A 288,358-nucleotide genomic window follows, 5' to 3' on the forward strand; every position below is an offset into this window, starting at 1 on the left:
CGTTCTCTACAAAAATTCTGTACAAAATTTATTCACTTTGTTTTTGAAGTTCAATGATGCAATTCAAAAAATGCAATTGAAAAAATCAATTATCTTATTAGAAAAATAAAATATTAGAAAAACGGGGAATTCTTGTTTGAAAGTAAATAAAAAGTGAGGTGAAAAAGCAAGATACATGATTAGGTTATAAGCAACTGTGTAATCTTACAATATAAACACATTTAATTATAAGACATATATTATGTACTTATAATATAGTACAAGTACTTGCTATAATTTATAATAGAAATTAAAAGGAAATTGTAACATTGTTTGTTAAAGCTGAAATTTAGCTGGTTTGTAGGTACCTACTTACAGGTTTTAAATTGAAATAATTTGAATAAGAGCATAAAAACAATGGTTTTACTTTCACATAAGTAAATTAAATTTATTTTTTATTTGTTTAAATAATAATTTTTAAATCAAAAAAACATTTGTAAAGCATTTTTTAAGGCCGTAGGCACATTCTTGTTTATTCTGTAAATCGCATCACTCAAAGTGATGAGATATTGAAAAAAAGATTTTGTAGTTTTAAGAATGAAACCAACTTTGAAATTTAAGATTCTATACTGAAAACCTCAATACTTTTTCAATAATATTCCATCACTCAAATAAAATGTTTTAAGGAAATGTTAGGTGTTGTCCAGGTCCACAATATTCTATACATGTAAATATAAATGTTTCATATTATTTTTCTTTTTAACATTTTGTCTTATTAAAATATTTCTTATGTTTTTTCTTCAATTTAAATATTTTTTATTCAAATTTAATTATTTTATTTAGGTTTTACTTTAAAGTAAAAAAAAAGTTATGTTTTTTTTAATTTTAATTTTTTTTTTTTGATGAATTTTTGTTATTTTTTTTTTTTATTATTTTCTTTTAATATAAAGAAATAAAAGATTTTAAGAGACAAAAACCGATATATATAAATTCTAAATATAAATATTTATTTTTTTTTTTCATATATATAATTTTCCAAAAAGTTTTTTTTTTTTAATTTTTTAATTTTTTATTTTTTTAATTTTCATCTACATTTAGTCTTTAATGTTTTGTGTTTTTTTTATTTATTAATTTATTTATAATTTATTTTCTTTAATAATAATTTAATTACAATTAATAAGCGTTTCAATTGTTTTTCATTTTTCTTCTTATATTTTTCTTAAAACATAATAACTTAAATTTATACAATTTATGCTATATGTAATATATAAACATTTATATATATATATATATTTAAATGTATAATAATAATAAATTGTACATTATGTTAGTATCTTATAATTTTAATATTTTTATTAATTCTGTTTTTTTTTTTAATTGTAAAATATGTACATATATAACATATTTATAGATATTGTTTAGTTGATGTACTCAATATATTAAATATATTATATTATGTAATTATTATTTGCGATATTCAAAATTTAATATATAAAATAATAATTATTTATTTAATATTTATTTTTGTGATTTAAGTTTATGTTTTGATATTGAAAAGTAAATAGCTTAATTTTCATGAATTAAAAATTAAAGTAATGCAGTATTAATATACTATTCAGTTTATGAGTTGCAATTGATGAATTGTATATTAATACCGTATTATTGATATTTTGAAGACAGTGAATATTTGAAATGTTTATATAAGCAAGGATGTTTATATTTTATAATTATAATATAATGTAGTTTTTTTGTATATTTATAAATTTTTATATTTACATATTATATTTAAATATATTCATACATACATAAATTACAATCTTAGATTTCAAAATAGCAGTAATATAATATTAATACACGACTGAGCAATTACAACTCATTGGCTGAGTTGTGTTTTAATACAATATTGCTGTAGTTTTGAAGTCAAGCAATATTACAAGTTTTTTTTTTGTTTGTGTTTTGTACAAATTTTTAATATTATTTTTATTTATTTTGGTAAATTTCCTTTTAAAAATAGAGAAATATTTTATAATTTTATTTATTATTTTTTTTTTTTCATTTTTATAATTTTTATATTAAAAAACGATTTTTGTTTTTGTATGTATATTGTAATTATATTAATAATTTTTATAAAACAAAATATATTAGAATGCGTCAATTTATCAAAAAGATAACATTTTAATTGTCCCCTTTTTTAAAATACTTTTACTTGATATTTCAGGATATTTAAATAAATGTCAAGAATTTCAAGTATGTTTTTAGAATAACGAGTTTCCACCAAAATACAGACATGATGTTAACTTAAAAATGTTTAATAACAAATGCTGAATAAGTCATATTGACAACAGATTTGTATTCAACTATTTGTATATATTTTCTAATTATTAATTTAATTCTAGTACAAAATTACCAAAGACAGAAGCTGTTTTTAGATTTTTTGCGCTAGTTATATTAATTATGGGAAAAAATTTTAACTACAAACGCTCTAAGATGTATTTGCAAATGTTACACTATTGAATTATGTTTAAATTTCTTCAATTTTAATTAGAAGTCGTAAAATATTATAATATACCCACATAATTCAATTGAAATTTATATTAACATCACATCACTGTAATTTTGAAGGGAAGAATATTCTAACTTTTATGATTAAAAAGCGTTCTTAAAAGTTTTTTCTTATTTAAAAGTTTTCGATTCAATTTCTCCAATTTAATTAAGTATGCTTGGAATAAGTATTTCAGTAATATTCAAAGTACTATAGATATTTTTTTAGCAGTTGAATAATATAACAATATCTTAATTCAAACTAAATAAATATCGTAATTTTGACAACACCCATTTAAAACATAAAGAATGTTATGAATAAAATAAAAAGTAATTAATATTTAAATAATTTTAGTTATTGATTTAAAAAAATGAATTCTGGAAAATTTCCCATAAATATTCATCGATTCAATGTTACTTAATTTTGAATAAATTGTCACATTCTAATTAATTTTCATTTTCATATTATGTTTTTAGATAAAAAAAATAATAATAAAATTTAACAATAAATTAAAAAATGAATATTAAAAGAAATTCAATACTAAATAAATTTTATTTTAGATTTAATGCATATTTTTTGGTTTTTTTTTATTTTTTTTTATTTTAGAATTTCATTTTGATATTTTTTTTAATTTTAATTAAGTTGTTTTTAATTTTTTTGTTTTTTTTGTTCTTTGCATTTAGAAATTTTTTAAAGAATGATTTTTATTTATTTTTTTTAATAATTATATGAAATGAATAAATTAATAAATTTTACCAAAATACTCAATAATTTTATTATGAATACAAAATGTATAGATTAATTGAATACAGTATGATTTTTTTTTGTTTTTTTTTGTTTAATAATAATTTATAATTTTAATATATTTATGTTTAAAATATTGATATACAAATATGAATTTCGTGAACACGTTGTTGGAGCTACCAAATTAAAATAATAAATCAAAAAATATCAAAATTTAAAAAAAAGTTGGAATATTTAAATAAAAGCAAAAAAAATTTCAATAAATATTCTCATTTATCATGAAAAAAAAGTAAAATAATTCCAATTATTTCAATTAAAATTAATGTTTATAGAAGTCATAAATCTGAATTTTTTTAAATTAGTACTACCCTAACATCTAAGTTGTTATAAAATTCGTAGTATACTGTACGTAATTCAGTTTAAAATTGCCAAATTAATATGTGATAGTAAAATTTTATAACAAATATCTGATTATTAAATCAATATTCATTCCGATTAAACTGAATTGAAATATCAGATGTAGAGAGTATTGATATACGTTGAGTAAAAATATGAATTCTAAATACGTTATAGAATTCGGATGATTGTCTCATCACTTTTTTTGAGAACACAGTGAGAAAAATTTTTTCGTTTTGTGTATTATTAACTTTGTTTTTAATAGATCAGTTCTAAATTAAGGCCAAACCCATTAAAAAATTTAACTTATTCAGCAGTGTTACTGTATAAATTAAAAGTCAACCATAGACTTGAATTTATGTAGATGTGTCGTTAATATTAAACTTATACTGTATGTAAAATTTTTTTCACTACTTCGTGAACCATATCTTTTCTAAGTTAATAAAAATATCTGAAATATGTGTGCACTTACTCAAACTTAAACTGAACTAAGAACTGATATCAAAAAGAAGTAATTTACCAAAGCAAGATTTACATATCAAACATTGTTCTCAGAGTTTATTTGATTTCATTTTTTTGAAGGTTTGATCTGCAGGTATTCGGAGATTTTGTTTGATAGGGATATAGAATACCGTCGAATTAATCCTCTAAAATAATGTATGGATAATATTTGACGTCTAAAATCACTTCGAACTACATATATTTTTGCAGTTGCAATAATTATTAAATTAATTTTTGTCAATTATGGAATCATTTTATACGATTATTAAAAGTTGGCAATTTCTTCTGAAGTTCGTACTTGTTAAAAGTTGATTTCCAAAATATGAAAAAATTTTAGTAATTTATTTTTTTCCTTAAACTAATGATAAATTAGAATATTTTATAAAATATTTAATAAAATTTTAATGATGAATAAAAAATAATAAAAATTAAAATAATTTATTGAAATAAAAAAAAAAATTATGTTAATTAATTATAAATAAAATTTTTTTTTAATTTTTATTATTTTGTGTATAAATTACTTATTTTTTTTTAATCATCACTACTCCGATGTACTGTAACACTACCTTCACTACATTTTGAATCTTGTGATCTTAATTTATTTTTATATTCATCTAATTCTTGCATTCTATACATTCCTAAATGTGCTTGTACCATTAATGTTTCCATAATACGTTCATTACGTAATGATTTTGATGGTAATACAACTGATATTAATTCATTTGGTGATATACGACATAAATCTAAATCACGTGTTAAACGTTCCATAATACAACGAAATTCTAATTGTGTATCGGTATTTGGTGATGTTTTCATTTTTTCAACTTTATATTTAGCCCATGCCAACATAGCTTCAAATTTACGAATTTCCGGCATTTGTAAATCACGGCACATTATCATTTGTACCATTGATTCACTTAAATTTAAAAAATCTATAAAATGAAAGAAAGAAAATATAATATAGCTTTATATGGTTGTCCTTAATTTTAAAAGCAGAGATATACAGTAAACCAAGGAGCTCCCTAAAGTAAATTTATTTTAAATTATGAATTAACATAAAAATAACTAAATTTATTTTTTTCCAATCAATTAAATTAAGTTATTTAATTGTACAACAACATTATATCATTATAATTTTTATAATCATTGAATAAATAATAAATTAATTTTTAATATTTGTTTTTTTTTTCAGATATGCTTACCTGGTAATTTAAATAAGGCAGTTGCTTTATTTTCAACAAATGTTAATATCATATTAACTAATTCTGATGCTGATGTATAACGCCAATAATAATTTTCTAATGATATTAACATTGGACAAACAACATCAATTCTAAGAAATTGTTTACAATGATGAAAACACGCCTGCAGAAGTTCTGGAAGATCATAATGCTCTGCAGCACATAAAAGCCCTATTACAATAATAAATAAACAATAAACAAATAAATAATTAAATAAATGGAAATATTAAAAATTTTCTGAAGTTGAAGGAAAATAGAAGAATCAGCAAAAGGGAGATTTTATCTAAAGGGAGGAAATAATATTTTTTTAAATTTGGAAAATTAAATAATATTTTTCCACGCAGGATTTAATGGAAATCGGAAGAGAATTTTTATTTTTATTTGTTGTTTCAACGAATTATTGAATAAAATGAGATGTCAAAGTTATTTGTAAATTTCGAATTCAAGATAACAAAACAAAATGTGTAAGTTTTCTCTTTCTTTTATTTGTATTGCAGATATAAGAATAGATATAAATTGGAACACAATCGGTGTACAGACAGTCAAACTGGGATGCTCGGATTTTGATAGTTATGAAAATTTGAAATAAAAACAAAATGCTTACCTGGAATTGAAACACATGTCAAAGGACATGTTCCTGTATGTAAATAATCTAAAAGTACTCTAAAGGTTTCTGGATCAAATTCAATAATATTAAATTCAGTCTGTGCCAATTTAGCACGATCAACTTTTTGCGCATCAGCGCATACTGATAACCGCGGCATTGCCAATTGACTATTACTTGGTTTATCTTTACCATCTTTATCTTTACCTTCTTTATCTATATTAATTTATTATTGTGTTCCATACCATCATCAAATAATCAAAAGAAAAAGATAAGACATATGAAGAGAAAAAAAACCATAATTAATTAAAACAATTTTCATTTATTTTTTAATATTACTTGAACAGTCTTGTGATGATGCCCATTTCTTTTTATCTTCAACATTTAATTGATTTGGATTTTGTTTACTTCGTATTGAACGTCCCCAACCGGCAGTTATTGTCCCTAAACGGGAGAAGGCTCTTTTCACCATTGGTGATGATGGAACACTTTTTGGACGTGCTGATTCCATATCCGGTACTGTTAAAAAATTACTTTTTGGTTTTTGATTTTGTGGTGACATTAATGATGGTGCTGGTCTTGCAAATATTTCAGCAACAGGAACTTGTGGTGAGCCAAAACCAGTTTGAATACCATAAAGCATTTCCTTTATTTTTTAATATTAATTAATACATTTAAAAAAAAAAATGGTAAAAATTTTTAAGTGAAATTACCTGAAATACTCGACTTCTAACACCAAGAATTGCACGTACACCAATAAATCTAGCTTTCTGTTTTGATTGTGTTTGACCAACTAGAAATACTACATCAAATAATTGTGCATTTTGTAAACAAGATGGCTCTTGATTTAAAAAAACTCTAGTAAAATCTTTTGCTAATTGGTCATAGTCTTCAAATTGATCACGTACTGAGTCCAAAAGTGGTGATGAAGGCCGCATGTGTCCTAAATATTTTGTCAATTTTTTTTTTTAATTTACGTTTTTATTTCGGAGTAAAATTATAAATGAGTTGGAGAAAAAAAAAAATTATTAAATTTTTATAATCAAATTATAAACGAAAATTTTTTGTTTTCAAATTTAAGTTCGGCTAAAGTAAATTGCAATTATTGGATATTTTAGGATAGTGTGGCAGAAGAAATTTAGTCTAGGGCAAATGTTAAAAAGTTATTTAAAATACAGATGAAAACCAATTTGGAATGGAACCCTCGTTTCCTGCGTTATGAATCTAATACGCGACCACTGGTCTACCGATTTCAATAGATGTAATTATTTTGTCACTTTAATTTTATATATTTAACTTTAATTTTTTTAATTTTAGGTAAAGGGTAAGAAGTAAAAAAAATTGTTCATTAAAATCTATTTGAACATCGACATAATTTTTACAGCTCCTGAAAAATTTTTGATTCAAGAAATCAATTTATATGTCGATTGACAGTAAATTTTAAAAAATGGAACGCATTTTAGAGTTAGTTTTAGATTTAATTAATAGATGTTAAAAAATTTTTTGATTTTAGAGGATAATTTGAGAGTAAATTTAAATATAAATGATGGGTTAAATACAACCCTGTATACATGAACAACTTACAATTTACTGAAGCAAAAACTTAATTTTTTTTATATTATTAAATTTATTATTATAATTTTAACAAATTTTTATTTAAAAAAAGCAAGGAAAATTGAGAAAAACAAAACTAAAATATTTAAAGCATTGTTGCAATTTTATATATGATTATTTTTTCAAAACATTTTATAAATATAAAAAGGATTTAATAATGAAATTTAATGAAAGCAAAATATAACCAAAAAAAAAAAGTACAGAAACAATTTGGAAGTAAAAGCAATAATGAAAAAGAAAGAAAAAAATGAAAAACAAATGATAACAAAAAAAGGATAAAATTTTTTCTTTATACTTTTTTTTTTTTGAATTTAAACACTTTAAGCAAAAATTAAATATGTATGTAGATATGTGAAATTTCTATTGCTTTTATAATTTTTTTTTTCGTTCGAATGAAGATGAATTTTTATTAAAAAGCTCTTCAAAATTTCTGCTCTTATATTAAAACAAAAAAATAGCAAGAAAAACATAATTTTATCAACAACAATTACAAAAAACAAAAAACAGTACAAATTTAAAAACATTGTATAACATTCAAAATTATTTAGTGGGGTGGGCTATTTATAAATTTCTTTCTTAAAAAATTAAATAAAATTTAGGTTTTAGGTAATAAAATATTGAGTTAATTTAAATTTGTGTTCATAGTATTTGAAGTGCATAATAATTATGATACGTGATAATTAAACTGGATATACAGTGATTTTCGAAGAAATTATATACGATATTATGCACTTTCAGTAAATCAGCATAGTATATTATCATATTAACCATCACAGGCACAAGATAAATCGATTATGCGGTACAATGAACGTAGTTGAACGGATACTATATTTATTTTTCAACAAAAATTTCACAGTAATACATTAAAATATAAAAAAAATGTATTTCACCGATCTTACGGCATTAATTTGGTTTCATTAACGCTTTAAGGATTATTATCTGGATAATTTTTTTCATTATAACGTTGAAGATCTATTGAGTTCTAGACAACTTTTGTGTTTGTAATACATTACCGACGGTATGGAGGGTGATGCATTCTTCGTTTGTATAGTTGCTGTGTAAGAATTGAAGATAAGAATGATTTTTATTAGGGTGGGTGGAAAGGCAAATGAATTTTATTCGATTATTAGACCGATTTAAGTATTTTCAAATGTAAAATTTATAAATAATTTAAAAAATAAACTTACAAATGGCCCACTCTTGTTAAATTAAATTTATATATGTAATCTGAAAGATACACAAAATGCACATATGAAATTTTTTAAAATAAACTATAAGTAGATTACAATAAGCTGAATATACTTACAAAAATTTATAAATTTTATACAATTTGTAAATATTTTACTGAATTTATAATAATTATGTGTATATGTACTCAATTTATTTGTAGCATTGTTTTGAAAAGAAAAGTTACTAAATGAGTTTTTTAAATAGTTTTAAATGAATTCATAATATCATGTGGTTTAAGATTGAGGTTGTATTAGATAAAATCACAATTACAAAACAATATTTTAATAATAAACTAAAATTTTTATCGCAAATTTATAATTTTATGTTGTATAATATAATGTTATATTGTATATTTATATAAATTTAAAAATATTACTCCGGTGAGAAATTTTGGTTAATTGCCATATGATTGCAGTGTTAACTTTTTACTTTGATGTGGTATATTTGTACAGACTTTCAAATGAAGTTTATTACAATTACTTGAAAAAGTGATTGAAAAACAATATGCGTTCGATACAATTCAAAAGTTTGTCGCACAATTTGAAAATAAGTTGATTATTGAAAAATGAGTGCAAGGGTATATCATCGTAAATAATTTGGGATTGCAATCAAAATTTGTTTAAGCCAAATTATTAGTCTATTTATTATCCTGTCATATTTTGGATAATATATCTCAATTAGTTTCTAGTATACAGATATAAGTTGTGAAAAACTTAATGAGTTGGAATTTTTTTCCGTATAAGAAGTTACTTATGAGCTTAAAAATAAAATATATGAAAATTTTGAATATGAATTTGGAAGCCAATAAGAAAATGTCAAATTTTCAATGGGGTCTATTAAACAATAATCGACTGTGTATATAAATACAACCACAAATAATAAAAAAGTTTTAAAATATTTTGAAATTATTATGAAAGGATCAAAACTTTTTTTTTTGAAAAACTATATACAAATGGAAACAAAAAAAATTAAAATTTTTTATCACTTAGTTTATATTTTTATTATTATTTCATTTTGTGTTCTTTTTTATTTTTTGAGGAAAATCATAATAGCATGTAATATGAGAGAATTTTTCTGAACTTTAATTATTTGTTTTCATATTAAGAATGTTATTTACCATTATAATTATAACTAAAATGAAAATATTTGAATTTCATTTACATATTTAGTTATTTATATTTGTGGATATATGAAAAAGATTTTCTTATTCAAAATTATATTTGAATTTATTCAGGAAATATTGATCCTGAGGGTTAAAAATTATATTTTTGTATCTTTCTGACCTTGAAAATAAATTATACATTTAGAAATTTTTATTATGTTTAATTTAATTTTTAAAATTTACGAGAATTTTTAGAAATTTTTTTTAAATTTAGTGATTTTTTTTGTTTTGGATATTATGGAAAAAAGACAACAAGATGTTTTATTTAGCTTGGCAAATGAATGTGAGAAAATTTGAATTCTGACATTCCATATAATTATTTTCTGGTATTAGCCAAGGCCATCTTTCCAATATGAATGTGATACAATTTCAGTGAATCGTTTCTTATTATCAGTAGGTCAGTATAAGTTAAAAAAATTTTTAATTTGATTTACTGGTTTTATCAATGTCAATTATTTTACAAAAAGTAAGAATCTTCGGGGCATATTTGTGAATCGATATAATTAAAACTTTTAGCCGTTTTTTCATTGAAATAGGTGTTGTATCAAAGTCACAAGTAGAACATTTCATATTATTCGATTGCGATGATTTAAAATTGAATTTACTTCAAAACAGACCCAAGAACACGCTTAATAACGCTATATAAATTTTAGCTTTAAAAATTGAACAGAAAACAAAAATTATATTTATTTAGTTTTTTTTATATAATAAAAATGATAAAAGAGGTCTTTTGAATATAAATTAATACCGAAAATACAAACTTATTTTTCAATCATTTTTAACCCATAATTATTTACAGTACCTTACCCATAATTATTTTATAGGTTAAATACTCGTACCATTGGAAAAATTTTATAAGTACATAAAAATGGTTATAAAATTAAAATCGATCTTATGATTAATGTTTTTTTTTTATTTTATAAAAAGAGAAATAAAAACAAAAAATTAATAAATATGTAATTATGTATTATAATTAATTTATAATAAATTATTATAATAAAAAGTTAAAAAGAAAAATTGTAACCCGAACGGAAAAAACAAAAGAAGAAAAATATAGAAAAATTTCATAATAATTATAAAAGGATCATAGAAGAGTAAAACAATGGATGAGTAAATGGAAAACAAAATAAATGGAACGGGAAAAGGAAGGATCAAAACAAAAAAAATATAAGGAAACGAGTATAATAATGGTAAAAAACCTATTATTACACTGAAGAAAAAAAAATGGAAAACCATAAGCGTAACCACCGAAAAATTATACAAACATTTTTTTTTTCTATGGAACAGGAAAGATTTATTTTTTCTTCTTTCTATTGAGTTTTTCTTTCTTTCTTTTCTATTGGGTTTTGTAATTGCGTAAGTTGATTAAAATTTTATAGGTTTTCTTTTTTTATGATTATTGTAAATAATTATGAATTCATAGTATTTATGAGTAGAAGAGTTTTCGAACATTAATTTATGGAATATTAAATTAATTATTTAACATTTAATGAAAAGTTGTGTAAGAGTCTTTGCTTGTAATATTTTTTTTTTTGTTTAAAAATGATTTGAATTACAAAGGTGTATAAATGGAAAATTTGATGAATTTCAATTTAAACTAATAAAATTTCAAATTTTTAATTTTATCTTTTAGAATTCAGGAGCACTCAGAATTTGATTTGTGTGGGATTTCGTTGTATTAAAGCTAACTAGTGTACCACAAGGAAAGGTTCATTATCATGTGCAATTGTATGTGATCTATTTTAATAAATTTATACTATACTTCCTACTGCTCCAAATGCGATATAGATAATTTTTAAACAATATTTGAGATAATAAGGGAAAATGTAAATTAATTCGTATAATGTAATGTTTGCATGCTCTGTAAATTTTTTAAAATTTTAAATAATTTGTAATCTTTTAAAGTAGTATGCTAAATAAAAATTAGTTTTTAAGAAGTTTGTAGTACTTTCTAGTCTCTTACCAATGGTATTAATTTTTATAGATTATATTAAAATCATTAATATGTAGTTCTTATATGTGTGTTCTCATATAAGTATTTTACATTAATAATGATATTAAAAATTAAATGATAAAGAGTTTTATTCTTTAATTGCAATTTTAACGTATAGTTTCTTTTGATTTAGAAAATATTTTTATGTATTCAATTAATATTTTTAAAATACATAAAAATCTGCATACTTATAGGCGTATTTTATGCAATTTTGAGCACAATTTTGTATGTACATATAATGGTAATACACGTATGCTTTAATTCATTTACACATATTATAAGAACATGCATTGCAAGTCTAATTAAATATAATTCTTGTCTTTTATAATTTTTAATTTAAATAATCATCTTATAAACATTTAGAAAATGCTTAAAAAAAAAACAAAAAGAAATTTATATGCAAATATAATTTAAATTAAAAAATTAAATATCTACTATGCATAAAGTATATAGCTATATGCATTAAACATTATTTATTGAAAAATTACTCAAAGGAAAAATATTAAAAAATACCAAAAAGTAAAAGAGGATATGCTTTAAAAGTAAAGAAAAACGTCTTTCTACTAATATTGCAATTGCATATAATAGGAAAGTATTGTAATTGTGTCGAATTTCATATGTCAACTTTTCAACAAAAGACGGATGAATTTCTTTTAATGTGATGTCAAATCAATGGGGTATGTGATGTCGAGTATGGTGAACATACTGAATTATATAAAATGAGCTTTTATTAAGTTCTGATTTATACGAAAATTAATTTTTAATATAACTGCAGATTTATTTATTTAGAGAATGAACTGATTTATACATTTAAGCAAAATCAGTATCCATAATTTTAATTATAATTTAATTTGTAGGTCAATATTATGCTTCTGTTCTATGTCCAAATCTATTTATTGGAAAAATGATATGACAAACTTTTTTAAGAAGCCAGTTCTCATAACTAGGACGCTCTTTTAAGAGTCAATTTTTAAATTTCGATTTAAGATTTTCTTAAAATTTGATTTAGGATAATATATAGCAATTACTCCATTTTTTGGATAACTTTTTCATTATCCTAATATATACATAATTGAATTTTTTAGTATTATTCAGAAAACGTATACAATGTGGTCGGTCATATGCTGTTCACATCAAACTTTTCTTGTTTTCTTTTTTTTTTTTTGTACAATTCTTTGTAAATTTTAATTTAATAACATAAAAGTGTACTTGTATGTTAATATTTCAAGTGTAATTGTGCTTATATTAAAACAGAAAGAAATAATATTGCATATATTTATAAATATATATTTGCATGCACTTCTTAAATAAATTAAAAAAATATTAAATGTACACATTTATTAAAAAAATGATTTATTCTTCTTTAAAATAATGTCTATAGAGAGTAACAGTATGAAATATGGTTCTACCGTAGACTATATTTTTACAAAACACTAGAATATGAAATTATATCTGTATATATATAAATATAAATATATATATATATATAGATATTGCTTAGGTATCCAAAATCTCTCATTATAATTAAATTTTTTTGTTAATTTTATTCTTGTACATTAAAATTTTTGTCTCCCAAGTAGCAGGTATATTGTACTAAAAGAAGTACTAAATTTATAATAAAAGTACTTAAATGAAATTTAATTAAATAAAAAAAAATATATATCAAAATAATATTATAATAATCTATGTTTGTATGTGTGTATGTATTTTTGTTAATTTAAAATAAAATAAAAATTTATATAAAACTTCCTTGAACATGATATACAGGTGATATTAAATTGTATATATTATATTTTTTATTTGTATATAAAATGTAGTTTTATATAGTAAGAATTTTGAAAAAAAAGTTCATGATTGTATCGGTTAAATCATAAAATTTGTATATTGTATGTAAGATAATAAAATTAAATATGAACATATGTATAGTATTTCTTAGATTCTTGAAACATTTTAGTTTTAAAAGAGTTAGTTAAAATGGTTATGATAGAATAGTTGAAAATATAATTTGATTTAGATAAAAGAACTCACTTTTCAAACTCAACTATGCATTGAGCAAGTTCTTTTAAAAGTGTAGTAATTTTAATTCTTTAAAAAATAAAGTAATTTTGCGGACGATTCTGAAACATAGTCTTCCGTGAGTAAAATTTTTCTACTATTGAGTAAAATATAAGACGGGAAAGTGAAAATGCGCCATATTAAAACAGAAATTTTTCTATCTTATAGTAGTCAAACGAACTATGAGGTAGTTGTAAGGGTTTTATAAATTTACCATTCCGCGTATTATGTAACACCGAAGTCTCAAATATAAGCATATATTTTCGTTCCATTTCAAATTCAAAGGCAATGAATTCGCCTTCATCCAGCCTGTCTTCCCTGAATTAAACGTATATTAAAATTTCGAAAACAGTTTATAATAATAAATATATGAAACCTTAACATATTAAAATAACATTGGCATATCGATTTTCCTAACAGAGCAAATATTTTTCAAAAAAGTAATTGCAATTGTTTGAACGATTATGGTAATTACCATATAATTCAAAAAAAAATTTTTACCATATTTCCAAAAATGTTCAGGTTACGGCCTTCAAGTTTAGTACCTATCATTTTTCATCTTCCTATCAAAATAATAATATATCATTATTTAGGAAAATAATTCGATAATTTGAGGGGGAAGTTCTTTTGATTAATCTTAAAATCATTGTAAGTATAGTGGTATTCATAAATAGTATACGTATAACAGTTTTGATAAAAAACTATGTCGTCCCTAGCAGACAACTACATATTTTTTTAAAACTTTTAAATAAGGTAATTTAAAAAAATAAGATAATTTAAAAAAATTTTTTTTAAATTAATAAAATTTATACAAGTCTCTTCATTTGAATTTTCATGAAAATTGTGCATGTTATTATGTACACATTCAAGTTGTAGTTTTGTATAATGATTTACATACATATATTTTTAACATTTTCATATTATATACCCATACATAAATTTCAATTAAAATATTCTGTGGTTTTAAAACAGATCTATAATATTTTATACAGCTTGATCTCTGTACAAAATTTGAAAATGGCATACAAATGCAACACTTACAATAAATATTCTGAATACGCACACTGTTATAATAGTTCAGATAACATTTATATACTATTATATTAATGAAAATTTTGATAGTAGACAAGATAATAAAAAATTTACCTCTACGATTTTGGTTTATTTACAACAGTACTGATTATTTATTTTTCTGTTTTGACCACAATCACTTAAACTTTTGGGTAATAAAACAGTAAAGTAAAGCAAAATTATATAAAGTTCTCTTATGCTCTTGTATGACCAATGTATACTCATATAGTGTTGGTATTTGAGAAATAAATGCAAGGGAAAACTGAATTTATTCCTATTTTAATATTATTTTTTTTTTGAGATAATTGGGGTAATATAAAAAGTGTATGTGGTTAGTATGAGTATAATAGTTTTGTATCATAAAATTTTTTAAGAGAAATTTAACAGGGTGTAATTTTAAATGTGTTTTGTGTTTACTTGAAGTATTTTTTTTTGTATCATTTAATAAATAAGAAAATAAAAAAGAATATGAAAACAAAAAAAGAGAATCTCAAATTAAAATAAAATTTCTTTTTCATATTTGTTCGTGTTTAAATAGTTAAAAAAGTCTTATAATAATATAATACAATAGTTACAAGGATATTTTATAAGATATTTAGGGTTTATATTTTCGATATAGAATACTTTTATAAAGATTGAAAAGATAAGACAGAGTTTATGGGAAAATAGATAGAGAAAAGTGTGAAAATTTTATTTAGTTATAAATTTTAAAATTAATAATAGACGTAGATAGTTGCAAAATTGTATAAAAATGTTCTTCTATTTATATCGTACTTTTTTAAGAATAAACGCTTTGACAAGGATAGAATTTATTATAGGTTTTAGGTGTGCTATACAATATCGATAATACAATTTTACCCCGTGTTTTACATGTTATAAATAGGCATAACACATATTAAAGCTGCAATATATTTTAGGATGATAATCACACTGGAACTTTATTTTATTTTTGATAATAAAAGTTAATTTCGAATTATAAAAAATTATTTAAAAGTTGAATTACTTGAATTTTGTTTTTGAAAATTACTGAAATTTTTTTTTGAAAGATTCAATTTAAATCTTAAACTTAATTTGCTTACTTAATTAATCTTTCAATTCGTATATTTCTTTCGAATATCAAGTATCTCTAGAACTATTAATATTATAAATTAAATTAAATGTTTGCCAATATTTAAAAAACCTATTTAATTTCAATTTATATTTTGTTAATGAAATTAAATTGCTGAAAATTTAATTAATTTATTACGCGAAATTTCATTTACATAAAAATAACTTTTTTGTTTTACTCGCATTAAATACAAATATTCAAGGATATTTTCAAAATACAATTTTTCTTCGGATACATATATGAAAAATCGAGATTAAAACATTCAATAAATTATGAAATATTATTTAAAAAAAAAATATTGAAATAAATTTTAAAATAAATTTTTATTAAAAGTCATTCTTTGAGGTACTATATTATGTAAAAGTTAGGGCTTAGGATAATATTATACCTTTTTATTTTACTCTTACAATTTAATTTATTTTTTGAATTATCTATTCTTTAAAAAGCAGTGGTATCAAACATACATATTTCCAATTTTTGCCCATATATGTATAGAAATATTTTTATGAATGTGGTGAATTTAGAATATTTGTACCTGCAAATCCAAAAATTTCATTTGAACGAATGAACTTTTGAGATGAAAATTTCGTAAAATTAAAGGATTTTGCATTTGCGAACAAAATTATTATACGAACACTGTTGATTTAAAAAAAAAACTCTTATAAAATAAACAAAATATATAAAAATAATTATGCCTCATCTATATACACAAAAGGATTTTATGTATTAATTTTCATCATTATTATATGGTCGAAATCATTCGTTTTAAAAATATCAAAATAAATTTAATTAATTATTTATGTATAACATTATGATAATTTTATACTTTTGTCTAGTTCATAATGATTTCAAATTAAATTTAAAATTTTAAATTTATACATTTCTTTTATACAATCAAATTTAATATATAATAGTACACAATATGCTTATAATAAAATCAAAATTATTGTAAAAACAAATAAAAATTGTATATAAAATAAAAAAACTTGATTTTAATTTATTTATTTGAAAATTCGTTTTTAATTTATTCTAATAAATTCTACATTAAATTAATTCCATTTAAAAATTCTATAATATTTTATAGGTATATGTATGTATAGTCTTTTTTCTTTTTTGAAAAATCACTGTAGAAAGGATATTCCATATTATGTGAAAAAAAAAGGAAAAAAAATTGATTGTGCTTAATTGCCAAAAAAATATACGATAACAATATAAAAAGGAAAATATCGAATTACAAAAAAAAAAATATTTTTTCGGACTTCACTCGATGCCATAGCCATTACATTATCATTGTATGTGTGTAAGCCATTTTATATAGAAATTTTGAATTGGTATTACCATACATGTGATTTTGTAAAAAAAATAGTTATTTTGCAATTTTAATTTAGTTTGCCTTTATTTTTCATTTATTATTATTAATAGAGAATTTACGATTTCAGTTAACGTAACAAGAACGTAAAGACTTAATATTTTAATATCGCGATGCAAATAATTATAGAAAAAATAAATAAGTAACATACGAGATTTGAACACTATGTATACATTTTGAGAAAATATTAGAAAAGTGAAATGCATACAATCATAAAATACGATCAATTTATATTTTATGAAAATATTATTGTACAGGCTGTTTCCAATTAGAAATACGAACAAAATTCAGATGCCATGTTTAAGAAGACGAAGCGACTCAGAAGTATATTTGAGTTGAAAGTGAGAATTGAAAAATTACTATAAATTAATTTAATAATAATTTAGAAAATTTAGTTTGAATTTTACTTAAGTACTTAATAAATTTCTGCTCAATGTAAAATGTATACTGACATAATAATTTACAATATTTGGAAACTCTAATATTTTCAAATATGTGTACGAGGACAATAAATGAAGATAATCGATTTTTAGTTTAAAATATAAATCTTTAAAAACAAAAATAATATCCTTGTTTATTTTGTTTTTGTTTTGTTGCCATTTGAAAGAGAGAGAATTTTTCTTTATTTCTGTTTTTCTTGTTGTTCCTATTTTTGTTTTCATTCTATATTGTTTGCCTAAATAAATAAATATACTAGTACATATAGATATTGTATTTGGTTGTAAATAAATGTTCATATTGTTAAATTATATAATAAATATATATATATATATATATATATATATATATATATATATAATATTATGTTATATATGTATTCATTATTTAAAATCGATTATTTTACTCTTGATTGTATATTGCATGATTTTAAAAATCTAAAAAAAAAAAAATAAACAAGATTAAATGCATGAATAAAAAACGAATGAATGACTATTGAGAGAGAAAACGACACATGAAAACAAAAATCCTTTTTGAATATATTTTTGTTTTTTGTACCTAGGTGCCTGTACCTTTTGTATACAAAATAATAGAAAAGGAAAACTATTTGAGAACAATGAGAAACCGGTTGAATATATACAGAAAACTTTTCGATTTTGAGGAAATAGCAAAAATGAAAAATAAACAAGTGAACAATATCATAGGTAAAAATAAAATGAAAAAGAAAAACAAATTTCGAGAATAATCAAAAATATTTTTCGAGTGTATAAGGCAAAAATTCTCCCGGAAATAAAATAATTCGAAATTTAGACATCCGTTCAGTACTAACGTGTACATGAGATAAAGCATGCTTATATCATAGGAAAATTTCAATACTATATTATTCAAAAAGGTAAAATCAGAGGGGGGGAAAAATTGTCTCTTATCTATAAATTTTGTTTCATGGAATTTGGCTATTTCGGGTTTATATGCAGAAAATTAATTTGTTGATAGAATAAAAACATAATTTTTAATTCCTATGAAAAAGTAAAAAAAAAATTATTAATGAAATTTAAATTCTCAGAATTTTCCATGTTATTTAATTTAATATATTTAAATAAATACAAAAAAAAAAATGTATAAATTTCATAATTATTTAACAACAAATTATTGAAAATACAAAAATATTCAATTTCATTTCATTTTTAAATTTATTACTCAAAAATATTTTTTTCTTTTATCATAATTATTGAATTTAAATCAATTGAAAAATATAGTAAAAAAATTAATTAAAGAATATTGAATATTATTAAAGGTTCTAATCAAATTTCATGTTATGTGTAGCTGTGTACATATTTCAATTATTTTATAATGATTGCATATCTCAAGGCGAAAAAAAAATTTTTAATAAATACTGTTTTTATAAAATTTGATTACATATTAAATATTTCTATGAAAAATTTAAAAAAGAGAAATGAAATTTAAAATTAGGAAAATTATTTTTGATTTTTGATATACGCACTGATAATTCCATGTGTTCTTTATTGCTGGAAGGCATACTTTGCTTCCTACATAAAACATATTATATAAATTTTATTTGAACATTTTAATATTTTGAAAGGAATTTTAATTTTTTTTAAACTAAACTCAATACAAATTGTCAGATTAATTCTTTCAAGAAATTCAGGGGATAGAGAAATATTTCTAAAAATTCTTTGAAGAAAAACTAATTTTATTTTAGTGCGCACGTTTTTCTGTTATAAATATCGTGGAATAGGTTTATTAGAGGGTAGTTCTTTAATGAGAAGAGGAGTAAAATTTGTAAAAGTTTCAACGATTTGACAAATTTTTAGCACTTTTACATTTCTATAAAAATAATCAACTTGAAATTTAAAAAAAATTGGCTTGACAAATAATTTTCAATTAGAGTAGAGAAGTGAAAAAATTAACTGAAAAATATTAAGTTATTTTTTTAATAATTGTTTATCGAATTTAATCTCCGAAAAAAAACGCTAGAAAAAAATTAGATTTATTGTAAAATATTTTTCATTTATTATGGTTAAATATTTTCATTAAATCCACCCATAAGAACAAAATGTGAGTAATTACTGTTATTGTCGTACTGTACGTATTTGAACATGGTTGGGCGTAATTAGGATTCAAAATAGCTACTAGTGAAAGACAATTAATAATAATTCGCAATGTTAATTTATATTAAAATATAAAAAATTAATTTTTGAAAATAGCCACCAAATAAAAGTTTATAAACATTTACAAGACCCTTTTAGGACAGTTTTTTGGTGAATATGAAACTTTACAAATTGGATTTTTAAAATAAATTGTCAAACAATATTTGTAGAGGTTTCCGAAACCTTTTTAATGGCATGCCAAGTTATCATATTATTTTAATTGTTTTAAGGCTCTTACCAATAGATTTGTATGAGAGAATGCCGTTCGTGTGGGCTACTTTTCGCTCAAAAGTCTAAAAAAGAATGTTAACTTTATTATATTCATTTCTTCCTGGAATATATACAATCATATAAAATCCATAATATCTGACCTATCGTTCATATTTGAAACTTTAGTTTTGCTACCAATTCGGTAAATTTTTCCTTTTAAGACTGTTGATATTTAAAACTAAATCTTTTATTTTGCATTAAATCACTGAACTCGGGTATCATTAAATGTTTAAGGCTAAACATTTCTCATTATTAGGATTTTATAACCAATGATCATTTCGAGATAGAAGAATTCGTTCTGAATCCGATTCACAATATTTAATATACATAATAATATACACTTTACCCTTTAGTACAAAATTGCACTCTTTGTGAGCACAGAACAATTATTATCCCTTTGTCTTTAAAAAAACACTTCAAAAAATTATTTTTAATTAATTTAGTAAAAACATACACATATAAACATAAATATTTCAGTATAGTGTATAATACACTGAAAAAAAAATTTATTTAAATTTTTTAAATCAAATTTAATTATAAATTTCACAAAAAAAAAAAAAAATTACATTTGTATTTTTCCTACAATTTTGTCATTCAAAACTACCATAATAAAAAATATTTAATTATTAAAAAAAAATTATATATTGGGTGCTTTCACACTGCCATTCAATAAAAAGTTAAAAACTCTTTTACCGTTCTTTATTAAATTAAGTCAAAAAAAAAAAATTAAATGCCAAATTTATTGTGCCAGGGTTTTAAACTTTAAACAATTTTCAAATATAGGGGATAAGGGTGTTAATAATTTGTTTTTGTTAAAAAAAAATCTTATTTTAATATTTTGAGGTGGGGTTTTGGGGGGCAAACTGTTTTTTTTTCCATATTACCAATAATTATTTATTTGCTTTTTATTTTCACTTATAAATTTAAAAATCATGCTTTTTTCAATTTCTTTGATTATACAAGAAAAGAAAATAAAAAAAAATTTTTTTAACTTAAAAGATAAATTTAAAAGGGGGGGGGGTTGATGGAAGGAAGAACAGATACAGAAAGGGGGTTACAATAATAAATGGGTAGTTAAATACAGGGGATTCTACAGTAATAGTGGGAGTTTACAGGTTTCTGGGTTATAAAATATAATTGTATTTATTTATTATATAGAGAGAAGAAAATTTGAAATTTCATAATTTTTAGTTTTTAGACAAATGTACTTTTTATATAATATTTAAAATGTAAGAATTGTAGTACACGCTGGCAACATTTTTCATTTATGAATATTTTAATAAAAAATTAAAAATTTTTTTTTTTAAATTATGTAGTTAGTGGGCAAGTTTATTTTTTTGCTTTTATTGCATTTTATATTAAATTACAATTCTTTTGAACAATGTGCTTATTGTGAATTGATTTGAAGATTAGAAAATTTCGAATAAAATTAAATGCGTCAAATTTTGCCATAATTTAGTAAAAAAATATGTTACTTGAATTTTAGTACAATATGTTAAGTACTTGCTTAGCACAAATTGGATTTGAATCTTTTATAAATAAAAATTATTTCATTATTGGAAACTTGTTTTGTTAAGGTTAGTTTGTAGCAAATTCTGCTATCATTGTACTTCAATAGTAATAATTCGAATTTGGCAATATTTTATTGAGAAATTGAGTAAGTTATTTTTTAAGCAATAATTTGACAAATCTTAATTTTGTTCAGCTTGCAAATTCAATTTAATTTGAATCTGATATTATCCAGCCCGACAAAAGAAAATTTTATTATTTTAAATCATTAAAATTTTATTGAAGTTTTTAAAGTTATCAAAATATTTTAATTTTGACTTTTTGCTTATGGCAGTACAACAGAAATTAACTATATGTGCATATCAAATTAGATATTAATTAAATGGACCTTTACTTTTTCTATTGCTAGATAAAAGGACGTGTAGTATATTGAATTTATTCCTGTATTGAAAACATCGCCATGTGTTCAGCCTAATAATAAGCAATTTATATACGATTTCTTATCTTGTAATGTTGAGAAACACAATTAATATGTGCAAAATTTTAAGGTATTTTAAATTTATAATATTAAAAATTAAAAATTCAAAATTTTCAAATTTTTAAAAAAGTTTCTAAAAAGTTTTTACCATTTATATATATATTTACCAAATTAATTTTATTAAAATATCATAAATTTGAAACTGAAAATTGCCAGCAATATTGTAAAATTATGTTATGAGTTTTTTTTTTTTGAAAATTTTTTTCATATTTTTTTTTTAATGAATCTATGAAAAAATTGTTATTCATTATAATTTAGTATGAGAAAAAAAATATTTGTGTAATTAAATATATATATATATATATATATATATATATGAATGTATATATATAGTATATAATATGTATGTATGTCTGTTATACATGTTCAAGTTAGTTAATGTATTTTAAATTGAAATTTAATTAAAATATTTTTTTTTTTGTTTTTTTGTTAAAAAATCAAAGTTTTTGTATAATTAAATTTTTCTTTTTTCGATTTTTTGTATTTTTATTATAAGAGATTTTTGATACAAACAGAAAGCATTACATACTGAGCGGTACACAAAGTCGCATACAGCAACTAGCAACTGTTATTTGTAACATGCATTGTTCCTCACCGATGGGTCTCCATGAACCCCTTCGGTATGGTTTAGGGATTTGTCCGGTTTCAGCATGATTTGATAAATTCATAACTAAATCTTCTAACATTTGTGATCTTGTTCTTTCTTGCATTCTAGCAAATTTTGGTGCTGAATATGATGCACGTTCACCATTAACAATTTTTGTTAATAACCATTCACTATATTAATAATATAAAATATTATTTAAAAAAAAAATTTAAATTAATATTCACTAATTTCATTGCATATTACTGTAAATAATTCTGTTTTTCAGTATAGAATTTCGAATTTTGGAATTGATTTTATATAGAAAATCACAAGATTATTAAATAAAAACCTGACTAACAGAATATGAGTGATTATCTGTATAAATATGTTAATGTATAAGATACTCGATTGTTACAATAATGTACTAACTCAATATCAGCCTTTTTGCAAATAATTATTAATATTAAAAATGTGGAAATTTTCTCTAAAACTGAAAATAAAAATATTTTCTTTCAATTTGGAAAATTTATTTTTTTGAGTTATAACATTTTTGAAGCAATCGAGCAATATTTTATGCAATTAGTTAATTTAAAATTTAATAATTTTTATTTGATTTTTCTTATTAATTTTAATTAATTTTAATTAAATAATAAATGAAAATATTTACCGAAACATGGGACCTTTTTCAAAAACAGATTGTTCCCATAAATAAGGCTTATATGCACCAACTTCATCTCTTGTTACTACAGATACCTCATAACGTGTTGGTTTACGTTTTATTCTTGCTGATACACGAACCTATTTTTTTTAAATTATTTAAAATTATTTAATTAAAATTCAATTTTAATTTAAATAATATTAAATATATTAAATGTATAACAAAAAATTATTGAAATATGAATTTTTAATTTCAATATACTTACCAATATAAATGTATGTAGAAAATGACTTTTAATACAGGCAGGACTAAATGGTGTATTGTCAGCTTCCAAAAATACAACACATACAATATCATTACCGATATGTCGTTTACGTTGTAATTTTTGTGGATCATGTTTTTCATATGGCAATAATGTTGATACATGAAACATTATTTCAATATTTCGCCAATTTGTATATACCGAATAGAGTCCTAAAATATTATTCATAGAAAAAATAATAATATATAGAACATATTATTATAGAAAGAGTTATTATAAAATTTTTTTAACAAATTTTCTAATTAGCATTAGGACAATGTCGGTTTATATAATGAAAATTCAAAAGGTCTATATTATAATTGCAAATTAGACCTTAATTATTTTTTCAATTTTTAGAATAATTGAATTATCGAAAAATTTTAAAGGAAAGGATTATAAAATTATTTTGAAGCCCTATAGGTCCTGTTCTATTTGAATCTTCAAATGAAATCATAATTGGTAGAAATTACCAATTTATAAAGGCATCCCGGAATAAAAAGAGATTGAGTTTGTACTGAGCTCGTTTTTTGTGAAAAATTATTTTTTGGGGTTTAATTTATGCTTTAATATTTTAGAATATTAATAACTAATTATTTATTTTCCTTCCCGTTTTTCTTGTTTTTCCTAAAAAAAAAATCTAATTCACATAATTTTTAGCTTTTCAATTTTTTTACCATATTTAAATAATTAAATTCAAATTATTATGCTTTTTATGTTAATGCTATTAAAATAATAATAAAATTTTAAACAAAATGTAAACATTTTCGCTAATTTTCAATGTGGTTAATTATTACACATACATACATAATATGTACAAATACAGCTGTATATACACAAGTATTAACATTTTTTGCTATCTTTAATTATTATGAGCTTAAATTTTTATTTTTATACACGGTGGCAGATATAATGTTGACCACATTATTTAAATAAAGCTTATTGTGTGGGAAAAACAATTAATTGCTCGCTTTACGACATACAAAGAGAAAAATAGCTATTCAAAACTAAAATTAATTTTTAATTTCAATAATTGTTATATAAGGTATAAATTGTAATATATTTTATAATATTGATATACTACAAAAAAATTATCATATATAAATTCTAATAAATTGCGAAAGCCAATAATAATTATGTTATATAATGTAGAATTTTGTGGTCAATATCATTAAAATATTAATAAAATAGGTGTAAATTTTTGACTCAGGAAGTAAGAAATTAATACGATGTATAATACATCATAAAATTCTTAGGTACAGTAATGAGAAACGAATTTATATAGGAGTCAGAGTTTTTTATATAACAGTATGAATTGAATTACAAAGGGATAATAGTGAGAATAATATTATAATTCAGCGTTTGTGGTAAAAATCTATTATAAAATAATCGTGTAATAAATGTTTATGAAACTATGTATGGCAAGTACGGCTACAAATTTAATGTATTGTAGAACAGTATTTCTAAATATTTATTAAACTTCACGGAGTTCAAATAATGTGTTTGGAGAACATTGAAATTCTAACACTTTTAATTTCGCTGTGTTTGCCACAGGAGAATGGTCTTATTTATAAAAAATTTAAAAAAAAATTAAATAAAAAAAAAATTAATAAAATTTTTTAAAACTTACCTGTTAAATCATGAACGGTATCAAGGCCACCTTTGTATTTATCGAAACCGCGAAGTCTAACCTTATCGCCTAATAGCTGTAGGAATTCATCGAATAACAATGAATTTTCATTATTGTCTAATATCTGTTCTTCAGTAAATTGATTTTCTTTAACATAGATAACACCAACTTTTAATTCCGATTTTATAAAAACCTTACAAATATGAAAAGATTATTTTTTTTCTTTTAATTTTTATTGAAATTTTTTTAAATATTTTAATAAATTACTTGATCTAATTTTAATAGTTCTTCGGGTGTATCTGGTAATTGTCCTAAAGTTAATGGCGGATTAATATTTACTTCTTTACCTAAAGATCTAACTACTTCTTCTCGGTTATACCTATATAAATAAATTATTAAAAATTAAATAATTTAAAATTTGACAAGTATTGCATATTATTATTACCTATCAGCAAAAACGCATGATGCTGGTATCAGTCCATGTACTGTATATGAAATAGCCCTAACTAATATTCTAAATTGATCTCGTCCATTTAATGTTTCTTGTTTAATTGATAATATAACTGGACCAAGATCTTCATCTGTTGTAAAATAATTCCAATGTTCAGTACCATAAAAATATTTTTCATAGGTTTCCTGTTCAACCGATGTTAGCTCAAATGCTCCCTGTTGTTCCCATTGTTCTTCAATTGTAGTTTTTTTCCTAGGACTTAAATATTCGTATAAAATTGTTCAACAAAAAAAAAAAAAAAATTTATAAATTTATAAATGAAATGAAAATGAAAAAATAGATAGAAGATAGTAAAGATTTAAAGAAAATATTAATAAAAACAATAAGTAGTTAATAAATAAATTAACGATAGTTAAAAGAAGTCAAGAAAATAAAGCCTATACTATCTCATGTTTGTCAGGTTTGTACTTACAAAATTATAAAAAATTGCATAAACTAAGGGATATTATTAAAGAAAACTATAGTTAGTTACAGTAAGGTACTTGGAACATAGCTGTTTTCTTAAATTTTATTATAATGTAATCGAAATGTTCAATGGTTGTTTGAAGGTTACAATTTTTAAACGGTTGTAAAGTGATAACAGCTCAACGTAAAAAGTTGAGGGTTCGATCATAAAACGAAGCTATTCGGAATGCAACTTGTATCGATTTTTGCGACATAACACAACGGGACGTTACCAGTTTCTAATAAGGCAATTGAAAACTCGAGGCAGGAAATACTGAGAAATTTAAATATTTAATTAATAAGTTAATTTACAAAAATACACCAACCGACCAAGCCGTCAAATTGCTCGTATTGTATATTGAACATCAAGTAATATTCACGATCATTATTCTGGTTCTATGCTCTCTTTTCGGGAGCCAGATTTTATTTGTTTTTTTTTTATTTCAAAGTATTTTAAAATCAAATCGGATTCAATTTCTAAAAAAGAACTCTGAGAACATTTGAAATAAATAGAATTTCGAGCATGATATAAATTCGTTTAAAATTCATAGGAATGACCTAATTTAATAAGACCTAAATTTTGGCGAAATTTTCAGGGATCTCAGGTGAGATAAAACGAAACTCTGTAAAAAGCCAAATTTACATTTTTTTATGCATAAATAGAAAGAAGCTCATTAACTTCTTTAAAATTGGAAAGAAGGGTCTAAAAGGCATTTTCATAATCTTCTGTAAAAATTTCGCTAAACTAGCCAATAACATTGCGATTGGTTGTGCGCTGACCACATTAGATTTTCTTTTTTTTTTTTTTGTTGTGTATAGTGAATAGAGTAAAATAAATCAAAATTTAAAAATCAAAAAAAAAAATTTTAATTTTTTGTGTTAAGAATACTACCTTGGTGCTGCTTCAGAATCTTCATCATCTTCATATAAATCACTACAACCACGTTCCAAATATGCATCTGATGAACTAGCTGCACGTAATTCTTCATGTTCTGAATCACTTTCATCCCAAAGATTATGTGTATTTGGTAATGTAATTTTTTGACGTGAGCACTCAATCCAGTAACCAGGTGTTGGTATTAAATTATGCGGATATTCTTCACAAAATTCATCTATAAATAAAAGTAATATTGATATTTTAATGATAGCATTGTTGGTGTGTGTATATTAGTAGATAGTAAGTTTCTAGAGCATATACATGTATGTGTTATATGCACATACGTAATATTAATATAAAAATTTTATTAGTAAATGTATTTTGATGCAAGTTTGACAAGGATTAATGTTTGTAACTATATATACCAACGTCGTTCTTTTACAAGTTGCATGCAGCAAACGAGAGATGTGTCAGGTTTTATTGAATATTTTTCCTTTCTAATCTATTTAAGCGCAAATATGGCAATAAATTTTATTATTTTGTAAAATAAAACTCAATTTATGTAAGCATATATTTTAGAATTCAATGTATAAATTTTATAAATTAAAAAAATTTAATTTGTATATTAGATGAATTTCAAAATAATAAATTATTTTAATATTTCAATTTTGAAATCGATTTTTTATAAAATGATTGAATATGAACACTTTGAAGTTTTGTACTCCAAGGGAAATGTTATGTTTAAATAATATTATTAAAATGGATTTATCTTTTATGATATTATTGCCTCTATAATGAAAATGGTTGATATTGTAGAGTGAATTAGTTTTAACAAGAAAAATTTTTGAGAGATTCAAACAAAATGTGGCAAATTTACAGCAATAGGAATGTGCAATCCAATTACTTTGTGGTATTCATGAATACCCGTTACTTCATTGATACTGAATATTCGTTAGTTTTAACTAGTTACGAGGTATCCCTAAAAATTATTTTTTCGACAAAACGGATTTTTCAATTGCAGTGATTGACTGTTATTGTTCTGTTTAAACCACAATAAGAAAAAGAACAGTGATTTAAATGACGGCTCATTTCGTATTAATTCAATTATGATGACGGGACAAATCTATATGACCGATCAGAGGAATGTGGCCAATCATTTTAGTAACGAACACATTTAAGGTTCTGTAATGAAGCTTTGTGTCTTGGGAAGCAGAAGTCGGAATTTTGATAAAAAACATCAATTTGAAAAAAAAAAGAAAATTTGAAAAGTAAAGACTCTCGACTTTAGTATTCCAACTAAATTTTAATTAGTAACGATTATTTTTAATCTTCGAGGAATCAGTTACTTCGAATCTGAGATAAAGAATAGTAACTCATTTTAATTTCAATTATGTATTTGTTTCCGCGAAGTGGAATATCAATTTTTCTGGTTATATAACTTAAACTTCAATACAGAAGCCATCAATATTGAAACTTTGCACAAATAAATATTTCCCTTATTTTCGGTAAACGACTGTTATATTGTCTGTAAGTCTTTAAGGTAGCTGCCCCTTAAAAATTAGATTTTAGTTGAGTTTTCTAAAAACAAATTTGTTTTATTGTATTAAGACAATATATTTGAATTAATAATAGGATAATTTGTTCAATACATTATTTCCCCTCTTTATCAAACAGCTCTTCCCTCTTGTATATTTAACTCTATTCTTGATTAGGAACTCAATAATTAATTTATTGTTCTTATCATTATTTATAGTAAAAATATTGAAGAGAATTTTTTTATTGAAGATGGAAACGAACTTAATTTTTTTTTCTTAATTATACATATAGGATTTTTCATATAGAAACCTAGAAGTAATATTATTCTTTAAACCTAAATATCAAGATAACATTATGACAAAATATATAAATAGAGCTCATACAAAATACGATATCTTAATTACTGCTGATGTCCTTATAAACTCTCTCACTCAACTGTATTTTCTTTAAATAACTTTTATCTTTAAATTTCTTTATTAAGTTCCCAAAAATATCGTCTAATTTTTATTTACATATATATATATGTATATATGTATATAAACCAAATAATATTGAATACTATTGTAAATGTCCTTCAAAAATGTTTTTAACCTAAAACAAAAAATAAACTAAAAATATCCACCTATTTATTATCATTATAGGGAAAAAATGTCATGACTATGTCATTTAAAATACATAAAACATATATAGAATATAATAAAGAAAACAAATAAGGAAAATATAAAAATTATTTCTCAACAATGTTGTAATACATTCTCTACAAATATACTCGCAATCAACACCATTTTAATAACAATATATGTATGTATGTTTGCATATACATATAGAAAATTGAGTGACCAAATAACATTACATTGATTCATTAACGTTATATGGTAGTGAATTAATCAATATTGGTTTGAATTTATTACAGCTACCATTTTACCATTTTATTACACAATACTCTTATTCTACACAATTTCCTATTTGCTATATAGTATATACAATATTTATAATGTACATATAAATTACATATATGTACGCATATAATACAAATACAATAATGTCAATATGTACTTTTGCAATGTCAATTTCACCTTCGTATCTCATTTAAAATGTTATTTAAGTGCATATCGTAAATATATACAAAAATACCACAGATTTTAACAAAGAAGGACCTGAAAAATGATAATAATAATAAAAATAAAAATGGTGGAAATAAATGAGAAAATTTTAGTATATTCTCTTACAAGTTTTTATATACCTATAATCTGTGGTGAATATAGTAAATTAGTAGTTAATTTAACAAATTGGAAAAAAAATTTGTTTTTATAAATGACATTTTAAATAAAAAAAAAATTGTAATTTAAATGCAAAAATAAATTCATATTAAAATGCAAAATTTGTTCCTTACCTAAAGGATTAAGAAAATATATACATTTTGTTTTAACATTTATAAAGTTTAATTACAATTAAATTCAAAATTTCCTTATATTATAATTTCGTAAATTGTATACTAATTGCAATTCTGAATGCCGTATGCCTTAAATTTTTATTACAATTTATTGTAATTTAATGTAAAATACATTCATTGTAATTTTTTTTGTCTATTATACCGAGTGATTTGTAATTAAGAATACTTGATGGTTACAAAACAATTAACATAAAAAAATTGAGCATTGTGATTTTCTCTGACTGCGATCGAAAATTGGAGTTAAATGTCTAATTATTAATAAGGATTATGACTTAGAAGCAGAAATAAAATTTGACTAACCCACTATGCAAATATCCGAAATCCGAAGTTCTTGAAATATCAAAAAGTCAGAAAATCTAATAAAACTATTTATTTGTCGGCAAACAGTTTAAAATTTTCTGATGTAATCTTTATCTGCCTAATTTTTTTTTAAAATTCTATGCTTTTTAGCAATTTCGTTATTCAAATTTTAATATTTCTGTTGGAGATAACAGAGATATAGAGTGGAATATGGAATAAGGGCTGTTTTAGTAGAATCATTGCATTTCTTAAAGGCGCAGTTCGGTGGTGATAAATCTCCTGCAATATATTCTTTTTCCGCCTCATGATATTTAATACTCAGTTTAGATTGCTTTTGGTATATAAATTTCAATTGAACCATACCGCTTGCTATAGCGAAGGTCAACTAAACTGTCCCTTGATTTTGAACAATTCCTAATAAGAAAATATTGAGATCTTCCATGATTGCATACAGAAGTCCGTCTGTTTTTCAAAAGCACACCTTTCTGCAAATGTATCGAAAAATGATGTGGCAAATGTACTGAATTTTTTACTGGAAAAATTTACGAAAATTTGGCAAAACTGATTAAAAAATCTATATATAGAAAAAAGTTTTCCATCGATTTACTCTAGTACTCTCACATTATCACGATTTAATTTTTTTCTTTGTCAGTTCGATAAGTCAATCAATCATCAGTAATTGTTAAGAAAAATTTTAAATTCCCAAAAAAGTTTTTTCCAAATTTTTCTTTTATTTTGTATAAAATTTGTAAATGTTAAATTTTCTTATTAACAATGTAATTTAAATTCTATGGTGGCCAGGGTCGAAATATTTTTCCACCTTCACATATTTCAAATCAATTGAAAAATTTTTCCATTTCTCCATCTGTTTTTTTTTACAAAATCTCCATCTGTAATTTACATTTATAATGTATACATTTGGCGAAATGTACACTCATACTTTGTAAGTTTATAAAAGAAAAACAGGAAAAAAATATATTTTTCCCTCTTATTGGAATTTATTTTTTTAATTTCTTTTTATATTTGGTCCATTCGAAAAAAAACAACAACAAAAGAGAAGGTGCAAAACTTGATGTTCTTTTGAATAATTTACAATCAAAGCTGTAATTTTATAAAACAGAAAAAAATAACGAATGTTAAAAGAATGAAAACGAGGGGGAAGGTAAACTGTGTAAAATTACGAGGCGCAATCAAATCAAATGTAATTAAATGAAATCTTGTAGTTCCTGCGGTAATCGAATTTTTCTTCCTGAGTTTTTAATAAATTCTGTATTTTGCCTCTGAATATTGTCTCTTATGCAACCGGTTTTTGTAATGCGAAATAATTTGGTTTATTTAACGGTAATATTTCGGTAATTCATTGGATTCAGTCCCGTCCCGGTTTTCACACATGATATTAGCTGAATTTTTATTAAAATACTTTGAATTGTAACGTGTTGAAAGTTTTACACTTTACTTGACATCATCTCGGGCAATAAATTTCACTAGTAGTAATGTAAAGTCAAATCTGCAAATCTTTAGAAAATTAGTTTCTCTCGGTGAAAAAAATACGTGCATTTTAGACAAATAAATCTTTTTCAAGAAAACTTTTTGGAAAATTGTAAAATTTTCATGCGTAGCGATTTATAGATTGTAAAGGAGTATAAATTTCTTCGTTCTTCGTTTGGCATTTAAAATTCCGAGCCAAATTTTCGAGCAAAGAATCCCCTACTTTTCACACCACTTCTGATTTATAAGCAATTCTTATTATTAACACTTCTGATTTAATGCTTATTATTGTATTGTCCTCTTAAGAAATCACTGCTAATGTACAACTGCAATTATTTATCAAACATCACTCGTAAAAATAGTTTTACAAAACCGCAAATATTTATAGAATTTCTAGATGAAAAATTTTTTATTTTATTTTATTTTTTTTTTCTCACTTTTCTTTTACACAGTCACCTTTCTATATACTCTTTCTTTGTTTAATTAACAAAAACAAAAACACAAATAAATAAAAACGAAGTAGAAAAAAAAAATAAAGGATAAAAAGGATACGCTAAAATTGGTTTTTCCCTTTTCTATTTCTTTTTCTTATTTGTATTTGTTAAATGATTTTTAATTGATTTAGAACGAAGTAATAAATATGCAATCACTTACAGATAAAAAAAAATAAAAAAACAAACAAACCAATAAAAGAACAAAAAACACATTGTAAAACAAAAACAAAAACAACAAGAATAAAAGCATAAGAAGTGAAGACGGTAAAATGAAGTGAAAAACGTAAAAGTTTTTTCCGCTCTTAGATTTTCACTAATGAAATGGAAAATATATTTTTTGGAAAATTGCCATTTAAAATGTTATTTTAAGGTAAAATAAATTTTTATAAAGAAAATTAAAAGAAAAAACAGAAAAAATATGAATGAAAACAAAAAAAAAATGAATAAATTTTGTTTTTTTATTTTTAATTCAGGAAAAAAGTTATAGCAGTACCCTTGATATACATACATACATAGTGTATATAAATATGTAAATACATTTTGTGAAATTATATGAAACAAATTGAAAACATTTAATAAGAATGCCAGTGAAGAGGAAAATATTTTGTTTTTTTTCTCAAGATTGTTAAAAAGATGGTGTGTGTATACGGTGTGGTGTGTTATCTAAGAAGAAATCAAAATATTTTCATATAATCCAAGTATAGTTTTATAAAATTATACAAGAGATTTTTATATAGATGAAATTTTACGTCTTGTAAATGGTATTTTGTGCAAAGAAGTCGATTTTCCTTTTGTTTTTCAGTTTAAGGTTCCCATAATTTGATTGTAAATTTGGAGGTTAATACAATCCATGCATAAATTAGTAATAAAATATTTTTTTTTAAATTGATTACAAGTAAGAGTAAGAGTAAAATAGTAAAATTTCAAAACAATACCTTTCATATAGAAAACAGTTGAATTTCAGCAGAAAAACTTTAATTTTAAAATAAAGACTGTATGGGTAGTTTAATAATTTTTCAAATTCAAGTAATCTTTTATAGTACTAATACTAAAGGATTATTATTTAAGTGAAGTACATAATGTATTTGTTTTTTTTTTTTGGGAAATTTTGTATTTAAATAAAATGCTTCTAAAACTATAATTCCTATATATCACATACAATAAAAATTCAAATAAAATGTAAAATACAAACTACTGAATTACATATTAGCATTAAGAGTTTAAGATTTTACAGAGTGAATTTAAAAATATTTAGATTCGAAAATGTAATTGAGTTAATGGAAAATCACTAAAATGTGATCCATTAGTGAATTCTCAGAAGAAACCACAAGTTTAATTTTGACTTTGGTTAAAGCTTGTAGTAAGTAATTTTCAACAGTAGATACTAGTTTTTATGGATTCAAAAGTTGGATGACAAAATTTTTGAAATTACACCAATTTTATACAAATTATGAATTTTCTGGTCAAGTGAGCGAAAATTATTGTTCTATTAGGATTTATGTCTGGATTTTCAAACCATCATTATGTAAAAACAGGGTATTTAAAATTTTGAGGCAGAAAATTGAGGAAATAATTCAAATTTTCAATTGTTTTTTCGAATTTAATCTCTAGGACTACCTAGAATTTATAAAGCTGTCTGGAATTTATTTAGTATTACATATAATTTTGAGAACAAATAATTTGATATGGAAAATTTTGGATTTAAAATAATCTACTTGTTTAATTGTTTACATATCCCTTGCTGATTGCTGCTTAAGAGTTATAAGCGAAATTTTATTAGCCATTCACCAAAAACCTATTTTAAGTTTAAGATTTATAATTTATTTTATTTTAATTTATTTCCTAATTAACAGAATTTATTTATTATAAATGCTATGTTTTCCGGTGAACATGCATATATAACCATAATGGAAGTCATATATATTCGAAAAATACCACATTTCTTCTTCATGTTGTTGAATTGCACCATATGGTGTCATTATGTTAAAACATCTATAATTATCGTTTACAGCAAGGTAAAGCATTAAATTTAAACTTCTTATAATCAACTCTTTTTACAAACATGGACAGCCATATTAATTTTAAATATATGCATAACACATATACTCCAGAATTAATGGTTAATTTGATAAGTTATACTAAATTAGTAAATAATTTCACATATATATATGTAAAATTTATCTTCTATACCAATATTCTTAAATTACTCGTATATCAAATTGTCATAATATGTTACCAAAATAAATCCATATAACATGTTTAAATTATAAAATAATATTAGTATGTAAATAATTTTCTTCCAAAAATGATTATAAATAATTAACATATAGCTAGTATAACAAATTCTTGTAACATGTCATTTACAAGATCATAACATTAAAATATTGGTAATTTTGTAACAATTATATAATATAATAATAATATGTGATTGTTATAATGATAATGATGATGAGTAAAAACTGGGACCAAACACAATTTATAATTATATTATATAACGAAGTTCGCAATATTATTTCGTAGCAATATTAACAATATAACAGTTTATAACATGTATGTGTTGTATATCGTGTATGTGTGTAGAATGTAACTTATTAAAAATAATTTGTTGACGTTTGTAATTTTCCACTCCATTTAATGTTAATAGTATACCAGTATAAAATTTTTACCTAGATATATGTATATATATATATATAATATAATAATAGACAGTTACATATTACATACGCTATATATAGTAGTATGTATACGTTACATGTTTAGATCTATATATGCATGCGAATACATACAGTAGTGTAGCAAATAAATCTGTTGTATATCAAAAATCTATCTTATGTGGAATTTTTACTTTGAAAAATATTGTAGGATATAAGAAATTATTGAAAGTAAAATATGTAAAAGCAAAAATTTCAGGCATATTCTAAAAGTTTTTTATTTCTTAGAAAGTTAATTTACTATAAAATAATTGATTAAGAGTTCAATAGTACCAATAACAGACCAATCTCTTAACAAATTGCAATTTCCTTTCCGTAAATATAGAAAAATCAATACACTACAAAATTTTTTTAAGAAATAGATAAATTAGAGTTAACTTAAAGTCACTATGATTTTTTTTTAAGGAAAAATTTCATACAACCATCATCTGACTTTTTCTATATTTTAAGTTATGAAATTTTCATTTTACATGAGCAATATGCACATACATATTATATACAAAACAATTCAATAAAATAAATTATATCTTTCCCGTTTTCTTTCGATATACGTGTATAATATTATTCAATATGTCTTTTGAAATATATAAAAAGAACTACATAAACAGGTTTTTTCGCATAAAGTGGCGAATAATTTCGAGGATGATTCTTTGGATAGCTGGGTATTGATCAAAGAATCCTACCTGAAATTACTTGCCATATTATGTAAAACATCCTGTATATATAAGTTTTCATATATATATATACAAAATTAGAGAGATATAATAAAAAAAACGATAAGAAAAAAATAAAAAGAGAATTAAAATTGAAAATAGAAAATTCGTTGAAATTTGTGATTTTCTTTTTTTCATTTTTTAATTTTTATTTTATTTTTTCTTTATTTCAAATACAACAGTATATCGTACCTACTTCTTTCTGTAATTGAACATGTATATTAATATTGTTTGTATTTAAGATGAATTTTAAAGGTAAAATAAACAAAATAATAAAAAATTACTGAGTGAAAATTTCATCTCTAAAAAGGATATCAAATATATAATAATGTTTGCAGGTATATGTATGGTGTATGATAAAGATATGTTTTATATCACTGTAGTCTATTTGTCTCAGTTAATTCCTGACAGGTAAAAATCATTCCATTTTTTTTAACTTGTACGTATTATACAGAGCTAGAGGGAAAATAAAAAAAAAAATGTAGAGTGGTAATGTTTCATATTTTTTTTTGTAAGATACAATTTTTATGTCCTTTGAATAGAAGTGTATTATTTTATAGAAAATTCTACACAGATATCTGTACTAAGTTACAGAGATGTCTATACTAAAATAGCTTAGGTTTAGAGTAAATATAATTTACGTTTTAAATTTATTTGGTACCCATTGTAGTATAGAAGGAATGGAAATCAGCAAGTCTGTTGCTAATAAGTAATAGCTTTACTAATGCGAACGGACCATATCAGTTCCATGTCAGGGTTTGAATATAACCTTAGCTTATTGAATAACTAGCAATAATTTTCTTCCTGCTTGAACATAATAATTAAAAACAAAAAAATCCGAATGTGTTATTTGAAATCGAAACAGGATTTGTATTTAAATATTAAATTCGATTTTGAATAAAATTTATTCATTTTTTGAGGGTTTAAACTCCTAATTGATTTATAAAAAAGAATATAATTGAATATTGAGGTTTGAAACAAATGTTTTATTGTTTAATTTCTATTAAATATCTAGCTAATACAATTCAATTACAGATTCGCCCAAATATATGCAATATTTTTTGATTAATTTTTATAAAAATCTTAAAAATTGATTTTCTATTAGCTAGCTTTAGTTATAGTCAATCATTACACTACAATCATTGTTCAAAAAAATTGTAAGATTTTCAATGGTGATTAGCAATATTACAAACCTTACCTATGTACATAAGTTTTATAATTCAAGGAACAACAAGTATAATCAATTAATTTATTGAATTTTAAAATTTTGAGACACGTTCATTAAGCGATTATAAACCGAATACGTAATCTTAACTCTTTAAATTTAAAACATATTTAAACGATTATTTTAACAAGAAATGCCCCTATTTATTTATAGCAATAATCAAAATTATTTCACATGAAAAATCAACTCTAGAATTTCTTTTTAAACGTTACAAATTACGCTTGTAAACAAAATTTCATTTATTTTTGTACTTTTTGTAAATTTCTTAAAATTCTAAAACAAATTGAACAGATTGCATATGATAAAAGACATTTATTGAACTTCACTTTGCATTCAATTTTTTCGATGAAAAGAACACTAAAACACTGTTAGAATGTATACCAAATAGTAAAATTGCATACTTATGTGTCCATAAGTGTAATTTAATCAAAAATTGCTGGAGTCAAGAAAACAAACCAAAAAGGACATTAATATAAAGAGTGACAATAATATTGTGAATGTTCATTTCTTATATTCGATGGCATTTAAAAGTCAGTTAACTTTTTAGAAATTTTTTTTAGCAAAACAAAGACACAAAAAAAAACGGAATGAAAATTTTGAAAAAAAAAATTTTCTTTTAACTTGATTCTTGTTTGTCATCAAAAATGACAATTTTCCATTTCAATTTTAAACCGTCAAACTTTCCATTTCAATTTTCATTCGATTCTTGAATTTTTACTTTTTATTTTATTTTTTTTCATTTTTCTTTCTTTTTGTTTAGATTTTACAATACTGAACTCATCAATTAGTAACGTCAAAGTGAATTTCTCTGTTTGTGTTTTTTTTTTTGTAACTGTTATACTGTTGCTTTCCTATAGAAAAATTTGATTAAATTATATTGAGTGTGAGAGAATGGGTAGGTATACAGGATTCAGGATAAATTACAAAATATAGGGATATAGGAATGAATGCGAAGAATATGACAAAAGCAGAAATAAAAAAAAGGACAAACACGAAAAAAAAATCTTTTTAAATAGGATATTAGGTTGGTCTTTTATTTTTAAATTATTTTTAGAAAGTTTTCGCTTTTTTTGTTTTGATATCTTTACAAATTATAACAGAGCATATTGATATAAGGTTTATTCAATTAAAAAATCACAATTTGTAGTATAGAATTTTTGAGATTTTCGTTTTTCCTATAATTTTGTATATTTTAATGCTGTAATACTACTGTAATGAAGGGAAATGAAGCTTATAAAAAAAATTTTTGAAAGATTTATTTAAAATGAGTATTACTATTTGATATTAGAATAATTAAAGTTATAATTTTGGAAAAATTATTGATGACGAAATAAAAAGATTATTATAAATGAGATGACATAATTCTAAATTACAAATTTGAATTCTAGGTTCTGTGAAGTCTATTTAATTACAGTCAATAAATAATGTGAAAGAATCTAAATTTAATAAAACAATGCAAATTTAAAAAATTATTTATTTAAAATTCGAAAAAATATTTAACTATGGAATGCAGTCAAAATTTTAAATTTATTCAAGTCAATCATAATTTTATCAATATTTTTCTTGGCAAACAAATAAATTTATATTACTAAATTAGTAATTAACAATACAATATCTAGTTGTTTATCTTTCTTATTAATTTTTTATGAGAATAACTAATGAAAATTCCTTCATACAACTTCATAGCACTGATGGATCACGTAATCGAAGCATCTAGACCAACTGGACTCGAACTAGACTCGAACTAGTAATTTACCGCTTTCTAGTCGGACACTCTGCCAATGAGCTACAGAGGTGTGAAGAAATTTATTTATTAGGTAAATTAAGAAATTACAGACGTACTCGTATAAAGTATGAAACCGGCAAATTATTTTCCACATTGCTTTTGCACAATAATCTACATTATTTCCAAATATTTAGTTTACTTTTGGCTCGAGTTGAGTTCGTGATTTGATTACGTCATCCTTCTGTTTTACAATTGTATAAAAGAATTTCCATTAGTTATTCTCATATTGAATTAATAATGTTTATTTATGTCATTACATAAATTATTTGCGTTTACTTTTTCGAATATAATGCTAGTATTTTTTAATTTATTTAGCTGGCTTTTACTCAAAACAATATTAGCAATTCTATATAATTATCTTTATATAATTTTTACAATTTAATTAAGTTATTTTAAATTAAAACCCTTGTATATGTCTTGATATTGCCAAAATTCAATTCAATTTCCTATTTATAAAAAAACGAAATATCAAAAATATAAGAAATATGAAAAATTACAATTATTTAAACCCGCTATAATTTATTTTTTATGTAATAATCATTAATACATTTACAATAGTTTGCTTTTATATTTATCTATATATTATGTACATAGTACTTGAAAAACACTACAGAACCTCATGTAAACATATGTATGTGCATAAGCAATTACATTCCGTATAATCTACACATATATGTAGCTAAACCAAAAACTACATTAATATAATAGCTAAAACTACCTAAAATATTCTTGTTTTATTTTCTTTTAGTTTTTGTTAGTAAAAAGGATATTTTTATTAAGAGTTGTTTATTTAATAAATAAATATTTTCACAAAAGAAAAAACAGAAAATCAAGAAAAAAACAGCAAAACGGAAAAAGAAGAAAATAATTTAAATAGAAACATGAATCAAATTTAACCGAACCGAACGGAGATGTGATGAAAAAAGGATTTTGTCCCTTATCAAAAAATTGAAAATTTCCGAAAAATGAACGTTCCGAAAATATAATGAAAAATTTTTCACTATACTTTATTTTACTTTAGAGCTTTTCCCCACCCCACCCCTTCTCACACAACAATTTATTTGTGAAATAAAAAAAAGGAGCAGGAGGAAAGGAGAGCGGAGAAAATGAAAATTTTTTAATGACAGTCTCTACTTTTTTTTGATTTTTTTCCTTTTTTTTTAAGTAAACCTTTAAATATTTAGATATCTATTTCGTCTACTTTACCTTTAAAACCATAAAAAAAGACTAAACAAGATAGAAACAACATTTTTGTGATTTGTTTCGTAATAAAAGTAGAAAAATAAGCAGAAAAAAAAGAAAATAAAATGATAATGATGATTATATTGATCATATTGATATTGATTGTTATTGTGATGATGATGATAATAATGAAGTTTTTATATTAACCTTTCTCAAAAGATCAATTAAATCTTTTCATTTCAATTTTTTCCATTTTTTTTTTCTTTTAGTCATGTTGAACGGAATAAAGGAAAAATTAAAAAAGAAAAAAAGAATGAAAAAAAAAAATTAATTCATCATGATTTTATTTTTAAATTCTTATATTATTCTCTAGCTCCACCTCCCTCCAAAAACCATCTTTCTGTAAAAAACTTCTTTTTTTTTATATATCGGGGTATGTGTTTTCTATGGCTTGTCCTTAAATTTCTTATAATAATTAAGTTTTCATTTAGATTTAAAATTATTTCAGTCGCCGTAATTTTGGGAATTTTAATGAAGTTCTATAATTAGGAATGTAATGAGGAATAATTATTTCTTTATTTGTTACTTCCGTGGCTGTTAAAGGCCATTTTCAGCTTAATTATATTATAATTTATGATTTTAAAATATTTAAAAAATTGCCTATATTCAGGGGCACAGTTTTAATATTAATATTAATACATAATATATTTTGAGTTTCACGTGTCGAATTTTTATTAAAGTGAATTGCTTTTAGGCAAAACACAATTTTTTTATTAAACGAAAATGAAATTGGGTCTACGTTTTTTAACTGTTATAAATTATTTTTGAATAAAGTGTTTTCAAAAGGAAATTAAATGAAATGTTCGCTAGGCTTTAACAATTGACCCCAAAATTATTTAATTGATCTGGCCCTGGCTTATACCAGTTATCAAATTTCAATAATCGAAAATGTAAGTAACGTTAATTTGTTTTTTTTTTTCGTTATTTTCAGGAAAAAATGACATTATTTGTGAAATAATTCAGGAAATATACAGAAAAAAAAAATGTTAAAAAGGAAATAAGTTTTTTTCATTTTCTTGTTTTTTTTTTTTTGTTTTCTTGTAACTGTGGTTGCTTTTCTGCTGTTGACTTATTTATAGGTATGTGTAAATATCTAAATCAAATTGAATTACTTAATGTTTTCATATTTTGTTTTTGTTTTTCTTGTTATTTTTGTATACCTTTTTTTTTTTTACTTTTCTGATTTCTTTTGGACATGACAGCAAAATGAAAACAATCACGAAAGTAACGAAAACAACGGAAAACAAAATAGGGGAAAAAAATGAAAAGACTTTGCAACATCCTTTTTTGTTTTCAATTTTTTACTTTTTTTTTTCTGTTTTTATTATTTTGCTTAAAATAGAGAGCGTTGGCGATGCTTAAGGAGAAATTTGTTACAGAATAAAACTTTAAAAAAGAAAACAATCTATGGTAACTTTGGAATTATACTTACATATCGAATATATGTATGTATGTGTAGATGTTTAATGCAAAGTTTTTCTTTAGGTAAGAGTAAATTGACTGATTGATTGATTTTGACATTTTTGTATATGATAGAAAAAAAGAAAAGAAAATCTGTTTATATAATTATACTTGTATGAAAAAGTAAATTTGTTCTTTATTATGTATAACATAATGTTATGTAATATAATGCTAAAATATATGTACCTACGTATATAATTATGTAATTTATATTAATGTAAATATTGAAAAGATATTTGAGCGATTTAAGGTATGAGAATATATTTTGTGTTTTCTAAAAAAATTTATTCTCAAATATTGTTATTAATTGAGGAATTCATTTCACATTACGATTAAGTCCATTATATCGGAAAAATTTGAGAAATAAGTTTAAAAAAAACATTGTTAATGAATTTTTTCTTAATCTTCGTCCTTATACGATATTTTAACTCGACATAATATTGAACTGAATTGTATAGTAAATTTGGGAAGCTTACATTATGATATCTGCCTTCGAAATCTCGATACGTAATGATGCTGCTCTTGTACTTTATTGATAGAAGAAAAAATTTTAGTACTAACGCTTCCATTTAAGTATCAGCGTTTTCACGCCCCCTATAACGTGTCATTACTAAGCATTTTTACTAATCTTTATTGCTCTGAGAAGCACAAAAAATTAAAAGAATTCTTATTATTTTTACATTTTCAATTTCTTTAACTTAAAATTTTACAAAGACTTGAACTTAATCGGTATTTGTAATAAATGGATTATTTCATTTTTTTCCAACTACATGTAAATACATATATTAAGCTTAATTTCGAAGTAAATTAAAGTCGAAATTATTAGAAACTATGATAACTATATCGTAATAATTATTAAAAACATGATAACGAGATGTAATAAATATGAGAATATTATAAATAAGTTGTTATATAATAAGTTGTTTTATATAAACATAAATAAATATGCTTTGTTGTTCAAATTGCATATAAATTAATACTTAAATGGAATTGAATTGATGTATTGTAGATTGAACAGATTTTAATTGTATATACAAACAATTCAGGTAAAATAAAGGTTATTTTAGAATAAGGATGATATCTCGCTTAAAAATACCTTAATTATTTAATAGATTATAAATATTAAATGAGGTTATTCGTGTCTATAAATAATAAATGCAGTATATAAAGTGGTAAAAATTCTTGTTTCTGTTATAGAAGCAGTATATTTAAAATTGCCTGTATTTAGGGGCAAAATTATTAAATACATTTCAAAGAAGTTTTAAAATTATAGATCAGCTTTCAATCAATTATTACACTAGAATTCGATTGATTTTAATCGATGATATAGAAAAATTCCATATTTTATATTGAAATTATAAGACAATGTTATTGCTGTACCACATAATACAAACCATTAATAGAATCCTTAAATTCATACTCTAAAAAATTTTTTTGTTTTATTAAATTAATTTGGAGAAGAAAAAATTATTATTGCATACCAAAATTATTCACCAAAGATCTTTATAATTAAATTATAATCAAAAAGATAAAAAAAAAAAATAAAATATGGGTAAATAAAAATATATTTTATTTGAATTTTTTATTATTAAAATGTTATTATCCTTTTCGATATTGTGTTAACAGAAAAGATGCTTGCGTGCGTGAAATACAAAATAAAAAATACAAAAAGAACAAGAAATTTTCTTTTTATTGTTTTAATTTATAAATAAAATAAAATGTGATATTTAATACTAGAAAACTTTCTGAACCACAAAATTAAATTGAAAGAAAAACAACAGAAAAATGAAATCAAAAAATAAAATAACCAAAAAATTTTTCTCTGTTTGTCTCTTTGACCTCTTATATAATATGTCATTTGAATTACTACTGAAAACTTTAAGGATATTTTTTTATTTTAAGTATCTGTCTATATTTAAGTTATTGGTGGTAGTTACCTTATATAATATAAATATTTTGATAAAGGACATTTTTTGATAAATTTTTTGATCTGTTCGAATATATAGGATTGATAATATTTTATTGAAAGGATGACATGTTAAAATATCTTTTAAAAGCTGTGTTGTTCATATAATTAAATTAAAATCTTAAAATGATAAAATATATTGGAATTCCCCACAAGATGATAACAGTGACATTTTCTGAATACGTGAGGGCAACAAAATTTGTTTATTATTAAATAAATTGTCAACAATATTTTTGAATGCTTTAACACTCAATTAAATCAATAAGAGTAGTAATTTGTGACTGATTTTATAAATATTTAAGGAGAAAACATGGTTTATTTCGAGCAGTTGATGGAGATGATTGAAAATCAAATTGTTAGTTTAAATATTTTGGGAGCTAAATTAAAATTGAACTATAATAGTTTTAAATATTTCAAACTAGTAATAATTATGTTCGATATTTTTAAAAACAATTTTTAATTAATATTTTTGATTGTTGAATTGATTTTCAGGCGATTAATTGAACATTTTATTGAAAATTTTACATTAACTGTCATACATCGATCGCACATTCAAAGGTAACATAAATAGAAATCAAACTCATTTTAATTATCATATTGAATTTGTGGCGACATAAGTTAGATTCTTTGAATATACTGTTAAATTCTTTGCAAGTCAATCTTAAAGGCATTAGTATTGTCATTAATAAAAAAATAATCTGAAGTCTCCTTTTCATTGAATTCGCAGTTTTCCTTATCAACTTTTCTCTTTGGAATTTTATTCATATTTCTTAGATAAAATAAAAATTATTTTACCAATAAGTTAAAAAATAGCATGTTTTTCTCTTGAAGTAACGTCACATTTAGAGTAGCAAACTAGGGAAGTGAAAGAATGCTGTACACTTTCTTACTTTCGCCGTCCCCATTTTGTCATGCTCATGCTTTAAGCTTGTTGATGTTTACTACAATGATATTGGTTCTTTAATGAGCCGTACAAAGGGTTCTTAAAGGCTGCATTTATGGGTCATAAATTATAAATAAAAATATTTTTTTTTTAAATATAGACTAAATCAAAATTTCATATCAAGTGAAATCTATTTTTTAATCCCATAATAAGTCGAGACCATGAAATTCACTATAATAAGATTTCATAAACGGAATACATAATGACTTTATTGAGTTGAAAGAATTGCCATCTATAATTATTAAGTTTAGTACTATTCAAGAGAACTTTTGTAATTCCGTATTATGGAATGTATAAACTAAAGTAAATTGTCAATTAAAAACTTAAATCCTTTACGTATCGGCAAATTTCCGTCGAATTGAAAAATACGGACGTCCAACCAATTTAAAAGAAAACAATCTACATAGATTAAAAATATTTTAAAGTTCATCTCGAACTAAATCCGGTTAGAAATTCAAAATTATCCCACTTAAAAAAAATTTTCCTTTATTATTCCATTGTTTTTTTTTTCGTTTTAATTAAAAGGATTTGTGAACTATTGAAATAATTAAATTTCAAAGTTAAAGGTCTACATAAAAGTGCAATATTATTATTCTACATAAGTTTACGTAAAAATGCAATGTTATTGTACTACCTATGTGTGTAGGTAAGAGTGTATGTACATAAAAAAATATTTTCTGTGCGACACAATTGTGTCATTTCCAACTTTTCCATATTATTTGCTCTTACATATTTCTTTTTTGTTATATTCTTTGATATGACACCATTTTTGTTGGCGGCAAATTGACATTTTTATATCGTTTATAGCACGTTTATTTTTTGTGAAAACAAAATACCAACATATTAGTCATGTTGCATATATGGGTATGTGTGTAAATGTATTCCAACTATATATGCCATTTTTGATAGCGGTAACTAAAATTTTATCCTTTTTTTTTCATATTGTCGTACTTTTAAACGTCGTTTCGGGCGGAACAAAAAACTACAGAAACTTCTAAACATTATAAAAAATTTAATTTTAGATGGGTTGACAGAACTACTGACAGATTAATTTGGATTTATATTTTTTTTTTTTGTGTGTGTTATCTAAAACTTTTCTTAAAATGGAAGTTCAGGTTCTGTTATATGTTTGTATTTATTCTATTTAAAACATTCAGTATAGTTGGTATATAACGAGTGTTATACATTAACAAAAACAGAATGTAACGATGTAATTCATTTCTGAATATAATGGAAATTTATGAGATGCGATTGTTGATATAAGGAAAATTATAACAATAAAATATTTAATAGTTTTTATAAACAAAATAAAGGTTAGAGCTTTAATATGTATGCCATGGTTGTTTCCTTTATTTTACTATATACTTTAATAGTTTTAGTACAACAAATTTATTTATAAGTTATGGTAGAGAAATGATGACTTAAGATGTATTATCTAATATTTTAAGAGAACAGAATAAAACTGAAAATGTACATATTCGTTACAACATGTACTAAATTAAAATTTATACACATACCATCTATGTATAAAACAATATGGTTTTTTTTTCAGAATTCGTTTAAAAAATTTACAAGCACATGTAGCAATAGAAATTCATAAAATTTTGATAATATAAAAAATGTTGAAATATCCATAATAGTTTAATATAAATATTATAGTTAGTGGATGATGTTTCAGTAAAATCATCCACTAATCATAAAAAAACCGAAAAAAAAAAATTGTTGTCATTTTTGTAACAAATTTTGTGTTTTCTGTTTTAGTTCTTTCCTTTTTCGTGTTAAATAAATAATAATTTTCATTTTGGTATCATATACAGTCATAACATTTTTGATTTCATCGTGGACAGTATTTGAATGTGGATATATTTTATGGTTAAATATTAATAAAATAGATCAGTTAAATTACAGCACACTCTTGGTTAGCATATGTTTTGAGAGCTGTAATTATTGAGATTTCACTAAAATAATTTAATTGAAACATATAGCATTGAGAGAAATTACCTGATATATTTATAAGAAATATACTCAGTTTATGAAAATATTATGATTGATAACTAATTCATAATTAATTAATATAATATTAAATAATCAAAAAATATGCAAAGTTTTTGAACAAAAAATTAATACTCGAATGAGCTATACGAATGAAAATGTTCTTTTTATAGCTAAAAATATAACTAAAATAGTATTAATTAAATATAATAGTTCTGTAATTCAACTTATAATATTTATAGTTGAAAAGTAGAAGCAGAAATAAAAGTGGTTTATGCAATAGAACAATTTAATAATCACCATATATTTAAAGAAAAAAATATTAGTCAGAATAAAATAATCTTAGTAAAAAGGACTAAAACCAATCAGAAGTCAAAAATATCAAGAAAATGTATTCTATAAAAAAAGCAATCAAAACCTGTACATTTGTAATTAAAAGAAGAAATTTGTGAAAGTAATTAAAAGAGATAAAAAAAAATTAAAATGTACAAAAAAATAAACAAAATGTGTTTGCAATATCGAATAAAAAGTAATCAATATTTGCAATGTCGAAAAAATTGAAAATGTACTCTAAATGTCAAAAATATGTAAAATGTACTGTAGAGTAGAATAAAAAATGTATTAGCAAAAGTGTGCTTAGAATTAATCGATCTCAGAAGTAATCATATTTGTACACATATTTTGAGAGCAATGCAATCCACAATGAAATGAAGAATGAAATGAGCTTAAAGGAAATTGATATTAAATTTTTGAATAAACAATCAAATATTCTCAACCCTAATTATAAAATGTACTCAAAAGTAATCAAATTTATTAAAATATACTCAAAAATAATAAAATGAAACCAAAAATAATCAATGTGTAGTTGAAAGTAATCAAAATATGTTTAGAGTAATTTATTCAAAAGTAATCAAAACGAATTAAAAGTAATCAAAATGTAATCAAAAGTAAATAAACCCAATTAAAAGTATTCAAAATGTATTCAAAAGCAATCAAACTCAAAACAAAAAAAAAATAGCTCGGAAAAAAAATATGACCAAGCTTGTACAATTTCAACTTTAATAAAAATATCACAATAAAAAAAAACAGAATGGCAAAATATGTTCATAAAAATATAGTAATAAAAAAAAAAAATAAATAAATCCATCATAATACGTGCACTAAATGTAAATCTCTTCCCTATATTTTATACAGAAAATATAGAAAAAATGTAATTTAAATGTACTCAAAAAAAGTAACATAAACCCAAAAATAATCAATATGTACTTGAAAGTAATAAAAATATGATTTAAATAAGAAAAAAATTATTCAAAAGTAATCAAAAGTTTACTTAGAGTGAAAAGTAAATGAAAATATAATCAAAAGTAATCAAATTTAATGAAATGTACTCAAAAACAGTAAGTAATTGGTCAGAGTAATAAAATTTTATTCAAAAATAATCAAAATTAAAAAAATTCTATTAAAAGTGATCAAAATGTAATCAAAAGTAATCAAATGCAATTATAAGCAATCAAAAGGCGCATCAAATCAAATATTACGATACGGTATAGTTTTTTCCATTTAAACATGTTATAAAAAATACATTCATTTGGTTTTAAAGTGACTGGCTTATATTTTATACGCAAATCATATATGTGTATGTGTTTGCACACGAATATTCCACGCAAACTGTAATTTCAAAGTTTTGGCTTTTATTTTCATTTCTGTATAAAATATAGGGAAGAGATTTACATTTAGTGCACGTATTATGATGGATTTATTTATTTTTTTTTTTATTATTATATTTTTATGAACATATTTTGCCATTCTGTTTTTTTTTATTGTGATATTTTTATTAAAGTTGAAATTGTACAAGCTTGATCATATTTTTTTCCGAGTTATTTTTTTTTTGTTTTATTGTTAAATGTTTATGTTATGTAAACGTTGAAATATACATATTATTTTTATGTATGAAGGACAATAATAAAATTTTAATTTAATACGTTTCCTGTCTCTTTTTTTTTCTCTTGTTTTTTGTTTTTTCAACTCCCTATTTTATGTGTCAGTGCTTGCGGTCATTATAATAAACTATAAACTACATATTATATATAAAATTCATCGTAGACTTGCAGGAAAAAAATAAAAACACAAGAAATAAAAAATTCACATAAATGTTATAAGTTGAGGTTTGGAATTGGGTTTGGTCGTTAAAAATACATCATATACACATAATATATAAACTGATATATGGGTTATAGTGGAAAAATGTATAAGTATATTCGATTATATATTATGATATTTAGGTAGATATGCAAGAAATAATTTGTATATTATTTATGATATTAGATTTAAAGGAATAGGCAATTTAATTTCTTTTTTTTTGTTTTTGTATTTTCATGACATAAGAGTATTGAATTACAAGATTTTTAATTGAAATATTATATAGGTTGTTTTTTTTTATATAACATTAATTTTTAGCTTGTTTAGTTAAATTAAGCTATAAATTTTTGTTAGATATTTAAAGGGAAATTAGATTTTTATATAAATTAGTGAAAATTATGTGGTTAGGGTAATTAGAAGGTGAATCATTAATCATAATATTGTAAAAGAAAAAATAATGCAATAGAAAATTTAATAATAAATGTTTAGCAATTTTAAATTATATAAATTAATTTATGAATATTATATTCAATATTATATAACTTAATATGCAATACTAATAAATATTAAAAAACAAGTAATTTTCAAATATTCATAATATTCGACACTAAAAACTAAGAAAAATAAACAGTAAATATTAATAACCTCAAATAATTAATATAAATAAAACTACGGCAGGCTAGTCACCTACCTAGCTAACTCTCTATGAATATAAGAAACTAGGACATGATAGATATCATGCACTAGCCCTATACTCCTCCTAGGAGTGAAGAAGGAAAAAAAAAAAAAAAAAAATTTATGAATAATTTCATCGTATGCAGTTCAGAAATGTGCAAGGCTAATTAAGACAATTACAAAAATTTAGTTCTGAAAAGTACTTACTCGGCTTAATTTATTTAGTATTTAGACGACTGTTTTGTGTCATCTTTAAAATATTTTACACTCTCTGATCTAGTAAGAATTCTAATTTAGTAATATTAAATTTTCTGTAAAAACTGCATTAAAATATACGTCCTTTTTAAATTAAATTTTTGATCTTAGTTTGATTAAGTAAACATTTGGAAAGGCAATAGAAATTATGGGTTTCAATTAAATTATTCTATGGCACATTAGGTTGTTTGATGTCACGTTATTAAATTTATCTAATTAGTATTTTGTAGTGAAACCCCAATGCCTTATAATCAGCCCAAGTTTTTTTATTTTGTATAAATTATTTTGCAGTATTTCCACTGTCTTCTACTTTTTACTTGTGTTCATAGCATTCTTCTTGTAGGTGTTTTTCCCATCTTTATTGCCCAATTTTCTTTTAGATTACTATTCTTTCACGAATACATATCCACTATTTCATTAAATAAATATTCAAAAAAATATTGTTGCCTTTTTATTAAATTTTAATCTTCAATTACTTAATATTTTGGCATAAAATAATTTCATAGACATTTTAAAATTGAAATTTCAATATAAATCAATTTTGTACACCTACACAATTTCATTTTATTGATTAATAAAAAAAAAAAAAAAAAATAGATACTTTATAGATATGAATTGAATAAAAATTTTTTTTTTGCAATTCATTCAATAAAACTTGTCCTCAAGTATATAAAAATAAAGATACTATAAAAATAATACAGAAAAAATTTATGAATGTCATCTTGAATGTCCTTTTTCTTCTTGTCTCTTTTCCTTTTATACTCTTGAATTAAGCATTACTGAAGAGAATAAAATGAAAAAACAAAGTTCTTAGTCGTATATTAAATGTACATATATGATTTATCACAAGACTGACTATGCTCTTTTGCCATATTTTTAAACCAAAAATATTAAGTAAACCGAGTAAAGCGCTGAGCCCAGATTTATATACATAGTTATGAAGAAGGTATTTAAAATGTTTGAAATGGCTATTCGAAAAATTGAGAAATAATATATTCAATGAATGTTTTGGAATGGCTGCATTATTCAAATAGAGAATATTTTTCGGAATTTTTTTTTTTATATAATTAAATAAAAATTCAATATTGAAATTGAAATATCAAATTTTAATATTTTTGCAGCTCTTATTCTTCAATCTGGTTTAGTTCACTGTAAACTCATATTTTAATTGATTTTAATTTAAGTCTTAAAATTTTCATTATAATAAATAACAATAGTTTGATTTCTGACCCATATATAAAATAGTATTCTCAAACTGTTCTATGCTGAGTCATATAATTGAATTAAAATTTTTGGGCTCTAAAATAATACGTTAATTATTTTTTATTAACTTTTAGTTATTCTTTAATAATTTTACTTTAAAAATGAATTGTCATTTTAATGATTTGTCAATTTTTGTTCATATTTATTCAAGAACATTGATATCGCTCATCTTGATCGTACAAAATTTTTGTGCTGTTTATCTAAAATTGTGTCAAAATTTATAATTTTGGCAAAACTATTATATTTTATTCTTATATTATTAAAACCTTGAATAAATATATAATAGCAAATATCATGAAATTTTTGAAATTGAGGAAGTTTATAGATGAAATTTTATAGAAACGATTCGGAGATGTGCAAGTCAATAATTAAAATAAATAAATGATAATGAATCAGCTTTTCTTCAAAAGAAAGTTGCTATTTATCTTACAAAATTGGAGGACGATGAAAATTTTTGGATCACGATTAAATATTTTTTTTCGTTTCTATTTTTATTTTATCTTAATTTTAAAACTAATATAAATAAAATATGGTCTAATACTTTGGGTAAATTAATAATATCAGAAAAATATTGTGTATAACTGAATATTAACGATAATAGTAATTAAATTTTCAAAGTAGCGAATTTTAGGTTTAGGAATCCCGTATTTAGCAATGTAGATTGTACAAGTGAGGTAATAGTGGACCGCGACAAGTACAATCAGGATATATTGTGCCTTGTATTTATCAATTATTATGTATTATATTCTTAATTTTCGCTGCTATATTGTAGCAGAAATGTAGAGCTTATTTGTTATTTCAATTTTAATATGGGCTTTTTGAAAAACAACTGGGATTTGAAAACTCTTTTTGTATTGAATTTGAATAAATTGTTCTTTAAACTAAACGAAGCGCAATACCATGACCTAACATTACTATTGTTTTAAAAGAATTAACATAGAAACTAACATTTTAAAAATATAATGAGATCATAGAATTTTTTTAATTTTATTTTTATTTTTTATATTAAAATAACTTCGGGATATTTTAGAAAAAAATTTTTTTTTTTTTTTGGTTTTTTTGGTATCAACTCTGATTGATATTTTGCGTTCCTTGTATAATAAATTATTGTTGGGGGAATTTAATTTTTTTTGCAGCAATTTTTGTTTTGTTTTTTGTTTTTCCTTGAGGATAATAAAAATTGAAGGAAGGAATTAAAATACCAAAAATAAAAAAATTATTTTTTTTTTCTGTTTGGAATATTTTTTGACTAAAATGAAATATTTATGTGATATGGTTCAAAAAATAAAACAATAAAGTTAATGGTTTCCTATTTTCAGTTTTTATATAAAAAAAAAAATCATACATATTTGATATACATTGTATATAATAGAGATATTTTGCGTATACATGGTACACAACTTATACACGTACTATTGTTTTTCATTCATAATTTATTTATGTATAATTTGAATGTGTGTGTGTGGCTGTGTATGCACATTTAACTTAACATATATTTTGATCATTTGATTTTTATATAAATTTTTTCTTGCTTATATCCTTTTTTCCTTTTATATTACATATTATGTTAATTTGGTATATAATTTTACTTGTATACTACCATCATTCTCATCATATCTTATGTTTTTTGGGCGAAATAATTCGTATTTAATGAGATTTTTGAAGATTTAATCTATACACATATATGTACATATTATTATTCTTATATGAATGGGGATTTGGTATTGTATTTGTGTGGGTAAATTACGACATTTTGTATACATGAGTTGTGTTTTTTTTTTTCTTAACTTAAAGTGTATTTCAATATTTTAATTTTAAGGATTAATAAATAAGCACGTCTTCGATTAAATTTTTTTTTTTCGGTTTTTTTTTTTCCCCATAAATGTTGTATGCATGCTTACATATGTGTAGGCATTATTATTTTTAATATTGATTGTTTGTGATTTAAAATTCAATTGAAATAGTTTGATGCCTTCTGTCATTTTTTAATATAATATGAAATATTATATTAAAAGTTAAAAGAAAAAAATTTGTGATAAGAATTGAATATTTAATTTGAATGATGAAAAATTTTTGAAAGAAGATTGTAATAACAATTTTTTATATATATGTATCAGGATAATTGCCTTAAAAGAAGAAATCATAGCTTTTTTGAAAAAATTACACAACTTATTGCTATGTGTTAGGGCAACATGTTTTTATAAACGATATTTAAATTAGAATTGCATTCGAAATTGTGTCAATAGTTTTATATAAATAAACATTGCCATAATCATTATTAAAGGGGTATTTAAAAAATATCATTAATTTTTAAACTTAGGTTCCAATTTCAGCTCAAATTCATTTTACTTCTTTTAAAAAAGTCTTTTATATTTGCCATTGTGATATTTAGTAAACTAATAATAATGTTCGCATATGTGACATTTGTAATTTTTATGAAATTAAAAATAAAATATAACTATGTTTTTTAACAATGTTTCAGCATTTCAGGTGATGCAGCTTTAATTTAAATCATTAAACATTAAAAAATTTTTTTTATGGTACAGGATATAACAAATAAAAAGACTTGGAATTAAAGATTTAAAAGACTTTGATAAAAAAATATAAACTTAAATAATGTCCGCTATTAATTTTGAAATCCTGTAACTCCAAAACGGTTCCGATTTGACACTATGTTAATTTTACTAATTTTCGACCGTGTACTCGATGGTATATGGCTCTAAACTTGTTGCTGAATCACTGTGTATAATAAAATCATTCAATAAGGAATACTAGTATTTTCGCACTATTCCATCAAGTTTTCGTTTTGTTGTCTTTCAAAATTCTTATCTTAAAATTGCTAGAACATGGATGACTTAAAATATTTTTTGGAAATAACCTGTTAAATTCTTCAAAATATTCTATTTATTCTGATTAATTTTGTGCTATTTAAGATAATTAGCAAAAAAGAAATACGTTAAATAATTTACACACTGCGAGAAAATTATTAATAATTTTTCTCTCAAATTTAAATAATTAGCTGGTCAAAATTATTTTATTAATGCAAAATATTTTTTGCATTAATTATAATTAAAAAATAAGAAAAAATATTTTAATTTTTGAAAAAAAAAATTTATTATTATAAATTTTAATTTAATACCACAAGAATATTACGTAGGCTTCAATTAAATAAAATTTTCTACTTACATCAATTTAATGAATCTAATATTAAGCTAAGAAAAATGTAACAAGGAACACATTTTTTAATATCTATATATATATATATATATATATATATATATAAAATTTATACCAATGAATCTGTAATAATAATAACTGTATGTCTGTCTAGTGTTGGATTAATCAATCAAATGTTAATTCATCAAAAAAAAAAAAAGAAAGTAAAAATAAAACCATCATAGAAAGACAAAACACGAGGAATCTCTTAATGACTAATTAGTTTAATTATTATTATTATTTTTTTTTTTGGTTTCGTTTAGTTTTCTCATTTAAGATTTACTGTCCCAATGCATATACATACATTATATATATATATACATTATTATTTTTGTCGGATAACTAGTATATAAAAGTTGATATTATTTTGATCTTAATATTTTATTTTCGGGGCTATTTTTTCCTACAAATATTCATAGAGCTTAATGATGAAATAAAAGAAAGAAAGAAATTTGTAATAATCCATTAAGATAATGAGTTTTTCTGGAATATTATCATTCTAAATATACAATATTTTAATTTACTATATGAAATATGTAAACATAACAATTTATATAGCTGTATACCTTGTTTTATAAATTTATATTAATGGAACGTGTAATGGAAATATAAAAAAATAATAATATTACAATGATACAAAACTTAAAGAAAAATAATTAGCAAAATTAGAAAGAATGGGTAGATGAGAACATGAAATTGTGTAATTTTAATAATTTTTCTGTTTATTAAGCATAATTATTTTTGGTTTTATATATAGCTTCTCCATATAATAATATTAAAATGCTAATCAATTTATTAGCGGCTATGAATGCAATATACAATAATCTAGTTTTGTAAAAACTTTTATTTTCTATTATAAACTCGTGTATAATACACAAATAGGTGAATTTTTAAAAAATTATAATTGAAATGAGAATTTGGGGTATAAAAGTTGCTAAAAATTTGTAGTTACATTTAATGGGAAATTTGCAATTAGTTAATGAGTAAATTTAATGATATTGGAATTTTTTAAAAACTACTTAGCATAAGAATTGAGTGACTTAATTTAAAAATAACAAAAAAATTTTCTAATAATCGATAGGTATTTTTTTCTTTTAAAAAGATCTCAAAATAGTTCACACCTAAAAGTATGCAATTTTTGAGAAACTATGAAACAAGTATGAATAACTTGATTTTTTTGATATTTTCAAATATTTTGGCTAAATACCATAAAATATTATTACTGAATTATAATTATTTACAATTCATATAACAAAGATACCATTTTATATACATTATGCAAAACAATTTGGTTTCCTCAGGTATTACTCGCTTCTATTCAAACTTCCATGAAATATCAGCTAAATGGCTGCATTTAAGAAAAAATGTGAAGTCGTTTTTCTTGTTTTAATTATTTACTAGCAATTTATTTCAAATTTTTTTCAAATATTTCATATTTAATATTGAATTGAAATTGAAAAAATTTTACAATTTTTTCTTTTTCATTTAAATTATCATAAAAGTTAATCAGAGCTTTTATTTTATTTTATTCATTATATAATCATTATACATATTATTAAACCAATTGCCTATATTAATATATATATATATATCTACTATATGGATATATTTTCAAATATATCATATTATATATACAGAACAATAAATAATACAATTTATTATCCTTTCTACCTGAGAAAACTAATTTGATATTAACTTACGAATTAAATTATAAAATTTTCATTTCATTGAAAGAGAGAAGAAATATACAAAATGATTTTAACATTTATGAAATAGATTTTTATATATGCATACAAAAGTATAAAGGCATACAGTCAAATCTCGATTATATTTTAACTATAGTGTCCGAAAATTAATCTTATGTCATTTTCAAATACTATGAGACCGACAAAATAAAAAAAATATTTTCCCAAAAGATTACAGAGACTAAAAATTTTTGAAATGTGCAATATTCTCTTTATATTTTACTAAATTCGCATTGGAATAAAATAAATTCTGATAGTAAAATCATGAAAATTTTAAGTTAATGCCGAAACAAGAACATATAATACGAGGCTATAATAAGTCGCAAATGGCTGCGATGACACGACGGATATGTCCTTTTGCCGCATTCGATTTTTACATTTTAGTACCTTACTAATTTATTGAAAAAGTACTGATATTACCTATTAAAGATTTTGGTTCAGCTTGAAGAAAACTCAATTTTATTGTTAATAATATTAAGATTTGCAACTTCCAGAAAATTTGCAACTAAATTAGTACTAAATGTTATAACCAACAGTTTTTACATTTAAAATAGCAAGTAGCTATTCAAATATTTTTTTAAATTTAAAAATATTTATTGCTTGTGTTCATTCACAAAATTTTGTTAAAGAAATAGGGTAAAAAAATTTTTTTCATATGAAGGGTGTCCTTAAACCAGCTGTACTCGTATATATAGCGGACTAACTCTGTATTTACACTTAAATACAAACGTATTGTATGTATGCGTATTACTAGTTAATTTATATGTTACGTACTTCATGTGTACGCCTATGTATATACACATATCTACACAACCAACACTTTTTCTTTTTTCACTCTTCTCCTTCCGTTTTACTCTGGTTTTTTGTTAAAGTGAATCGCAATTATTTTCGACATTAAACTGGAAGTCACTTGTATTTTATATCACTTATAATATATCACTTTTCTTCTTTTGTTTTTTACAGTAATAGGTAAAAGTGACAGTGGAAGGAGAAAAAAAGGATATATGAGAATGATATATTGTTTGTAACTTTGCCATCATTTTATTTTTTTTTCTGGTATTTTTCATTTTTTTTATTATTTTTTTCATATTGTTTTCATTATTTATACCTTCTCTTAAATATATGTATGTAGGGGAAAACAAGCAATATAAAGAAAAAAAGGAAATATCTCGTAATTGACTAGGGTAGTGGGTATGTACAAAAGAGTACAAAGTTCGAAAATAATAAAAAAGAGAAAATAAAACAAAAATTGTATTTAATGTTTTTGTTGTAACTTTTGGGGTTTTTTTTCTGTATTTGTTTACTTTTCGTTTTCATTTTGTTCCAAAATTTATATTAATGAAGATAGATATAAAAGGATTTAGATATTATCCCAAGTAGTTATTGATTATAATTGAATTGAGAATAGTAGTATTAAGAAAATAAAAGGTAACTTTATTGTGTAAATTTTATACAAGAATTGAAATCGAAAGTTTGAGGGTATAAGAATAAATTTATAGGTAAAAATGATTTATTTGTAATGATTTTTAATTTATTACGGCCTTGAAATGTAGTTCATTGTTGAATGCTGAATTATTATTATAATTATTGAGTGAAGCAAGAAATTTTGGGTTCAATATTTTATTATTTAATATTTTATTATTTGTGTACTCTTTTATTCGTCATATTAACTAATAATAATAGAATAAAATCGACAGTTACTCATGATTTAATTAATTATAAAATTGGTTTGGGGACATTCAATTATATTAAGTCATATCCACTTATAATTTGGTTTCAACATTTGAGTGGAATAGGTTTTACGACATGGGTTGATTCGTACCAAGTGCTTAAAATACACTATTTCCGTAAATATTTAATTGTATATAATTGCGTTATATTCTTCGAAGATCAAGTGCGAGATACCAGAAACAAAAATATTGGGAGGCTTTCTTTCAAAATTGGTTTCCGAATAATAAAATTTTGGAGATAATTCCGAAAAATTTGAAAAAAACTCCAAAATTTTTAGTGCTACTCCGAATTTTTTAAAATAGTACTTAAATTAAGTAATCCTTGTCATTATTTTTCTCTGCTAAAAAAATCAAGTTACATAAAAACTCAACTATTACCGAAATGATTGACATTTTTAAAAAAATAATAGAATTTTTAAAGAAATTTTCGGAATTATTTCCGAAATTTTAGGTCCTACTCCGAATTTTTCAAAATTTTACTGTTTTTAGATAAAGTATTCTGGATCTTTATATTTCTTTGTCAATTATTACCAAAATGATTGACGTTTTTCAAAAAAAAATTTAAATGAATATTTATGAATAAAATGCTTGCACGGGTTTCTTGTACATATTTACGAGTAAATAAATAGGGGGGGAAAAAATCATGGAAAATTTTACAACTCATTGATCTCATATCCTTTTCATAATTTTTTCTTCCAAATTCAATTCTTAAGACTACTTAAAAAGTAATTCATATGAAAATTATAGATTTGTTTCACCTTTTGGGAAATAATTTTATAGGTAATTTATGTATTTTTGTTATTTTATATTTTTGGTTTTTTTTCTTTTTCAATATCTTTTTATCAATATTTCAAATGAAAATTCATTCATTTACAATTACTTTTTTCTTCTTCTTCTTCTTTACAAATTCGGAATTCCTTATATGAAAAAGTTTTTCGAAATGAGTTGAAGAAGTTCGAATTCTCTTTTGAAATTTACTATTTATAGTTGATATTTTGTAGATTTTGAAAAAAAAAAGAATTTCAAAAAAAAATTTGATAAATAGAAGAGTCAAGCAGAAAAAGGTATAGATACCTGAAATACCTTATATATACGGTTAATTAAGCTCTTTGGGGATTCAAGCGAAATGGAATAAATATTACCTATATGGAAAAAATTTTTTTTTTTGGAAAATCTTTTCTTTTTTATTAAAACTTATATGCTTTATGAAAGTTGTAACGTTATACACAAAAACATACATATAAATATGTGTATTTTTGGTATGCGTACATATAGTTTTCTCTTTATATACATATTTGAATGATATATTATATTCCATTTCCAATGAATCATGAATTATTATGAATAAAAGATGTTCAAAGTGAATATATAGATCATGTCATATAAATATGTGTGTCGTATAATATTGCGTATACATCAAAAATTTTCTTATATTATATACGACAACTAAAATAGCGTAACATTTATTATACTACAAACAACAAACAAACAAAAAAAAAACAGTTTTGGGCTGCTTCTTTAACTTTTTCATGTATTTTTACTTCATTTCGCCTGTTTTTTTTTGCTCTCTTTTTAACTCGTTTTGCTTGTTGCCTTACTAAATTCATATTTTCTTTTTTCACTCAAAAAAAAATACAAATTTTATTTCTTGCTTCTTATTTTTCTTTTTTAATATATTTTATTGTTGTTAGAAATAGCAATCATCTGCAACAATACTAAAATATACTTTTAAATTGTATAAGAGAGTCTTTAAGTGATATGAAAGTATTATTAAGATAGTAAAAGTATAAAAACAAGGAATGAATGTGAGTAGCATGAAAGTGAGTATCGTGAAAGAAAAAGAAGGTGAGGAGGAGAGAAAGAGAGGGAGCTGTTACATTTCTTTTTTTTTTCGTGTTACAAAGATGTGTATGTAATATAAAAAATATCAACTTTTGTTAGAGAAAGTAATCAGACAATATGAAATATCTTAATTTTTTCTTTTTCATTTCACATTTTATGACGTTTACAAAACGAAACATTTAAATATTTTATATTATGTAAGAATATTTTATAAAAGAGGGCAATTCAATAATTATTTTATATAAGTCTTGGAAATTTTCATTTAAATTTCAGAGAAGTTAATAAGAAGAAAATTTGAATGTGTTATATTTTAAGTACTCAGAATATGAGATTTTGAATAATTACCAAAATTTGTAAATTCATGCATCCTATAGTATATGAAATAATTTCAAATTACGTACTCAACAGAATTTCAAAGTAAAATTTATTATTCCTAAATTAAGAATATTTATTTTCGTAATTTCATTTGAATTGAATGCAATCTGGGAATTTATTATAATTGTAATTATTCATTATTATTTTTATTTAATGTTCATTCTCTGTAACTGCGTATGTCATGTATGTCATGTGGTCATATTGTTGAAGTGAATGCAAGCTATATTGTATATTACCTTATATTAAATTATATTTCAATGTAAATTTTTTTTTTGAGTAAATGTATAAAATGTGTGTAGGTATATAGTGAAATTTTTCTTTATAATATTTTGTAATGGTTATGCGGCGGAGCATATCATTCTTTTGGGCATATACACCATATGTGTATGTATATATATGCATGTATATTACATTATTTCAATTCAAAAATAATAATATGTATAATATATGGTTTAAATGAATGAAAGTATACGCATTCATTTTGTTTTTTTTTTTTTTTGCGTAAATATATAGATTATTTTGACATAAAAATGTAATATGAAATAAAATTTATAAAATTTTGAAAATGTTAAAAGAACATGCAATATACCATATATAATATTATAATATTGTATAATTTCCATAATATTGTGTATATATATATGCAGATGTATAATGTATTATATTTGTATATTATTTACTTTTAAGTATGATATATTATTTTCAATATATATAGATACCCATTTGCTATTAAAAGCAATTTTTCATAATATTATATTCAATTTTCTTTTAAAAAGAAAAAAAATTTAACTTGACAGCTTAAATATGTATTACATCATATTATATAACAATTTTGAAGAATTACTTTTTAGACACCTCTAGCTATATTGTCTCTTGTTGCTCTCTTTTTTTTTTTGTTGTTTTGTTTTTTATATTGAAATACGAATATTGTCATATTATTTTTTAAGGTTTTGTTTTATTCGTTTAACATTAACATTATGTTAATTGATTTTCTAACAGTTTAGAATACTGTTAACAAATTGAAAAAGTGAATTTTGTGTTTTTTAATTGAATACTATTCCAGAATTTTGCTACTAAAATCAGTTTTCTTTTGACAACTGCAGTACCTTACCTTGTTAACTGAATTTAATTATTAAAGGACTTTAGAAAAATCTATTCTTGTTAGTAGGACAAAATAAAATTCTACTTTCAAAAAATCGGAATGAGAAAAACTATGATATGGAAAATAATTACGCTTATTGAAAATATGAAAACATTTTAATAGTATTCAGTATTCAAACACAGTAATCATGAACGGTTTAAATTAAATAAATAAAATTTAATTAATAAATGAAGCTGAAATGAAATATTCTTAATCGTATAAGGGATTAATCCCATAAGGGATAAAGAAATTCTGAATTTTAAATGAATAATTTAATTTTAAGTTATAATCAATTAAATAAATTATAAAATATTTACCTTATATATTTTACCTAACCATTTTATATTTGAATAGGTTCAGATAAAATAAGTCTGGATATGCAAATATAAAGTTCACAAAGTCTTTAAGGAAGAAAAATCAAATTTCAATAAAGTTTTCACAACAAATCTGTTCGCTTTTAAAAGAATGTATAGATGAATTATAGAAATGTAAGATTAACTATTCTCAATGAACTTTATCTACTACTATCTCTTACAGTTCTAATCTCGATTGAATGGATTTATAAAAAAAACACGATTAAGAATTTGTAGTTGACTTTTTGATTTAAAACTTTCAGCCTGAATTGTCAGTGGTTGTTATTATATATCTTTTATTATCTTTCTAATTTCTGGAAAATCATAATTTTATAATATTCGAATAATAGCTAGTTCACAATAAATTAATTTTAAAATTTTAGACTACTTTAATTTATTGAATGAAAAATTTATAAAAGTAATTTGTACAAAACGTTTGTTTTGATTATGGACATAATATACAAATATTTCATTCATACATATATGTATATGTATGTATATTATCCTTAATAATAATAAATTTGCCTAAAAAAAAAAATCAATAGGTTAGGTCTGCTCAATACTTCATTATAGAATATTATTGGCACTATACAAAAAATTTAAGTTGAGTGTTTCTTAATTTATCGTAATGTTAATTTCATTTATGTTAAAATAAGTTGACAATCATTCATTATAACTAAAATACAGTTCTTTTACTGAAACATCCTAGAAGAAAACTGTAAAATATATCGAAATTAGGGGAAACATGCTATTGAATTGCTAGATAAATTGCGAATTTTAGTCTAAATGTAATAAATTCTTTACGAAAATTTACACTTCATGCTTAATTTTATCATTTAGTATTATTAAAAGTGGAGCGGTATTATTAAAACAAGTATCGCCCTTAATTCAAATAAATTAATATGGAACAGAATATTACAAACCTAAAAAATTACTTATAAATTTTTGCGGAAAAATAAATTATTTCTAAATTAGTTAAATTGTGTATTGTGTACCTACGAGTACAATAATGTTATTCTAATGCTGATGTATGAGAATAAAATTATAACTAGAAATTAATCCTCTCAAGGATCACATTATGATTAGTTATTTAAAATAAATGTAATTTTGAATTTGGGAAAATTTTGAATTTAAAGAGAAAAAAGCTTAATTTTAGGAGAAAGTTTTATATTAAATGCATTTTTTTTATTTTATTAATAATTATTAAAAAAATTTGCTGAAATTTAACATAACATCAATTTGAAAGAATTTGGAAATGATTTAAAAATTAATTCAGAAAAAGTAGGTTCAGTTATTGTGCCTTAATATATCCTGTGGAGAGTATTTTTATTTATGAAGACAATTCGTCAATTGTCCAACATCAGGAATGAATTGTTGAAGTATTTCATGATCATAGATCATTTTGATGATATCTAAGGCTCTGGAAAATTCTTAGACCATATCTTATAAATCCTATACCAGGGACTCCTATAGAATATAAAATTTTCAGCTTATTTATTGTAATTTTTAAGGGCCATGTAAAATAAATTCTTTAAGTGAACCCTAGTTTGCAAAAAAATATATAAAAATTTATTCCAAAAATTTAGTACAACAGTACAATAGAAAATTTCAACCATATTTTCTTTAAATTAAATTAATAGGTTAGAAAAGATTTTCAAAAATATAGAAAATTTAAAAAGGATATATATTCTCTTATTCAATTTTGAGTAATTTAAAAATAAAAAATTTTATTATATTGTGTAAATTTTTATCACCTTTTTCCTAATTCTATACTTAATTTCCGAATATATGAGAAACAAAAATAAACATATGTCTGACATAATCGTAAACGTACATAGGAATATCCTTTTCAGTCTTTATTTCCCTACATTCTGGTATTTTTCAATTGATTTAAGGAGGAAATATTTCCTCCTTTATTTAAAATATCATAAAATTATTGTTAATACATAAACATTTTAGTTTAAATCACCTTAATACCAATACAGCAATAGAGTATAACTATATCTAAGTATATCTTATGGGAAAAGCTTATTTCCATATTTTGTTTCATATAAGAATCAACTGAAATGAATTTAGGTTTAGCTAACTGTATATATTTATAGGCTTTTGTTCTGAAAATCCTACATATATACCCATACATATATATTTGTATTATAGAATGTAAATGTATATGTTTATGTAAAAATAGAAAATGTACTGAAATGTTCATTGTATAAAAAGAAATCAAATAAATAAAATGATCCATATTAGATCCTTTCTATCTACTTTTAAACAGATTTTCAATAATACTTGAAAAACAAAAATGTAGCTCATTAGTTTTATTCTTTAATGTACGTCTGACTGTCGTCGACCCGTACCTTCATTCAAAATACATTCACATTCTTTAAAATTTTTAAACATGTTAAAAGTTTTTTCAGCTACCAAATTATCACCTCTCAGATTTATTAATATATTAATTTTAGACTACCCCTTTCTCTTTAAAAATATCTGTAAGCTTTAGTAAAATTTCTGTAACAGCACTGAAGTAAAGTTAAATGGCTTCTTACCCGAGAATGAATCATTTTATCTGTGTAGCCTGACATTAACTAAAACTATTTTAATACTCTCAAATTTTATTCTGCCCCATGAGGTATGCAACGTGACAATATAATATAAGATTGAGAGAAGAATGATGTGCTATTTTACACAATCCATTTGTCTAAATTTTATTACATAAGCATCTGAACGTGTGCATAATATGTGCAGTTATTCGAACAATTCATTTAATATTGTGTATAAAATTATGTACTTATATGCAAGTTTGTATATGAACTCATTTACAAGTGCACACGAGTATATTGTTATGGTTTTGTTATTGGACATGCAAAAATAATAATTGGGAAATGGTATGTGCAAAAGAAAGGATATTGTGTTTATTTTATATGTTATGTACTTACTTATATAAGAATATTGTAACATATAAATTTGCATTAATCATTATTTAAATATATTTTTTTTTTTCATTTATAGTATTATTATTTACTGTGTATTATATTAGAAGGATATTATGTGAATTTGAGAAAAAGGATACTATTTATTTATGATAGGTAAATTTAATGAAAATTGTATAATGAAATGTGATGAGCAAAGAGTAATTGACTTAAGAATTTTTTTTATATGAAACTTTTATTTAATGCATGTGAGTTGCATGTATAATTTGTATATATAGGGTCTGCTCTTGAGAGATGTTTTGTAATTTATTATTGTTTTCTTTAAAATTTATTATTTCATGTTAAACTAATGATTATTAAAAAAATTCGATATTTTTGAAAAATTTTATATAAATTAAAAATTATTTAATTTTGTTAAATTTTTCAAAAATTTATTCAGCGTTAAAACTAAGCCTAGCTTAGTTTTAAATCATAACTATAAAGTTAATGATTATTTGAATTTCATTCAATTGATGGACGTTCAATTTGGATTAATGGCCGAAATTAAATAAATTAAAAAATTAGTGTTTAATATAAAAATGGAACCCCTGAATATTGAATTAGATATCAGTGAAACTCTTTTCTAGATAACTTGAATTTTCTAAAAATTCAATTGTGTTTTTCTTTAGCGGAAATTTTTTGTACTAAAAAAATTTTATTCTACTACAATTCTAATAATGTTCAAGGAAGCAATTTGTATAGATTTTTAAATATTGTGTGTAGAAGTATAGAAGAAACCAATAGGAATTGGGTACTTATGGGATTGATTAAAAGAAAAGAAAACAATTTTTTACTAAGCCTAATTTTTAGAAAACTTCTCCGTGTTTCTTGTTATTCAAATATGTTTGAGAATTTTCTTATTCCGTGGGCAAAAATTATGTATAGATTTTAGTTTTTTTTATTTTTTTTGGATCAAATGTGATACATATTTTCTGTCTAAAATTTTTTGATATAAACACCATGCAATAGCACTATTCCAAATATTATATAATAAAGAGCAAAAAATAATGCATTGGCTTGGGAATTAGTAAATCACGTACATACATATTTGAACTTAAAATTTTCAATAGTTTAAGTTAAATCATAATATTCAAAGTATAAAATAATTAAATTTGTTTTGAAAGTTTTTAATGTAATAAATAACTATAATATACTCGAATTATGTATATAAATATTTTACATAAGGCATGTTAAATATTTGTGTATATAAAATAAACACATAAGGCATGTATGTATGTACTATGCATTTTAATGTGGAATTTCTGATACGATGCACTAATATAGAAAATTTAAAAAATTTCATATTACTATGGGAATGGAAATATTTAAATTAAATGCATATGTATGTCTTTTCAAAATTATTATAAAATCATAGATAAATTAAAATGAGTTTTCGTTATATTTTAATTATTTTGTTATATTTACATAAAATTTTCTATTTTTTCTTATTTTTTCTTAAAAGTGATTGAATTTTCTATGTTATATACAAATATAAGAGAATGACTATGTAAGAGACTGCAAAATATTTTAATATTGAAAATAAGGTGTGATTTAATTCTTGTAAAAATTTAGAAATTGAAATTGTTTAAATTTAATTTATTTGGACATTATATTAAAGGTAATTTATTATAAATGAAAATTTTTGGAAATAAAAAATTGCTGGTAAAATTCTAACTGTAATTGAAATTACATTGCAGCTAAAGAATTTTTTAATCTGAAAAAATAAGGTTTGAATTTTAAAATTTTAGAAATAAGGCACTTCGTTTAGACATGAGGTAATATGCTATGGAACAAAATTCAGTGTTAAATTGTGATTTTTTTCTCCGCCTGTTAGTTAATTTCAGTGATAATTCAAAAATATTTATTAAGCTATAATTTCCAAATTTTTACATTATAAATTTATTATTTGTAATTGAAAGTAATAGAATAAGAATTAAAGACTACGATACTAAAATTTATATTTAATTTGAATGTATTTTTAAAGAAACTTGCTAATAATTTGGAAACTATTCAGATTACTATTGGAAAATTTTATATATTTCAAAAATTACAGCAAATATACTATGCGGTTTTCATGTAACCCCGGGAAAAATTTATTCAAACACAGAGTAGGTATGCAATTAACTTTAGAGAAAATATGAAATGTATTATTTAAGTGATGAAAAGTGTGGTCGTAAAGAAATTACTAGTATTACTTCTCAGCTTATGTCAGATATTGATCTTCTTTCTCATTTTCTAGTTCTTCAGTTTTTATTCATTAAACACTTTCTAAACAACACAATTAATCTATTTTTAGTATAAAATTTAATTTAATAATAAAATTTTTTATTATTTTATTAAATTATTGAAAAATTCAAATTATTGAATATATTTTTCATGAAAATTTCAAATTCCAACTAGAATTTATTAAGAATTTTATATGCATAAAATGTAATTTAATGGCCCAAACTATAATATTCATGATATTTCTAAAATTTCAATTTAATCTAAAATTCTATTATTTAATAAGAAAAAGAAAAATTAAACTTTAATAATGAAATTAAAAAAAAAAAATTTACTTATAATAAAATTTATTTTTAAATAAAAATTTTAGTGTTTTGGTACAAAAAAATTTTTTATTTAATTTTCATTAGAATAATGGACTTTTTAGCATTTTTCCAAACAAAATTTTGAAAAAAAAAGTGTTTATTAGTTTCACTCGTCCGTCTGTCTGTTCACCCGTCCGTGCTTGGATAAGTTTACAAAACTTTCACATCCTTCTACATCTACCGCGGCTCGTCGTATTTGAAATGTAAGAGAAGAAAATGACCGCTTAAACTTACCGATATCTAAAAATCTTTTGTTTCCAAGTTTTTATATGGTTTTTCTGTTTTTGAAATATGGTTGAAGAAGTCTGAAATTTTAAGCAGCTTTTAGATACTAGTAAATAGTTTATTTCGTTAGAAGAAAAATGTTTTCCACCTTCAACTTCCTCTGAACCTATTTCCACTCGAAATTTCTAAAATTTGAATTTTTGGCACCTTGTAAATTTTTGAAACTCTAAACTTTCGAAAATTTAACCATGCCGTTAAAAATTTTATTTATTTTCATTAACTCACGCAATTAACATTTAAATTTGAGCATTATCTTAATACCTCTTTCAATATTTTTTTGCCTCATCCTAAATTTATGCAAATTTTGAAAAATGTACATTGTTTTTAAAAGTAGTATTTTCAGTTGTTGAAGGGAAAAGTGCTACATTACAAACTATTGATTATAGTACCCAACTTTATTTATAATATTTTTTTATATAACTTTGAAGTTTTTATATTTAATTTAAAAAAAATTTAAATTTAAAGTTTTAATGAAAAAAAAAAATTAAGAGTTAAAATTTTTTGATTTTGTTTGTATAAAGTGATTAAATTTGTTGCAAGTGTATAAGTTAAGCATGTATGATGTGCCATTTTTCTTCAAATCCTTTGCTTTGGGATGTAGAGAGCTTTTACTCCTAAAATTTTTTCGTAAAATAATAAAGGTAATACTAATAATTTTCAAAAAAACAAAACACAACTCAATTAAAAATTTAAATTTTTTTCTCTGTGTAATCATAAAAATTTTTTTTTTGCTCATCGAAAATCTCACATGTTAAATATAAATTAGAAGGTAATTAAAAAAAAAATTCTCTTTAACAATTTTCGAATTTTCTAAAAAAAAATTTAAAGTTAATACCTTCCCCTCATTTTTTCAATTCAATTTCTTTTGAATTAAAATTAAATATCATAGATTTAAGGAGAAAAGGAAGAAAACCAAAAAAAGAAGGAAATATTGTAGGAGAAACCAATCAAAATTTCCAATTAATAATTTTAATTAATATTTCTTGGGTTTTTTTTTCTCTTTGTATAAGACGTTTAAAGAAAATTTATTGCTGTGCAGAGGTGAAATGGAAAACAAAAAAAAAACAGAAAAAAAGGATATGAAAGAATTTTTGTTTTTGTTTTTTAAACCACGAAAATGTTTCGTAAGTGGGTTTACCTTAAAAAATCGAGGCGATCGAATATATGATAAAATTCATTTGATTTTTTTTTTAACCTGAAGGAGCTGTTAAAACTAAAATGTAGAATTCTGGAATTATCTAAAAATCTACATTTTGTTTGTATTTGTGAAAATTATTTTAAAATAAATTAAAGCACCATTATAATTTTATAAAAGAAATGTACCAAATTCTTAGTAATCAAGAGTGTTAGCAAGATATTTGATTACTGTAACTTTGAATAGAATATTTTTTTAAATTTATACGTAATTAAATGAACATTAAATTAATTAATTTAAAATTAATTAGGTATATATTAAAAAATATCATATTCAATGAACTCTTCGAAAACTAGACTACTTAAATTTTAAAAGTTAAACGGTATGGTTGTATTATATTGAAGCATTTGTCCAAATTTTCCAACTGTTTCAATGAGTCAAAACTTTGTAATGTTATATTTACTCTCTGAATATAATATGTTTTGATTTTCTTTAACATATTATGATTAAAGAAGTAAGAGTTTTAAATTTTGCTCCATTTTATTTAAAACTTTCAAAATTAAATGGAATTTTTTTAATTTTTAATAAATATTGAATAATCATTAGAAATCTATACGAAAACATGTCGGGTATTTTAGGATATTTTTCAATTTAATTAAAATTTTATAAAGTTTTAAGTAATTTTTGAAAATTTTATAACTTTTTTAACAACATTTGAAAGTTTTATTTTTGCTTTTACTAAATTGCATATGATAAAACTACAATTTTATCTGTGGATGACATATTTTGGGTCATGAATGATAATTATTATAAAATTTATTATACGTAGTACACGTGGAAATTGAAAACGTCAAATTTTCATACAAACTAAAAAAAAAAATGAAAAAAAAGTGTACAATATGTAAACTTTATAAAATAATAATAAAGATTGTTGTATTAATTGTTACTAAAAAATAATTCAATATTTTAATTAAAATTATTTAAAATCTTCTTAGTATGTTCATATGTAAATATGTATATGCGCAATTATTATAATGATGATAATCCATTACAATATTACTCACTGTAAGATATAACACCAAGCAATATTTAAAATTCAAGCCTTGTGTAATCCTTACAGTCAGCAATAATGCAAAAATTGAGTAATTTTTTCCCCGTATTTTTCGTCACAAATTTTAAAAAAAAATTTAAACATCAACTTTTACCATGAATATTACAATATTACTTTTATAATAATTACAAAATAAATAGTTTACTCTTTTATTAACAAAACAAAAAAATTTGAAAGTAATTAATGATTTTGCAATTTAAAAAATAAAATTTTGTTCTGAGAACTCTTATAATGCAAGTAAAATAAAAAAATTATGTAAAAATTAAATGTGGATTTGATATGCTCAATGATTGTTTTTAAAATTTTTAATTTAAATTAAATTTTTAATAAAATTTTCCAAAAATAAAATTCAATTGTAATTTTGAAAGAAAAATTAGTGAAATTAAACTTCAATTATAGTTAAACATCGTTTGTATATGAACACTTTATAATTTGATGATTCTTGTGAATCGAATCAGTTATATGGTTTAGTGTAATTAACATACAAAAAATTAACATACAAAAAAAATATATTTCAAAAATTTAAACTTAATTCTGAAATTTACACTGTTCCTGGTTATAGAAATTTTACTATAATTTAATTTTTATTCAAAATAACTAAGAATTATGCAAAATGATGAACTGAAAAGACAAGGTGGTCGAGGTGCTCATTGAATTCGCCCCATACATAACATAACAAATTGATGAATTATTTTTAAGTTTTTTAATATTTAAAATAAAATTGCATAATTTTAGGGGATGTTTTAAAGTTCTTAATTAAAATTAAAAATGGTGCTTTACTAATAATAGCAAATATTTTAAAAGTTTTTTAAATTTACAATTTGATCTTTTTCAAAGATGTAATGGTAGTGACATATTTATAATATGCACGAAATACGACTAAAGACCAACAAAATTTTACATGTACAGAATGTGTCGTATATAGTGGTAAATAATTTCATTAATGACTATTTGATCTCGAAAAAAACTGGGTGTGGGTGTGGGTGCAGATTAAGTGGCTTTCGAGTTAGAGCCTGTTGAAAAAAATGGCACCCTATTTTTTTTTTTGCATAAAGAAAATGTTTTAACTTTAGGGATATGCAACAGAGAGTAAGCATCGTGGGCTGATTTTAGAGACGATTGACTGCTCTTTATTCTCGGTCTCACATCAATTTTATTTGAGCCATTGTTTTCGAAATAAAGCTCGTTAATTTTTGTTTAAAAATTCGAAAGTTCTCGAAAATTTGTATTGTATTTTTGTATTAATATTTTTTTTGATGCGCTACAAACATACGAAACATACGAAAAATGCAAATTTCATACATTCTGAAATTATCATCACTGAAATTATTAGCCACTTAATGCGAAATACCCTGTAACATATAACTTGATAATTAATTAAAATAATTGCTCGTTGCTTTAAGATTTTGAAATATTATCGTAAAAGTCATATTCTTTTAGTTTATAATCAGTTTTTTACGATGTGTTGTGTAACGAGAATGTTATTTTATAACTACGAAAAATTGATTTCAAAATTCAATAAAATTGTAGTATCGTGAATTTTCTAAGGTATTATACATAGTATTACAGAATATCATAAAATATATTATTTTAAATTAAAAATAAAAGGATTACTGCTGTATTTAATTCATCACATTATTTGTAAATTAAATTTATATTACAAAAATAAAGTTCATTATAACAGAACTTTAATTTGATGCAATTTAATTGTGTATGATTAAGCTCATCACAAAATGCGATATTGTATTTAAACATCTAATTCGAATAGTTTAATTAATTGAAAGAAAAAAAATAATTCTGCAATATTATTTTCAGATTAATTTACAATATGATTGAAAAATATACCTAATTTAAAATTTCAGTTTTGTTAATATTATTAAAAAGACAAAATGAAATTTCTAATATTGTTTTTTAATTATCGATTTCGGAAAATACAATTTGATCTAATTACAATACTGTTAAGGGGAAAATTTTTTTTTTATTAAATTGAAATTATTTATTTATTACAGATTTTATGATGATTTCCTGAACTAGCTATATAGCTATATTGAAATTATTATTACAAATAATATGCTTTCGATGTAATTCAAAATATATAGAAGAAAATAAGTAATAAATTCAAAATCTTATAGTAAAACTATTTGTTTATTGGTATTTTAATATTATAAATTAAATTTTTAGGAATTTCTTATAATTCTGAATATAATAATAAAGATATAAAAAAATTTTTACAAATATATTGCAATATTAATATATTGGAATAAAATTAATTTTTCAAATTAGAAAATAATATATTATTTTAGATATAGAAATTAATAATAGAGTCGCACAAAATCTGCCTGTTAGTTAGTTTCACTTTACTGGTTCATCTGTACGTGTGTCAGAAAGCCCCTGTTCATATCAAGATAGGAAGCACAAATATTGTAACAGAACAGATCTAAAAAATTAATCTAATCCACTATTACAATTGTGTTTTACGCATTTTTGTAAGGTTTGGAAAAATGAAGGGGTCTGATGGTATAAAAATTTACTAAAACTTAAGAATTAAGAGAAAAAACACCTGATAGTTGCTCTCTAGTTTCTTTGTGCCTCCAACTAATGGATTTCTTATTATTTTTATATAATTATTTAAATTTTGAGAACAACCGATTTATTCCAATTGCAATTATTGTAGCTCATGCATGTTCGATTCACAATTATTTATTTGTTTAATAAAATTCAAATATAAAGAAATTAAATTATTTTTAAGAACATATTAAAAAAATTTTATAATTTCGGAATCACATATTTTTTTATTTATTATAAACCAAAAATCATGTAAGTGCCTTTAAAATTTTTAAAATTATACTCCTTGTTAAATTATATCCTTAAACAAGGATATGATTCCAAGTATGTTAATAAACAAAAATAGGGGCCATAATTTATAAAATAATAAAAATTCTTAAAATTTGAGAATTTATAGAGGATTTTTGAAGAAAATAAAAAAGCAAGACCTAAGGTGATACTAAAGATAATATGATTTTTTTTTATAAAGATTAAAATGTACGCATTTTCAAGTACATCGCGTAATATAACAAAGAAAGGGCAAAAACAAAACAAAAATGAGGTAATAATATTAAAATTGTATTGAAGTATGAAAGCTAAGAAAAAAAAATATCACAAAATTTCGAGTACGTATAAGGTAATAAAAAGGATTCTTGTATTTTTTTTTTTTTTGGGAAAAATTGAGGTAGTGAGCAAATTACAAGGCATAACAAATTGAAATATACCTTATTATTATTTTTTTCATATTTCTATAGCTATAAATACACCCATATAATATAAATATTATATAAGGTATGTGTTTATGTGAAATTTTTTTCTCTTTCGGTATAATTACTTTCGGAGTAGCAACTACTTGTTTGCTCCGTTGTTAAGGAGTAAAATTTCTTAATTTTGTTTTTTTTTTCTCCAATTCAATTGTACCTAAAGTGCTTCGAGGTCAAATAATTCCATAACAACTAACAAAAATAAAAAAAAAAATTATTTTTTATTTTATTTTCTTCAAAATTTTTTTTACTTTTCAATATAAAAATTATTTTTAGTAATAAAAATAATAAGAGTGTGCTTCGGAATAAGATGAATCTTCAATTTTATGTTTTCTCTGTTTATTTTTTCTCTTCTCTTCGGTTATTTTTTCTGTTAGGGTTTTTAATTTTGGTTTTTTTTTTCATACTATACATATGGTATGTAGGTGTATTACTTAAGGGGCTTTTCTAATAATAAAATAAAAACAAAAAAAAAAATAAATTGAGAAAAATAAGGAAATTTTGAATATAAGAAGGAGAACAAGTAAATAATAAGGAAAAAACAAATTAATAATGAAATTTAAGATTTACGTTAAGCACAATTTTGAATAAAAATCAAAAAACAAAAAAAAAAATAATCTTAGGAATGTTGAAAACTGCTATAGAAATATTATATTAGAAAATTGAATTGCATATTTTTAGGCATTTTTTTTTTCTTGATTTATTTTTTAATTTTATTGAATATACGAGAGAATATTGAATAGAATTTATTTTAGATATTACAAAATATTGTTTTGAATTTTTTTTCTTAAAATTCTAATTTTATTATAAATGAAAGTTTTTTTTTAGCTGAGACATGTAAATTAGGTGGTCACGATTCAGTGAATCAAAATTGTGTAAAATAGAGAATAAAATATAATGAGTAAAAATTTAAAATCAAACAATATTTTGTGTGGGTTTTTTTAAAGTAAATTTAATAATTTAATTAATACATGAGTTAAAATTTAGAAATTAAGTTGCCATAATTTACTAACGATAACTTATAATTGTTTTTCTTATTGTTTCAATTATTTAATTAAAATAAATCGTAAATTTCTTTATACAAATGCAGAATAGATGAATAACGTAATCAAAAGAACAAGTCAAGACAGAAAAATTTATTAAAAACTTTTTCTCCTCGAATTGAATTTGAATCAGTGACATACCGCTTTGTAGGCAGATCTTCTTCCAACTAAACTATAGAGTCTGATTATGTCATTCATCTGTTTTGCATTTTTATGAAGAAATGTGGTAAGAATCAGATTAAAAAAATATAAATTTTGATTTCCTTTTTGTTTAATAAGGATATTTGATTCTTAAATTATTTTCATTATTTAGAAATATTCTCTTAATTATTTTCACAAATTGTGTTTATATATGAACGTGGACAATATAAAGAATATGATGTGAAATGTGCCATATTATTGGGTTTCATTTCATTAAAAATTGAATGCAATAAAAGTTTTACTGCACCAAAATGTCTGAATGGATTTTTGTTTTTTCTTCTGCTGCTCTTTTCTCAAAATCGAGAATGAAATAAATTTGAAAAAGTTTTTTAAATTTCAAAAAGAAAAGAGAAAACCGATCAAAAGTTACTCCTTTTATTATTATTGTTTCAATAAAATTTTCGCACCTTGTATTTTATTTGATAAGTTTTTTTATTATTTTTTTTTTATATTAAATTAATTTAAAAACTTTTTTCTATATATTTAATGTAGTTGTAGTCGTATATATATATATATATACATATGTATTTTTAAGAAATTATATTGAGTGTTACAGATTTACTGTTACAAATTTCTTCTGAAATTTAACGTAAATCATTTATTGTTGTATATTTTGTATAAGTGAAATGATCTAAATGATCTTCGAAAGTTGTCTGTTTAAAAATGAGAAAAGACACGAAAAATTGTATTTTTATGCAATTAGTCAAAATAATCGCGTGTATTATGTAAGTTTGTATCACATACAAGTAAAACATAAATTTATTAATAATTTTATGTAATGCAAAACACTATGAACTAGTCTAAGATCTATGATAAAATTGCATACTTTTAGGGGCATATTAATATCACTAAATAAATTATATTATAACATACAAAAAATTGTAAAAATCATAAGAAAAAATCTGAATAAATTTACTCTCTTACTAATTGATTCATATCAGTCAAAAATTTTTGTATTTTCCAACGTTTCGACTTTACTAATACGATCGCTAATGCATGTGCGGGGGTACATGCAAGCACGTATCGAAAGTATAAATTGATTGCATGAAATGAGGTTAATTAAAACCTCAAAACCTCATTAGTAAATTTATTAAATAATAAGAGGCAATTTTTAGAATTTTTTTGGAAACTTCGCTCCTACAGTTCCAGTTTTTTCGCTGTATTTCTATATGAAAAATTTATTTTACATAATTATTATTATTAACTTTAGTAAAACTCAAAATGAGTCTTAAAATTCGTATTCCTTTGATCATTATCTTAAAATTAGAAACCAATTTTTCTAATAACGGCTTAAGTATACAAGAAGTGCGTGCCACTGTAATTTTATAAACGATTCAAATACCAACTTTTGCATTTTAGTTTGGATTTTTTTTTTTAAAACAATGGTTATACAATGAAAAAGAAGGATATAGCTTTCAAAATTTATTATATACAAGTATAGAGCAATTTATGTAAGAAAGAATAAAAATATATATTACGTTTTTCATTCTATACTCTAAAATAACTATAGTTGTGCGCTTAGATTTTATACACCGGATCGATTTATTTCATTCGAATATACAAACATATTGCTATTAGATTTAGTAAAATTTTAAAAGAGCGACGATACCATAGAAATCCAATTTTACTTTAAAATATTTAAGATAGTAACAGAACAAAAAAAATAAGAATAAAAATAACTTATAAACTATAAAAAAAAACTTAAAAAGAGACAAAAAACTTAAAAAGAGTCAATGAACGAAATTATTAAATGTATAAGAGTTAGAGAGAACAACAAGAGAATAAAAATAAAGAAAAGGGTCAAGTTTCGGTTTATGGATTTTTACTTTTCGAAAATGAGAAAAATAATAAAAATAACAAGTTAAAGAAAAGGGTGAAATAAAACAGAAGGAAATTTTGTTGTGCTCTTCTGTTTTTTTTTTCATTTTCTTTTAAGAGTAATAAAATAAAGAGTTACTGTCTGTATTGGCTAAAAGTTTTTATACATACTCAATATGTTTTTATTTCTCTAAAATAAAGAATTCAAGAACTTCTTCTTAATAAACAAAGTATAATGCTCAATGAATGATTCTAGAAATGAGAAAAGTGAAAAGAGATTCAATATGTAAATTATCGGAGCTGAGAGTTAAAATTGATTTCGGTTAAATCAAAATATTTTGATTTTATACTAAAATATTTCACTTTTATTTTAACAGTATAGTATTAGGAAACTTCCAAATATATATTTTTTGATTAATATCAAGTTTATTAATTACTTAAAATAATTCTTTAATAATTCTTTAATAAACTTTGAATAAATTTTTCGTTTTTCTCTTTAATTTTTGTTACCATTTCCATTAACTGTTATACTGTTAGTGATTTTATAAGCTCAAAAGTGGTTTTGATATTACAACATCGAAGTGATATGTTGGTGGTCTGAGCAGTACCCTTAATTCAAAACTATTTCACTGTTATATTTATAATAACGTGCTAATTGAGCAAATTGTCTGCATTTATTGTACTCAGATTAGGAAAATGTGAAAGTCACATTTATGCATTTAAATTGTGATTTTATTTTTGTTAATGTTTACTAATCCTGTTAAACAATGTCGTCTGATAATAAAAGTAAATGAAATAAAATAAAATTTTTATCAAAATTTGAGCCCGACTCAATGTTTTCAATTGAACTACGAGTATATAATTAATATTCTGCCACATTAAGTGAAAGATTTTTTGGTTTCAAAATAGTAATTGATTTTAAGATGGTATTGCTGTTACATGACAGCAATTCATAATGTTTTCGAATACCAAAGAATTTTATAAAGCTCATTAAATCTTAATTGTTTTATTCGAAAATTCAACTAGTTTTTCCTACAATGTATAAATTTTTCAACATTATTATAATCGAACACAATTTGTAACTCATATAAGGCAAAGTTTGTTATAAAATTACGACAAGGATTGCGTTGTAGAATTACAAGTATCACAATTACTAAAATGTTTTTATTTAATTTTAATTGTGATTTATTCAATTATTAAAAAATAAAAGAATAGAAAGTAAAAATCATATTTGAATTGTTAAGGAAAAAAAAAAATATTGTAGGTATTCCTTTTTGTTTTTATTTTTATTTAATACTTAAGATATGTTAAGGATTTTTCTTTTTTTCTTCTGAAATAAAACAATGCTTTACAATTTGATTCTTACATTATTATGAAGTAAACAAAACTTTTAATTAAAATGGAATTTAGTAGTATGGGATTGTTTTTCAGGAGTAAAACAAAATAACAAAGTAAAAAGAAGCAAAACAATAATTTCTTAGAAAAAAAAAACAAAATGTCCTTTGATTTTTGTTCACTTCATAGAATTTAATATAAATTCTTTAATCTCTTAAATCAATTGGTTTGTTTATAATGAAAATTTAAAAACATTTTTGTTATGTAGAAAATTTGTAAGATTGTTGATAAGGAGCAAAAATGTCCTGGATGAAATTTAAAAAAATTTAAATTAGAATATTTTTATTTGAAAAATTTTATTTTAAATTTTGATTATATTAGAACTAGTGATGTATAGAGGGTCTCATTTTAATATTAAATAAAATATTTATAAATTTTTTTTTCAATTAACATGAAAATTGCATTTAAATAAATAAATTTGTTAATATAATAATAATGTTGACATGAAAATTAACCGTCGTCAGGAGAATGCCGTCAGGCAATACTACAGATATATGTATATAAAGTATACCCAAATGAAAAAAATAAATTAGAATTAGAATTAATATAACAAAAAAAAATTAATGGAGTGTACAAAATTTTCATTGCTTAAAATTCAATAAAATTATCGGGACGAAAGCATGTTATGCCATGAGGTTCTTCTTACCTATGATGTTTAAAATTCTAACATTTTTAAATTAACAATTTAAAATAAATAATTTTGAAAAATAAAAAAGGACTAAATATATTCGAAAATAATAAAAAAAAATTAATTTACCTTTAAATTTTTATTTTGAATTTTTTAAGAATTTGAGCCTGTTTTCGTATTAATTGAAACCTTTCCATAGTCCAAGAAAATTTTCTGAAAATTACAGAACTTTGTAAGGATTACAAAAAAAACGATAGCGTCAGTAAAGAGTAAAATGATCTTTTTTTTCATTTTTATATTATAAAGGTCGCGCGTTATTTTTGTGTTTTATAAGGTTATAATGGTTAAAGAATGTTCTGAGAAAAATTAAATCCTTTTTTTAATTTAATCCTTTCTTGGAATTGATTCTTAATTTTTATAATCGGTTTTCTATTATTGTTTTTTTTTTAAATATAGGATTTTCCGTTTCGGTTTCGGTTTACGTAATACGTAATCCAAATCCGTAATCTAGGAATTTCCAATTTATTGGAATTTATTCTAAAATTTATTGGGTTGTATACGCCTGTCCATTTTATTTTGAATTATAATTTTTTATTTTAATTTTGTTATCTTGTATTCAATTTTAAAAATTAAAATATGATATCGTTGTTAAGTTAGAAATGAGGAACACATGCTTTAGTTTATATTAGATTTATAATTTGAAAAAAATATGAATACGAATTTTTATAATTTAATGACAGTGTAATGTCGTATAAGTAAAAATAAAAGAATTTTAGCGAAAATTTCTAATTTATTATATTGACAATATTATATTTTGCCTGATTTGATCTTTGGAATAGAAGATATGTTACATTGGGATTTTGCATTTTAGTGCAGAATAAAATTTTATTCCAGTCTTTCAATGTCCTGCTGTGAAATTACTATCGAACTGTTTATAGAGTAATAGCTATAATAGAGTAATATTTACTGAATTTAATTGTAAAAAATAAAATTTTGTGAAATTGATCAATGGAGCTTCTTTCTGGAGTTAGTTTTGTTATTAATCATAATTATCAATTTCAAATTTTATGAAAATCTTATTCTAAATTTTTGATCAATTAACAGCGTTTAAATTTCTTAATAATTTTAGTAATTGTAAATGAAAATATTTCAATTCCTCAATACCACAAACACTTTATAAACTTTAAAAATATAAAATCTACAACTTATGATTTCTTAATTTCCCACTGAAATTAATTAAATTCAATTATAAAATTAATTGAAATCAATAAAAAATTATTTAAAAATAATCACAAAAAATTAGAGCAATTCAACTAAATTGCGATTATAATTTAATTTGAATGTTTGAAATTAAGAAAAAAAATTTCAATATAAAAAAAAAATTTATTTATAAAAACTAAAATGAAAAACGTAAAAGAAATGGGGGTGAAAAAGAAAATTCGAGTAAGAAAATCAAAAATAAAACCATTTTGAAATTAAAAGGTTGTTGTTGTTGCTTTTGTTCTGCTAAATGGATAATTAAAGTATAAATACATTTTGAGACGAAAAGTCCAAATTCCTTTTAAGAAACAGGAAAAGAAAACCATGGAAAAAAAAACTTTTTTGTTTCATTAAAAATGACCATCTCTTAATCTTCTTTTGGCAATAAATTATAAGAAAAGGCAAAAAAAAAAAACGAAACGCTATTTCTTGCTTCTTTTCAAGTTTATTCTTATTTAATGGCGGTAATTTGTTGAAAGGATTCAATTCTGTTTTTCTAAGAATAATTTAATAAGAGAATTTTTTTTTCCACGTTGATTTTTGTTTTATCTTTAGTATATGGTGTACGGGTGTACAGAACACTGATCAAGTAAACGGTAGTAGTCAAAAGCAAACAAAAAACTTAAAATCAATTTTGAATTCATTTTATAAATTTATACGCATAATATTTTAAATTTTTTGTTTTTCTTTTTAGGGTTACCATATGGTAAAAATTTTGTTGAAAAAAATTTGATTTTTGCTAATATTTTGTTTGGCTGTTTACGAAAACTTTTATATAGGATTTTGAAAATTTTTTCAAAAAATTATAATAATTTGGAAATATTAAAAAGGCTTAAATCAGAAATTAATTAATTTTATGAAAATTTTCAGAAAGAAGTAAGAAAGAAATGAATTAAAAGGTATTGTCTGAAATTAATAAATTAAGAATTCTAATTTTGTGAAGAAACAATCTTTGATCATACTAAATATTGTTTACAAAAATTATATAGGATAATTTCATCAAAAATCGGCAAATGTAGCGCACATACATTTCACTGCAAACAATAATTTCAATTTCAACACTAATATTGTACGTAATAATGAGATGTATGGCTACCTAATTAGGGTTGCACACAAATATCAGGATTAGTTTATTCTGCTATACAGTAAGGTGAACCCATTAACATCAAACATACAAAAACAATAATCAATTATCTGACGATATAAAGAGTTTGAGTAACAATTTTAAAAAACAAATTAATGAAAAATAGTTGATTTACGTTTCGTTAACATATGAAGAAAGGTATTTCTGCCGAATACTCCACATGTGAAATTTGGTCCCATCACATTACCTCTCTTATTTTTTACATTGAATACTACGTAAAAATATAGCAAAGAAACAGGCTTAATTTTACCTTGCTGCATGGTAGTTTCCAAAACAATCTAATGGAATCTAATGAAATCGAATGGAATAAATTATATTGTATGTAGGTTCATTGCTTTTAAATAATTAAAAAAAAATTGTAAAACGATTTACATTTATTGGTAACCTTTCCTATTCAAATATTTTCAATTTACTTGTTTTACGCCAAAAAAAAAAGAGAAAGAAGTTTGTTAAAGTTAAATTTCTTAGAAAATTTGATGATTATTAAATGACTTTGAGAAAGTTTTTGGTTGCGGTTTTTCTCTGCTTTTTTTTTCAAAAAGTTTAATTTTTAAATATGTAAATTTACTCGCTATATATTTCTGTTAAAAAAAGTTCGAAAAAAAAAACATTCTTCTATTAAATTTTGTATAAATTTTTGGTTTTTTTTTTCAATGTATTAAAAAAAGTTTAACAATCTTTCAAAAAAAAAAATTTTCAAATTGAATTTTTTATGATTATATTTAAAAAAACAAAAAATAAATTACAAAAAAAAAACATTTATTGAGATGAAATTTAAATTTTCCATTTATAATGCCTTTTATTATATTGTGAATATTTGGAGCTCAAAACTTTCTATTAGAATCTTATAAAATTTTGAACTGTGTAGTTAATTTAATTTGTGGTCTATAAACTTCTGAAATTAAGGACTTTTTTCATAATTAATATTAATGGAAGCATTATTAATGCAATGAGATTATTTTTAGGTATATTTGTTTTTCTGTGCAAAAATGTAATGAAAATTTGAAAATATGGTACATTTTTATTAAATTTTCTTCTATTGTGAATGAAAATGAAATCTATTAAAAATATTTAACATAAATTGAAAACAATTTTAAGAATTAAGCCATTGACAAGAAAGAATTAGGTAGTGTAAAATAAATAGAAGATCAAATTTTATATAGAAGCAGTTTCTCAAATTGTTACAACTCTAACAATCACTTAATAACACATTATTAAGTGACCAATAATGTCCCAAATATTTAATTGAACAAAAAACAAAAAATTACTAAACAAAATAAATAAATAACAAGTGAAACCATTTCATTTGGTCTAAATGGACCAAGTTATACCATGAACCATGACAATTCGGGTATAAAGTCTTGTTACTGAAATATTTAGAATTAGCTTTCATGGTTGTATGGCAGTTACTCGAATGTGTTGGCCAAATTTATTCAAATAACAATAACGTTCGTCATTGACCCAAAACAAGTAACTTGTGAAAGAAATTTGTTCGTATTTGCTTTACTGGTTTTCGAGTTATCGCACAATCGAGCAGACGGACGGATGGACTGAAAATAAAAACTCTTTACTAAAGTTAATATACCCTTCACGAAATTAATATACCCTTCAAGGTATACGAAACGGTTGGGTCTTCCTTCTTTAGTTTGTAAGATAAATATAAGTTTTAGCTATACATTGTAAAATAAACGAAATTTTCTGTTCCTTTCCTCTAACATAAATACTAATCTAGACTTTAAAAATTGTCAAAAAAAATGTGTATATCATAAATACATATTACGAGTATAAATGAAAGATAAAAAGTGACCAGTATTGTAAATTCTATATTAGAATAATTAAAAATGTTAAATGTTAAGCACATTAAAAGTCACAAATGTTAAGCACAGTAAACAAATTATAACTTCTTAGTGCAACTTCACTGTAATCTTGAATTTTATATGGAAAATGTTAAAAAATCGAAAAAAATTGAATATTTTTCTAAACATTTTTTGAATTCAATCAATATCCCGATGTGGTAGCTTTTAAAATCATAATATCAGTTAGCAAAACACTTTTAATATTTAAAAGGTTTTACTTGAATTACAGTAACTACAAAAAGTTTTTAATATTCCTGTGCCTCTTTTAACCAGTAATTGATAAACAACTTACAAATTGCAAATTTTTAATTCGGTGTACGCTAATAAAATCTCATAAATCTTATAGATTCTTGGTATAACTATGCTTGCTTAATATTTAAACAATTATTTGGTTGCGGTATTTTTTCATCATTTATGCACAAAAAAAATTTAAAATGAAAATTTTTGAAAACGGTTTTTCTTTTATCAGAAAGTTTCCTTTTTTTTAACAATTTCAAATAGCTATAACTAATAAAAATGGTTGTCAAAAGAAAGTTTCTAAGAAAAATTGTATAAAATTTTTTTTTTCCTCTTCATATAAAATTAATAACATTGTACATAAAATACTTTGAAATTGTATGTTTTTTTTTTTTTTATAAATTACAGTAATTCAATTAAAATATCAAGAAGAGGAACTTTGAAATTTTAAAATTTTTTAGGAGCTCAAAAATTTGATTAATTTTTAAGCATAGTCTAAACCTATTATAGAGTAGAGTATAGCAAGTACAGCTAATGAAAGATTTTTTTAATAGTTCAAATTATTCATTTTAGTTTTAAGATTCTTTTATTAACGCATATTATCAATACCCTCGGCTGCAAGCGCTATTATGAGTTAATAACATTTATAAATTAATTTTTTTCTAAATTGTCTAAAATTTTGCATAATTTTAGGATTTCAAAAGGATATTAATGTATTTAGCTATTACAGATTCAAAATAAATTTTATTTAATGAAAATTGGTTGGGTCCCCAACTTTATAGAACTAATTTCTAATTAATTAATTTTTCTGCATTCTTTTCATGCCGTTTTTAACTTTTGATCTCAAAAAAAAAAACTGTTTTATTTATTTATAATTGCTAGCTACGTATTAAAAATTTAATTTTGTTTTTTTTTTTAAATCATTTTGCAAAAGTTATTAAAATTTTCAATTAAATAGCATGTAAAACTTTCTATATTTCTAATGATTTCCTCTTCTTACTCGCTTAATTAATTATTCAAATATTAAGATAGTTAATATTAATAAATATTTTATTCTAGAAGTTGTTCTAAATATTAATGTTAATATTGATCCTGAAGTTCAATAATTGTGTTCAATGATGGTAAATATGAATTTCAAAATTCGACTGTAAACTTAAAATTGTTAACATTTTGATACAAAATTTAAAATAAATATTAATTTTATATTGTTTACTTTACTAGTTTTTCAATAAGTTTTAATGTTTTAGATTGTTTAGATAGCGTGTCCATTCTGATTTCAAGAAAATTCATAACCTAATGTATATAAGATATTTGAAAAATTCAACGCAAACTGTTTTAGTTTATTGAACGAAATACGAAGGGGGAAGAATATACTATTTATTACAGAAATATAAGAATTTAATGTTTTCTTAATATTTCCTAGAAAGGACATATCGTTTCACTGTGAAAATGTCTTACACAGAGAACAAAGGGTTTAAACTTTGCAATGAAATTTCTACAATTTTTAATTTTTCCGTAAAAATTACCTTTTAAGAACTAAACATCTGATAGTAGATTAATTTAAAACCGTAACAGACTTAAGACCTCTTTTAAGAATAGTGACGAAATCTACTTACAAAATTGTTCTTTCTGTACAAAAATTTCATCATTTTCTTCATGATATTTAATACATTTTACCTACTTAATTTAACAATATAAATATTTCATTTCAAAAGTATTTTTATATCGCCTGATTAGTCTTCAAATTTCCTGCATGCTATACTTTATTATCCTGTTCTAACGGAAATATTTTCTTTAAAATAAATATAAGGACTTCAATCTTTGTATATAGAAAAAATTAGAAAAATCACGAAAAAGTTAAAAGAAATACCATAAGAATTGTGCATTTCTTAAAAAAAAAAAAAAGAGAGAGAACAAATATCAGTAAACCTGTAATTTTTCAAAACTATTATAAATCAACTATGTGTGTATGTATGTATATATATTTTATTACAATGTACTTGTTTATTGGTTAAACAACAACCTGTCTGATTTTCTACTAAATTTTTCTTTCTTTTTTCACGTTTTTAATTTATTTGTGCTTTTCTTTTTAAAATTACTGCAAAAAAAAAAAAAAGAAAAGTATAACGAGAATATTTTCTTTTTTTTTGTAATCCTGGAAAGTTTGTGCTAGTTATTCTTTTAACATAATAATCCTTTAAAGAAAAAAAAAATTAGTTTCATATTCTTCATTTCTTCAATTTTTTACACATTTCCAATAAATTTGGATAGAAAATTTTCTTATAAGTTTTGTTCTGTTCGTCTGGCATTGCATTTGTTTAAGAAACTTCTATAAGCCATTTGCAATTTTGTTTATAAGGAGATGGAATCTGTGAGAGTAATTTATTTTTCTTGGATATTTAAATTTTTGCATTATTCAAGTTAGAATCTCTAAATTCTAAAAAATAACTTTTATTAGCAACACTGAATTCGGTCGAAAATAGAAAAATTGTTTAAAATTCACAAATGCATTAAGATAGACTGGCTCTTTCCTTCTTCCGTAAAATATCGTATTTAAGTTAAATTTAGGTGTATTGGGAGAGTTTAGGTGTGTGGGAAGTTTTGAGGTAATTAACAAGCTATAAGCTTTTTTTTATTTCTAAAATTTTCTTTCTGAAAATGTGTTCAAAAATATCAAGGATAAGATCGTTTTGAACTGAAATTCTTTATTTAAAATGTTCCACTTTCGAGACCAATAATTTTTACCAAACTTACTTTCCTTTTTTTTTGTGGTCTTTCACTATAATTTTCTATGGTTTGCTTTAGTTAAATTTTTTTATTTTTGCATTCTTTATACATTATGTACAATAAGAAAAATTCTAACATTATGACGTGCCATATTGTATTATTTTGGTTTTTTATATCCTTAAGGATATCTGCTATTAACTGTAATACAATATTACAATATGGTTTAACCATTTCATACCTCTATATAATATAAGAAATTATATAAGAAATTGTATAAGAAATTGTATAGTATAACATTATTAAGTTCCTATGAACTTAAGATATTCTGTTTTCCTGTTTTTTTTTTCTCTTAGTTTTCTTTTTAGTGTTTTAATAACCAGAATCATGAAAAATTCTTATAAAACTTTTTTTTAAGAACGGAAAGCAATTCACTCTTTATGAATGAATCGAAAAAAGAAAAAAAAATATTATTAAAGATTTTTTTTCCATGAAAGGATAATTTTTAACATTAATTTCTTATTCAAGTGTGGCATTTAACAGTGTTGTTGATAATGATTTCAGTTTTCTTCCTATAATTTGGTCTATATAAATTTTAAGTTATATGGTTTATTTACTTTCTTATATAAATTTTGTGCCTCAATATAATATGTAGAATAACTACATTTATCACATTTTGGGAAAAACGAAGTTCAAATCTTCATAAATGCAATAAAAAAACTTTCAATGAAATGTTTGTAATATATTCAATTTAGTTGATATTTCAATAAGTTAGGCATTTTGGATATCTTCTTTCTATTTGGAAAAGGAGTAGCTTTTAATGAAGTCATAGAAAGGAAACAGCAGCTACAGAAACTGTGAAATCATAGTAGAAATGCTAAAGAACAAAAAAAAATTGAATTTGACAGCAAGTTTTTGGTGACGGTGAAAATAGAAACTAAAATACTGTGAAGCAAAGGAATGGTTCCGGGATGAATACATTATGAGATGAAAATAAATGGGCTCAAAAATCAATAATCAATAGGGAATATCTAGGGAGCTATGATAAACTGAAAAATTCCAGCACATCAAACATGGAAAAATGTCTGTAACTCTAAAATCTATAAAATTGGTGTTTCAGCAAAATAATAAATTGGAGTGACAGTATAAATAGAATAACCGCAACTATATAAACAGCATGTGATAGTTTAGTCGTACGGTTCATATACCGTAGATTAGTAACAAATAATAATGACATAGGTTTACGATATGTGATATTATGGTGAATATATTTTCATTGAAAACAAGTTCTTTAGAGTAGATTCTTTATTATCTTACGAGTACCAAAAAATATAAGAAATACCTTGAAAAAAATAATATCAGAATATAAGAAACGAAAGCTCATATAAATTTGAAATTGATTGGGTAATTTTGGAAATTGTTTTTACTCTCAATTTTCGATATTGTTAAAAGAGAGTAAAGAAGAAAAACGATTAATTAAATTGTACCTTAATATTGAAATTTGGACCAAACAGGATTTTTATGGAATTTTTACTGGAAAAAGGTGATTTTGTTCCAGAAATGCGTAAAACAAAATTGGAAGTCAAAGGTCATTTACGAGATTACCACGAATATTCCATTATAAACGAAAAATAATCGACAGAATCTAATTAGAAATCTTATCAATTGGACCAAAATTACGGTATTGGTATATAAAATATAGTTTAAATTCGTTAATTAAAACTTCTAAAACATAATTTCATTTGCTCATTTCCTTTATTTTTATCAGGATCATTTTATCGATTTTTGCTTCTTTTAAGAAAATTTTTCATGGTCTTTAAGAATTTTATGAAAAATTCAGGTTTTCTATATTTGTACTTTAAACTACTTTAATAATTTCTAATGTTTTTGACAGATTTCCTTTTTTCTGCAAGACTAAATGTAAAGTTTCATTTTGGATTTCTTATACATACAAAATTTTCAGATATTAGAAGAAATGCTTATCATTAGTTGAAGAAGTAAAAGGTACGTGTTTTTTATGCTTTATTCAGAACAAAAAAGAAGCAATAAAACAAAATTTACTAAGCAATAAAAAACAAAAGAAAACAGGATTAAAGAATGGAATAAAGAAAAAGAGAGAAAAATACAAAATATTTTATTATTTCTTTTTTTTTCGTTTTTTTTTGATTCAATAAATTTTGATCACGTTTTTCAACCGACAGTTAACGCGTGTATGCGTTACATATTTTCTTTATATCACACATTCATTTATGCATGTTTTTACATCCTGTTTTATTTTTGTTGTTATTTTTAGGGTTCAGTGATTATATAATTGGTGTAGCGTTTGTAATTGGAAAGAATTCCAGGAAATTACGGCAGTTCATTTTCTACTGTTGTGTATGCTTAACTTGTTTTATATTAGAAAATGTGTACATTATAGAGAATTTTGTAGCACTAAATTAGAATTTTTCTTGTCGATTTATTACAATAATATTGTAATGTTATAAGCGACCGTATTCAGCGTATTTAATTATTATGTAGGTTATCCTGCTAAAATTTACTTTAATCTTATTCTGGCTAGAATATTTTTTAAATTGCATAAAAACTTTTGCCATTTTAATGGGTTAAAATTTGGGCTTTTTTACAGATAATTAGTCAGCCAATTAATTTTTATATTCAAGTAAGCATTATATCTTATAATTGTAAGGAAAATTAAAACAAAATTGAATACATTTGAAATATAATCCAAGTACCCATTTTTATGTATATAGAACATTATTAGATTGGATCGTCTATGTATTACAAAAATATTCAACTAAATTCGTAAGTTGAATTCTATATTATTGTAATGTATTGTTGCAATTTTAAAGTCAGTGATTCTTAGACTGCACATGAAATTCAAAATTCCTTAAGTTTCAAAGGAAACGAAGTGTATTTTGAGTTCTTGGATCTTGTACTAAAATTTAATGAATAAATTTTTTAAATATTTAAAATTGAATTGCACGGACAACATTGTTTTCATTGTAAAATGAATATTTGAAAAAAAATGGAATTTTCCGATCCACTCTAATTTTGTTGTTGATATTTCTATAAAAAATTACGGGAATTTGAAATATTTCCTTTTCTCTTCCATTTTTATACATTGAAAATATGGAAATATTCAACATATTGACACGCAGACAATATATTGTTATACTCGGTATGTTTATCTGTCTATGTATGTACATTATATTTTACATATACATTTAAAAACATGTGTATATGTAAACCTTATATAATATAATATTAATAATATAGATTGTTAATAGATTTTCGTTAAAAAACTATATAAAAGAAGAAGTAGTTTAATTTTTTTTTTAAAGTTTTATGATTTTAATATTTTGCTATCCTTTAAAAACTACAATAAAATTATTTAAATATATGAATTTAAAATAATAAATTTATTTTTAGATAAATTTTTTTTTTTGGATGAGATCCTAAACAGCCGGTGTCTATATTATAATATTCTTGTTTTACTTGTAAATAACTTTAAAAATAGTTTATTAAATTCTTTAGTAACAGCTTGAAATTATTACAATGAAATTGAATTATACTTATTTGCAGGATATTGTAGAATTTTGTATATTGTAGACAAAATAATGGAGAAAATGAAATTGAGGATTATAAAAGGGTAAAATTTTGTTGTAATTTTTTTTTTGAATAAAGCCAAAAAAGGATAATAATTTGGTAAGTTTTATTAAATCAAATTATAAGATAATTAAAAATAATATTTTATATATGGAATTTAATAATTAAAATAAAATTTATCCTTTCCATTTCCGAAAAAATTTTCTTTTGGTATAGCTAGCTAGTTAATTAAAATTTCAAGAAAATTTATAAAGGTTATTTTTTAAAATAAATTCAAAACATATGCTTTATTATAATGGTTATATAAATATTTTATTAAGATTTTGTATACATGAATTGAGGAATAAAATGAAATCTTCCTTTATTTTATATTGTAGTTATTTTATTCCCTTTTTAATATAAATTGGTGTATTTTTATATTTTACATAATTTGAGTGTTTTTGTTTTACATATTAATAATGATTAAAATATTTTTTCAAAGAAAGGAACACAAATTTTTGGTATAGCTAGTTAGCTGGACTCTTCTAGTAATGTTCCTTAAAACTTTTTCATAATTATTTTGATTTCAAATTTTTGTCAATATTTTCGAAGTGATTCTAAAGTAGCTATAAAACAAAATCTAAATTTTGAATTTTAGAATTTATATAAGTTTTTTTAAGGGTACACAATCAAAAGGGTGGGTCTCGAGGATGTGTTGTAGGACTGTATCCAACACCAATCCATTTGAATTTATTATTAGAGAAAAAAATTGTTAATAAAAATTGCATAATTTTGGGGGCAAAAATTTTTTTGTTAGTAAATGCGCATTTTGAAGTTATATTTATGTTTAGTTTTGCGGTTTTGGGCATAATTTCAGTCGTTATTGTTCCAGTCCAATTGTAGGATTTTATAAGCTATATTACTATTGTGCTTAGTTGTAATAATTTGATTTAAATTAAAGTTTATGACATATGAATACTTTAAATTTATTGTACTATGTACAAATTAAATTTTACGATAAACAAATTTCTATTAGTGATTTTTGTTTTTTATCTATAGAGGCATATTTTCCCTAAATTTAATTTTTTAAATCTACGTTTTTTTTTCTTAAATCTTTTAATCTTTTTAAAATCCTTTCAGAATTGACTTATAAAATGTTGAAAACATTAAGCTATATAAGAATTAAGGTATTTTTATTATTGTTTTAATTACGTTTACAGTTTACAGCCATCTTTTTTTTTATTATTTTTATTTAAGGATATCATCGGCATATTCTATATTGTCACTTTATCCATAATAATATTATCAAAAAATTTTTAATGTTTTCATGTTCACGCACAAACATTTAATGTCGTAAATTTAACAATTTGATGCAGGTTTATGGTAATTGCGTCCAAAAATTTAGGAATACGAGTACCAGGGTTTTAATTACTGAATTTAATGTAATAAAAAATCTTAACATAATTTGTTAATATAATATTTTATTATTTATGTAAATTGTCCAAAAATTATTTTAAATAGAGTACCTATATTAAAAATATTTTTTTTATTTGCAAAATATTTTAATTTTATTTTATATGCGAATTGCATTCGCAGGATGATAACATTATATATGGTATGTGAGGTAATTAAACATTTAAGTGAAATTTTATGTTTCAACAGTAGTAAAAAAGGAAAATTGTAAATAATTGTTTCAAAACGGATATTATGAAATGGTCAAATAATTTTTTTTTAAATTCTATTTCCCTTTTTTATGTTTAAGGTTCTAAATTTTATATTCTGTGTAAAATAATCCAATTATAAGTAATATAATATTTTTAGTACACGATTTTTGTTAATATTATTTAGGCCCACCTAAGATAATAACTGCTAATTTGTACAATTTTAACTTACTTTCCGAGAAATATCGAGATTTCAGTTCAATAAAATTTTACTTGATATTATTCTGCGCTTCATATATTTTACTCTGTAAAAATTTTCACAAATAGAATTAAATATAATATAAGGACCATCTCTATATATTTTGAAAGTATAGGTATAGCATTCAATGTAGATGCCATGCTAATGCTAGTAAAATGTAGATGAATTTAAATCTAAAAGCTAATTACAATTTAATTAATTTTTTTACAAAAGTAAAACCAAACGTGCGGATATATTAAATTTGGTATTATCATGTCTGTTAGCTGCATTTTAACACAGTGACAATGTTCAGTGTCAACATTGTTTCCGTTGACTAAATAGATTTAAGATTAAATTAAACAAAATGAACGTTTTAAATTCGTTGCTATTTTTAGAAATGTGAAAAAGTGAAACAGAAGAAAGAGATTGAAGAAAAATAATTACCGTTCAAATTATGGAACGAAAGGGTGGAAGTTAAAAACCATTAATTTTCCAGGAATGTAAATGACAAATTGCTAAAGTACAATTAGTTTGAAATTTTTTTTAAATTTCACTTATTTTTGTTAGTTTACAGTAATTTTGATTTAAATGTACTAATTTTGTGTTGAATGCAAAAACAATCATTTGATTTTGAAATAATTTAAGTGTTTAATAATGGGTTTTTTAATGATAATGTCCGAAAGCTTAGAATTAGTTGAGAAAAAGGAAGAACTTTTGCTTGAGGCTGGAATTGCTCAATTAAACTTATTCCTTAATATTAAAAATTAATATAAAAATTCGTATTATGAATATTTTATTTTTGAATTATCTTGTCTAACTCATTTCAAGTAATGTTATTTTCAATTTTATAATGGTAGACACTCATAATTAATAAACAGAAAATTCTGTTAAAGAGAGTTCAACTGCAAATATTTGATGAAAGGTCGATACTACGAACGAAGCTACAAGTATACAACGTAATTTAAATTTATACTTGTAAATTTTCATATAAAATAAAATTTTAAGAAATTCTCTTAAATATTTTCAAAACAAAAATTCTTTTAAGAAAGGGAAAAAACGAAGAGAATTGAGAAACGAAGTGTGCAACGAAAAAAAAAACAAATAACAAAAAAATTTTTAGTTTTGCGTTTTCTCGCCTTCTATTCTGGTTGCTCGTTATTGTTAAAGTTATTCTTTCCTTCTTTGACACCATGAACAGTAGCGCTCTTATATAGTTGAACAGAACAAAAAATTTTTCTTTTACACTCTAGTTTTGTTTTTTATTCTGTTTTGTTTTTTTTTTTGTTACAACATTTTATGTTCAAATACGTTTTTTATGTTATATGTGTACAAATTACAAAATAAAAATTACTAAGGTTAAATGAAAAATAAGAAAAAGTGTAAAAATGGTAAAAAAACAATTTTTTTTTTTATGCAAAGAGCAAAAAAGTTATGAAAGAAAAAAAACTATGAAGGTAAAAGGTCGTTTTTCGCTATTTTGAATTTTGCATTTTTATGAATTAGAATAATATCTGTATATATGTTTTCGTATGTATATATGTTTGTTGGTGAAAAGAAATATATTTTCAGCTTCTATGATATATAAAATTTTAGTATTGGAGAACAGGGTTATTGTAAGCCAAAAAAAAACTCATTACATAAATTTCAATTGCAATATTACTGATTGAATATTTATTTTTCATAATTAAACATTGCTGTAATTTAAGAAACTGACAGAATATCATGATATAGATTTTGAAAAAATACCTGCATAGAAGCTCGTAGAATTTTGCTGTGAGGAGCAGGAGAAGAAGGAGGAGGTTGAGGAGGAACAAAAGGAAGAGGAGGAGGAGGAGGAGGAGGAGGAGGAGAAGGAGGCTCAACTTCTGTGCTCATGTCCAGGTTTGGCACGGGTTAGGCAGTGGTTCCATGAATAACATTTATTTTTGTTAGTTACGGACCTGATGAATTTAAAATTTCAGGATGGAGCGTTCCATTAACAATCTTTGCATGAGCTGATGTGACGAGGAGGTTGAGGAACAGGAGACGGTCGCTCAACTTCTGTGCTCATATCCAGCTTCGGCACGAGGAAGGCAGAAGTTCCTTGGTTCGAATTTCTTTTTGCGAGTTACGGACCCGGCGAATGAAAATATCAGGCATCTAGACCGTAGACTGCTGCGCTTGAGGGTGGACGGATCCAATTAGTCTAAGTGTGTACTCGGATACTGTGTCTACCTAGACATAAATATAACAAATTATGTCACCCTGTATACACTGTTTTTAATTTTGTTTTTTCAAATTCATGTTAATTCTTTTATGTAATAAAACAAAAATATGTTTTCACTTGGAATTTGAATAATATGGTGAGTTCTAAAAATCACCACCTGAGCATATATAAGTCCATAAAATATATGAGAATCATATTACTAAAATTATTTTCGTGTCGATGCATTCATTAAAAGTATTTTTGGAATAAAAGAAAAAAAAAAGTTTTTTTTTCTTGTTTTTGGTTTTATTCTTCTTTTACTTTGGTTTTCTGTTGTAATTTTTTATTGTTTTGTATTTGTTTTCTTTTACTTTTTTCTTTACATTTTTTTTTAATCCTTCGTGATTTTTTAGCTTGTTGAATTATAAAATACCACCGTATATTGTCCTCGATGTGAAAAATGAGAAAAACAACAAAAAAAAGGGAGAAAAAAAAAGATGGAAAATGCGGTGCGGTTAAAAAAGATGAAAATTAAAAATGAAGGAAAGTTAAAAAAAAAAATTATAATTAGAAATATATGGGATTGAATGCAATTTTTTTGCTTTTTTTGTCAAGAATCTCATTTACTATATTTTTTCTGTTTATAAAAGTCTGATTTGTGACGTATGAAGTTAAGTATATGAAGTTAAAGCAAGAAAGAAGCAAATATAAGAAAATTATTATTGTTACAATTATTATTGTTATAACGTGTCATAAAAGTAATTAAAAAAAATGAAACGGTTATAGTTAATCATCATTGAAAAGTATACTTCAAAATCGTATATTTTTTTATAATGAGGGAATTTAATATAATTGTGAGTAGTGGTTTGATTTGTACACAAAATGTTGTAATAAATATCAGAATTGGTTGAAATTGCATTGAAAATTAGAAATTTGTTCTACGTTATTTCTTCTTGTTCAGCTAGAAAATGCATTTACAGATTACAATACGCGGCACATCAACTATCAAATCAATAAAATTGTTCTTTGGAAATTATTGAAAAATGAATTTTAACTTATCATTTAAAATATACACTTTCATGGAACTATGCGGTTTGATTTCAAATGCATACACCACAAGAGACCCTGACAATACAAATATTATTATATTATATTAGGTTATTTTAGCTAATTTTACAAATTTGTGAGATTGTCAGTGTGTGAACGAAATATTTTATTCCATTTAATTAGATTCTTATATGAAAGTAAATCTGTACATGTAAATTTCTCAAAACAAAAATTTAATAAACCCACCACAATTGAATTTGAATAGTGTTAAAGTATCTATCGAAATTACAGCGAAATACCTAGGTATGACTTTGGATGTCAAGCTCAGATGAAAAAAACATGTAAAGGAGAAAAGAATAGAATTGGAAAACAAATATAGAGAAAACTATTAGCTCTTAGGTCTTAGATTGGGGACTCACAATTAGGTGTTGACATATATTATAACCAAATGATAACCAAATGATGATGGACGTATCAAATACAAACTTTCTAGAACAAGATCTTTCGCAATATGGTAGTGTGTGCGCAATAGTGACATTCATAGGTGTCTCCCAGTTAAGTAGGGAAATAAGGAATTATATGTAATGAAACAAAGAGCACTTTTGGAACAGCATGTAAATGTTCAGGTTCTTGACTTGTCGGGGATTTGGACAAAAAGGCTGAAGCGAACGAGACTTCTCAATTTAGCCTAAAGTTCTGTGCTTCATGGAGTGTAGGCATCAAAATATGATGAAGCAAAACTAATGGTTAGTTAGTTTGATTAGTTTTGATTAGTTAGACCTATCATTGTCTTCGATGATTTTTAACACCTCTATTAAAAATTTTTTTTTTTTAAATTCACTTAAATTTACTTAGTAACTCACTAGAATATATTTCTTTAAAAATGTTTTAAAAATTCAATTGCCATTTAGTGTAATAGCTATAATTTTACAACTTCAATAAAATGTCGACTATAATAATATTTAATTTGATTTGTTTCTTATAGGTGTTTGCTCTCGCTCCCAATTTTAATTTAAAATTCTAGACTATTTTTATTTTATAAAATACCAATGAAATAAATCAATAAGTGAGTAGCATCTCTAATAAAAATGAGGATATTAATATTTATAGTGCTTACATAACTCATATTTTAATTCATATAAATGAGAAGAAGTATTTAATTTAAATAATATATGATAATTATTATTATTTGCATATTTTAAGTAAATAAACATTAAATTTATTATTACATAAGTGAAAAGTCAGATAGGTATTTAATAATATTAATATGTAATTATTTCCAGTTAATGAATTATACTCAAGGGTAATTAAAATTATTAATTATATTGTAAATTGTATATGAGTAAAACTCGTATTATCTAAATACATACATAATTATAATAAATAAAATTATATAAAATTTTTATGCATATTATATTAATATTCATATATAAATTAATATTTTAATAAATTAATTTAAAGTGAAAATATGCTATATTTGATTACAAATAATTTGCATTTTTAACAATAATATTTTATTATTAAAAAATTTAGTATGATTGTTTTATTTAAAAAATTATTAATTAATAAGAAAATAATATTATATAATAGGAATGAAATTTATTAAACGTTTGGTTGTTATTTGACGGCTTAAGATATTCATATATTGCAGCTGAATTATAAATCTACTAGTTACTAGAATAAGTTGAAGTATGTGATTAACTAAATTTTGTCCTATAAGAATTAAGCAAATGCAATGCGTGTATAAGGCAAAATTATCAGGCATTATTTTTAAATTAGAATAGAATTTTATTAGTATAACATTATAGTTAAAATTGTGTAAATGTACACCAAAAATTGGATAGATTTTTTGCAAGTTGGTATCAAAAACCTCCTTAATTAAAGTACATATTTCCTACTACATCTATATTTTAGATAGAATGCATTATACGATCTATATTTTAGATCGAATGCAGAAAAATAAAATATTCCATTGAAAAACTTTTATATACTTCAAGAAGAAAAATAAGCTACAAATGTTTAAATTGCAATAATATTGTATTACTATGATTATTTGCTTAGCTTACAACTAGCACATAGTTCCTCGATACGTTAAATTCAATGTATTTAAGTAATTATGCAGTAATCTTGAAATTTCGTTGTCGCGATGATTTTCTCTATAATCTAAATAATTTTAAACGTACTATAAGCGAACTTTATTTTCAAAAAAATTTTGAAATTTTTCTTTAAAAATTTGTCTATTTTTCAATAATTTTAATTGTTATATGGAAAAACTCATATATGAATATCAGAGGATATGATATTCTTCATTATAATCATAAAATTGAGTATATCGCATACTTCTACAATTTTATAAGAAAATTGATTAATTAATTATCTTTAATTTAGTAATGATATACTATAAGTATAACAGAAATTTCAGAAGATACAAAAATAATTATTCTATATTTAGAAATCATTCTCAATTACTGTGCCAGTGCTTTCCGCAATGTTAATTATGTAAAGTGGCAAATATTTTAATGATTTGTTCATATTTTAGTAAAAATTTTTTTTTTTTTTTTTAATCACTAGCTCCGGTTGAATAATATTCAATAATATTTTAATTACTTTTCTCATATATGATATTAAAATTATAACTATATAAATATTGCCCATTAATATTATTTTTTAAATATCAACAATTTTAAATAAATATTTAAATTCTTGTACTACATTTTTATAAAAAAATTTAATTTTAATATCAACAAATATTTATAGAACGTGAGAGCAATTTGTTATAATTTTTCATTCACTCTGGTTTATTCTACTTATAGACAATAATATAATTTAATATATATGTACATCGAGCATATAATATGTATGTATACCTATAATTTCATTAAAATGTTGAATATAAAGAATTTTAAATTTAGAATTCTTATACGAGTATATAAGAAAAACCGGATCCTTTATTTAATTTTAATTCGTATTATCAATTTATCATAATATTAAAAAGAAAATTACAATCCTTTATCAGCTGACAACATGGATATTATCAATTTGTATATAATATGTGTGTGTCCGTAATTGATATAAAATATGTTTGATAATATTATTTACATGTGTACAATAAATACATACATATATCTTATATATTTTTTAAAAAATATAGATTTATATTTCATTATTGTTAAATTCAAACTCTATTACACGCACATTACACATTATATTCATATACAATTTTATTTTATTTTATAATTTTTTTTTTATATATGTATATTGTGTTTAATAATATGTTTTCAATTTTATGCATCAATTTGTTTCAAATAAATCATTGATGTCCTTGAATAATAATTCTCCGACAAAAAATAAGAATAAAATTGAAAATAAAACAAACAAGGAAAAATATACATATATAGTAAATCCTAATGGCAGGATACAAAAAAAAAAAGAGAATTGAATATTGGCAATAATATAAAATATCTATGGCAAAATAATAATAATATTTTATCCTTTCTGTTTTTATATATAAGTAATATTTATTTTTATATATTAACTATGTATAAGGTTTATTTCTGTTATTGCTTCTTCGATTATATACAATGTGTTTCTATTCTAAATGTAATTCTATACTATTTTGCATAGATTTTTATGGTTGGTTGACCGCACCCCAATTACCACAAACGTGACGTTTTGCTCCCTCTACTCCGTGATCAGCATGGCGTCATTAAGTGTACGATTACAAGTTGCCTATCTTAGCTACCCGGATTTCTTGAGGAATCTAAATCCTCGATGCAAATTTTCGACATCTTGTCCAACCCGCTACACAGCTCAGTGCGACCCCGCTCAGAGTTCGCTCAAGTTTCCTTTAAGCCACAGTATTTGAAAATTTGTTGGGTTGCAAACATTAGGCCCAACTATTGCGTGTGAACATAAAATCCCTATATTTCGTAGTTACATATGAATTCGGCGGTAGACTTGAAACTGAAACAGCTTGTATATAAAAATATATTTTAAATAATATTACATTGTATGTATATAGTTTTTTCTTTTACGATTGAATGATTTTCTTATAAATGTTAAATATATTTGATAAAATATTTTGATACTGTAAATCTTTATGTTACAGATTTTGTTGAAGTCAGTCATTTTTTTGATTTTTTTTTCTCTTTTCTTTTCTTTTAACACCTACACAGAATGATACACAAAATGTCTAACTCATATTTTTTATAATATTATAAATTTTATATGCGATAATAAAGAGAAAATTTTTTAAAAAATTTACAATATTTTTATTTATGTATGCATACTTTTGTATTTTTAAAATTTTATAAATACAAGTATGTACACATAGATTATGGTTAAATACTGAGTGATATATGGTTGAGTAAGAATTTGGAATTGAAAAAGGCATGCATTGATATTATGCAGGGAAAATATTATTTATGATTGAAATGATATAAGAATATTGTTTTTAAATAAAAATCAATTATAATGGTGAATTTAATTTAAGATACTTATATATTAAGTTGAATTTATACCCTATATATTGAGTTAAATTTGCAAAACTTTTACTTTTGCAGAATGAGTTTAGTTTTAAAGTAGAATTGAATTTCATATTGTAAAAAAAATATAGAAAATTAACTTTTATTTAAAACTTTTTAAGATTATTAATGTTGACGTCATGGTACATACATTGATAGTAAATGTGTAGAGATTTCTTACATAAATGGTAGAGATTTCTTACTGAAATCTTTTCCGGATCACTGTCATTCATTCTTAGAACTAAAAGTGATTATCATTGCTGTATTTACTCTTTGATATATTTCGACCAAAATGGGACATCAAGCCACATTTTACAAGATTGTATGAGATGATTATAATTGCAATATCTTTTGTAAAATGGTCTTTTTTTTACAAAAAAACAGCTAGGCTAAATAGGATTCTCACAATCATAATCGCAATCGTTGGGAAATAACAAAGTTAACATAATTAATTTTCTACTAACTTTATATATTTTTTCGATTCTTGGAATATTTTGATATGTAGATCTTAGAATTTTTTTAGTAATTTTAAAATTTTTCTAATTTCAGTAAAATCAGGCGATCTCGTATTTAAGTATGCTACCTTTGATTAATTTTAAATATACTATAAATTAGGGAATCTAAATCCAGATTTCAGAATCCAAATTACTCGAATTCCGAATTATTCGAATTTCTATATCTTTCGTTTTCTCTTTTCTAACAAAATGCATGTAATTCCAGCAAGTATAAGAAAATTAAAATTTAGTAAAAGAAAAGTAAGTGAGTAAAAGAAAATTTAGTGGTCATTGTTTTTGAATTATATAATATTTATTATGCAAAACAAGTTCAAAATATATTAGTAAATTTTATCGGATTTATAGTTTTGGAAAATGTTGACAATAATCTATTGTGTATTCCTCTAACAAGTATTCCAGCTGATAGAGTTTTTTTTTTGCTGCTGAAATATTTTGATCGAAATTCAGGTCAACTCTTAATAATACCGACATTGTATAATTTTGTGTATGTTAAGAAGTTTTTGTTTTTAGAAAAATCAGATCTCGTTGACTCTGTGATATTGGTAAGAATTTGTTATCCTATGTGCGAATAAATATGCCATAACTGACTATAGGACAGACTTTGACTTTAAGTTGCCGTATTACCATATTAATTTTTGCAAAATTTCAGTACAATGTGTTTTTCATAATACTGTGTTTGCCAAACTACTATTTAAATTGTATGGCAGCTACCAGAAAGAACCAAGAAACTTTAACGAATTTTATCAAGCACATCGGCCTTACTAATATATTTGCTTGTGTGAAATTTCAATACCACAGCTTTTATAGTTTGTGAGATATAGCCAAATAAATTTTCGATATTTTTAATTTGTTCGATTATTGAATTATAATGCATTTATTTTTTAACAAAATAATTACTTATCACAATGCACTATGTATTTGGTTTAAGTTTTATTTACATCAATAATGGTTCCCATATTCTACAATAAATTTTATATTACCCCAATTTTTAAAATTCTAATGATATTCTAAATATAAAATAGATATTATTACATCACTTTATCTGAAATATATGTTATGCTCGGTTAAAATACGTTATTTGTATATTTAAGACCAATGTGTTTGAACAATTCAAAAAAATAATAATGAAACATAAGATAAATTTTAAATAAAAAATTTAACCACGTAAGCATAGCATTATTACCTATGAATAGAATTCTATTTACGTTTATATAAATAATTTACAGCAAAATTCACACATGCTTATCCTTTTTGTTTTATTGTTATTCTTAAATATTTTATTTTAAGGATATCTTTGAAAAACACACAATAAAAGAAGAACAAAACTTGATTTTTAACTAAAACTGAAAAAACAAAAGTTTCTTTTCTAAGAGTTACAAACATATTTTGTGTATGTAGATATAATATGTATATTTTATCTAGCTAGAAACAAAAGCTTTAATAAAGAAATAAAAAGTAATAAAAAAATAAATAATAGAAAATAAAAAAAATAACAAAACAACAAATTGGTTTGAAAAGAGGAAGAATAAGAGATAAAATATCAACAGGCGACAGAGTAAATTGTCATGAGTCGCGTATAAATTTTTATTTTCTCTTTTTGTTTCTCTTATTGTTTCTTTTTATTCTTGTTTTGTTTCTCATATTTTATTATACATACTTTCCATATTAAAGAATAGTCCTTTAATAAAGTAAAGCCTATATTATAAGAATATTTAAATTTTATTTTCTTTCTCTTTATTGTTGTTTTTGTTATTTTGAATTGTGTTTTTTTTTGTATACAACATATGCATATGAATCTGTATACAATGCCTACTTAAGACTATAATAAAAAAGAAATTCAGAAAAAAAAAAAAAATTAGAAAAAAAGACACCACGCTATTTGTAAATAAGAAACGTTAAAGAATTTAATGAATTTTGTGAGAGCACAACATCATCGTTTAAAGTTAAAAACAAAGAAGAAACATGGTTGTAGAAAATTAAAATATTGTAGGGATAAAAGTTGTTGATGTGTTGGTATGTGAAAACAAGGAAATGAAAAGCAGAAAAAAAAAATATTAATCAGCTAACTTTGGGGTACAAGTCTCCTGTTTTCTTTCTTTTTTAACAAGATTTAATTTTTTTTTTTATCATCGGCTTTGTTGGCTTAAAAGTTGTTTTAAAATCATTACAATTGAGATTATGTATCTGAATTGGTGAATATCTGAATTATGTAGGTGAATTTCTCAGTTAATCTTTACAATTAAATTGTTTAAAATCAAAAAGTTTATAAAGAATTAAAAACAAAATATTTAATTAATTAAAAAATTTTAAATGAAATTTATATTTCTTTATTGTTGTTTACCTCAAACAAATTTTATAAAATTATAACTTGCACTACTTATACCAAATTATCAAAATTTTGAAAGATACTTAAACTAAATACACTTAATTACCAGACAAAGCATACAAAAAAGTAAGACAAATTTATGGTAAGATAGAAAAAAAAAATTTTTTAGTTGTACTCTTCTTTGCGACAAATCAGTTATATTCTATTTATTGGTTCATATTTTCCATAATTCGTCCGAAAAAAAGGCCTTAGTAAGTACATTTTCAGGTCTAAAACGGGTACTGGTATTTAAGCTAGAATCCATGATTATTTTAATTCTTGCAGCATCAATTTGAGCATTTTTTACTTGAATAATGAACAAAATATCTGCTCAATAGTTTAAGTCGGCTATCGTAAGTTGGAAGATTTAAAGGATATTGGTAGTTTAAACCACATAATCCAAATCTAGCAAAGTTTTACCGCCTTACAATACTCTTTATGTGTGCGTACAAAATAATAGGGTGCCCAAACCTATCTCTAAAATTTAAAATACCTGAGAATTTATAGTAGCAGTTAAGGATATTTTAATTGTTGTAATTTCATTATATACCAAATGTTAATTAAAAATTTTATTCAAATTAGATTAGTTCTTTATTATTTTGTTCAAATAAGCTTTTCAAACTCAATTGTATGTAGGTACCGAATGAATATAGTTAAATATTTTTTACTCCACTAAATAATAAATTAATTGAAAAGCAAACATTTTTTTTTTAAAGTGGAAAATCCGAAATACGCCTATTTGTAAAATAGCCCGGAAGATGTTTTAATAGAAAAATCTGTTATAAACATTAGAACATATTTAATATATACTTAAATTTTTCAATAAAAAAAGATATAGTTTAAAACTTTCAACAACAAAGAGAATGTTATAAGAAGAAAGAGTTTTAGTAACAAAACACTGGTTAACTAAGAATATATAACAAAAGATATTACTAAAAGAGAGGAGAAGAAGATAAGTTATTATGGAGAGACGATAAGTCGAAAACTGAGTACTATCACAATTTATAAAAAAAAAAAAATAAAAAATAAAAACTCTTTTACGATAAGGAGGACAATAAATTTTTATCTATTTGTATGTGTATGTATAACAATTTACAGTATACAAGTTTGTATATCATATAGTATTCAAATAACTTTGGAGCCTAATTCTTTTTTACATATATAATATTAAGAGGTATTTTACATCTTATATATTTATTTGTGTGCATGTATATCAAAAAATTTTACATTGTTATGATATACTGTTATACCGCTTTTTTTTTTACATGATACTATTACGAGTATATAGCATGAATTAATTTTAATTTTATGTCATTGAAGAAGCTATGAAGTAAGATCTTTTTAAATCTTTTGTTGTTCATATCCCTATATATATTATAATACTGTTATACATGTAATGTTATCTAATATGTTTGTGTTTACATAAAATAATTTTAATGGGGTAAAATTTAAAAAATAAAGGTTAACGAGGACAAAACAGAATAAGAAAATAGAAAAAAAATGAAGAATTTTAACTATGACTCCATTTAAAGGAGAGCAGTTTTTTGTTTTTTTTTTTAAGTGGAAGAAGAGAATATAATAAGTTGCACTTGTTGAATATTTTATGTCTACATATTTTCAAAGTAATTTAAATTAATTTACATTCTCTTTATAATAAGTATGTTTTCTATAAATGGCCGAAATCATATGATTTTTGTTTAATACATAAAATAATAAGTGTTATAATTGGCGTTGTTAGAACAGTGATGATTTAAAAAAAAATTTCAGGTTTGAGCAGTGCTGCATTAAGCTGTAGTATTTTTATTGTTTTGTTGTTTTAATTGAATAAAATTTTAATATATTAATTTTGTTATTTACTGGTAGCTTAAAATTATTTCGTAAAAATTGATTGCTCCTAAATTTATGCAATATTATAATATATTAATACAGAATTATTAGCTAGTGTAAATGTAAGTTCAAAATTTAATTTGTAAAGCATGCTATTTTAGAAAACATATTATATTTTCACTATTTCGTATAAAAATTGAATTATGTGGAGAATATACATAATATTATATCAAGATTGTTAGAAAGAAGAAAAGGCAGTTTTATATGCTAACATACATAATTACGAGTATACTGTAGCAGAAAACGTACTCAATGCTTTTGAGATTCTTTTGAAAATAAAAACTTAATTTGAATCACAAAATTTCTTTTTCCAGTTTTCGTCCATCTTCATTAACAACTTATTCTCTCATTCATTAAATGTGATTTATCTAAATATTTAAAAAACATTTACCTATATTCATTAACGTTATATGCTTTACAAAATCATTCATTATAATTATATAATAAAAAATGGTGTACATTATATAGGTAATCCTAAAAATTAGAATAAAATCTTAAAATTTAACATTATCTATAAAAATCTGGTATATTATAATAATGTGATGTAGAAAAATTTAACCTATTCATGCAGAAAAAGAAGAAGAAGAAAAAAAGTATAATAGACTAATTGACTAAAGATTAACTAAAAGTTTCTCTGGAATTCCATTTGGAAAATACAATGAAAATTCGGATAATAATTTTTAAAAATTTTAGAATTTCTTTTTAAAATCTCTATTATATTGAAATTAATTTAAGTGTGAGTAATTAAGTTATCCTTTTAGAAAATGCATACTTAACGCTATTATTATTTGTATAAAATATCTATGTATGTTATTTGAAATAGAATAAAGTTATAAAAATTAAATTAATTGAAAGTGATTTTAACATTAATAAAAGATTAGAAGAACTTATTTACCCATTGTTCATCGCAATGATTACTTGATTAGATTTCCATTGGAAAAGATTTAATATTAAATTGACTGTACAGGGTGTCTCGTATTAAAATGCACTACTATTTACCATTGTAAAAGCCCTCATGAGTTGATAAAACTTTTGTATCGATACGATATTCATAACTCAACAAGTTCGGAATTACAAGAGCTTAAATACTGATTTTCGACTGATTTTGTTTACTTTCTGAAATTTAAGTTAAATTCCGTGCCTATGTAAGACTGGCATAGTATTAAATATTATTTGGAAACTTCGGAATAAGGAATTTCTTATGAATATCTACATTAATTTTAATTTGTTTAGATTTTGGAATGATATGACTTTATATTTCGAGAAATTTGAAATTTTAACTTTTATTTTTTAAAAAACATTAATTTTCTAGGTGACGTAACATTGGAGTATTCTTCATTTCTTAGCATAGCTGGGAATCTTGTCTACTGACCTTTAATGTGATATACAGGCTATCTTCCTGCCAGTTCTGGTTTAGGAGTTATTGAGAAAAATATAGTATGGAAAATCTTATTTTATAACAAATTTTTTTCTTCAGTGACTTAGAAAAATGTAGAACAATCTTTTAAAATGGTGTTTTTCTTCTGTTATGCAAATGTTTGACTTAACATCCGAGTTTCTCTTAAATTTGCAAAAATTTATGCTCCCTGAGAATATTATATGACGCCTCTCATTTGAACAGTGATGTAAGTCAGTTTTGATTTCAATAATCTTTTGATAAACCAAAAATGTTTACAGATTCATAGTTAAACCCGTGGAAGAGAAAAATACGCACAGATATAAGGCGTTTAAAAGTAAAGTTGCCCAAATTGCAAATTATAAATTTGAATTTTCGAGATAATTGCATAAAACAAAAACAAAAATTAAGTAAAAGAACACGAGTAATTACAAATTCTCATATAAAAAAATGGGACTAAACAAGCCTTGGGTTTTACATGAAATTTAATTCACACCATTGGTAATTTTTAATATTAATAATAATAAATTGTTGAATATCAATTCAACCATATTCCCAAACCAGTTTATTTATAGTTTCCTATATATTTCTAATACACGAAAATTATTCGAGAGTTTCTCGAATTTTCATGTCATTTTCATATTAAATTCTACACCAATTCAGATTTTTTTTCTTGTTTACAAAAAAATTAAATTTTTAATTTATTGATTTCAAAATGCAATGGTACTCGTACAAATCTCAGATTTAAGTCTAATTTTATAATTTACAATCTCAAATAGTTTGACAGTTTTTTAATCTTTATATTGAAAAAATTTTATAGTTTCCAATTTTTTTTTTCTACGATTTCATTAAAAATATTAGCGCAAGAAACTGTATAAAATTTTATTGAAAAATTTATTGCAAAATTTTTTCCCAGGATAACTTAAAAAGTGAAAAAAAAAGAGTAGAAAGAAAAAAAACCAAATATATTCTTGCACTTTTCTGTATAAATTTTTCAAAATAAAATAATAAAAAAAAATATTAAAATTATTCTCTAAGGTCCAATTGTATGCTACAAAATGTTTTCATTCAATGTGGTGAAATAATTTTTAATAAATGGGTATAGTAATTTGAAATCCACAGAACGAGTGGGAATGTATTTTTTATAAGAAATAAAAATAGAAATGCTGACAAGTAGTTTTTTCTCTTATTCTTTTCTTAAAAACGATTATATCCTACACAGATACACAAAGATAAATGGAAGGGAAAAACAGAGAGACAAATGGGAGAGAAAAAATATATGAGAAAAATTAATTGCTGCATGGTATAATAAAAAGTTTTTCTCAGATTTTTTTGCTCTGGCTTTTTTTTTTTAAATTCGTCCTTTTACAATATTTTTTTCTAATTTTGTTTTTTTTATTTAATTTTATTTCGTAAAATTTATATCGGTACTGTTGATTTTTATTTATATATATATATATTATTTTATTAGTTACTAGTGTTGTTGTTTAATTCAAATTTTATTTTAAATAAATTTTATGTTGAACATTATTGTAAGATAATTTTAAGCTAAGTGCTTAGATAAAAAATTGACATACATAAATTTTATGATTAAAATCTACATTAATATTGAAATCTATATAAATTGATTTTCGTTGTTAGATTTTATAAACATAATATAACACCAATACATTACATTTTAAATTACTTTCATTCATATAATAAAATATCTTAAAAATTGCATATATTTAGGATGATAAATATATGCAATCTTTGCAAGAAGACAAAAAAAAATTAAAGGAGCGTTAACATAATGCCCAAATTGAAGGGCTAATTGGTTTAGGTAATGAAATTTTTATTATTTAAGGATGTTGAAGTTTGGAAGTGCAGACAGATGGACAGAGTTAAACTAACACGCAATTTTTTTTTAAATTTTTTTTTTGGAAAGGTCTTAAAAATTCTGTAATAATGTGAAGAAAATTTTGTATAATAGTAAAATTATTAATATTTTAAAAAAATAAATTTTAATTTTAATAAATTTGTAAAAATTTTATAATTTCTATTGGAAATAAACTAAATTTTTTTATTGTTGAAATAGGTTCTTGCATAATTATTCAATGTTTTCTTAATAAATATAATATTTTCCAATTTTTTTACTCCCAGTAATAATGTCAATATTTTGAAAATGTATTAAAATTCTAATTGCAATATTCTTTAGATATCATACCTCATATTGGCGCCTGAATAACATTATAATTGTAGAAAAAGTGTAGAGTATAATTGAAGGTATATAAAATTGCGGTATATAAATTTTGGCTCTAACTACACAGTATCTTTTAAATTAAAACTTTATTAGATCTATATTAGACTTATTTCCTGGAATTCTTTTTAATAAAATTGTTTTTAAGAACCAGATTACACCTACTTCTTTATATTAGTTTTGTTTACCGAAAATTAATTAATAATTAAGTGAACTAATTCCAAATTAATTAATTTATTTTTCTCGAACTATCCAAAAGATTTTTTTTGAAAAAATATTATAATTAAGAGAATAAGATTTGGTGAAAAATCTGATATTTATGAATTAATAAGAATAAGACTAGTGAACCAAAAAATTAAGAATTAAAAAAAATTGAATTTTCGAACGTTAAACACGGCAAAATGCTAAGAGATTTTAAATTAAACATAATTATTTCTGGAAAATTGTAAAGGATTTGAAAAATTATGCTTCCAAAACACCATCATATGCTATTATAAATAAAGGACTATAAGTAGCAATTGAATAATAACCACAAAAAATAAAAAAAATCCAATAAATTTAAGAATTTAAATTCAAAAATTTTCTGATATTTTCACTATAATTTGATTGCATTATCTGTGGTAGCTATAACTACCACAAAATTAAAATAATGTCGAATTATGTGTGAAGAATTAAATAAAAAAATAAATTATAAATTAAAAAAAATTTATAAATTTTCAAAGTTATTTAAAATAAGTCAAAATATTTTCTAAACACATAGCTAGTAACTTAATTTTGAAATTTATTTAAAAAAAAAATTAAATATAAAAATAAAATAAATTCAATTTAAATATCTAATTATGTAACCTTCAATACAATCATGATAGTAAAATCAAATTGTTATAATGCATAATAAAATCTTAACATATACATACATATACGGTATATTATATATATTTAAGTATGTTTTTCTTTTAAAATATACAATTTAAATTGCATTGTATTTTGCAAAGGATTCTTTAACAAAACTGAAAGCGTTTAACCCAATTTATTCGTTTTTATTGTTCACAACAAAAAAATAAAATAAAAAACACAATAAAAAAAAGCACTAAATTTAGTCTTCTCTTTTTTTTTATTTTGTTTTTTTTTTTTTTGAAAGGAAGATAAAATTTTCTTGGCAAATTTCCAAATCAAAATAGTTTTTTACCCTAACAAAAAAAACAAAAGCAAGAAAATTTTTTTCCCAAAGAAATAAATATATTGCACATACACACTTACATACCATAATATACTAAATGTATAAAAACAGAAAAAAAAAATTTTTTATTTTACACAGATTGAATTGCCTTGAATGTGGTCTTGAAGTGTGTATACATAGTAAGTACATAAATGTTTCACATTTAATGCCAACATTTTTTGTAGTTTTGTTTTTGGTTTTTTTTTTTTTTGGTGCTGCATATCGTACTGGGACCTATATATTTAAGATTCAAGATAACAAGTTAAAATTTAAAAGTTTTTTTTTTATATAGAAAATTTTTTGAACACAAAAAAAAAAGTGTTTTCGTAGGTGTGCTCTGCCTTATACCTATAGACAAATAAAATTTTTTATTTTAATTTTAATTTTTACTTTGATTTCGAATAAAATTCGAATATTAGAATAGTTTAATAGCTAATATGCATTGGATTCAATTAATATGGTTAAAAAAGATGATTTGTGTCGTGACAGTATAATTGTTTCGAAAGAGAGAGAGAAGAGTATAATCGATAAAATAAGTCAACATATTGAAAACAAAATTAATATCAATTCAAATTAATTCCTCATACATGGATAGATTGCTCATACTCATTAAAATTACAACTTAACTCATAATTGTAACATAAAGCAGTGAAAGCGCTACATTTCAGTTGAAAAAGGGGTCAAACTCAATTATTTTCAATTACAGACTTAATCTTCGAAATGCCCTTTAAAAAATCTTTTAGGCAATTAGCACAGCAGCTGGGTAGTAAACGATTTCTGAATTTGTTTTTTACAACATTGTTATGCGAAAAAGGTGTTTCAACTACTGCTATAGAAAAAAAAACTAACAAACTCTTAATATTATTTAACTCAAGTTTGAGAACATAATTTCATTATGTTTACAATCAAGAACCTGAAAAATTCCTGAAAGGACAATTTTTGCTATCTCTGAAGCTCATCAAATATAAGCCAATACGCTACTCAATATTTGCAGTCTGAATGTAAATAAAATTGGCTTTAAAAAGATAAATGATTTCCTAAAATAACTTTTTCACGTTTTATGTAAAACATGCGCTAAGATTTAAAAGTTAAACTTTTTAATGATGAGATTTGAATATTATAGAATATATTCATAATTTTTTAATATTATAATGCTGAGTGTACTATTTTGAGTTTGATATCACATCTTGCTTCTATTGAATAAAGAGGTTAACTTTGTCAAAGTACTGAAAGTGAATCTTGCCACAATAGAACTAAAAAACAAATTGTCTATTTATTTAATATTATAGAATGTAGTGAAATATTTCTGATGAAAAGTTAAAATAATGTGAGGTGAGACTCTTTTTAAAATTCAATGGAAACAATTAAATATTTTGCATATTAATTTTAATTCAATAATGAGTTAATTTGAGAAAATAACCGACAGACAGACAAAATTGAAATCATAATAAATTTAATACATTTTTCTCACTTTAGAAAAAAAAAAAACATTCTACAAGAAGTAATAAGAGTGAGAGAACAAATCAGACAATTAAAATTATACAACACAAATGATAGTATATTTTGTTTCGCATATATTGTATATACATTTATATATTTAACTATTAAAAATGCAGCATAAAATTATCCTTAAAATATGCATATATGTGGAAAATTATTCATATTCTAATTGGGGGGATAAATCTTTATAAAATATTTTCAAAATTAGGCCAAATAAAATAATATATATTATATAGGAATACGAAATTTAAGGGTTCTTTATCCTATTTGATAATAATTAAAAAAATGTCAGTATATAAAGTATTGCTCACTTTGAATGCATATATCGCCACAATATCGTATTTATATAAAATGTTTTCCATTAATTTCATTTTAATATTTTAATACCATTTACAATAAATTGAATAGAATGAATACGAATTTATCGCGTAAAGAATAATTATTTAGAGCACAGATGGTATAGATAATCATCCTGGTGGTATAGATAATCAAATATTTCGCATACTGTTTTGTGTTTTTTGAAATTTCGTACAAAATTTAAATAATTTTAAAGTCTGACTTGTTAGTAGGTTAGGTTATTATCGCAGTTCTCCGAAGGATACACAAAGGCCACTTAGGTCCGCTGTTGTACCGTCGGATCTCTTCTTTTCCGCTTCTCATTCGAATCAGCCTGAGCTATGTAACTTATTAGTAAGTGTTTTGACAATATACAAAGAAAAATTTACTTTAATTTCGAATAATGCAAAATTTTAGTAATTTTTACTTAAAATAATAGCTGCAACTGTTTGAAAATATTTAAATGAATTCCGGAATGGAATATATATTTTTGCCGGTTGTACTTTTTTGAACGCCAAATTTCCAAGAATCAAGTCCATAAAAATATTCTTAGCTTTAAATCAGTATTTCAATGTATCTCTAAAATCTCGTCATTAAAATAAAAGATAAGATAAAATAATAAGTAAAAGACGGTTTCCTACACGACTATTTAAGTGTTTCTTGAGCCACTGGTAAAAATTAACCAGTAAATGTAAGACATGATGAACCGATTGGTCTGTAATGAGCTCATGTTTCCTATACTTAATTTAGCCCACTGTCATTGTTTAGCAAAGTTCTTACATATGATGAAATTGAACAAAAATATCTGAAAACTGCTTTCTATACTGCATGCACTCAATCAAAACTAAAACATTTTGAAGTTTTAATTAACCTTATAGTTGTGCTTTTACGTAATATAAATATTTTATATGTATAAAAGTTTTTCTCCAACACTATGAAAATTCATATCAAATCTGGGGATCTAAAAGAAAAAAAAAAACAAAATAAGAACAAATTTTTCACTAATTGCTTAGCGTAACCACAGGCATGAGAAGATCAGGCAGTTTTTCCTCTCTTTTTTTTCAGATTGTTTTTTTTTTCTGTTGCATAAATTGCAACAGGAATAAAGATTAAAAAACAAAAATAGCAAAAAAAGAACAAAATTTTTCATCTTTTTTTTTTTGTTGAAAAAAAAAAACCATAAAATTTCCACATCATTTCGGAACAAAATTTTTAACCCATTATTTGACAACTTTTTGTTTTTTTTTACTTTTGTTTTTTTTTTTTATTTTTTAAGACCCAGACACTTCATTTAAATAATTGTATAAGAATAGGATTTTCATTTTGCTTTATTTTTTTATATTTTTGTTTTATTTATTTTTTTTTTTTTTGTAATCTTTTTGTCCTTAGAATCCGACAAAAGCAGAAAAAAAAATGAGAGAAAAACAAAACGAAAAAAAAACCCTTAAAATTTGTAAAGTTTTTGTTTTGTTTTCTATGTTTTTGAGTAAGGTTTTGAGAGGGGAAAAAAGAGGGAGGAAAACGGAAGATTATGGAAAAATTTTTTTTATTACTTTTTTAGTGTCAGAAGGATTAAGAACGTTTTGTGAGTCAAAAGTTTTTTGTTATTTTGTTGATTTGTGTTTGTATCTTTTTTTGTATTTTTAATTATTATATTCTCATATTTTATACTAAATATGTAATGTGCATGTCTATGTATGTACGTAGATATATTTAAAGAGAAATATAAAGGATTCAGATCAAATAATAAAAGTTTCTATATTGAGTGTATATTTTTCACTCAATGTGTGAGAAAATTATTTTTTATATTGTGATATGAATTTCATATGGGATATGAATTTTCATATGGATATGAATTTTTGTATAGAAAATTACGTAAGTGCTGTTACATAGGCATAAACATAAAAAAAATATTTCAAAATATACATACATACATATATAATACAAATTGTATATAAATAATGTTAAAACTGTTTGAATTTATAAAGTAAATGAAAATAGTGGAAATTTCCGTATAAATAAGGAAAATCTAATAAAAGTAAGTAGGGACACCTACTTAATGGAGTTTTACATAATATCTACTGTTTAAAATTACAAATTTTAAAAAAAATTCTATTGAAATTTATATTTATATTGCAATTTATATTTATATTCCATTGTTTGAACAAAAAATTTAAATTGTCAAATTAATAAAATTGTTCATAGTGAAATATTATTGTTGAATTTATTTTGCCTTTTGCCTTAATTAAGAAAATTTACTGATCAAAATTAAATCTATCGCATGATATGAGATAAGGAACTCTTTTTTTTTTTGATGGGTTTCTGACTGGATTAAAGTAGTTATGTTAAAAGACATACACAAAGTAAATTTTGTTAGAAAAATTGAAAAATTTATAAATTATATTTAATTATATAGGAGCAAATAAACTGGAATTTAAGAATAAGATCTTAAAATAATAAAAAATTCAACAGCAAAATGATCAAAAATTGTCACAACTTTTGCCAATTTTTAAACAAAATAAGAATTGGTTTAACAAAATTTGATATCATTATTGAGAGAATAATGTAAGACCAGGGACTGCGAATAATATGTAAAATAAAATAGCATTTATATAAGAATAATATTTGATTAAATCCACTTTCATATTCCACTGCTCAAAGATCAAATCAATTAATTTTATTTTTAATGAACTCAAGTTATTTATTTTTAAATCAACAAGCTGAATTCAATAAAAATTAAAAATTAAAATTGAAAATTTAAAAAGCAGAATGAAAATTTAATAATTCCACAAAACAAAAATTAAATTTTATATTAAATAAAAATTGTAAATTTATAATTTCATGTGATTGAATCAAAATAATAAAAATTTACAACTATAATTATTTTTTATTATCTGAATATCCTTTGTAAGGATACGCATGAATTGATAGAGCTTAATATAAAATATTCATATAACACAATAATAAAATATTAATTTTTATTTAAATGCAAATTATATGTATTTATGCATAGCACTATACTATATCTTAATGACTCATAGTGAAGTGTTTTCTTTAAAATTAAAATCGAAATTAAGATTTTTAAATTAATAGATCAAAATTTTAGACAAACTAATAGATTTTTCAAACTTGATTTAAAAGTATGGTTGAAAAAGCTTAGAATATTTGAGAATAATCAGAAAATGAAAAGTAATTATTATTCTAAGAACAGAAAGCCAATTGAATAATTAAACTACTGATTTGAATTAAATAATTATTGAATTAGTTTTCATGCAAATATATTGTCCTTAAAAAATATACGAAAATTCTTTATTCTACTTTTTACTCCATTTCTGCGAAAATTTCCTTAGAACATCGGATTTAATGTTTGTTTTTAGAAAATTAATGAAAACTAAGAGGTTAACCTTAATACTCGTATTTAGCTCTTTGCTCTCAAGGATCAAACTTGAGGTTTAACTTCAAATATTGTAATTTGTAATATAATTGCTTGTCCTTCAGACAAAATTAAGGCAGCCAGTAATAATAATAATAATAATAATAATAAAATATAAATAACAAGTCATCGATTCGCAGCTCACTAATAATGAGTAAAATATTCGTATATCCTTTTTTCAGAATATCTTTAATTTTTTTAAAGCCCACTTTCATTTAAATAAAATCCATAATAATTTATTTTTGTTAAAATAAAATAAAATGAAATTTAATATTTAAGACTTAATTGAAGATTATTAAAATTTTTAAATAAAAATGCAATATAAATAAAATTTTTGAATATTTTATGAATTTCATATGAAAAAGGATATAAAATTTTATTGAAAATTATTTAATATAAATTTTTGATATTTGGGATTAAATAAAAATAATTAATATTAAATAAAAATTTAATTAAACAAATTTTTAATAACATCTACCTAGTTACTGAATTTTAAAGATATAAATATGTATTACGAAAATAATTGCCTAAATGTATGCAATTTTTCTAATTTTTTGTAAAATTTCCAAAATCGAAAAATACTATCGTTTTCTTAATTCTTTGTTTCTCAATGTTTAAAATATTAAAATTTCGCAAGGATAGCAAAATAAATAACAGAACAAAATACTGATTTTGCTAACAATTCCAATTAATTTTACATATATACATACATACATATATGCATATGATATTGTCCATATCATAATGTTACTTAAATTAATATTTACAATATAATGAAAAATTAATTAATATCTTTTCCGTATTACAGAAATTCATTTAATCTTTACCTTTCCAAAAAACGAAATATCCTTTTTAGATTTTTGTTCTCTTTGTTTTTTTTTCTCTTCTTATTCATATTTAAACATATCAATCATTAATTGTAATTGTTCTCATATACACATAAAATTATACTGGAAAAATAATATATGTACTCGAATTTCATTGAATTCAATTAAACATGTAATTTTTAATTATCATATTTGGGTATAGGGTGTAAGGGAATCAAAGTGTTTTTCAAACCAGCATGAGCAAATAAAAAATTATAAGATAATTTTCAATTGAGGCGGAATTAAAATTTATTCGGAAAATTTTATTTATATTTTTCATTACTACACAGAAATATGAAAGATAAAATCGATAGGAATTAGACCGAGGATGGCAGACTGTGCTTTTATATACCGCTTTGACTTTTTATTTAATAAATAATTATTATTTAAAATTTGTATTGATTTATCAACTTTTAGTGTGTGGAAATTATTTTTGAGTATCGATTACTTTAAACTTCAAAAATTCGACTGTGCAATCGAAAAGGATATTTCGAAACAACTATCGACTTTCATAATTTCGAAATATTTCATCTTGTTTCTGCAGTCATCAACTGCATTTGCAATAAGGAGTTAAGGTAATTTTGTGATATTTTATTTAATTTTAAAAATGTTTCTTAATTCTTGCAATATAATTCAGTGTAAAAATTCATTAGGTTAGTGCAGGGATGGGGAACCTTTTCTCTATATAAGGCCAAATTTTATTCAATGCAAAGCAATCAGGCCGCAAAGTTTAAAAAAAGTCCAAAGGTTATAAATTTTTGCTTTGTGTAGGTTGATGAAAACAAAATTATGTCAGAATATAAAAAATAACATAAAACAGTTTATTTCATAAATAAAAATAGATAAGTAAGTATGTACATTATTAATAAAATAATATGGTTCATTATTTCAATGACTTTTCTGTGATTGCTGTGGCAGCAAAATTTTAACTTTTAAGAAATATAAGAAATAAATTTTTTTAAGGACAAAGGCCACTAAAATACAGTTAAAAGGCCGCATGCGGCCTTAAGGCCGCAGGTTCCCCATGCCTGGGTTAGTGCCTCACAGTAAATTTAAACATAAAACTGCTGCAAGTCTCATTCAAATCAAAATTATTTTTAACTGATTCTGTTTTATGCATCTATATAAATTTTACATAATGAAGAGATTTCAAATATCTTCTGAAAAACTTACGAACTAAAGTCGGAATTTCTTCTTTCTATTACCGTATTTTAAAAAAATGATCGATGACCCTGGATATCATATATGATACAACCTGTATGTATAATTTGCATGCAAATATATGCAATATAAACATATTAAATATACATCAGAAATTTAACAATATTAATTCCTTAAGATATTAAGTGAATATCCATGAAATGTAAATGAATGTTTATATATATAAAATGTAAGCCTATATGTGAACAATATGACATTAGAAAATTTTCTTTTCATATACTTTTCACATTAATTGTTTTAAATGAAAATATCCTGCAAATATTTTTTGTTATTTTCTCTTTTTTCTGTTTTTTTTTTTTATTATTATTCATTAAAAAATTAGTAGAAAACCAGTAAAGAATGGTAGCCGTATCAGTTATGTGTTAGGAAATTACAATAAAAAGAAAAATGAAGAAAAAGGAAATCATTAAAAGCCTTTTTATTGTTGTTGTTGTTTTTGATTTTTGTTTTTGTTGTACTTTAATTTTATTTTGTTGTCCCGAAAGAGGAAAAATATTCGTAATGATTTGCATTAGCATATACATATGTAAATGTATATCCTGTATGTTTGTATATAAGCACATATATATGTAAGATGAAAATTATTTTAACATAGACATTGTTGTAAAGAATACGTCTTGTATGCGATTTGTATTCTTTGTAATTCTTAATAAAATATGTATGTATGTATGTATATACTGAAGTTATTTTGACCTCATTTGCATTGTTATGAAAAATATGGTAATCAGAAGGGCGTCAACAAGACTTTTTTTTTCTTTCTCTATTTGTTTTTTTTTTTTTTTTTGTTATTATCATGTACTGTTGAATTTATTTTTTTTGTGTTTTTGTTGTTTTATGCTAATTTTTTGCTTATAATATAAATTTATTTATTTATTAGAAAATTTTTTACTAGAGTTCCAATAGACTACATTGTGGACACTATTATTTCCATAATAGATTTTCAAACTGTTTGATTCACATTGAAATTTTGAAAATGCAGAGATTTTTTGTGTATAGTAACTGTTGAAAAATTGATAAATTTTGGAAACAAAAGGTCAGAGTATCGCAAAAACGCATTTATATCAATTATATTTTAATGTAAATAAGACTCCATATTTCAAGTGCGATTGTAATATTCTTTTATATTTTTTGAGAAATTGTGGCGAATCATAATTTAACATATCTTAGAGTTTGTAGTTGAAATTGTTGACCATTACTCTCAATTAGTATATATTTGCGTATGTAATTTAGGTTAGGTTAAGTTGGTTGACGTGGCTATGTCAGAAAATACACTTAGGCCAGGTAGGTACGTTGTGATACCGCTCAAATCTTAACGCTCACGTGATTAAACCTGAGTTCTTTACAATTTGCATTTGCCATTTACTTATGTAATAGTCATATTTTATTATAACAGCTTATAATTCTGTAAATTTTGTTATTTTTTGAGTTGTGTATATTTTAGTCGAAACAAAATATTGACTCAAATAATGTCAATATTAATTTATCAGAAAGTTGTTCATTAAAATAAAAATTTTAATATTACATCCTTTCAATTTCTTAGTTTAGTCCGTTTACAACTGTTTCTAACTGCAAGAATTCTGCACAATTATACAAAATGCACGGTGTAGTAGAATTCCCACTGGATTTCACTACATGCACTAATTTTCAATATGAGAGTTCCTTGTGTTTAATAACACTTTTCTGATATTATACAATTTTTAAAGGAAAACTTGTATACTACTATTTTTTTTATACATACTTAATCTTTTACAGTAAAATGCTCTGTTCAATTAATAAACAAACCTTTGTAATTTTTTTTTTGAAAGTCACTGTTTTAAGTTCTTAATACCCTTTTCTTTGTTATTTTTTTTTCCCATTTTATTATATTTTAATAAAGTTTTTCTTCCTTTTCTTGTACATATTATAAAAAAAATGTTTTTCTTCTGTTGATATACAAAGTTCACTTCTAATAGTAAGTAAAGTAGTAAGGAAAACAAAAAATATAAGGAAAATATAAGAAAATAATAAAAATAAAATAAAAGAAAAGGAAAAATTTCCTAAATATTTGACTTAAGTATGGTACTAGAATGCATTTTAAATGCTTTTATTTGCTTTATACACTTTATACTATTCTTATACTTTAAGAAAGAATTTTTCAAGCATATTTTGTTCTTTAAGTATATTAAATAAAATATTAAGTGAAAAATACGGAGAGAATGAAAGAGAAAGAGAAAAAAAAACTAAGCGAAAACTGAAAAGAGAAAAGAGGAAAAGAAAGTATAAAAGGAATGGAGAGAAAAAAGAGGAAATTTTTATTTCATTGCAATAAAATAAAACAGAGAAAGAGTGAGAGGAATATAGCGAGACCTTCGAATGGACAATTTGTTGAATAAAAAATATACACTTCTTATTACATATTCTAAGTGTTATACATGCCTGTATATTTTTATATACCTATAGACAAAATCTAATTATTTATGTATAAAATGTAACAGAAAAGATATACATAGGTGCGAGTGTATAAACACAAATATGAAAAATATATAAGAATTTTTTACTGAATTTTATTATAAATTTTTGACCATTACAGCTAAGCTATACACAATAAGGAAATTGTCATTTTGAGAATGAATAATTTTTAATATTCATTTAATTGGTTAAAAAGTTATTACAAGAAAAGAAAGTGAATTTAAAAAAAAATTTATTCAGCTTTGATAGTTCTGTTTTTTAATGATAACATTTTTTAGCAAGATTGCGAGATTAAAATTAATACACACGGGCTTTGGATATCAAATAATTAATTGTTCTTAATTAAATAATTTTGCTAAATTAAAATTGTAAATTTTCGGTATGGGATGACAGTACACTTCGCTCCACTATAACAGAATATTATATTGGTTGTATATTAGACAGGACTCTTAAAGTAATTCCCAGAGGAAAATCTTCTCTACTAAATTAAGTATCTTGTTTAGATTAATTATATTTGCGGTTCTTTTGTGGTGAAGGTGAATTCACCTGGTTCTTATTTTCTCCCTGTAAATTAGAGCTCAACACTGAAACAAAATAGGCATCGAAGTCCTCGCTTCTGTTGAGGCCTTCACATTCAAACAAAATATTAAATCGAATTGAAAATAATTCAAATAATAATCATTATCATCTATATGTTAGTTATTAAGAGACACTTAAGATAAGTGATCATTTTTATACTCTCTAATTATAATACAAATTAAAAACTATATAATATTTAAAATTAAATGTGAGTTTAGAAATTTTTAAAATAGCAATAAAAATTTAAATAAATTTTCCGAAGTAACATAACCTAGAATTAAAGCTACCAAATCTGGGTTAGGTTACATTGGATTATTTTTGAAGATGTAATAGAACTGGTCATAATATTTATAGCAACATCAATTTTATGATCAAGGTATTTGACCACTGTTAATAAATTTAAATTTCTGAATTAAATTTAATGCATGGGTACTTTAAAATTTTTAGATATGCAAACAACCATCCCTAAATTCCCATCTATGTCTTGAGATAATAAGTCAAGTTTTTAATTAATTTCAAATTAAAATTTGATATCCAAAAATATATGTAAATTTTGACGTAGACTTCCTGGAGAAATTTTAAGGAAGTTTTTCCTGGTTTTATTGTAACAAGTTAAAACTATCTTGTTTAGTTGATTCTTTGCAGATTTTTTCTCGAAAGTAAATTTTTTGTTTTACATTAAATTTTTACTAAAACTTTGAAAATCATAAGATTGTCATATTTTCTAAATTTAATTTTACACCATTATTAATACAAAATTTTCTTCATTGTTGTTAATGTTGTGAAAACTTTTGTGAATACTTCTTTTTTTAGTTCATTTGTTGCACATATGAGCAGTCATGTGTGTCTCATTTACCAATACTTATTAAGTTAAAAAAAATTTTCTAAAAACTAAAATTTTCCATTTTAAAACGGAAATATTTTTTTATCATCTTTATTTGTTTGTTTTCTTTTAAAAAATCGTGCATGAAGTTGAATGAGCGTAAGGTTCTTTCTGAACTTTTCATCGAAACATTATCCTGCATCAAAAATATAAGTGACAAAATTTCATAAATTTTTTTTGTCTTTTGTTTTTACTTAAAAAATTTAATAAAAAAAGAAAGTACCGAAATAACATTCTATACCACATATGTAATAATGTTTGTATGGTTGTATATGAAAAATTGGAAAATCGAATTTCATAAATCTTAATTTAAAAACTTTTATCAGAATGGAAAAAAAAATTTCGGAAGAAATTTAATAGAACAAAAAAAATAATAGTTATATAGAAATTTTCATTTTCCTTTTTTTTTTTGTGATGCGAAAATATAATTTCATTTTGCTGGAAAATTTATGTAATTTTCATTGTTTTTGTCATAACATTTAAAAGCAGAGACTCGAAATCCGTATAGAGAATTTGAATTTATAGCTTCCAGTATTGTTTTACCAATAAATTTTGCTAATAGCTCACGAAAGAGTAACGTTAACGTTCTCATTATTATTGAAAATTGTTCTACCTTTCTTTTTAGTATTATTTGTGAAGCATAAAGCTACAGCTGCTGCGGCATTAATATGATTATTACAATATTTTTATGCCAAGATACCTTAAATTGCAATCTATTGCATGCTTGAACTTTAAATTAATATGAAGAATGAAAAATAAATCATTTTGAAATATAAGAGAAATTTTTCCCTCCCAAAAATATAAAACTGGGACAAATGGTGGTACTTAGAGTCTTCAGCCTTGAATTCAAACTAAAATAATTTTCTACATTAAAAATGTTTTGAAATACTGGTTAAAGAAAAAAGTATTGAGTAAAATGTTGATGCATTTGAAATACGTAAAAAAAAACTCTGTGTATCTTTCAGCTTTACTATTAAGGTTTTCCTGTTAAAAATGATACTTTTAAGATTTTGTTTTTTGTATCGATTGCAGTACAATGCAGGCGAATTCATTTTTATTCTGTTATAATGAAAAAAAAATTCATAAAATAATACCATATAAAAATATTTGTTGAATTTTCTTCTTTAACCTGCACGATAGTTTAAAATTTAAAGAAAAATATAATTTTTGGGAGGAATTTTAGGTGAAATATTGAAGAGAAAAAATAGAGAAATATAAGAGTTATTTAATCCGATTTTATATACTGGAACCGAAATTTTATTCAAATTAATTTACTAATATTCAGTTTTTCCAAATGACATAAGTAACTAGATAAATGCATTCCATACAGTGGTGTTTTGCTTTGCTGCTGTAGAGTTTAAAGAAAGTTATTGAAAATAATGAAATTTAATGTTTAAATAACGATGCCTTAACTGAGCTACATTTCGATCAAGTCTCTAAAACTTTAATCCCTGAAAAATTTCCTTATCAGATAAATCTGGTAGTATTCATATCCTTAAATAGGCTGAAATTTAATAGATTTGCAAATTTTAGAACAAAATAATTTTAATATTGGACTAAAATATTTTACTTTCAAAATTAAAATTCTCGATAGTAATAGCGGGTGCATAAAATCTTAATAGCATTTTTTCGATAATAAAATCAGTTCAGTTATACAACTTTTATATAATAGCAAAAATATTAACCTATATATGAATCCTTATTAAAACACAAATAAAATATTTAAAATTTAAATCAGACCAATTACTAAGAATTACAAAGAATACAAAAATATAATATCAATATAAATATTGTTATATTCCAATATAAACTGTTTATTGTAAAGGACTATTCAAAATATTTATTTTCATTTTCTTTTATATTAACATTAGGTACACTTAAAACTGTAGAAATTTTAATGATTTATTCATCTTTTTGCCACTGTAATCCTCTTTTCATTTATAATTCCATTTAATAATGTATAAAAGTTCATAATGTATATAAATATCACATATAATTATATGCAATATATATACACAAACATATCATAATTTTTGATCTTTGCATATTTTAATTTTAACACAAAGAATTTTAGTATTTGAGCATATTTTATGAATTGAAGAAGAAGACTTATGAATTAAAATTTTACAACAAAAATTTATATGTATGGAAATTTGATAAAATTAATATGGTAGAAATTCTCACGGAAATTGTTTACAATCATTAATTAATATATGAAATTGTGAATAGTAATGCATGTGTTGTAGCGAATGTGTTTTTTCTTGTTACATAATACTCTTTTACGATTTATTACAATAGCATCATAAAAAAAATATCTATTAATTTGGCATAATAGTCTTAAATCAAAATATTCACAATGTATGTACATTTTTAATAGCTTGATATTCAATAAATTAAGAAAATTTGAGGAATAGGGCCAGTGATACTAAAATGAAGTTGTTAATTGTAAAGGTTGTTTTATTATTAAAAAAAATTTAGTTTAAATAATAATAATAGTTTAGTATTAGCGATGCCGGATCTGTAGTCAAGTTGATGGGTCTTTGATCTTGAATCAATGTTAAACTGATCACCATTGAAGTGATATGATATTACTGTTTCTATTACTGTTGTAGTTATGATATTTTTTCATAATTCATGAAATTTTTAAGCAAGTTTTCACTTAAGTAGATTTAATAATAATGTTTTAGTATTAGCGATGCCGGATCTGTTGTAATTTGAAATTTTTATGCAAGTTTTCACTAAACTAGATTGCACTCATCAATATTCTCTAGACTCCAAAACTGAGCATTAAATTTTGAGAACTTTTTCTCATTCACCCAAATAAATTTAAATAAATAATCTACTATATTTAAACATAAACATTTTCTGTTAATTACAAGAGAACAAGAGTTAGTTTTAACACTAAGGGTAATTAACCCACCTAATTTACTTGCAGTAAAAGAAAAAAATTTATTTTTGTATTCAAACATTTAATTAGAGTTTGTAAAAAAAAAACAATCCTCTTTTTTTTGTTGGATTATTTAAAATATCCTTGTCAAACATAAATTATATAATATACAAATACATTTATTATAAGCATGTATATCAAAATTAACATTTTAATATAATATACTTCGTGGTAATAAGGCATAGTCGGAAGGAGGTTCGGAAATATTATGCGAATAATTAAAATTACTGAATAAATTCAACATAATTTTGATGATAGCTTCCGTCGGGAGGGCTATCAGATCCTATATGAAAATCTAGCTTTGGTCACAACTTACTTGCCGTATTATATGCTGTTCCATTATAAATCAAATCAGCAGGAATAAACTATTCTAAATAAAAAATTCCAAAATTAATTTTTGCTTTATTTTACTTTCAAAATGACACGATTTACAGCATTTTACAGAAAAACAACTAAATTTTTCTGAACGGTTTCATTTCAGATTTTTTGCAGTCATTTCAACTTGATTCGACTATGGTAGGCCATTATTATCCGGAAGTATTATATATAATATTAAAATGCATAATTTAATTTGATTTTAATTGCATATTCATAGATTATAAATAAGCTAATTAAAATATTCATAAATCCAAAAATACTTGTATATGCAACATATAAATGTTCATATACATATATACAGTTCATAAATTTTAATCCTTTATTTTGCTACAATATATAATATATGTATATAATAATATTAATTATTTAATAATATTATGAAAAAATTATTTTTCACATACCTGAACATGCCTGCGGTGGTAAAGGAAATATTAATGTTGTTGAACTTTTTCTTCTAGCTACAGCACATCCCAATGATTGTGGTTTAAAGCTTCTTAGCTGTTGCATAAAATCTGAGCACTCCATTAGGGCAACGTCTGCGAAATGTAAGTCGCAGAGAATTTGGTTCTACATGAAAAAATTAAATAGAAGCACAAAAAAAAAAATGAGAAAATAATTAAAATTGTTTATTTTTTTTTTGTTCTTTTTAAATCAAGGAATTTTCCGAAAAAAAATGTGTGTGGTGCGCGGTTGAAAATAAAATTTCACATTCATTTAATTTAAATGTTTTTAATTTTTTTTTACATGTTTCATTATATAAGTGTATTTTAAATCATTTTGATTCCATGTAATTGAATTTTTTGTTTATTTTTTTTCTTTATTTATGGTTTTCCTTGTTTTTATTTTAATAAATTTAATGTGATGAATTTTTTCAAGTTTACAGAATGATGAGTTTTTGTATAACATGAATGGAATAAGTGAAAAAAGTAAAAGTGAATAAAAAATAAATTTTATATTAAATTTAAATGCTGAATATTAAATTGATTAAAGGATCAAAAACGAAGAAAGAAAAATGAAAATGAAGGAGAAAGAGAACAACAACAATATCAATAAAACAAAAATAATTTGTGATTTTTTAAATTCTTATTTTCTTTTATATTAATCTTTTCGGGATTCTTATCAAATATTATTTTAGTATTAAATTGATTTTTAATTTAAGGAATTTTAAATAAATTTTAGAAGAAAGGATAATTTTCCGAAAGAATAATTTTCAGACACTTAAAATTGCATATTTTTAGGATGAAATGGTTTTTCTGCGGAAATTTGTATTATTTGAATTATATATATTTCCAAAATCAATAACATTAAATTATTGACATTATAACTCTTTCATTTCGGCCTCAATCACCGAAATTCATGTTATGTATTCAGTTCTTTTTCTATTAATTCAAAATATATGCAGTAAATTTAACATTTACTGAATAGTGTTGTATGTAATGACTTATTCATAGAATCACGGCATTTAATATCTATGTACTACATTATTCATTAGAACGAAATATATAATAAACTAGCTTGTATAATAAAAAATTTTAATAAATTATGTATGACTTTCAATATAAAATGAATTTCCTTCAATTTACATTTACTTTCTTTTACTTTCTAACTAAATTCCCATTGTACGTGGCACGACAGTATAATGTTAATAATTTTGTTATTACTATGTTATATAAAATAAAAATTAAATTTCACGTTTATATTTATTTTTATTTGTTTTTATAATATTTTGCTAAAAATCAATTATTTTCGGGTAACTCTTATACACGTGTAAAAATAATATGAAAACAGTTTTTTTTTTGTAATGATTATTATCGTCGGAAATTTTGTTATAATGTTCTTGTGCTCGTAATTTAATCTATGTTCTTCTTTTTTCGTTGTTTTTTTTTGCGTATACAATTTAACATTAATAGCATCAATCATTTAATAGGTATAACATTATTAAGTTTTATATGGATATGCATGCTATATTCCTTAAGGGACGAAGTATAAATATGAAAATTTTACTTGCTTTCATAAAAATTTTCAACATTTTCAATAAAATTTTTAATTTTTAATAGTAAGATTAAGAATTATTTAAAAAATTTTTTATTGGCAAAGGAATTTTATATGTGAACTGTCTATGAAGTTATAAAAATGATTTTAAAACAGAATTTTCTTAAAAATTTTTAATATAAAATCTGGAATAATAATAAATTTGTCTATGTTAAATAGTATGTAATATTAGAATGCTTTTAACAAGTGTTATTGAACTGTTATATTGATTTATGTTACTTCAATCAAGTGTTTCTTACAAATAGTAACCATTTTATTAAAACAGCTCAAGAACTTAAAAACCCAAGAACTTGAAAATTTAAATTTATTTTAGATTTTAATGGCGAAAAATCACAAATATGGCTTTCTGCCATGCATATATTCAGAATCAACAATATTCTGATTAAAAAAAATTTAATTTGCAACTGCACAGCTTTTAATTATTCATAATTAAAATTTTAAATTTCCAAAAATTTTTGATGATTTTCTTATATTATTTTTCTTAAATATTGCTTCTCATAAGTAATTTGACATTATATTCAACCAAATTAGTTATCGAGTCGAAAAAAAAACTTGCATTGTTGGAAAATTAAATTTAAAATTTATTGAAATTTTTTTACATCCTGCCACCTTCGTGAGTAGTATATTGATTTTGCTATGGAGTTTGTAACCACTTGAAGAAGTCGTCTCCAGTATGGACATGATTATATACTCTTGCTCAACGTTAAATTCTGTGTTCATGTAAATATGTCTGTTCTTCCGTTTTTCCAATCGCAGGATAACTTAAAAACGAATAATGCAATCGATACCAAATTTTCACAAGTTGTTTCTTTTCTGTGAATTCGCACAATGAGTTCGGGTGGCTATCATACAACTCAAATGAATTTTTTTAAATATTTAAAAAAAACTAATAGAGATATTAATATGAAATTTTGTAAGGATCCGATTACATTCTACTTATAATCTGAAAATTATAATGGAACACAATTCCAATTTCAAAAGCTAATTTGAAATATTTCAAAAAATAACGGTTAGATTCATGAAACTTGGTGGTAGTGTGTCCAATTATAGATCAGAAGTATCTGTGAAATTTCTATAGAATGATTTCACAGGTTCGAGTAATTGCTATAAACAATGAAAGAAGCAGGCTATAACTCAATCAGTTTATACCAAACTTAAAAAGTTTTTACTTGTTTAAGATTAAATTATTAAAAAAAATTTTGAAACTGCAATTCAAGCTATTGAACTTGTTCTTAGAAATATTATTAGGAATTACATAAAAATTTTATAGTAATAATGATAAAAAAAAATTTAACAGTAATTTTATGCATATTATTTATAAAATTATGTGTTATCTTCTCTTACTGCTTTTTATGATATTATTAAAAAAAATTGAAAATCTAATATTTTTTTTTTTATTATACGTATATAATTCACAATAACATACTAAAATAATATTATGATTTTGAGTTCAGTTCATTAATACAAATAAAATTTTACCCCATTTTCAAGAATATTTTCCAGTTTTTAAAATTATTAAATTCCAAATAATGAAGGCCTTTATAATAAAGACTGAGATCCCTGTATTCACTCTTTCATCAAAATATAAACTTTTGTTTTATACCCAGTTTTTATAGTGATTGTGTGTACACATACATATGTACATTATTATTATATAATATGTGTATAATAAGGATAATAATTCAAACGTGTACACTCAATTACAAATTATGTATGTGCTATAAAACCTAAAAATATTTCTGTTAAAAGCATTTTTTTTTTTTTTGAAATTTATTCAAAAAAAAAAAAATATAAAAAATAAACATTATTTTGTTTGTTAATAAATTTTAATGATTCTGAAGGTTTTGTTGTTGCACACGTTTGTTTTTCTTTATTACTTTTATCTTATCGCACAATAAAATTCTTTCATACAAAAGGTTTGATTTGTATGGCATAAAAGTTTAAAAAAAAAATAATTTTTGTGTATTTTTTTAACAATCTTTGAATCAGTTATGAGAAGAAAAACATATGGTGAAGAAAAGAAAAACAAATAAAAGAATTACAAGCAGAGAATGAAAATGAGAAACAAAAGAAAAAAAAAACCAAAAAAAAGTTTTAAAAATTTCAAAATCGCCTTAAAATTTTTATGAACAATATATGAAAATTAGAAATTGTGAACTTGTAGAATTAAGTTAATTTTGTAAAATTATTACGATTTAATAAAGTATACTTGGGGTTCCAAAACTTTTAAGTCAGAAATTTAGAGTTTGTATTTTGAAAAAAATTTGATAATATTGAAATATTAAAATAAATTAGATGAATTCAATGCCTAATATTTGTATGAACTCTAGACCATGAGGTTAAAAAATAATTAACTCGTTAAAAAGCTGTTCCTTGAGCCCTAATAACTACATTACAAATTAGTTTTAAATTAGAAGAGTAAGTAGAATTACTTACTCTTCACTGTAACGTATATACAAAATATGAGTTTTTTCTTAAATTGCCTGCCGTATTACTAAATTTTTTCGTGTAATTCTGCATTACAAAGAAAATATTGTAATTAGGTTATATAAGTCGCAATCAAATTTTATTCAACTGGAACAGTAGCTCTAGTATTAAACAAATTTTTTCTATATTTAAGTACCGTGACCATTATAGTTTTAAAATATACAATCAAATTGTTTTTGGAATTGCATATAAAAATTATTATAATTTGAGCTTATGAAAAACCACAATAAAATTTTATTGGAGTGTTAGCACAATATTTTAAAATTTGATAACAGCATGAGTGATCTAATTCTTGTATTAAGACAATTTAGGAAATTAATTTAGGAAATTTTCAAGTATAATTCTAGAGAATATATCCAGCAAAAACTAAATGTAATTATACTTTGAGCAAATCAATGAACTAGTTTACATGCCTCACTTTTCTTTTATATTTAACAATAACATAAATTTTAACATGAAGACTTCTTGTATTTCTTTTCTAGAGTGTGTGTGTGTACATATACATAATTTATTAATATATTAAAAATTTTTACGCTCTCATGAGTACTCGTATGCATATTTGTAGAAATTTATAAATAATTTTTATAAATACACAAATTCATAATAATACTTTTGCAATAAATTTCCTTTATTATTAATATTTGACCTACATATTTTTATTAACCATATACTTGATTCCTATATCACCCGTTTAGAAATTGTATATAATGAATATTTTATATTAAAAATTGATTCCTTTATTATAATTATAATAAATTAAAAGCTATTTGCATATAAGCTTAAGCGAATAAAATTAAATTTTTGAAAGCAATAATTGGGTAAATTTAAGTAGAAATTTATATTATGCAAATATCTATATGTTACACTATATTGTCAATGACTTATTAATTATACTAATATATTGTCGTTTTACAATTTTATCTTTTGAATATTCTTAAAAATTTTAATAAACATGTGTTGTATTTTAAAAGATTCATCTAACAATATTTTTCTAAGAAATGTTGCATATTTATAGGGGTATTATTGAATATTGCATTATTGTTATGGGAAAATTAATCGACTATTCAAAATGGTGAATGTTTCAGGTTGAATTTAATTGTTAATTAGATGTAGTAGTTAAGAAATTTAATAGAAATATTTAATATAGTAGTTAAGAAATTTAATAGAAATGTTTAAAATTTTATTAATTATTATAAAAATTGAAGTATATGATACTTTTTCTTAATACATTAATGAGAGATCGCTCAAACTCTCGTAAGATAATTTTATAAGCTCGTTGTTTTATAAACTATTTTATAAATGTTGTTGTTTCTATTTCCAAAAAAATTTAAAATTATAACCCTATTTTGGAATTAATAGTTTTAAATGAGTTAATCGTATAACAAAATTAATAGTTAGTTTAAAATAAATTTACTTTTTTCCGACCGTATTGCATAAAATAAATTATACGTTATGTGATAGCGCCAATATTCGGATTAAATAAGTTTCGCCGTGTTATAGAAGAGTAACGAAACTATTTTTAGAGAACTATCTGTCGGACTGCTTGCCTGTGTCTGTCTGGACCGATTTTCACGAAAATTTATAACTTAACTTTTGGGGTATGTCAGGTCTTTCGAAGTGGATCTGAAATAATTTGAAATTTAATATATGAATTCAGGGTATTAAAATAATGAAATTGTAAAACTCTTCAGTGAATTTGGATGGCATAAACTGATTTACTACTAATCGCCAAATATACGGTTTTATAGTCATGTAAACTAAAAGTTTTGAAGCGTCCCCCATTAATTACATAATCTTGTGTAACATTTTGTTATGAAGAAAATTTTCCAATATTTAAATAAGAATATTTATTCAATTAAGAATTTACTAAAACTTGATTAAATATCTCAAAATTCATTAAATTTGAATATAAGCTTTTCAATTTTTTACCTTCATAAATGCATTATTTTAATTATGAAGCATAAAAAAGGATATTTTTTTTCTTTACGAAAGGATACTCTATGTTTTTACTTGTAAATCTAGTTAAGATGAAAGTGAGTTGCAATTTTCAAAATTATTTTAATATTTTTGATTTATATTTCATCATTAAAATTTTTATACATGCATGAAAATTTTATCTGCAATACTGCACACGTAAATGTACATAAAGAATTTTGTATAAAGATAAAAATAATGCATTTTACGGGTAAAATAAATTAAAAAAGTTTTTTTTTTTTGAAGATATTTTGATTGTTGCATGTAATTAAAATTTTTTTTCTTCTCTTTTTAAGTTAAAAATTTACTCGAAATTAAATTTTACAAGCATAATTTAATATAAAATAAAGTATTAAACGTGTTCGCAGCTGCATTAAGAATATTGAAGGATTGGATGTTACGTAGAATGAGTAAAAAGTTTGCGAATTTAAAAATATTTTCTATTTTAACAATGTTGACCTGGCTGGAACACATGTGTACCAGTAAACTATTAAACTATTCGAAAATCGGGTCAAAACAATTTTACTCAGAATTGTTGAAAAATATTTAGCAATTAGCGTTTGAATATTATATCGAATATAGCAACCAAAAAAAAATGTGAGCAAAGGACGCTGATTGTTTCAGGTTTTATTTGCAAAGGCTAAGAATGTTTATAAAGCAAAATTTTATTTGTTTAGAAAAAGATTTAAGGTTCTTAAATTGAAATTTTAAGAAAAAAAACTAACTGAATTTGAGTTCTACTAATATATGTAAATCTAATAATGAACATTTTTATTGTAGGTGGGGTTTTAGAAGTTAAATAAAATTTCTAATATAATTTGAAAACTCAGATTTTAGAATTTAATTACGATAAATTGGAACCCAAATCATATTTGATATTTATAAAAATCTGACAATTTTCTATTAACAAGTTTTCTCCAAGAACGAAACCAGGATATCGGACCATTTTTCAAAATAAAAACCTTTTAATTCACCCTGCTATTTTAATTTTTTTCGCTATTTTCGTATATCAGTTCGGATAATATGTAAAATATATAATATCTTTTATTAAAATAACAACAATTTAATAATAATTAAAATTTTTTCAAGAAAAAATTTCAACATGTACATAATAATTTCATCACCAACACGTACACAGGTATATATATCATAATATCCTATATTGAATTTAAAATATCACCACATATTCTCTTTTTCCAAGAATGAGAGAGAGAGAGAGAAAGTAAGAAAAAACATATTATGAGTATAAAATTTTCTAAATAAATTAAAATTTACATTTTAATATTGTAAACTGTATGAAATATGGAAATATACACACACATATGCATGTGTACAATATTAATTTACACATTTGTAGGTATGCATTTATAACAGTATGACTATACATTTAATATTATACATGTTGTGTTCATCCCTTTAGTTATTTATTTCTGTCTGGTTTTCGTTTTTATAGTAAAATAGTTTTTGAAAAATGTTTTAAAAGCGCTTATTTAAAATACTAAAAATATCAAGTGGTAGTTTTAAGAGAAACAGAATATTAAACATATAGTTTGTATAAGGATTAAAAAAAATTGTATTTTAATTATGTAAGCATCAAAAACAGAAACAGTATAATAGGAAATGTTAGAGACTATGTAAAATATAATGTTCCAAATAAAACGGTAATGTAGTGGAAATAAAATTATTTAGCAAATATTCTTTATGTTAGTGTAATAATTGGATATTTTTGCATTATAACCATATTTCAATAGAAATATCAATTTTGTATTGGTTGTGTATTGATATTTTGGTATAAGTCTAATGTGGTAAAAAATTTTATTGGAAATTAATTGTGTGGGGGGGTTCTTTATTAGATTTGAAATACCAGCTGTTTTTCACATGGCAATGGAAAGCATTGGTATTCTTTGGTTTCAAAATTGCAATACTTGTAACTGACTAAAATTAAAGGTTAAGCAGAGCAGTTAAGCAGACGGAATTCTGTAAAGTGCATTTTGGAAGTTTTAAAAAATTTCAAGAGAAATTATTGAAGAAATTCGATATTTCCTAAAGTTCGAATGCATGCATTTTCGAAAATACATAAAAACCCAAATAAATGTGCTGTTTTGTTTTATCCTAGAAAGGATAAATTTTTTTTGAAGCTTCTACGAGTATCTCTTTTCCAACACAAGTTATAAACAAATTAGTTTTGATATGTTATAAATTCGACAAATTTTCTTAAAAGCCCTGTAATTCCGAAACGGTTCCGATTTAACACTATGTTCTGAACTAAAACTTTACTAATTTTCCATCCTAATGGTATATGAATTCTAAATTGTTGCTTGCATAAGAAAAATATTTACGTGAATAATTACTTATATACTTTTAATATGACAGGCTCAAATTTGTTTATCGGAAATTTTACGAGTCGAATATTATTAATAGGCGAAACCTTTTATATTAAAATCATGATAAATAAACTGCTAAAATACCCAAATACTTATTGTTGTCTTTGGATTTGTCCTTAAATTAACAAGTACTTTTCGTATTAAGAAATTAATATAAACTCTGAACAATGTCCAGTCAGGAGTTTTGTAAGCATTTAATAAGAGAGCCATTCTTAAACGTTGAGTACTAGTTGGATAGCTGTTAATTTATTTTGAACACATTGTGGCAAATCTTTATGTAATTATCTAGAATATGTATTTCTATATATACATACATATGAAAATTCTCTAAATACAAATATCACTATAATATAACATAACATACATGTATATTCTTCATTATTATTAATATAAAAACTAAAATACAATAATTTAAAATATACTCAAGAGTATCAGGTACTTTATTACACTTATATACCATAATATATTGGATAATATTTAAAAGGGGAAACAAAGGTAGATAACAACATCATGTATGTATACTTTTAATACTTTGGCTTGTTCTACATATAAAATTGCATATATAGAGCATTATAATATTATTATAATTTTCAAGAGAACTTTCAAAGTATATAGCTATAGCTAAATGAAATAATTTTTGAATATTTTCTGTATTGAAATTATATGTACATGTACTCATTTTATTCAGGTTAATATTATAAGTTAATGTTATGTCTACAAATATAATGTATGTATATAGAGATCTTTACGTCTAGGTTATTTGTCCCTATTCGCATAAATATTATATAATATGTAAATTTATAAAACTATGGGGGTACTTTGAAACACATATGTACATATAATAATAATATTAAATGTGCATCAGTATGTATATTTGAATTTGGTTCAGTTATTAAATGAGTCTCACTATATTCGTATATATATATAATGTGAAAAAAGGTCATCGAATTAAAATATTATATAAAACTTATAAACTACATAAATTTTAATATAAATGGATCAAGAGAGTAAATGTAGTAAAAGGATAATTTATAAAAAAAAAGAGGGGAGAATGGGTAATCCTGGCGACGAAGATTATTATTTTATTTACATTTTTACTTTTATTTTTTTTTACAGTTTTTCCTGCATAATGTATGAACAAGTCTATAATATAAATACATTTAAATATTTCATTGACTAAATAATATTTGGTACTTGAGTGTATAAGAGTAAATTAATGATGATATAGAGTGTGTAAATATTGAAATTTGAATAAAACGTACATGCAATTAAATAATTTTCATAAATAAATTTTTTTTTTTTTGAAATATTTTAATATACCTTGAACCTTCTTGCACGTTTCTGATTGGGACCAGTTAAGTTTAAACCACATGAGTTGCACCGTAGACATTCCTCGTGATAATGATTATTATCATATAATGGTGATGGTTCTATAAAAAAAAAAATGAAAATATTTTAAATTTAATAAATTTTCCTTTGATTTCGTAAAAAAATATCGTAAATTTAATATGTACATATACTCAAAGTTTAAAATGGTGTACTTAGCATATAAAATAAGTGTTATACTTAAAAATTTATTTCAGCAAATAACATTATAATATTTTAAAAATTCATTAATTTGTGTATTTTTGCCTTATATATGCACGTACTTATTAAAATAATTTGTAAATACCGTATGGTAATTATGTGTGCTGATACTTCCAATGAATATGACAATCAGTATGATCAATGAATGAAGTATAACAAAATTTCATATTAATAACGATTATTTGAATTTCATTTCAATTCAATTAATTTTGAAGTTTAATATTCTTATTAGAGGGAAGTAATCAATTGGAAGCACTTTACGTCTTTGTACTTGAAAATTAAAAAAAACCTTCAATTTAAATTTCCATTTGAACTTTTGAGAGGAATCTGAGCCATTTTTGTTCATTTTTTTTTTTAATTTTTTTCATAATTTCATATACCGAAAAAAGTAAAATACAGGCACCTGTTAATAATCTATAAACTTGAAATAGAGAAGATTTGGCAAGGATTAAGAGGAGGAATTTAAAAGCTCTTGTGTTGGAATTATCAGGTCTAGAATATGATTCTTAGTCAGACTCTAAAATCGTCAGCAGTATTGAGGAAGAAACGTTTGTTACAATTTTCGGTTATGATATTTTTGTTAATCTATTACGACAACCGTCGGTTAACTTTTGTGGATTATGGACAAATATGTATATTATACGAGTATGAGTACTATGCGAGTAGGATCACTTGAGTTTCTTACACTACCTACTTATAAGAAGAAATGACATTTTCAATTGACTTTATTGATTGTTTTGCTTTGTCTACCTGTGGGCTGCACTTTGCCGACGTTTGTATTACGAAATAACGAATAATTTTGAGAATGACCAAGTAAACGAAAAATTGAGAATGAGAAGAGATGAAGGGTATAGAAATTCAGTATAATTATTTATTTTGAATGGCTCTAAATATGTGTAATATGAAATTTTAATTAATTTATTATTTTTCAGCATTCAAATTAATCAGTTGATGTTTTTTATCTGGAAATGGCTTATATTTTCAGTCAATTTTCCTAATTGACCCTTAGAAATAGTATAATAATTCTGGATTTTCTTTTAATTTTATTAAAGCAAGTACCAATATTATACAAAATTACCCCATTATATACAAAAAATTTTTTAGGTGCATAGCACTCAATTTAAAAATATCAAAATTAGTATGATAATCCATTAATAATTACTTCATTAAATTGAAAAATAAAAAAAAAAAATTATTGAATAAATTAAAAACACCTTATTAGTACAGGATTAAAAATAAATCCTTTTTATAATATTTTATTCGGTCGTATTCATTAACAGTAAATTTAATTTTAAAGTATCAATGAGAAGGATTTTTTTTTATATAAAAAAATTTCCATGTTCTAAACTAATTTATTGTAAATTTAAAAAATATAAAATTGAAAAAGAAAAAATTTTTGTGAATATTTTGTGAATAGGAAAAATATTTTACTATTAGTAATATTGTTAACTTTAATAGAAAATTTTCATTTTTTGAAAATTCATTTTTAATACATTGTAAACAAAATTTTCATCATAGCAATTTTCGCACAAAAAAAACAAAAAAGAATTAACAACTTAACAATTAACATCAAAGTTTTTCAAATAGCATTCAATTTCTTCCTTTCATTGTTTTTTAATCTTATTATAATTAAAATAAAAAAAACAGCTCCTATTAAAAATATTTGACAATAAAACGAACAAAATAAAAAAAATATGAAAGAATCATAAGAAAAAAAAAACGAAAAAATTTCAAATTTTTACTCATTTATCAAAAAAAAAAATTTAAAAATATTTTGTTTTTCCTTATTCTTGTACTACGCACGTATTTAAGGTATTTATTTGACACAATCAAAGAAACGCTTAAAGAGAGCCGTCAGACAATAAGTTTCTTCCAAAGACAATAATAAATTGTTAATGGAAAAGCAAAAAAAAAAAAAAAATAAGAAAAATAAAAATTGAAAATGGAAAATTAAAAAAAAAAAAACAACAACGCATACAATTAGAGCACAAAAGCGTAAAAAGAATTTTTTTATTTTTCATTTATTTTTGTTTTTTTTTTCTGCCAATTTTTTAAAAACGCTTTGTACGAAAAATTTCTTTCTAAATTCCTCATAAAATAATTTCTATTATAAATGTATGTATGGATGTATAAGAGAAGATTACATTCTTTTGAGCAAGAGAAAATAGCGAATGTCGAAAATAATATTTTTTTTCTCTTCTCATTCTCAAAATTTTTTCGTTCTTCCGTTATTTTACCTTCTATTTTTTCTTCTTTTTTTTTTTTTTTAAAACGTAATTTGTTTTTCATTTCTTAATTTAAAGTTAAATCAAATAAAAAAAAGAAGGAAAATAGAAAAGAGGAAATAAAAAACAAAAGTAACACATAGCAACAACAAAAAATTAAAATAATACATAAAAAAATCAGTTCTTTATCAAAATGACAACAAAAAAGACATGTACATTGTACACATACACACTTACATATTCGTAATATACTGTATAGGTATTGAAAATTTATAAATTTCAATAAGTATGAAAAAAGATTATGAAGAAAGAAGAGAATTTTAAGACAAGATCGAATTAAAAATGTTTCATGGCAGTCCTGAGATCATCTAGTTCTAATATTTCACGATTTGATTTGTTGACGACACATATTTACACCTGTTATCATATTCTCTATCCTATAATATTTTATTTTCGCCTCTTTGGAGTATATGAGTAGCACCATATTGAAAATGGTAAAATTTTATTTTTTGAATTTTTATTTTCGTCTCGGAGTTTTAAAAAAAAAATCATATTTATTTTTTATTTTAGTAATGTTGCGACTGATTGGCGAGGTAGAGCTACAATTGTTGCTGGAACAGCTGGACAAAAATATACGGATAATATATTTTATAATCCAGATAATGATTATGAAATAATGACTGTAAATAGATCAATGTAAGTATATGGTTTTCGAGCTTAATGTTATTTTGTATATAATGCTTATTTCATCCATTAGGTTTGTGTGATTCTTCTCTCTGTGCCTCTCTCTCTAAATATGATGTCAAAAGTCGTCTGCTCGAGGAATGAAACAGTGTATAAAAAAAAAAAACAAGTTCTACCGATCATACACCATTTTATTTCTCAGCAGATGAATGAAAGTGTTGCGATATTAGAATTTCTGATTTTTTCACAAAATACAATGTTTATTCTAGATTTTCCTACAAAAATTCCCATAGATTTTCCTCATATTCCCTTATTCACGAATGGTCAAAAATAACCATCAAAATTCGACAATAAAATTGAAATGGCATGTGACAAATCATAAGGATAACAACCATGATTTGATGTTGTAAAATTGACAATCAAAGTTATTTTTAAACAAAATGTTATTAAGGTAGAAAAATTCCATAGACATTTGCAAATAAAATGGATTGTGTGAAGCCCTCACAAATTTTTGTAATTTTTTTATTTTAAAAATTCGGTAAACGTTGAAATTGTTTTGATTTTTAAAAATTCCCAAGTATTTTCATTAAATTTCCTTTTTCCCCTTTTTATTTTCTTTTTCGTTCAAATTCCCGTAATATAGGAAAAATCTCACAATATCGCAACACTGCTTTAAATATATAAAAATTTTCTCACTTTGAGAGAGTGTTTATATACTTCACTCTAATGGAGTTGTATTTTCAATTTTAAAGCATAAGTTTTAAGATTGAATTGCGTATGTTACTTTTGCCTAACAAAAAATGTTAAGCTTTACCTAAAAAATTATTAAGATCCTATTAAAAATATTCTAAGAAAACAATAATTATGATCTTTTTTTTCAACCAATAATAATATTATTCGTACATGAAAATTTTTAACTAGGAATACAGGTTGCTCTGACTTATTAAGAGTATAATTTTTCAGTGTAAACATGTTGCACTCACATTTTTTGATTGTTATTTTATACATTTTAGATTTATTCATTTGAGACTCAAGTTCATATTGAAGGAGTAAGTACAATGGCCCAACCTTAACAGGTTACTAATTAATTTCATTCATGGTATACATACGTAGGAAATGTGTTAAAAACGAAATAACACAAAAATATTATAATTATTTTAGGATAAAATTCGAATAGAATTTACGAAAAAAGTAGACAATAAAATTGAAGGAACACGTTTAAATTTATAAAATAATATTGATGTATAGAGGGTACCTTCAATTTACAACCCCTATATATTATAGTATTATATAATATGTCTGTATGTTTTTACAATGGTAGGCAAATAATTTTCTTCCTTTTTGATAATTCTTGTCACGTCCTAAACATTAAATGTTATTTTAAATGATATTCCATGCCGCGCTATTTTCATGTTTTTTCATTCTCTATTGGAAAGGAACGAATAAAAATGTTTGTTTTTCTTTTTAATTTTTTTTATTTTATAATTTTAACGTTATCACGTTAACAGAGTTTTATATTTTTCAATTCTTTGTATATCGCTTGTATATATGTATACACATTTTGTGTGTTCAATTCGAAAATATGTACAAATAAAAAATATATACTTTTTTTTTTTGCAATTGAAAGATAGCTGAGTAGGTCGGTTTCAATCATGATTATCAATGATGTGGTCTCCCTACGTGTATTTAATTTTAAATGAATTTTATATTTTAGATAGAAAATTTCACATAAATCGTTTATAATATTCGTGAATATTTTATGAAATCTAAACTGAGATATTAATTTTATTGCATTCAAATATGAAGGTTAATTCATTGTATTTTATTTATGTATGTACGACGAGTGTCTATATATAGAAATCAATTTACAAATTTTTGGTCGTAATTGTAATAATGTTTTGCATAGTTGTTTGTATGTAATGTCATAAGATATGACTAGGGTTTATTAATAATAGAATGGAACAAAAAATGGAATAGAACAATAATAGAAGAACAAAATTTTGAAATTTTTATTTGGAAAACTAAAATTATTTTTGATATTGCAACATTAAAGACTATCAAAATTTGTTTTTGTTAATAAAAAACAATATCCAGAGACTATACGATTAAAAAGGTTAAATTTACCTTGTTATATAGTATGAATTTTAGTTTGACTTTCAAGAGATATGGGAGAATCAACATCAAAACAATATACTTGTGCATTATTGCTTGAATTGAACTACATTAACTTGAATTGGAAAACTTTACTCATACTTTTGAAATATTTAAAATTCTTTTTAATATTTCTTCTTTGAATTACTCAATTTTTTCTAAGCCTATATACACATTGTTTAACTACTCTGTTACAGGCTCATGGGTCACAAATACTATTATGTGTTATGAGATCGCGTAAAAATTATTTAATCAGCTTATACTCTTATTCATTTGCACAATACAAAATATCTACACTTAATATTTTTCACTCTTTTATAAAATTAAAGAACAACATAAAAAAGAAAGAAATTGGAAAAAAAAAGAGAAAATAATTTAGAAACGCAAATTGAATAAATAGAAAAAAAAATATCAGAACTTTTCTTGAAAACCTACAAAAAATAAGCACAAAAAAAAAAGCAAAACAAAATCTTACTTCATTGTGTTTTCTATTTCAATTGGTGTTGAAAATTATTTTGATATTTTTTCTTCCTCCTATTCATTTTTAATTATTCTCAATCGTCAAATTCCCATGAAAATTTTCTCATTTTTAAAAAAAAAAATTTCTTAATAAGAAAGAGGAAAAAAAATATAAAATTTAAATGAGAAATTGAGGAAAAAGGGATACAAAAAAAAAATAAATAAACATGAAATTTTTATACGTTTACATTTTGGTAAAAAAGAAAAATTTTCCGAATATTGGAATGGAAATTTTTTAATTTTTTTTTCGTTTTTTTTTCATTCATCCCGTATAGCATTTACTCTGTACACGTCCCTAGTCTTTCAATAAAGCAACATCTAACTTTTTGAAATTCGTTGTGTAGAAAATTTTGTATTTTTAGTACGTACTCTCATGCTCCATTTTTACTACACAACCGTATAATATACTAACAATGTATAATACAAAACGACAACACAGTTGCTAACAATCCTATTCGAATACATAAAAATATTCAAATCAAATAATAAAAAATTATCAATACGAGACTCGAAAATTTTATATTGTATTGCACGAGAAGTTTATCAACCAAGTTAGAGAAATAATATAGAAGTGAATAGAAATGGGAAATTTTTAAATGAGAACATAAGATTCTCGTATTGTGCTGCACGAATATACGAAAAGATTTTTTTAAGAATTAAAATAAAATAAAGGATGAGAATTAAAATTAAAAGTAGCTATGTATATTGTATACTGTACAGCGTATTAAATACGTAGGTTAATATTTTTAGAGAGAAGATATTTTAAAAAGAGAAATTTAAAATAATAATATTAATAAAAGTTCAATGATTTTTTATAGACTCTTTAAAAATATTTATTTTGCAAAGGCTTTAAAGATTTTCAAAAACAAAAAAAGAATTTTTTTTTTGGTCTCATTTTATTTTCGTATTTCAATAGAATTTTAATTAGTTTCATCTTAAAAAAAAAAAATGTATTATGAATGTGGTGAGTGATAATTATGAAAAAAAAAATCATAATTTATTATGAGTGAAATGCACGGAATGAGCATAAATTTTTCAATTATTATGAATTTTTAATTTAAAATAATAAGTTAAAATTCTAAGAAGTTTATATTATAGCTTATATATAGCATTTAATAACATTTGTCGCTGTTTATTATGGGGTGATGTCGATGCATACGAATTTCATGTTATTTTATAAATATTTCTTGTACTTAGCTATAAAATTCTTATATTCCCAACTGCAAAAGCACTTTTGAGAATGGTACTCACAGCATTAGTTCAATCAAAAATATAGATGAATTGGAAGTATGTAGGTTTAGATTTTATGATAAAGGTATTAGTTTTAGGCTGTTAGAAGTTTTCAAAATCCTTTTGGTCAGAATAACTTACTCTTCGAATTTATGAACTGCGTTCGAAACCATATTATGAGCTTCACTCGTAGCCCATAAATTCAGAAAATTACGAATTTTATATTGTCTATTCCGAATTACAAAAATTCTGCTCCGAACGTAATAGAGTAACCATAAATAATTACATTCGTAGTAAAAATGAATGTCAAAAGTTTACGAAAGAAATAATTACACGTAACAAGTAATTTAAAGAGAACGGTTGGAACAGTGTTTCCTTCTTCCTCTAACATAAGTATCATGAAGGGAAATGAATTCATATTTTTGCTAAAATTTTCAACTTTTCGAAAAAAATTAAAAAATATCCTGTTATATGAAAGTTGTTTACTCAAATAACAACTAAATATTTGAAGGTACTACATTAAATACTGATTTTGACACTCCGAAAAATACACTTGTCATTGCTAATCCATAATTGCTACGAGTTGAATTTTGTGATAATTAAAAAGCCTACGTCGTAGTTGAGTTTTGGAACTCGTATAAAATTCTGTGAGTGGAATTCATGATAGGGCTTAATATTTAAATGTTCGTCATGGGAAGACCTGACATTTACATCATTTTTATTCATGCTCTTTACGAAAATTGCTTTTCATTTTTAAAAATAACTTTATAAGGAATTGAATAATGTACAAAAGTTTTAAGAAATTTAATATTCAGAATTTCTTATTTATTACAAAGTATTCAATTTGTTTTATTTTACAAAAATAAAGAAAATAAGAAAATAATTTAATTATTTTAATAGAATAAATTGAAAATTATAAACAAGAAACACAAAATATAAAAATATAAAAAAAAAAATTCGTATTTTTTTTTTTAATTTTTAATGTCATTGGACACTGACTTTTATATAATTATGTATGTTGTTGTGTTGCTATAATGCTGGAAATTGAAAAACTGTAAACAAAAATTAATTTCTTTTAATTCATTTAATTTTCAAGGGGGTAAAAATAATTCCTTTTTACGGATTGTCCTTTTTAATTTAATGAAATTTAATTTATTAAAACGATTTTATGTATATGTATATATATACTCGCATATATATACTGGTATATATATATATGTATATAAATAAGAAATGAAAAGAAAATTGTATTTATAATAAGAACAGCTATATAGATTTAAAATTGTAATATAAAAGAGAAATGGAATACGAAAAGGAGTAATTGAAGGACATGAGCTAGGGTTGCCTAATTAAAAGATTTGGCTTGAAAAAAAAATATTCCATTTTATATTCTACTTTTTTTTTGTAATTTATGTGATGGATTTGTTGAAAAATGGAAGAAATGTGCCACAGGTATCTTGATACTAACACAATAGTTAAATAATGTTTTTTATATAAAATAAATATAATTTTATTTGTAAAACTAAATAAAGATAAAATGGCTAAATGATGAATTTCTATGTGAACACACTATATGAACAGTACTAAATTAGAAGTAATTCCAAGAGGTCATTATTGATCATTTAAGCTTCCTCGATATATTGATGCCCAAAATTGTAGCAACATTAATTACAAAATTTACAATACGTTCTTATCACTAACAAGTTTACATTTTATTCTATTCTTTAGTTTTGACTCTATATAATACTCACTAAGCTAGAAATTCGTCCCAGTTCAGCATTACTAGAAGGCAAAATTAAAAAACAAATTATATAATTTTTTAGTAGAATAATTTTTCGGAAAAAATATGCGTTTTTCGACGAAAAATATTCCACTATGAAATAAAATATTACACTTTGGCAACACTGACAAAAGTTTATCATTTCCATTTTATTTAGCATTTTTTAAGTTTTTTGTGATTGTAATTTGCAAGTTTTTCTTTAAAATAGTATAGTTAATCATTTTAATTGATATAAGATGAAGAAATTTCGGGAAAAATTAAATGGCGTAAAAAAATTCAATTAATTGTAATTAAAACGTATGGCCTTTTATAAAATTTATTTAATTTATTTTTTTTTTTTTGAGTGATTGTTTTGTTACATAATAAAATTTTGTGACTTTTTATATTTTTTTTTTGTGATACTAAAAGTTCAAACACCTTAAAAGAAACTTAAAACCTTCAAGATTTTAATTAAAAATTACTTTGAGAACTGCTGAACAAAATATTCTTTTATTGAACTTTATATTAATTTGGAAATGGTTTAATTTTTGTCCGAATTAACAATACCAAAAAATTATACAAAATCATTTCATACTAATTATTTCTGTTTTAGAATAAAAAGCAGCTAAAATCAATAGCATATTGTAATAGTATGCAATAGGACATATTGCCTCTAAAAGTAGATATGAGTAAAGATATGAGTAACAAAAATTACCCTTCTTGTAATAAATCTAATTTAACTTTACTTTTAAGAATTAAAAAATGAATTTAAATTGAATAAAGGGGGCATGAAGCATAAACGTGAATTAAAATCAAATAATCATGTGCTTTATGTAGCATATTATGGCAAATCCAAATTGAATTTTACTTAATAAAATATTATAGAGAATATTTACATAAAATAATGTGAGATAAAATTCCTGAAGCATACGTCTAAATCAATTTTATTCCCAATACTCGTAATGTTGAAAGTTAGGTTGGAAAAATTAGATATAGATTTATAAAAAGAATATTAAATTTTTATCATCTGCTGTAAGAGAATAGAGTCTGCTTAATCTAGACTCTTTAATATATTTTGTGGTTGTTTTTAATTCAATATTGTGCGAACGATGAATAGTAACCCTTGCACTACCCCTTAATTATTATTAATTTAAAACCTTTTTTGCGAATAACTTTTTTTTTTTTTTATCATGATTTTTAAAAATTGTTAAACGTAATTCTTAAAATATATTATTACTATTGCCATGAAAAACTAAAATTGAGCAACAATGAAAATGTTAAAAAAATGTACAAAATATAGAACCGAATCAAAAAGAAGAATGAAAAAGGATTAAAATAAAAATGAAAAAATCAAGATAAAAATGTGAAAAATAAAATAAAAGAAATAAATAAAGAGAAAAAAATCTACACATATAAGGAGGGAAACCAATAATTAAGGGTTCTGATGTATAAAATGATAAAATAATAATGAGAATTGAGGGTTGTACTCAAAGGATTTCCGATTATATAAATCAGCTGTTTCATTTTATTTTTATTCTCCCATTTTGTTATTTTTTTTAGTTCTTCATATACTATTTCTGTTTTGTATTTTTCATCTTCTCATTTATATATTGCAAAAATAAAAAGAAGAAAACCACTTGAAACATTGAAAATTAATGGTCAATGGAATTAAATGAAAATGCAAAAAAAAAAGGTCTATCTTTCCTATATAACATAGCCATACTTTTTATTATTATTCCCATATGACTTTTTTATACGAAGGATATTAACAATTTATCATTTCATTTGTAATATTATAACGAAAACGAATACTGTTTGGGGAAAGCTGGATGACCCTTATTTGTGTAAGAGTTTAAGGCATTAACTTGGTCAATTTCAGTTAAGTTTATTTTTAGTTTCTTAAAAATATTAAGGCTATTGGGAACTATTTAAAACTACGTGATTATTCTTAGTTTAGTGCAAAAAAAAAACAAAAATTGAATCAACGAGAATTGAATGAATAACTAAATAGAAATTCGTTCATATAATTGCGAAACAAATGGATAACGTAATAAAAGGAAGGAGTCAAGGCAGAAAAAATTAAAAAAATTTTCACCTCGAACTGGACTCGAACCAGTGACCTCCCGCTACAGAGGTATAAAGAAATTTATAATGTCATCAACCTGTTCTGCAGTTGTATGGAAGGAATTTTCATTTGGTTATTCTTAAAAGAATTAATAATAAAGATAAAGATCTACACGTTATATTGACAATTAGTAGTAATAGAATGGAATGATAATAATCGAATATGATATGTACTCGTGTTACTTCTCCAATGAGGTTGTTTTTAAATATGATTCAGCAATTTTTTATTTCAAATCATTTTTGTGTTGATCAACTTTAAAAAAAAAAATTTAGCTATTGCTGTAATTGACAGTTCAACTGCTAGCTGTAATTCAATTGTAAAATATTTAAAAAACATGAAACTTTACATCCCTGATTTTATTGGAGAAAATTGCGAAAAAAATTTCTCCTAACTAGCCTATAAGAGAATTTCAAATAAAAATGTAAATGATATAGCGAATGTGAGATTTAAACGAACTTTGCTTTTAAAGACAGGAAATACTTGATATGTAGACCGCATAGAGAAATTGTCCTTGGCTTTGAAGAATCGTATTTACTGGCACACAGGATGTACGGTCTTAAAAGTGTCATTATTATGATATGGTATCGAAAAGCTTAAGTTCTTAAGAAATTGTCAAAATTTAATTCGATAGGTAGTCATTAGTGTAAACAATTTCTTCATAGTAAACACAAAAATTTTCAAAATTTCCATTACTCGCATTTGATTATCCTATAGTTGCACATTTCAAATTTCTGATTTCTTCCTTTATTTTTTTTTTTTTTTAATTTTAAAATGAAGGTCAATTTAAGGAAATAATTACAGAAAATAAAAAAAAAAAACAAATTTAAAGAAAAATGTAGGATAACGCATCAATTTAGAATTTTTCATAATGTCTTGACAAATTGCAACACTCATTATTGCCGTTAGTAGTAGATTAAAGTCAAAGAAGAAATTAAGAATAAAATTCACTGACTTTTTGTTTAATATATTTAGAAAATTTTACGTAATTCATGAATGCATGAATAATAAATGATCATATAGGGGCGGTTGCCGTAAAATTATAGAAATACAATAAAGTGCATTTAAATGTTAAATGTATTTTGAATAAAAATTCTGAAATTAAATAAATAACTGATTTAAATATTACACTTAATTTTAGTCCTTATAACATCAGTTTTGTTTATTTATAGGAGAAGGAAGAAGTATATGAAATGTTAAGAGTATTTGTGATTTAATAAAATATTTTAAATCATTATTGTAGAGATTCAGTATCTTGAATTAAAAATGGTATGATTTTCTCCTTAACCCTTTAGAAATTGAGAATTAAGTTCTGTAACATTTTTGCAGAAGAAGGAGGAGCACAAATTTTGCGTTCTTTTTAAGTATTAAATACTATCACTTTTGGAAAAAAATTTAGTTTATACTATGAACACCTTCTACTGTTAATTATCGTACGCAGTTTGTAAATAATAATAATAATGTAGCCTAAAATTAAAATAAATAATGTTAGCATGAATGCTTTTAATTTATAAAAAACGAATATTACTTTTAATTAAAATATTTATACGGTAGTTTTAATAATATCCTTCTAAACTAATATTTATTTTTGAAATAATTGAACAAAATTTATTACATATTTTGTATGTATGTGTTTATGTACACTGATAAAAATTATTCTGCACAATATCAAAAAAAAAAAATTACATGTAATTCAAAATTACATGCAATTTTGTTTTAACAATTTTAAAATTACACGAATTTTGTCGGGTAATTTTAATGTGCTACAATAGGCACATAATAGTTATATGTATATGTAATTGTATTTGTAAGTAATATATATTTATGTAAATAAATTTTAAATTATAATATTTCCATGCTGGTTGTAATTGTTTAAGGCTATAAACAATATTATGGTTATTTACAATGCATAGTTCATTGATTAAAAAAAAAATGTTTTTCTAGAATAATTTTAACCACATTGAAGGTGAATATTATTTTACTTTTGTAAATATTATTTTATACATTTGAATATGTTCGTTTATTATATTTATATGTTGAATATTATATTTTTCGTTTTAGAAAATTTCGAGCAAATCATTAATATTATTATTTAGCTCATTATTTTCATAAGAATTTTGGTGGTGACTAAGAAAAGCTGGTGCAGTTGGGATTGCGAATGTCATAATCATACGTACAGTGTTGCTCATTGGTAGTGTTATATGCCTATTGAAACTTATATGTGATTGCAAAAAATTTTTTAGTTTTGCATACTTTTAGGGCGAAAAAAATTTTGCCTCTTTATTTTATTTAAAAATATTATTGATTTTTAGGAAATATTCAAGGTAGTTTTGTTATTAGTGTTATATAACATTTCTTATACTGTGTTTTGCAGCTGGATAATACTTTACCATATCATTTAATTAATCGTACTACACACAATATTAATGAGAAATCATAGTGATTATGAAAATTTCACATAATATACAGAATTTAAAATACAAAGTGCACAATCCAAAAATGTACATGTCGTTTATATTATGACCACATCAACCATTTTGTTTTTATATTTTGTTTTTAGATGTTTGCCTAAACTATTATTTTTAAATTCTAAAACCGCATTTACATAAAAAATATTATAAGTATATTATATTGTTAATTTGAATATTAGACCGCAATTTTGACATAAATCAAAAAAATTATAATATCATGCAATGAAAATATATTGAAAATATTTTAAAACTTTAATAAAAAAAAAAATACAGTCATTCCATATTTTAATTTATTTCGCTTTTTTAATTTGAATATCGAAATGGTGCATGTTCATATTATTAAATACGTGCTGGCATGTATTCATATAATATGCAACTAAAATATTTTCTATTGCATTTTATAAAATAAAAAATTATTTATAATGAAAATAAAGGATGTTAAACAGAAAAATTACGTGAAAATAAAATAATTTTTAAACAATGAAAACATTTGTAAATTTTATGTAAAATTGTAATGTAATATTGTAATCAGAAAACAAAATGGTAAATTTGTAAAAACATAATGTGAGTCACATGACATATCAATTATATATTATTTAGTTTACAATGATGTTTTATTCTGGCATTATTTACCCTTTCAAATAAAGTACACTTTTAAGACCATTTATAAGCAGTTTGGTAAAGTATTATGCTCAATAATTTTGACTATGTCAGCTCATTCGCCCGTTTCTTCCTCGTACAGATAGAAATGTACAATTTTTTAAATAAATCTTAGATCTTAGTTTAGAAAAGTATTTGTATAGAATAAAATTATAGCCATATCATCTCTATTCCATTCTGCAGCAAGTCAGTATTTTAACAAAAACAGGACAAAATTGAATTTTCTTCAATATCCTTTCAGTAGTTTTTATTATTACTATATACATATATAGAATAAAAACCACTAATATATATGGATTTTCTCAAAGGATATATAGAAAATAAATTATTCTCTAAAAGAGGGCTATCATATACTTTTGTGATAATTTTAGGCTTTATACATAATCACAAAATATTTCACATAATTTTTGTTATATATTCTCTGTTATATTATAAGAATATAATAGTGTTTTATGTATCTATATAATAAAAATATCACTTGAACTTAATGACCACTAAAGTGTATTTCAAATAATAAGGATCCAATCAATTTTAGTCCACTTGATTTTGAATAATATATTATTATAATAAAAATAATAAAATAACAGTAATATAAAATAAGAATAATCAGAAAAAGAAAAGAATAAATAAGTAAATAAAATGAAAATAAAAACAAAGCAAATGAAAAGGTTGTAAAAAAGCATTTTTCAATTCGAAGCAGCTTTTCTGATTCAATATTCAAAATGAAAATAGAAAATATCAAATGATCAAGTTTAAAAAGATCAAATTATTAGGTTTATATGCCGAATCTAATCCACCGAAATTTCATTCATCATAAATAAAATGATCGTCAATGTTAATTTTGAAAAAGTTTTTCAAATAGATTCTTACTTCTTTTTGTATTTTATAAATTTTTAGGGGAAAAAGAAATGGCGAAAATTCAATTGTTTAGGACACAGTATACAACACAGCGCTATTATTTTGAACATATAATTATTTTTTCCACACATTATTTTACACACGATAGTTCACTTATATTTCATTTTGTTCATTTTATTCCTTTCTGTCGTTCATGCAGTTAAAATAATATCATACATATATTTGGCATATAATACATATATCATACATTTTGTAATATGTATGAGGTAATTTTCAAGCAATGCTCATCACACAATATTCATTTCAAACTTGTAATAAGACGCAATAATTTACTAATATATAATTTTTAATTACAAATTTTTTTATTGAATTCAGAACAGAATATTCATTTTTATTATTCTTAATTATATCTGGGGAATCATACAAGTCTAAAGACTGAGGTCGACATACAATATTTAGTTTTTCAACTACTGTTTGATTGTAAAATCGTTACGCGCACAACTAAGTAACAAAACTATTGCTTAAATTGAAATCGAATGTGTTAACTAAAAATTGCAATCAAATTTGAAAAAAAATTACAAATTAAATACAAACTAATTATTGCTTAATTGCATACGATCATACAGTTGGATGTGTGCGCGCTTAAATTATAATCTATAGAATAATAAATAAGTATTAAAGGAGTTGCAAAACTAAAAATTGCACGTCTTCCCGAGTCCTAAATCAAAAATTTTAATACAAAACCTTTTATGTTAGTTCTGTTTAATTTCTTAATTTATTTCTCATACTGCTTGTTCCAAATTCTAATATTAAAAACTGTTAATTCTGCCGGTTGGTGGATGAAATGAATCTAATAAGTACATTTTACTGTATAATTTTTCAATAAACATGCTAAGAATACCATATTATTATATAAAAATTATATGTTGTCAATTCACTATAACACTAAATTTATGTACTTTATACATATATAAAGTTAAAACCTAAATAACAAAAAATATTATAAGCAAAACCACTTGGAGAAGAAATTTTGAATGATATCAACAAAAAAAAGTAAGAAAACCCCCAAAAAATTTATTATTTAATATTGATTGAAACGAATATACATTTACAAAGAACATGTACTGTTACAAACACACATACACATTAAGGGAAAGGGATATTTGGTAAAACAAAAAAAGGACAACAATTCTTTCCCTTTCTTTAATAAGAGAAGAAATTGGGTTTTTTTTTTTTGTTTAGGACATTCGGTTATTCAACTTATTCCTTAATATTATTGTGCATATCCTTGTGTATCTACTTGTAAATGAGATATATACATATAGTATAATTTTATACAATTATTAAGGATAATAATACATGACTTTATGACAATAATAAACGAAAAAAAAATATTATGTGATACGTTGACTGATCACGATTTGCCGTAATTTTTCTCATAAATTTTTTTGTCTTTTCCCAAATTTTTTTTTTTAAAACAGCGAGAAATTGTTATTATATGAAAGAGAGAGAGAGAGAGAGAGAGAGATCAAAAGTATAATCATGAAAATTTCTCCATAATTCCTCTCAGTTTATTTTTTTAGTCTAATATTAAATACAATAAAGTGTATGTAAGTGTGTAGCCGCATTAAACGTACGAAAGTCAATATATAAGTAAGTTTAAAGCTAAAAACGTTTATGTAACATTTTTCTAAAAATATTAAAAATAAAAATTTACGGAGATTTGAAATGGATTGAGAGTATCATAAAAATTTTTTTTATTGTATCTGCAAGTGTGTTATTTTTATATTATGCAAAGCAAAGTTTATGGTCAACAACAAAAAAGCGATCATATTTAAAATATAAGAAGAGATTTAAATAAAAACTGAATTGATATTGATTTAAGTTGGATAGATTTTTTACATACTGGGCACTTGTATGTTTAATTTGAAGTAGAAATAATAAGTACTGGAATTATTATTTTTATAGATATGCCCTTAAATTCCTATTAAATTTTCACTAGATTTATTGAAAAAATTTTGGATTCTTTCTTATTGAATTTCGATTGAATTTCTTTAAGAAATTTCAAATATTTCTTTAAAAAAGATTTTAGTTTTCATTTTGATAGAATATTAGGGTAATAAAATGATCTATTCATTCAAATGTACCAAGAATAAAGTGAAGTTTTAAAAATTACTCGGAATTTCTGAAAATTATTTAAAAAATTTAGTGAGCAAGGTCTTGGTTGATATTTTTCCAGAATTTAATTGACTCTGAACTGGATTATTTGAGCAAAATTAAATCTTAATGTATATTTTTTTCCTTTGTTCACTACTGGAAGGAATATAGGACTAGTGTCATAGATAGTCATGCCTCAGTTTCGATGTGTTATAGATATTTTAACTAGGTAGGAGACTAGCCTGCCTTAGAACGATTAGTACATTAATATTAGTAAATTTTGGAGAAAAGATAAACGGGTTTTTAATTTTAATTAAAAAAAAACAAATTAATTTTTCAATTTCTCTTGGAAATACTTTTTTCTTTTTAGTAAAGTCACACTGAAATTTCATGACTGTTTCTTTTCTATTGTAAATAATAGATTTTTTAGCATATTGCCGTACCATTATTTTTATAAATAGTGTTATTTTAGAAGCTCATGTTCCATAATGTGACCTAATAAATTTTGAAAATATTTCTACAGAAAATACAGGAAGATCTAAATCATATTAATTTAATTTCCTAACAAAATTTTTTTTGGAAATCAAAAGTTTTAGAATATATTGCAATGTAAAATAAATAAAATTTACGCTATGTAGGAGAAGATCATTGTTGAATATTTTCTTTTCAAACATATTTTACAATATTTTATTAAAATATTTTATGATTCTATTTATGCTGTCTGATTTCATTATAAAACACAAAACAATTTGAAGTTATCTTGAAAATTACTTTAGATAGTAGAATAGTGGAGTTGGGCTTACAATTTTGCTGTTCTAGTTTCAAATTCTACAAAACTTACAATATAAGTTACAAACAAAAAAACCCAAAATTCAAGTAATTAGACAATCTGCAACCTCAGATTTTTATTTAATTAATATTAATTCGAACTACAACTGCTTTACTTCCACTCCGACTCCGTCTTAATTAAACATAAATATTTCGAGCTATTTTTGTTGCAATGTCATTCGTTCTCTGTTGTCAGTTTTTCAATAACAGTATTATTTATAGCCTTCATTTTAATATAGTAATTATAGAATATAGATTATTATTAAAGAAAAAACAAAACCGAAAGCAAAAAAAATTCAAATACACAAAATCACAATAGAATTTCATATTTTTAAATATTATTAAAAAAAAAGATGGATTACATAATAACATACAAGGACATCAATTTAATTCTATGAAAAAGGTGTTTTTCTTTAAATTCAACAAACAATCAAGAAAGAAAAATCAAAAATTACAAAAAAAAAAAAATTAAATAAAACTTCAAAAATTCTATTGAAAAGAGAACCAAATAGTAGACAGATAAGGATCAACTTTTTATATACTTGTACACACACATACACATAATACATACATAACATAGAGAATAACAGAAAAGAAAAAGAAATTCAAAATAATAAACAACACATTTAACTTTAGAATCAAAAGAAAAATTTCAATTTATAGAAAAAAAAATAGAAAAATAAAAAAAATAAATAAAAATTCTATTATTAAAAAAAAATAATATCAAAAATATAAGGTATTCGTAACCGGATATCAGAAAATAAAGAGGAAAAGTCTTATAGAATATGGAGAAGTTGAGATAATAAAAAAGACAATATCGCAGGCAGGATATGTTAGGGAGTGAGATAACACACGTGTGCATAACCATGTATAAAAATTAATTGTTTACCTACTACATACGAGTAGTATGTATACAAAAACAAGATTGATGTCTTTTGTATAAATTCATTGTCCTAGAAAAAGAACATATTATATTTTAAGGATATAAGGAAGTATAGGTAGAAAAATGAACCTAAAATAATAATAAACTTTACCTCATCCTATATTTCTAATATTTTAGTAAAAAAAAAAAATGTATTCCTTTATAGAAAATCTTTATCTTTAGTATATAAAAATAAAATATTGTTATACGTAATAGTATATCAGACGAAATTTCCATTTCATTACAATTTTTAATTTTCTATTTTATATTTAAAATTCGCCTACATCTTACAAAATATAACAATGTCTTTGATGCGCGATAATAAAAAATTTATATACTTAAGCAAAGATACGAATTATTTTAATCTTTTAAAGAACTTAGAAATTATATTTTCTGTGGTGCAGAATAAAAAGATGCTAAAGTCAAAAATTGTTATTTTTAATATACTTCAAATTCGAAAAGATTAGCTCTTTAATCATCATTTTATCATAATTATTGATGAATTAAATCCGAATTGAATTATTGAGTCGATTAACCTGGTCTAGTCTTGAGTTTATGGATGAAAACGTCAAGTTTTCGACGAAAGTGAATTATGGTCGAAAAGTAAGTAAGTTTTTCATAAATCATATAAAAATGTTTATTCAATTGTGGATTTTTCGAAACCCCAAACGCAACAATTTTGTCGATTAACAAAGCCATCAAAATGAAAATGAGCCTCTTAATCCATGAACTCCCTTCGCTCTGTGTGGTCCATATTAAATAACTCTGAAATGTCAGCTGTCACGCATAATTTTTGTTTTTAGTTGCAAAACTTAACCGCATAAATGGCTCAAAATTCAAATCTTGCGTGAATTTTGGGATACCATTTGGAAATTTTTTTTAACAATTTCTCAAGTTACTATTCTAACAAAAGTTTTCTAACTATAACGAAAACAAACATACAAATGATTTGGAAGAAAACCCATTTATTGAGAATAAAGATAGATATTTGGGGGGGGGGGGGGGGGGGGGGGGGGGGGAAGTTTGCATATAGGCGTATAAGTTCATACTGATGTTTACATTTTTGTATTAAACCTCTAGTAAGAAAAGGTTATATTTACAGCAGAGGGATATTTTTGGATAAGAACGAGAATTTATAAAAATATTGCTATTATTTTTTAAAATAACTTGTAGGCCTTATGAATTAAGTAAGAAATTTATAAAATAAATGAAAATCCTTATGAATTATAAAGGAATTTATTGCCATTTTCAATTCTTCATACTTGTAATCTTTATTTTCCTCTAAATCTGAATAGGAATTCTGTACCATACTGAAGTTACACATTTTAATTATAATATTAATACGATTTTTTTTATCTGAGAATATCTCATAAATTATTAATAAATATAATATTAATGCTCAGACTATAAAAACAATATAGATGAACAAAAAAATGTAATAAAAATAATGAAAGTACTGAAAATTTAATAGAAAAGGCTCAAAAAATCAACAAATTTTATTAAATTTCAATCGCACAAAATAATAGAATTCTTTTTTCTATATGATCTACATTTTATTATCGTTAAAATAAGTTTGATGGGAGCGTCCACTATAACGATTACAAGATTTTAATGCCAAAAGTTATAATATAATATTTTTTTCTTTAAAAATTTCTAGACTATTATACGAATATACACGTAAGAGCATTCGGAATCTTATAATTCAGTTAATTTTTCATAATATACTTAAGATTCCCATGATATTTTACGAAAATTTAATTAATATTAAAAATTGATAATCCATGACTTCCAAAACGCAGTATAAATACCGTCTCAATGTTACAAAAAGGAAAAACTTTTGAAACCGCTGTATTGCATGAAAAAAATTACATGCTCTTATATTGTTTTGCATTTTGACTGCTATACATTTTAGTGTAGATCATACACTACACTTTCATGCTTTCACTAAATACTGTAAATTTTACGTTTTCATTGCATTTTTTTACATCACAGAAAATTGTAACTCAAATTGCAAGTATGCAATATGTAAATCTAATTAAATTTTAAAAAATGGTTTATAAATTTGAATCCTAAATGAAATCTTAAATGCAAAACCCTTTACAGTTTCTATAGATTCTACCAAACTCAATATAAAATATTAATATTATAATATAAGCTAATATTATGTACACATGTACTAAGATTTTATAAATTCTTATGAATTTTTCCACAAATTTTATATTTACGCATTAAACAAAAGGGAACTTGGTCTCATACATTATGTATGCATTATGTTATATGTATACATAATATTATACATGCCTAAAAAGTGTACTCAATTCCAGGAACTAGAAAATCAATTTATAAAATAAGTCAATTGAGAGAGGATGAGAGAAATAAACAACAAAAACCAAACATAATAATAATAAAACAAAAAAATTATACAATTTTTTTTTGAGGTTCCATGAAATGACAATTTCAATTTTTTTTCTTACTCTCGCTCTTACTCTCGCTCTTTCTATTTTTCTGTCAATCTCCTTTTTAATATTGTTATTATTATAACATTATTATTATTCTTGTTAGTATCATATTTTTTTTTCTTGTGGTCGTTATGACCAATATTATACCCTTAAATCGATATGGAATCGATATTCTTTATATACAATTTTTTTTCACACACATACACTGTTCTGTTATATTTTATATTATAAGGTATGTCATATTCGTAAACTGTTAGAATATTAACAAAAAAAAAAAAAATAAATATTTCGGGTTAGGTGAGTAGTCGAAGTAGAAAATTTCTTTTTTTGACAAAATTTTGTGAAATTAAATTCTTTTTTTTGTTATACAATCAAACCTATAGTGTATAGTATGTAGGTATATTGTTGAAAAGATAAGAGAAAAAAATCAAAAGAAATAAGTAAAATAATACACAAATAAAAAAAAAGAAATACAAACTCCAAGAAAAAGAAAAAAAAAGGATATTTATAAGGATATTTTAATATGAAATTTATGACATTTTTGAAGGATTCTTGTTAAATTTATATTCGTATAGATTGAAACAAAATATTTACAGTGTACCATATAAATAAAAGTTTCCTCTTTTTTTTTGAGGGTTTTTTTCAGAATTGTAAAATTTTTAGTGAAAAATTTGTTTTGTATGAGAGAAGATTGATCACTCCTAGAAGCTTTAATTCACAATTTATTTGTTCGCAGTTTAACACAAGAATCAAATCGCATTTTGTCTAAGAAACATTAAATGTTTTGTCTCAATGGTTTTGGTCAATGCTTGTAAATTAATTTTCTTAAGCGCATGCAATTTCAAGAAAAAATATATATTAATCAAATTTAGCAAGGAATGTTGTTAAAACTATAAAAAATTTGAACTTGAAAATCAAACTTGAATTTGTGATTTTTGGGGGAAAAAAATAAATGTCTAGAGTTGATCCTATAACATCGGAACTAATAATTGATGTACGCTAACGAAACGCCGGAACAATATTTATTAATGTAGGTTAAAATAAAAAGATTCTGAATTTTCAATAAAATTTAGTACAATACTAAGTCGAAATCAGTACAAACTTTTATGATTTCATATTTTAACTGGCGTTTTCATAATTATTATACGTATGGTGCCACCCAAAATTATTATTTTCTATTAGGTAATTATTCCTTATTACTATCTTCTATTAGGTAATTATTCCACTATTTTGATTTAAAATATACAAAATTTTCGAAAATATAAAATTCAAATAGAATTTTTCATTAAATTTTTTTTTGTATATTAACCCTTTCGCTGCCATTGGGATCTTTCGCCACCATTCGTCCTTAAAGATAGTATTTGAAATATCAATATTTTTTTGACAAGATTTTCGATCCAATGCACATGTATGAGGTTTGTTCCATGACTAATGTGATTTCGAGCATTTTTCTTTAAACAATAAAACGTTTGGTATTGAAAGGGTTAAATACTTAGGTATACTTACTAGTAAGTAGTAAAAGTGACTCATAACTTACACTGTATCCATATAGCTATTACAAAAATTGTTATATTGAATGCGTATATAATATTGAAAAGAACACTTAAGGATTTTTTTATTAATAGTAAAGAAATTTTCAAAAAATTCTTTAAATATTTATACAAAAAAACAAAACCTACATATAAACTCATTGTAATAAATAAAAAAAAAAAATTGAGAAAAAAAAAACAAAAAAAAAATTGGAATATATTGACATTTTTGTAAGGGTTGAATCAAAATTATATTTTTTAAGAATATGATGAAAATATTGTATGTGCGTATATATAAAAGATTGAGGGGTTGAATTTATTAATATTTTTCTATATTTATATATTTATATATGAGAGAAAAAATTTTATAAAATATGATAACATATTTTAAAAATAAATTTATTTTTTTTTTGAAAAAAATTTTCTTCTAGGATTTTGATGGCAAGTAACTTTTAAAATCATTTGACGAATACATAAATATTTTCATGTACTTATGTATCTATTTATATAAATTGCAGGATATGTAAAAAAGAACGTGTATAAATGGTTTTAAATTGTGTATGAACAAAATATTGCCATTACTCATAATATTTTTAAATGGGTGCCAATGATATGCTAAAATCTTAATATAATTTTTTCGCTTTTTGCAAAATTTTATGAGAAGTGAATGAAAATTTTTTATATTATGTGATAATAAAAGTGATAAAAATTTTCCATATATATATTTTGTGTATATTCAGAAAGTTATTCCAATATAATATATAAAATATTTAAAGGTTCTTTGTCGAGATTATGCAATTTATTGAATTAAAATAATAAATAAATGAAATGTAGAGCATAATGTATGTATGTGTAAATAGGGCATATAGGAATTTCTTGTAAAATTTTACTCAAAAATATTGCTGATAATTACAATGGTTATGGAATATCATGAATATTTTAATAAATGGATTGTATGAATGCGGTCATAATTTGTTAATTTTTTGAAATGTTGCTTTCGAAATGTAGAAATTTTCTTGAGAAAGAAATTTTACTGATAACAAAGGTGAAAGTAAGGGTTGTGGAAAAAATGTGTTTGAATTTCTTTAAAAGTTAAAGGCGAAATAGAATTAAAGAAATCCTGGAATATGAGCGATATTTAAAAGTTTTGCGATTTATTTCTTAATCTATACAAAAAAAATGGAGTTTACTGAATATTACTCAGAGATTACGCTGTACTTTAGCGATTATGTCAAACACAATTTGGTAGGTAATGATAAACTTATTAGTTATTAGTAAATTACTTAAAATCAAAACCAGTTTTATTCTAAATTCTGCAAGATCTTGAGAAAATTGATAATTGCATGCTTCCTTGCTTTAAGAATCATCATTTTTTACCAGGTAACCAGAGCCATTTTGATTTTATAATTCGTTTTTAGTCGCAACATTCAAATTTTACTTATTTAAGATGTTTGTATGTTCAAAATTTTTTGGAAGAACAAAACTACAATACTCATAGTTGAATTTGTATAAAATATTATCCAGTTTTCAAAAAATTTAATTTTATACTCGTTATCCTTTTTCTTATACAAGATTTGAATTCAAAAATCTTATTTCCATATTCAATATATTTTATAAAATTGTGTACTAATATTTCGAGTTACTTTATACTAAATCAGTTCTTCTAAGAAACTTTATTGTAAAATAGCACAATGTACATATACATATAAAAATGAATTTCCTTTACCTTTAAAAAGGATATCAGAAAATTTAATTAAAAAAAAATCTGTTTTTTTTTTCACTTTTTTTTTTCTCCCTCAATAACCTTTTATATACAAAGTACTTATATACTATATAAGAACAGAAATTTTCCTGAAAGTGAAAATCGCTTAAAAACTGATCCTTATAAGCTCTATGTGATTGTGACAAAATTTGTAAGGATTTTTTAAGTAAAAATTATTAACAGGATTATATTTGGTTTCAATTTTTTTTTTCACTTTTCTTATTTTCGATATATTTTTGCAAGTTTTGTTGTTTTTGATTTTGATATTTAGAAAAAAAAGAAAAGAAAACTTAAGAAGGACAAAGAATTCTATATTTACACCTTTAGGCAATGAAAATATAATTTTAATATTGAGCTTACGTTTTGTATAAGGCCAAATGTTTATTTAAATTTTTTTTTTTGTATTTTTTATATTTTCTATAAAACCAAAGGAAAAAGAAAATTTAATTTAAATTGAATTTTATTTAGGGTATTTGGGATATTTTTCAAAAAAAAAAAAAAAAAATGTTGATGAAAGGAAGCGAAAAATTCTATGATATGAAAGTTTGAAGTTTTTATTTTAAAATCTAAATATTGTCCAAAATTGTTTCGAGCTTAAAGGTTCCGAGAAATTTTCGGAATATTTTAAATTCACGTGTTATTTAAGCATTCATATGAGTCAAGAAGGATGAATATTTTCTTAAGTCAACTGAAAAGTTTTGAAATATTTTTTTGCAAACTTCTCCGTTTTCAGTTGTTGTTGCGATTTTAATTTTTGTAAATGCATTGTGCACGTAGTATGGTAGTATGTATGTAATATGTGATAATTTGCTGTTTTGAAATTTCAAAATTTAATAAAGCCTCGTCCTCATGAATTGCTTCATATATTTTCCATTTCATGCCTAAAGTTGAAATAATTATGATTTTTCGAAGGGTTTAGCATTTGTAATCACGCTTTTGGCAAAAAATTCAAAAAATGTTGTGCCTATTTGTGCATCTGATATTATTAATGTATGCTACATTTTCCTCATCGTGAATGTGAAGAAATTAAGTTTTCTATGTGTTAAAAGTTTACTTTCTTACTTTGTTTTTAAATTTCAAACTTTAATTGAATGTACTTAAGTGATTTTACAAAATTCTCATTAAAATATGAACATAAAAATTCCTCCATAAAAAAATTTCTACCTATTTTAATAGTTTTTACCCATGACTGTTTATTTAGATAATGTTCCCTAAATGTATGCAATATTTTTCCGATAAATTATTCAATATCGGAACACATGACTTTCTTTTATTAAATTTGGTAAGATTTGATTTTGGTTCTTACAGGAAATATTTCATAAAAAAAAAGAAAATTCTAGAGTCATATAAAGAAGTTTGTTCTCTGTTCTCTAGCTGAAAAAAATATTTTCACTAAGTTTTGGAAATTTAAAATTATTTTTGTTTTATTTAATGCGATTACTTAAATCATTTTCATGTCAGATTAAATGAAGTTTTATTTTTTTATCACCTTAACGACTGGAACATCTTACCAAAAAAATACATAATACATATTATACCCACATGTACAATTTTACAAACACATGTTATATAATACTCGTATTTTTTTTTAGGAGATCATTTTTACTTTTTAAAAGAAAGGAATCACAAAAACAAGAACAAAAAAAAATTGTGCTACTTTTCTCTTTTACGTTTTTTTCCTCTTTTTTTCTCCACATCTTGTGAATACAAAAAAAAAATGTAAAAAAAAAAAAAAAATAAAAATGTAACAGAAATTAGAAAAATTTTCTTATTTTTTTCTTTTTACCATTTTTGAAGTATAAAATAAATCGCTTTTAACTTTTAAGTTGACAAATTCCAGTTATCTTATTCGACATTAATATATTGAACCACCACAATCATATTATGAGAATATGAAAATTGAATATTGTGTAAAATGCTTTTAAGATGTTGAGTATATCTATGTATAATAAAGTTATTATAAAATTAAGTAGGAAAATGGTAGTAATGTAAATTTTTTGTTACCATGATTTTAATTGTACTTATGTGAAAATCTGATAGCACGTGTATGGCAATATCACATCCAATATAGCACGTGTATAAAAAAAAAAGTTAGTAACTAAGATATTTTTAATATTTTTACTACTATATTTTATTTTCGTGCAATATGAATAGGTGCTCCGTATAAAGGAATGTTATATTTTCACAGCTGTTCTCAAATGAAGCTCTGAATGAGCTTCTAGTACGATTTCTGACAATAAATTTTAAGCTCCTGTTGAATTCTTGGTAATTTTTGCTCTACTTTTTTTTTAGACTTTTCAAAAATAAAAAAATTTTGAAAAAAAGTGCTTATCAATTTCACATTATCCGTCCGTCCGTGAACACCTTTACAAAAATTTTACACCCTTTAAGATAGAAAGCTGAAATTTCATAGATCTTTACTAGAAACTTATTTCCATAGAAAAAAATTCATCTCCCCCCCCCCCTTCTAAAAGATAATCCTAAAATAATTATTGTAGCAAAACCAGAAACATTTTTTAAATTCTGCAAAGGCAGAAAAATCTTATCTTGTGTTATCTAGCTAACAAATTTTTAAATGTGTTTTATTTCAAAAATTACATATATTGCTCATCCTAAAAGTATGCAATTTTTGGAATTTTTCGTATGTGAATGGAAACATTTTTAATAACGTAGTTAGCTAAATTGTTTTTAAAAGCAGTATTTTCACTCGTTGCAAGGGAAAAGTGCTACAGTACAAATTATTGGTTTGACCTGACTTAATTTTTATTTTTTAAAGCAAAATTTGTCATCTTCTTACAATATTAGTTCAACTATTCGTAATTTATTTAGTAATTTGGAGAAAACTTATTGTTAGTAATTCTTAAACATTCTCTAATTTAAATGGAAAACTTCCTCTTCCATTTCTTCAAAGATTGATTAAGAAGAATTTTCTATTAAAATAATTCCAATTATTAAAGTTTTCTCTCTATAACGTATGGATGAAAAATGCAATGTACACGAATTGTCACTCAATTTTTATAATGTTATAATAATATCGATTTAATATAACTGTTATTAACATCATGGAATGTTTGTATAATAAAAATGAATTCGTTTCATGTACTATATATATATATGTGTACATATTAAGTTGTTGTGAATTTTTTTTATATTTTTGTTTTTATATAGTAAAACCAAACCACACAATTCGAATTTTAAACAATAATAACATGAAAATTTTCTTTTCTTCTTTTCATATTGTTTCTTCTTTTGAATTTCTATATTATATGTATGTATATTGCGTATGCTTTGATAGTTTGCCTTAAGGTTAAGATTTACTCAATCCTATTTTGTAAAAAACATGAGAAAAATGTAAGGAACAAACAAAAAAAAAAGAAACACATTCTAACAAAAATTTTCTTAATCCTTAAAAACAATATTTTGTTTTTGTTTTTCTTTTCTATTTTTTGTTTTGTTTTCTCTTTTATCTTTCATACACATTTTTTGATTGGCTTGATATCCCAGTACTATTCATATATTTACACATCCTCACATCTCTGTGTGTATATAGGGAAAATTGAGAGTTTAAAGAAAGAAAAAAAATTTCTTTTATACCGTAAACACGTTCCTTGTTTTTTATATTGAGAATAAATCATCACGTACGAGCATTTAGACATGTGCTCTAAATTTTTACTTTCAACAATATATTTTAGAACAAAATAATATGGTTGAAATGCTAGAATAGATTTTTAGAATAAAATGTTTAAAATATATAAATTTTGTTATTTTATAAAGAATAATATCGTATAGAAATTGTACAATAGAGGTTGCAGGTCTTATACATATAAAAAGAAAAGAGAAATATTTATAGTAAATGTTGATAAAAATCTGATAAAAACAAAAGGATTAAAATATTTAAAATATTTTTTTTTTCAGGAAAACAAAAAAATAAGAAAGCAGAAATATTTTGTTACTTTTGATCCCGCAATGATAAAATGATATATTGCAGTTATTTTGTAATAAAATTTTTGTTACACTGATTTTATTTTGGAATTTTAAATTTTATAGAATCACACACGTTCCACATATGCTATGTATGTGTATGTAGATAATGTAATTTTGAAAGGGTAAATGTTTTTATTTTTAGTAAAAATTTTTTTAAAATTTAAAATTTGAATTCAAAAATTTTTTTGATTTTAGGATGATCAAAAGTTTTAAACTCTGCAATCGGGGCGAAAATACTTTAATGTAGATATTACAAGAAAAATATGTTTCATTTCGGGGTCAATGAAGCTGCGGAGTTACAATGAATCGCATATATAATATAAAATAAAAGAATTAATTGTGTAAGTAAATTTTGTTTTGAATAATTAGATAGGTCTCTACCTACATATTACACTATCATTTACCTTTTGAAAATTTTGAAGAAGCTTGAATATTCTGTATAAATGGACTTCTAATTTTAATTTAAATTTTTATTAAAATTACATTTTGTTACTGAAAATTTCTCGTTTTTTATACCCGTACGAATGTATTTTCGAATTTACAAAGGGTAACGGCAAGAAAAAATGGTCTGAGGTATATACCATTATTTGGGTTTATTAAACCATGTCCTTTTATCTAAGGCTAATATTGAGCTGAGCTCATCTAATTTAAATAAATGATTTTTAATAGTAAATTCTGGAACGCTATTTAAATTAGATCTGATCGCGGTAATGTTTCGGCTTTCAAAAGTGTTGTTTGGCTATATCTTAAAAACTATTGAAACTACAATATCGAAATTTCGTATAAGCAAATATATTATTAAAGGCTATTATTTGAGATGAAAATCGTTGAAATTTCTTGACTCATTGTGATATAGCTGCCATACAACGTCAATAGTTAATTGGTCATATCAGCTTAGAAACTACTTACGTTATAGTATTGAAATTTTATAAAAAGAAATATGGTAATAGTGCCACTATTTTTGGTAAAACCTATTGAAATATCATGAGCACTGTCATACAATTTCAAAAGCTATTTGGCATTTTCTCAGAAAATATTAAAACTATAAAACAGAAATTTCGAAAAAACAAGTATACTATTGGGGCACTTCATTATATTTTCATTCGTATGGGTATCAGAGAGTTGACAGGGAATTAGCTAGGAAATTTTCAAAAATTTTTCATTTGCTTTGTCTGATTATGTTTTGAATTTGTTTTTTTTTTCAGTGTAAATAATGTGAGAATGCTGAAATATTGAATATTGCATTCATATTGAATATTTTCATAATATTGAATATTGCATTCCACAGTTTAATCTATGAAATTTCAATATTATATTAACATTTTTCTTTTGGCAGAATACTTTAAAGTTTAAATGAACTTGCGAGTTACGTTATAATAGAATTAATATCAATTCATCTAAACTAAATCATAAAGCAGGTTAGTTCTCAAAAATATTTGATGTTATTGCAAAAATTAAATTAAAAATTTTCAAGAATTTTTTTAAAAATTCAAGAATTCTAGTTTGCATTTTTGTTTTAAGAAAATTAAAAAATATTGGAGGCAAAAATCCTGACAGTAGTTAGTCACAGAAAAGACTTTATTAAGATGACGCATAAATTCATTTATTTTATATTTCAAAAAAAATGGTGAATAACAGCGTTCTATATACAAAATAATAAATAGGTACCAAATAATTTTTAGGTTTATGTGACAAAACAAGGATCTTTTCCTTTTCATTCAAAGATATTTTTTATATATGAGGTTCGCGTTCTCCTAAGGCATTTAAAAATGGTTTATTTCATTTAGTATTTTTCTGTTTTTGAAATTTTTTCTATACTAATATTTTTAGTAGTACAAAAATATTTTGGTGGTGAAAAATAAATGGATCCTTTTAAAAGGTATTTTATATGTGTGCGTAGTGTACACATAAAATGTAGAAATTGTTATTTATTTTTTACGTGCATTTTCTCTGTTTTATTTTTTATTTCTTTTTTTTTGTCTTTTTTTTTTTTATTATTATTAAAAGGTAAAAAGAAAATATTATGTTCAACACAAGGGAGTTATTATGAGTTTTGTGTAAAATTTTTTTGTTGTTCATTTTTCTCAGATTTTTTTTTTTGGGTTTTTGTTCCTCATTTTACGTTTTTGATCCTTTTACAAAAGTTTTTAATATTTTAAGACCATATTAGTGAGGTTGAACGCAATTTTTTTTATTTTATTTAAAGCGGCTTTTTTCCTTGTGATTCTCTCTGTTCTTTCTTTTTTTTTTATGATTTTTGTTTGTTTTCTAAGTTTTTATATAAATATTTTTGTAAGGAATAGAAAAATACTCACATAATGTGGGGGTATACATACATACTCGCACATAAGTATATTAGACTACTGAAAATTGTGGTTGAAGTTGATAATAATTTTAGTGGTAGCCAAAAAATTTAGAAGAAATGGGAATTTGAGAGGAGGAAATGGGAAATGGTTAAGATGAGTTTTTTTTTTATGTTTTTGAATTTCATTTTTAAGTAAAAAAATAAGAAAACTTTTTATTTTTATTTTTCAAATAAGATTTTGTATACTTAAAAATATTTTAAACAAATAAAAATCTTAAAATTAAAAATACCTTCACTTAGAACCTTCTTCAAAGTATATAAAATAAAAGAAAACAGAAAAAGGAAGTGAAAAAGAGAAAAATAAAATGAAAGTAGGCAAACAATAATTTTTGTGTTTTCTTGCCCTTTTCAAATATTTGACAAATTTTCATATTCGCGGCAATTTTCCTTTTTTTTTCCAGGTTAATTTTTTTTGCTTCTTTTTATTTTAAGTAAATTACTAAATACTCTTTTAATTGAATAAATCTTTTTTTAATAGAAGAGTATAAGGAAAGATTTTGTAGTGTTTCTATTTCTTTGGGTATATGAAGAAAAAGGTGCCTATATTATAAAAGTTAAATTAAAAGGATAATTTTGTAATTTCATGATAGGTCGTTGTGTGAATTTTGATAATTTTTGGAATTATAATTTTCATTATTCTATAAATAATTTTTCTGGAATTATATTCCTTTATGAAACGCCTGAATAACGCCTAAACTTAATGATATAAGTATATTATAAAATGAGTGGAATTCAAAAATTGTGTCGTTGAAAATGTGAAACTGAAACATAATCAAGGTTGCCATGGTCAAGAATAGTTTGTATTCATCTCTGAGGTTAAAATTTCACCAAATCAAGAAAAGGGTTTACTCTAATAAATTTGATAAATCATCAAATTTAATAGAGTAAAAAGTAATACAAATTCGAAAGTTATAAAGGTCGATGAAATTGTTTGAATTCTTACATTGCAATGCAGCATATAACTTTAACAGTTTTTCTGTCATATTGAAATAAAGATGGTATCATAGCCATTATTTTCAGTATTAAAATTATTGTGATATCATGCTTTTGATAGCTGCTATACAGATTCGAATGTAATTTGATTATTATCTTGGAAATTATTATAGCACTAGACTTTTATGTGTGATAAAGTTCATTGAAATCGCATGACTTGTTATGGTAGCTACTCACAATTTCAATAATTACTAAGTGATAGAAACAATATTGAAATAACAGGTAAAAGTTTTTGAGATAATTATTATACAAATCTTAAAATCATTCATTCGTACGTGTATCATAGCCAACGCCATTTAAATGAATTTAAATGGTTATTGACACGGCCAACTCTAACTTTTCTCCTTTTATATGAAACTTTTACGAATAGTATCACAGTTGGAAGGGAAAATTGGAACAAGTACCAAAATGGAGACAAGGAACCAACATTAAGAAGTTAGTATTCAAGGGTAGTACTAAAGTTAATCAATTTTTCTAAGGAATTTTAAAAAATTAATTGATAATTTTTCGAATATTTTTCAAAACTAATTTTTACAAGAGAAGAAAAAATTCCAGCCCTTTAATTCAAAATAAGTAAACCATGCTTTAGTGATGAATAGCGGAAACAAAGTAGACCGATAGCAGATAAATAAACGGATAGTTTTAAGCATTTTCAAATTCTTTTATGAAAAATCATATAAATTTTCATAATGTTAAAATTTCAATTGAAGACTGTTAAATTATTAACTATTTTTTTTAATACTTCTTACTCAACCCAATTATAACAAATGAATAAAAGGGAAAACAACAAATCCTAGAGGCGCAAACAAATTTAATAATAATGACTAAATTGTTTTACCATGTCATTCTATAATATCAAAATAATTTTTCATTACTTGTTTTTCGTTTTCCTATTCAATATTGATTGGATCCAAAAGGACTGAAACCATACCAGTTTACTATCCAAACAATAAAAGAAAAAAATAAAATATTAATAAAATGACCGACTTCAATTACTGATGAAAAGCATGAATGTCTGTGTACAGCGCTTATACTAATTTTATTGATTAAAAATAATTTACACCTAATATTTAAAATCTATTTAAAAAAAAATCATAAAATATTCAAGTCTAATGACTTCATTTTCAGTTTATTTTGAGTATAGGTTTTACTAAATTGCATTGCAGGACATACTTTTTATATTTATGGCCGTAAAAATTGTCTTGGCGAATATTATAAATTAATATTATAAATGCACTACTTCATTAGTAGCCTATACAGAAATAGCTATGCTCGGTATTGGGTTCTGAATAAATATAAAAATTTAGAAAATTTTTTATATGAGTGTTTTTGTATTACACAGTTTTAGGTCTCTGGAATTGCGTAGTTCTAGCAAATTCGAACAAATGCTTTAGACAGTAATTCGATGACAAAATCTGGTTTTCTAAAACTTCAATATTTCAATAAATTAAAGTAGTTTTCTGGTTTTTAATTTCTTTGTCGAAATGGTGGCATTTGAAACTATAAAAACATTTTACTGTAAAGGCAAATTATTGCTAATTTATTCTTTTAATATCAAAAATCAATAAAATATTTTTATTTTTATAACTATGAAAAATAAATAAATTATATTTTTATTTTTTTATATTTATTGGACAAAGGATACACGCATATTTTTATAGAATATTTTTAGACACTCCCCAATATAGTCGACTAAATAAATTAGAATTTTTAATATGTCTGTCTTTAGTTGATTGTTTATTTCAATTTACATACGTGACATGCTTACATATAAATATTTAGCATTGTATTGAAATGAAATTATGTGCATGCATATGTAAGTATGTGATTTTTTAAGAAATTTTTAAAAAATTATTGTAAGGAGGTGCTTTCTACAATGCAACGTAAATAAAGTAAATATAGCAAATTTACCGGCTGTTTTCGAACTGGTGTTAAATAAATGTGGGTCAAACCAATAGTAATATAAAAGATTTTCCTTCAACAAGTAAAAATACCACTTTTAAAAACAATTTAACTTTGTAGGACGTTACTAAAATTACGTTCATTTATATATGAAAATATTAAAAAAATTGCATACATTTAGGATGATAAATGCTGCAAAATTTCAAAAAAGTTTATGGTTTCGTAGTAACAAAAAGTTAAAGAACTTGAAACTCTAGTATTCGGATTGAATCAGATTGAAATGTAAAAAAACTACAAGGAATCACTTCCCTTTCCTAAAAGTATAATTTATTAGTAATGTCAGGAAAAATATTAGTCGTGTTGAGTTTTATTCTAAAAAGGGTAAAAGGACGTAAACTTTTAAAAATTTCAGAATAGTTTCAGAAATAAAACACGTTAATATATTTTACGAAATTTTATTAGATCCTAGTTAAAAAAAAAATGAACCGATTCACGAGGATAAATTTTGAAAGATAGTTGCTTAAATTTTTCTTTGGAATAAAATTTTATATAGAAAATGCTATTGTTAACGTTCTCTTTCCATTCAAAATTCTATTGTTACCGTAATCTTTCCATTCTACAATAGCAATTTATTTTTTATTATTATTTAATTGGACGTCATAAATTAAAATTTTTTCATTTCATGTAGAATAGTCGTTAGACAAAGTGTTATTTAGTAAGCCGCATTAAAAAGTAAATATAATTTCAAAACTATTGTCAACGACCTTTTAAATATGAAAATTGCGACTTCATTATTTGTGAATTGTGAATTTTAATAAATGGACGAATAAATTTGACATATAGTGTTACGAGTACTAATATTAAACAATATTGTAAGGTCTCTTGGTCAGATCATTTGAATTTAGTAATTCTAAAAATTACGTCAATTTATTATAGTATTTCATTTGACTTATGGTGCAGGGGTTATGGCACTGCTCGTTCAACTGAAGGGTTGAAACCCTGCTCAGCTCATTATAATAATTGTAATTAATATTATACAGCTTAATATACAATTTTATTAAAAATAAAATGCTTAATCTAAAGTAGCTTTTGATATAATGTCCGCTATATTCGATACTGAACACCAAGAAAAATAGACAATTGCATGGGCTGGTCACAACCTAGTTCAGTACTCAATGTCTTGTAAAAACTGATGCCAGACTCTAAAGTCAAGTGGAAGGTCTTAATGGCCTAAAATGGAATAAGAAAAGAGAACTGCAGTATTTCGGTATAAGTTTCTATTCATAATTTTAACAGAATTCAGTCATTTACTGTCCGAGCAAAAACTCACATTTTATTTTCAAACTTTGTGGGTGGTGTAGAAATCTATAATTGATTTTGGTTTTAATTAATGACCAATTTTAATTTGGGACAAGGCTATTGCATTTTATAATGGCCTGTGTTAGGCCATAAAATTTATCTCCAAAAAACACTTTATAAAACTAAAAATGATGAGCAAAAGTAATTTCGCTTGACAAGTAATTTATGAAATAAAATAATGCATTGAAGCAAAAATTTCTTCTTAAACAACAGATTAAAAAAAAGGTATATAAAAGTTTTAGAGTAACACCATTATAATGTAAAAAGTCCTTTAACAACAAAACAAGGAACTTGTATATTAAAATTCATTGCATGTTCATATTAAGTTTTATATTTAAAGTGGTTTTCTAAATTGTTAATTTTCATGTTATCAATTTTTATCAAGAACATATGGTACAACATTCCATATACGTACATGCATGTATTCTTACTCTTACATATTGCATTATATAGGTACATATCTATATTATAATGTATATGTATGTATACAAAATATTTAAATAAAATTTTCACATAATTTTCTGAGCTCAATTTTTTAAAAAGTTGTTTTGGTTTTATACACAAAATTATTTTCAACACACCCCCCACAGCAACTTGAAATTATTTGGAGTATTTTTGTTTTTGTTTTTTGAGAAAAATTTTTCATATAATTACTTTATATATTATGCATATTTATTTATATTGAAATGTGTTATATTATATTAATAACATAATATAACAGGTGAGAATTATGTGCATTGAATATTTATAATGGTATATTTGTGTGTGTATAATGTTGTATAATTGTTGTATAATAATTATACTAATATATTTGAGACTATATGAGTATAGTATTCGTGTACATGAAGCATATACGTAAAAATATACAAGTTAATTGCCACAATTATGTTAACAATAATAATTTAGTGTTAAAATGATAACAGAACCCGATGGTAATATATTTATGAGTGAAAATATTATTTTGAATAGAGGTCGGGGTCAATAATGTGGGACAATAATATTTAAATAATCATATGGCGTGTCAGAAAGTACAAAATTTGTAATAATGAGTGTAATCTTTTTTTATAAAAGTGATATTAATACTCTAAACTTATTGTCGGAGTAAGTTGTACAGTGCATATAGGAGTATACAACTTAATCTTTGACCGGAATTTATTTAAACCGGAAAATTTTGTACTTAATAATTTCTGTTTTACTTATTTCCTCGTATATGATTGTTTTTGCATTTAGAACTGTTATTGTACTTTTAAAAAGAACAAACCTAATTATAACATGAATCGAATGAAATATTACACTTTTAGTAGAGTATTAGAACAAAATTACAAAAATTTTGAAAATTTTATTGCATTTACAAAATTCAGATGCGAGCGGATAATTAAATTTTTTTTTAAGGAAAACCATTTAAATTTTGAGATTTTAAAAGTTTATTTGATCTAATTTGAATAACAATAGCTTTTGGAGTAAATGTGATGAATATTGATTCTTTATGGAGTCAACATATAGCAGTTTCTTAAAACTAAATATTTTTATAAATATGGTCATAGCTAACAATTTCACATAATGGCTATATTTTGTATATAAAATGAGTTAATTTTGAATGACAAATCTCATTCATATTCTTCTAATGGTTATCAAAATTGTTGAAGACTTACACTATGGATTTTAAAGTTTCTGGATTAAAAAATCAACTTTAAAATCTGATAGTGTTCTCCTATTTTAAAATGTAGTTTGTTCTTTGTTAAAATACGGAAACAGTCACTAATAATAATTAGTTTAAGAGAGAGAGAGAGAGAGAGAGAGAAAAAGTAGAAATCATCTCTTTGGAATATACTTTTCTTTTATAATGCATAAAACATTTATGACATTAACTTTTTGTACATATTTAGAAAATTTTTTCTACAAATTCAGTTTATGTTAAAATTGTGTTATAAACTCAGAAAATTTAGAATACTATGTATCCTCGCAATATTATAAAGAGTTTGTTTTTAGAAAATATGCAAAGCTGTCAAAAAAATATAAAATTTTTAAAATTTTTAATATTATAAAAGTTGCAAAATTTTTTTTTCATTTTATTCTCTATATGCATAAAATTCCAGTGTATTTTTCATTTGCAGTATATTTTTCTAAAACGGGGAAGTTTGTGGTGTATTTGGTTTATTCTAAGTTAATTATTTAAAGAAAATATTGTTAGGATTGCCAACACTGCATTAATTTGTTCTTCTATGATAAAAGAAGGTTTGAGATTGGCGCTTTTAATGAAATATTTTCTTTGAAAATAAATTAATCGGAAAATACTTTGAATTTTCATATCATTCCCGATTTGTTCTTTTCCCGTAAATTACAGACTCTAAAATTTGAAACTGAAATAATTGAAATATTATAACTTTCGAATTTAAGACCAATTTGCTCGCATTTCAGAGTTAAAAACTAAGTTATAAAGTGGCTTTAATCACTAATTAGTGTGATATTTTCATTAATTTTGTCTAAATCAAAATATGAAATTAATTCCCTCCAATATATTTGATTTTTTTTGAATACATTAATGAGAGCGTTATATTCTATGTTGTTAGCATATTTGAAAATTTCTCTATGATAATATCACTTGAAAAATATTAATAGGTATAGGAAGAAAACTTATTCTCTTAAATGAGAATATTTTTCTGGCCCTCTAAAATATTCCAAATATCTTGATTTTAATAAATAAAATTTTTTTTTGTATTGTATGGGTTTAATGCTATATACGAAACTGATTCCATTAAAAATACTTTCTCACTTAGTGCGCTACAAGTGATTTTATACTTCTTATATTAATAACACAATATTTAATACATAAATTTTATTTAATTTAAAAGAAAACGTTAGTGTTAAAAAGCCATTAATATAATAATATTATTAATACTAACAACGCAACGTTGTTAATATTTATTATTAATTCTTATAAGAATAACTATTGGAAATTCCTTCATATAAGTGCAGAAAACATGAATGACGTAATAAAAGGAAAGAGTCAGGGTAGAAAAATTACAATTTTACTTCTTCTCGAACTGAACTCGAACAAGTGATCTATCGCTTTTTAGGCGGACGATTTACTACTTAAGCTACGGCGGTATGAAGAAATTGACGGTAAATTATTATTCATATTGTTTTATATTGTAATTTACATGATTATCAAGTACTTGCATGTATGATATATTAAACCAAGCGCATTCAAAAATTGCACTCAACACTGAAATTTATTTAGGTGTAAGAAACCTCTACTAGAGTGAATTAAGGACTCCCCCAAGAATATTCTTGCTGTATTCAAATTCAACTGCATACCATTTCAAAATTATTAAACTAATATAATATAAATAAAATTTTTATATAATAATAATATGCCATAATTTTGAATTTTTTCTTCATTTTGATTTTACACAGCATCATTCATCATTATTTTTCTCATGAAATTTATTTTAAAAAAATAGGGAAAGGAAAAAGTTTTCCTTTTCAACATTTTTATGCTATAAGAAAAATAACAACATAAACAAAATTGTATGAGATTTAAATTATATGCATTCAATTTGTACTTGAACAAGTTTGTTTGTGTGTGATATATAGAATTATCTCAGTAGGAATATATATATATATATATACAGCATAATATAATGTCCTTGCACCTGTCTTTAAAATATTTTTATGTTCATGATTATTTTGTTTCTTATCTTATATTCCTCTATATTTGTATGTATTTGTTGTAGATATGCTAATACGCATATTCCTGAAGGATTTACAACGTGTCCTTTACAATGTCATTTTTGAATTTTTTCTTGTTCTCTTTTTTTTTTTGCACTGTACATATTTATAATAATTTTTTACCAAACACACATCATAAAGATAACGTATAAGTGCAAAAAAAATGGTAGTATTTTATAGGTAAATGTTTTATACAAAAAAAAGAATAACTGTTATATGAGCTACTATTTTTATTACTTTCTATACTTTTACTTATAATATTGTGATGCGTGTGATAGCATGTACATACTATTATGTTAAGTGTATAATGTACAAAATGCATTCACACCTGAATTGTAATATTATGTATATAGGCACGATTCTAGTAAATTTGTAGAGAATTTAAAATTTTAATGCGAAAAACTGTGAAGTGGAAATGCTTATTTGTTTTTAACAAAGGAAAAGTTTACGAATTCCGTATATGAAATGTGAAAATTAGTAAACACTATGAAAAGTTCTGGTAAAAATAGAGTAAATATTAAAATTATTGCATAAAAATGAATATACACACGTAGTTTATGTATAAAATTTTGAATATGATGAAAAATTAAGAGTAAAAGCTAAATATAGAATCAAAATTTAGAGAACAGAACTACTTAAATTCTTGAAATATTAGTGATAGTTACTTTTGTTTTAAATATTAGTTGTGATTTTTTTACATTATCTTTGGAAACAATAACAATATTCACAACAATATTCTCCCATTGCATACTTTAAGGATTAAAATACACAATATGGTAAAAGGGGAGCTCAGTGTTTGATTTACTTATAATTTCGTGTGAATTAAATTGGTGCAAAAACTTTTGGAAACCATATCTCTTTGAACGTTTAAAATCGAAACTAGTATAATCACTACCTATAGATCTTTGATCGAGCCACTTATTTTTGGGCCAGGACACTGAGGAAAAATAATAGCATTATAATGCAATGTTCAACGAATACAATATATTTACATATTATGAAAATAGAATAGAATGAAACGGGAAATATGTGTAACTTTTTTTTTTATTTTTAAAAGGATGCTCTTGTGTTAAAAGAAAATCATAACATTTGATTATTGAGAAACGTTTATTTTTGAAAAGGATATTGAATTGTTTTCTTCTTTTTACTATTTGTTATCATATATTTGTTGGTACTTTATTTTATATTCAAAATATATTTGTATTAGGTGTACTGTATGAAATATTTTTTGTAATTTTATAAAATTTGTTTCTTAGTCATATAGGATTTTAAAAATTAAACGATTTTAGTTAGTCTTAGTAGGCCAAAAATACTAATTTTTACATGAAAAAACTTACTGTGGGGAAACTTCGCGAAAAATTTTTTCATTCTCTTATTCAAATCTACGAAACTTTGCTTACCTACACTTAACATTTATGCTCTAAATAATTAATATTTAAGACCGGATATAAAAAATAAAATTAAAGTAAATATAAATTATTGCATTAGTTCTAAATTATTCCATGTATTTCAAAGAGAAATGTTGAAAAACAAAATATTTTTTTAAGAATTTTTTAAAAATGTACATTTAAAACGAATATTTCCAATTTAACATTTTGATTGGACAAAAAATTGTAAAAACCCCGTCAAATTTAAGAGTACGTATTTCATCGGAATTAAAGCAAAGTTTTCTAGAAAAAGAAAAATAATAAAAAATGATTTACTTAAACAATTCGAAAAATATTGCATATATCACGGGGTATATAGAAAATTTTTAAATATAAACCCACAAAATTTTCCCAAAAATTATATTTTATAACAGGTGCAAGTGTTGTATGGTCACATTTTTGTACAAAATTTTCAATATTATTATTATTCGTACTGTCGACCTTCATTGACAGGTTACACATTCCCATTTTAACATATGTATTTAGGTACCATTAAGTTTAAGTTTTATATAAAAAATTATTTTCGTTTTGCCATTCCATCTTTGAATTTTTTTTTTTTTTGTATTTGGTCTAGTCCCTAAATAACTGTACTATATTGAAGTAAATTTATGGAAATTTTCACGAGATTTTTTTTCTTTTTTTTTGTAATTTTTGTCTTTTTTTTTGTTACCTTTGTTCCTGCTTATTTGTTTTTATTGCTTTTCCTCTTCCATTACAAAAATACTCGTATATTCTGATTACATTTTATTCTACCAAACCTAACATGGAATATAAGAGCATTTTTTTTATATTTTTTCTCTGAAATATATAGAAAATAACAATATAGATAGAGGGAATGAGAGATAAAAGCCTGAGGCATCTAATATCAGGTAAACATAGGTATGTAGGTAACAGGTAAAAAATAAAAGTAAAATAATAATATTGCTTAGTTTTCATTTGTTATCAACATTGTTGTTCTTTTTTGCTATATCCTGCGAATTTTTTTTTTTTTGTACATATGAAAGAAAAAAATTGTCAACGATATGAAATTTAAGAAAAATGTCCTTTTGGGTAAAAACATTTTTCGTTATATTGTATAAATTTTTTTTTCTAATTTTTTTTATTTGTTTTTCGTTTTTCTTTGATTCTTTAAAATTTTTCGGAAACAAAAGGACAAAAAAATTCTAAAATCAACAGAAGATGAGAGAAGAAATTTGAGAAACTGTTTTTGTTTGTTTCTTTTTTTTTGTGTGTTTTTTTTTTTGCTTATTGTTTTTGGTCTTTTTTTTTATTAGTTTGGCGCTGTTCTGGTTCTACTATAGAATTTTTTGTATGTGTCCTTTTTACATCATAATATTTTCATACTCCCAATGTTTTTGCTTTACGAATCACTATTATAATAGTTTTGTTAGGATAATATTCACAAAGGACTTTCAATATAGAACAAAAAAGAAGATATAGAGAGAGAGATAAAGAGAAAGAGAGAGTGGAAGATAAAAATGAATAGTTCAGTTTCTATTTTTGGTTTTTGTTTAACTGAAATTTTTTACTTATTTTAGTTTATTCTATATTTTCTCTTTGTGAACCATTTTTATTTATTTTTTTTTGATTGTTTTCCTTTTTGTGTCTATAAAGGATAAGAGACAACTTAAGTGTTTGTAGTCACTTTTGTAGCTAGTTTTTTTGCAATGTAGTGTTTCAATTCAATTGCTTGTTTTGTTTTCATTTCTTGTTTTTATTTTGAAGGTTTGCTTTTTCTGTTGATTCTGTGCTGTCGGTTTTGCATGGGTTGTTAGAGTTTATATTTTTATATACATATATTTTTCGTCATTTTTGGCAAGAGATTTTCTAGTTAAGTAATTTACTTAAAATGAAACTAAAAGTAAGGGACTATGCAATGATCCACAAAAATAAAACACAACAGTGGGTTTCTCAGGTTGGGTTCAGTGGGAGTATTCGATAAAAGAAAATTTTTAAGGTTTAAGATTTCTTTTTAAGAAATGATTATTATAATAAAGGATTTCGGAAAAAAAAATAAATAGAAGAAATGTGTAGGCGATGATATGTAGGCCAATATTTCGTATTTTTGTATAAGTATATGTATTTGTAAATATTTTGATTATATTATTAGAATATTTTGTTTTTTATTTTTGTTGATTTTGATAATAATATTGTATGATTTATGATAATATGTGTATAGAGAGCTCTACATGTTTATAAATATTTGAATAAATAAAGAAATGATGTCTATAGGTGAAAAATATTCTGTGGAAGAGGTGGAGATAATAGCAAAGGGATAATAAATAATTGATTTTATGTCAGTTTGTTAGATATTATGATAGTGTTTTTTCTGCATTTTTCATGGAAATTTTTTTATATTTTAGGGAATTTTCATATTCACTAATTATTAGTTAAGAAAATTATTCATATAATTGAATTTTAGAAAATAAAAATTCTAAGATTTCAAGTCAGGTTTCTGTTAACAAATTTTATTTTTTGAGAAAATAAATGCAATGTATGCGACAACTGTAATTGAAAAAAATAAAGCATAATTAAGATATTTTCAAAATATTCTGATATTTTTGAAATATATTACGAAATTGGGCGAATATATTATAATATTATTTAATTTATATAAATGGCATTTGAACTATTAAATAAGTTTTTCCTTCAACTCTCTAAATATGAACCGAATTGAATATTTCTAAAAAAAATGCTGAGAAACTTGTAAATTTGAAGTATTTTAAATATTCTGAGTGAATCACATAATCCTTGTGTGTTATAATTGTGTATTTTTTAGATCAGTCGATCTTCTACTCTTTATAATGGAAAAATAATATTAATTTTTTCGTAAACAATTAAACAAATTTTCCAATTATCCGTAATTTCTTTAAAGGAGGCAAGAGAGAAAAAAAGTGATATTGCACATAATTAGCAATTCTCATGTCGTAGTTTCATTTTTATTTGAGGTTTGAATATTCGATGTCTATACTCATATACATTATTATCCATTTATGTATGTATTATGTAAGAAAATTCATTATGGTGTGATTTAAGTGCTGTTTTTTTTTTGATATTCCAACAAAAATATTTTAAAAAGTTTGAAAAAGTAAAAAAATATTATGAAAAATTTCAGGTTTATTTTGACTCAGTCAGTATGCTGGGCCCTTGTATTTCCGTACCTTTACCTCTGTAGAATTCTGAACGTAAGAAAAGAAACTTGGATAAGAATTAGATCTTTTATGTAGGGATAGTTCATTAGTAATACCTTAGTTAATATAATATAATTTTTAATTTGTGCAAAAATTAGATTTTTGAAATTTAGAAATTTTTATTCAAATAATTCGGTTTTCTTTTAAGAAATTATTAATGGCCTTTTCTATACTTAAACATTAATTAAACGACTAACAAAATATCGAATTAGAATTTTTATTTTTGCTTTTTGAGATTTTTTATTTTTTCAACTGAATGCCGCACTAATTACTTGTGACTCGTGCGATATCCTGTAAACATTTTTTAACATTTAAAACTCCCTTATACTCATCACTTACTCATTAAGTTCTCAAATAAAGTGAAAAAGTGATATACGACGAGATGAAGTCTATTGAAATTTGAAAGAGATTTTGCTATGGTAAACTAGCTTTTATTTTTATTTTTAATGTGAAAAAATTTCTACAAGTAATAAAAATTAAACGACCTTGGAACGCTAAGATAAACGTGTTGAATTATTAATCATTATTTGGAGTCTAGACTCACGTAACACACAATTTTCTTATCTGCCTCATAAATGAAAGAACAAGTTCATTAAACCTTATCTGTTTAATGTCACTATGCTCATTCGGATATTGTTAGTATTCTTATTTGTAATATAAGCTAGATTAATTTCATTCAGTTTTTCCAATTAATTTACATGCTAATAAAATATAAATAGCATTAATGTATATAGGTCATCATAAGTATAAACGTATATATTTTACACTGAGCTATAGGTACATATGTGTGTGTACTATAGGTATTAAATGAGATATATTATTGATCTATGATTGCAGAACATTTGTATATGGGATTAAGTTAAAATAACAGGAGGATGAAGAAAAAATAAAAGTAATTAAAAGTAAAATAGAATAAAGATAATAAAATGGCATTGATATAATATGCATGTGTGTATATACATATAAGAATAGAGTAACAAGAAAATCACAAAATGTATTCATAATATTATTTTTAATTAATTGAAATCGTCTAGAAATTTATTTTGTTTTTTTTTTTTTTTTGTTTTCGGTTTAATTCATTTTGAATATCAAATACGATTATGTAACACAGTGTACCATCATGTAGGTGGCACATATCTCGGCTATTGCTAATTCAAAGTGACAACTTCCATATTATTCGATATTATAAGAGCCTTTTGCATTCAGATTTCTTTATTTTTGTCCCTCATATTCGTATGCCTAATGTTGTAAGGTAGAAACAATACGTATGAAGAAAAAATTTTCGATAACGGTTTGTGTGGGCTGATGTAAAAAAAACGTTTTAACTTTCCGGATTTGGATTACGCGCTGACCAAACATGGTTGCATTGAGTAATGTTTTGCAAAATAAAAAACATTCAATAAAATTTTTTTTTAATTTAAATCCGAACTCTGCCTTCGAAAAATTCTTTAGGAAGAACATTACTAAAAAGTAATCAAATATTTATTGTCATGTCGTATAATGTCGACAAGGCATTGTAGATCATTACAAATTTCGTTGAGGAGCTTTTTGGAAAGTCAAATCCCGAAAAAGGCTAAGGGTATGAAAAAACAAAAAATACTCTCGTGGCATATCTTTAAAAGGATTATGAGTATTGTGAGAAAGTTCAAAGTCGGGAGAAACAAAAAATTCAGTACAAGGGATCACAAAAGTAATTTCATTTTCAGGGGATTTGGTTCGGCCTAAACTATTACCAGTTTGTTTTTATCTAACTTTAACTGTATTTTATTCATACTAGCAATTTATATGTGATCTATTCATATAGCAATTTATATGTGATCTAATTAATATAAGTTAGTCCTGATTTTCTATACATTTTGTAAATTCAGTGAAAAACAAGATTATCTTGGACAACAAAGAAATTGGTTTCATTAGAATATATTATTAGAGTTACTATTACTTACAATGTACTGGCACCCACAGTTGCTTTTAATTATTAAACTTTTTGTTTAAGGATATTATTTTTCTTTCAAATGATTTAAGTATTAAAGAGAACCATTCGATTTTTTCTGGTCTATAATTTTTCTTAAACTTCAATTTTAGCTATACTTTTTTTTTTTAATATGATTTCGATTCTTAATTTTATTATGCTCTTATAACCCCCTTCTCTACCTACTCAGCAATATTTTTACTAATTTATTACCTTTTTCTAGTTTTTTTTTATTCAATATTAATTTTATCCAATTCTAGTATTGTGGATTATTTCAAACCTGAAGCAAACTAAATGTTACGAAATAAAGAAATATTAAAATTTTTTTCTCAATAAAAATAAAGATTTCAAAAATTTATTGCATTAAAAATGGGGGGAAAAAATTAATATTATCCTCTTTTTGTTTATTCGAGCTGTATAGATTTTGCACGTAAATGAGAAGCTGCAACGTGTAAATCTTAATTCTGTATGAAAGAAGAACAAAAAGAAAAAAATCCATTTATTATTTATTAATTAATTTATGATTATCCTTTCATTTACTTCCATATGAACGTGTACGTGAAAAAGTGAAAATTTAAAATGAATTATTTGAGAAATTTTGTGTCAAATAAAGCCAATATTATTGAAAAGGAGTTGGTTTAATTACAAACGATATTACAAGTGACGCAATGTAAATGGTAACGAAATGGTTATAAGAAATTAAAATTTTTTTAACAAATTAATGACCAACCATTAAAATTGCTACCATTTATGTAGCAGGGAAGCGCAAATAGACTACTTTTAGAGAGATTTCGGTCTGCGTGTATGTGTGCGCACGCATGTATCTCTTGTCTGGCAGAATCGATTTTTATGAGTTTTTATATGTGAGTTTACTTGGGCTATGTCACGGATTGGTCAATTTTTGAGATATGCCAGGCACTGCAAATAAGACGTTTTTGTGGGCCGATTTTATATTTTTACGCATACAAAGAGAAATAACAGACCGATTTCTTTGAAATTTAATATCTAAATTCGGGGTACCATAAATTTTTATGATAGAGCAGGGTTCGGAAACCGAACTAGTGCCAATTTTAAATTTTTTATCATGTTACGGAACTAATTGATAGAATTTCTTGAAATTTAATTTTTGAGTTGTTATCGAAACTAAATGGCAACTTTTTCGGCGAATTCGAATATTACAAGGCGAAACTTACTAGGAATATTACTAGGAGCCAAATTTTTTACATTTTCCGAGGAATCTTAACTTTGAGTTTACTAGTGTCTTTAAAATGGAAAGGAAGTGTTCAGAATGGATTTTTATAATATTCTGCAACACTTGTATATAACTAGACAATGTATACATTGTGGTCGATTATGTGCTGATCGCATCAGCTTTTTTTTTGCTTCAAATTTAGTTTTTAAACTAGGAAATACTTATTTAAATAAACTTGACTAAAATATCCTCGATTTATTAAGAAATATTTGTCATAATATTTTGAAGGTGTGTTTTGAATTGAAAACCATTTTGAATATGAGGAATTGTTCAATAAGCGAAAAATTTTAGTAAATATAATTTGGATACCTGTGTCCAATAACAATAATTACCTTATTTTCAATGCAGTGTTGGAAATTATATTTTACAACATCAAAAATTTTATATTATTTTTAAAAATTGCAGACGTGCTCAACACAACATTCGTAGATAATTATATGAATATATTATGGCCCGCAATTATTATCACAAAGTAAGTATTATGTCTGATTCTCCTTAATTTCACATAATACATTACTCCCCGTACACATTATATAGGTTGACATAATATACAAATTACTAATAAAGTTATTTTGTCCTGTAATATTAAATTTTCGACTTAATTAAATATCACGCCTTAGATTTAATATTAAATTTATTACAATATTTTGTTATTTTATATTTATTAATATAATTAGAAAATAAATGTTTTATATAAGATTGTATGTGTGTATGTTCACATATACTACGTTATCGATCACTTTATCTTAGAGAATAAAAAAAAGAAATTAATTTTTATGCGTTATTTTTTCTATTTGATTAATTTCTTCTATATTATTCTAGGAATTAATAATATAAAATTTTTATGTTTTTATTGAATTTCTTAAATATAATTATTAATTCATTATATAAAAATAATTAGAAATAAATTAGATATAAAATCAAAGGAAAAATCAATATCACTGGCATTATTTTATAATATTACGGCTTGATGAGGTTAATTTTTCATGAATGAATATTTTAAAAGAATATTAGGGCAATAACATCGTTAAAAATTACTTGATTTCAAGAAAAATTCAGAAGAAATTAATTTAAATAAGGTTAAGAAATCAACAAATAATTTTGTAATATAATTGCATTTTGAATTCCCGGGAAATGTCAGGTGTGTTTGCCTGTGTTTTATGTTACAAAATATTTATTTTGGAAAAATTGTTTTGATTATTTTACCTATACAATAAAAGAAAATTTGGCGAATTGAACTGCACCAATATAAAGAAATTTGGCAAAATTAATGAAATGCTTTTTGGTGTATCCAATCTTGTTTATGGTGTTACAAATAAGTGTTATTATTTTTACTAAATACTAGTATGCGGTTTTGGGTATATTGAACTAGAATAATATAATTATAGATGCGAGTTCTATGTTGACATACCTCTGATATGAGCTGGAATTTAAAACTTTTTTTTGCTTCATTACTCGTAAATCTGATTGTTCAAAATATGGATGAAAATTTTTTAAAAATAATATTTTGATAATATTAATTTTGTTCATTTTTAAAAAATCCATAAAATAATTAAATTATTTACTTACAGCATTACATTTTAATTTTTTAAGAAAATTATTGTTAAGTTGTTTTACCTGTAAGTATAAAAATTAGAAAAATTTTTAAAAATCTAGTATTATATAACTATAATTATGAAGTATTTAATTATAATTGTTGAAAAAAAATTTTCTTTTTCGAAAATTGAAAGTGTAATTAGGAAAGTCAATTTGGACTTTTAAAACTTGAATAATAGAGCTTATGTATAGTGTTATTTGTAAGTTATTCCATTAGTTTGGAATCTACACTATAACGATCTATGCAGGAATCAAATTTACTCTTTGAAATAGTAGTAGTTTTACCATTATTTTAAAAGGAGAAAGAACCCTCTTTTAATTTCTTTTTTAAAAAATGCCATTTGCAGTGTGATTAAACATAAAACTTTGAATAATTTATTTTAGCATAAAAATAAATTATTTAAATATTTTCGAATTAGAGTTCAGAGATACCATTTTGCGTTTTTATATTCCTAACACCTAGCTATGTGACTATTCATCATATAAAATCTAATTTAGAGTAAAATTTATGTGAAAACAAAATTTACTAGCATAAAATAAAATTTAATTAAAAGGTACAAAAATTTTTAAATTGACTTTAAAAACTTCTCCGTTTTCACTTTAGGCAAACTTAATTTTTTTAATGTGTACAAATAAATTTTTTAATAATACAGAAAATTTAATTGAAAACACCATTTTATTTCATAATTATTTTCTTGTCACACTCTATGAAACCCATTTTTTTTTTCTTAACTCAATTCTTTTCGTTTTGTTTTTCATATTGGCTTGAGGGTGGAATTTTTATTACACTTTAAGAATGAATTTTTTTTTTCTCTTTCTATTATAAAAATCACCTTTGAAATAACTAATCCAAGAAATTTTGAACAATAATAAGCTCATATATCATTTTGACACGTTTTGTTACACTTTTGTTTTTAACAAAATAATTTTTCATTTACAAAAATTCCTACTATTCCCAACCCTTCTATTTTTCATTTTATATACGTAGAAAATTTTTTTCTTTTCTTTGTCATTTTGTATTTTTCTTTTGTTCGAACGGATATCCTTTTTATTTTCTTGTTTTTTTTGGTTTTTTTCTTTATTCATTAAAATTTTTTTAGTTTTTTTTTCTTCTGTTAACTTTTTCTTATATTTTACTCCCATTAGAGTTTTTAGTCCTTTACTATATTTTACATTATATAGAGTTGTCATATCATAGCATTTCTGAGAACAAAAAAGGGAAATAAAATTTATATGAAATTTGTAATTAATTTTACAGGTTTATTACATAAACTATAAAATAAAAGCATAGGTAGTGAAAATAAATAAATGCATAGGACGTTTGTATAGTTTAAGGAATTTGTTTAATTATTTTTATTTTATAATGTTTACAAAATTTTGTTAGCAGTTTTTCAAAAATCCCACAAAGGGTGATATGAATAAAGAAAAAATGAAGTTCAATTCTGTGTAGGATAGTTTTGAAAAAATTGTACTATTTACTTAGTTTTATGAAGGCGTTTTCCGAATAATAAATTTTTTGTTTTCTTTTCTTAAAAAAAAAAATCCGATATGAGAAGCCTTTCAATTTTTAGTTCAATTTTAATGTGCATTTTAAATGAACATCAACAATATGTTTTATAAAATCCTTAAAAATATTTAAAGGCAACGGAAAACTATTCTAAATTATCAAAATAATAATTTGTCTTGCCCCCAAAAGTATGCAATTTTAATATTTTTTAAAATTAATATTAGATGAGCCGAAACAAGAAAATATTCTAAAAAATAATTCCTATAACACGAAAATGAATTTAAAATTTTCTTGAACTATTAGAGATTATGGGCTCAAACTACCACCAAATGTAAGATATTAAAGAAATACAAGTGCCTACATTAATTATTACGTAAATTACTTGTAATTAAGATGTAAATTGTGGGTAAGATTTTGCTCAAAAAAGTACACACTACACAATGGCAAGAATTAAAACTGTATAAATTTTTTTCACTTTCAATAGAGGAAAAATAACAATTAAAAATGCACACTATTTTTCTGAATTCCATACTTATTTTAAATATTATAAATTGAAATGGAAGTAAAGTAATTTGATTGCGACAGTTACACATATTGAGCCTAAAATAATTAATTTTAATGTATTAAAAATAGAAGAGTAAATTAAATTTTTAATCATAAGTAGATAACAAAAAATTATTTGTGAATGCATGCATAAATAAAATTTTTGCTTTCTCGTTTAATTAAAAGGACCTCTTGCCATAATAGTACTTTAAAATCGCGAACAAAGGCACAAAGTAATAACAATTCAAACATTTGAGATCAAAGAATTTATTTCTTTTGTTTTTTTTTTTGCAATATAATATGGTATGCATGTATGTGTTAAAACAAAGAGCGTTTAAAATTTATATTTGATTATCCCCGCCGTTTTTAATGTTTCTTTTGTTCTTTTCTCTGAACCTTGAATATTGAAGAATATAATCGTATTTATATAAAGGGTAGGTATTCAAAGAAGAATGGGTATATTTTTTTCTTTTATTATTTTGAACATTTCATTATTAATTGAAAACCATCACGCAATGAATGAAACAGACTAATTAAAAATTACAAGACGACAAAAAAAAAAGAAAAAAACAAAAATCAAGCGAATAAAATGAAAGTTAAAAACATTAATATAGAAAGCATTTTTTTTTTATGTAACTAAAAAAAATATTGAGTTATTTATGAAAATTAAAGGTTATACAATTGATTTTAATAATTCAGAACTTTATTTGAAAGTGATGAAGACTAATTTATAGGTGCTCTATATAAAGGTTGATTTGTCCATAGTGAAAATTATGAATATTTTGATATTCGGGAAGAACAGTATTGTGACAGTATTTTATGTGTTGAGTGAGTAATTTTTTATAAGAACAATATTTTTAATCTCTTTTGAATTGTACATAATTTCAGTGGATTAATGCTTCACATAATATAGGAAAAATTTTCAAATCTACTCTGAACAAATTCTCAATATTGTTTTGCAATCTTTCCTTTGAGATGTGCTATAATTAAAGCTTAAATGGTTGAGCTAGATACAAAAAAATTTTTAACAAGCACAAACTTATTAAACGGTTGATCATAATTTTGATTATAAATTTTTCAAGCTTTTAGTTTGAAAAAAAAATTTTATCTTGACCAATGCGTTACACTTAAAATATTACAGTAATGTAACAATATTAAAATTTCAGGTGAGTAATAAAAATAATAATATTTAGAGAGCTAAAAATTTTATAAAGTGAAAAAATTTCATAAAAAATGTGTGATTATCGAAGTGTGGATTTTGGTATTTGCCTAATTTGTCATCAAAATTAATTCAATTAGCATGAATAAATAATGGAATTTATATAATTTATTATATAAATTCCATTAATTAACGTTATTAATTATAACGTAATATTGAAATTTTTTAAAATTTTGTTGTAAACACACCCTATTGGTAACCAATTCGATATTCGAAAACTTCTCTTTTCTACAGAACCCCAAAATATAATTTATGATTTTTAATAGAATGAACGTTTATCCAAAATTATTATAGCATTAAAAGAAGTAAAGCAGAATTTAAGGTATTGAAGGTATAGTATAAAAAAACTTGAATGAATTATTATGAAAATATAAAAACTTGTATACTATAAAATTAATGTTATACATATAAAAGAATATCAGAGATACGAAAGGAAAGAAAAGGATTAAAATTCTTTCTTGCTTTATTTATTTTATTTTTATTTTTTTTGTTTTGTTCTCTACACTTCTTTTTCTTATAATATTTAAAGTTCTGGCAAGTTGCTTAATATCTGTATACATGTTATACAATATATAAAAAGTGTTTCAGCAGATTTGTTAGACTTTTAGTTTGTTAAAAGAGAATTTATGGTTTTATAAAATTATGTGCATTTTTTTATGTATACATGTATAATCCACCTATATATTATTACTATATATATATATATAATAATAGGTGCTGTATCTATGTGAACAAGTATATAATAATAGTAATAATTCTATATTATATTTTTGTTAGTGTATTCGAAATTAAGAAATTTATGTATTTTTTTACAGACTATACAATATTTTTGTTTGTTATTTTTTTTTTCAGTGTAATAACAATTTATTTATAGCAATTTTCTTTTATTCGAACATAAGGAGGATATTTTTTTTCTGTGTATTTTTCTTTGTTGTATAGTTTTTTTTTTAAAGTCGAATTATACATAAATATCAATTTATTGACTTTTATAACAATTTTGGTCGTTTTACGTGATTCATAGCACTTTGACTGTATTGTCAACGAATATTGTATAACATATTTTTTGTTATACAGATTAATAAGTGTAATATGTATATCAAATTAATAATAAATTGTTTATATTATATTTTGGATATTTTTTATACGATATGGTATACTAAAATTCATTATTAACAATATTGTTGTTATTATGACAAAGAGTTTTACCTCAATATTTTTTTTTTTATAAAATGATGTAGAAAGCAACAAAAGTGGTTTAAAAGATTAAATTTAAAAAATAAGTTGGTTGTGGTTTTTTTTTTTGGGGTTTGTATCTTTTACGATAACAATTTGTATTTATGTTATCGTATATATAATGTGAATTTTGAACTTAATTTTTTTTTGTTCATTCAGTGTTTGTTTTATGAAATTTTGTATTTTGTAAGTGTATGAAGTTGTACAATATAATGGAATCTTTTCAATTTATTGTTTTGATTTAAGAAGTCTTAAAAAGAAGTATATTTACGGTAAATTAGTATGGATATAGAATAGTACTTATATGTATATAAATTATAAGAAAAAATTTTGAAAATTTGAACAAATGGAAGATCTTAAACAATTTTTTGTTAAAGGTTATTAATCTTAAAAATTCTGGTATGGTCGGGACATAATCGACCGCAATTTGAATTGTCTAGTTTAGTGAAAGTGATACAGAAGATTATGCAAATGCTTTTTAAAGATTTCTTTTCAAATTTAAGGAATTAAGTAAGCTTTTAGTCAACATACCTAGAAAAATATAATTTTGGCTCTTAGTAGAGTTTCGTTTTGTGCTATTCTAATGTGTCTGTTGGTTTAGGCAACAACCAGAATCCAAATATTAAATTTCAAGATACCCCATCAATTAGTTTCAAAATATGGCAAAAAATGTAAGATCGGTCCGCAAAAAAGTTCAGTTCCTGAGACCTGATAACCCTTCAAATAATCCAGAAGTTCATCAATCCGTGGTATAGCCTAAATAAACTCAGATATAAACTATTTTTTGCCGAACTTGAGACAGTCAGACAACGGGCAAAGAAAGTGATCGACAGACCAACATCTCTTCAAAAATAGTTTATTTAAGCTTCTCTGTCATTGAGAAGTTCCCATCGAAAATCGTCATCCGAAATTTGGTGCCACCGCATTACTTTCCTTATTGTATGTATTGCGGTCAGTAAAAGGAATGGTGAAACAAAATAAAATTTTTTTCGATCGATTTCTAAGGATTTAGTTGGCATTAGAAAGAATTTTATGCTGAAGTAAAATATTTGTTTTTGTATTTCTTTGTTATTTGTTGAAATTTTAGTTATTATGAATTTTAAAGATAGCCAATTTTAATATTTTGTCATACTGCTTAGCAGCGATTTTAATAATTGGAATTTATTGGTGTTAGTGACTCGACAGTTCTCCCGAAGCAAGGTAATAAAATAGGACCAGATTAAGAAAAAGTAATATACAAATTTTTTTCATTTTCCACCCTCCTTTATTAATTTTTTAATCAACAATAAAAAATTTTCTTAATGACATTCTAAATACGGCTATGAAAAATATATTCAAAAATCGAACATTTCTTTATTAGTTTTCAATATATTTTTTTGGCATTAATTCATTTATCTATAATTTTAATTTTCTAAAATCTAAGAAAGTAAAAACAAAAGTGGAAATTAAGTAGAGCAAGTACTTAAATTAAATGAAGTCAACTGTGTAGTTGGTTAAGAAAGATTATTTAAAGAAGATTGGGTAGAGAGGAAAAAAATGAATTGAAATATTCTGCTTAGTGCTATCAAATTAAATAAATTTGTTTTTGAGAAAGAAAATGAGTAAAATCTGTTGAGATTTTTATCTAGATTAATTTTTTGTTTTTATTTTTCTTCCTTTTATAAAAAAATTTTTTGCGATTTTTTAAAGAGTAAAGAAATAAAGCGAGTAAAAGATAACGAAAACAGTTTTTTCTTTATTTCTATTTTTTTATGGTGATGTTGTGGATGTTTTTTTCTGTTGTGTCATTCTAGTATAATTATTTTTTAATTTAGTGTCAGAGATTCGAAAAATTCCTTATGAATCAGATATTTCTTTTGAAAATAAAGGCAAGGAAAATCAGTAATTTCTTACGTTGCACATTTATTTCATAAGTTTATGAACAAGTTAATTTGCAAAAGCTATATATTAACGCAGGATATTGTAAAACTATAATTTAATATTTTTAACAACAAGCATGATCATATGAACAACGCGCATATAAGAAATACTCGTAGCTACTTTCCTACACTTATGAATATTTCAAATAATTATAAAAGAAAATACAAAATTTGATGTTAAAAACTTCCATCACACCTACAAAGCTTTACTCCTTAATTATTACCATATAAACGTAAAACATTGCCCCGGCATTTTTATTTTTTCTTTTCCTTTATGGAACCCATAATTTTTTCTTTTGATTTTTCACAATAGAACAAAGAAATGTGCTATAAAACGGTACCAATTAATTTTACATTAACTTTTAATTTAATACTTATTTAAATTTTTAAGTAGGTGGAAAAAAATGATCCAATAAAATCAAGAAAAAAAATATATAGAGGTGAAAAATATTAAGCATTTAAAATTTTATCGGCTTCTTTTGTGTTTAAGTTTTTCACAAAAAAAAAAAAACAAAGACTTAAAGGTATACATGTTATGTAGAGTGATTCAAAAAGGTTACATATGGGTAAAACTTTTGTTGTGAAGTAGTTGCGAAATTAAAGGTGTTACACGGGTTTTAATAAGTTTTCACAAAATTTCTACTTGTTCAAGTTTTTTCTCGCTTATAACTTCCTTTCGAGAGGCCTAGTACAAAATTTAAAATTAATATGTTACATGATTTTCTATATGTTTGTATTTTTCGAAATATGAAGCATTTGAACTGTAAAAAAAATCAAATTTTTCGATTTTAAATTTTTTTATTTTTCTCTAACCCGATAATTTCGTATGAAATTATATGAAACTTTTATTTTATTAATTTTTCCCAGCTACCCAAGCTTTCATTTTTTAAACCAATAATATATTATGTAGTTTTATTATGTCCCTGCTGAATCACCCTGTATGTATAGGTATTTACTATATCATTAGTTTATTATTGATATCATAACCTCTCCTTGTTATATAGCTATACTCTTAAAATTTAATATAGTCTCGACATTTTTTTTAATAAACTCTTCGATATGGATATAATTATTACGAACACATTTTGTGTAGTAGGTCAATAAGTGAACTCTTATACACATAATATGTAGATGCGGAGTCAAGAAATATCTCCAAGTATTATGGATATTTTAGTTTGTATACATTATGGTTTGAGTTACAGTCTAAATAGCATGTATATTAATTTTAGGACCAGCAATTTCGCTGAATTTCTTAACATTATTATTATATAATATTCAGGGTATAGAGTTATTCAAATCACAAATAATTAGATGAATGTTTTGCAACAGATATAATAATATATAACATGTAGGCAAACATATTTTATTTCAATTGATTTCTATATATCAGTTCGCTTATAAGCTAATTATGCCCCATATCTCATGAATTTGCTCAATAATATTAAATTTTCATGAAAATTAATTTACAAATCTCATTTTGCCATAAAAGATCACTACGAGACAATTACCAAAATCTAAAATTTTAAGTTTCTCTCGGCAGTAAAACTTGAAAATTAAATAATTAATCGGCGAAAGCTTTTAATTATCTTTGAGAGAGAAGTAAAACTTTCTTCGGGACAGTAAATTTGTTTATATTTTTTTTAATTATTTCAAGAGAGTATTTTTATTCAGCTTACATTCAAATCAATTATTATTAACTTTGATTGTCTTCCTGGTATCTGTATCTGAAAATATTCATTTAATTATAACAAGACGGTACAAAAATAATATTATTTCAAGTTTAATTATATCATTAAATTGATACGGAAGGATATCTGTTTAAAAACAAAGAAAAGAAAAACTTGTGGAGCGAAAAAAAATGTAAGTAACAAGAGAATCAAAGGAAAAACTGAAAAACACTGAATGTTGTCCAAGTTAAATTTTTTAATCTTTACATTTTTTTCTTGTAAAATATTTTCCAGTTTATATACAAACTTTAATTGTTATTTCAAATCATTTTCTATTTTCTTTTCTTGTAAATTTTCTCACATAATAATATTGTTTTTCGTCTTCTTACATTACATCAATTAATACAGTACTAGTGTAAATATAATTATATGTAAGTATATTAACTCAAGATATAAATATGTATTATGTATATAATATTTATATACATAACATTATTATTAAAGGGCATTTTATATGTACAATTTCAAGATTTCTTAAGGGAACTTTTCTCCTTGAACTTATGATTAATATTATGTATGCGTTTGTGTAATGTGCTTTTTTTTATGAAAATTGAAAAGAAGAATTTTATAGCTTTGATGTATATGTATGTAATATAAAAGAATAAGAATAAGAAATAATGTAATATAAATATTTATAAGAATAACTATATATATATATATATATGTATATAAATTCAAATAGATTTAAATGCCATACATATTAAGTACAATATATATGTAAACTTATTATAAATACAGGGTATCACCATCATTATAAAGAATTATACATCATATCATATTATTCTGCAGACGGTAAATTGATATAGTAGGATTATATTATAGTTAAATTACAAAACTTTTTGATTATGGTTTTCAGACATATTATTGTGTAGGTGTTGACATTTACAATATGCTTATAATTTCATTTTACTTTATTTATTTCTATATAAAGTGTAAGATTATAATATGAAAATTGTATTGCAACACTATTGTTTATTCTATTGCATTTGTATAATTTTTTCTTATATTATATTATAAGAAGGCGTTTATATTGAAGAATTTTGATATTAAAGATTAAGAATTTTTAATTGAAATTTGAAATATGAAGTTATTGACCATTTAAAAAAATATAGTTTTGTATATATACTCCTACTCCGTAAAATTTTCACAACGTTTTAAAATCTATTTCAATATTATTAAAATATAATCTTAGAAGTTAAGAACATAGAACAGAAAGCTCACTATTGACGATTAAAATCGTCGAATCAACTGAATTATATTTTTCTGAAATTTCACGAAATTTTGGTGAATTTCGCTTAGGGCAGTAACAGTCGTAAGATAACATTTGCATATATAACAGAGAATTAAATATTACTGTTACATTGCCCATTTAATAATAAATTTTTTTTTTAATTTTCTACATTTTCTAAATATACTTAACAATATTTATTCGAGTGTACTTCTATACTATTTGACTGTTATACCTAATATTTTAATTGTTAAATAACACAGAAAACAATATTCCCCTTAAATTAGACCATATTGTAGATATAGACAAAAGAAATAATTTTTATGTTCATTTGGAATCCAATTTTAGTTAATTTTTTAACATGATAAAAAATAGTTCTGCTCCAAGGCACATATTATGGGTACAGTAAGTATTTGAATCACTCGATTTCTATATAAACCTCAGTTACAGAGGAAGTAAATATAGAATTCCTTTCGTATATATACATATATATACAATACATACATACATATATAAAAAATAAAGTAAGAATAAGAAATTCCCTTAAGGGCAAACCTTCTATATTTTTACCTTTTCAACAACAAAATATTTTATATTTTTTTGATAATTTGTTTAGGATTTCAAAAAAAACAAAAAATAAAATAAAAAAAAATAATGTTAAATTACATTAAAGAATATTTTTTTCACAGTCTTTATGCTTTTCAAAAAACAACAACTTCAAGTAAATGTGTAAAGGTATGTACATGTGTTTGAATGCCTGCCTCTTCATTCTCTTTTATTAAAAGAAATTCCTTTTAATTTCAATTAAACAAAATTGCTAGGTTTCGGTATATTTTTTTTTTACTTTTTAAATAAGTTATTATTCTACATTTTTCGTTTTATTACGTAAAAAAAAAAAATAAGAAAGCACTTTAATGTTTCTTTTTCTATTTTTCTTTTTTTTTTTTTTTGATGATGAATAAAACAATATTATTTGAGAGTGTTTGTGGCAACGCATACTAGTATAGGGTGATCCTTTGTGGAAAAATGGGATTTCAAAGCAGTTATAGCAAGGGTAGCGATGATTTTTCGAAATTGTTCAGTTTTATCACCCAATACCAGAATATTCTTTAATTTTTGTGTTCGAAATTTTTTTGTTAGAATGCAATTGCAGTCGAACTAAAAAAATTTTTAGTAGGAGCCATAGGGTTGTTCATAGAGCATTCGGTTGATATTGTTGCCGAAATTTTTTCCTATAAAGTGGTAGTTTAATAGTTGTAGGACCGCAGGCTTTGTTTTTATTTTTTAATGTAAATTTCAATTAAGAACATGCCAGTAATTCTTTGTAATTATGACTATTATACAAGGGTAATAATTGATGGTTTGGTTGACTTTATAGATTTTTCTGAATTTTAATTTCCAATAATTTGAATCAAAATTTTTGCAATAATTATTTTAATACAAAAACCGTGATGCAATTAATCGTGAAAAAATCTATTGTAGACCCGTTTAAAACTTACCGAATATTGTTCCAAAGATTTATATGCGTATAAAAATGGGGTTTTTGATATCTAGTTTAAAATACTTATTAGAAATACTGTTATAGCAACTAGGAACTTGAAAATACTGTACAAATTTGACATAGATCACAAGTATATTTGAACAATTGAATGAATTTCTTACACAAAATTTCTTGTACCCTTATTTTATATATTTTGCAATCAGAAACTGATTTTAAAAAAAAACTTTACTTTTCCAAAATCAACAAAAAATATTCAGTAGTAGAAGAGCACCCTCCTTTTTCACTACCCTAATTTAAAAGACTTGTGGCATTTATATGTATATTTAATTAAAGTTAATATTTCTAACAGGTGCACCCTTTACAAAATTTTCAAAATTCTATATAAATTATAATGCGTTCAAGAGAAAACAAGAAAAGAATTCTAAGAGAAGAAGAAAAATTAATAAAAATGCCCCGAAAAACAAAAAATGAAATTAAAGTAAAAAAGAAAAAGATAAGAAAAAAAAAATAAAAAACATACCGCATAATTAATTAAGTAATGTGCTCTTCTTAAAAATATCTACGTTTATTTCAATTAATTTGTAATCCTGATGACAATAAGATGATAGTTGAAAAAATAAATTTTAACTTTAATTTGAAAATTCTTTTGTTTCTAAATATAAAATTAATAATGTTGCTATACAAGTACTTAGCTACATCCACTTACAGTTTACTTTGCTCTCTTATTGCTGCTATTGATGTTGATGTTTTGGCGCTGTTACTGTTCTTGTTGATGCTTATTCTGTTTTATGCTGTTGTGTTTGCTATTACGATTTTTCATTTAATTTTTAACTAGAGCGTTAAGTTATTTTGTCATACTATTTATTTTATTTAAGATTTTTCTTTTTTTAGCACTTTTCCAAAAAATTTTTGAAAAAAAGTGCTTATTAGTTTCACTCTGTCCGTCCGTCCGTCCGTCCGTCCGTCCGACCGTCCGTCCGTCCGTCCGTCCGTCCGTCCGTCCGTCCGTCTGTCCGTGTGTCTGTTTACAAAACTTCTACACCCTTGAAGATAGAAAGCTGAAATTTTGTACGTACATAGATTTTTACTGGAAACTTATCTCCGTAGAACAAAATTTTTACCTATCTCCCCCCCTCTAAAAGTTATACCCCCCCAAAACCCTAAAAATGGCCTTTTTTAATTATTTGTTGCAATGAAACCATAAGCATTTTTGAAATTTTGCAAACGCAGAAAGACAGTGGCTTGCTTCCTCTAGCACGGTATACTATAGCTAAACTTTTGAAAAACAAAATGACCGTTCAAATTTACCGTTATCTAAAGTCCTTTTTTTGCAAATTTTTGATTTCGTTTTTCTTCTAGACCCCAGCCTGTAGAAGCTTGAAATTTTAGGGCCTTTTAGACATTAAGAAATACTTCATTTCGTTAGAAGAAAATTTTTTTCCATCTCCACCCCCTCTCAAGTTATCTCCTCTTGAAATTTGTAAAATTTGAATTTTTGATACCTTATATTTCCGAAACCGCAAGCTTTTTTAAATTTCTATAAACGCAAAAAGTTAACGGTAATTTCCATGACATTAAAAAATATAATTATTTTTCTTAACTCACACAAATAACCCTTAAAATCGAGCATTATGTTAACCCCTTTTTATATTAATTTTTGCTTTATTTCAAAGACTGCATGTATGCATCATCCTAAATATATGCAATCCTAGAAATAGTTTTGTATATGAATGAAAATAATTTTAATAGTGTGATAGGTATACATAGACTGTATTTAAAAGCAGAATTTTCACTTGTTGAAGGGAAAAGTGCTACAATACAAACCATTGGTTTGACCCAACTTTATTTTTTGTGTGTTCTCTTTAGGGATATTTCAGTTTTAAAAACAAAGAAAATAAATATTTTTCGCTTTTTGTTGTTTTTTTTTAAATAAAAGAATAAAAGTTAATTAGCTTTGATATATTATGGAATAATATTGTAAATAATGATAAAAAAAATTAAAAAAAAAAACTGGTTTTAATGAAATTTTTGAGGTTTTTTTCTTAATTTTTCTGTTGAATGAGAATAAAAGTGAATAATATCATATTTAATTGCTATCCTTTTAATCTCTATTCTAATTCAAAAATTATTTTTATAGGGTTGAGTTGAGTGATTTTTTGTATTATTAAAAATTATGTGGTGTTAAGATTCGAATATTTTAATTTCATTTAAAAAATGTATGAGTATCAGTATAATATTTACATTAAATTGGGGAAATAGAAATATAGTCCAGGACACAGAGTTCATTGTTTGAAATTATTTATTCATAAAATTAACAGAAACTACTAATTTTGTATTAATTTAATTCATCAATTTTAATTAAAAAATAATAGACATTTTTTCTCATAGAGGACCGAGGCCCTATTCACGTCGATCCACAGGAACTTTTGTGATTTCCATCCCCATCTATATTAGCACCTCTATTCTGTATCTAGACCTCTGAAAATTGCTGTATAGAGGCCAGCAACAACTGCAAGACCTACATAATATTCAAAAAAACATCTTCTGAAGCATCTCAATCATAGGCGATTTAATTATCATTTTTATAGGGGAAGCATCTCACTCATAGGTCTCGTATTCAAACAATAAGTGCTCCATCGTTTTGCCTTCTTCAGGTAGAGATGAGAGACCTCTTTCACCGCCTTGTCCATTCTTTTCAGATTATTTATTGAGGGGTAGTGTCTAGCGAGTAGATTCACTATCATATCAATAGCCTCAAATATGGACGCCCAAGTATAGCCAGTTTCCGTTCCCTCGTCCTCAAGTGAGATATAAAGTTTTTGAAGTAAGATGAGCCTAGGGAAACTCTTACAACGAATGCTGAAATGGTTACTTTCCTTCACTTATCAAGAGAATTTTTCTCTTTTATAAAATATTGCTTTGAAGATTAATGAAACTAACATTAAATAAAAATTAAAAGTATTATTAGTCAATTATTTTTTTTTAATCCTATATTGTAAAGTTAAGAAAATTCCAATATACATATGTATAATTTCTATGCCAATGAGAAATAATATTCAGGATTATTATATCAGGCTCAATGATCATGAGATTTACTATCATTGAAAGCTCGATATTTTTGACTATTTACAACTCAATTCATTATAAAATTCTTTGCGTTCGTAAAATCATTCCATTCAATCAGCAATTTTTAACTCAATTAACAATTGTTGTAATTTTCAAATAATTGAAATCTTAAATTTTATTATTACAATTAAAAAATCTTTCACGGTTATATTTGATTTTTGGATTATTTTACTACATTGCAAGTTATTATTTCAATTTTAACAATAAATTTGTTGAACCTTAAAAAACCATATATTATTTTTATGGTATCATCCATCAATCCAATAAAATTTTCCTTTATTTTAGAAAATTTTCAATTAATAGAAGTATGAATTTCTATGAAAAATATGATGGAAAACCGAAGTGATGTGATTTTGTTGTAATACTGTAAATAATATTATATTGAAAATATGTACATATATCTGTAGCTAACTATATCGTACTATATAAAATTTGTATACCTAAAATTATAGTATACTATCTACTATATACTATAATTATAGCAATCCTATGTACTGTAATATGAGAACGGTTGAAAGGAATCGGTTATAATAGTTAAAAGTGTTATACTCTATGGCTTTTATTTATTAAATATAATATTATTTCAAAGGATTCAAAATGTACCTTACATACATTCATAAACATTTAACATTTTTGTATAAAAATTATAATATAATTTCTGTGTGTTAGTGTGTATGCGTTGTGTGTTTAATTTATAAAAATATTCTGTTATATAATGTGGTATATATATATATTTAAAATATAACACATAAAAAATATTGTACGTGTAAATGAGAGTGAAAAATAATAAATTAAAAATTTAATTGATTCTTATTCAATTTTAAGTGTTTATGAAAAAAAAAGCACAAAAAAACTGAAAATATAAGAAAAAAAAAAGTTGAAAAAAAAAACAACAAAAAATATAAACAAATTAAAAATCCTTTGATGAGGTAACAGAAAAATAAAAAAATAAAAATAAGGAAAAAAAAAAAGATTTTTTTTTCTGAGGCGTCCTTTTGAAATTTAAATAAACTTAAAAAAAAAAAGAAAAGCAACAAAAAATGGGAGAAAAAAAAATTAACACAAAACACACAAATAAATCAACAAATGAGGGGAAAAAAATTATGAAAGAAAAAAATGTATTTGTGTAAAACGAGTAGAAATAAAAAGTTTTTTTTTATTAATTAAAATTTCGATTTCGAAAAAAAAAAATTGTGTCTGTGATGAAACCCAGATGAAGATTTCAATTGATGAAGTTTAATTATTGATTATTGATTTATCATTATGGCAATAGTGAACAATATTGAACCTTGAAAATTAAAAACAAATGAAACGACAAATGAAATAGAACGGTCGTCTCACCCCCACAGTTTCATCATAAATTTTTTTAATATTTTATAACAACATGTGGGTGAACGTTTTACAGAATCTATTGATTACTGTGATAATTAAGATATTGTGAAAAGGAATAAATCCTTATATAATAATGCAAACACTACTCTTAAATTCTAAGATTATACATTCTTACTCTTAAACACGTAATAGAATATAATATAGCATTGTTATGATATCGAAGCACAGAAAAGTGTTTACGAAATAAAAAACGATATGAGTTAAAAATTTTTAGAGAATATTCTAAATAAATATTAAAAGTTGTAAAAACGAAAGAATAATTGTAATAATATTATTAAAAATTCGAAGTAATTTGCATATACATAAAATTTTTACATGTCAGAAGTTAATTAGAGCTTTGAGTTAAATACGAATGGATGATATGAAAATGAAGATTACATTAGGAAATGTTTATAAAATTTCAAACTTCTGCTTAAATTAGTCAAAAAATTTATTAAAATAATCAAGCAGTTATTGAAGTTACTTTTGATGAAAAGTAAATCCGCATGATAAAAACGTTATAGCTATTATGCAATTCTCTATATTTATTCGATCAGATTATACGTTTTTCAATCACTTGAACGAAATGGTGTCAAGTTTTAATCAAAAAAGCATTTGATTTTCGCTCACTTTTAAAACAAATTTTAAAATTATTTATGACACACACTGAGAAAAAATGTCACTTTGGTAGCTAACAAACATAATTACAACTTTATATCTGAAATTACTAAAAAAATTACAAAATTAGCAAAATATTTCGGCCTTCATATTAAATAAAAATTTATTTTGTAGTGGTATGCATAGCTGATTAGTGACATGTAAAATGTAGCTAGATTTTATGACTATATTTTCAATTTTTCATGTAAGATTCTTCAAGTGTAACATGACAAACAAAATATTTCTAAAATTACTGCATATAAAACTGAAAATTTAGCTGAATATTATGACTGTTTCTGCAACAGATTATTTTCCTCATTGTAATCAACAAATTATATTCTCATTGTAATATTTCTTGTTCGTGCAGTAATAAAGCATTGTTGTAATAAAATATTTACTGATAGAAGAAAATGCTTAATTCAAGTTACGTAGTCCTGACTGAAATAAATAATGGTGAAAACCACTAAATCTTACGCTGCATTTGCAGTAATATAATATGGCTCTGCGAAACGAAAACGACTTATATTTTTTAGGAGTGCACGAGTTTTTTAGGAGGATATGAATGAAGTGCAATAAAGTATGACAGAAAATATTATTTTTTTGTACTATCCCGATTTTTATCAAGTTTTAACACTAGAAGCATGCAAAACTATAGCGACCGCAGTAATATTTTTTTGTCAATTAGAGCACTAATCATAAGCGATTTTTACAATGAGTAAAAGTTTTAAGAGAAAAATGACAATCACGTATTTTATCTCTGCCCTTTTCTCTCTTTTTTCTTTAACTTAAATTACCTTTAATTCTGAAATAAATTCATGTATAATAAAACATAAAAATAGTACAAGGAATCAGATAAAAAATCAAATGACTAGTGTAGGTGCTTATCTCTGTACTATAGCCACATATAAGGGGTTATTAAATCACTAAAAAAATAAAATTATATTCTAATTTTTATTCCTTATGTTAAAGTATGCGTGATAAGAGTCATGACTTTTTCTTCCTATCATTATTATGTAGATTAAACGTACTTAATCCTCATCAGCATTAAGATATGGAAGATTAAAATTTCACTAAATTTAAAACTTTTTTAAAAATTTCTAAATATTTTACATTTCCTTTTTTGTTTTTAATATAATAGAAAAACTATATTAATTCTTCTCAATTAAGTTTTTATGAAGACTTTATTATATATGCATATGGCAGTAGTAGCAGGAAATTTAAAAAAAAATGAAGGAACGAGAAGCAGTGCATTATAAAATGCAATAAAAATGCAGTGTGTTTTCAACTTTACCTAAAAATTGCAGTAAAGAAATTGAATGAAAATGAAATTTTTTTTCTTCGAGTTTATTATCCTTTATTTTTTTGTTTTCCTCTATAGTATACTTATAATTTTTGTGTTTCATTTTTTATTTTTCTGAAATAAACATTAATTGGAAAACTTTTAATTGGTAAACTTTAATGCTAATAGAAAATATACATTAGTTAAGAAATGTGTAACAGAAAAAAAAATACGGAGATCATAGAGACCAAGTTAAATTTACAGATTTTGCAGGAGTATAAAGATTTTAATTCTCTAAAATAAAGAGCTTCGGAAATAATTCTCACTTTTTTGCTCTTGATGGAAGTATAATGGTGTTTCTTCCATCATGCTCCGGATAGTTCACTGCTATTTGGGAATTGATAGAAACCAGGTTCGAGCCATTGCAAATTTCTCCGCGGGGCTGCATAGGCCGGAGACAACGAGCTCACCTTGTGCAGATTTGGTGACGAAACCACTATGCACTCTGTGAGATGGTGACGAAACCACTGTGCACATCCCTTGCGACTATCCGGTACAGTCCGACGTCGTAATTGTTTTAGACCGAGTTTCCTAAGCGTTCGGGAACTGCTTTCCAACTCCGTTGGAGATATCTTCAGTTTTATACTTGGAACAGGGATAGTATAGGTGGGAATTTGGGATGGCTACAATAAGTCGTGAATGGCTGCGGTGACCCGGAGGGATCCTTCTGCCCAAATTAGTTTTCTTAAAAATCTGCAAACCGACTACTAATAGTACTTTAATTTCATGTGTGAGGTTGACTTTTCAGTAAATAGGTGAGTATAGATTGTTATATTGTGTAATGTGATTAGACCGGACCTCAAGCACGACACTCTTAGATTCATGAACGTAAAATAACGTAGGTATACCATACATTATTTTTTAGACCATAATAGAAATTTTTATTTTAATAATATTATTTTCATACAAAATTTATTTTGTACAAAATTATTGTTTACCAAATTCTTGCAAGTTCAGATTTTTACCAATATCTTAAGTACTCTAAGTGGTATTCTTTTAGTGCTACTTCTAGTGATCTAAGACCCTAAAATGTCGGCTAATAATATTGGACTTTTCAAATAAATTAACTAATATGTACATTTTTTTTTAATTTGTTATTTTACAGATTAAAGATTAATCTGTAAAATAAGAAATTAAAAAATGAAAAGGTAATTAAGGTATTCAGGATTCAGTTTTTTTTCTCTTAAATGATAATAAAAATGTTGGTGCATAAAATTCTATAGTAAAATAAAACTTTCGAATTAATTTTTGCCGGATATTGTTATCCTTTTTCCTGTATTTTAATGTTTTTATTTTATTTTTAAATTACAAAAAGTTATAAAATGCATTTAAATTTTTTAAAGTTTAAAATTATTTTGTGACAAGACAAATAATTAATTTTATTGGTTTTTGTTTTGGTTTTTTTTTTGATTCTTAATTCTAAAGAACGTGAGTTCTAATTTTAAAAAAAAACCCAATTGTTCTATACTTTTTTTTCCTGAAAAAAGAAAATAGTTTTAATGAAAATCACAAAAGATTTTTTTTTTAATTATTTTAATTTATTTTAAAATAAATTAGTAGGAGGTTAGTAGAATAAATAATTAATATTATGAAAATTAAAGATTTTAGAAATAAAAATAGAATTTTCATGATTTAAATTTTTTTAATGAAAATTGTGTCCCATATCTCGAATTAAATTTAATTTGATCTATATTTGATTGATCATGTGATTTGAATCTTAAATGTTGTCTAATAATTTTTATTAAAATTTATGATACCAATATAGGAAATTTAAAGTAAATAAGAGAAATAATATTAAATTTAAAGTAAATAAGAGCAAAATAACTAAATTTCTAGTATGAAACAATTGGTTTTTGAACAGCTAGTAGTATTAATAATTTTCCATAAAAAAAAATTTGCTATTGCACTTTCAAACTGAGAAAAGGATAACAAAAACAAGTTTTGGTGGCAATATTTTAAAAGCCTAAAATATAATAATCTCATTTTCCAAATGACTCCGCATGAGAAACATAGCCTTATAAAAGGACAGCAAAATAACAAATGATTTAAAATTAATGCAAGTTAAAGACAAAAACTCCGAATGAGAATGGAAAATCTACTAAATAAAATATACGAAGTGGCCTTTAAAATATTCAATTCTATTAACAAGAATGGATATTACTGAAATAAATTTTAAATATGCTACAAAAAACGCAGGATAAGTTCCAATTTTTTCCATAAAAATTTAATATTGAAAGTTGAAAACATGCTGCTACTGCGGTTGTGTTGAACATCTTGAAAAAAAACTATGATAAGCTCATAAATAAAGTGCCTTTTTTTTGTTTTTTTTTTTTATGTGTTCTTTAGTTCTAGTCATAATAGTTTTAAAGGATAAGCTGAAGTGAAAATTTATAGTTTATTGCTGAGTACACATACAAGTATTTTTAGAGAAAAAATTATAAAAATAAAAAATAAGTTTCGATGGAAATGTGTTACTATTAATGTTCGAAATAAATTTTAAAAGACAATTTGATAGAAAAGTATATTCTATTTAATTGGGTTATTATAATATTTATAACAGTTTTAACAATTGTATCAATTTATATAAATTAATTAATATGCATAATATTTTTTCGATTTTTGTTATGCAAAATTCTGTCGCTACCAATTCTCCCTTTTTACAATGATTTCAATTAAGCATTATAGCAAAAATAATTCGAGACGGGAAATAATTTCCTTAATTTCTCATTCACATTAATAATCTTTAATAAAAGAGATGAATTATTGTTTTCTATTAAAATTCTACATGCCCAAAATCCAAAATTCCACATAAAATTGATTCTTATTTTACCACGAAAGAATAAAGAAGAAACCATGGAAAGTTTAAACAATAAAGTTATTTTATGATAAACCAATAAAGGCGCGATTTAATTGATTTTAAAGAATCAAATTAAAAGAATTATTTAATAGCAGGGATTAAGTTATTTTCTGATATTTTCGAATCAAAATCATGTGGAAGAAATCAACGGGAAAACTTGAGTAGTTGTTACTCGAACAATTCACGCTTTTCAACATAATTTCATTTTCTTGGAAGAAGGAAGCAATGTCGTGTTTCGAGGAATGAAATTTCTGAAACCTAAATTATGAAATTGTAATATTTCAGAAAATGTTTAATGTGATCGTTCAAAAGTGTGCTGATCACACCCAAATTTTATTTCTACTCCTATTGTTGTTTTTCTCTTTAATTTTTTTTGTTTTAAATTTTCATTATCTTGCATTTTTGAAATTAGTTTGAATAGTTTTTGTTTCCTCCATGGTTTTTTTTAAATTTTATCACTGAAATGGAAATGCAGGAGAAACTATCTAACGCTATATTTTTTTTTAAGTTTTTGAATAAATGAATCAAGGACTTTTAAGGATATTCTTAACTTAAGGATTAAGAATGCAGAATGAAATATTAAAAATGTAAAATTGTATGAAAAGGAGATTGGAAACAAAATTTTATGGTGCTCAATTCAGCCATAGTCTTTTCCTGGATTCTATTATATTAATGTAACTTTAAAAATAATAAAATATATTAATTAAATAGAAAAGTAGATTAATAAAGTTCAGCTTAATTTTACACGTTAGGGAAAAAATTGATTTTTAATGTTGGAATATAAAAACATTATTAAAACAATAATCACCCTCAGATTTATCGAAAATAAAACTTAAAACTAAAATAATTTAAAAACATTTGTCTTTCTCTCTATAAATTTTGAATTATTTACAAAAGAAATCTAGCGTAATGTTTGCAGAAATCACCAGGATTCATTCAGCACTCTGTAAGCATGCAAATAAAATGCATAAATTTCAAATATTGGCTTTATACAACCAGTGTTATTTTTTGCTTTTATTTTTATATCCTATTAGAAAAATTAAGAGAACTTTTTATGTTTCCATTTTTTTTTGTTAAAGTAACATTTAATTCTGATCCTTAAAGTATGCTTTTATTTTTTTATTTTTTTTTTTACATTTTTGTCTTGTTATCATGCTTAAAAGTTGTTCTCATCGAATTTTTCTCATGGAAATATTTTTATATTTTTTAACATTTTTTTTTATTCTTCTTGTTTTTTTTAATATGCTACCGTAATATTATAATACCATATACAAACATCCGGATAAAAATAATATTAAAGGAAGATGAAGCGCATACAGTAACAGAACCATAAAAAATAAGAGTAAAGTGCAATAGAACAAAGACAAGAAAAAAAAGTAAAATAAAATACAATGAAAAAAAAAACTATAAGACACAAGTAAAACAGTGTTCATCATCCTTTTTGGTTAATGGTTGAATTGGCCTCAAGGATTAAATAAGGATATATATTTAAAATAAAGGAGAAAATAAAACAAACGAAAACTAAAACAAAATTAAAATAAAAACTATGAAGAAAAGATGAAAAACAAATACAAGGAAAATGTCCTAGAAGTAAAATACTTCAATATCCTGGATATCCTGGCGAAAGAAAAAAAAAAAAAATGATATGAATAGCATAATAGAATAGCAGTTGTTCAAACAGTAGCATAGTAGTGGTATGTAAATATGCATATAAGAGGTTTTTTTTTTTGTTGAAGAGGTAAGGGAAGCATAAACGTGTTAGTATTGAAAGCAAATACGGTAAATTACAAAAAAAAAAGTTTTACATAAAAGATCGATGACGATGAGGATGAAGAAGTAAACTTAAACTTGGTAAGCTTTTTTATTTTAATAATTTTTTCTCTATTATATTTGCTCTTGTTTTCATTTTTTTATCTGTAATATTATGGTCCTCTACATTTTTTTTTTACTTTTTTCAATAGAAGCATTAAGAGTTGCTGTATACTGACGTTAAGTATGCTTTAAGAAATTACTAGTATATTTTATAATCACAAATAGTTATACATAATAATATTTTGCAGATATATAGAAGAGGAATTATAAAGAAATACAATATGCCATTAATCAAGTCAGATCATATTATTGAAATTATGAGTGAAATTTATATGTATGTGTATCATAAAGCTATTATACATATTAATTTATTTTCTGTTATATAGTATTTAACGATTTGTATATAATAATTATTGTAATTAATTAATTATTGAATAATAGGCTCAGACTAAAACGAATTAGATTTGTAAAGAAAAAATTTTTCAATTCTTGAAATTTCAAATAATTTCAATAAATTTTAAATTTCAAATAATTGGACCGACCAGATTTAGTTTTTGAAATTTTAAATTTTATTTGCTGTAACAGAAATTGTAATTAATGTTTTGTGTGATTCGGAAATTTAAGAAATGTTGTAATATTTTAGATACAACAAATTTGTGAAAAGAATGGGATTCAACGAAATTTTAAAGTAACTTCAAAATGGAATCAAAAGATGGAATTATAAGCGTAGAAAGAATTTTCTTCAGTGGAATTATAAGTATAGAAAATCATTTTTCTACAAAAAAGTATATTGTTTAGTTTTATATCTTTAAACTTATAGAAATTATATAAATTCGCAGGCCGTTAAGCACATACACTGTAAAAAAACTAATAAGCATAATATTTTTTAAATTTTGTCTAAAAATATGCTAAAAAAGAAAATTATTAAAATTTGCTTTTCACACCAATTTATGCCTCTTTAAAATATATGACCTTGTTACTTAAATTTTGAAACACTCTGTTTTTTTATTTATATACAGATTGAAATATTAATTACTTAAAATTATACGAAAAGTCACATTTCAACGCTATAATATAACAATAATAAATCTGTTACATAAATAAATTATCTTAGCACATCTATACATAATATTGTAAATAACAAATTGTACTTACATACATATAAACAAATAAAATATTCTACAATATTATTCTTTGTGAAAGATATTTTTTCTGTTATACTGAAGAATTATAGAAATTAAGATATGCTTGCTTACATTTTTCTTAATGGAGAGGCATTGATAAAATATATTATATTGTATGAGAGATATAGAACATGAGAGAATTGGGAATAGAACAGAAATGCTTATATGAGTTTACATATAGTAAAATAATATAAGACAATATTAGGATTAATTTTTATTTATGTTATGTAAAGATGTGTGTTTTTGTATTATGTAGGTATAGAGATTTAAATTGTTGTTACAGAAGAATATCATAGAATATTGTAAATTTACAGAAGCATTGAGAACAAATACGGCTAGCTCAGTTTAATAAAAATAGTGAATATACTTGATTTTACTCAGAGACATGGTAGTGATGGAAATATATTTCTTTATATAGAGTATTATAGTATTTGTATTCTTGAATGACATTGACAAATTATCACCTATATATTGTTCTCAGTTTATGGATTTTTATTTGTTATAATAAGATAGAGCTTTTGTTTTGCAAAATTTAAAATGATTGTAAGTTACAAATAAAATTTTTGTTTTAAATTTTAAAAGTTATAAAAGTTAAGAATTCACATTTGTAATGTATTCATTTAAAGAAAACCTTAATTTTTAATCTAAATTTTCATTGGATTTATTAGTTTGTTTATCACATTATTATATGATAATAGTAATTTATTTTAATTTTCTATGCACAATTATTAAAAAAAGTGAATAATTTTTTGAAAATTTAAGAAAACAAATTGAGAAATGTGATTTGTTAACATTTGTAAAAATTGCATACTTTTAGGCTGTCACTTAATTTTTTCATATTTCAAAGGGTGATTCGGTAATGAATGCTTTAACAAATACCATCGTTTAGGAGCTCATCAAGAATAGATAACATATTTGTTTCAAACTGTGTGAAAAATTTTAAGAAAACTCCAGAAAACCTTATTTTATTTCCGAATTTTCTTTTATATAATAACTTTCATTCGGAAAAAGATAGAAATTTCAAACACACTATTTTTGAAAGGTTAATTTATTTTGTTCCAGAAATTTCATAGCAAATTTTTAGAAATTTTAAAAAATTTTTGTTATTAGATTTAAATTTAATTAGTGCCAGAAAAAAGTCCATTTTGTTTCACGAAATATAGCAAAAAAATAATTCAAATTTTAAGATGGGAAATTGAGAGAAAAGTCCTTGAAGTTTCTGTGAGAAAAATAACGACGACCGCATCTTATTAGTCAAAAAAATTTATACTAAAATAGTAAGTAGAGGTGACAATATTGTTTTTAGAATATTTCCGCGTATGTGCTGATTTCAATAAATTAAAAAGTTTATATGTCATTTATGCGTTGTTTTTCTAATATCAAAATCCCAGTAAAATAACAAAATACTTGAAATAAATAAAATTAATCTTAAATATAATAAATACCTTACAATTAACTGGCATTAACATCATACAAAATGTAGTTATACAAAATTTCTCAATATGAAAGAAATTTCCATCACGCATTCAGTATTTTTCATATTAAGAATTGAAGAAAATATTTTTCTTTGATTTTCAATTTTATAATAAGAAATTCTTATACAAAAATATTTTTCATTGTCTTCGATTTTTCAATGAAACAAACATAATTATTTCCTTATTTATGTATATAGATATGCAGTTGATTTGGAAAAACTAAAATATTTTCTTTTATACACCACGGTGAATAAGTTTACAAAAGCAGCATAACTACATGTACATTAATAAATACATGTATAATTTTCATATGCATTATAAATGATTTTTCGTCTTATTTTACACACATTTAACATTTCAATCTCAATACAAATCATTTTGAGAAAATACAAAAGATTTTTAATAACAATAGAAAAGAATTTTCTATATACATATGTATGTATGTATATGGATAAGAAAATATTTTTGTATATTATTTTCCAACAAAATACCATGGGCTGCTTTTAGTTTAAACAAGAAAAATAAAAGGATATAAAGAAGAATTTGTACATGTACAGACATTAAACATATTGTTATTATTTTATATGAAAAATGTTATTTAACGATCAGGTTACATGAATGAAAAATTATTTTAAAATAATTGAAAGAAAAGTTCAATAATAAAATAGAGAAAAAAAATATTTTGTTTTTTCTCTACAAAAGTGAAATATGTAAAATGGATTCTTATATTATGTTTGTACTTATATGTAATATTGTGTTGTGTAAGAGAAAATTCTAAATCTTAAAGTTCATTGTGATTCTGTACTCGCTAGACTGTGAAAGTGTAATTATTTGTGTAGGAATAAGCATTGGAATATTTTAATACTTTAAATTAGAATCATTCATTCCTTTCTTAATTAAATATTTTGATATTAAGAAAATCAATAAAATTTACGATGTGAATTGATTTTAATTGTTTATTTTCATTATATTTTATTAGAAATCAACTAGTAAATGCACTAGAATCAAGAAATGAATTATAGATTTTAATACGCTAATGCAAAATGTTAGTTAAATTTTAAAAAGTCTCATATTTCTATAAATTTTTTTTGGGGGGTTGTCTTTAATATTAGTTTTCGATGATATCCTGGAAATACCTAAAGGATTTTATCAATCCAAATTGGATTAAATCAACACTATTAAATTGAAATTATCAATTGGGTTGTAAGATTCGAAACTAAAAGATTAATATTGTTGTTGCAGCATATTTATATGCGTTTCTTAAAATAAAATCTAATTTATTTAATTTCCCGCCGGTACGTGTAATAAAATATTCATATTATTGGGAAAATTTGTTTTCTAATTGTGGAGAAATTCAAAAAAAAATTTTTATAGTGAGGCATAATTTTTGTGTTTTTTTTTACAATAAATTCAAAACAATGGCATTTTATTTTGTAGCAGGGCTTTTCCAAATGCAATATTTAATTATAATTTCTTTCGTGATTCTTAAAAAATCTCTTGAATTTTCTTAATATTATCATTAAAATTATATACAGAGTGTTTCGCATAAAGTGGCAAATATTTTGAGGGATGATTTTTTTTATGAATTTCCAGCAAAACATATTGTATGCACAAGTTTTTGAGCTACAGCTTATTGAAAAAAAAACAAGTATCGGATTTTTCCTGAATATAAAAAAATGCTTATAACTTCGGAATTATGCAATATAAAATAACAATCGAGAGCTTGCTTTACAGGTAATTGATTGTTTTTTTAATTTCGGTCTTATAATCAATTTTATTTGAGCTATAGTTTTCGAGATAAAGCCTCCCCACTCCCTCATCCATACAATTTTTTTGCTGTAAATTGGTTAAATTATTTGTAATCTTATCCAAAACACCCTGTATACAATAAATCAAAATGTCATTTTCAGTGAATTTTGTTCACTGAATTTTTCTTTTATTTTCATACAAGTTCATTTAATATTTATAATATTATGTCTTTATATCTATATCCTTATTTTTGTCTTAAAAATAATTTGAATAGAAAACAAAAAATTATTCATAAGAAAAATAAAAAAAAAAATTTTTTTTTTGTTTATTTCCTAGCTAATTTCATTTCTTATACGTTAAAAATACATTCAAATTTTACATGGGAATTTTTTGAATATTCAATGTCCTTTTCAATGTCTGTTTGTTTTTGATACTTCGTTATGAAAAACAAAGAAAAATATAAAAAAAAAAACAACGCTTTTAAAATTTTTAGTATAATTTTTGATTTTTGTTGTTTTTTTTTTTTATGTTTTCTTCATACTTGAGTTGAAGTCAACAAAATAAAACAGAAACGTCGTTTACAGGGATATTTTAGGTTTTCGAAAGAAGGAATTATAAAAAACAAGAAGAAAAAAATTGTCAGTGTAGAATGAGGTGAGAAAGTTACAGTGAGAGAACAGAGTAATAGAGAAGAGAGAGCAATCAAGAATGACAGGAGTAGAAAGTATGTGGATTGAAAGATAGAAGGCAAAGAATGCAGGGGTGAAGGTGAATTTAGTGAAAACCACTTTTCAAAAAGGAAAAGAAAATGTCCTTGAAATATTTTTTATGATTTTATTTTTTTCTAAAAAAAAAAAAATTTTTTTCTTTCAAATTATATGGCCTTTTATTTTTTCGTATTCATATCCTACTTGGGATAAACAATTGTAATCCATCACTTTATTTTTCATAATTTTGTTTTTTCCCTCTCTTTTTTTTTTTCTTTGAGTGACTTTGTTCTAAAATGATTGGTTTATAATGTGAAACGTCAAAAGTTTTTCCTCTACTGAAAAAAAACATAATTTTTCCTCTCTCTCTCTCTCTCTCTCTCTCTCTCTCCCTTTTCAAATAAAAGGGAATTAGGTTTTATTTTTTATGTTTTGATGGATTTAGAAATTAAAAATTCAGAATTTTTTGTTTTTCTCGTATTTTTTTGTTTTCTCTCTGTTTTTAATTTTTGAAAATGAAAATATAGAACGTTATTTTCTCAGGGAATTTTTTTTCGAATTTTAAAGAATCTTACAAAAGAATGAGAAAAAAAAAACAAAAATATAAAATAAAGTTTTTGCAAATGACGGCTTTATCCCTTATTTCTTCTTAATAGCAAAATTAAATAAAATAAAAGTAAATACACACATACATACATTCATACAGATTATAAATAAAATTGTGATATCCGGTACGGTAAGATAAACAGGAACAAAAAACAATTTTATTTTTATTTTGTATTTATTTTTTTGTATTTTTTTTATTACGTTTTGTTTTCATTTAAGAGCTATTTTCCAGGTATCCTACTTTAGGAAATGTAATATTAAGAACAAAATGAAAATGAAAAAAAAAAATAGAAAGAAAAAGAAAATAAAAGAAAATTTTCATTTTGCTTTGTAATTAATTATGAAATTAATATTGACAACTTTATGTTGTGGAGACAATGGAGGAAAAAATAGATTTGAAAAATAAACAAATTTTCCGCCATATCACATTATTAAATCGCTATGTGATTTAACAAAAATTTGTTATCGTAAAGATTTTGAGGAAATGTTCATCTTGATTCTAATATAGGATACAAGTATTTTTAAAAATTGACTGGGATATAGACGGAGTATCAGAATGTAGTTGATGGGCATGAAAATTTCCCATAAAACATCCTGTACACACAACTGGCTGAAAGTGTGTCTTAAACATATTTAGATTTTAAAAGCAATAATAGAAAAATTGAAAGATTACAATTAGTAAGAGATTTTGAAATAGTGCTAGTACGTACTTATGTATATAATTATGTGACCATAAAATAGAGAAACTGTAAACTATTTTACTAACCTTCCCCTTACCAATTATGTTTATTATCCTTTTCCCTATTTCATCCTAATGATGAAGATTTTGCTAGGCATTATTGATATTGGGATTCTGAAAGTCTTATTTTTGTACTTGTAAATGATAATTGTTTCGGCTCTTTTATGCAATATTAATTTGCATGGCAATTTATGCTTGTCCTAAGCAATTCGTCCAATATTGTATTATGAAATGTTGCTAAATTTTTTAATGCTGCCGGAGAAAAAATTCTTCATGCAAGGCATAACTTTAACATTTTCATATAGTAAAGGAGAACATAAATCATTTATAATGTTATAATTTACATTAAAAAAGAACACGTAAATAAAATCTTAAAATTTTACTAGAAATAACAAAAATTCTTTAAATTCAAATCATATGCAGTAAATATAAAATTAAATAAATAGAAAATTAATTAAAAGCAATTTGAACTTTTTTAGACAAAATTTTTTAATTAAACTTGGTTTTTTTTTTTTAACAAACTCGTATTTAATTCTCAAACATACTTCTGAATTTGTTAAAATAAAACATACTTTATTTTGAAATTTTCATTTTCAAATTTAAAATGTTGGTAAGAGATTTTCATTTTTAAAATTTCGAGTAGAATAAATTGCGTTAAATATGAGGCAATAGCTCGTCTATGACTGGGATGCTTCGGTTTCGGTTTTTGTAACTCTGAGGGAAATTTCGCAACTTGAAGTGACTTCTATTCTGCACTTTGTCAGGAGACAAGGTATAGCGTTAATGTAGATGAGAATGAAAATCACGAAAGATCCTATTGATCAACGTGACAGGGGCTTAAGGGCCTCGATCCCCGACGCAGGAAAATATTACGGTTTGTCTTATAAAATAAACTAAATTGCAAAGATTTCTCGAAAATCCAAAGAAATCGATAAAATTATTTACTGTAGGTACAACAAAAATTTTAATAGTAAAGCAAAAGCACTAATTATTCTTTAACATCTATTGTTCACACTTTAATATGTTAAAATGAATGAGGAATTTCTAATATTTCTAAAATACAAAGCAATTCACTATATAATTTCCTTTATTTTTCATATTAGTTCTTTTAAACAAACTTTAATTAATATTTTAGTTTATTAATTTCCAATGAATTTCTTTAGATGAAATGTTAAGAATTTAATTATATTTCTAATATAATGAATGTTATGTAATAATTCATTAAAGAAATTATATAATACTTATTTAAGATTTTATTAATGAACATTTTTGTTAATAATGAGTTTTACGTGTTTGAAAGTGAAATTGAAATTTCTTCTTATACAATTTTTATTACACAATCTTTTTTCTATATTTTTTGCATTAATTCAAATTAATATTATAATAAAAATGATAATATATTTAATTATAATAATAAAAATAAATTTTCATGAACACGTAAATTGAAATGAAATTTTCAAGAATCAAAAATTAAATTCAATTCTTAAGGTTGCACATGATGAAATTTAAGGGAAATGAAGATATTCTTAAGAAAATATTGTTGAAAATGTTAAAGTACAGATTCCAAAATCAATAAGATACACAGTAATTTTAATTGATTTTTAAGATTTTTTCAAGTTTTTTTGAATGTTAGTGTTGTAATTGATTGATACTGAGAGCTTTACTGAAGAATTTCTGCGAGAAAATCATATATTTGTAGGTCATACATGGAAAGAAGCAATTATATAATATGATTGAATCTCATATGTACTCTTAATTGCATTCGAATTGCAATGTTGCTTGATCTGTCATACAATTTCAAAAATATTTTGTCATTCAAATATTGAAAAATACTCAGGTTGAATAGTACGAGTACGTAATTTATAATTATCACAGATTTCATACAGTTTTTAAAATTAAATTCATTATGTTTTATTTCATAAGCAAAATACATAATATTGAATAGATTTGCTTGCTAATATGATTATCACAGACTTGACATGGTTTTCAAGTTTTAAACAGAAAACATGTAGGTATTGTTAATTTTCATTAAAATTTTAAATATAATATCCATGGCAAATAAAAATTATTAATAATTTTTTCTGGTAAAGAAATTTATTTTCTAGGTTTTTCATGTGCATTTAAAAAATAATTGCATAAATGCTCTTATGTTCCTCATATATATTAATTATTGTACAAATACAGAAACTTTTGATTATTAAAAATTGACATTTCAACTCTTTCATATCCTTTATCTACTCTTATAATCTTTTATCTACTTTTATAATGAATAAAGTATCCTTGAATATTCTATATGAAATTTTAAATTATTACAACTATGAATAATTTAAACACATACGAGTATAAGGAAAGCGAATAAGAAAATTATTTTAAATTCTATTTTGTATGTTGACAAAATTGCATTAAAAATTATTGTATAATATAATCCATATAAATTTTCTTCCGCTTCCTCTATCTGCATGAACAGATAGCAGTTTAATGTCGAAAGGGATAGTGAATCTTTGAAGGGATAGAAAAAGGGAAAAAAGCTTCATCTATCTTATTTTTTATTTATTGCCTTTGTTTTCTTATAATAATGGAACACGTATGTAGGAAGTGAAGCTTATCCGGACTTTTACGGGTATACTTAAGATTATATTCAATTTCCGATATCTTGGAATCATAAAATTTCTATTAATATTTTCAATATTTTCAAGAATAGCTATGAATTATAATTTACAAATCAATTTCATTATATATTTTGTTTGATAAAATTTTTTAAAATTTGCAAACTATCAAATAAAATATTTCTTTGATTTTCGTTACGGTACGACACTATGAACAAGTCTTGTCTAAAATGGCAAATCGCTTAAATTGTTTAACCTAAAACCAGGTTTTTAATAATTGTTTTTATGGTGTACATAGCAATATTCAAATTTCAATTTAATTTGCAGGAGTGATTTTTAATATGTCGCTAATATAGTCAGGAACCTATAGTTTAATAATTTGATTATAAAATGGGATATTTGGATTGTAGTTTGCTTTAAATTGTTCGGACAAATTCATTAGTTTAAATCAAATTATTTGTATTATAGTAATTGTGTATCATAGTGAGAAATTCAGATTTTCACATACTTAAAGAAGCTTCTTATTAAAAATCTGTAGAGAATGTCTATTTGTTAAAAAAATGGGTACTGAAGTAGCTTTCATTTTTGGTTTTTGATCTTAATAACGAATATAACATATTGGATTTTGAGTGTTTGTTTTGAAGCGATTCTACTACTCCAGTAATATTATTACACTGTTTTTCAGATAAATCATGTAAATTAGATTAAATGAGAAATACGCATACAATTAGGTTTCTATATTGTGAAAACAGTCGGTATGCTTACCAAAAGGAAAAATAATTTATGATATACAGGAAAAAAGTAGGTACTACGAAATAAGAATTACGAAATTTTGCCGAGATGTTCAAATTGTACACTCAATTTTTAAGACAAGAAATTTAGAAATAAATTTTCTAAAAAAAATTTTTTACACAACATTTTAGTGATTTGTCCCAGAGTTTGCAAATGTGCGAAAATCTTTAAACAATAATCTAAAATAATAGCTAATCTAAAAAAAACTTTTATTTTAAGCACTCCGATTGTTTTATATTATTAAGAAATGATTCGAAATTTGTTCGAAACTTACTACACAAATTGACTTTTCAAATTATTCTCACTTTTCATATAAGTAGATTGCTATGACTTTGTATCTAGCTATGTATTTTATTATTTATGAAAAAAAATATGACAATTATTTATAAATATCCTTTTAGTTTTCATCTATTATATACATATAAGCAATTTATATTTTTCATCTATTCTACATTCACATAAATTTTACAGAGATCTTCCCTATTTATAATACATTTTTTTTAATGCATGATAATTCTTTAGAGAAATAATTTTTCATCCTTTACATTTACTTAAAAAATATAAATATATATATATGCATAATGTGCATGTTGTATACTTTGTTATATAATTTTTTAACATATTGTTATATTAAAAGTGTATCCCACGCTACATCATGCAATTTTATGCATATTCGTTTTATTATCGTACCACATTTGCATTAAGTTTATTGAAAGAATGTAAAATAAAAAGATTGAAGGTGTTGATGGAAATAAGAAAAGAAAATAAATGGAGAATATCTCCCCCATCTTTCATCATAATAATAAATTTTCAATAAATTTTAGCGTTTATTTGTTTATATAAATGGATGTGCATTCTATATATGCACATCGTATTATACACGTATGCATATAATACAGACACTGTGCATTCAATGATATTGATCAATCCATTTTATTGAAATCATTTTGAATTTTTAAAAAATTTTTTCATTACAGTGCATGACAGTATTATTGAGCATGACAGTATTTGTAAATTTTAACAAAAAAAAAAAATTATAGAGATAAATAATATCAAGAGAAATGCAACAATCGGGTTCCGGTTAGAATTACACAGAGATATTCATTAGAGAATATAAATGTAATATTATCGGTATTCAATATTGAAGAGCTATTGTACAACTAATTGCTTTTCCCGATCATTATTCAATTAGGATATTCAATCAATAAAGATAATATTATAATTGATTTCGGTATTTTGAAAATAATTTCAGAATTTTTCGTGCAATAAGGACTTTATTTACTTTAAAATTATTCTATATTTTCTAAAAGAGAAATAAAATAAAGGACATACGGGTAAATAGGTACTACAAATATTTATTTGTTATAAAATGGCCTCATAAAATGAAATTATTTTTAATATTTTCTTAAATATTGTATGGAAATGAAGTTTCTGTTGATTAAATTTCATTCTACATGGCCTTTACAGCATTAGTCTTTAAATTGTTAACTATTGTGAGTTAAATTGAGAATCCTATATTTTTTATTACTCTTCTGTAGAATTTAGATACAAGTCTCATAATATGAATAGAAATTGTATAGTAACACAACAAACATAAAAATAAAATAAAAAAATTTAATGGAAAACACTCTTTCTTTGTAATCTTTTGACAATTTCAATAAAATTTTTTAAGAAAAAGACCATTTATACTTGAAAAGAAGAAGCAAAAGCTTGTCTTTACTTTACAATATCAAAAAAAGAAAAAAATGCATTTTTGTTCTGTAATGTTTTCTTATATTATGATTTTGCCACATCATTAATCATCAAAACACCTTTTTAAAAAATTATTATAAATAAAGTATGTGTACTTACACAAACTACATAGTACATATATAATATAACAATATTATTACACAAGATCCTTAGCACCACTTTAAAATTATTATGAAAAAATTTAACATGTAAGCAAAATTATTTAGGGTTTTTCACTCAAAAATTTTCAAGAATTTGCGCATTTCATGAAACTATCGAAATTTTAATAACAATTTTTAAATTTCGAAACTAAATAAGTTCTCTTTAGATTCACATTTTCTCTCCACACTCAGAGTGAAGGCACAAATAAATACTGAGACATTGTTAATTTATGGCTATACAAATCTAATATATAACTAGTATACATTGCGAGTAAATTATGTGTATATTAATATTGCCGAGAACAAAACAAAATTAATTAAGAATTAATTAAGAATACTAAGAGTTAACGTAATTTATGATTAAAGTATCAACCAGTGTTCCCAATCGGTAAAAGCAAAATGTATCCAGACTCGTAAATTAGAACTATTATACTAAGTACATCTTATTTTGTACAAAGTAACTCATAATTTTATTAATATTAATTTGCTTTATTCTACAATGTGAGTTTTATTATTTATAATAAATTCTTTAAGAAACCGCATACAACTACTATTACATTTTAATTGTAAAAATTAAGGTCAGAATATTAACATTTTGTAGCTTTATAGAACCATGCTATAAAGATGATTCACTATGAAAACGGAAAAACTTTAAAAAAATGTATGCAGCCAAAGCATTTTCTACTTTACTTATCATGCACCAATATGTTTGCGGTATGTTCTTGTCTAGAATTTCTAGATTTGAACATAAGAATGAAAGTACTCAATTTAATATAGTACTTTTCTTATTTTCTTCTAAGAAATTTGGAAATTTGTTTATTAAAACAAGCAAATAATACTTTTCTTTTGAAGATAAAGCAATTTCGTGATTTAATATAAGCAACACTTTAACAGTTTTATATTATTTATTTAGTGTTTGAGAAAGGAATGTATAAATATTTCAGCAAAATTTTCAAAATTTAGCCAATTCCGGCATTGTGGCAGATTTGAGTATCTTTGTATCCACGCTAAATTTAAAGTAAAAATGTATCCAATCGGGAAAGCTGCTAGCAACATAATAATAATTAAATAAATAGAAATTGAGCACTAAAATAATAGCAGCTGAGTTGAATAAAAATCAAAAATAATGAGAAAAAGTCATAATGGTGAAATTTGTGTACAATTGACAATAACCATAAAAGAATAGTTCGATAAGAAATATTAAGAACATATTGTTACTGTTGTTTTTGTGACCCTACAAATATTTTGTTTGACTGATCTTTACGAAATATAATATTTTTGCAAGTTTTTTAAATAAAAATTTTCTCATATTAAACGCTAATTTTTTTCTCTTTTCATCTCTTATTTTATTCTCCCCATTTTAAAGTTTTTTTTTTAAGAAATTGATGAAAAGAAAATAAAGTAAGAGAAAAAAGTTTTTCAATTTTAAAATTTTTTATCACTACTCATTCATGTTTTTTTTTTTATTCTGCTCCATATTCTCTTTTCATATAGAAAATTTCAAGTCAAGTGTATATGAATAAATTTTTTTGTTTTGTTTTTCTTCTTATATTTTAAAAGCACATATGTTTGAATTTCCAATAAGAAGTTTCTTTATGCGACATACTTATAAGCACATTTTTATATTTTTTTTTTGTTTGTCGTTGAGTAACTTACGAGCGAGCGTTCTATATATATTTATTTTTTGTCGAGTTTATAAATTTTTATAAAAGTCACATTATGTGGCCAATTAATGTCAATGCCAAAATAAAAGGAATTTCCTTTTTTCCTATTTTTTTTCTATTTTTTTTTTCTTTTTGATGTCTTGTTTATTTTTAAAGTAGGTAAATAATATGTTTTTCTCTTTTCATTTTGTTTTTAATTTGAACAAATAAAAAAAAAACAAATTTATAATTTTATAATTAAATAATATTTTCGAAAGAATGGAAAGAGATAAAAATAAGGGAATTGATAATTTTTTTTTTAGTTAAATTAATAGAAGACTTTGTTATAATTGGAAAAATATGAAATAAAAGAACATTTGTATAGCTACTTAAAAATTAATAAGATTAAAAAAATTTTCAATTAAAAAATTTTGAAATTAAATTAAGTGGTTCAAACTCCACTTTTAAATGACTACAATTATTTTATATACATACAATCGGCGTGATCAGGTTAAAATTCAGAAAATTTATTTGTAAGATTTCATTTGCGTTGTAATATTGAAAAAATTTCACAATACAATGGCAAACAGGTCTTGAAATTGCCAAATTCAAGATGAAAATTTTTACATTGTCTTATTAAAATTTAATTTGCAACTTTTACGGCTCTATAATATGATATTTAGTTATTTAACACCTTTTCCTAAAGTGGTAAGCCTTGAAATTCTCATTGCAAGCAGAATCTTTGAAATTTTATTCTTGACTCTCATCAATTCGTTAGGTTATAAATCACCTGCTATGGTTTCTTTATCATGTCACACTTAAATTTTTCCTTTCCTCGATTCACTCACTGATTTATGTCTACTTCATTTTTTTCTGGAAAACATTTTTCAATTTTGAAAACTCCAGTATTACAATTGAAGTAATTGATTTTCACATGAAATACACATAAAATGCATATGAAATGAGACCGAAATCTTAAAATAAATCTTTTGATTTCAATCAGATGAGACTGAATGTATTTAAGGAAAGAAGAAAAATCTACAGAAGTCTGGAAATTAAGTAAATTTAAAACAACTGTTTTAGGTTATAATTTTATTTAAAATTCAAATTTTTGAGAATTCGAAAAGTATAATTTTAATTTTTTTAAAAAGAATCCATTCAAATTAGAAATAGCGCTCTATGGAATGTAAATTTACAAAAAATTCTTAATAGTTTTAAACTGAAAATTTTCAAGTTATATTTAAACTTTTGTCATAACTTATTTAAAATCGTTTTAAATCAATAATTTTAACACATACGATCTTTTCACATGGATAGTTTCTCAAAATTTTTATAATCTTTAATATTTTTTTTTTCATCCGAAAAGTATGCAAATTAAATTTTGTTTTCTTATTTTCGTTTGTTTTCCTTTTTTTTTTGTCAGACACAATCCCAAAGCAGAAAAAACTATGAAAGAAACAGTTTTTTTTTTTATTTCTTAGCATATGACATTTATGATGTTTTTTTTTTGTTTGTTTTTTTTAAAGGAAAATGTTTAAAGGGATGTTGGAAAAAAAAAGCAAGAAAAGTTTTCATATTTCCCTTGTTATAAATGTGATTAAAGGAAATGGTTTCTTTTTTAGTTTTTTTTTTTGGTTCTTTTATTTCTTTTAGTAAAAAGTTTAAATTTTTAAATTTAGCCGTCAATTGTAAAAGTTTTTCAAGTCAGAAACTTGTAATATTATTTTTCTTCTTCATTTTAAATGTTACAAAATAGTGTAAACTTTGATTTATATTAAAAATATTCTTTTTTTATTATAACGAAATTAAGAAATTTTATTCATTTCATTTTTGAGATTAAGATCAATGGGAAACAAAGAAATCCTGTAAATGTAATGTTAAAAAGAAAAAATTCGTAAAAAGTTTTCTCTTTGAATTCAACCTGATTTTTAATAATGGAAAACAATAACTGAGTGGGATTCATTGAAACGGTTCATTATTTATACTGTAGGTGTGGAGAATAATTTTATTTCATTTCTAAAATAGGGAATTTCCCTAAGATATGAGAATCAGTGTAAAATGAGTGATATCACTATTAATAAAATACACAAAATTATTTACCATGTAAATTAAATAAATTGAGTAATGTATTATGATTTTTTAAGAGAGTGGTTTTTACTTGCTAAATCCAATTTAATTGCCTTATATGGCAAAAAAATTAGTTTAAATTATTTAATTCTGAAAACATTGTTTACAATCTGCATATGAATTTATTAAGCATCGATTTTGTTCGAGAAATTAAGCAACTTACTGGGCTCAATAATTATTTTTGCATCCATCTTTTGGGGCAACAACAAAGGTTCTCGTAAAAATGTTGGAAATTACTACAGTATTCAAATGAAACAAGTTCAAAAAATTTTACAAAATTAACCAAATTTATCATAAATTTTCTTCATCCTTAAAGTATGCAAAAATTTCAAAAATTTTCAATTTTAATTTTGTTCTCTAGTTAGATAGCTGGGTTATATATATATATATATATATATATTGTATAAAGGCTGGTATATAGATAGCTATGTATACTTTCTTCTATACATACACACACACATATAATATAAATATACTCTTAAAAAAAATATAAAGTAGAATAAAATTTATTAAGAAGATTTCCGTTTTCATTTCTTATTTGATTTTACATGTACAAGTATAATAAAATTTAAGACTATAAAGTGCTATTTAAAAAGTTTATTGGAAAACATAAAGATAAATGATTTTGATTGTGCATGTCAGTTGATTTAAAAGTTGTTATCATTTTCGGTAAAATGTTAAGGAAATAGAAAAATAATAATGATAAAATGAAAATTGTATAACTTAAAAACTACTTCTAGGGAACAGATGTACTAGCATTTTTATGTGAATTAAGTCAATAATTTTAATTTACTACAGTGTTTAATTAATTATATTGTTAACTATTTAAATAATTTTCAAATTAAATACTTCGTACAGTGAATGTACGTATTGAGTTTTGATTGAGCTTGATAATGCAAATGAAGAAATAGATTAATAAGAATTAAATTTTTCGGATAATATGTGGGTCACTGAATACACTGGCACTGAAAATATTCTGTCATGTACTTTGGGGTAAATTATAATTAATTTCTCCTATATTTGCTTGAAATTCAATCAGTACCACCTTCCTTTAATTCAAAATTATATGTAAAAGCATAAGAAGGAAAATATTCTTTTTAAAACTCAAATCCGAGTCTTGAAACTTTAAAACCCTTGAAAATCATAGGAGGTTTGAATTTATCTTACAGAACCTAACCAATAATAATATGACCCATTATGCAAGCATTTTTTTTAAAGACAACGTGTTTGAAAAGAAAAATATTCCATTATAAAAAAATTTAAATTTTCAATCTGATTAACATTTTCACTATAAAAGGATATTCGCTTAAGTATTTTATAAATTTAACTAATCACTTTCTATCACAACACTTTAACCAAACATCTTCTCTTATAGATGCGATTCAATTCATCATTCATTTAGCGTACTACGTACAATCGTATACACATATAATATATTCATAGTTAAAACATCATTCATAATACTTAAATCTTAACATTTAAAAAATATTTTATGATATTTAAAAACTCAGTTATAAATTCCATTTTAATATCTTTTAAAATTTTTCATTTCTATTTTTCTATTTTTTTGTTGTTTTGTTTTTTCAAACCAGATTAGGGCCAATCAGATATGGAATCACAATATCTCTGCTATGATTTATAATAATAAAAAACAAAATTATATTCATGTCATTTTCACAATAAGAAAAATAAGAAAAGCAGAAATAAAAAAAAAAAAACGACAAGAAGCGAGTTCACTTTTTTTCTTTGTTCTTTTATTTTTTATTTTTGCTTTTATAGTCCTTTTATATAAAGATAAATTATTCAAGTTGCATTCTATTTTAAAATAAAAAAAAATTTATTACGTATTTTAATCCTTCAAAAAAAAAAACCAAAAAAAAAATACAAAAACGAAGAGAGAATATGAGAGAAGAAAACAACAAAATTCAAAGCATTATCCTTTCATGAACGTGTGGTTTTCGAATTATTATTGTATTGTATATGGTACATATATACAATATTTGTATATAAATATGCTGATATAAATTTATTTTTCTAATAAAATAAAAAATCCATAATCCAGATTATATGTTTGTATGTATATGTATATTATGTTAAATGGACATCATTGTAGTTTGAATTCATATATTATTGTTCATTGCACATATAGACTTTATTAAGTTTATATTGTGTTTAAACGTCTACAATACTATATTAGAGTCTAATAATGTATTTATCGATTAAAATTTTATTTCGTGCCCTAGTATAATTTCTCTTTCACGCAGTATTTTCTTTTTTCATTCATGCAATAATGAAAAATTTTTTTACCATATAGAATAATTGCTATTCCATGTTTTATAGCTACACAGACGAAAATTAATAATAATACTCTTACCACAATATACGATTGCTTTTATAATTAACGAGAATTTATTTGAAAATGTGGTATGGTGTGATGAATATTATTTTGGCTATAAGATTAATTGGTTGAAAATTTGTTAGAAATGAGCTTATATTTGTTTTAATTTTTTTAATTTAACTTTAGATATGAAGATTTTGAAGTATTTAAGGCTAATTTTTAAAATTTTTTAGGCAGTATTAAGAGGATTGTATGAAATCAATATTTCTGAGCTTCATACATTATATGGGTGTATGATTATTGGTATTGCAATTTTTTAAAATTTTTTTTCTAAACTTATACGGTTAGAAAAGTCATAGTAAAATAATTTTTTTATTTAAAATTTTCATTTGCATAGATACAATGTACTTTTTATACCCGTACGAACGTATTTTCGAAGGGTATACTAAATTTGCCTTACCGCTTGTAACGCTAAGAAATAACGGTCTTAGATGTAGACTCAAGTGTATGTTTTTGATCAGCGTCAAATTCTGAGTTGATTTAGCTTTGTCTGTCCGTTCGTCCGACCGTCCGTCCCAACGATAACTCAAAAACTACTTGAGCTAAATTCACCAAATTCACAAATGATTTATTGTACTAAGTGCCAGAATCCTATTTAAATTGGACGTGATCGGGGTAGCGGTTCGGGTAGCTGCCATACAACTTCAAAATTTATTTGGCTATATCTCAGAAAGTATAAAAGTTATGATATTGAAATTTCACACAAACGAATATATTAGTAGGGCCGATGTGCTTGATAAAATTCGTTAAAATTTCTTGGCTCTTTCTGGTAGCTGTCAGACAACTTCAACAGTAGTTTGGCACACACAATATTTTGAAAAACACATTGTACTGAAATTTTCCATAAATTAATATACGGCAACCCCATAGTCAGCTATGGCATCTTTATTCGCACATAGGATAACAAATTCGTACGGGTATCACAGAGTTGACAAGGTCAACTCTATTTTTTTCTCGTTCACTATAAATTTATTGAGAGAAAATCGGTGTATAAAATTGTGAAATTAATTAAATTTGATTTAATGTAAATGTTGTGTATCTATATTTTTTAATATAATAATTTCCCAAACTATTTAATATTATAGACTATACATGTATATTTAATGACAATAAAATATACCTTATTTTGCTAGTAGCTATTAACAACAGTACCGGCGACACTGCAACAGTGATCTCCTTAAATTAACTGAATTTTAAAGCTTTTTTGTTTTTGTACCACAATTTCTCAATTTAGTTTCATTAAACTCTTCAATAATGAGATTGTTTAGTGAAAATAAATGTGCGATACTTTAATCCTAGACTTTACTGGTTCAATTATAACAGTTTTAAAATTTTATTTTTTTATTCTATTCAAATATTTTTATATAATATAACTACGTTTATGTATTTTAAATAGTCATTGTTTCTATATGTAAGTATAAATGTATATACAAATATAATATTGCATAGTAATACAAACATTTTTGCTTTAGTTATATTTTGACATGATATTAAAAATCAGAAAACATTTTCATTATTGAGATTTTCTCTACCAGAAATGAAAAAATAAAAAAATAATAATAATTGCACTTTAACTTTAGTTTTATGAAAAGCTTTTGAAAATTCATTCAAGTTTTTCTTTCATTTTATATTTTATTTTTTTATTTTTTTTTTTTTTTTTTGCATGTATTATAAAATTAGTTGAATTATTTTAAAATTGAATAATTGATACAATATTTTTTTTTCTTTGAATTAAACGAGAACTTCGTACAGATTGAAAAAACAAAATTTTGGCTGTGTTTGGTTTTCGTTATAATTAAAAAATGGGGTCCTGTTTAATGGATTTGTGTAAGCACATGGTTTTCAAAAGAGATTAAAATTCGTTTTATTATTTTGTATTGGGCATTTTGTTTTCATCAATTATTTTCAATAACGCTGATAATGCAAAATTTTGATTTAGAAGAATTTAGAATATTCGTAGCTATTTAACATTTATACAAAAATTCATTTGTTGATAATGCAAAAATAGCAATTTTAATTTGTTAAAGAGTATATGCGTTATTTATGAATCCATAATGGTTTTTTCTAGATTTTGGCAGAAAGCGTCACAAAAACGTGAATACCAAAAGTTATTTAGTTTTGTATAATAGAATAGCAATTTCAATTTTATAAAGACGGTGAGTGTATTTGTGAATTCAACGTGATTTTCTTCAGCTTTTGCCAGAAAACTTTATGAAAACCTGCTAGGATATCAAAAGTATTTATTTTTGCAATTGATTAGACTGAAATTCAAAATACTCAATAAATCCATGAGTTATTAGAGCAAAATTTATAGTAAGACTCTCAAAATATTCAATTTACTTTTAGGAAAACTTTCATTAATTAAATCTAAAAATCGCAAAATTTATTTTTTCAAATTTAAGTTTTGTAAAGTAACACACAAACAAGCACCCTAAATAATGTAAATTTTTGATGTGTTGCAATATTTTTTCAATTGAAGGGCAGAGCGCATTAGTGGCCTGTCAAATATTTATGCAAAAATTAGTTATTATTTTCAATGGGGTTGTAATAGCCTAAAGAATATTGTTCTGTAATTTTCGAAATATGGCATTACAGCTTTTTTCACTCTATATTTTACATAAGTTCGTTTTTTTTTTTTAAAAATTTTTTTAAAAACATAATGTAAAAGTGGCTTATAAGCTCATAGGCCACTAAAGCATAATACAAAAATATTTTTATTCAAGATTTTAATGTAAAACTGGCTTACTATATATAGTTTATTAGGTCCTTAACATAAATGTAAGCAATAAAAGAGCTGGTATTAATTTTATATAAAATTAGTTTTGTAAACAGAAGAGGCTTATTAAAAGCGCGAATTATACGCATATTTCCTAGGAATGGATGATTTACAAACCGACTTATGTTACATATTTATACTACGAATGTATACTGCGAAGGAATATAACAGCATCTAAGAAAAATGATCCTGCATAATGAATTACATAAAAATTTCTATAAGTTGTGGAAGGGTAATTATGAACGGTAATCAATTTGTGAAGCCAAAACCATTAATGTGTTGAGCAACTCAAATATTTTAAGAAAATAAAGCAAATATATGATGCAACAATATTCATTTATAGGCTTTACATTATCAGAATCCTTCTATATTACAAGTTAAATCAAATTTATTCAATTAATCTTTCAAAAACATTTTGATCAAAAGTTCAACATATGTAATTGAAAACATTTGAACCGCGCACATATAAATCCATTTCGTATCACTACAAATCAGCATTTTCACCAATTCTCTTGAATGTTCTGTTCCACAATTTCTATTAAATTTTCTAAATTAACTTCAAATCTATTTAATAAAATCTCATCAATCTTGCATAACTTCTCAACTCCACTGCCACTTTGTATAATTTTTTATTAGTCCATTTTTCTCTTAATGAAATTTTCACTTCATAATCCACAAACCATACAATTCATTATCACAATACAATCAAGGAATGCGAATTAATAAAATTTTAGATGCAAATTAGTTGAAAATTTTGTTAACCTCTTTGTAAAACAGATTTCATTTTCTTATTATAATAATTTCGTGAATTCAAAATAAGATTTCAAATATTTTTTCTTTAAAATTTTTTTAATGAATATTATAATTGAAATGGTCTATTAATTTAAATTTAACAATGTTAAATGTAATGATTACCTTAACTTACCTTTAAAAAACGAGTGTTTACCTTCAAATTACATACAAAAAGAGAAGATACAAAAACATAATGAAATTCTGAATTCAAAATGCATAATGGATTAAAAAGAATACAAAAAGGATCTCAATTTCATGGTACTGAAGAAAAAACAAAGACCGAAAAAGCAACTAGTAGTCATGAAGATTTTGAACTCTTAGTCAAAAAAATTTCAACTTAATTTGTGATTTTCTTTTTGTTTTTAAAATCAAATGAAAAAAAATAATTGAATTTTCAAATTTATAACTTAAGAACTCTAAGATAGCTGATTGATTCAAAGAATGGAAATTTTTTGGAGCACCTGCGTTGTGAAAAATTCAGTTATTTCTGAAATTAAAGTACAACTTGCTGTTTTAATTTTTAACCAATATAGTGCATTCAAAAAATTATGAGAGACTATTTGAAATTTCTTATGGTTTCACGGACTGTTGAAAAGGATACGATATTTTTTAGCATGCGTATTACGACTAAAACCACAAATTAGGTCCTACATTCTGTAAATGATAAAAACTACTCGTAAGAATCTAGTATCTAAGTCGAAAATTAATGATTTTTTTAATTATTTCTAGGACGAGCAAAACTAAATTGACACAAAAAAATGATTATTGTGGGAATTTGTTCACATTACAAACGAAGTAGTAAATTGATAACATCCGAATAACAATTAATTGTAATATAGTATATTAAACTATATAGAGTGAACACTATTTCTGGAAAAATATTTTCTTTGAACATTGCTTTGTGCATGCATACAATGCTTTTGAAATTCATGTCATTTTGAATTCCAAAATTAATTCGAAAACATAAAAGACAGCAAGCAATATTCATTGTCTTCACAATCAAGTTTTACAAAAACTATAATAATGATGTATAGGTACTGCATGTCCTTTAAATCAAAGAATGGTCAGATTTTATTCATTGTTCTCCTTCTTTTCCTATTATTTTTTTGTATATGTAGGAAAATGAGTTCTGTATATATGTACATACATATATGTCATTTAGATGGATTTGTCGAAATATTTTTATCATTTTGTAAATTTGCATTAAATTGTGCAAACACTTTAAGGTTCTTTTAATATTAAAAACGAATAGAATAGAATAGAACTTCAATGTAAGTACTTAAAGGTATCATAATGAAAATAATGAAGAAAGAGATGAAATCAAATAAGATTTCAAAGAATAGCAAACAACTAAGCAAGTAAATCATAAGATAGCAAAAGTAAAAAGGAAATGGGAATAAATTTTTAAAATATTCTCAAATCTAATTATGCATTGTGCCCCCATTGTTATTATAATTTCTTGTTGAAGAAATGAAAACCCTTAAAAATGATTTTCTATTCATTACATTACATGAACTTTACATAAAAAGAAAAAAATCAAAAGCCAATGTTAAAAAGGAAATGTGAACGGAATTGTAAAATATTGAAAATTCTCAAGTATAAGCTTTAAGAAAAAATATATTAAGAAAACTTTTGAAATTTAAAGTGATTTCCGGACTATTTTCGTTCTTTTCAAGATATTATTGTTAAGTAGCTAACCTATGAAGAACCATTTGATTTCGAAATTTTGAATTAATTGCCATTAATTAGATTATTTGCTATTAGTTACTTGTATCGAATCCACTTTCAACTTCGGAGTATTTAATCTGACGTACTTAGCAAATTTTTCCCTTTGCATATTTTTTTATAAAATTTTTAATTCTTACGAGTTTTATTTAAATTTTAAGCGCAACAGTACTCAATACTTTAACACTATTCAAATATGTGAGTGAGTTTTAGAAATTAAACAATTTATACCAGAATTAAGCATCAATTCCATATTTTTATCTTATTGTTGTTCTTTTCAATAATATTTTTAATATAACACTTTATTCAAGAAGTTTACAAAGGATATTTGTGACTTAACCCGGATAATACGGGCAGAATTTTAATTTACGTTATTTCCGATCGTAAATAGTTAAATTTAAAGAACTTCAGAAAAAATTATGAAAAGTTTACAGATTGTAAATGAATCATGGTATGTGCAAAATTTGTACAAGTTTCTTATTTAAAGATAAAAATACAGAGTAAGGTAAAAGATTCATATGTCGGCAGCGCTCAATTAGAACAAGATTGGTACGTTAAGCTTTAACCGACGAAATGAGGTGGTATTAAGTTTTACACCTTACACTTTTTATTTAATTCTCTTTACCTTCATATTGTTTTATTTATTTCTACTGAGTGTTAATTTTTTATGGTGCACAAAAGTAAACCACTTATAGAGAAGTTGGGAGAGAATTGTATTAATTAATATGACCTCGGTGAATTTGTTTAAAACTTTTATGCCTACTTTTAAAACTCTTCATAATTTTATATCTTAATCTCTAAATATATTTTTGGATCTTCGATCTAAAATACACGTTAAATTTCAGAATAGTTTTCGTTTCTTAAATTTAAGTTTAATTTAATTGTAAGGAATAAATCCAATATCATTCTTCAAAATCTCATATATATACTCTATAAATAGTTTTCACAAAACCTAGACCTTCATTTTAATAAAAATTATTATTGCTTATTTAATTTTGAAATTTTAATTTTTCACCAAAATGCATAATTTTTGTTTTGCTACCATTTTGTTGCTTAAGAAAAACCTAAATATAAAAATTAAATTATCATTATTACAATCTTTATCACTGTTATCATCGCTCTCTCATTATCATAGTACATACATATATAATCATCTTCATTATTATTATTATTAATCCCATCGCTCATTTAAGTCATTTGTATGGTTTTATAAAATTGAAATTTTAACGAAAGTAACGAAGAAAATAAAGACTCATTAAATCATTAATTCTATTTTTTTTTTCCACTGCATTTGTGTAGGTTTCCCATTTCTTGATACATACACCATTTTATTTTATATTATTTTTTTTTAATTCTAGTTCATTTAAATAAATTTGTGTTGTGAAAGATAGGAGAAAAAAGAAACAACAAAAATTATTTATAACTTTTTGATCTCTTACATTTTAAAAAAATTAAGAGACAGAGTAGAGAGTACTCTGGGTAGTGTTGTAGGAGCGGAGAAGATAGAGTGAAGAGAAAATGGAGAGGAGAGAAAACGAGAGAAAGAGAAGCCATTCCTATTTTTTGGCTTTAAAAACTAACAAAACAAAATTAGAATTTATTATGGTTTTGTTTTTTTTTTTTTTGATGGATGACTGAGTGTACACTTATGACAAAATTTAAATGATAACGACAGTGTGTGTGTGTGTGTATTTGTGTGTATGACTTTGTTAGATAGAAAAATTCTAAAAATTCACTGGGGTTCCTATTATTTGTCTTGAATTAAAAATAAATTTTTTCTCTTATCGTTATTTTTTTTTTGGATCCACGCTCTTTTACGCAACCATGAAAGTAAGAAGCAACGCATATTAAATCAAAAAAAAATTTTTTTAAAGAGAATAATGAAAACATATTTTGGTTGGTTTTTTTTTTGAAAATAACATTTAATTATGATAAAAAATGTTAAAAATTTCAAAAGAAGAAAAATTATTTTTCTTTTATTTTTTGAATAATTTTTAAATAAAAAAGAAAAGTGGAAAAAATTCTTCTTCTTCATTGTCATATTGTGCTCGCGAAATAATAACAAACAAAAATTCAAATAAACCAAATTATTTATTTGTATGAATATTTTAGTATGTATATATAAATTTGTAGGTAATATAAAATTTCACACACATACACATACAACCATAGCCTGTTTTGTTTATTCGAGAATTTTGTTTTTCTTTTTGTTCTTTTTTTATATAATAAGTCATCAAAAGCACAGCTTCTTTTTGCTTCCCATGGGCTGTTGTGATATTCATTACCCCAAAAATAACAAAAAAATTAATATTATGTGGTATACACACACCCACACATAGTTAAATTTTGAATGAATGAACATAAAATTTGTATGAAAATTAGATTTCTTATTGTTGTGTGTTTTTCTTTAAATAGAATAGATTGGCAATAGATATTCTATTGCCAAACAAATTAATTTCACGATTTGGTTTGGAAATTAAAGCGGACATATCATGTGAAATAATAGACCTACGCTTGATTGAAATGAGTTAAGCCATTTTATTCTAGTGATAAGTTGCTCTTGGGAAACATTTTCTTCCTTATGATTTTTTATATTATGAAAACAAAAAATACTATTCAAAGCCCTCTAAATATTTAAAATTTAATAAAGCTTTCAAAAAACCACAATTCTCAACATTATTTCTACTATATAGCTAGTGCCTTAGATTTCTGTGTTTCATTGTTTTGCACGTGTTTGACGTAATAGATTTCAAAAACATGAGACGCAATAAATTTCAAAATGAGTTTCAAAAATATAAGAAATTCCATCTCCTTATTTGAAACTCTCTTCCATCTCTTTCTAATGAAATCAATTTTAAAATTTTCGAATTTCATACTGGTTCACCCTGTACACTTTCCTATAATTTTTAATCATAAACTTTTTTTTATGTATTTATATTTAGTAGAGTATAAAAATTTTTATACAATGCTCTAGGTAATTGATGTCAAAACCCAACATGACTCCATTTTGTAACCCAAAAACAAAACAAAAAAGTAAAACAACAAAAACAAGCAAATTATATAAAATTATTTTTTCTAAATGTATTTTTTTTTTTGTTAAATTTTTTTTTCTATAAAAATTCTACTACAGTTAAAAATTTCTCCCATATTTTTTATGTTACAAAAACCATAGAATAACAAAACATTTATAAAGATTTAAAATAATTGAATTCATCAAATTCCGAAACACAAAAATAAAGAAGAAGAAAAGAAAATAGCAAAAAAAGAAATCAAAAAATTAACAAAGAACAAAAAAGTAGAGCAAGAATTGAAACAAATGACTTTGGTTTTAAAGAAGGATCGCATTGCGGAGGGGGGACGGGCTGGGAATGGAATGTCTGCAAATAATTTATCAGGTAAAAATCTCACAGCATGCCTATATAAGTTCAACGTATTTTCTTTTTTGTTATATTTTCAGTCTTTTGTTTCACCATAGCCATTCTTTTATCCTATATTTAAGGTTTTTTTTTTTAAACTGATAAAATTTAATAAAAATTTTTTAATGGAAATTTTATTGTTATATTTTGTAAACTTGTCACTCAAATTATAATAAAAATTTGTTGTTCTGTTATTGTAAACGATAATTTGAAATTTAAAATTATTTGTATTGTAAAATTAAAAATATCGTAAATGCTTTCAAAGAAAAATTCAATTTTTTGTGACATTTTTTGTGACAAGAATGACATTTTAAATTTTTGGCAGCTATATACATGCATATATCCCAAATTAATACTTAAATTTAAATAAAATAATTTGCATTACACGCACTTTATCACGTAATTAATTATTATGGGCACACTTTAATTATTGCTCATAATTATTAATATACATTCAAAGTAATAGTTTAAAAATGTCCTTGTACATATAATTTTAATCCTTTTTTTTCTGAAATATTAGGTTAACTTGAAAAATATAATTATTCTATGAATTTTTTATTTACTAAAATTCTCAAAAAGATTCGCTTCGCATACTTTTAGTAAATTGCATATTTTTAGGGGCATTATAGGATATTTTCAGAAAATTTATAAAATTTTTATTTTAACGAGTTGTTCAAAGTAATTACACATTACATTTTAATTTATCTTTATCTTAGTTTATATTATAATATTTTACAAGTGTTTACGTAAGAATAAACTTAGATTACAACTGCTATGGACAAAACGAAATAGTTAAAATCGTTCTACTGTGTAAGTAGGTGACAAGCTAATTACGAACGATTTTCTACTGTTGGGAACAATTCATTTAATTTTAATGCCAAAAATCAAAAATTGCCACAACGTTATATCATTTGTTTACTAATCAAAAAATGAAAACCTATTCAACCAATCTAAAAAGATTAGTACAGAATAAAGAGAAACTATGATTTATTTCTAGTTAAACTAAAATCTATTTCTGGGTGTTAAGAGTTATGTTTTTATCTTCAACCAATTTTCTGTATCATTAATCTAATACGTTTAAGAAAAATCGACAATACCGTAATATCCCTAATAGTTTCGGGAAATCTGTTTTAAACCTTAGGAGAAATCACAATATAAAAATTACTATATTGCAATATATTAAGAGATGGAATATTTACTAATCCTGCCCAGATTATAAGCATTAGAAAATCTAAAACTACGTTTACCAGATCTAACGAAAAATACGCTCAATGTTTTATACTTTTAAAGGAGCCTCAGGTGATAAATTTCGCTGCTGCTTATAATCATTTAATAAAATAAGTTAAAAAGTCCTTGCGACAAGTTTGTATTATAGAAATGATATTTTAGTAAATTATTAATGTTTACTAAAAATACTGAAAAATATTAAAGTAGTGTTATTTAATATTTGAAATATCCTTTTTTTTGTTTTACAAATTCGTTTAGAAAAGCAATGAGTTTCACTTTAATTTTCACCTATATTCAACATTCGATTTCCCTTTTTTTTGGTATACACCTTTTAATTCATAAATAAAATAAAAAAAAACTCCTACATTATATAATTATTTTTATTATTTTTTATTTTTATTATTGTTTTCTTTAAAGCTATTACGGATATCCTTTTTTTTTGCACATTTAATTTTTCAATTTAAGACTTTGAAAGATATTGTATATAAGGAATATAATATAATAAATGAAATATGCGTGTACATATGTATGTATATATGTGTATGGAAAAGTCATTCTCAAATAAATCGCAATGGCTATAAATTTTCTAACAAAAGAACAAAAAAAAAAAGATAAAATAAAAACCAAAACGTGTAATAAATTAAAGATGGGTATGAATAGGCGAAGGTTATAATAGCGAAGTGAATAATTTAGAAAAATTGCTCTATACCTTAATACTATTGAGAAAAAAAAAAAACAAGTACAATAGCTATATTTCTCTTTATTAGTATTTGTTTATTACATAACAGCCGCGTTAGTTAGGGTTAGAGTGTATGAATATTGTATATATGTGGTGGCGTTTTATTTTGTGGCTTCACTATTTTATTATAGGTCGAAAATTAATTTGTGTAAGAATTTTAGTAAAGGAAAATTATTTCATTTGAGAATTTCCATTATTTTCAATATTTAACGGTAACTTAATTTTATATAATAAACGTTACTATTTTCTTTGCCCATTATGTTTTGTTTTTTTTAATTTTTATTATATTTATTTTGTTTTGTTCTTTTATTCATGATATTTTTTTAATAAGGTAACATTTTATGACCTTCATAATAGTATAGTTAAACTATTTTTATATTTATTTATTTTTACTTTTGTTTTTGTAGTAAATTTTTGTGTTTATACAAAATTTTAAGGGAAGAAATTGAAAACCTACAGTTAATGTGTAAGAAAATTTTTTTCTTTTGTGTACGGGATGAAATAGAATTAAGTTATTGAGAAACGAGAAGCTTTTTAAATAATAATTCGAATATTCCATAAAAATATTGCCACCGTGTGAAAAATAAACTAGATTTGCTTGCAAATTTCTATTCTTAAATGAAATTTGGAATAGTATAAGCTCCCGTTTAATGTAAGATTATTCAATGGAATCGTGATTTTTCTCTCGCGACTTCAGTAGGATTCCCTTAGGAATAACCTAAGAAATTTGAAATCAATCCGACTTCTGGATGTTCGACATCATGAATGGCTCGATAACATGAAATATCATCGCACAGAGAATTATTTTGTTACAGTCGGAGAAAGCAAATAAGTTCAGCTCCAGAAATTGTGTTAATCAATGTTTGAATAACTGTGTGTATTAATCTTGCTTCTTGTTTGTTCCAATTTCACTAATAAATATTAATTTTGTTACAGAATTTTTCATGATATCAAAATATTTTGAATTTCAGAAGATTTTCTAATATTAAAATTACGGTAAGAAAGAATTTCAGAGTTAAATATGAAAAAAATGTTTACTACCACTGATAAACTATAAATAATAATATTAGGTGTAAATAAGTTATTTTTTTTACCTTCAATTAAAAATTACAACATATAACTGTACAAATATAACAAAAAAAAAAGTTTTAAACAAACAATTGTTCCGCCACGTGTACGGAATGATTTAAAATGAAAAAAATATTTTTGTTATAATATTTTCGGACAAAACGAAATATTTTAGTCTGCTAGTTTTTTGTTCTCTAAATGACAATCACATATTATTTTGCGTGTTATTTATAATATTTTACATACTAATTATTAATTAATATATAAAGATTATTTAAAATATTTGACATGATTGAGTAGATAACGTTCCGAATTTCAAATAAATTGAGTTAACTTTTTGCTACTTATGTTAGGTTATGTTATGCATAATTAGGTTAGTTTTTTGCTGAATTTATTTGTTTTCACAATTAGGTGGCTGTGAAACCGAAACAATTCATAACGAAATTGACTGGCTGTCCGTCATCGCAATAGTCTTGGGCGGGGTTCCTTAGCATTGGTGAACTGCTGTATAATTCTCTTGAGGATATCTCCAGCTTTATACTTGGAAGAAGGATATTATAAGCAGAAGTATCGGGAGGCTGTAAGAAGTCGCGAATGACTGCGGTGGTCATTAGGATATATCCTCTGGCCCTTCTCGGTTTCCTTGGAATTTCCCAATCTATGAATGAGAATTTCTTGCCAATTCATAAGTTTTTGGACGGAGAAAATTATCATTATTGAATTCTGGATTATTTAACATTAGTAAATTTTGAACAACAATTGAGTTTTTTTTTTCTAATTTATAAAATTAGTTTGTGACTTGCATTACGTACTCGCAATAACAATGGTTAATATAAAAATATATGTACAATAGAAATTGATAAGAATTTTGTTAAGTCATAAGGGACAATAGAAATTAATTTGTAACATTTCCAGTTTATTTAAAAATTTTCATATTGTCCTTAAAATTGCCTTCTTTTTATATAGAAAACAGGGACTTTTATTATCATAATTTGCGCTCAAACGCACAACCATCACCACCAGAACTTATATTATTTAATATTACTCTAAACAAATTCGTTTTAAAATTATTATTGGAGTATTCAGTCTATTTTCGTCGTCCAGTCGAACACCTTGTTCACATCCTTGTTGAGTACCTTGTATCATACAGAAGTACACAATGTTACAAAAATAATATCGACTGTTAAAAAAAAGAAAAATTTTTCTTGGTTTAGGGTAATGAACCTTAAAAATAACCACACTAAAATAAAATTAAATTTAAAAAAATGCTCACACCATAAAAACTTAAAAGAAAACTAAGAGACCAACAAAAAAAAAAACTTTATGGTACCCTATAATTAATTAACAAAGGATAATAAAGTTTTCCTTTTGTATTTTTTTTTTTTCTATTCAGATAAATTTTCTATATTGTATCGTTTTATTTATTTTAATTAACAATTTGTATCGTGTATATGTGTGTGTGAATTCTTTTAAAGGTAAGCGATACAAAGGTATAAATAAAAGTATAAAAATAATGATAATGATTTTTGGTATTATTGCCGAGGTGCCTTTATATTTTTTATTCCATATTATTGTAAATAAAATTGATACAAATTAGTTTTAAGGAGTGATTCGATATTTAATCTAATATTATACATTTTGAAACAAAATGTACAAATGGTTATTCTTATAAAACTATTTTCTGAAATTATCCTAAAACACCGCATATGTATACCGGAACTGTTATAAAATTACGAGTATAATAAAATTTTGATTTTCCATACAGGCTTCAAATTTTCTAACAAATTATAATTAGTATCAATTGATTAGAGTAACAGAATTTCCAGGTGGAATCCAATTGAAAAAATTTTTCAAGTAACATTTGACAATATTAGGAGACCAGAAATGTTTTCATATAACAGTGGTTAAAACTAAATGGAATTACAAAATGAAAATTAAGAAATGTTAATATTTCCAATGGAAACTTTTGTAGAAATTTTCTTGGTACATTTTAATAGTTTGGTTAAAAATTGTTTGTCACATTTCAAATTTTATAAATTTCTAAATTTTCAAATATATAGAAATTTTCTGAATCTGTATAAATGGAGTTTTCTATGAAATAAATACAATATTATCATTTCTGTTGATTACATCTGGGAGGTTATTAAAATCTGCAGTGAGTAAATTTATAAATCACAAGTTAATCATTCAAAAAGAAAGCAATGTCCAATCAACTAAAATATTGTAAATTATTCTTGGGTATTTTTTTCATATTTAAGGAAATTTCCTTATTTACCATTAAGTTTTTCGTGTACAATCTAAAATTATTTTGCATTTTTCTTTTTATTATCCAAATATAAATTAGTTAAATATTGACTTAAGGTTTAATTTGAATCACTCTTTATATATTATATTTTAAATGTTTGTATTTTTAACTATTATACATAATGTATGTATATATTTTATATTTGAACAATAAATGAAATAACCTCCTTTTGTTTTTTGTTACTATTTTACTTTTTTGCTCTCTTTTACGATACATGGGTGTACATAATTATATCATTAAGTAAATTAATTTTTTACTCTATACTTTTATATTTTAATTATATTTACCTTTAACTTAATTATATTTATATAATATTATGTATGTATAAAATGTGTTAAGACTTAATTGAAATTTTATATTTATTTACAATATGATATACAATATTATTAGGTACCTGTTATACTATTATATTTTAAGAATCAGAGGGGAAAAAATATAAAAACAAATATAAATTTGTCTGGTCATATACAAATGAAATAAAGTATATCGTATAATAATAATTATAATAATAAAAATAATAATAATATAAAAAATACAATAATAATGACCTTAAATATCTGAGACATGAACCAATTTTAATTATTATAATATTATAGTATTAAGTAGAAGTATTTAAAATGAAGAAAGAGAAACTTAAGCAATTTAAAATAAAAATTTAAATAAAATTGAACATTTTTTTCTATTAATTTTTTTGTTGAATAGGGGATATAGTCTAAATTAGGGCGGCTAATTCTATCTTAATAAAATTATTAAAAATATTTCTGAAAAATTTCTTATATCCTATGCAATATCCTATGCAATATCTTTTGTATTATCTAGTTTGAATATAAATTCTATTTTATAATATGTACGTCGTTTTACGGATATTAGCAAAAGTTGACTTAACAAAATTCAATATAATAGTCTTGGTCTCAATTTATTCAATACAAATTTAAAAACTCCATAATTGAGTCTAAATTTCGTGAAGGTTTTGTTGGCGTATCTCAATTTTGTAAATTAAAGCTTTGGACATGAGATTTTATCATGTTGCGTTGCTCAATCATTACTTCAAAACTGCTCTCTTAATTTTGAATTGCTTTGTACAATAACAAAATTTTCTTTCTCCTTTTGTTTGTTTCTCTAATTTTTAAATGAGTTGTTTTTAAATTTTTTAGTACTATCGCTGTAATGCACTATTCTGGACCTCTTAAGAACACATTATCTCAAGACTAAGTAAAAATACAAAATTATTAGTAAAACGAATTTCATAATAAAAATTCTTGAAAAATTATTGAATCCTTTTAATATTTGAAATCATAACCATAAAAATTACTAGCTGTATGTTATAATTTTTGAAAAATAAATCATTTCTTGAATGTCTGTAAGTAGCCTCAAACATTATTTTAAATTGAAAATAAATATTTGTTACAATGATGTGCTTCTTAGTTTAAGGAAAACCGAAATTTTAAATTAAATTTTGTTTTTTTCTGTTATAGCTACTTTCAATTTTTCAAAATAAGTTCAATAGATTTTCATTCTTGGAAAAACTCCTGGTATAGTTCATAAAAATGAATTATACAGGGTAATTCAGAATGGTATACAATAAGATATACCATTGGTTAGAGGGTTAAAAATGGGTAAAACTTTTGTTCTAAACTAGATGCTAAATTTTGAGGGTTTCTGTGTTACACGGCTTTTAATGAATTTTCATGAAATTTTCTGCTTGTCCAAGTCTTTTTTGGGTATAACTTCTGTTTTGAAAAAGAAGTGAAATAAACAGTTTCTGAAAGACTTAGTAAAGGTCTTAAAATAAACATGTTACTTGATTTTGTATTTGATGTACTTTCGTAATACCAAGCATGCAAACATTAGGCAAAATAAAATTTTCCACTTTTTGTTCACACTGTGTAAAGGTTTACCCATTTTCGACCTTCTAACCAATGGTGTATGTAGTTGTATACCTTTTTGAATCAACTTGTATATAAAAATGAGTGTATAACTGAAAAAATGTCAAAAATTAATTTTGTATTTTTCCAGGTTATTTTATTTTAAATAATTTTAAATGGATTTCAATGTCTTGAATGTTGATTCCCAAAATATTACAATGGAATGTACCTACTTCTTATATGGTTACAAAAATATGAGTAAGGACAATATTTTATAATGTTAAAAATATTATTAAGAACCCTAAATCATTGTGATTTTTATAAGCATTTTCAAAAAAGAGTAATTTTACTTGGATAACGTACTGCAATTGCCCATATATGTACATGAACCTTAAAAATCCTGTACATGAAAATTAAAAATATTATAAAATTTTTTGACAAGTATACAAACTTGAATTATGGTATGATGACATCGTAAACATAAATGAAACAAAACCACACACACACACACACATTACAATTTAATTCTGATATAATGTAAAAATATTTTTTTTTATTATAGCCTTAAGGATATGCAAAAAATAAAATGATATTATTAAAGGGAAATTTCATAAAAAACAAAAAATCAAAAAAAAAATCAAAATGAAAATTAAAAAAAATTCTTTTTTTTGTTATTATTTACTTTTGCCAGTTCCAGTTGGTTTTTGTTTTGCGTTTCCTTCTTTTAATCAAATCATTTCATAATTATTACCAGAGGGCTATTACATGTATATGAAATTCTAATTAATTTTTCGGTATTTATTGAATTTTACACCATATCATATTAATACAAACATACAATATTTTTGGGTGGATTAAAAAGTCTTATAAGGTTCTTTATTTCATTGTAAATGTGTGCTATGTTATAGTTCCCAGGTTATGTGCTTTATATAGTACCTAGGTATATATTTTATGTATTGTTTTATATTAAATACGTTTGAATATAAAATTTCATATTGTATAACATGTAATTATGGAAAACTACAATATAGCTAGTAACTAAGTTAGAGTAAATATTATCAAACTGAACAGTATAATAATAATAATATAAAGGTTATAGAAAATATATGCACAATATAATATCCATTATTTTGCTTATGTAAAATTGTAAATACTTTGAAAATACATAATTATGTTTCTTATTGTAGGTGCCCATTGATATATAATAATTACTGATATCATTGAATATTGGTAATCAATGTCCAACAAATAATGTAAAAGGATCTTACTTGTTATATAAAATTACAATTAAAATTCTTGTTCAAATTTTTAACATATTTTTTTTCGAAATTTTTAGTTTTGGGTGTACGTCTTAAACGAGTCAATGAGAAAATCAAGTAATATCAATTTCTGATATTCAAAATTATTTCATGAATATGAAAAAAAAATTCTACAAAATTATATATAACAGATTCAATTATGTTTGAAAATATATAGGCTGTACAATATATTATTATAGAATAGAATCGACTTGTAGCCTTATCAATATGATTAAGTTTTAGTAAATTCTTGAAAAATGGTTCAAATACATTAAACTCGCTTCCATACATACATGCGAATATATGAGTATGCAACTGTATATTTTCTTTCTCTTATATTTTGGCACACATATTTTTAAAATAAAAAATTTTAACAATGACAAAAAAATTAAAGAAATAGAATAAAAGCAATGAGATTTATTCGGTCTTTTGTAGTCCTTAAGACTAACACAAAAAGAAAAACAAAAATAATGTAAAAAAGCTAAAGTAAATAAAAGTAAAAAATAAAATTTAAGGGATATTTTGGATTTCATTAAATATCCTTATTAAAAGGTACCAGATTAATACAAATAATAAAAAAAAAGTCCCTTGTCGTGTATTTTTTTGTATTTCATCTGAAAAGAAATAGAAAAATCAGAAAAAATACAAAAACAAAACAAAAAATACAGTTTTTTAACTTGGATGTGTTTTTTTGTGGTAATTTAAAGTTGAAAAAATATTTAAAATAAAACAGTAGATTAGGTCTTAAATTTTAGTATGTACTAGGATCACCTTCTTTTGGGTATAGAAATTGATTTAATTTCCTATTACTTGCATACCTTAAGAATCCTTTGAGCTCTAGTGATTCATATTAACATATGTTTTGTAGATTGCCCTGAATACGCTGTTAAATGATATTCATGATATGATGAACATGAATTAAACTTTAATTCATTGATTAATCTTAGTTTAATTTGAGCTTGGGTATTCTTCTAGTGGGTCTGATTTCCTATTGTCAAGAAATTTACAATATATAGTATTTTAGAAAATCTTAATCTAAAGTTGAAATTGCATTAAATTTTTTCTCTTTCAGAGAATTAATACTATTGCATTCATTTTATTGGTTATAAATTAATGTCATAAGGCACCCCTAAAGTTATGCAATTTTAATTTTAATTTTTTTTTTTCAATTTATATCTAAAGCCCTATAACATTAAGATTTTCAAAAATTTTAAGGAAAAATACTTGTTTTATATGCACGATATAAAATGCCTTTTTAACATATTTTCACCTGTCCATGTTTATTATGATTTTTTTTAATTCCTGCTGTAATTTTTTTTTTTTTTTTGGTACATTTAAGAAGAAAAATAGCCTGCGTTCATTTTTCTATTTGTATTATTTTTTATATTGTTCTTGATTCTGTTTACTTTTCAAGATAATTTTTCAGGAATAAATGATGGTATCCTTATTATACGTAATGTATAAATTTACTAACAGTATACTTATTTACATTTATTTGTTGTTTTCCCTCTAGAGTAACTTCATTCCCTAGAATTATTTATTTTTTTTTTTATTTTTGTAATAAAATAATTCTTGTGATTTTTTATTGTTTCTTTCAGCACATGAATTAAAATGCGTTTTTAAAGAATTTTTTGAATTTTTTACTTAAAATCAGATATCGCGGACTTAACTTAGAATAATTTTGTAAATAATTGCGTTATTTAATATAAAAATTTTTGTAATCATTTTAATTTGCAACTACGAGTACTTTTATTTCTGATTTTTTCTCATTAATTATAAAACATACACTCTATACCGCACAGTTTTGGACTTCTTCATAATTTTGCAAATTAAACAAAATTCCTCTATTTTATCTTAGATCGGGGAGATAAAATCTCTATAATAACAGAAAACGTTCGCTAAACTAATTTCCAATTTGAGTAATTCAAATTTTATATAGTATTTCTTATACAAAAATTATTTATAATTATTCTACTCATATTTTCGCATAATAATTTTATAACTTCCGGCCCGTATTTTAAAGTAAATCGTTCATTAAAAGAAAATTTGCAAATAAACACATTTTTTCCTAATTTATTATCCAAAAAAAAATTTCATTTCTAAATATTTATTTTAAAATAATTTGAAATAACATATAAGATCTTAAATAAAAAAATTAAAAGCGGAAATGTATAAAATTTCCCATTTTGTTCTGTGCGCGCTTTGAATAAAAGAGCAAAAAGGAAACATTAAAATTTAAGTAAATAACAACATTCAACCAAAATAATTTTAACAATAGGAATATTTTATAATAATTTATACATAGGTATGGTTATATACTTACATAATGTTATACAGTTAAGAAGAATCTCACCAAAATAATATTTCAACACAGGGATAATATTAAATATTTCAATTTTATTCCAGGATAATACCATAGCATTATTAAGGATGTACACATGATTGTCCGAATATACTTGTATATTTTGTAACATTTAAAAAAATTAATTTTATTTTCGGTATCTACCTATATTCGTATTTCGTATTTTATTCTGTTAAAATTTTTATATGATTTGTATGTATGGCAAAAAAAAAAAATTATAAAAACAAGAAAATAAGAGAGAAATTGAAGAGAAATCTTAAATAATAAATAAAAGAGAAATAAGATAGAGAAGAATATTCTTAAAATAATAAAACATTAATTTTATCTTTTTATAAAAAGAGGAAATGGAATCATAATAATCCGACCCTAATCTTATATAATATTATTATGCGTATACGGGTAATTCTACGGAAAATGTATGATTTGAATTTGGCATGCAATTAAATTTTAAATTGAATTTTTTAGTTTCTGAAATTTCTCTAATGTATTACCGGTGAGTGATTCTAAAATGTTGAGTAGAGCCCGTGTTCACAGTTGAACAACAAGAAAAAAAAGCTTATATTGAGTAACTATTTTCAATATTTTGGTCACTATATTCAAAATAAAATTCTTAATGCTTCAATTATTTTTTCTTAATTTTCTAATTTCTTGCCTTCCCACTTTTCAGGTGCTGGATTTCACATTTATTTCTATAATAAATCGCGTTCATCTAGAATCATTGAAATTTTCAAACAAACTCATTGTGTAGTGAATAAATCATTCTTCTACTTGAAAATAAAAAATTTCGGAATATGTAGTATGATAATACGAACATCGAATACAACTTTTCATCAATTTCATTAATTTTTACGTAAATTACAACAAATGTGAATTTGATTTTCTTCCTTAAATTTTACATTTTTTTTAGAACAACCTTTATATGTTCTTCTTATAATTGAGTTTTTTTTTCTAATTTAAGAACATTCTCTGCACATAATATAGATACTGAGTTTGTTATTTTGTTCTTAGTCCTTCCAACCATTTTTATTCTTTTCGTAAATATTGAGTTTTTTGTTTTTGTTATAAGTTCACCTACGTGATTCTTAAAAATTTATTTCTTATTTTTCTATATTCGACATGATATATGTATGTTTATTGGTCGATTTCAATTCTTAAAATTTATTTTATACCGTCACCCTCTCTTCTCATTATTATGTTTAAACAATTATTCTCAAAGTGTTTTGTTTGTATTCCCGCTATTTACTTTCTCTTTCTCAATTTTATCTTTTTAATATTTTTGTAAAATATTTTATTTGTTATACTTAGACTATACCATGAATTTATAGGCTAAGTAGATAATATTATATGTTATTATTATTAGTTCCTAATTTTACCTTAAACACCTTTTGTATTAAAAGATGTAATAAGCCGCTTAGATTAGATTAAATAATTTTTCATTTCATTGAAAACCCTAAAATTACGAATTACAGAGTGTTCCGATTTACTGAAAAGAAAATCAATAAGGCAATGATATGTTGTGATCAAGTACGTCAATAATATTTTCGAAAATCAGAACAAGAAGTATTTATATAGTGTTTGAGAATTATTGCAACCGTGTCTGTTCGTAGCCCTCATTTGCCGAATCATTGTCCTGGCATTCTAATTCAATATTATGTAAAGAAAAATTCTATATCGAGGTTTGTTATAATTTTTACTGAATTCCATTGTAAAAATCTATATAATTCTTGTTAATTTTGTTCTTAATAATTCGAAATTTAATTAGAACAGACTGCGTGTGGTAACTGTACTCAATTAAAAAAGTCATAAATATTTTGAATTTCTCATTATTCTGTGCCATAATTCCCACCATAATAATATTTTGAACCACCTATAATAATATTCTAAACATTCTTTGTTGCTCATAAGTAGGGTGTTATATTTCTTACTTCATACTTTATTGAACATTATAACAATTGCATATTTTTAGGGGAATTTTTAATATTTGTAGGGAAAATATAACTTACTCTAACTTTGTATTTAATTAAATACAAAAAATAAAAAAATGAAAAAAAAAAGAGAAACAAAACCACCCAACAAAATTAACTTAAGTGTTATAAAAATTATTTCTCTATATATGCTATTTTCATTCTATAATAAACAACGGAAAAAAGGAGCAAAAAATTTAAGGATAATAATTGTGTTTGTAATGATATCAATGGTCACGTATTAATAATATTAATAAATTTTAAAAGATTCTTAGAAATTATGAAGATTTATAAGGACAGGAAGACCCTAGTTTGTTCTTCATATTATATTTATAACGGATATTTTACAGTGTATTTATGATTATGATTTTTCCTGTTTTATAATATTTTCATTTTGTTCGTACATTCTTATATATTTGACTTTAAATATTATAGATACTATGAAATGTTATGTGTGTATATGAACACTTGATTTATATCGTCTATTTTTGTGCTCTGTTAAATTTCATTTTAAAATATGTTAGAGATATCCTTTACACACAATTATATATAAATTAGAAACGAACATGTACTTGGCTATACTAAATTCATAATTTTATATAAATAATGTTGAAAATATTTTGGAAAAATTTGATGAGTTCAGTATATGATCGACATATTTATTTATTTCTGTATGTGAAATAGTAAAAATAGTTTCTGTAAATTTTGTTCTTTACTATTGGTAGTCTAATATTCTAGATATTTGTAAATTTTTAGATTATTAGAATAAATTTCCGTATCCATATTCAAATATTCTGATAATTTTGTCTGATATTATTGTTTCATATCAATGATTTGTCCTCTGAACAAATAATTTTGAAATGTAAAATTACAAGAGTATTCGTCAATATTGCTGTCCTAGCGAAAAATTTAAAATAGGCCCCTTAAATGATAGGTCGATCTCGCTAAAATCTCGACATCTTTTCGCTAAAATCAAATTTGATTTCTCATACAAATTATTCCAACCGGAATTGAGTTAGAAAAAGTGTACAGTGCACGGACAAAGATGCAAAAACAAGCTAATAGTAAATAATTTATGTTTCTCTAACAAAAGTAACAAACACATATTTCTGTTAAGAATTCGACATGCAAAATTTGACCTTAATTCAATACTTCACCTTATTAAATGCCTTATTAATTTTTAATTTTAACAGTTTTTGGAGGTCGAAAATTTATTTTGTCCTTGAAAACAATATTTACGAACAATTTTATATAATTTATTATATAAAGATTATTGGTAAGTAAAATTAAAGGCTGGTATTGGCGAAACCTTTCAAAAATATTATTAATTAATAGGAACTCTCTTTGTGAGATGCATTTAATCGAAAATCTCTAACTAATAAGAACTCTGTCTCTTATAAAATTTTAAACGAATTAGCTTTGAGTAAGCAAAAAATTTACAATTAAATTAAAAAAATTTATACTAAATACAAAGTTTGTTTTTTCTTGAAAATTTTAAAAAATATTTGTAGGCTACATACTCAGCTAACGATTATTAATAATTGATTATTACTTCCTCGTTATCTTTTATGTGTAACGAAAAAAAAATATTAGATTAATTTATTCTTACTTTATTCTTACAGCTTGGCTTAAGAGACTCTTAAACATTTTCTGAATTTCTTTGACGAACTTAAAATTGATTTTGCTTAATCCGAATCAACTAGTTCAATTTCTTTTCATGTCGTCATAAAACAATAATTTTGTTCATATCTTCATCAAGAATTGTATATAATAACAATTCTAGAAAATGTGTGTTTAAAGAACAACTTCTATATTGAACTCTTATGTGTGTGAATAAAACGAAGTTTGTTCTTATAATATTATATTACAAATTCTTATAACTTGCATATTCAAATTAAAAATTCAAATAAATAAATTCAATTTATCAAATCCTTAAATATTACTCTTTAACATAAAATTAATGGATTCAAGATTACACCAATCTATTACAGAATTGATAATCCATATTTAATGCAACAGATTTCATGAAATTTATTTATGTTTCAAAAAGAAAACACTATATTGAAAGGATTATTATCCTTTTTTTTCTCTTGTTGGCGAATTTATTTTGTAATCCAATACTAGAATTTACAATATAAATTTTTTTAATAAATAAATTTTTAAATTGTTATTGGCAAATATGGTCGGTCACCATCAGCTACATTCTTACATCAAAAATGAAAAAAATATTGTTTGACAATGTAAAATTGGGAAATGTTCAAATAACCACAACATTTTTAATATTTTAAAATATTTTATACAAAAAAAAAAAAACACAAAGCAATTTTACTATATTTTATAAATCCACGAAAATGAAAAGAGAAAAAAATAAAATGATAGTCAAATTGTATAGAAAATTTATGAATTTTAAATTTGTTATAAAAAACAAGAATTTTGTTTTGTTTTTTTTTTTTGGTAAGTAGAAAATTATTTTTTTGTTGGTGTCTGGTTTTCTATAATTTCTTACCAACACTTTTAATATGAAAATTATTTCAAATTTGTGGTTATGAATATTTTTGTATGGGTCTGTTCGTGGAATGACTTTATTCCTATTATTTTTATTTAAATAATGAAAATTTAAAAACTAAATATATTTTTTAGCACTTTTCCAAAAAATTTTTTGAAAAAAGTGCTTATTAGTTTCACTCTGTCCGTCCGTCCGTCCGTCCGTCCGTCCGTCCGTCCGTCCGTCCGTCCGTCCGTCCGTCCGTCCGTGGACACTTTTTTTGTTTACAAAACTTCTACACCTTTGAAGATAGAAAGCAGAAATTTAATACGTACATAGATCTTTACTAGAAACTTATTTCCGTAGAACAAAATTTTTACCTATCTCCCCCCCTCTAGAAGTTATACCCCCCCAAAACCCTAAAAATGGCCTTTTTTAAATATTTGTTGCAATGAAACCATAAGCATTTTTGAAATTTTGCAAACGCAGAAAGACAGTGACTTGCTTCCCCTTGCGTGGTATACTATAGTTAAACTTTAGAAAAACAAAATGGCCGTTCAAATTTACCGTTATCTAAAGTCCTTTTTTCCAAATTTTTGATGTCGTTTTTCTTCTAGACCCCAGCCTGTAGAAGGACTTTTAGACATTAACAAATAGTTCATTTCGTTGGAAGAAAATTTTTTTCCATCTCCACCCCCTCTCAAGTTATCGCCTCTTGAAATTCGTAAAATTTGAATTTTTGACACCTTATATTTCCGAAACCGCAAGTTTTTTCAAATTTTTATAAACGCAAAAAGCTAACGGTAAATTCCATGAAATTAAAAAATATAATTATTTTTCTTAACTCACACAACTAACCCTTAAAATCGAGCATTATGTTAACCCCTTTTTATATTAATTTTTGATTTATTTCAAAGACTGCATATACTCGTATGCGTCATCCTAAATATATGCAATTCTAGAAATAGTTTTGTATATGAATGAAAATAATTTTTATAGTGTGATAGGTATACATAGACTCTATTAAAAAGCAGAATTTTCACTTGTTGAAGGGAAAAGTGCTACAATACAAACCATTGGTTTGACCCAACTTTATTTTTTTTTGGTTTATTGCCAAAAAAACTATAAAATTCAGTAGATTTAACATTTACAATATGGAATATTATTTTGTGGCTTCACAATGTGCCAAAAAATAAATAATAAAAAGATTTTGTCGAAACTTTAACATTCCTCAGTAAAACTAGTTGCAAGTACATATTTTAATTTATAAGTGAAATATTTTATTTTTTGTATAATTAATTAGGTATTTTGTCATATCTTTTCACTCTTTAGTAAAATTTAAATTTATTTAATGTAGTAATTATAGATATAATTAAGTAATAGTCAATATCAATTTTGTGAACTTGAGTGAAAATTAAATTTATTCTTAATATCCTTTTTAATTTAAATGTGTAAATAATATCAACCATAAGAATCAACAGATTAACAAATTTTATCAAATCATCCCCCTACAATATTTGAAGAAAATAAATTCTTATTTACGATATTATGATATTATAAAATTTCTTTTATATAGGTCTCATAAAATTTTTAATTTGACTTTCTAAAATTCTTAATCTGACTGATGTTATGAGGCAAATCCTTCTAGATCGAATTATATTATTTAATATAGTATGCAAATTTATTCAATTAAATATTTTCAATTTAGCTTTTCAGTTTAGATTATTAAATTTAAAAAACTATTAATTTGTCATGTATACTTTCGGGTCACTGCTATTGTTACAATTATTTTCACATTTGTACTGCATTTATTATGTAAAAATTTTAGGATTTGATATACTTTCGCTATTTATTAATTCAGTAACATTCTGAAAATCCATAAGTTTCAAAAAGTCAGCAAATCTTATGAATTTTTCACTAAGAAGGTGTTTCGTTTGATTGTTGATTCAATTTCAAGAATCATCTCAATTTGATGGTTGATAGGACAAATCCTACTCTAGGTTTTGTCATGAGGTGTAGTGGAAAATTTTGATGGAGTAGAAAATGAGGTGGAGTAGATTCTTTTGTGTCGAAACATTTTTATATTGCTTTCTTCAGGCCAATTTTAGAGTACGTATATCCGGTATGGTGTCCTCTTCGTAATGTTATATTATATAGATCTTATTGAAGCTGTGCGAAATAGTTTTCATTCATCAACTTGTGGTGGGTAACATAGTTACCCCGTGATTACTTTTATAGTATAGGCCATGGGGGGCATGAGCCATTAATGACTATTGTGCGCGGAATTAACTTGTATAATACTACGAATATTATTTTTTCTCTCCATTTCTATCTACTAATGATGACGATTTTAGTTATACTTTAACTATATTCATCTGAAATTATTGTCAAAGTTATCTTATTCTGTTATGTCGCAGAACTAACGACACTATAAATAGAATTGTTTTAACTTTTTAAAATTTATTTCAAAATTGAATAATTATTATTTTTTGTTTGTTAAAATTTCTTTTAACATTACAAATAATGAAATTTCATTTTAGAATTTTTAAAATTACAGGATATTTAAAATTAATTTATAAATATTATATCATATAAATATAGATTATATACCCTATACTTGAACGTATTTTCTGCTAATTTTCCACCCCGATTATTATGATTTTGTAATATACAAATTAATGTAAAACGGAAATGTATAAACAAAATTTTCATTGTATATTTCCTTCCTTTAAACCCTAAATTTTAATATTTTGTTTCTTTTAATCGTATAACATAAATAATATGTACATATATTGTGTAATATATATATGGGTATGTATGAGTTCTTCACAAAATATGAATTAATTTTTTTTGCTTTCTCTTTTTTTCATATTTAACGTACATATTGTGCGAAATGAGATTTATTATTGGGGGAATATTTGAAATACAAAAATTTTTTTATGGTAGAAACTGTGTATATAATTTAGTAGAAACTGTGTGTATAATTTAGAAAAATTACAACTTTTGAAAATATCGAATTATTAGAAACAATATTATAATATTAAAAAAAAATAAAACAAAAAATTATTTATCATAAAAGAAAAATTCATAACAAGATGAAAATTAAAAATTTTAATAATTAATGGCCTGTTGCAGTAAAATAATAAATTGTAAAATTTTGAAGTACAATATTGTTTTAGTAAACTAAGAGTTGTTTCTATTCATTTAATATGAGCGTAAAAGGTGAACAGTACAATTAACAAAGAAGTGTGTCAGTAAACGGTAACAGTGCAATAGACAGTGTATAAGAATTTATAATATTATAACCGTATATCGAATACACATTATTCATTATACAAATAGAATTATAAATAACAGTCGGAATATAATTTCCTCACTCTTTTATTTTACTTATCGCTTCATAAAAGAAATGAGAGAGTATCTCATATTTTTGCAATGTAATGAGCAAAGTAAGACGAATCTTTATAGTATTGTTTTGTAAGATAAATATCCTCATCTTGCTGTTGTTATTGAAAATATATTTATATAGAAAATCATGTATTTCCTATGTTACTTCATGAATTCCCAAAAATTAAATTTAAATTTAATTTAATTTTAAATTTAAAACAATTTTTACATGTACCTTTACATATACAAGAAATTATAAAATTGCATACTTTTAGGTATAACTATTTATGTCCCATCTATTCGCAAAATTCCACAATAATTTACTAAAAAATTTATTAACAAAGCATTTTTAGACCAAAAAATAAAGAAACCTCAACTTGGTTGGTCTCAAATTCTAATATTTTAAAACATTTTATTGTATTACATTGGTAACACTATTCTAATCCATTTTTTTCATTTTATCAATATTTTTGTTTTTAGGCTCCGTAAAAAAAAATTTAATTCCTTATTTTTTGGTTTTGTGAGGCCGAAAAAAAGCATAAAAACAAACACTAAATAACACCGACAACATACTATTAAGTTAAAAAAAAAAAACAAAACATAAAATAGAAAATAAAAAAAAAAATCCCCTTTTTTCCTTTTGATCTCTTTTTTTTTATAAACTTGTAAAGCTTATTGATGTTTTTCGAATGCTTTATCCTTTTTTTTTCCTTTTTTTTTCTTTTTTGTTTTTTTTTTTTTTCTGTATTGTATTTAAAATGTTATTTGAGAAATCTCTTGGTTTTCTATGGTAATAATGGATTTATGGTTGATTGTATTAAGTGAGAGATTTAGTTTTTTTTTTTCAAACCCATCATTCTGGTATTTGTACTTAAAATAGTATTTTGTAAATAACATAACGCTTATAACTCTTAATATTTATTATTTGAATAGAAAATTTTTGAGAATCTTGTAGAAAAATATTCGAACTATCTTTTAAAAATGTACCAGAGCTCATTTCAGTGATATTAAAATAAGGTAATATGCAATGTACCAAATCACTGTAATTTGTAGTAAATCAAAAAATTTTACTTGACAAAACATTTCTTGACTTTGTCTTCTTTTACTAGAGACAAAAGTAAAAGTCAACTTCGATCTGATTTATGATTGAGTCAGAGAAATAAATAAAACTATAGGAACCGTCTGTTATCGCAATTGTTGAAGCAAAATTATAGGAAAAATTATAGTATAACACAACAGATATTATTGCTTAGACTTAAAATTGAAACAAGCTAAGATTATTTAGAGTTTAATCATTCTAGTTTCAAGTTTCAAGTTATTTAAAATTGTTTTAAGAAAATAAAAATAATTCGGAGCTATTTCCGAATTTTGAAATTTTTTTTTATTTATTATTCCGAAATTCAGAAATAATTCCGAATTATTTTAGATTTAATAACTATGCAAGGTATTTATTTCGAATTCCAATTTCTCACAAATTAAAGATCCTATAATTGTTGGGAACACCTCTAATCATTCATTATTGATATGAAACTTTGTTTTTTCATTTCGATTTTTAAATTTTTCAAAAAAAAATTGCTTTTTTATTTTTTTTGGGTTTTTGTTTGTTAAAATATTTGTAAAGCAATTCTTATGTATTTATTGGGCCAATATTCATCAATTTGAAATGATTGAGGGACAAAAAAAAGCAGAAAACTCAAAATTACAAAAAAAAACAGAAAACAAGCTCTTTTTGTATCAAAAAAAAAAATTTTTTTTTTTTGATGATTAAATACTTGGAAATGGGTAAATGATTGACTAAAAATTAATTTGCGATCGAAAATTGAAAGTTAAAAAATCATTTTGTTTAAGTAAAAAAAAAACAACAGAACAATACAAAGTAAACCTCTTTCTCCTTCTTTTTCTTCTTCTTTTTCTCTCTTTCTCTTTGAATTCCGCAAATACATAAAAAATTTATTGAAATTTTTTTTTTTGTTTGCTTGTATGTTAGCATTGGGTTCGAATTATTAAATACGTATGTACTTTTTTTTTAAGAGATCAGGATGACCTTTGAGTTTGTGTTTGAAAAGAAATATTTATATTAATTATTTTAATATTTCTTTATGTATAAATACGTTTTATAAAACAATATTCGAAAATTTTTGTTAATTCAAACACGAATTTTGAGAAAAAAGAATTGGTTTTTGAGAATTCTTGATCATACACGATTATACAATTTCAGCGGTATATTATTAAAATGGTTATGCTTCTCAAAATTGCGTTTTGAATAAATTAATCTATAATTTTACTTATAATTTTGTAATTGAAAATGAAACAGAAAATTATTTGAAATATTATAAAGAATTAATTTTAAAAAGCTCTATTTATTATTTAAGACAATGAAATCAGGAATATAAGCTTCATTATCTATATAATTTTAGAAATATTTCAAATACATTAATGAAATATTTGTAAAATATAGATTAAGCTATACGGAATTCGATTTTGAAATAATCCCAAAAAACTTAAAATTCAACTTAGACAGTTTCTCCTCGGAACCGCAGAAACAAAATGTTAAAAAAAGCTAAAAATATTTTTTATTTTATCATTGAATTCTAAATTTTTGTTGTTTTTTGTTTTGTTGGGGTGTTTGTACTATCCCACCTTTTCTCGTAGACAGAAATTTTAGCCAGTGGCGGATCTATCATACATACAAGATAAGCATTTGCAAGCAGCGCTAGAAAGCAAGGACGCGATTGAAAACTAAAAAGGAAAAAAAACAATAAATTTAATAAAAAAAATATTTTTTAAAATAATTTCCATGTATACGCGATGCAATATTTGGAAACCGCTTAGAACGCTGATCAACTCATAGCCGGGGCTGATTTTACCAATAAAAGAATTTTATGGGTAAAAGATTTTAGCCATTAGTTCTTTCCTGTAGTTCTTCATAAATTCTTTAGTACTTTGCCTTTATAAGGCAATCTCACACTTATAATGAATGTAAAGCATTTCGTTCGACGTTCTTTTTTTCGTTTCCTATGTTAAAACAGGGATTTATGTGATTACACAGTTATTGCTCAAATTATAAATTATTTATTTGCTCAAATGTTTTTATACTAATACTCAATATTCAACTTGCGTTAAACTCTATGAAAAATTATTAAAATGTTTCCTGTTGAAGTGGTCAAAATTTTTAATGGTTTCAATTGAAATATTGAAATAAAATCTCAATTTTTGCTGATTTTTTTGCTAATCTCCGAAGTAAATGCCCCACAGTAATGAGGTTTTAATTCTTACACAAAAATAAAATTATTAAAAAGATTTTTTAACAAGCAAATCAGTCGATGTATTGCTTCGCCTTTTTTTCCAAAAAAACAAAATTACTTTTAAAAAATTTTCTCCAATATCGTATAAGAATAACACAAAATATTTCATTAAAATAAATTAAAATTTTCCCAATGATAAATCGATAAATTTAAGAAAAAATTTGTCATCAATCTTAATTTTTTTTTGTGTACACCAACAATTTTTTTCTTTAAATCTTAACAAAAAGGATAAAGAAAAAAAAAATTTTCATTCAATCGATATTTTTTTTTTTTACTTTAACACATGTATAACACATTTTATGGGTACACTTTATTTATTTTAGTATTATTATTTTTTTTTTAATAAAAAATAAAATTTTCTTTTGCAATATACAATATAATTTTAATTTATTACATGAATATCTACATATTATATGTATACAAAATGTTATTTAATCTGACTTCAATAATATGCCAGATTATATAAATGAAATATGACACTAAAAAAAAAAGGATCATTTTATTACCAAAAATCATTTTATTTCTGATTAAATATTCATGATTAAGAATTCACGTATATGTATAGAATGCATTTGTATATTTGTATGTAAGTAGATTTTAGGATTCAAGGTATGTAAGTAAATATAAATTATTCTTAAAAGTTTAACATAATATCTAAAAATGAGTTATTTTAGTCTAGAATTTGGGAAAAAGAGAAAGGAGTATACCATTTTTTTTAATTAATTAATAAATTTCTAGTATACAGGGTGTTTTGCATAAGGTGACAAATAATTTCAGGGATCAATTTCCAGTAATGTATGAATCAGTCTGTTGGAGTACAAATCAGCCTGTTCTAGTATTGCAGCCGGTTGAAGAAAACAGTATCAAATTTTTCCCGCATATAAATAAATGCTTATAACTTCGGAAATATGCAATGTAGTGTAACCATCGGTGGCTTCTTTCACAGACGATTGATTGCTTTTTAATTTTGGTTTTACAAATCCAAAATTTTTGTGTTTTTTTTTTTAAAAACAATGGAAATTTCTCGAAAATTTATAATATTTTTAGGTTTTTTTTGGTTCCTCCAATGCATAATAATGAGGTCTAAAAGTTATCCTATATAATATTTTTCTCTATCTCTCATAGTTCTGCCAGTAAAACGTGTTAAATGTGTATAAAAACATCGCCAAAATACAAATTTCATGGTGAAAGCTTTCTGTTCAATTTGCCTCAAAAAAATAAGATTTATTATTACCTATATTACAAATAAATATTTTGTATGTCAATAATCATGCCAAAATATACGTCTAAAGACCATTTTTTTTTTGTAACTATGCTCCTTTTTTGCGATTATTACCATTGTATAACAGTATATCATATCCAAAATTACAACAAATTTTTATGTAAATAATTTTCTTTTCCAAATAATATTTATTATACTTTGGCTTTAATAAATCTTATCTTGAATAAATTTTATATTCATAAACAATAAATTACAAAACGAAGGTACATAGCTAGTATCTGTTGAAAATTTATTATAAAACGCGCGTAGGATTAAAGTGTAAAAGTGTGTGAAATTTTGTTTTTTTCAGTGTAGTTTTTTATTATCTCTTTTTATTCAGTATGCTTTAATAATAATCACGAAAAGATGATAATAATAAATAATTTTCAGTTGTTTTTTTTTTAATAATATATTCAATCCTTTTCTAATAAAAGATACGACAAAACCACAATCGGGAGACCCCAAAAAATATACATAAATAAGGCATAATACGCGTACACTATCTATATAATAAACAAGAGGAAAAAGCACGTTTAAAGTGAAAAAATTAATAAAATAATTTTTTGTTTTTATGTTTTTTTCTGTTTTTTTGCTTTTACACTTCATAAAATATTGCGGTTTACCTTAACCATTACCACCTTTACTCTAACCTTTATTCAATTTCTTTTAATAAAAAATCACAATTCCATTACAGTCGCAAAAATTTTTATTTTGTTTTTGTTGTAATTTTTTTAGCCCTTCTCACAAAAATATTATTTTTTGTTTTAATTTTTCTTGTTTTTATTAAAATATGCAGAAAAAAAGTTTTCTTTTTCACAAATTTTTTTTTTGTTTTTTTTTTTTTATAAATAAATGTTAAAAGATATCATCTGTCTATCTAAATATTTGTAACACCTGGTTTAACAAAATGGGTTCCGGTGAATAAATAAATACAGTTCTCATACTATATCATCTCTTTTTATAAACCACTGCGCCTATAAGTATGTATAATATGTAAAAATATTTTTTTATAAATAATAATAACTGCTATAATAAAAAGAGTAAGAGGAAAAAAAAAAAGATTTATTATCTGTGTAAAGAAACCAAAAACCAAATATCGTTTGTTTCCTAAATAAACACAAGGTAAAACACTAAACATAAAGAAGAGTTCTTATCGTATATATGTACTATGCCCGGACCATAGCACGAATTCATTCAAAGCAATATGGGCTATATTTTAGAGGAGAATCACTTATGAAAGTTTGTCGCTTCTTATCACTTATAAAATTTTTTTTTTTGTGGTTCTTAATATTAGAAAAATTGGTTATTTATCCAAAAATACCTGGTTACGTAACCATGCAATTCACTGATGTTAGAGATATTCAGAATTTCATTTAACTTGATTTTGGAAGTTAGACTTTGTTTTGTATATATACATACAATCAGATCACAACATTCCTGTAGACCATTTCATCTTAAATGCATGTACTTTTCATATTCTTACATATCATTTGAAGATATCAAAACCTTTAACCTAAACGATTTAAAAAAAATTCTGAAATTGATGAAAACCAGTACAAATTTTGTGTGCCGCGCCACTTTGATTTCATTCATTGTTAAATTAAGTTTTCGGTTCACAAAGTGGCTCTTGTTTGTCATAAAATAGGTTAGACTGAATTATGTGAATCGTAAGACGTAGCAAAAGAAAACTTTTAATTTGTTTTCTTGCGTAACTACAATTTAAATTAAAAAAGCTGACGTATAAGAGTTTACCCTTCCTGGGTTGTATTATATTGTCTCCGTTTTCAATACAGTTCCTGATGACTTGTACTACATAAATTGTTCGAAATTTTATTCGAAACTCTGTCACTGTAAAATTCATCAATTTCAAATGTGACAAAAAAAAAATGTATATGAAAAAAAAAATTAACCAAGCTGAATTTTTAATTTTAAAAAAAAAAGTTATAATTTGAGGGAAAGAATTAAACATCGAAACGCTTTACACACAAAAAAAAATAGCAAGGAGAACAGAGAAAATATAACAGTGGTATGAATGAATGAATAGCATTATTATCTTCTGAGAGAGAGCATTATAACATTATCATAGCATTAATAGACACAATTTTTTTCGGCATCATATATACCTATAACCACGATGTGTATATAATATTATTGTATATGTATGTATAAATCAATACATAATTTTACATTTACACTTCATATAACTATATACACGGTTTTTCTGAAAAATAAACAACAACATATACCATTGGTTAGAAGATGGAAAATGGGTAAAACTTTTGTTCCGGATTGGATGCCAAATCTCAAGGGTTTCCGAATTCCAGAAAGGGGAAATAATTAAGCTCTTTACCAGGCCTTTCAGAAACTGTTTGTTTGAAGTTCCTGTCTTTTTCAGAATAGAAGTTATAATCCAAAAACCTTGAATAAGTAATAATTTCATGAAAATTCATTAAAATCCCTGGAACTCGGAAATCCTTGAAATTTGGCACTCAGTCTGGAACAAAAGTTTTACTCATTTTTGATCTTCTAAGCAATGGTATATGTTATTGTATAATTTTCATGAACCACCCTGCATAAAACATTTTCCCTTGAAAAATCTTTTCAATTTCTTATTATTACTTTGATACGCGGTTGACAGTTTTTCGAAATCATTTATTTACAATAGCAAAAAAAAAAAAAAAAACAAAAATCCAAAAAATTAAAATAAGAAAAGCAAAATCTTGTATATTTCAAGGTACATGAGCATAAAATAAGGTAATGGGACAAAATAATGAGAATAGATGAGAGAAAAGAAGAGAAAAAATTCCCCCTTTTCGGAGTTGAATTGAAGCTGATGTGAGGGTGACTAAATAAAGAAAAGTCTGTTAGTTAAAATCAGAAATATAAAAAAAAAGAAAAAGAACAATAAGTTTTTATTTTTAAAAATTGTTAAAAAGATGACATTTATTGTGGGGACGAAAAAAGAGAATAAACGCAGGAAGTTAATATATTTAAAATTTTAAAAAGTGTCATAATTTTATTGAGAGAACTTAATTTGATTTATTCAGGGTTGCAGTGATAATCAACTACTATTTTTTTACTCTATTCACTAAGGACGAAAAAAGTGCGTGATTATTATATTACAGTCGTACAATATAATTTACAAGTGAGAAGAAAATTTTCGTATTGTACTCGTACATCTCAAGTTTTTCAAAAGTGTACAGCATTCTGACGCTATCTTATTCAGGAATTTATGAAAGCAACCTATATACATATAATATGTACATTATATTTGAAAATTAAATTATAATTTTATGATTTTTATAATTACTGAGACAAACAAAAATTGATTTTTTTTCTTTTCACGCAAACAAAATGAGAAAATATAAAAATTACACCAAAATTTCTTTAACCCATATTTGATTCGTTTGCTTTTCTTTTTCCTGATTTGCTATGAAGGTGATTTACCAGAGAACAAGAGGAATGCAGGAAAAATTAAAAATGTTATTGTTTATTGATTTAAATTTTAAATTTTTATAAGAGGAAATAATAATACGGTTAACTTAGCATTATAACAGGTACCAATTGACCTAATAATCTTTTTCAGTTATAGTATCTAATACTCGTATTGTAAAATTTATTAAATTATTTTTTTAAAAATGATTAAGAATATTTTTTCGGCTAGATAGTAAAAATAAAGGTCCAATTGTTGGGATCTGAAGTATACTATAATTTTTGATCTTTTTCTCATATTCCAGAAATAAATTCAGATTTTTTGAAAATAAATTTGGCCGAACTTGGGATACAGAAACATATAGATAGGCTAACCTGCTGTATATCGGAAAAAATAGTTTTTAATATAAAACCATACTTATTGTATGCAATGTGGTGCGGCATAACTACAGAATTCCAATCATATGTTCGTTCTATCATTAACAATAATATCACTATATTATATATTACAACAACTATTATAAAAATTATTATAACAAAATTAATTATATAAAATGATAATAATTATTATTTTTTTTCGTAATAATTAGTTAATCTTTTACAAATCATATATATTTTCCTCTCTCTCACATTTGCTCTCTAAAATCAATATAATTAAGAATTTTCATATTTTACCAATTAATATAATATTTGACTAATGGAATGAGTAAATCTATTTTATGATAGTGGAATGAGTAAATCTATTTTATGTAAATTAATTAATAATTTTATTTGTTTACATTAGCACTTATAATAATGATAACACTTATATAATATAGTAATATTATATGTACATTAACTATTACTATATTTAAGTAATAAACTAAATATTTTCCTATTCTTATAATTGAAAATATTTATAAAATAAAATTCCTTAAGTTTATTCAAGAAAATATTAACTACTCATTTAAGAGAATTAGCAATGAACAATATATAGATACATACATAATATGTAAAATATTAATCATATACATTTTATAGTAATTAAGCCTAGTATATACATATAGCAAATTTAAGCGTATAATGAAGGCTAAAAATTTTAGTTTTTCGTAAGAATTTGAGTAAATAAATTAATTTGTTTGTATGTGTACAATTAAAATACACATTAATAAGCATAGTTATAAGTATATGATAACCAACATTTTATTTCTATAATAAGATTAAAATTAAATATATAGATATAAATGAAATTCATTTAAATAATAATTTGTTTGCATATTATAAGAATATAATAATAAGCAATGATTTCTACAATAAAAAATTATAATTTTGCAATAAAATTAATGACATTTTAGATTAAAAACAATAATACTCTAGATATTTTGGATTTATTTTAAAATAATGATGTTTCTATTTTAAGACACTGTAGGAAGATTAAAAGTTTTACCAAAATTATTTTAAATGGATTTTTTGTTTTTAAATTAATGTTATACAGGAATTAGTATTGTTATAATGATGATCCAAATTATTTTATAAATAATATATGCATGATTCTCTTAATTAGCAATTTTAATATTTTATATATATTGATGAGAATGTTCCAATTTTAAGCGAAATTTTTTCAAAATTAAATGTATTGCTTCAAATGATAAATGTACCAGTAATGAGAGAAAATTGAATGTTGAACTGATTATACAATAATTATTCCAAAAACAAATTTTTCGATGAAATTTTTTAATATCTATTTAAGTGTCAATATTGGTGAATTACAAAGCAAAATATTTAAAATGAATTCATTTAATGCTCTCATTGAATGGGAGGAGCGGGCCAGAGTTGAATACTGGGATAGCTGTCTGGGCCTGTCGCACTCTAGGAAATTTGTGTCTCCCTGAGATTGTGGGGACAAGGTCTGACCATGCTCAGTCGTTCAAATTTGAGGACATTAGTGGGGGTTCTTACTAGACACTGCCTCTCGAGGGTCCAGTGAGAACCCCCACTTTATGAGTTCTGCCGTTTATGCCTGGAGGAGAACGAAACCAAAGAGCACTTACTGTGTGAGTGCGAGGCGGTTGCTCGCCTGCGACCTAGATGCTTTGGGTGGGGGCTTTGTGACTGAAGGGAGGATCTCGCAGCTTGATGTGGCTGCCATACTGCGGTTTATCAGGGGCCTAGTTATAGAGCTAATGTAAGGGGGATGGGAATCACAAAAGATCCTACGGGTCGACGTGAGGGGGGGGCTAAGGGTCTCGGTCCCCATGGAGAAAAAAAAAATTTAATTAAGTTTTCAAAAAAGATTTATTATGGTAAATTCTAGAACATTATTTAAAATTGATATGATTCTGATGAAAAATGATTTATTATGGTAAATTCTAGAACACTATTTAAAATTGATATGATGGCTCGTGTAGCTGCCATACAACTTGAAAAGGTATTTTGCTATATCTTGATCATAGCTCAGAAACTATTTGATAGTATAAAATAATACTATAAAAATGAAATTTTCAACAGTCGAATTTGGTGATGTGATCATCATTTTCAGCAAAACTATTTTGGATTATATGGTCTTATATTGTAACTAAAATCATTCCAAGTTGTCACGTCCAACTAAATTTATTCCCGTTAAAAATTAAGTTTGTATGGAAAATATTTTAAGGGAATCATTGGTTCAAAATCTATATATTGTGAAAATAACCAATAATCAAGAAGTAAAACTTTAAAATCCATGAAAATATACCGTTTCAGAAATTAATTAATTCAAAAATTGTTCACAACCATTTCACAATAGATATTCACAATAGATGTGTAAAATGTATAAAGTAAATGAAAAATGTTAATTATTTTAATGGAATCACAGAATATAAAAATTAATTTCACATACAATTATTATTTATCCAATATTTACAAGACCATATAATTTGATTTTGTTCAAAGAATCAGAAGATGTACAAGACCCCAAAGGATTTTAAGAGAAAAGAAATATTTCTCTTTATTTTTGGTTTTTGTTTGCACTTTAAAATATAAAAATGTTATCAAAATATTTTTCTTTTTTTTTTTCTTTTGAAATTATCTGACAATTTTCATATTTTCTTTGTTTGTCTTTCTAATAAATTTTTCGACTTTTATACTTAATTTTTATATAGATATTATAAAACATTCATCCATATCTTGTTCCCCTTCGAACAAGAATAAGAAATGAAAAAAAAATTTATAATATAAAAAGTTTTAATCCTTTTTTTCCGTTATTTATTCATTGTGTGTACATTTTAATTAAATTCATTTTTTCTTTTCTTATTTTTTTAATGCTATTTTGAAATATTTATAAATATTTTTCCTTTTAAGTACTTTAAGTTTTTTTTCCTCTTATTTTGTTTTTTCTTTATTATTTTCTATAATATTCTAAAGTTGAGAATAAATTGAAATTTGAAATTACATCATTCAAGTTTTATATTATGTGTACATACATTCATACATTATATATATAAATAAGAAAACGAAAAAGCAAGAAAACAAAAAAAAAAATCCAGATTCTAGTATTACACATTATTTATTTTCCATAAATATTGGAACAATGTGCTTGTTAAAATCAGTAATGGAAATATAAAAATATTATTATTTTAACCCATGACTTCTTTGCATAGAATTATTGGTCCTTTTTTATTATAATGGTGAGATAAAATAACTGATATACGCGACGTATTCATTTTAACATCAAGATGAGTTTGTAAACATTTGGTTAAGTGTTTTCTTTTCAAAAATAATCAAAAATATTAAATTTTTTTATGAATTTATAATATAAAAATATTGAATGAAAATGGTTTTAGCAGCAAGAAAATTGGAAGCTCAGCGAAACATAATTGTTATATTGAAAAATATTGTTAGCTTAGAAAAATGAAGCTTTATGAATGTGACGTTATTGCTTTTATATTATATAGGAAGTTTTATATTATATTATAAATAGGCTTGGTTATAACTTACTCGGCGACTTACACGGTTCCCAAAAAATGACTCTCCCCCAAACGCACATTGAATGCAATATAAGTCATAGAATTAAAGCCTAGAATTTAAATGCCAGCTTTTTGTTTTTTCAAAGTTTTTATAAAATTATTTTCGCTGTAAATACAAAGCGAAAAAGTTTTGAAAAACCCGAAATGGGAAAAATTGGAAGATTTTTTACTTTTCACAATCTATAGTTTTTTTAAATTTTCAATGGTACCCTGAGTTTTCTGGCGATAATTGGGAATGCTTATTTTGTGTATATAAGAGATTTCGTATTGATTATAGAAAATTTTAATTTGTGTATTTGTTATTACTGTAACTAAAAAATGCTATTACTGTATTTATAAATGCTATTTAAAATTTAATTATGTATAAAATTTTAATTTGAAAACTATTATTATAAGTTATTCATTTAACTTGTAATTTGAAATGTTATATGTTTTCAACGTGCGTTTATTCTTTTACACTTCAATCTTAAATCCGGATCACATTTCTACCAATGAGAAACAAAAGCAAAGAAAAATAGCAAATAGAATTATTGGAAAGATAAGGACAATGTTGTTAAATGTTACTAACATTAAATTTATTTGAATTTCATAAAAAAATCTTTAATTTTCTAACACAGTTCTGAATAATTAACTTTAAGAGAGTGGGTGAATTTTTTGTAAGATTGCCAAAAAAAATGTTTAAATCATGTTTTAATATTTACCAAACAGAAAGACTTTAATAAATTTATCATTCAGTGGCAGCACCGCTTCGAGGCGTTCTCTGCCTTTTTCTGCATATTAAAAATTTTGAACTTACTACATCGTCGAAAGCTTTTCAAATACAATATAGAATATGAAAAATTGCAACAAAACTAATTTTTTTTTACAATATCGAAGCTGGGGAATATAGTAGAGTAACTATACGAAGTTCAAATTAAAATTAAAATTTCTTATGTACACATCGAACTGTAAAGTTTTAATTTAATATTAAATATAATTTTAATATTATTTCGATGCATTCTCTGAGGTTAAAAAGTAATATAAAGAAGAATAATAACAAAAAATAATAATAATAATAATAATATGATCTTTCTCAATTAAATTCTTCCACTCATTTTAAAACATATTTTCTTTTTTCCACTTTCTCTCTGTCTCTCTTAATAATGAAAATATTGTTGTATGTTTGTATGTTAATCTTAATACGTACTTTACTATGAAAAAATAAACTTTATTTATATAAGTAAGAAAATAATTTTTAAAATTTTAAAATTTATAAATAAACTTTTATAAAACAAAAAAGAGAAAAGAGAAAAAAAAAAGAAGATTTTAAATAATTCCAGAATTGGAGAAGAGAAAAATAGCACTGTAAAGGAGAGACGATAAAATGTGAAAATAATAATAATAATAAAAATTCAAAAGTGTTAATAATTATTCAAACAATTTTACATGACATCATTTTTACTATTATTATATTTCTACACCTACATACAATACACTTGCTATAATATACATAGTAATAATATTATCCATTAAAATATGATTGTATGTGTGTTTTTAATTTGTTACTGCATTTACTTTCTAATACACCATAGACGCGTATAATATAAGCAATGCCAGTGTAAGTATATTTATGCATATTAAGCATGTATGTATGTATATTGCATTATATATTATAGTCATGCATATTATAAAAAATGGTGTGACATTGCAAATGCAGTATTACAATGAAAAAAGAAAATAAAAAACAAAAATAATGGAAAACTTGAAAAATGAGATCAACACGTAAAGAAATATGATAAAGAGAAAAAAAACTCCAAGATTAAAAGAAAAGAAGATGTTATAATTACACATGCACACATATACATATTATGCAAATATTTTTAATTCATAAATACACAGTGATGTTAGTGATAACTTCAATTTAAGAAGGAAGTATGTAAATATAATAAAGGCGAACATTATTTTCAAATACAAAATGCCGGACATTTTATAAAATTGTTCATTTTCTTTAAAAGTTATTACTGATATTTTCGAAATATTTCTTGTTTTTGTTAAACTGCCTATACTTGCAGCTAAGTAATAGCTGATAATACTACTAAGTGTCTCCAACGTTTTCTAGAGAAGTATTTTCAATATTAATATGAGATTATGAGATTGAATGCGGATTCTATGTACCGGATTCAGCGGATTCTTGTAATAAAAAATTAAATACTCAAAAATACGGATCCATTTGAGATGATTTTAACCTTAATAATAAAAATTATTATTGTTCATTTTCTCTATATTGAAAATGAATTCGCAAAATTCGAAATAACTAGTGTTAATTGGAATATAATCCGCTATGACAAAGAACCAAAATCAAAAAATTAATTATAATAAAAGATTTAAAAGTAAAGTATTAGGTTTAAATTTAAACTACAGTAAATTTTTATGGGAAGTGTATCTCGACATTCTACGTATGTGATATTTCAAGCATAACAAAATAAACGTGGCTATCGGTTACTATAGCTGAAATCGTCTTATAAATTGAAAGGGAAAGGAAAGGAAAAGAGGAAGAAAAAAAATAATATTAACAATATTAACTAAATATTTTTACGTAAATTAAAAAATAATAAACCAAAACCAAACGTATATGACTTCTGTATGGCGAGTTAACAGAAAGCGTCATACAAAACTTAGAATAAATTAAACGAAATCAAACAAAATCAATGCCGCATAGTCTGATCTTAAGCACCGTATTTCTTCGTACAAATATAGACTAATATAAAAATATTTCATGTAACATACTCGTTATTGGCTCATGCGTCTCGTATTCGGTACTGTGACGCGAAACGTTGAAAATCTCGATGGACCATAAGTTACTGGAATTCTCCTTGTAAGAAATTTGACCCAATAAATTATTAACAAAACTATTTAAATCATTTTGTCCCGAATTTGTGACAAAGAGTATATGAAAACCCTATTCAAAATAAGAAAATTATAAATAATTGAAGAAGATGAATAATATAAAATCATTCAAGAATTATAAGAATTTTTCTTGTTATGCATAAAATAATTTCCATGAAATTCAAGTATTAGAAAATATGCAAGTTGTACTTTGTATATTAATGACAATATGTAAAATATTTGTAAAATATATACAAGACGTTCATTTCCCATTTTATATAAAATACATTGAGAAAATTTTCTTTCATGCTTTTTCCTTTTTTTTTAACACACAATATTTTCTTTTCATGAAAAGTGAGGAAAAGCAAAAACAAAAAATGTAAAAGAAATACAAATAAACAAGAAAAAATGAAAACTTTTTAAATTAAAGATTAAACTTACTCCTTGAGATTATATGCGATACAGATTAAAGTAGAATTATATGAATATCCTGTTACATACCATTCATACATAATACACTCGCAATATATCACACTTACATTTATAGAAATATGAAAATTATTTAAAAAAAAAAAGAAAGAAAAAACTAAAAATGTTTAAATTGAGTACATAAGAATTGACAAATACTTACACAGAAATACCATTGCAATACCATTAAAAGAAAAATAAATTGGTATGAAAAGAAAAAGAAAACAAAATATTCTTTTCAACTATTTTGTCGACCACATACAATAAGGGAGGTTATGTGATGGCACCAAATATCGGTTGCCTAGTGTTTTCAGTAGCAAATCACTTTTCCATTGTAAGGAAGCGTAAATAAATTATTTTTTTAGAAAGATGTCGGTCTGTTTGTCATTCTTATGTGCACACATGTTCATCTGATGTTCGGCCGAATCGATTTTGGTAAAATTTTATGTGTGCGTTTATTTACGCTAGGGCACGGATACATCGTATAAAGAAAATTAATCAAATCATCAAACTAGAAATTTAACATTTAAATTTGGAGAGTTAAAATAATAAATCTGAAATTTTTTTGAAAAGTTCGGGGTTCGACAACCGGACAGCGTGTTTGGTTATACATTTTTTACCATATTTGTTTTGGTTTTACATTTTGATGAAATTTCTTGAAATTGATTATTTGAGTTGTAATTGTTACTGAAACTAAGTGGAGCAGTTTTCAGAGAATTTGAATGGTACAAAGAAAAATTCTGCTAAGAGCCAAATTTCCATTTTTCTAGACATTTCAACAAAAAGCTACTTTAATCATAATGAGAGAGAATTTTTTAAAAGGCATTTTCACAATCTTCTGTAATAATTTCTCTAATGTACGCAATACACACTGCAGTCGCTTCTATGCTGATCACATTAGACTTTTTTAGTGGTATGCTCAGCAAATTATGAATTTTTTCGTGTCTTATACATAACCCTAATATTTAAAATTAAATAATAATTTATAGTGTTTGTACAATAAAATCCAAAAAAAAAAAAGAGAAAAGAAAAAAATTAATTAGAATTTTTTTTTGTGCTTTTTAACTAAAAACCAAAATTATTTTGATTAAATTAAGTGTTGCATATGCAAAGATTTTTATAGCTATTTGCTATGCATATTGTAAGTGTAAAATTTTTATACCGTTCTTACAAGAGTAGCTAGAAATATTTTTTTTTTTGGAAAATTACTGAATAAATGTAATTGTATATAATTCTATGTACGTATAAAGAATATTAAATAAAATGAAAATGTGCAATCAAAAATTTATCATTTATTTGATAAGAGAAGAATTCAAAAAAAAAAAGTTATTCTTAATTAAACAAAAAAATTTTAATGATCCTAAATAAATTAAGGGTTCAAAGGTGATTTGAGTTCAATATTTTCGAATTTCACAAATAAAATGCTATTCAGTTGGTTTTTTTTTGTATTATTTACTATATTTCTCACTTGAAAACTATAATATGATAGTTACTCACTTTCTTCTCACCAGGCGAGTAAAATAACGAGACAAATGATCAGGTTCTTCTCAGATACCAGAATCTGAGTAGATCTTATAGCAATAAAGTTCATTTATATCTTATAATTTTTTGAATTTCCCTCTTTAAACTTCAATTTTTTACATCTATAATATTGTGTATATTAAAATCGGCAATATTAAAATTTTAGACTAAGAATACTATTACTCTTATTATTTTGAACTGTAGCTATAAGTTTTACCGATTTTTATTAACAGCAATGGGATACCAGTGAAAATATTAACATCGAACTGACTAAACCTCTAGTTTAATGTTACGGTTATAGCGGTAATAGTTGATTTTTTTTCTGTTTTTTTTCATTTTCCTCCTAAAGATATGCAGCATGTTACAATTATATTATTATTACTAGCAAATAATTGAACCGGACATAATTCTTTTTTAGTTTTCCTCAGTGGTATTTCCTACCGAAGTAAGTCATTGATAGGTTTCTTTCATTATAACCGGCAAACGCACAATTTTGGAAAATTAATTGAATCAAAAACGCTAGTGTGCAGAAGTGTATATATAAAATTTTGCATTATTATGAAACCGTAACCAGTTTTTAAGTTGCAATTGTGTGTATTTATGACATGGATAATTATGTGTTTGTTAAGAAAAAGAAAAGTTGGAACAACATTTTTATGTAATTTAACGAATAACATTATCTAAAATATTTTCTAACAAAATAATCTATTGGATCAAATAGATCAAGTCAATTTTTTTAATCATATTAAGATTCAAACACAAAATCTTGCATTTTTTTTTTGAAATACATAATTGACAAAGAAAATAATGGTATTGACAATAACTATGAAGTCAAAAGGAAAAAATTATTAAAAATTATACTTATTATATTCTTCATATCTATGTATATACCCTATATAATTAGGTAAAATGATGAGAAATACAAAGTTAAATACATATTTAATATTTAAGTCTATAAGTAAACGTATAATCTAATTCCATTTCTTCAGAATACATGCAGGGACTCTATATATTTCTACTATATAAATTTACTATAATCCTTTATATTTAATATTAATTTTATGATGGGTTCATAAAAAATAAATAATACTCTTCCCTTACATTTAAAAACATGTTAACAAAGAAAATATTATGGTATAGTTAGTACAAATATTTGAAATCGTACCAAGACCTTGTTCCTTTCATATCCCCCTCCGATCCCTAATAATTTTTTTTTTTTTTTTTTTATAAAATCATCAACTTTTCTTACATATTATATGATTTATTGTTCATTGCCAAATTAACCAACATGGTACCCATATATTATTACTTCACATATACTGGTACATCTATATGTTGTTTATTATGTGTGTATGTATAACTACATTATTATTATTAGAAAATTCTCTTCAATATACTGCGGTATAATGTTGTTTTGTTAAAATTCATATTGTCTGTTTTTTTTCTCCTTCTTTGCAATTGCATTCAAGCGTGCACATAAAATTTGAATATTCCAAAAAAGTAAACTGAAAATAATAATATTGAGATGCATAACATTTTCATCTATTGTTGTACTTTATGAATCTTTTTGAGAAAGATGCAAGCCAAGTAAACAACCAAAAGTTTTGAACTTAAGATAAAAATTATAAAAAAAAAAGCAAAAAACCAAAGAATTATTGAAATTTTATGAAAATTTTCTAAAAAAAAAATTGTTTTATTTTTTTTTTCTTTTTTTACCTGTAAAAGCTAAACAAAATATTTTTTTCGAAAAAAACAAAACTTTTGAGTTCTTCTTTTTTAAAATTTCATATTTTATGGTATATTTGCTTTGTTTCTTTTTTTTCACTATAAACCTTAAAAAATTTTTTCCATTTTTCATTAATAGCAAGGTAAAGAAAAAAAGAAAACCAGAGAGAGAGAAGAGAAAATTTGTTTATTTGATTTTTCTTAAAAATTTTTAACATTAAAATAGCATTAATAGTAGCTACAGAAACAGCAACAACAGCAAACTGATAAATGCATGACAAATGCATGTCAGTTCTATGTACAGTTCTTATTATATTGCATAACTACTACCTACTACCTTCAAGAAGCTTGCAAATTAATTCAGAACATTGGCATGGTAACAGTAATCAAGTCAAAGTAAGTATTAAAAATTTTTGTTTATAGAAAATTTCTTTATTTTAAAAGAGTCGAGGTAAAATATTATACACAGGAAAAAATAAATTTCTGTGGCTAAAAATATTATTACTAAGAATTCTGTACAAGATTATTAAAAACAAAAATTAAGAAAAACTGGAAAAACTGAAAAATATTTCCAACAAGAACAACTTTTGCGCGATGGCAGACATGTAATTTTTAGTCTGACAATAATTGTTTAATGCTCAAACATGCAGCTGTATGATCGCATGCAATTAAGCAATCAAATATTTTGTAATTTTTTAAGGAATAATATCTATTAGTAATTTTAAACATTTTAGTTGTTTCAGTGGGCGCGCAAATAATTTATAGTCAAACTGCGCAATCACAAAACTAAAAATTGCTTGTCTGCCTGAGCCCTGAGAGAATTATTAATAATGATAAAGTTATAGCATAAACTTATCCAAATATAAGATATTTTCAGTAAAATTATCTCAACTTTAAGTCATTTAAAATATCAGAGAGGCTAGGAAATGACCACTGAATATTATTCTTTAAGACATTTCTGTTAATAATGCCATTAATTTCAACACTATCGCTGCGCTACTGAATTGGATGTATTTAATATATTTGAATATGAGATTTCAAAAAACTGAAATTATAAAAATTAGTAATTAGGCCATCAAGCTGTATTTGATTCGTAAAATGTGATATTGTTGAAATCTTAAAAAATATAAAAAATATTATTCGAAATTCTGAAAAATGACTTTTGTAAGTTACCAAAATGTTATCTAAAAAATAATGCTGAGTTCTAACCCATAGTGGAGAGGTAATCGGATTATTAGTCAATGGTAAATTTACAGAAAAAAATTAACATTGCTCTGCTGCATGTTTTCGACTGCGGTTGCTGCGGCATGACAATGCAGAATTTTTGACAACTGCAAGCATATCTTTTAATAGAGTAATTTTTAATTTTTAAAGAGAAATAAGCTACAAACATTTAAGCAGAATTCAGTGAGACCGATCATTATTTCTCTCAAAGGGAGCATTAATAATTTTCTTTCTCTTTCAGTTTTTATTATGATATAAAATAAATTTTTCTTCTTACTTTTAGCTCAGGTTATTTAGCTAGTATACTTTACTTTTAAACTAACTTCAATAAAATAATAGTCTCTTTTTTCCATAAAACTATTATGTTAAAGTTTCCAAAAAAAATTTATTGATATTATTAATAAAAACTACAACTTTCTACTATGAAATATTTTTCTCTCTTTTTGCTATCATATTATAATATGCGTTCTTATATTGTTTTGTGTTTAATAGTAAAAAGAGAAAGAGAAAGTTAAATTTTATTTTTTTGCATAAATTCATAATATATTTTGTCAGTTACTATTATTATTTTTTTTTTTTTGGTTATTAAGAATGAAAATTATTTACTTGGTAAAAGAGCGTAGCAAAATTTTATAGGAAAAGTTTAAAATAAATTTTTTAAAACTTAAAATTAGTTATATAGAAAGTTTTATAATAATTTTAATAATTGAAAAATTAAAAATTAATTCGTAAATTAATATTGACAGGATAACATTAAAAATATTAGTTTCAATAATGGAAAAGGGAGGAATATTTTAAAGTCAAGATTAATTTAAAAAGAAATTCTTATATGCTTTGGGAAAGTAAATATTTTGGTAATAAAGGATTAAAATGGAAAATGTTAAAAGAATTTCACATCAATAGTATATGAAGTATAGCAAGATCTGTTAAACTTCATAATTATAAGGAAAATATTCTCCAAGAAAGAAAAGGGTAAGTATGCATTTTTTTTCTGATTCAACTCGCGAATTTTTGTATAAAATGCACAAAAATTAGCAACTATACATTTGTTCGTTATGATCTATATGTTCTGCAAGAATATTGAAGCTCTACCGGCTAAGATACAAAGTTGCAAATAAATTTTTCAAAAACTTATTATTTTCCACATTGATCACTACAGTTTATCGTTATATAATCGAACACAATCACTTATATTAAATAGGATATTTTCCTATTACATTTATTTTATTATAAAAATCTTTGAACTTTGGTATAGTTTTTTGCTTATTGTTATAATTGCTAATATGATAGCTCATCAAATAATATTCAAAGAGCGGTTGACATTGAGAAATTACAGATTATACTTAAGTAATATTACTTAAAATACTGTATTATTGCACACAACTCAGATAACAAAGTATAATTTATAAATTATGTAAATTTTATTTATTGACATTTAATATCGAAGATCTCCTGTTTTAATTATATAGCCCATACAGTACGTATTATTATACTCTTTATAAAAAATTTGCAGTTATTTTTGTAGAATAAAAACTTTTTAACTATTTTGGAGTAATGTTATAGAAATAGTCATAGCAATCTCATGTATGTATATTCTCTAAATTTCATTTTAATTTCTACTCAGTCTGAGTTTAAGTTTATTAAATTCAATTTTTGAAATAATAATTTTGGAAAATTTTCATATTCCTTTAAATAAAATTTATTATAAACTAAATAAGGACATCACTGAATCTTCGTTATGAAATTAATGTAGCTGTTTGTTTATGTGAAATTATAATTTTCATAAAGTAATATGCTGTAAAATTTAAAATTTAATTGAATAAAATTTATTTGTTATTCAAAATAGTAAAAATTTAAAAAATATACAAAATTTTATTTATTTATTAAAAATTTACCTTATTATTTAATTTATAGTTATTTTTTTAATTTAATTTAATTTGCTTTTGTTCATTTATTTGTTTATATATATATATAAAACACACACTTCACTTATTTATTATTTTAATTGATTACATTATGCTTACATTTATTTATACAATTACATTTTTTTTTTGTTTTCATTAATTATTGTATATAACAACTGTTGCTCTTCTATTATAAATTATTTTGTGAAAATTTTTAAATTAATAAATTAGTAATTTTTATTTTTACTAATTTAATAATAAACTTTTTAATTTGTTTTGTTGTTTCTCTATATTTGATTTTATATAAAATTAAATCACTTATTTAAATTAAATTTTGAATTCATTTTTGTTTTTCCATTATGTTATTTTAAAATCGTTATGTAACGTTAATAATTATATATGTTAATTGTAATTAGTTTTAATTTTTTTTTATATTAGGCCATAAGAGAAATTAAAAATTAAAATTTAGTACTTAATATGCTTATAAGTTTATTTACTGTTTGCATTTTCAAAGTTAATTTTGGAAAATAATTCTTCTCTTTCTTAATTATATTTTACATTAGCCTGATTTTACTGTAAATTATAAGTACTGGCGTAAGAGACGGAATGGAAAACTATAAGATTTTCAACAAAATTTTCCATATTTTAGTTTCTGTTTGTAACCGCTTTATATTTTTTAATTATATTCGAATACAATACAAATTTAAAATTTTTTTTTAATTGAAAACTTTTATTTTAAATTAAGTTTTTTGCTTGTTTTTTGTTGTTTTTAGAATTTTAAAACAAAATTTTACTATAAAAATATATAAAATTTATTTATTTATTCTTCTCTTTTATAAAAATGGTGTCTATAATTTTCTAAAAATTGAAAAAATTTAAAAGCCAAATTTGTTCAAAAAAAAAAAACCAAATTAAAAAATAAACACGAGAGAAACGGAAAAGCAAACAATGAAAAAATTAAACAATGAACAAACCAACGGGGATACTTCCGGTTTTGAATTTTTTTGTTCTTACTGGTTTTTTTTTAATTTTACTTTATTATTTACTTTTTTGTTATGTATTTAGGTATTTTTTTGAAAATTTTTTTAAAACAGGATCAACAGGACATCAGCAGAAAATTTTCATTATCACTTATAAAGCTTATATAAAATTTTCAAAGCACTTATATTTTGGACCAATTCAGGGCCTAATGAAATTATGAAGTCATACATATTAATAGAATCAAGGAATGCGAATGAGTTGACTTTTAAAAAAATCACTTCTCAACTCCGGAAAAATAAGAAAAATGAAAAAGTCTGCAGCTTTTACAATTGTTAATTTTGCTTTTATTTTTCCAAAATTTACATTACAGTAGCTTAATTAGAAAATAATGAATTACGAGAATAGAAATTGAAAAATTAAAAAAATGTCTCAAAAAATGTGATTTTTAACTGAATTATTTATGCTTTAATTTAAGTTACACCGTCCATATATTTCGTTTCCTTTTGAAATTTTTTCGCTGTTTCGGATATATGACAGCAAAAATACTCACAAAAATTCCAATTGACATCACACAGTATTATTCTTTCGACAGGTTTTTAATTAATTCCCATAAGAAACTTATAAAATCTCCGTAGTATAGGATTATATTCCAGGAAAAAAAATTTTGGACTGGTATATTTGTACAAAAGTGATAAATTTCATTAAAAAAACGTTTCATGGTATCCTTAAATACTTTCCGACGCGTTCTATTTTTTATTCCAACATAGATTTTAAAATTTTAATTAAAAATGTTATATGAAACATGGAAAAATTTTCCATAGAATCCAGTTAAAAATCTTGTGAATTAAATCAATTAGGATTACACAAAGATTTTCTTTACTAAAATAATAGTTAAGAAACAAAAAAGGAGCTATTCGAAACATATTTGGTTCATTTATACAAAAATTTAATTCTGCATTTATAGTAAAAACGAATATATGTATGAAGAAAGAGCGTTAAATTTCATTATTAATTAATTAGTATAAGAAAACTCGTATCTGGTCAGAAAATTCTAAGAAAAAAACAAAAAGAAAAAATCAAGAAGAAAATAGCAAAGAAGAAAACTGAAGAAAAAGAAATTCGTTATACGAACTCATATAACACTTTATGAATATGAGTACAATTTACATGTTTAACATAACAATATTCGTGTTGTAATACAATACTCCTCATAATATTATTATGCTAAAATTTTGTATAACATTTTTGTTTTTTTTTTTTCTTTTGGAAAGATATATAGAGCAAACTGTTGAATATACTCCCCATATTATGTTGTATGTATGTTTTATGTAAATAATGTATGTTATGTAAGTGTTGTTATTCGTATATGAGATTGAATTTTTTTTGCATATAAAGTATAACTCATATATTCATGTTATGTTACAATATGTGATTGTTATATTGTTAAAGATACTTGTATTTATGCATACTATTATTTTTTATACCTGTAATTTTGTAACATACATTTAAACTCTATTTTGTAAAAAAAAATATATTTTTTGTTTCGTATACTGTTGTTTCTCTCTCATTTTTTTTTTGCGTATATTTTTATTTTTACATTTACATATTATACTCTTTTGTTACTTCTATTATCGTATTGCGTATATATTGTAATAGTAGTGTTGAAAAGAGTAAAAACAGATCATACAAATATCTATATAACAGAAAAAAAAAAATTTTCAATTCTTTTATATTTCAAATTTTTTTTCAATATTTTTTTATTTTTTAACAAGGGTCCTCTCTTGTTTCAGCATAATCTACATATTATTATACTCTGAATATACAAATTAGTACATACCAAGTAGTAAAAGCGAAATGCGTATAAAATTTAATACAAACTGTTATATTACACAAATTTGATACACGTTATACAAAATTACAAGTACCTAGGTATATTCCCAAAAAAAAAAAATTAATAATATATAGTTTGTTATACAACTTGTTTTTTGTACTGTTATACCATATTTATATACATTTTTATGCATGTTATATGTAGGTATAATATTTAGTTGTTACATATTTTATGGTGCATATTTAAGTTATTAAGGATATAAAAGGATATGCAATATCAAAAATTCTTTTGTTTTATTTTTCATGTTATCTGGTTTTTTCTTTTTGCTACCTATTGTTTTAGGGATTGTTTTTTTTTTTTTCCAACCATACCTTGAAGTTTTTATGTATGAGTGTTGATTTTTAATTTTTCTCTTATTTTTGTTTAGTTTTATTAAGTTTCAGTTTATTATTGCTGAATTTTTAGTTTTATAGTTTTATTTTTCATTTTTGTTTCTATATTGCTATACTTTTGGATTCGGGTTGAGTCACAGTCAAAAACTTTCCGTAGAAAATATTACATCAAAATAAAGGAAATATTTATTTAATATACACATATATAAATTTATAAAGGTAAAAGTACAATAAGAAAAAAAATATGTAAAATATTTGGGATTAATAGCGAAAGAAAAACAAAAATAAGAAAAAAAAAATTTTATAGCCAAGAAAATTATGAAATAAATTTTCATTTTGTTATACTAGTATTTTTGTTTTTATTAATTTTATAGTTTTCCTATATTTTGTTTCTTTCTTATTTGGTTTTTAGTATTTTTATTGTACAATTTTCAATTTATATTATCATATGCTTATTTTTTGGAAGGTGTATGCTATATATACCATGTAGCCACTTATGGTATATGGTAGGTGTGTATAATTTATTTTAATTTCAATACTAATTGGATTGAGTATTTAGTACAGAAAATATTCTATGAAAATTTGGAAGAGAAAAAGGTTTTAAAATTAATGAAATTAAATTAAATTTAGTAGATTTATATTAATATAGCATTAAGGGAATTGTAGGATTTGAAGTTATACTTTCTGAATATTATAATTTCATAGCATCCGACGGATGAAGGTATTCATGCATGAAATTTTAACGTTATTATTTGGGAATACTTAATTTATTATTATTTCAAATTAATTTCAAATTATTTTTTGGAAAACGAAAATTCGAAAACATTTATTTTGTATAAGTATTTATAAAATTTATTTTATGAAGCTAAGTACAAATTAAACGTCCTCATTTTGTCTGTTAATTTAACTTTTAAAATTTTATGAGAATTTTTATAAAAGTAAATAAAGGAATTTCTTAAAAACTGCTGAAGTGTTGGCTAAATTTGGTCAAGGATCGAGCAAAAGTAAAATAATTAAACAATTTTTCCTACTTATATTATTACTCCAAGCGAATATTTTGCCACTTGATATACAAAATTTCAAAAGAAATATTCTTTTATTATTATCCTTAAAGTGAATTTAAAATATTTTGTTGAAATCTCAAATACATTCTAACATTCTAGCAATTTTTCCATGAACACGCAGGTGAATTCGTATTGGGCGAATATCCAATATATTTTTTTCTTTTTACATGATCTACGATTTTCTTTCGACTTGAAAAATATATATATATAAAATTTTTGTATATATCATTTTCTATAAAATTAGGAATTGAAATTGTGGTATTGGAAATTGAGCGAAATGTGGCCGAGAAATACTAAATACATTATTTCTTTTAAATTTTAATATATTTAGTTTAATAAAATATTTTAATAAATATTTTCAAAAATTTCCATTTTGTTTAAAATTTAAATTGCATCTTAAAACCAAAACGTTTAAAGTAGTATATTTAAATTGATTGCTTAAGGTAAAATTCAGCATCTTAAATAATTTTACCTTTCACAAAACATTACTCTTGAATAAAAAAGGCAATGTTAATAGAGATTATACAATTGATGTGAATTATTATAGAGAGCGCATTAACTTGATTTTGACAACAGACGACTTAAGACGACTCTTGTCTTATAGGTAGAAGCAGTTTATTAAATAAATGAAAAATAATCAAAAATTTCTAGCAGTTTAAATTTTTATAAATTTCTAGATTTTTAGTTGGTTTAAATTAGCGTGATAACATTCATTTTTTTTTTCTTATTTTTCGTTTTTCTTTAGTTCCTATTTCACTCATTAGCGATCATAAAAAAATTATTTATTCTGAATATTTTACTATAATTTTCCGTTGTAAAATATTATTGCTTATAATATTGGGAATTAAAAATAATTGATTGTTATATTATATTGCTGAAATAAAATCTAAATTTTATAAAGAGAAAAGTGATAAAAATTCATGTTAGCTGGAAGGTGTTACTTCCACAAATTAAACACAAAAATTTTCTTCATGAAATTTTTTTACAGTTTAAATAGTTATGGAAAATTATAATAATATGAATTAGCTATTGTACTGCACCCTAAAGTATGCAATTTTTTGTTCTTCAAAAATTAAAATGGTTAAGTTTAATAATTTATAGAGCTATCATATTATTTGTTATTCTCAATTAATAAAGCTTGAAATTTATGTTTGTGAGTTTTATAGAAATATTTATGTTGAATGTATTAATTAATAATCTAAAACATGATTGTGACTTATTGTTAATATTTAAAACAAAAAAGGCTTAATATTAGAAATAGATTCTTAATAAAATTTTTACAATTAATAGGATTTCTAATTTGGATCTCGTAAAAAAATATCACATATAAAATTGTACCTTTACTTTTAGAATAATAGTTTTAAAAGGTTTTATCAAATTGTAAAAAGAAATGGAAACATGTGAAATTTTAAATAGAAATTTATTTGAATTTTCGAATTTTGAGAATCAATCAGAAATTTTTTCTGGAAAATTCTTTATTTCACATTACCCAGGAATCGGATAATTAAGAAATAAATTGTTTACTACTCTTGAGATTTGTAGAAAAGAATTCCAAATTAAAATCAACATGTTCATTATAAAAACTATTTTTTTCTTTATTTATCAAAATATCATAAAATTTTTAAGACATTATCCAATACAAATGTAGCTAAAATTCAATTTTTGATTAATAGTTTTAAGAGCTGTTCAATTTTATGGGTGTTTTATGAAAATTTCAGAAAAACTTTGAAAAGAAAATGTGCTTTCTATTATTTAGTATGACATAATTTATGCATTATATAATAAAGTCTGTAAGAAATATGTAATTTATTTTTAAAATAAATTGAAATGATTGATGAATTCTTAAAAATTTGCATAATTTTGGTAAAAATTTCTTGCTTATCCTTATATTTTTATACATTATTATAATATATTATAATTATAATTTAATTTTGAAATTTGATGATAATATTGTTTCCTTCAAATTTAGAATAATAAAACAGAAATAATATAAATGTTAAGGGCAGCAAATTACATTATGCATAAACTATTATAAATTTTGTTTAAAAAATTGTTCAACAAATTTATTAAAAAAATTGTAAATTTCGAAATTTGAACTCGATTATTAAAAATATTTAAGTTCAAAATAATAGTAACGATTTTAATATTTCTAATTATCATTATTAAATTTTGAAAATTATTGGCCTAAAATTTTTAAAATGAACACCAAAATCGAAAATAAATTAATAATATAAAATTACATAATTACTTATTTTTTTCTTTATTGTGAAAAATAATAATTCAATATTAATTTTAATATTTTTCAACAAGAAAAAAAAATTAAACATTAAAATTAAATTTTATAATATTTGATGCATAAATAATAATAATAAAAAATATTTCTTTCACACCCAAAATTTTATAATGTTTACTCTCTCTCTCTCTGTCTCTCTCTCTCTGGTAATATCATTATAGCTATGCTTAATCTTAAAGTATATACTATTATATTATAGTGTCATACAGAAATACACATTAATAAATTATGTATATTCTCACAAATAACTATAATAATAAAATTTATGGTATATAAGTGTAATATATTATAAAAAGGAAAAAAAAATTATTATAATACTGACACATACCACTTGTACAAATAAAAAGTTTTATATTGTATAGGAGTTAGCATAATATTCAATTTGTTATATTATTTATTGAAAATTCAATTCTAACCTTAAAACATTATGGTATGAGAAGGAAAAAAGAATGAAAATTATGATTATTGTTTAAAAATGTCACATTTTCGCTTTTGTTTTTTATAATTAGTATACTTTTTTTTTTTACTTTTTCGCCTTTTCAATGTAAATTTTTCGCACTTACTAATAATTTATATTTAATTTAAGAAAAAATTTATATTTTCACTTTTTATAAATTGCACTCTTACATATTTTTATATTATTTTGTTCTTAATTAACTTGTAATAATTTATGAATTATTTTCTCTTATTTTGCTTTATTATAATATGTTTTGTAATTAATATAACAATTATAATTAATATTTTGTATATATAATATTATTATGTATAAAAATCATGTAAAATTATGAATATTTTACATTACAAACTTGTGAAATAAAAAATTATATTTTAAATTTTATTTAAATAAAATTATTAATGATTAATTAATTAATTAATTTTAAATATTCAATAATTTCATGAAATTTTATTATAAAAAATTTCTTGGTTTTGTTTTTTTTTGTATTTTAAATGCAAATATATTAATTTTTTTCTAACAATTTTATTTCAAATATTGTAATTATTTCAAAATTTTTTCTTTAAATTTTTCATATTATTAACACAATGTTTTATTTTATTTAATTTAATAATTTTAATATAATAAAATAATTGAAAAGAAAAGGAATATTATTTTATAAATTCTTGTATTTAATATATTTATTTTTTTGGTTTTTTAATGGCTATAACAAAATTATTGAAAAAAAATTTCGCCCGTTTTCTAGTAGTTACGAGTTGAACGATTCGATGAAAACTGATGAAAATATCCTTGAAGAGAGACACTAACGATGAATCAAATTTTATTTTATTTTATTTTTTTTTACATATTTCGTTATTTCAATTCTTTTATTTTGTTCTTGTTATATTAATATAATATAGCATCTGAATATAGTATTATTTTTAATATTAATTTCTTATCACAAGGATAATATAATTTATATGATATACTAGTACAGTATGTATGTATGTATGTATGCAAACAATATCATCTGTCGTGTTGTTTGTAAATTTATATAAATATATTTAATTTTTATGGGTATATATGGGTATACCTATTTTAAAATTTTAATACAATTATAAGAATAATTTTACTCTCTTATATTTTACTCTATAAACATTTTATTTTGAGAACTGTTATACAATTTTTTTTAAATTTCTCTTGTCATATTCCGTTTCTTTTTTATGAAAATATTCTCTCAAAAATATTTTCAATACTTAGAGAATATATTACAAGTAACATTAAAATATTTAACAATATTGAAAGGGAATTGTATAACAGTTTTATTTATACAATATTTTTACAAATTTTTTTTTTTTTGTAAATAAACATGTTGCTGTAATCGAATTGTTTTATGAGAGTAGCACAAAGATAACAATAATAATTTTCATTTTATAGAAATTAGAGAAAAAGAGAATAAATTAAAATAAATAGAAAACAAAAAAAAAAAAAGAAAAACGCATGTGCTCTTTATTTTCTCTCAAAATAAAATTAAAAGCTTCAAAAAGCTTTCTGTTTTTTGCAATAACACCAAAATAAAATGAAAAAGCAAAATATTAAATGAGACAATGAAAATTATTAGGTTAGTAAAGTAAAAATTAAACATTAGTATAACAGTTTTTAATATTTTTTTATTTTTTCTCATTTTCAGAGGTTTTCTTTCATACAATAAAAGTTTTTTTGGAAGAAAAGGAAAGCATACTACCATACATTTTTATGAAATGATATAATTTTCCAAAAAAAAAGAGCAAGAATCAAAACTAGGCTAGAAGAATACCCGTTTAAAATATTTGAGCGTATGTGTTTGTTTGTGGTTTCGTTTTTATATTTGTATAGGTAAAATGCTTTTAACAATTTATTATACCATTTTTTTTATAAGAATGAAAAATAGATGAGCAACAGAGAAAATATGATAAGAAAGGCGAAAAAAAAACAAAAACAAAAATATAAAAATTTGTTTACCCACATGTTACGCTTATTGTTTGTATTTATATCAATGTATTTGAAATTTAGAAAAAGAAGTACAAAAACAGAAAGGACATGCAAATTTTTTTAAGAAATTTTTTTTTTTAATTTTATAATAGAGAGCTTTTTTCAAAATAATTTTTTTGTGTTACAGCAAATCTTGTATTTTGTGGCATACTATAGTATTTGATTCTGTATATTATATATATATTTTTTTTGGTATAAGATTATGATTAAGCTTCTCAGTTTTTACTCTTCTCTTTGAGAAATTTCTATGTGTACGAGTATTACACATTTATTTCACTTTGTTTTTTAATTCTTTGTATGTATGGAAGTAGCTACATAGAATTTTCTTTTGCTGCTTTTAAATTCAATTTAGAAAAATTTATGTAATTTATTGTTATAATTTTATTAACATGTCTGGGATTATAATATACATTTTAAATTACCATTACCATTAAATTACTGTCGCTGTCATTAACACATTATTAGCTTCTGAAGATTTTAAATATTATATTAATTGTATATATATAAGGGTTTGAAATTTGTGTATATATTATATCATATGTTCATTATTATTACTCACTAAATCTTAACATAATTTTCTTTATAAAGAAAACATATAATTAATTCAACAAGTATTGTAATAACATAGGCTTTTTGATTTCTTATATGTATGTAAATTTAAGTTGAGATTTTAAGAAAATTTCGGAAATTTCGAAATTCGAAAATTTTATTTTTTTATAACTAAAATATAATTTTTAATATAAAAATAAATTTAATTAAAAATTTTGAAATTCACAAAATTTTTCATATAAAAAGTTATATTAAATGTCTATATAAAATATTTCGAATAAATTTTAATAATAATAAAATAAAATAGCAAAAAATACAATGAAAATTATTAAGAAATAAAGATATTATTTTGATTTCAAAAAATTCATTATTATATTGCAAGTTAATTAATATAATATTAATTAAAATTCAATTATACAAGGATTATTTCTTATATATAGGAATAAAATAATAATGTGTATATCCTGGTACAATATATGCATGTATGTATACCATAATTCTCAAATATTTGCTTATATTACCTTATCTCTCGGGTAAATAATATTAAAAGTGTGTATATTATATTGAATATTATTGTATTTTTTAAGGAGCATTTACATTTTCATGTTTTAATTTTTTAATACTTTATCAATACTTTGTTACGTGAATTAAAAATGCGCACAAGAAAAATTCATATTATTAGTAAATAATTTCAATTTTTATAAGTTTTTTTCTTATTATTTAATTGCAATTTGCATATATGGAAATCCGGTAAAATTTCATAAAAAATTTATTTATAAATCTCATTTAACAATAAAATTGCGGAAACAGAAGCCTCATTCCGTGAGAAAATCGAAAAAAGTCACAAGATTTTCAAATATATTTTCTGTAATACTCAGGAATTAAATATTTATTTTCCTGTTTTTACTTAATTTAATATAAGAGTTACTTATTTCTTAATGACCTTAAATTACGTATTATAATCATTTTGTGACATCTCACCTACCATTATTATCACAATTTTATGTTTACAAAGCCAATTTACCTTAATAATATTATATTGTAAGAATTGTTTTATTTTAATTAATAATTCTAATATTTTTACTTGTTGCATCTAAGAACTATGTCCTTTACAAATCATATCAATTATTACCTCACATAACGTTTGTATTTGTACAAACATATTCCGCATATTAAATAAATGACAGATGCTCTTAATTAATTTGATATTCACAGTTATAAGAAGCAAAATTTTATTTACTAAACTATGAATTAGGATACGATTCTCTAAGCCCTAGAAAATGGTATTTAATAATTTTATAAATTTACACTGATTAAATGAATTTTAAAAAATATTGCATACTTATCGGGGCAGTATCACAAAGTATTTAATTAAAAATTTAATTTCCATTATTATTCATTATTATTTTAAATGTTAATTAAATTAAATTAATAAATTAACCTTATATAAGTTTTAATTTTATAAAATTACATTAAAAAAAAATTAAATTAACTTATAAAATAATATTAAAAGTTCGCTATAATAATAATGATGGTGTTTTACGTGTTTAATAAATATTTTTAAAATTTTAAAAGTTCTTTTAAAGTTTTTCTTAAGTTTTTTTAAAAACTTTTACTTTTTCTTATTGTTTTCTGTTTTTTGTTTCTGTTGTTATAATATTAAATTCGTATATAATTTTCCAAGATCAAAATTTTTAAATCCTTTTGTTTACTTGAATTGAATCTTTATAGTGGAAAATATTATATGTAGTTTTTGTTGTTATATGTTAAAAAGTTATGTTTTGTAATACGAAATATTATTTAGATAGTTTTCTGTTATACACATACATAATATGTTTTATTCACATTATACAAAATATTTAATAAAAATTTTAATATATATATGGTGTATATGGTATTATAAGTCAAAACATTATTGTAATAGCCCTTCATAAATTCGCCATAGTGTTATTAAATAGTTTTCGTTTAAAGAACAATAAAAACAAAATACCTATACAAAACCAAAAGTACAATGTTTAAGTAAAAAAATTTAAGCTTTTCGTTTTCTTCTCCTTAAGTTTTTTGTTTTGGAATTAAATATACAGAAACTTTATATTATACCCTTTATGCTATATAAAACATCCAAAAAAATAAAGAACTAAAAACACATAAAGATTATTACAGTTTCTTTAAAAAAAAATATTAAATAGAAATGGGAAACTTCGGGGTGTAACTTTCCCGATTTATTTTTAATTTTAATTAAGCATAACTTTTAATGCTTAAGATATTGAAACAGAAATGTGTGATGATTCTCCCTGCAGATTCGAATGCTATACGATATTAGTTGAAATAAAAGTGGAAAACGAAAAATGGCCGCCACTTTGCTATAAAAATTTTCAAAGACCTTTTGATAAAAAAGGTATTCTGGGAAATTTTGAACAAAATAAATTCAAGGATTTTACTGGAATTGCCAAGGATTTGGTAAGAATTTTCGCTTGTGCTTGTTCAACTATTCAAAACTTAGATGATACGTTAGGAAATTATAGGGCATTATGAATCAATATTCAATGAAGTGTTTTGATTCAATATAGTCAAAACACTTCATTGGCGGGAATTATATGATATTATTATAATGAATATTATTATAACACACCAAAATTATTATTATAATAACATAATATTTTCTGAAAAAGATGTAAGAACTTAAAAATCTGGCTAACATTAAAAAATTCTTTAAAAGAATGAACTTTTTCAAAAATCAACTATTTATAAGTAGTATAAAGTAAAGAACAAGTTTTACAGAATTGAAAATTCAGTAGTTTTCTAAAGATGAAAAACTTAAGTGAATGCGTTTACAAAAATTCTGTTTTGTTTTTTTTTTTATTTTTTCTTTAAAACTATAGAAAAGTAGATCAAAGTTTTTTAAGTAATTTTTTTTTATTTTATCATGTAATAAATGGTAATAAAAATTTTCAAATACACATTCATTTTATAATTTATTTTCATTATATTCAAAATTATATACAAAGAGGTGTGATTAAAGTTTAATTTTTGTTATACTTGTCTCAACAACTCTAATGTTTTAGTAAAAATATTAAAGGTGTTCTCTTAAACAAATATTTTTAAAGTATGAAAATTTACGATTCATAAACAAATAAAATTAAATTCGAATCGAATAGCGAATTACTGAAATCCAATCTAGATTTCGAGCGAATAAATTCGTGATAAAAATCTGCAAAAATTAAGTGGCACTTGCTGGTTATAAATTTTTATCTCCGATTAGAACAATCATATTAATAAATCTATTGGAAGTTTTATTGCAATTTATACTAAATTAAAAATTGTTTAAAAAAATATTGCATATTTCTTGGGGCAGCAAGTAGAATTTTTTGAATAGCTACCTAATTAATACTAAATTTTATAATTATAAAACGATAACTGAGTGTAACAATTCGAAAATATTGAGTACATTGTTGCCATATTTTTGACGTAGAGTATTTTAAAGGACATCTCATATAAGATACATAAAAATATCTTAAACAAAAATTTAATTTAAAAATTAAATAAAATCATCTTTAGTTTCTGATTTTTTATTAAAAAAAAAACAGAAATTTTAAATTTTAAAACATTTTATAGCACCTGTACACAAAACGATTCAACTTTGAAAATAATTATATCTTATTATCAAAGGCAGTAACATTATAAAATTTCTTAAAAATATTTAATCAAATTTTTACATCTTACATTAAAGTCTTACATTAATATGTTTTAGGATACAAGAATTTTTAAAGTACAATTACATTATTATTAAAATAAATACACACAACATAAATATTTTGTTATCTTATAATATGTTCTTAGAAATTTACTTTAAAGCATAATAGCTATATAGCTAGTTAGCTAATATTTTCACAAATCTCTAAGAAATTAAAATAAAATTTCCATGTTATAGATGATGACATTCAAATAAGTTTGAATTTAAATTTCTTCTACCCATCTTTATATACTTTTAGTATTTTCTACTAGTTATCATAACAAGAAGAACATAATACTTCATATTAAATAAAATTTTAATAAGAAAAGGATAATATTTAAAATATGCATATTTTAAGGCGTTCTATAATAAATTTTTCTCTAATACATAGAACAAAAAAAATTTAAATATCATGTTAGCTACAAATATAATTCAGAAATGTTTTTAGACATTGTTGAATGTCTTTATATCATTATATTTTAAACAGAGACATGATTATGGTCAGGTTTATAATACTATATTTATAATAAATATTATTACAGTATAGAATATGAGGATAAATATCTACATAGATTCTACATACTCTCATAGATACCATAATACTCGTCTTATATTATAATACTTATACGACTTACAAAATATTTCTTTTACACACGCACGATATTATATTTTACTCATATAATATGTAATAGTAATAAATACCGATCTCTAAGATAAAAATTCTTAATAAATCTTACCACAAAATAAAAATTAAAAGAAAAAAAAAAGAGTTTATTTAACAGTCTACTCTAGGATAATATGCTATTAAAATTTATTAAATTTTTAGAACTATTCCGAAATAATTTAACAGTAAATGTTTAATTGTACAAAAATTTTTGTCAGTCGAGCACATGCGATTGTTTAAAAAATTATTTCATCAAAACAAAGCTTAGATCTGCTGGATTTTATATTTTTACTTTTCTACAGAAGGTAATTTCGTAAATAAAATTGTGTCATTAATTTAAATATTCAAATGCAGATGAAAATTTCTTAAGATTTCTATTTGTTTACCATTTTTTAGCTTCAGCTTTAATTCTAAATGAAAAAAGGACGCTATTAAATAAACCGCTTTTCAATTTTGTAAAATATTCATTATCAATATTGTATATCTATAATACACATAAACGAACTCAAAACAAATTGGACATTTTTCTTAATTAATTGCCGAATTTGGTAACAAAATTTTGGCAATGAAATTTGACTCAGGATTTAACAAAATGTTCATCAATTTTTGGTTTATCAACGTTATTACAAATGAAATCAAAAATTTATAATAATTTTCAAATTTATACGAGTATCCTATTCGTTGTGTAATATTTTGTGTTAAGAGTAAAAACAAAGGACATAAACAATGAAAGTAAAAAAGAACCCGAATAACCGAAAAGAGAAATAAATTTAATCTTGAAGCTTTGTATGGCATTTTTTTTTTATTTTAGTCCTACGATAATTTTTTTAAATGTATACATACATACAAATCCACGTACATATATTTCACAAATTGACAACATTTCGATAAACATATACATACCCTTGATTTTAACTCACATACATATATAAAATCTTTTAAAAATAAAATCGAAACTCATCTTAAATATTATCCTTATACACAGCTATATAAAATAGAAATAACAAATATAAAATAAGAAAAATAATAATAATAATAATAGAAGAAAATAACAAAAGAAAATGAAAATTTTCCAGTCTGTCTTTAAACTTTTATTTTTTTTGTTGTTTCTGCTTGGTTTTCTGTTGAAGGTACAAACAATAAAAATGAGGCCTGTATGTCCTTTAAGAAGTTTTCTTATAATTATTATTATCGTTATCTTTCTTTCTTATTATTATTATTTTTATTCTTTTGATGGAAAATTTATTATATTGCATTACTATAAAATTATTTATAGCTACGAATATAATTATATCTTACATATATAGGTATATGATATTATTTGCATGTAGAATTTTGTTATAATAGTCTTGTGTATACAGTAAGTATAGATAAGGATAAATAATTTTTTTTTGGATATATAGCCTTGAAAATTAATCTTAAAAAATATTTTTCAAATGTGTACCTTCAAGTTTTATTTTGTAAGAGATCAAAAGACGTATGCCATTTATTTAAATAATAATAACAAAAAAAAAAATATTAAAAAAGAAAAAAGGACAAAAAAAATTATTAAAATTTTGTTTATACCTTACATTTTTTTATCTTTTGTATGTATTGTAATTTGTAAAATGGTACAAATAAATGTTCATATTATACATGGAAATTCTTTAATATTTAAAATATGGTCCGTATACTGAATAATGGAATTAATGAAGAATAATTTTTCTGAATAATTATAAGAATATTTTAAAATTTTATATTTTCAATGAGAATGAAAAGAAAATATTCCAAACAGAAACTACAGTGAATATTTTTAAATTAAAATAATAGAAAGGCAAACGTCAAAAATTAAATTCTTATTAATTTTCCTGTACACACTTGAATTTCTTTTAATGAAATTTTTTAAATTGCAATACTCAATTGAATATTTTTTTAAACTTATTATAATTACAGTTTACAATTAAAATTAAAAAAATACAATATCCAATTATGTTCAGTAAAAAATCTAGTAAATTGATAATTATTAAAGTTAAAATCAATTAAATTTTAAAGAAGACAAGTTCCTTCAGACGCTAGGAACAATAAAAATTTAATATTCAATTATACAAATAATTTGTTAAATTAATGGGCTAATAATCCTCGACGATCAATGAGAACGATACGGACAACGACTACATTATTACAAAAACAAATTTTCGGTGTCGTTGAATTAAATGAAGTTTTGATTTAGCTATTGTAGTTCGAAATTTGGCAAGCGGAACCTAGTTGTCAAGCTATTTTTCAATTTATAAATAATCAAGAACAGAGATGACCTTTTGCATAAACAAATGTATCAAATGAATGTATTTAAATTAAATAAAAGTTTTAATGAATTTTTAGTATGTTTTTTTGCAAATTAATAAAAATAGGTGTTGAAACGGCTCTTATGCTCTGTGTAACGAATAATTGTTATTAAAAATTATTATTTTTCTTTTACTTTAATTGATTTTACAAAAGTAGCATAGTAAATATTGGAGGTAGCAAAGCAATAAACCATATTGTTAAAGCGCACTAGTCATCAGTATATTTTTGTTGCTTATTTTAAACAAGTCGTTGAATTTTGTTGTTCCTATTGAGCGTTGTTGCCCCGAAAGCAGCTAATTACGTTCGGGTCGTCGTAATACTTCACATTTTTCAAGATTACCCATTTTTCTAAAAAAAAAAATTTCCTCTAATTTCTAAATTTAATTTATCATTTATTTTATGCAACAATTCAAATTATTTTACATTTAGTCTTCAATATTTCCTCAACACGAAAAACCATTCAGGATAAAGGATGGGTTATAATAGCCATAAGCTGAAAGAATAAATTATAAACGAGATTGAAATTGGAATTTTTAAGTTTCTTTTACACCGAGAGACAAAGCTAAACAGGGTATGATTACATCCACTCCAACCTAATTTTAATATAAGTAGGCGTAAAAGTTTTAAGAAGACTAGTAAGCTGTTCTTCTTTTTTATCATATTAAATTTATTCTGAATAATGAGAAAAAAAAATGTTTTCAATTATATAAAAATCATATTGTCCTTTTTTAAATAATAATGTCGAAAATAAAATATAAAAATGAAAGCCAATTATTTTATAAACTTACGATATCCTTACACAATAATATTATTGGTAAATAATATGTTTTTTTTTTTTTAATTTTCTTTGTTTGAACTCATATAAAAATGAAGAATTGTTTGCATAATAAAAAAACAAAAAAAAAATGTTCGTTATTGTTTTCTTATTGAATTCAACTGTAGTTTTTTGACATCAAAAGGACTACTCATGAGTAAATAAATTCAAATTTAATTTTGTTAATTTTGAATTTTTTTTTTTGCTTATGTAGGCATTTTTAATATATAAGATCAAACTAATAATTAGAATTTAATTTAAAGATATGAAATTTTTGAGTATAAATATAAAAAACAGAAAAAATCAAATATTTATATGCAAACATTAATTGTTTGTGTATTTGTTCTTTAAAAAATAAAATCCATTGTTTGTTATTATAATGTCCTCTTCAAACATTTAAAAAATTTCAAAAGAAAATGAATTTTCCTTCATCTTTTTTAATTCAATTTTAAACAATGCTTTATTTAATTTTCGTTTCCTGTCTTTTTTCTTTTATTGAGATTTTAAAGATTTGATTCAAAAATTTTAATAATAAATTGAATTCAAATATTAATGATAAAATAAATATGAATAATGTACATAAAAATAAAAAATCTCTTAATATTATAAAAACTTTTGTTTTTAAAAAAAAAATTGATTTTATAAGCAAATAAATTATAATTTTTTCAATTTGTAAAAGGTGCTCTTTTAATAATTTACAAAAAATCAGGATCGAGGAAATTTGTAGTTTAGATCATGAGAAATTTTTTATTTGAATTAAATTTTAATTAATATTCTATCTCCATATTTTCCGAATCCAAATAATTTGAATTATTCAGTGCAAGCAAAATTTTGAAGTTCACGTAATTTTCTGTCATCAAAAATTCGCTTACATTAC

At 23.3% G+C, this 288,358-nt stretch overlaps 1 protein-coding gene across 3 annotated transcripts; it reads right to left on the bottom strand.

Moving 5' to 3' along the window:
- Window positions 1-3,618: 3,618 nt before the first annotated feature.
- On the bottom strand, window positions 3,619-133,053 carry LOC129611299 (uncharacterized). Of its 3 annotated transcripts, none has more exons than XM_055524373.1 (14): window positions 132,948-133,053; window positions 123,132-123,297; window positions 27,552-27,771; window positions 26,150-26,413; window positions 25,972-26,083; window positions 25,705-25,897; window positions 24,042-24,250; window positions 23,786-23,916; window positions 23,128-23,309; window positions 6,721-6,950; window positions 6,353-6,653; window positions 6,008-6,223; window positions 5,365-5,574; window positions 3,619-5,094 (listed from the first exon to the last, which is right to left on the bottom strand). In XM_055524373.1, the coding sequence occupies exons 2-14, from the start codon at window positions 123,253-123,255 to the stop codon at window positions 4,694-4,696; spliced, it is 2,793 nt and encodes a 930-aa protein (XP_055380348.1). In that variant the 5' UTR covers window positions 123,256-123,297; window positions 132,948-133,053; the 3' UTR covers window positions 3,619-4,693. The 3 variants fall into 3 exon arrangements, with proteins under 3 accessions (XP_055380348.1, XP_055380347.1, XP_055380346.1); XM_055524372.1 differs by having other exon boundaries at window positions 6,347-6,653; XM_055524371.1 differs by having other exon boundaries at window positions 23,062-23,309.
- Between the last annotated feature and the right edge of the window lie 155,305 nt (window positions 133,054-288,358).

This window comes from Condylostylus longicornis, unplaced genomic scaffold (assembly GCF_029603195.1).
Source record: "Condylostylus longicornis isolate FDR11 unplaced genomic scaffold, ASM2960319v2 ptg000049l, whole genome shotgun sequence".
NCBI classification, from domain to species: Eukaryota; Metazoa; Arthropoda; class Insecta; order Diptera; family Dolichopodidae; genus Condylostylus; species Condylostylus longicornis.

Bases quoted from the DNA above. Each gene is read 5' to 3' on its own strand.
- LOC129611299 (XM_055524371.1), bottom strand. From the start codon at position 123,255: ATGGAGTGCTCAGATTTTATGCAACAGCTAAGAAGCTTTAAACCACAA. The intron at 26,084-26,149 runs GTAATAATAATA...TTATTTATATAG, and splicing joins TCATGCGTTTTTGCTGATAG to GTATAACCGAGAAGAAGTAG. The intron at 5,575-6,007 runs GTAAGCATTTTG...TTATTGTAATAG, and splicing joins GACATGTGTTTCAATTCCAG to GGCTTTTATGTGCTGCAGAG.